General features: G+C 41.5%; 2 protein-coding genes across 3 annotated transcripts; one reads left to right on the forward strand and one right to left on the reverse strand.

The window, feature by feature from the left end:
- Positions 1-23,111: 23,111 nt before the first annotated feature.
- Positions 23,112-29,430, reverse strand: NXT2 (nuclear transport factor 2 like export factor 2). Of its 2 annotated transcripts, none has more exons than XM_027963183.3 (4): positions 29,246-29,430; positions 28,102-28,188; positions 26,189-26,333; positions 23,112-25,325 (listed from the first exon to the last, which is right to left on the reverse strand). In XM_027963183.3, the coding sequence occupies exons 1-4, from the start codon at positions 29,258-29,260 to the stop codon at positions 25,144-25,146; spliced, it is 429 nt and encodes a 142-aa protein (XP_027818984.1). In that variant the 5' UTR covers positions 29,261-29,430; the 3' UTR covers positions 23,112-25,143. The 2 variants fall into 2 exon arrangements, with proteins under 2 accessions (XP_027818984.1, XP_060263988.1); XM_060408005.1 differs by lacking the exon at positions 29,246-29,430 and adding an exon at positions 28,501-29,009.
- Positions 29,431-64,402: 34,972 nt separating this feature from the next.
- On the forward strand, positions 64,403-202,619 carry GUCY2F (guanylate cyclase 2F, retinal). The gene is made up of 19 exons (XM_027963150.3): positions 64,403-65,132; positions 77,054-77,355; positions 91,049-91,403; positions 92,778-92,862; positions 96,701-96,797; positions 104,517-104,648; positions 111,478-111,567; positions 127,357-127,533; positions 130,056-130,212; positions 135,531-135,680; positions 139,589-139,737; positions 142,929-143,092; positions 143,881-144,073; positions 148,397-148,571; positions 152,512-152,610; positions 155,763-155,857; positions 162,245-162,333; positions 162,427-162,515; positions 199,925-202,619. The coding sequence occupies exons 1-18, from the start codon at positions 64,403-64,405 to the stop codon at positions 162,512-162,514; spliced, it is 3,327 nt and encodes a 1,108-aa protein (XP_027818951.1). The 3' UTR covers position 162,515; positions 199,925-202,619.
- The last annotated feature ends 85,739 nt before the right edge of the window (positions 202,620-288,358 follow it).

Below are 288,358 nucleotides of genomic sequence, written 5' to 3' on the forward strand. Positions count from 1 at the left end.
AAGTCCTCGCTGCCTTGGTCCTTGGGGGCATCACATACAGAAGCTCCCCAGGCCTTCAGAAGAAGGCCATCCTTCACTGATTGGCCCCTTTCTTCATCCCCTCCTTAAGTCCTCTCCCTTTCACCCCTTTTCTTGCCCCATGTCCCTACCTCCTCTTTTCCAGGAACATGCCCCACCCCTCCCTACCAAAGTGATCATGTCCCATGTCTCTGCTGCCTCTGGTGTTTGTTGAATGTCAATGACTTTCCTCCCTTGCTCAATTTCTGCTGAATCTGCAGAGGGGAGAGGGTAGGCTCAAGTCTATCAGATTTAATTACAAAGTTTTTTCTTCACATGATAGTTGAACAAATCAAGTGGTACAGATGTGTGTAAAGAAAAACACAGAACCCTTTATTCACCCCGATCCCCAACCACAGTCCCTAAAAGTAGCCAGTGTTAAGAATTTGGTGTATGTCCGTCCGTACTTTTCTCTACATTCTTACAAATGTGCCTGTGTTTGTTTCCCCAAGGTAGATGAAATATTTAAATGAGATTTTATTCTGTACATTGTTCTACAACTTGCCCCTCCAAACAGTAGGTCAACTCATTGTCTTTTGATTGTGTGGGTGGTAAGGTTGAATGAACTGCAATGTGTGGGGAGGAAGCCTCCCACTCTAGACTGGATTCTGCAAGAATTAATTTCCTTCTTGACAACCCTGATCTTATTTACAAAAGCGATTCACATTTCTTCTTTTAACATAACTTATTTCTTGTGATCCAATGACCATGGCCTCATAGTGTATTCACCTGATCTCTTCTTTCCAGCTTCCTAATGGTCAGATGATTATTACAATATATCACCTTGACAGCTGCTTCCCTCTATTCCTGGCTGCCCCAGGCTGGACTTTATATGTTGGCAGTCATCCTTGCTTTCCCCTACCACATACAGTGTGCCCTTCCAACACTCAGCTATCTTAGACAGACTCAGGATGCCCAGTTTCCGCAACTGGACCCAATCTCCGGTCCTTGACTCCTGGCACTGCACCTGTATATCAAGTGCTTTATTTGCCTTGCTAGGTTATTCTGGGCCACCTTATCCTTCGGCTCAGTTGCATATCTGTTAAGCCTGTTTCCTTCTTCACCCTGCCCCCTACCCCAAAGCTGAGGTCAGTGGACAGCTGGGGCTCCTGTGCAAATAGGAGTGAAGGAGGGCAAAGCTGGAGGAGTCCTTCCTGGTGTCAAGTGTGGGCATTGCCAGGAAAGACACATGTTGGCTTCATTGCCTCCTTTGCTCAGGGCACAGCATCCCCACACATTTAATAAAGTTTTGTAGCTGTGAGGTACCTTTTCCACCGTTGCAGACTGGATCGAATTCTGCACACCTCCCCCACCCCCAACCCCAACGCAGGTACAGACTCTTCCTCTCCACCCCATGAGATGCCTCAAAGGTCACCTTGGGCTTCCCAGGTGGCACTAGTGGTAAAGAACCTGCCTGCCAGTTCAGGAGACGTAAGAGATGTGGGTTTGATCCCTGGATTGGAAAGAGTCCCCTGGAGAAGGGAATGGGCAGCCTGTTCCAGTATTCTTGCCTGGAGAATCCCATGGACAGAGGAGCCTGGTGGGCTGAGGTCCATAGAATGGCAAAGAGTTCGACAGGACTAAAGTGACTTAGCATGCAGGCACGCACAAGGTCACCGTAGGTGTTAGAGTGGTCCTGTTAGGTTTACAGTGTTAGACCAAAGATCCATGGCACACTGTCTTGAGTAACTTTCCCAGTTTGGGGACCTGGCATTCAGTCTTCTTTCTCAGCCTTCTTTGGCTCTGGCCCCTGCCCTCTTTCTCTTTCAAACTAAACACTCTTTCACACTTTGCACTGCACATCACTTCTCGATGGCCAGGTGTGACAGCTTCTCTGATGAGCTGATTGGCTTATTCAAGTAAGAGCCCAAGTCACTGAAAAGCTGATGGTTCCCCACCCTCACATTCTCCACAAGGACAGTGGTTCTGGTGGTACTGCTCCTCCTAGGGGGCAATTGAGCGATCTGTAGGGGCATTTGGGGTTCTCATAGTGATTGTGGGACATTATCAGCATTAAATTGATGATGGCTGAGGATATTTTATTTTCATAATTTTTTGATTTATATTGGTGTATGGTTGATAAACAGTGTTGGGTTAGATTCAGGTGTACAACAAAGTGATTCAGTTATACATATACATAGTTTTAGTAATGCTCAGCACATCCTCACACAACAAAGAATTGTCCCATATGACTTTCAAATGTCTTGCTGGATAGTCAAGTTGGATACAAAGCCTGATTATAATGATCAAGTCCAAAATCTAACACTATGTTAAATACAAGCCAAAAGGAGCTTTTAAGAGCTTTCATATTGAATTTCCCAAGACTGTAACTATTATACAAATTGAGAGAAAACTGTGCTTTGTTTTCTTTGGAACTTAATGAACAATTATTTACCTTTTGGGGAAACCACAACACTGATCAGTCATGATATTGAGTTAATAATAACACAAATCTTTATCACTCTGCATTTCTGGCTATTGGGATCTTTGTTGCTTGACATAAAGGTGTAAACAACTGAATATTTCAATACTACCTTTGTAGTATTTCTCTATCTCTTTAAATATTTATTTGATACATAAAATGATATATATAATATATAAGTATTAAAATTCATAACAATATGATAAATATGTATTAATTCATCACCCAACTAAAAAATTGAACATTATTCATAATCAATATCTATGTATACCATCTCACTCTTTTCTTAGACCCAGAAATAACCAGTATCTTGAATTCTATGTTTTCTATACTCTTGTTTTAAAGAATAGTTTTATTGCATATTTATGCATGCCAAAAGAAGTTTTTAGGTCAATATAAATGACATCCTACTGCATATAGTCTTTTTCTTGGACTTTCTTTATTCTGGACATAATGTTACTAAAATCCATCTATATTGTTTAATGTAACTATTTCATTCATTTTTACTGCTGTGTGATAGTCCACAATATATTTATCTGTTCCTTTGTTGGTGAACATTTGGGTTGCTACCAAGTATTTCCTATTATGAGCTGTACTTATAAACATTTCTATTTTTGACTCCTTGTACACATGTGCAAGAGAACAGACTAAGGAGTGAAACTGCTGGATTATAGAGTATGCAAATGCAAAATAATGCCAAATTGTTTCCCAAAGTGGTTGTACCCATTGACAGTCATAGCAGAGACATACAAGAAGTCCTGCTGATCCACATCCTCTTCAACATTGGTATTAGCAAACATTTAAGATTTTACTATGGGCACAAAATATTGTTTCATTGTGGTCTTAATTTGCATTTCCCTGAATACTAATGAAGTTTAGCATCGTTTCATAGGTACATTGGCCATTTGTGTTTCTTCTGTCAAATGACTCTTCATGGCCTTTGCCCATTTTTACATTTGTTTTCTTTTTACTTTGTAAGAATTCTTTGTATTTTTGGTCAGGAATCCTTTTTTGGTTGTATGTTTTGTAAATATCTCCTCCAAATTTGTAGCTTATCTTTTCATTTTCTTTATGGTCTCTTTTGACAAATGAAAGTTCTCAACATTAAGAGAGTCTAATTCCTCACTTTTATTTTATGGTTACTGTGTGTGTGGGGTGTGTGTGTGTGTGTGTGTGTGTGTGTGTGTGTGTGTGTCTGTTTTGTTCAATAAATCTATTACTACTTTAAAATTAGCAAGGTATTCTCTTATGTTTTCTTCTAAAATTTTAACCTTCATGTGGGAAGCCAAGTACCAAGCTAAAACTTGGAGTTTCTATTATTAAAAGAAGAAGTGAGTAGTATATGTTGGAGAACAACGATCAGTTTCTATCACATTACACTAGGGACTGTGTACAACTGATTTTCAGGGATGTAAAGATTCCAGGTTGTGGGCTGACTGCAAGCAAGCATGTATGATGCCAGTGGATCAACTAGCCAATTACTATTTTAGACTTTTTAGGATTCTAATATGTCCTCTATACTACCACACATACTATCTTGGAAAGACTATGATAACAGTGTCAGCCATGAATTAAATAACCCTAAACTGATTGTGGTTTTATTGGATGGAGGATTAATACAGAGATCAGCGGGTAGTGTTACAGCAATCGTCAGTAGTGGGAGGGAAAGGAGTCTTGCTGGAGAGGTGACAATATGAGTTTACTCTCCAGATGTAAGCTTTCATCTCATGGGAATGAAAAACTTTCACTAGTGGATGCTCCATGTGTACGGTACTATAGTGTCCTTTAGATGGATGTGGAAGCAGTTGTAGCCTAGGAAAGAAAGCCCTGGAGTTCTGAAGGCAGTGTTTGGGGGGAATGGAGAAATGCCAGAAATAATTAAGGGGTAGATATTTGAACCAAGAATATTAAGAACATCCAAGAAAAAGTTTACAAGTAGACTGGATGCAATTGGTGGAAAATATTGCCCACCAAGGAGCCTATTCAGGAATGCTCCAAAGGATCCTAGGCAACACACTGGTGGAATTCCCACTGCTCATACTAGCAAGGGACATGACACTAGCTTCACTCACTGTTCCTTTGCATTCAGGGGGGAACCAAATTGCCTTGTTTCAGAAGGAGTTTGCTGTGAAATGAGGGCCTCACCTGTAGGCAGCTACCTTGAATGGCAGGTTCTAAGCTTCAGACTGCCTGATGGCCCTGGCAGTCCAACATAACACAAGAGCCAGAAAAGGCACTGTGACACATCCCTCCCCCGAGTCAAGGAGAACAGGGTCAATTACTTGCTTAAATGAAGAAAGAAGGGAAATGGGGAAAACAAGAAGAAAATAAAAATATAAATTCCTGTCTCAAAACATTAATTCTAGACTTCCCTGATCGTCCAGTGGTTGCGAGTCTGCTTACCAATGCAGGGGACGCTGGTTAGATACCTGATCCAGGAAGATCCCACATGCCCATGGGGCAGCTAAGCCCATGTACACAACTACGGAAGCCCAAGCACCTAGAGCCTGTGCAGTGAGAAGCCACTGCAATGAGAAGCTACTAAAGGGTAGCCATCACTTGCTGCAACTAGAGAAAGTCCACACCCAGGAAAGAAGACCCAGCACAGCAAAAATAAATACACAAATAAATTTTTTAAAAATTTCCCTTTCACAAAACATAAAGAGCAAGGAGATAAAAATGGAATTGACAGCCTTGAACACAAGAGACAACTTCAGTATGGAATGAGAGAGGGGGTAAAATAGGAAGACAAGTAATAAACAGAGAGGAGGGACTTCTAGGGGTCATGAGCTGTGAGCATTGTGCTGGCTAAAAGGCAGCTTAACAAAAGCAGCAAATAAAGTATCTCATCATCCTCTGGGACCTGAGGGTATCCAAACCTCTGAGGAAGAGCATAATTTTCACAGTCAGGAATGGTAGGTGTAACAAGAAGTCTCCCCTACCATGGTTTTGTGAGGGAAGTAATATCATCTGATTTTCTGTTCCGGAAGATCACTCTGGCTGCTTTATGGAAAATGGGCTCTAGTGAGGCAACAGTAGAAGAAAGAATATCACTCTAGGAGATACTGCAGCAGCTTAGACAAGAGATGCTGGCGTGGTGGCTTGGTCTTGGGTAAAGGCTGTGGAAACTGAGTAAAGTACAGGTGATTCCCATTATTCATAATAGTTACAGTCTATAAAGTTGCTATGAACACTGCATCAATAACGATGGAACTGTTGTTCCTAAAGGAAATAAAGCATGGTTAGGTTCTGGCAAATCTTTGGTCATAACATTTTCATCAACTGATGCCATTTCAAACAGAAATTGTCAGCAAAAAAAAAAAAAAAAAGTGAAAATGTGGCACTAAAATAAACCATGAAAAGGACATTTGTCTACAGATTGAGAACTAAAAAAAGAAGGCATCACCTTGTTTGAGCCCAGCTTGGAATGTGCACATTGGTTGAATTACATTTTTCACTGTTCTGTCCTCATATTAGGGCTTCCCTGGTGGTTCAGACAGTAATGAATCTGCCTGCAATGCAGGAGACCTGGGTTCGATCCCTGGGTTGGGAAGATCCCTGGAGAAGAGAATGGCAACAGACTCTAGTATCCTTGCCTAGAGAATCCCATGGACAGAGGAAACTGGTGGGCTGTAGTCCATGGGATTGCAGAGTCAGACACGACTGAGCGACGAAGAACAAGCACAGATGCTCATATTAATTTGGAGGTTACAAATGCACTTTAGTAAGTAGGTAAATCCACAAATATGAAATCTGTGAATAGTGAGGGTCAACTATAGATATTTTGGAGATATATTCTAGAGAGGGAAACTGATGGGACTTTACAGTGGATTGAATGTAGTAAGTGAGAGTGGTGTTAAGGTGGACTCCTAGGTTTCTGAATGAGCAACTAAGTCAACAATGTTACCATATATGGGGAAGGGGCAGGTTTTTAAGGGAGATGGTGAGTTCAATTTTGAGCATAGTAAGTTAGATATAGTGGTTATCCATCCAGCAAGGGATACCAATCAGACAGTTCGATATTTGAGACTGGAGCTCAGAGGACAGGTTTAAGGGAAAAACAGGCACTTGGGAGTGGACATATAATGCTAATGAAACATCTGTCCTTCCTCTGTCCCAAGTTATAGTCCAGAGCATTTCAAAATTGATGGAGAATGAAGGAAAATTGGTTCCTTTGCTTCCTAATCCCTTGGTTTATTTCACCTGATTTCAGAAGAAAGTGGTGGTGAGTGAAGATAGCTCACTTCTCCACAGGTCATGGTTTGGCAGGAAGGTCCATTATAAGAATCATGAACTCAGTGCTTGGTGCTCAGTTACATCTGTGATCCCTACTTGCATTTTCCTAAAATAGGAACAAAAAATAGACTTCTACTTATAACATATGCCTAGAAAATTTAAAAAAAAATCAGATGAATCTATACTTTATAAAAGCTCAAGGAAAACAAATATCCCCAAACCTATGTAAGCACTTGAAACTATGAAAGGATACATTTATAATTTTGGGATTGGGGATACTGTTTTAAGCTTGTCATGAACATCAGAAGTTAAAAAGTGTACCATGATTGACCAAATAAAAGACATAGAACATCCACATGGCCAAGTTCAGTTCAGTCGCTCAGTTGTGTCCAACTCTTTGTGACACCATGGACTTTCCACTTTAATTCAATAGTTCTACTTCAGCCCGACAGGCTTCCCTGTCCATCACCAACTCCCAGAGCTTGCTCAAACTCATGTCCATCAAGCTGGTGATGCCATCCAACCATCTTATCCTCTGTCATCCCCTTCTCCTCCTGCCTTCAATCTTTCCCAGCATCAGGGTCTTTTACAATGAGTCAGTTCTTCGCATCAGGTGGCCAAAGTATTGGAGTTTCAGTTTTAGCACCAGTCTTTCCTGAATATTCAGGACTGATCTCTTTTAGGTCGGACTGGTTGGATCTCCTTGCAGTCCAAGGGACTCTCAAGAGTCTTCTCCAACACCACAGTTCAAAAGCATCAGTTCTTCAGCACTCAGATTTCTTTATAGTCCAACTCTCACATCTATACATGATTGCTGGAAAAACCATAGCCTTGACTAGATGGACCTTCGTCGGCAAAGTAATGTCTCTGCTTTTGAATATGCTGCCTAGGTTGGTCATAGCTTTTCTTCCAAGGAGCAAGTGTCTTTTAATTTCATGGCTGCAGTCACCATCTGCAGTGATTTTGGAGCCAAAATAAATAAATAAATAAATAGTCTGACACTGTTTCCACTGTTCCCCATCTATTTGCCATGAAGTGATGGGACCAGATGCTATGATCTTAGTTTTCTGAATGTTGAGTTTTAAGCCAAGTTTTTCACTCTCCTCTTTCACTTTCATGAAGAGGCTCTCTCGTTCTTCTGTGCTTTCTGCCATGAACGTAGTGTCATCTGCACATCTGAGGTTATTGATATTTCTCCCAGGAATCTTGATTGCAGCTTGTGCTTCATCCAGCACAGCATTTCACATGATGTATTCTGCATATATTCTGCATATTCCAATACCAAAGAAAGGCAATGCGAAAGAATGCTCAAACTACCCCACAATTGCACTCATCTCACACGCTGGTAAAGTAATGCTCAAAATTCTCCAAGCCAGGCTTCAGCAATACATGAACCGTAAACCTCCAGATGTTCAAGCGATTTTAGAAAAGGCGGAGGAACCAGAGAACAAATTGCCAACATCTGATGAATCATTGAAAAAGCAAGAGAGTTCCAAAAAACATCTATTTCTGCTTTATTGATTATGCCAAAGCCTGTGACTGTGTTCAGTTCAGTTCAGTCACTCAGTCTTTGCGATCCCATGAATCGCACCACGCCAGGACTCGCTGTCCATCACTAGCTCCCGGAGTTCACTCAGAATCACATCCATCAAGTTGGTGATGCCATCCAGCCATCTAATTCTCCGTCATCCCCTTCTTCTCCTGCCCTCACTCCCTCCCAGCAGCAGAATCTTTTCCAGTGAGTTAATTCTTTGCATGAGGTAGCCAAAGTACTGGAGTTTCAGCTTTAGCATCATTCCTTCCAAAGAACACCCAAGGCTGATCTCCTTTAGAATGGACTGGTTGGATATTCTTGCAGTCCAAGGGATTCTCAAGAGTCTTCTCCAACACCACAGTTCAAAAGCATCAATTCTTCGGTGCTCAGCTTTCTTCACAGTCCAACTCTCACATCCATACATGATTGCTGGAAAAACCATAGCTTTGACTAGAGGGACCTTTGTTGGCAAAGTAATGTCTCTGCTTCTTAATATGCTGTCTAGGTTGGTCATAGCTTTTCTTCCAAGGAACGAGTGTCTTTTAATTTCATGGCTGCAGTCACCATCTGCAGTGATTTTGGAGCCCCCAAAAATAAAGTCTGACACTATTTTCACTGTTTCCTCATCTATTTGCCATGAAGCGATGGGACCGAATACCATGATCTTCGTTTTCTGAATGTTGAGCTTTAAGCCAACTTTTTCTCTCTCCTCTTTCACTTTCATCAAGAGGCTTTTTAGTTCCTCTTCACTTTCTGCCATAAGGGTAGTATCATCTGCATATCTGAGGTTATTGATATTTCTGCTAGCAATCTTGATTCCAGCTTGTGCTTCATCCAGTCCAGTGTTTCTCCTGATGTACTCTGCATATAAGTTAAATAAGCAGGGTGACAATATACAGCCTTGACTTACTCCCTTTCCTATTTGAAACCAGTCTGTTGTTCCATGTCCAGTTATAACTGTTGCTTCCTGACCTGCATGTAGGTTTCTCAAGAGGCAGGTCAGGTGGCCTGGTATTCCCATCTCTTCCAGAATTTTCCACAGTTTATTGTGATCTACACAGTCAAAGGCTTTGGCATAGTCAATAAAGCAGAAATAGATGTTTTTCTGGAACTCTCTTGGTTTTTCCATGATCCAGCAGATGTTGGCAATTTGATCTCTGGTTCCTCTGCCTTTTCTAAAACCAGCTTGAACATCTGGAAGTTCATGGTTCACGTCTTGCTGAAGCCTGGCTTGGAGAATTTTGAGCATTACTTTGCTAGCAGGTAAGATGAGTACAATTGTGGATCACAATAAACTGTGGAAAATTCTGAAAGAGATGGGAATACCAGACCACCTGACCTTCCTCCTGAGAAATCAGTATGCACGTCAGGAAGCAACAGTTAGAACTGGACATGGGAAAACAGACTGGTTCCAAATAAGAAAAGGAGTATGTCAAGGCTGTATATTGTCACCCTGCTTATTTAACTTATATGCAGAGTACATCATGAGAAATGCTAGGCTGGAAGAAGCACAAGCTGGAATCAAGATTGCTGGGAGAAATATCAATACTCTCAGATATGCAGATGACACTACCCTTATGGCAGAAAGTGAAGAGGAACTAAAAAGCCTCTTGATGAAAGTGAAAGAGGAGAGTGAAAAAGTTGGCTTAAAGCTCAGCATTCAGAAAACGAAGATCATGACATCTGGTCCCATCACTTAATGGGAAATAGGTGGGGAAACAGTGGAAACAGTGTCAGACTTTATGTTTCTGGGCTGCAGAATCACTGCAGATGGTGATTGCAGCCATGAAATGAAAAGATGCTTACTCCTTGGAAGGAAAGTTATGACCAACCTTGACAGCATATTAAGAAGCAGAGACATTACTTTGCCAACAAAGGTCCATCTAGTCAAGGCTATGGTTTCTCCAGTGGTCATGTATGGATGTGAGAGTTGGACTGTGAAGAAAGCTGAGTGCCGAAGAATTGATGCTTTTGAACTGTGGTGTTCGGGAAGACTCTTGAGAGTCCCCTGGACTGCATGGAGGTCCAACCAGTCCATCCTAAAGTAGATCAGTCCTGGGTGTTCATTGGAAGGACTGATGTTGAAGCTGAAAGTCCAATACTTTGGCCACCTCATGCAAAGAGTTGACTCATTGGAAAAGACTCTGATGCTGAGAGGGATTGGGGGCAGGAGGAAAAGGGGACGACAGAGGATGAGAAGGCTGGATGGCATCACCGACTCAATGGACATGAGTTTGAGTAAGCTCCAGGAGTTGGTGATGGACAGGGAGGCCTGGCATACTGCAGTTCATGGGGTCGCAAAGAGTCGGACACAACTGGGCGACTGAACTGAACTGATTCTGCATATTAGTTAAATATGCAGGGTGACACTATACCTTCTTGACACACTCCTTTCCCAATTTGGAACCAGTCTGTTGTTCCATGTCCAGTTCTCATTGTTGCTTCTTGACCTGCATGCAGATTACTCAGGAGTCAGGTAAGGTGGTCTGGTATTCCCATGTCTTTCAGAATTTTCCACATTTGTTGTGATCCACACAATCAAAGACTTTGGCATAGTCAATAAAGCAGAAGTAGATGTTTTTCTGGAACTCTCTTGCTTTTTTGATGATCCAATGGATGGTGGCAATTAGATCCCATGGCCAAAGTTATAAACAAAATAAAAGGTAAGTGACAGAAAGGAGAAAATACATGTAACAAAGGGTTAATATCCACCTGCTCTAGAGGACTCATATAAGAATCAACAAGAAAAAGAAAAGATTCAGTGTAAAAACAGGCAAAGGACACAAAGTGGCAGTTCACAGACCAAGCACTTTAAATGGTTATACTCACTATCACTCAATTATAACCATTCATTTATTGAACATATACTTAGTGAGCAGCTTCTACATGCCAAGCACTCTAGTAGCTGCTGGAGATTCAGCAATGAACGACATATATACAGTCCCTGCCTCCTTGGAAATTACATGCCAATGAGTGGAGTCAAATAGCAGAAACTGAGATACATAATATGTCATTGGTGAAGAGTGCTCTGAAACAAAATTAAGTACTGTAGGATGATAGAGAGTGATGTGGAAAGTTGCTTAAGGAAGGATGGTGTAATGGTTAATTTTGTGTGTCAATTTTACAAGGCCATAAGGTGTCCATATATTTGGTCAAACATTATTTTGGGTGTGTATGTGAGGGTCTTTGGAGAGAGATTAACATTTGAATTGGTAGACTAGTAAAGCAGATTGCCCTCACTAATGTAGGTGAGCATCAGCCAATCAGTTGAAAGCCTGAATAGGACAAAAAGATTGAGTAAAAGGGAACTCTTCCTGCCTGACTGAGCTGGGCATTGGTCTTTTACAGCATCTGAACTTGAAGTGAAATGTTAACTCTTCTTGAGTTTTGAACCTGCTGGCTTTTGGATTGAAACTTATACCATGAGCTCTCTTGGTTTTTAGGCTTTCTGACTTGGACTGGTACTATACCATTGGCTCTCCTGGAGCTGTAGGCTGCTGATTGCAGATGTTGTGACTTCTCAGCCTCCATAACTGTGTAAGCCAATTTCTTATATTCTCTTGATGGATAGATAGATGACATATAGATCTATATATATCCAGTTATATACGAATATAGAGATAGAGATGTTTCTGTGCATGTGTGTGTGTGTGTGTGTGTGTTTGTGTGTGTGTATATGTGTATTTTCCCTGGAGAACCCTGACTGATACAGATGGCTAGGGAGAATCTCTCATTACATGACATTTGATCAGAAGAGACATGAAGTGTGAAGATGCAGTGGAAAGATATCTGGTGAAACGTTGTGGCCAGGCACAAAGGCTATAGGGTGATGTCTTCCTTAGTGTGGGCCATATTTAGCAAAGAGGCCAAGCGGCTGGAGTGGAATGAGTACAAAGATGAGGTCAGGGAGGCAGCAGAGGCCAGACCATGAGGCCCTTGCAGGCTGCTGAAAGGATGTTGGCTTCTACTTAGAGATAGAAAGGCATTAGAGATGGGGGCAGGCGGTGAGCAGAGGAGTGACATGCTATGACTTGTGCTTTTTAAAGGATCACTTGGTTGTTGTGTTGAGAATGGACTGGGATGGTATCCACAGCGTGGGAACAGTAGAAGGGGACCAGAAAGACCAAGCAGGAGGTTTGAACAATAATCCAGTCAGAAGAAGGTAGTGGCTTGGACCAGGGTGGCATTGGTAGAGGTAGTGAGAAGTGATTAGACTCTGTAGAGTATGAGAGAAAGGGAGGAATCAAAGATAGCTCCAGAATATTGGTCTGAAGATTGGAAGAATGGGGTTGCCATTGACAGAAATGGGATATTGTGTAGCAAGAGCAGGTTTGAGGATAAGATCAAGAGTTTAGTTTGGACCTGTTAACTGCCTCTCATTTTAAATGTTTTCTCATCTATATTTTATATCTGTGTTTTTTTAAAAAATCATCCAAATTAGGATTTTGATTTTGGATATGCTAAATTAAGTTATAACTGTCCATTAGACACTAAGAAAGCAACTGATTTGAGTACAAATGTGGAGGTCATGGCTAAAGGCATAAATGTAAGAATTATCACATTACCTAACAATTAAAGAAATACAAGGTGAAGTTGCTCAGTCGTGTCCAACTCTGCAGCCCTGTGGACTGTAGCCTACCAGGCTCCTCCGTCCATGGGATTCTCCAGGCAAGAATACTGGAGTGGGTTTCCATTTCCTTCTCCAGGGGATCTTCCCAACCCAGGGATCGAATCCAGGTCTCCCGCATTGGAGGCAGACGCTTTAACCTCTGAGCCACCAGGGAAGCCGTCTGAAGCAAAATATTGGTTTTTCTGCTCATGAGGTTGGCAAATTTTTTTGTGTTTTAATTTTATTTTTTAATTGGAAGAAAATTTCTTTATAGTGTTGTGTTGGTTTCTGTTGTACAACAATGTGAATCAGCCATAATTATACCTATGTCCCCTCCCTGTGAAGCCTCCCTCCCCTCCCCTATCCCACCACTCTAGATCAACACAGAGCACCAGGCTGGGCTTCTGTATAACAGAAGTGTTATACAGCAACTTCTCACCAGGTATCTATTTTTCACACTACTGGGCCCCAAGAAAGCCACAATTCTAAAAGACACAGGTACCCCAATGTTCATTGCAACACTATTTACAACAGCCAGGACATGGAAGCCACCAAGATGTCCATCTACAGACGAATGGATGAAGACGATGTGGTACATCTATATGCAATGGGATTTTACTCAGCCATAGAAAAGAACCAACTGGGGTCAGTTCTAATGAACCGGATGAATCTAGAGCCTGTTATACAGAGTGAAGTAAGTCAGAGAGAGAAAAACAAATATCATGTGTTAATGCATATACGTGGAATCTAGAAAAATGGTAATGATGGACCAATTTGCAGGGAAAGAATGGAGACACAGATGGCAACTTTTAAAAAATCAATAATATCCAACGTAGCTAAGGGTATGGAAAAATAAGTGTTTGTATTCATTTTGTGAGAGTATAATTGGTGGAACTTTTTGGAGGGAAGTTTGGTAGTTTCAGTCAAGGTTTAAAAGGTGCATATCCTTTAACCCAACAGTTGCACTTCTAAAAGTTTATTTTCTAGGTATTTACACTTGTGAGCAAAACTATGTGTATAAGACGTTCAATGTTGCATCATTTCTAATAGAAAATAAGTGGAGGACTTCCCTGGTGGTCCAGTAGTTAAGAATCCAAACTGACAATGCAAGGGATACAGGTTCGATCCCTGGTCCAGGAAGATTCCACGAGCCATGTGGCAGCTGAACCTGTGCACCACAACTACTGAGCCTGCATACCCTAGAGCCTGTGCCCCACAGTAAGGGAAGTCACTGCTATGAGAAGCCTGTGCACTGCAACCAAGCGTAGCCTCCACTTGCTGCAACTGGAGAAAGCCTGTGCTGTAATGAAGACCCGACAAAGCCAAAAATAAAAATAATAAATAGATAAAATTTTTTAAAAAGAAAATAAATGGAGACAATTGGTATATCCAATGACAGAAAGTAGTTAAATACCTTATTGTTCAGCCAGCCTGGAGTACTAGATTCCTGTTCGAAAGATTGACCATGTGATGATAATGATGATAATATTCCTTACTGAATGCTTACTATGTGACAGGTACTGTGCTAAGTGTTTTGTGTCTTGCCTCATTTAAATTAATTTTTGCTACTCAGTCATTTCTTTTTTCTAGTCACTGATTCACTCATTAACAGTTATTTGGGGGCACCTGTGCATGCTACATTGGTAAGTTGCTCAGTCATATCCAACTCTGTGTGACCTTGTGGACTGTAGCCCGCCAGGCTCCTCTGTCCATGGAATTCTCCAGGCAAGAATAGTGAAGGGGATTGCCATGCCCTCCTCCAGCAGATCTTCCCGACCCAGAGATCAAACCTGTGACTCTTACATCTCCTACATTGTCAGGCAGTTTCAATACTATGTGCTAATTCTGTCTGCTAAATCTATAAAAATGGACTTACTTTCCCTGGACCAATAGTTCCTAATCTCTATAGCATTACATTTATCTTTGAGATGCTGATGAAACCTACAGGCTCTGTTCCAATATAAATACTCATGCATCTTTGGGGGAATCTCAGACCTCTCCTGAAGCTCTGGGGGTCTGTGGACCCTCAGACTAGGTTCAGAGTCTCTGTTCTGGAGCAGTGGTGTTGGGACATACAGAGGGAAGAGCTAAAGGTAGAGTGGGGAAGAGGCCAAGGCATACAGAAATTTTTGGCAGGCCAGTTTCTGTGTGGAAAGTACTGGTTAAGTGCAGAATTTGTTGCCATGATGTTAAGACTTGGGAATGCCATGGTTCCTTGTTGAATACTAACTGCTCTCCGGGCCATACACTCCCATTCCCCAGCATTTCCCTCCCCATCCTCCATCTCTTTCAGACTTGGTCAGCCTAAGTATCTCTCCCCCTCTTTAATTCCAACCCTCACAAGGCCAAATACAATTGGCCAGGACCCCAAGCCTTCGGTCCAAGTAATCGGGGATCCTCTCCCATAGGCTGAGTGTGGGACTTTACAATGAGTCCTTGTCTCCTTCTTTTCCCCCCTTTCCCGGGGAAGTTTCCATGGCAATGGTCAAGCAGGCTACTAGGATATCTGCCTGAGAAGCCACCAGACACTCACTCTCAAGATTGATCCGGTGCTTCAGTTCAGCAAAGGACAGGCAACAAACCCCTTTGGGTCCGTTTGTGTTCTGTAAAGAGATACTGAGATGGAGTTAGGGATTTTTAAAAAAAGGCTTATTGGGGGTTAACCCTGTGAAAGATAAAGAGGGAGTAAACAATGTCGGGCAGTGAAGTCTCTAGACATTAATTACTTGGGTCTAAGTTGCAGCATTTGGGAACTAGTTCCCCGACCAGGGATATAAGCCAGGCCCACTGCACTGGGAGCATGGAGTCTTAGCCGGTGGACCACCAGGGAAGTCCCCAAACATTGATGTGTATTTGATATTTGTGAGCAGAAAAGCAAGAAAAAGCAGAGTTAGGCAGGTCTGTGATGTGTGCCTGAAAGTCTTGGCCAATCTAGGGGAGGGCTGCAGGGCAAGGATGGTCCATTAGAGAAGTTCTGCAAAGGGCTGAAATAGCCAGGCTTTAGCCTTCTTGCTGTGTTCAATCATGGGCTAGAGGCTGCCCCAGGAGAGCATGGCATCAGCTCAAATACTGCAGAGGATCCTGCAGACACTGTTGCTGGAGGCTATCAGTTAACTGTCCTCCTCAGAGCTGAAAGGTTAATTCTTTCTGGAAGGGCTAATCAAGCCTTGTCTCTTGCTGACACAACCTCTTACCTTTTCTAACCCCAAGAAAACAGCTATCATGGTCTGATCTAGGCAGAGTCTTTTCCAACACCACAGTTCAAGAACATCAGTTCTTCAGTGCTCAGCCTTCTTTATGGTCCAACTCTCACATCCATACATGACTACTGGAAAAACCATAGCTTTGACTACACAGACCTTTGCCGGCAAACTGATGTCTCTGCTTTTTAATATGCTGTCTAGGTTTGTCATGCTGTTCATACTGTTCATGGGGTTCTCAAAGCAAGACTACTGAAGTGGTTTGCCATTCCGTTCTCCAGTGGACCATATTTTGTCAGAACTCTCCACCGTGACCCATCCGTCTTGGGTGGCCCTACATGGCGTGGCTCATAGTTTCACTGAGTGAGACAAGGCTGTGATCCATGTGATCACAAAATAGACAACAAATTCGTACTGCTTCATTTATGATTAATACAAAATAAATTTTCCATGTAACAGCCAGAAAACAATGTGCTGCTAAGTCAGATGGAGAAAGCAGAAACCAAGGAATCACCACCTTTCAGGCTTCATGATACTCAAATCACGTGGCTCTCTCATGCTTCAGTTTCTTCACCTTTTAAGCTTAAGCTGTATGAAAACTGATGTCAGTTCCTGAAAACAGTTCAATCAGGAGACAGCACTTTGATGTTACTGATGGAGCTTGAACTCTCCCGGCCTCTGGACACAGCAGCATCACGAGGAAACAAAGGCGAAAACCCGATTCTCTTCTCAGTTTGCGGCAGTCACTTGTCCCCAAGACTATATGAGCAAAAGAATAGAGCAAACGTCTTGCCCTCAGAGAGCCTCTGCAGTCTCTGTAGCAAAGCAGCCTTTTGTGCTTCTGGGTCCTGTGGCCATGGCTCTGGAGCAAGGCGGCGGGAGCCCAGGGTCAGCGAGGGAGGACGGGATGTTTTAAGGGCCCGGATCGCCCAGGGCTCCCCGCGCTCCCCGCCCCCTTCCACGCTCCCGGGACGCGCAGTCGGCCTGGCGGCGGCGGTGGCTCCTCCCCAGTTCGCAGGAGATCCCTGGCCTCGCTGGCCGGTCTGCAGAGCCAGGCGGGGAAGCCCACGCCATGGGTCTCCCGGCCAGCCCGCTCGCCCCAGCCGCACCTGACGTGCCTCTTGAGATATGCAGGTCAAGAAGCAACAGTTAGAACTCGATATGGAACAACAGACTGGTTCCAAATGGGGAAAGGAGTACGTCCAGGCTGTATATTGTCACCCTGCTTATTTAACTTATATGCAGAGTACATCATGAGAAACACTGATCTGGATGAAGCACAAGCTGGAATCTAGATTGCCAGGAGAAATATCAATAACCTCAGATATGCAGATGACACCACCCTTATGGCAGAAAGCAAAGAAGAAGGAAAGAGCCTCTTGATGAAAGTGAAAGAGGAGAGTGAAAAACATGGCTTAAAACTCAACATTCAGAAAACTAAGATCATGGCATCTGGTCCCATCACTTCATGGCAAATAGATGGGGAGACAGTGGAAACAATGACAGACTTTATTTTGGGGGGCTCCAAAATCACTGCAGATGGTGACTGCAGCCATGAGATTAAAAGATGCTTACTCCTTGGAAGAAAACTTATGACCAACCTAGACAGCATATTAAAAAGCAGAGACATACTTTGCCAACAAAGGTCTGTCTGGTCAAGGCTATGGTTTTTCCAGTAGGCATGTATGGATGTTGAGAGTTGGACTATAAAGAAAGCTGAGCACTGAAGAATTGATGCTTTTGAACTGTGGTGTTGGAGAGGACTCTTGAGCGTCTCTTGGACTGCAAGGAGATCCAACCAGTCCATCCTAAAGGAAATCAGTCCTGAATATTCATTGGAAGGACTGATGCTGAAGCTGAAGCTCCAATACTTTGGCCACCTGATGCGAAGAACTGACTCATTTGAAAAGACCCTGATGCTGGGAAAGATTGAAGGCAGGAGGAGAAGGGGATAACAGAGGATTAGATGGTTGGATCGTATCACTGACTCAACGGACATGAATTTGAGTAAACTCTGGTAGTTGATGATGAACAGGGAGGCCTGGTGTGCTGCGGTCCATGGGGTCACAAAGAGTCAGACATGACTGAGCGACTAAACTGAACTGAACTGAACTGAGGTTTGTCATAGCTTTTTCTTCCCAGGAGCAAGCGTCTTTTTAATTTCATGGCTGCACTCATCGTCTGCAATGATTTTGCAGCCCATGAAAATAAAGTCTGTCACTGTTTGCATTGTTTCCCCATCTATTTGCCACAAAATGATGGGACCAGATGCCATGATCTTAGTTTTTTGAATGTTAAGTTTTAAGCCATCTTTTTCACTCTCCTCTTTCACCTTCATCCAGAGGCTCTTTAGTTCCTCTTTGCTTAAGAATGTACACACAGCAATTATAGTAATTGCTACTATTGGTGAAGTGCCTGTAATTTTGGTATCATTATTGTTAGAATCATAAAGGGCTAGTTTTGAAAACCGCTTCTGCCACTGAATGGCCTTGGACAAGTGACTATCTCTTTAAGCTTCAGTTTCCTCATTTGTGAAATGGTCATGACAATAATACCTATCTCATAAGGCTATTGTGATGTCAAATGAGGTAATAATGCATGTGAGGTGCTCAGCATAGCTGGGCACATGTAAGTGCTCAGTGATGGTCAGCTATATTATTGCTGTGTGCCAGGAACAGTACAGCTGTATCTAACTCAGGCCTCACAATAACCTTGCCATGTCAGTACTATCATCTCCCTTTTATAGATGAGGTATTGGAGGCTCTGGTGGAGGATTAGTGACTTGCTGAAGGATCACACAACTAGCAACTGGCAAGTCTGCCAGTTCTCTGACTTTAGTGTCCAGACTCATTAGCTCACACAAAACCACCTTCTAGAGCTTTCTTTGGCTGCTGCCAGAGGGGCTCTGCAGTCTCATAAGCAGCATGAGGGAGAAATGAGGTTTGGGAGTATTCTCAGCCCACTGACAGAGAGAGAGCAGCAGTGGAGTGAAAGCCATTTAGGACAGCGAACAGAAGTCAAAAGAAAATATGATCAGTAAGCTCTTTGGGAGCTTATATGGTGGGCTCATTTATATGCCATGATAAATGATATGAGTTCCCCTCCTACATGGTATAGTAGGAGGGGCACCAAACGTCCCTCTCTCTGATCGTCAAGTCAAACTTCTCCCATTCCTCACACACAAAATATGTCTGAAGAGCCAAGATTAGTAAGCCATTCCTTTGAATTATGGTATTGTTCCAGCTGCTCCCAGACAAAATATAACAACCCCAAGAGATAGAAGCTAATCATCTCCATGGTGAGTTTATGAGTTAGACTTAACTTGAGAGTGGAGGGTGGGGCCTGAGGTGATGATTCTTGGGACAAGAAGTTTGGGTGGGATGGAAAGAAGGATTTGAGAGGATGGCAGGATAGGACCAGAGTCTGAAATTGGGGAGATTTTTAGGAAGCATAACAGTAGGGCCTCAGAAGATTGGGAGAAAGGGGCACATGGAGGAAGGAGGTCCCCATTATTAGTTTTGTACTGGTCTCCCAGACATTTGTAAGCATATGTATGTGTATTTTTATTTGTTAAGATATTTATTTTTGGCTGCAAACCCTCTCCAGTATTCTTGCCTGAAGAATTCCATGGACAGAGGAGCCTGGTGGGCTACAGTACATAGGGTTACACAGAGTCAGACACAACTGAGCAACTAACACTTTCACTTTACACTTTCAGTTCTTAGTTGTGGTGCGTGGGCTTATTTTTAGTTGTGGCATGCAGGCTCAGTTGCCCTGTGGCATGTAAGAATCTTAGTTTCCTGATCAGGGATCAAACTCACATCCCCTGCATTAGAAGGTGGGTTCTTATCCACTGGACCACCAGGGAAGTCCCATGTATGTGTATTTTGGCTGCATTTCTCATTCTAAGATGCAAGGGGATCCTTAACTGTCATGCAGTGATGATCAATTTCCTATCCAAGGGAGGCTAAATTTTCTAGTTTCTCTCCCCTACTTCCTCCTTTTACTTTCAGTTGTTTAGAAGGTAAAATTTATCCAACAGCCCCTCCGCCTCCCCCTAGCTAATTTCTCTTCTGGTCCCTTGTCCCAAGCTTGCAATTTCTCACTAGCAACATCAAGAAACAATGAATTTTTATCCGCGGGATTGGACTTGGACCACTGGGGATCCTGGGTGCCACCGATGGACAGATGAGCTTATTAGAGAAGTCCTTCCCAAAGGCTCCTTCAGAAACAACACGGAAGGGTTGGGGAAGAGAGAGTAGGCTGGCCACCTCAGCCAGCTTAGGGCTCCAAGGCGGACTGTAGCACCTGCAGTTGCTAAGTGTTGCAGACACTTCTTGCTGATATCCTGCCGTTGAGTAAGAGAACTGGAGTCAATAATGTTCAGGCCCATTCCCCCCCCCACCCCGCCTTTATAGAAAGACCTCTCAAAAATACATTTGTGAATTGCTATCCTTGCTTTTCTTAAAGGCCCTCGATCTCCTTTCATAGTTAAAAAAAAGTCATCTCTATCTGTATCAATCAAATCTTAGGCTTTTTGTGGAGCTGGACAAGTCCTGCTAAGATTTACACTTTAGAGCCCACCATAGCCTTTGTTAAATCATGTTTTTTTTTCCCCTCCCAATGCATTGTGTGGCTTGCAAGATCTTAGTTCCCCAACCAGGGATCAAACCCATGCCTTGGAAATGAAAGTGCTGAGTCCTAATCACTAGACTGCCAGGGAATTCCCAACCAAGAGGGTTGAATGCAGATGTTTGGGGTGTCCAAGAAGGAAGGGAAAGAGAAAAACACATGAAATTGACTTAAAATGGCTGAAATACAGTGTATTTGGTATCAAACCGTGTTCAAAAATCCTTCTGCTGGAATGCCTTCTCAGTTCTCTGCTTGGACATTTGAAATAGGGCAGCCTCCTCTGTTTCATCTTTGTTTCATTGCCACACATCCTATTCCCAGATTCTGCCTAAAGACTAGCCTAACCAGTTGTTTTCTTAGCTTTGAACTTCAGGTACAAGATAAGGAATGGGAGGGAAACAGACCTACCCCTTCATTGTCCTCCACAAATATGACATGCCTGAGAGGAAGTTTTTAATCTTTTCTAAGCCTCAGGTGACATCACTGACAAAACACTGCTTTTTAAAAGCCAATCCTCCTCCCCACCCCCCGATAGAAAGTGATGGTGAAAATATTATGCTTTCTCTATTTTCATGCTTTCCAAACTGCTGGACAATCTAACAGGAAGTTGTAAAAATCAATTAAGCAGGCTATGATCAGCACTTTAAAAATTAATAAAATGAAGTAGAAAATTCCAAAAGCACATCACAAAATAAAACATGAGTTTTATTTTGGACACGTAATTTTTATTACTAGTTTGTTATATGTAGATGTATTGTATACTGGCTTGTGACATTTTACACCTCTATGGGTTACAGCAAAACTTTGAAAACCACTGATCTAGAGGGTGCATATACTTCAACCTCAGATGGAGTCTGTAGTCTAAGACCCTCCATCTGACACATTATTTCAACAATATTCTATAGTTCTCTACTTTTTAGGGCTTCTCTGGGAAGCAAAATTGATGTATATAGCCCACTGGTAAGTCACCAAGAAATCTTTTGTATAGAAAGATGCATCTGACAAAGAAGGGCAAATATCTAATAGAATACAGCAGTTTGGTAGCAACTGTTTTGATGGAGTATTTTTGTTATAGAGACAATTGTTAAATAAAAAAGCTAAATATGCCCTACCATCTCTCCCTAAATATATAAGGTTAAAGCACATCTATGCTTATTCTATCATATATTAAATCAATAATTTAATATTAAATAATTAAATTATAACAAAAATCAGCAACTGAAGTCCCCTGCAATCAAATTTCCTGCATCAGTAATCTCAGGCAAGTCAATCCAGCAACATTTCAGAATAAAATGCCTTCTTGACTTTGGCTACTTGCTCCTTTCCCAAACACTGCATTTATCCTTTAATCTCATCGAGAGTTATCTTTTTAGACACACTGTATGTTATTAACGGGCTTCCTTGGTGGCTCAGTGATAAAGAATCCACCTGCAAATACAGGAGATCCCTGGGTCGGGAAGATCCCCTGGAGAGGGAAATGGCAACCTACTCCAATATTCTTGCCTGGAAATTCCATGGACAGAGGAGCCTGGTGGGCTACAGTCCATGGAGTTGCAAAAGAGTTGGATACCACTTAGCTAAACAACAAATACATTACTAGGAAATTTCCAGAAACTAGGAAAGTGCTGATTCCTGTTCACCAAGCCACTTACATGCTTAAATAAGGTCTGTGGTTCTTTCAGCGTCATGAGGTAGACATGAAAAGCAAATAACTTGGTGATAGAGTTTGAGTCATGAGTCTTTAACCTTTAAGCTTACAGTCTTTTACTTTAACTAATGCCTACAAATTTACACCTGAGTAGATTCCTAACCATTTTTATCTAGCAAAATTCATTACTGTATTTCATCAATCTAAGACACCATTGATTTTAAGACAGAATTTTATGTACCACTGAGAAAGGAAAAAAAGGCTGATTAAAGTATGCTTTAGCAAGAATTTATAATACATCAATTTCAGGGGTATTAAATTGTCAAAATTACGTGCCTCATTGAAGAGATGAAATACAGGGGTTGATTTCAAAGGCTGTTGCCTCTTCTCACTCCTAAAGTGTCTGTTGACATATTTTTAATGTAGAATTAAAGTTAATGGGACCACTTTTTCCCCCTGAAAATGAACTGTCTTTTGGTTTCACTGCCTACTGAATTTTGGCTAGTTTTTTTTAATATTTGGCTAGTTTTTCAAACTTAGAATTTCTAACATTTCACTAGAAACTTCACTGCTACTTCAAACAGGTTATCTCAGGAATGTATTTCGTAGGAAAAGAGGGAAGAACAAGGTAGGTTAGAGAAAAGACAAGGTCCTAGTTGTCAATCACTGTTTTCAATATCCTAACTTAAAATTCTTTTTTAAACCTTATAGTGTAAGAAGAAACAACTAACTGTTCGGGAGCCTTAAAAAAATCAAAAGACCTTAAACCAAGCTTGAGAAAACTTGTTAAAGGCAATTTTTATTTATTTTTTTAAGTTACAAAAATATGCACATGTCAAAAATACAGTCTAGTCCATATAAGAGTAGTTCCAGCCATTAAAGTTATACAGAGTTTGGAAACAGCAATTTATACACAAGTCTTAAAGCACTCAAGTAATGAACAGAATACATACAACCAGTCAATTCAGTTATTGCTAGTTATATGCCACTTTTACTTGAGACCGTTCTCCTTTAGGGAAAAGGCAATATTTGGGCAATCTGATTGTTGCTACTAAAGCTGTGGTTTTAAAAAGTCAATCCAAAATTAGAATAAACTCAGTTTGAGTAGAATATGTGTAAGCTTTAGTCAGTACTACAAGAAGGTGTGGTCTATATTTCTGTTCCATCCCTTTCTCCTACTTAGTTCTATTTTATATCAGAAATGTGACATGTAGTTTGTGACAAGAGTAAATGAATCGTTGATCTTCAAATTAAGTAACAAGAAACACTGAGTTGGAATGTGGAAACAAAGTTGGCACATCTAGTGTAACAACATGAGAATGATGAATTCAACAATGGAAAAATGTTCAAATTTTAACCAAAAAACAAAGATTTCTTTCTCTTTAGATGCTGAGACACAGAATGAATCAACTGGTTTTTCTGAAGTTTATAGGCTATGAAGATCTGCTGTTCTCTATCTTTTCCAAAAAGAAAATGTGGGCTATATAACAGGAACATGTTTTATAACATATCTATTTGCTCAATGCCATATGGAAGAACACCATTATGAGATTAAATAATTTTAGCTTTAAGTAGTAAAAAGATCATGCAGTTGACAGTGTAAACACAGGGAACAAATCACTCACTTTGGGGGTGGATAGTATGTAGCAGACTTTTGGTCTGAAGTTCACGTGGAAGACTTAGAAGTTAAGGGTCCCAAAGAGAGAGCCATGGCTTTGTTTCCAACTTTTCTGTCAGACCCTGCTGCAGGGTCAGGCTTATTGCTGACATTTTTCCCCAACAAGTTCTTAAATTGAAACATATACTGGTAATAATAAGTATGAGGTGAACTAGAAAAACATTTAAAAATAATTCTTAGAACAAAAGTGACACTCATGACCTTTTGGTAAAGATACTTATTACCTTAATGACTTAAATTCTAAAATTAGGCTACATTTTTAGGAGGTAGAAAACAAATACCCAAAGCGTACCACTTGGCCATCCTTCCTTACTTGTGGCCAACCTCGGATCTATACATTTTCACTCCTCATTCTCCCACTAAAGCTATTAGTCCTACCACCATTTACTATCTAAAGTTACAGACCCGGAGCTGCCAAGAAAAAGCTTTTAAAGAAGTCTTGCTTTTAAGTCACTGAGTGTATCCAACACTCGGGTATCAACTGAGAACACTTTATATCTCTCGAGTAGATTAACTCACTTCATAAGAAAACATGCCAACATGAAAAAATTACTTAATATAAAAAGACTATTGAACATCTCTACATGTGACTCCAGTATGTCAGAGTAGTTATGTAAACCAAAACTAGTAATGCGTTCATTGAACTGCTTTAAAAAAGCCTTATATATAAACCGCATTACCAGTGTTAAACGAAAAGGTACATTTTATACTACAAAATTAACCTAAATTAATCTAATAACAACAACAATAAACACTCCACTTCCTCCCAGAAAGTTACATTGTGCTGATATCCCATAGATAGTACTATAAAAAGATTTTATTTTTGCGATATGCTGGGCTCACAGTGAATATGCTAATACAGCGATCATGGATATAATGTTACTGTAAGAAAGTCATTAGTGAAACATGTATAAGGCATGTAGAAAACTAGCATTAAAGCTCTTAAGGGCAATGATTCAAATTGGCAGCTGCTAGAAAAGGTGCTGCTAGGAATAAAAAAATATTAAAGAAATTTAGTTTCAGCACATACTCGTTTTTAATGCTTCCACAATGAAATGAATTAATAACTCACATAAATTTCTGTTGCTGGAACTAATGGACCAAAAAAGAATGGACTTCTGCCCCCTTTAAATAGCAGCCCAATCTTGAAAACGGAAGCAGTCACTTGCAATCTTCCACACGGTATTGTTAGCAGTAGTCTGAGCGGTCAGCAGGAAGTTCTGGTTGAAGTAGTGTTGCTTGTTGCCATCAAACTTCACAGTTCCACTGGTCACAACAAGAACTGTGGTCTGGGCCTGAGTAGCTTGCTCTGCACCCACACCAAGAAAAGAGAAGAGGTTGGATTCTTTACACAGGCAGATTTACAGGCTTAAACACATTGTATATAACTTAAACACTAAAAAAAGTTTCATAAACTGTCTTTACTTTAAGCATAACCTTGAGCATGCCCACCCAGAGCCAGAAAACTCAATAACCATTTCAAAGATACTAACATTATTTTCAGTCCAGAAAGATTTTGGGTACTCTAAACTTTCAATATCTAGCCTTTTGGTTCCTGTGTTAGTATCTCCTTGTTGGTTTTTTTTTTTTTTTTAACAGAACTTGGTCAAATTTTGTTTAAGTTGTCATTCTTTTCAAGAACTATAAAGGCAAAAAATCACTCAGGAAACTACTGCTTAAGATGCTTAGGACCCCACCTAGAGGTTAATCTTATAAACTGCATCAATCTGCCTGAAATCAAAATCTGCCTTGAAAGCTACCCTTTCACGTTTGCTGTGAAATTTTAATAGGTTGTAAGATAATAAAACATTAATCAGAGATATGGTACATTTTTTTCTCTTGAGACATTTCAAGGTACATAAGGCAACTATTTATTTAGGGAAAAGAGACAGTTGTTCCTCTCCATCAACAGAAATCACAGTAAGGCTCAATTTGCCACATGACTTTTAATAAGCTGCACAATCACTCAATCCACCAAAACCTACCACTGGCTCTCTGGAATTAGATGCATCTAAATGAGGATCAAAAGTTTGACTTGACAGCTGAATTTTTCATATTTAACTTGCTCAAAAAAGTAATTACTGCTACCACTGAAAGTTGCTAGCTGCTTTTGGTGTTAAAGTTCAGTGCCCACTAAAGGAAAACAAGTACCTCAAAAGACCATGATCTTACCATGAACTGGCTGGCAATCTAACATATTGACCTGGAATTCACTAGAAGGCAACATGTCAAAAAAATTGGCTAGGGCTTCCAGCCCTGTAACAACATTTCCATTCCATATTAAAGTGGCCTTGTCCAGATACAGCCTGGTTAGTGCCTAAAAAGAAAGAAAAAAGAAAAAAAGGGGAAAGATTTTTGCTTTGGGGCAAATTATCTTGTAGAAATGGATTGAAAGGTTACAGCGGGTGTTTAAACATTTTTATAGTTCTTTCTCCATCTCTCCTTCCCTTGCCCCCTCCCACAGAGGACAATGTGAACAAGGTATCTGCCTTATACAGTTGCCCTTAAATGGTTATTATCCTGTGCTATGCTGTGCTTAGTCGTATCCAATTCTTTGCGACCTCATGGACTGTAACCTTCCAGGCTTCTCAGTTCCTGGGAATCTCCAAGCAAGAATACGGGAGTGGGTTGCCACGCTCTCCTCCAGGGGATCCGAACCCAGGTCTCCCACATTGCAGGTGGATTCTTTATCAGCTGAGCTACCAGGGAAGCCCTCTTAATATACTAGGCAGCTAGCTACTTTTTTTTCATCTTTCACTTTAGCCACACTGAGAAACCTTTGTATCAAATGGATAGGCTTTTTTTTTTTTTAAGTTTTGCTTTCTGTAATTAAAATGAATTAAATGATCACAGGTTTCAAAGCCCTTGCAGCCTGGAACCAGTTTGAATCTCCCTCCCTTTTCTAATTCTGTGAACAAAGTTATCTGTCAGGCCCTACCTGTACCTTTCAATCCTAGTGTTTATATACAATGTGAGCCCTTTTATGTTTGAACCATTTAATGTTGTATGTGTTAAGAAGAATTAGTTCCTTTTATCGCCATGGAAATAGCATTATTCAGTCCAAAACAATCAATAGTACTTGCTAAAGCAGAGTCTTTGATAAGTCAAGTAAGTTAAAACTCAAATAAGGAAGAATTCAACAGTTAACTCTTTAGTTCCTGGAGTCAGTCACAGGAATTTAGTGTGTCAAAGGGGACATTATTTGCTTAGCTCTAAATTTTAAAACTTAAAGGGCCAACACATATCTGGACTCTGGAAATGAACTATGTTGCTTTCTTTTTTTTGCTACTTTGTCCTTGAAGGCACCAAGGCCCAACAAATGTCCACTGTTACATCCTGTGCCAGGTCCCACATCATCAAACATCAGTATCAAGAACTTCTTTTTAATCTTCTGCCTTAACAAAACAGCTTTTAGAGATATTTATTTCTACAGCATAGACAAGAGTTCTCTACAACACAGTGTTATACTGATAATAGACCTAGTGAAGATTCTAGGTCACATACAGAAATCCTTAAAAGATATGGCTCAGGAACACATCACAATGAAAAAAGCTGATGAAGTGAGAACTTTCTCTGTGGAAGACTAAAAGTATCCAAGCCAGGCAGATTCTATTTGTGAGTGTCAGATACAGATGTGAGCTTTAACACAAAATTATCAATTAATATATGAAATTAAAGGGGCAAATCAGGGAACATTCTCTGTAATGACAGACCCCCTTCACTAGCACTAATACTATTTTAACTATATTGGTTAAATTATGTGATTAAGAAAATGTAACGAATTTAAGTAAATATATGTTGGGTCCCATGTTAAGTGCAGTAGTTAATTCCCATTTACCACCCTAAAAATAAAACAGGGTTGAGAGAGGTTAGCAACTTGCCCAAGGTCACAGAACTTGGCAAACACAAAACTGGGGTATGATTCCACAGTTCACACATCCATAATGCCATACCAACCCTTTCCTAAGCAATGTGTTTTTAGAGAACATAGCTATCACTTATGCAATTTGGATGAATGGCTGGCTCAAAAAAAACCAAACAAACAAACTGGTATTTAATAAAGAATAGTAGTCTGTAACACTCACCCGTCTTCTTTTGTCCATTGTCTCATAGTAAATATTGACAAATTCCTCAGCAGCTCTGCATGCCTGATCTACATAAGTTTTAAATTCCTACAAGAAAAATTTCATTAAAATGTAATTACCACCCTTCCAACCCCTCACAAACATATCACCAACAAAAGCTGGTGGTTTATTTCAATCATTATATAACTCCATACACAGTCTACATTCTTCCATATAAATTTGGACATTTTTAAGGTTAGGGCCTAGGTTTCCAACTTTCACTATTTTTAAGTACATTATGGTTAGGACATACTAACCATTCATTAGTGAATTTCAGATTTTTCTTACTTTAAACATAAATTTACAATCTTTGCATGGCAACTGGTGTTTTAGGCTTCCAGTATTTTAGAAAACATTTACCTCAATAAAAAACGATGGGTTCTGAACTGTAAAAAAAAAAAAAAAAAGAGGCAGGGGGCGGTGCGGGCAGACGCGAATTACCATTGAATAAGTTAGCAAATTGTTGAGTTCCCTTTTCAAGCTGCTAAATTATTGATAAGTTATTCAAAAGTTGTTGAATGAGAAAAAAACTGAGTATGTTCTACGAACTTGTTTGAAAAATTAGGTACTCAGAAAACGTCCTCATATTATGTAAAAATTTACAGGAGTTTGTAAAGGATTTTAGCATACGTGCTGCCAAAGCGAGCAATGTAAAGGATTTTAAAACGGAAGAAAAGAAATATTGTTGCGGTTTTCTCCTGCGAGAAAACTACTTTCTTCCCCAGCCATTTACCAGACCAAACTATTATTTGAATTAATAGCTAATTTCATTTCACTCTCACGTAATTGAAAGTTATTTAAATCGTGAAAGGATTACAAGCCATAAGCAACAAACCCCAACATTCCCAACTCTCGCTAGTTTCCGTCTTAGGGTCTTTTCCAGGATCGGAAAGCAACTGCACAGCCCTGGGAGGTGGGGGGGTCGGGGGTCATGGGTCGGCGGTCGGGGAATAATGAGGGGCTTCAGAGAGCGGGCCCCGCCCCCGGCGCCTGGCGGGCCAAACCCTGATTCGCCGCTTGACCACGTGACCAGCAACCAGCCCGCCCCAGAGCCCCTCCCCTCAGCCGCCTGCGCCCGGCACCCTGCGGCGGCTGGGGCACTCACCACAGCCATGGCCATCGGGGACTCCGAACTGTCCTTTTTCTTCAGTGGCGACGTCACTACGTCTTCTTGTCCCTGGTTCCCTCTCCTGTGGGATGATCAAATACTTAGCAAGACAGCGAAACCCGCCAAACGCACAGAATTCTCTGCCCGCCCATTCTCTCCCGGAAGTACCTCGGTCCGATGTTAAAATCACCCCGATGTACCAACCTTAAGTACAGTTCTCTTGAGTTCCGACCGTCCCGTCCCGTCCCGTCCGCCTTATGTACTCACTTGTTTGATATTTATTAACTTAGTTTAGAAAAAAAAAAATCACTCCGCTTTTGTAACTGGATAATCTTAACAAAAGTATCCATTTCTCCAACACGTCCAAGGACAGCGAAAAAAAGACCTATTTAAAGCGTCTAATGTGCGGGCTTCTTTGCTCCAGGGGGTGGGGAAAGGGCTAGCTGATGAAACCTACCAGACCTGTAATCGAGTAGGAAAAGTGGGTAGAGCTTGGGGAAAAGCGTGCAACAACACTGGTAGAAAATGGCGTAAAGTTCTGGAACCTTCTCAAAGACTCAATCTTAACTGAATTTACCCGTGTCTCAGTAATACTCCTAAAATTATTCACTACTTTATAATATGTTTAGGGTCACAAAACTAATTGTAATTCAAGTTTAAGTAGTTTAACTACCACTGCAACCAGACTCCACTCCCCAACATACTTCAAAACCACTCAAAGTCCCCAACGATGTCTCGGCAGTCAAGTCAGTCAGATATTTTGATAGTCTCTTTACCATGAATAGCTGGTGTGTGGCTCCTCAGAAAAATAATTTCTTCCTTGGTACTGTTCTCTGTCTCCCTGAGACCAGTCACTTCTGAATTTTCTCATACTTCAATCTGCTTTTTTCCTGTCTCCCTCCCTTTGGTCTAGCTCTAACTGAAGCAACGACTCTTCCCCGTACCCTATGACCTCTGCACCCCTCTTATTGACGTCACTTCCAGGGTGTCTTCCTGTTTAACACCTCTCTCCTCCTGCTGCTAGTGCTAAGTCACTTCAGTCGTGTTCGACTCTGTGCGACCCCCATAGACGGCAGCCCACCAGGCTCTCCCGTCCCTGGGATTCTCTAGGCAAGAACACTGGAATGGGTTGCCATTTCCTTCTCCAATGCATGAAAGTGAAAAGTGAAAGTGAAGTCGTTCAGTTGTGTCCGACTCTTCTCGACCCCAGGGACTGCAGCCTACCAGGCTCCTCCGCCCATGGGAGTACTGGAGTGGGTTGCCATTGCCTTCTCCTCTCTCCTCCTACGTGGTCTCAATTGTTACTTGTATGCTAACGAATTTCAATAACATGTATCCAGCACTGCCCTCCAACTCGTCTCTGGGTTGCAATTCTATTTATTAAATATGAACACCAGTGTGCACTACAGGCTTCTCAGACTTGGTGAGTCCAAAATTTGAATGCGTTTTTTTCCTCTGCACTTATAATCTTCTGTTTGCTTTCTGTTATCCGTGCTTGAATTTTTGGAATGTTTCTATTTAATTTTTTTCGTGTCTTTCCCCTCCTCCCCCCATCATTGTAATTCATTCGTTCATTCAACAAATATTTATTGAATGCATACTATGGGACAGGCATTGTGCAAGGTTCTGGGTATATAGTGATGAGCAAAATAGACATGATCTATACCCTCATGAAGCTCACAAAATAATTTTGACTAATGGACAATAAATGAAACAATGGATTACAGAGGAGTTCCAAGTAACTTGCCCAATTCTGCTCATTCTCCACCAACCCCCTCCCCCCACCCCATTCCGCCTTTCTTTCTCTTTCCTCGACACAAACTTTGATCACTCTATTCTCATTTTTTCCAAAATTCTTCTAGTTTTTGAAGACCTATCTTAGTCTAGCCTCAATTTTCCCTTCCAGACTTCTCTCCTATTATTTACCAACACTGGCAAAGTTAACTACTGTATACCAAAAATGACTCATGTTTACCTATTTATAGGTGATTGTCTGGCATACAGTCCGTGATTCAGAAATATTTTCCTACCCATGACAGAGGAGATTATGCAGCCAGCCCCCTATTGGAGTGTATGAAGTTGGGACTGATTAGATACATTTTGATGTGTTGAGAGGTATCAGTACAATTCAGGAGATGGTTAAGGGGCCTGGAATAGCAGACTGTAAGAGCAATAAACTGGGTTGTAGGGCTGCTTACGGCTATTCAGTTCAGCCATTTCTCTTGGTCAAGTGTAGACATATGGAACCCAAGCTCTTTGGACTTAATCACCATTCCTATCTGAACCTTTCCCTTGGTCTTGATTCAAGAAGGACTAGTCTAGGTCACTCAAGGAAGTGATCTGAGCAGTCAGTCTCTTCTCGGGTCTCTAACTGGTGACCAGCATTCACTAAGTTTTCTGCTCTACCCACTAAGTTAGCCAGGCACATGTGGCCTGTTCACATTAAATAGTGCTTTTGAAAAAGAACTTTTTTGAGATACAATTCATATCACCCATTTAAGGTGTAGAATTCGGTGGATTTTAGTATGTTCAGAGTTGTGAAAGCATCATCATGAAATTTTACAACTTTTTAAATGTCCTGAAAAGAAATCCCTTTCCCATTAGCAGTCATTTCCCATTCCTCTTTCACCCCAGCTCCTGGCACCAGTAATGCACTTTTTACTTACATAGATTTGCCATTCTGGACATTTCATTTAAATGGAATCATACAATATGTGGTTCTTTGTGTTTCAGCAATGTTATCAAAGTTCATCCATGTTGTAGCATGTACCAGTACTCTTTTCCTTTTAATTGTAGAATAATATTCCAACTGTATGAATATAACATTTTGTTTATTCATTAATCCATTGATGGGCATTTGGGTGGTTTCCATTTTAGGATATAGTGAATAATTCTTCCATAAAAGTTTGTGTACAAGTTTTTGTGTGGACGCTTTCAATTCTCTTGAGTAGATATCTGGGAGTGGAATTTCTGGGTCATATTGTAATTTATGGGCTTCCCAGGTGGCTCAGTGGTAAAGAAACCAATTGCAATGCAGGAGCTGCAGGAGATGTGGGTTCAATCCCAGGGTTGGGAAGATCACCTGGAGGAGGGCACAGCAACCAACTCCAATATTCTTGCCTGGAGAAGCCCGTGGACAGAGGAGCCTGGTAGGCTGCAGTCCATGGGGGTCTCAAGAGTTGGATGTGACTTAGCAACTAAACTACCACCAGGGGCCTATTGGGCAGATTGCCTAACTAGTAGTGATCAGATGATTCTTGATTGGTTTACTATTTTATTTTGGGGAGAGCCCAAACTGTAATTAAACCTTGGTTTGGTGACATTGAGGCTTAGCATAAACCATTCCATTTTGGTCCTGTTTTATTTTTAAACATATCTTTAACATTTTATGGAACTGCTGGATTGTTTTCAACAGTGGCTGAATCATTTTACAATCCCACCAGCAATGCATGAGGGTTCCAATTTTCCACATCCTCACCAACGCTTGTTATTGTCTATCTTGAAAAAGAAATGTTTATTAAATTAATTTATTTTAATTGGAGGCTAATTACCTTACAATATTGTGGTGGATTTTGCTATACATAGATATGAATCAGCCATGGATGTACATGTGTCCACGATCCTGAACCCCTCTCCCACCTCCCTCTTCACCCCATCCCTCTGGGTTGTCCCAGAGCACCAGCTTTGAGTGTCCTGCTTCATGCATTGAACTTGCATTGGTCATCTGTTTTACATATGGTAATATACATGTTTCAATGCTATTCTCTCAAATCATCCCACCCTTGCCTTCTCCCACAGAGTTCAAAAGTCTGTTCTTTAGATCTGTGTCTCTTGCTGTCTTGCATATAGGGTTGTTGTTACTGTCTTTCTAAATTCCATATTATATGCGTTAATATACTGTATTGGTGTTTCTCTTTCTGACTTACTTCACTCTGTATAATAGGCTCCAGTTTCATCCACCTCATTAAAACTGACTCAAATACATTCTTTTTTATAGCTGAGTAATATTCCATTGTGTATATGTACCACAACTTCCTTATCCATTTGTCTGCCGTTGGACATCTAAGTTGCTTCCAAGTCCTAGCTATTGTAAACAGTGTTGCAGTGAACTTTGGGGTACATGTGCCTCTTTCAATTCTGGTTTCCTTGGTGTGTATGCCCAGCAGTGGGATTGCTGGGTTGTATGGCAGTTCTATTTCCATTTTTTTAAGGAATCTCCACACTGTTCTCCATAGTAACTGTACTAGTTTGCATTCCCACCAACAGTGTAAGAGGGTTCCCTTTTCTCTGCACCCTCTCCGGCATTATTGTTTGTAGACTTTGGAATGACAGCCATTCTGACCAGCGTGAGATGGTACTTCATTGTGGTTTTGATTTGCATTTCTCTGATAATGAGTGATGTTGAGGATCTTTTCACATGTTAGCCATCTGCATGTCTTCTTTGGAGAAATGTCTGTTTAGTTCTTTGGCCCATTTTTTGATTGGGTCATTTATTTTTCTGGAATTGAGCTGCATGAGCTGCTTGTATAGTTTGGAGATGAATTCTTTGTCAGTTGTCTTGTTTGCTATTATTTTCTCCCATTCTGAAGGCTGCCTTTTCATCCTGCTTACAGTTTCCTTTGTTGTGCAAAAGCTTTTAATTAGGTCCCATTTGTTTATTTTTGTTTTTATTTCCATTACTCTGGGAGGTGGGTCATAGAGGATCTTGCTGTGATTTATGTCAGAGAGTGTTCTATGTTTTCCTCTAAGAGTTTTATAGTTTCTGTTCTTACACTTAGATCTTTAATCCATTTTGAGTTTATTTTTGTGTATGGTGTCAGAAAGTGTTCTAGTTTCATTCTTTTTCAGGTGGCTGTATTGTCTATCTTTTTAATTACAGCCATCCTAGTGAGTTCAAAGTAATATCTCACTGAGGCTTTGATTTGCATCTCCCTGATACCTAATGATGTTGAGCGTCTTTTCATGAGCTTACTGGTCATTTGTAGATCTTCTTTAGTGGAGGGCAGAGGAGCCTGGCGTGCTGCAGTCCATGGGGCCGCAAAAAGTCAGACATGACTTAGCAACTGAGAAACAACAACAATCTTCTTTCAAATTTGTACATTCAGATCCTTTGTCTATTTTAAAAATTAGGTTATCTGCCTTTTTATTATTGTTGTAAATATTCTTCATATATTCTAGAAACAAGTCCTTGGTCATATATACAATTGGTAAGTTATTTTTTCTCATTCTGCAGATTGTCTTTTCACTACTGTGGAGCTGTAGAGAGGGGAGTGGGATTAGGTGAGGAGGGAAAGTTATAACACTACAAACCCTGATGTGTTTATCAGTGTTTGGCGGTTCCTTTTGAACAAGTAAGTACTCCTTAGAATTTGCAAGTGTTTGCTTAATTTCTAGAGTTCTGAAAAAGTTAATTTTGACAATTTTGCTAGTGTTTTTATTGCTTTTATTGAAGGGTGGACTTACAGAGGTCCTCACACTGCCATTCCAAAAACCCTGCCTGTATAGCCCTTGTGTAATCTTCTGATAGGCATTATTGTAGTGTGCCTTTTGTTATTCTATATTTACATTCTTTATTAGATTTGAAGTTCCTGTGGCTAACCATGTGTGTTTTTGATACGTTAAATACCCACTCATACCACTGGAATTGAGTAAAAACCTTACATGGAGTAGTAGGTAGTTAAAAGGGAATGTCCAAATGAAATTTCATCCTCCTTTAGCCTCATTCTGAATCCATTCTGAAAGAAGTGAGAATGTGACCTAATTTTTTATAAATGGAACTTTTTCTTCCTACCATGATAAAAATGAGAGAATAATCTATTTTCACCTCATTACTTTTCAACTGCCTCCTCTATGGGGTATTCACAAGCCTTATCTTCAGGAGAGAACAATTCTTTCAACTCTGCTGAAACTTCTTTTCCTTCAAGTAATTATTTTCAGAAGCAACATGTACAATAAGGCTTTTGTATTGGCTGAGCACTCAGGTTTTGGGAAATCCGACTAACATTCTGGCTCAACCAGTCTAAAATTTTCTTAGAAAAATGTGAATTATCGTTGTCAAGACATCATAATGTAAGGTTCAGACAGGGGCATACTGTTAATTAGCAGGATGAGAAACTAAGATCTGCAAATTTTCTTATCTTACTTGGCTCTATCTTAGAAGTCATCTTCATAATAAACATCTGTACTTTTTCTTACCTTCTGTCTCCCATCTATTTCCAACTTCTTTTCTGCTTCCATGTATTCAACAGAAATAAACAAAACAAAAAGTTGTCTCCACCTCTCAAAAAAAGGAAAGGAAAAAAATAAATGCTGCTAGGGTCTTAACATAGTCGCTCAATTTTTCTCTATTCTTTTTACCATTAAATATATGTTTTCCTGATATTAACATAGATCTACAAATTTTTTTGTTATTATTTTCCTGACAAAACATTTCCTCGTCATTTTCTTTTCAACCTTTTGAGTTGCTATGTTGAGGAGTGTCCTTTGTAGATTTCATATAGCTTGATTTTTCTGGGCTTGATAGTCTGTCTTTTAAAAATACTATATTATGTTCCTACAGTAATGTTCATAAAGTTTGTGTACTACATCATGGATTTTTACAAAAGTATACAGCTATATAGCTAATCACTAAATACATTAAAATAATATTTTCAGTGCCCAGAAAGCTCCATTTTGTCCTCTCTCAGTCAATGATCCCCAAAGGAAACCAGTATAATGACTTTGATGATTATAGATCACTTTAGTGGCTCAGATGGTAAAAGCATCTGGCTACAATGCGGGAGACCTGGGTTCGATCCCTGGGTCGGGAAGATACCCTGGAGAAGGAAGACACCCTGGAGAAGGAAATGGCAACCCACTCCAGTACTCTTGTCTGCAAAATCTCATGGACAGAGGAGCCTGGTGGGCTGCAGTCTATGGGGTCGCAAAGAGTCGGACACGACTGAGCAACTTCACTTCACTTCACTTTACTTTTTTCATATAAATGGATTTATATAGCATGTACTCTTTAACACTGGCTTCTTTCACTCAGCATTAGTATGAGAGTATCCAAGTTCTTGCATTTTAGCAATAGTTCAGTCTTTATAACAGCTTCAAAAGGGAGATAACAAAAGGGAGAGTGGAGAAGAAAACTGATTTGAGGGGGAAAGAGTTCAATATTTCATTATTAAATTCTGGCTTTAAAAAAAAGTCCTTAATTTAGAGAAGTTTCTTTCCGTTCCCTTGTGTGGTGTGTATGTTTTTTATTCCTTAAAATTATATACAGGTTGAATTTTATCTAATGCCTGTTCTGCAAGTATTGGCAGCCTTCTCCTTTATTCAGCTAATATAATAAATTGAATTGGTTGACTTTTAAATATTTAACCAAGATTCGTTATTGAGATAAACCTCACTTGTCATGATTCATTTCATATATTACTAGATTTATTTTCTTAAATTTTGTTTAGGAGTTTTGAATCTATCTTCATGACAGATACTGACTTGCATTCTTCCTTTCTTGTTTTTTCCTTATTAAGGTTTGGTATCAGTGTTCTGCTGGCCTCATTAAATACAACTACTTTGGATTTCTCTTTTGGTGTTTGCATTGTGTATATTCCCACCTTTTTTACTTTTAACTTTTCTGTACCTATTATTTAATCTGAATCTCTTTTAAGCAGCACTTATTTGCATTGTTTTCTGTAAAAGAAAAAGCAATCTGATAAATCTATTTTAATTGAAGTGTTTAATCCATTATACTTAAAATAATTATTGAATATGGTTGGGCTTATAGCTACCATCGTGCTACTTGTTTTTCACTTGGCCTATCTATTTTTAGGTTTCCTTTCTTGCCTTTTTATTATTAAAATATTTTTATTACCCAATTTTATACTGTATTGCTTTTTTTTTTTGCTTTTCAAAACATGCTGTTTATTTTAAAAGCAACTTGTTGAATTTCGTCTATTAATATATGTCTTCTGTTAACATTATTTTGCTCAAGATTATGTGTGTTGACAACTCTTATAGCTTCTGGGAATTCATTTCAGTAGCGAGCCTGACAACCAGTGGTAACATACTGTATTACACAATTTCTTTAAATTCCTTTCAGGCAACCTCTTTTCAACCATGATGTTTTGTTCCAGAGCCCACGCAAGAACAATTTTTTTCCAAAGTAAAAGTTGTTTTCTCCAGGTCTTTGCATTAGGAAGTCTTAATTTCCCTGTGAATGGATGGAACTTACAGCCTAATTGTTCAATTCAAAATTCAAAAGCCACAGAATTTGGCCTAAAGTAAACAAAGCACATTTATTCTCTTGTTCCTAATTGCTTAAAATTTTATCCAGGTTTTCTAAAAGTTGATTGAGTCTTTCCAACATTTTCTATGAACCATACATGGATTTGGAGTTTATAGAAACACCCAAACCTCTAGAAACAAACCCTGCATCAAGAAAGTTTCATTTGGTTTCAAGTTTCAGTGTAAAACTCTAATATAACCTTATTTAAAAAGCACTAAGCAATACTAGATGGAGTGAATCTCTGTTTCCAGCAAAATGCCATGCTTATGTATTACTGAATTCTGGTACTAATTTATGTCTGTAAGTCTTGAATGAAGTCCTCTCTATGTTTTGAAGTAAATGCAACTATGCACATTTTATTTATTTATTTTAAAATTTATTTATTTTTAATTGAAGGATAATTGCTTTACAGAATTTTGTTGTTTCCTGTCAAACATCAACATGAATCAGCCATGAGTATGCATATATCCCCTCCCTTTTGAACTTCCCTCCCCATCCCACCCCTATAGGTTGATACAGAGCCCCTGTTTGAGTTTCCTGAGATATATAGAAAATTCCTGTTGGCTATCTGTTTTACATATGGAAATGTAAGTTTCCATGTTACTCTCTCCATACATCTCACCCTCTCCTCCCCTCTCCCCATGTCTATAAGTCTATCCTCTATGTCTGTTTCTCCACTGCTGCCCTGCAAATAAATTCTTCTGTACCATTTTTCTAGATTCCGTATATATGTGTTAGTATACGATATTTATCTTTCTTTTTCTGACTTACTTCACTCTGTATAATAGGCTGTAGGTTCATCGACCTCATTAGAACTGACTCAAATGCGTTCCTTTTTATGGCTGAGTAATATTATATTGTGTATATATACCACAACTTTACCCATTCATCTGTCAATGGACATCTAGGTTGATTCCATGTTCTAGCTATTGTAAGTTGTGCTGTAGTGGGATGCATGTGTCTTTTTCAATTTTGGTTTTCTCAGGGTATACGCCTAAGAGTGGGATTGATGGATCATATGGTGGTTTTATTCCTAGTTTTAAAAAAATGAATTTATTTATTTTAATAGGAGGCTAATTACTTTACAATATTTTAGTGGTTTTTGCCATACATTGACATGAATCAGCCATGGGTGCACATGTGTTTCCCATCCAGAACCCCCCTCCCACCTCCCTCCCCATCCCATCCCCCAGGGTCATCCCAGTGCACCAGCCCTGAGCACCCTGTCTCGTGCATCAAACCTGGACTGGCAATCCGCTTCACATATGATAATATACATGTTTCAATGCTAGTCTCTCAAATCATCCCACCCTCGCCTTCTCCCACAGAGTTCAAAAGACTGTTCTTTACATCTGTGTCTCTTTTGCTATCTTGCATATAGGGTCATCGTTAACCATCTTTCTAAATTCCATATATATGCATTGATATACTGTTTTGCTGTTTTTCTTTCTGACTTACTTCATTCTGTATAATAGGCCCCAGTTGCATCCACCTCATTAGAACTGATTCAAATGCATTCTTTTTAATGGCTGAGTAATATTCCATTGTGTATATGTACCACAGCTTCCTTATCCACTCATTTGCCAATGGGCATCTAGGTTGCTTCCATGTCCTGGCTATTGTAAACAGTGCTGCAATGACCATTGGGGCACACGTGTCTCTTTCAGTTCTGGTTTCCTCGGTGTGTATGCCCAGCAGTGGGATTGCTGGGTTGTATGGCAGTTCTATTTCCAGTTTTTTTAAAGGACTCTCCACACTGTTCTCCATAGTGGCTGTACTAGTTTGCATTCCCACCAACAGTGTAAGAGGGTTCCTTTTTCTCTACACCCTCTCCAGCATTTATTGTTTGTAGACTTCTTGATAGTAGCCATTCTGACTGGCATGAGATGGTACTTCATTGTGGTTTTGATTTGCATTTCTCTGATAATGAGTGATGTTGAGCATCTTCTCATGTGTTTGTTAGCCATCTGTATGTCTTCTTTGGAGAAATGTCTGTTTAGTTCTTTGACCCATTTTTTGTTTGGGTTGTTTATTTTTTTGGAACTGAGCTGCAGGAGCTGCTTGTATATTTTTGAGATTAATCCTTTGTCAGTTGCTTCATTTGCTATTATAGTCTCTCATTCTGAAGGCTGTCTTTTCACCTTGCTTATAGTTTCTTTCGTTGTGCAAAAGCTTTTAAGTTTAATTAGGTCCCATTTGTTTATTTTTGCTTTTATTTCCATTACTCTGGGAGGTGGGCCATAGAGGATCCTGCTGTGATTTATGTCAAAGAGTGTTTTGCCTATGCTTTCCTCTAGGAGTTTTATAGTTTCTGGTCTTACATTTAGATCTTTAATCCATTTTGAGTTTATTTTTGTGTATGGTGTTAGAAAGTGTTCTAGTTTCATTCTTTTACAAGTGGTTGACCAGTTTTCCCAGCACCACTTGTTAAAGAGATTGTCTTTTCTCCATTGTATATTCTTGCCTCCTTTGTCCAAGATAAGGTGTCCATCAGTTCAGTTCAGTTCAGTTGCTCAGTCGTGTCCAACTCTTTGCGACCCCATGAATCACAGCACGCCAGGCCTCCCTGTCCATCACCAACTTCTGGAGTTGAATGAGCCTACCAAAGGACCTGATGTTCCTTCTATTCCTGCTTCCTGGAGGGAAGTCAGACACGACTGAGCGACTGAACTAAACTGAAGGGAAAAAACAACATGTAGGAAGTTGGGCTTACTTTGATGAGTTTCCCTCCTTTCTGGAATCTCCCTTCCCAAGTCCTGGCTCCCTGATACTTTCAAAAAGGATTTTGGTTTTTGGAATTTTACCTGATTTTTTAAGTTACTCTCAGCAACAACATTGGTCTGCTACAAGTTATTCCATCCTGAATCAGAAGTCCCTTGGAACTATATTTTCGTAAGTATTGGGCCTGGAATTTTCTTGTATATTTCTCTAATTTATGTGGCCCATAACTGAATTGGAAATCAGATGTTTGCAATTCCTTAAATACATAATGTTTAATGATGATGGTGCCAGTGTGACAATGTGTGTATCAGTCAGATTTTAGTGTAGGAAAGAGAAGCCACTCTAAGAAGTTTAAGCAGAAATGGATGTCTTTACCTCTTTATTACAAAAATGGAATTATGTAACCTGTTTTATTAAATACAGCATATATCATGACATATATACATAACATTTTTTTTAGTTTGATCTAAAATATCTCATAGTGTAGATGTACTGTAATGAATTTAGCCATCCTTTTATTTATGGAAATTCAGGTAGTCTCCAGGGCTTTTTTTTTTCCTTGCCACTGAAAATAACACTGCAATAAATGTCTTTGTGGCAGTGAATCTGGATGCTCTTATTTTTGTACAATAGAATTTTCTAAGTAAGACTGCTGGGTCAAAGGGTATACGTATTTTAAAGATGTAATAGATACAGTTAAACTGCACTCTAGAAAGTTTATAACAATTTATAGGAATGAATTTATAACAGAGAAATGAATACTTACAAAATTGCCGGAAGGTCTAAAGGAGGAGAGTGGAGTCTAGATTTAAAAGAATAGTTCTAAAAAATACTGAACTGAAACCTCAAGGGACCTCCTCCTTTTGATGTCACCCCCAAGGGCCTGCCATTGTCACCTCGGTATCTGGTACAGCTCTCTCTGAGTACCCAGGGAGGTAGACGAAGAGCATCAATAACTGCGATCCAGTGATTAGAAATCACATTGAGAAACTGCTCTTGCTGCCTTTGCTGGGGGTACCTCCTCTGTTCCTCTTGATACCCAGGAAGCTGGAGAAGAAACACTGCAGAAAATCCTCATATCTATAAGCAGGACTACAATTTCTAGCTTGTCAACCCGTTTCCAGGGACTTCCCTGGTAGTTTGGTGGTAAAGATTCCACCTGCCAGTGCAGGAGACGAGAGATATGGGCTTGATCCCTGGGTCTGGAAGATCCCCTGGAGAAGGAAATGGCAACCTGCTCCAGTATTTTTGTCTGGGAAATCCCACAGACAGAGGAGCCTGGCAGGCCACAGTCCATAGGGTTACAAAAGAGTTAGACAATACTTAGTGACTAAACAACAACAACAACCCATTTCCATCTGCCAGACTTTTACATAAGTGAATCTAGGTAGGTGATATCTAATTTACATGCAAAACCCTAGCTGGATGGGACTCTGTGGTGGAATGGACATGGAGTAAACCAATCCATACTGCTAACTACATTCTATAGTTATTGTACAGTATTACTAACTACCCAATTTTGCATAATGCTGGGCAAGACATTAATTAGGGGCTATTCTCTTGATACCACTGGACCTTAGAAGTGGAAGAAGAGACAAAGAGACTCTTTACAAAACAGGAAATTCATAACACTTAAAAATTATGGCAAAAGAATGTTTGAACTACTCACCAGTAATCCAAAAATGCATATTAAAATCATACCATTTTGGGGGAGGGGCTTGTGAAATTAGCAGATATAAATTTGAGACAAGGTAGAGCTGATGACAGAGCAATAAAATGGACACTTTCATTTTATTCACTGTTAGAGCATAAATTGGCCCAAATATTTTGGAAATAAATAGACCATGTGTGTCAAAAATCATTATTGATATTCATATACTCTAACTCAGTAATTTCACTTCTGGGGATCTATTCAAAGGTAATAATCCTAATATACTGAAAAGAAGTTTATATTAAAAGATATTCATTGTAGCATCACTTATAATAGAAAAATAGTAACAATCTAAGTTTATAATAATAGGGGAATGTTTGAGTGAATTTTGGATCATACACAAAATTAAATATTCCACAGCCATAAAATAATGCATAAGTGAAGTGATAATGATGTTAGCCAGAAACTTTCATTTTAATCCATTAAATACTAAAGGTATAATATATAAGGTCTAACACCTTTTAGGTCTATGACCTAAAAGATGATGCTGTTAAAGTGCTGCACTCAGTATGCCAGCAAATTTGGAAAACATAGCAGTGGCCACAGGACTGGAAAAGGTCAGTTTTCATTCCAATCCCAAAGAAAGGCAATGCCAAAGAATGCTCAAACTGCCGCACATTTGCACTCATCTCACACGCTAGCCAAGTAATGCTCAAAATTCTCCAAGCTAGGCTTTAACAGTATGTGAACCAAGAACTTTCAGGTGTTTAAGCTGGATCTAGAAAAGGGAGAGGAACCAGAGATCAAATTGCCAACATTTGTTGGATCATCAAAAAAGCAAGAGAGTTCCAGAAGAACATCTACTTTTGCTTTATTGACTATGATAAAGCCTTTGACTGTGTGGGTCATACCAAACTGTGGAAAATTCTTAAGAGATGGGAATACCAGACCGTCTTACCTGCCTCCTGAGAAATCTATATGCAGGTCAAGAAGCAACAGTTAGAACTGGACATGGAACAATGGACTGGTTCCAAATTGGGAAAGGAGTACATCAAGGCTGTATAGTGTCACCCTGCTTATTTAACTTATATGCAGAGTACATCATGCAAAATGCTGGGTTGGATGAAGCACAAGCTGGAATCAAGATTGCCAGAAGAAATATCAATAACCTCAGATATACAGATGACACCACCCTTATGACAGAAAGCGAAGACTTCTTTAAAGAAGTATTTAAAGAGTCTCTTGATGAAAGTGAAAGAGGAGAGTGAAAAAGCTGACTTAAAACTCAATATTCAAAAAACAAAGATCATGGCATCTGGTCCCATCACCTCATGGCAAATAGATGTGGAAACAATGGAAACAATGTCAGACTTTATTTTCTTGGGCTCCAAAATCACTGCAGATGGTGACTGCAGCCATGAAATTAAAAGACGCTTGCTCCTTGGAAGGACAGCTATGGCCAACCTAAACAGCATTATTAAAAAGCAGAGATATTACTTTGCCAACAAAGGTCCGTCTAGTCAAGGCTATGGTTTTTCCTGTGGTCATGTATGGATGTGAGAGTTGGATCATAAAGAAAGCTGAGTGCTGAAAAATTGATGCTTTGGAATTGTGGTGTTGGAGAAGACTCTTGAGAGCCCCTTGGACTGCAAGAAGATCAAACCAATCAATCCTAAAGGAAATCAGTCCTGAATATTCATTGGAAGGACTGATGCTGAAGCTGAAGCTCCAATACTTTGGCCACCTAATTCGAAGAACTGACTGATTTGAAAAGGCCCTGATGGTGGGAAAGATTGAAGGCAGGAGGAGAAGAGGATGACAGAGGATGAGACTGTTGGATGGCATCACTGACTCGGTGGACATGAGTTTGAGCAAGGTGATGGACAGGGAAGCCTGGTGTGCTGCAATCCATGGGGTTGCAAAAAGTCAGACACTACTGAGAAAGTGAACTTACTGACTGACCTTTTCAAAGACCTGCAAATGTGCCTTACACTTGATGAAAATTATTGGTTTCAAATTATGTAGGTAACTGCAAATTTAAAGCCAATACGGCTTTGAGCTGGTAACTATATAGGGCACCTCCAGCGATGAAGCAGATGACTTCCACCTCGGGTTCTTTGCTTGCTCCTGGAAGCATTGAAGGCTTGTGAATGGCATCCATCTAAGCAGGAAACCAGTAGGTCGCCACGGAAACGACTGTGCAAAGGGAGCCCGAACCACGAGGGACAGTGTGGTTTTCTGGACTCTGTTTCTCTGCTCAAGGAACCCTGAGGATCAATCAGCTCTTGCAGGTCCAAAATCATGGCCCGGGGACCAGTAACATTCAGGGGTATGGTGATAGAGTTCTTTCCGCATGAGTGGGAATTTCTCGACTCGCTTCAGAAGAAATTGTATTGCGATGTGATGATGGAGAACTATAGTAACTTGGTCTCACTGGGCCATTCCATTTCTAAGCCAGACATAATTGTGTTATTGGAAGAAGGAAGAAACCCCTGGATGGTTGTGAGAAAAGAAACAAGAAGCTGGAATACAGATTTGGATTCAAGTTATAAAATAACCAGCGATAGAAAAACATTTGTATTTGGGAAACATTCATCTCTTTTTTTGCATCAGATCATTCATGGTGATGAGAAACTCTATGAAGAATATGGGAAAGCTTTTTGTTGTGCTTCAAACCTTACTCAACATGGAAGAGTTCATTATGGAGCAGACTGCCAGAACTCCAAGATGGCATCATCACCACTGAAGAAAAAGAAACTCCTGGATGTCAAATTAAGGGAGCTGCCAAGCTGGATACTAATGCGAGATTTCATCCCTAACGGCATTGCTGGAGCGTTTCAAAGAGGTTATTGCCAGTATTACAACAAGTTAAACATGAAGAAAGGGAGTGTCGCTGGGCTTTCTATGGTGCTGGCAGCTTACATGCTTATCAACTGTTGCCAATCTAACAAGGAGCTTTAACAAGAGCAGCCAAGCAAGTCCCACTGAAGAGGGCACATTCTGCATTCCTGACCATCATCTTTGCCAGGCACCCCTGAATCCTTTCATAGCCTAATGGAGAATTAACATCCAATTAAAGATGACTGGTTTTAAAAAAAAATCTCTCTTAGCAACTTTCAAATCAAGTAATATGAATTATAATCACCACTCTGTATATTACATCCCCATGAGTTATTTACTTTATAATTGGAAATTTGTGGCTTTTGGCCTTCTTCACACTTCTCAGCCACTGCCTCTGGCAGCCATTAGTTTGTTCTCTGTATCTGTGACTTCGGTTCCATCTTTTTGTTTTTGATTTTTTTTCCAGAGTCCATATATAAATGAGGTCATACAGTATGGGTATATGTCTTTCTCTGTCTGCCATCCATGTTGTCACTAATGGCAGGATTTCCTTTTTTTATTATTGGATAATATTCAATTGTATACATGCCGCATTTAAAGAAAAATCTCTTGATGATCTCTTGTTTCCATGTCTTGGCAACTGTAAAAAATGCTGCATTGAACACTGGAGTGTAGATATATTTCAAAATAGTGATTTTGGTTCCTTTGGATAAATACCAAGAAGTGGAACTGTTGGGTTAGATGGTAGTTTCTAGTTTTAATTTTTTGAGGACTCTCCATACTGTTTTTCATAATATCTGAACTAGTTGACATTCTCTCAGCAGTGTAGAGCTTCCCTGGTGGCTCTCAGATGGTAAAGAATCTGCCTGCAGTGCGGGAGACCTGGGTTCGATCCCTGGGTTGGCAAGATCCCCTGGAGAAGGGAATGGCTACCCAGTCCAGTGTTCTTACCTAGAAAATTTCATGGACAAAGTACCCTAGCGGGCTACAATCAGTGGGGTTGCAAAGAGTCAGACACTACTGAGCAACTAACACACACGTACGCCAGCAGTACACAAGGGCTCCTTTTTCTCTACGTTCTTGCCAACATTTGTTATTTCTCGTTTTAATAGCCATTCTTGCACGTATGAGGTGATATTTTATTGTAATTTTGATTTGTATTTCCCTGATGATTAGTGATGTCGAGCACCTTTTCCTGAACTTGTTGGCCATTTGTTTGTCTTCTTTGGAAAAATGTCTATTCAGAGCCTCTCATTTTTAAATTGGGTTGTTTGCTTTTCTGTTAAGTTGTATAAGGGTTTTTTAAAAATATATTGTAGATTATAGATCAACTATATTCTAATAGAAAATAAAAGTTTTTAAAATCTAAAAAAAAAAAAAAAAGCCAATACATCTCTGCTACTGCTGCTGCTAAGTCACTTCAGTCATGTCCGACTCTGTGTGACTCCATAGAGGGCAGCCCACCAGGCTCCCCCGTCCCGGGGGTTCTCCAAGCAAGAACAAATAAATGTCTACATGTAAAAAATGTAACACATTAATTTTATAAATTATTTCTTTTTGTATTCAGAAACATTATATCAGAAAAAAATTGATGGTTAGATTATATCAGTTTGTAAGCACTGCTGAGCATACATGATCTCTGCTAAGAAGTCATAAGTTCTAAATTTCAAAAGCAGAATTTTAAAAGTTACTTCAATTTAGCAAAAAATATATTTAATGTAGGATGTGAGTACATGTTAAAAGTATAAATGGAAATATATAGAGTGGCCCTCCAAAAGTAAAAGTACATGGGGTTTAGTATGGTCTTAAAATGCTCTGCCTAAGAAATGCCATGTTTTTAGTACCTAGTGTGTGCCAAGCTCTTTATATGCATCATCTTTAATCCCCACAACAGTACTGGTTTGTAGCTCTGTTTAATCATCATTTCTTTCATAAGAGGAATTATGCAAGTATTTCAAGATAACATGGCTAGGAAAGGTGAAACTGGAATTCGAAGGCAGGTTGGCTTAATTCCGTATCCTGAAATTTTAAGTTTATGTATGTTGTGGTGTTATTTTTTTAAAAAAGGAGCTTATACAATTGTATATGCGGTTTGATTGTGACTTTAGAAAAAAGTACAGTATTCATTAAGAACAAATTTTTCTGATTTTTACTGTTCTGCATTTTCTGAAATATTTTTACAAGTCATGCAACACTTAAAAAAAATTGAGTTGGAGAATACTTGCTCAATAGTGACATCCTGTGGATATATGGAGGTGATTGCAGTCTTAGCTTTAATTTCAGTTTGGGAGCTGACTGCTTGAAGGCTATGCTGAGCTTTATGTTGGTCAAGATTTCTGGGCTGAATGTGGCAGAAAACTTGGTCAGGATTCCACCTTTTCTCTCAAAATTGGAGAAGAAAATTTATAATGTCATTTTTTGGCAATTATACTTAAGTAGAGTTTAGTGTGATTTTATTATACTTAAAATATTGTTCTGGGAAGGGTCTGTAAGTTTCACAAAATTGCCAGGAATCCACAGCAGGAAAAGTTCACTAATGCCTTGATTGGGTATATTTTAGACAGGCTACTCCACTAGCCGGGTCCTGGAGAGAAGATCACAAGAAGCGGAGCTGCCACTGACTCAAAGCTAAATAGATAGACAGATAAATAGGTGAATAAAATACTCTCTAATAGCTTCTCTGCATCCTGAAGCAATATAGCAAAGTCATTAAGCTCCCAGCCTTGGATACATGTTGCCTGAATTTGAGATGTGACTCTAGCATTTCCTAGCTTTGTGATCTTGGCCAACTCACACAACCCCTCTGTACTTTATCTTTTTCTCCATCTCTAAAGTGAGGATAAGAATTGTCCCATCTTAGGGTTTTGTGAGAAAGAAATGAAATAATACACTTACAGTGTCGTTTAGGGGGGTGCTTAATGATTAGTAATTATTATATTGCCTGCTGCCCAAAACTATCCTTCCTTTAAGAATCAGTATGTACCTTGTTGAGCATTATAAGCAAAGAGAACTTTGTCACTATTACTGAATTCACAAAAGAACTTTCAGTGGGATCGGGTTTATATGAAACATTTAAAGAGAAGTTGAAAATTGCCGTTCAGAGCCTGTGCTGGAATCAGGAAGATCTGGCTTGAGCCCAAGCAAGTTACCTGATCTGTCTATGCCTCATTTGTCAAAGATGGAGAAAATAATAATATGTGCATCAATAGAGCTTTTGTGATAATTGAAGAGAGTGCCTTTCATGCTTGCAGCATATGTAGAGCTCACAGCAACTGTTAAATTTTGTTGTCCTCCTTATCCTCAGTGGGGTTACACATGACATGGCAGCCCTTGTGGCAAAACGTGTATGATTGTCTAACATCATTTCTTGTAGTTTTCCTCTCCCATTCTCAGTCATCCTCCCCTACCTCCCTTGCTCCTTAGGCTCTCACATGACTTCCTGACTGCAAAGAGCTACTTGTCCAAGCCTTGTTCTGGATGATTAACTAGGAACACATCATTCTGGACCTATTTTTATAATTGAGGCCCCAGCCTTGCAGAACTATTCATACTGTGTCTCGAAAAGAATGCATAGATCCCAGGGTAATGTCATGGAAAGCCTTGGCCACTTTCCCACAATGTATATAATTGGAGGTTTCCCGTAGTGTTTAGCAGTACAAAAAAGAATCATTACATATTAAAGGATTGTGTTTCTGTTTTTGCAGCTAAAGTTAAGAAGGAATCTAGAGATACGTGTCTGGATTCACAATCAGTTTTGTGGGGAGAGAGGGTTGGATCCCTTTGGATCCTTTTGTTCCATGGCTCCTTAGGAAATAAAGATCATCCAGAAATGCCTGAATTCTGTAAATCACTAGGCTTCAATACAGGGAGCATAGAATGAGAATTGATATAAGCTTCAGTAAAATCCAGTAGAATCCCATGAAAGTTTTTCAACAAGACCCCTGAGGGACAATATTTAATCAGACAATGTAGCTGAATTTTCTGACACAGTGATTCTAAAAGGTCCATAGGAATGATCCCTAAGACTGTACTTATAAATGAATGTAAAATTTTTGCAATTTTTAGACTCACAAGGAACCCAAGTGGTTTTGAATCATTGTCATTTATCATCACTAATTATACTGTCACTGAAGGAGGTCTAGAGATCCAGTGGATATTTTTGAGCTTATGGATAAATCCAGTGGCTTCACCCTATGATGCCTTTTAAGATGCCTTGACTCTAAAGCTAGACCATTTGTTTTCACAATCTGGCTCCACCACATAGTAGTTGTGCATCCTTGGGCAAGTTACTTGACCTCTCTGTGCTTCAGTTTCCTCATCTATAAAATGTGGGTGATAGTAATACTACTAATCCTATAGGACTATTGTGATGATTCAGTGATTTAGTGTATGTAAAGCCCATAGAACAGTGCCTAGTACATAGTGAACATGTAGTAACTGTTAATTATCATTATTAACAAGAGAGAGACAAGTATTTATGGATCTCAGTAAAAATATCTCTTTAGAAGTTTATATATTTTATGTAAATTTTATTCATATAATTTTATTCATGTATTTCTCAGCTACTCTTACCTAGAGATTTGGAATCTCATGTCTATTCAGGATTTTCGAGCTTTTCTTGAATATGGCTCCTTGAGCATCCATCCTAGCCCTTGTCAGAACACTCCTGTGAAGTATCTGCTGGCACTGTAGGTAGATCTAGAAGGCCCTCACTTGCATGAATATTTCCATCAGGTTACCCAGCATTCCACAATTAGGGATTGTTTCCTTTGGGTAGTCACCAGGGTTTCCTGGAGCCCCTGTTAAGATGCAAGCAGCCTTGGAGGCATAGCACAAGAGATGCGTTAGTGGAATGTAGCAAGGATAAGTGGAGAAGGCAGTGGAACTCCATTCCAGTACTCTTGCCTGGAAAATCCTATGGACGAAGGAGCCTGGTAGACTGCAGTCCATGGGGTTGCTAAGAGTCGGATATGACTGAGCGACTTCACTTTCACTTTTCACTTTCATGCATTGGAGAAGGAAATGGCAACCCACTTCAGTGTTCTTGCCTGGAGAATCCCAGGGATGGGGGAGCCTGGTGGGCTGCCGTCTGTGGGGTTGTACAGAGTTGGACACAACTGAAGTGACTTAGCAGCAGCAGCAAGGATAAGAATGGGCTTTGTTGGAGCCAAATGGCCTTGGGTTTAAATTTTAACTACATCACTTATTCAGAATCAGACTGTCTGGGTTTAAATTCTGGCTCCACTGATTAGTGGCTGTGTGACTTTGGGTAAGTTACTTTAACCTCCTATCTCTATGTCTGCAATTTAAACAGTATCTACCTTATGGGATCACTATGCAGATTAAAGGAACTAGGGATTCCAAGATAGAGATGCCAGCCATATCATCAGTACTCAATAAATATTATTATTGTCTAAGTCTGAGACTTGGTATCTTCCTTTACAGAATGGGGGGGAATAATAGCTACTTTCACGGTTATTGTGAATATAAAATGAGATCATATACATATAAAAATGCTAAAAAAAGGCAGACAAATAATGAGTATTGACAAGAACAGGTGGAGAAACAAGAACTCTTGTGTGTTTATGGTGGGATTGTAAAATGGTACAGCTTCTTTGTTTTTTAGCTTTTTAAAAATTTGTTTGTTTGGGCTCCATGTGCAACTTGTTGGATCTTAGTTTCCTAACTAGGGATGGAAACTGGGCCCCCTACAGTGGAAGCACGGAGTCCCAACCACTGGATCGCCAGGGAAATCTCAGGTATAGCCTCTTTGGAAAACAGTTTGACAGTTTCTCAGAAAGTTAAACAGAGTTATCATCACATGACCCAGCAATTTTATGTTTAGGTATATACACAAAAGAATTGAAGAATTATGTCCACACAGAAACTTGTACACGATGTTGGTAGAAGCATTATTCATACTAGCTAAAAAGTGGAAATTACCCAAATGTCTGTCCATTCATAAATGAGGGAACAAAATGTGAAATATTCAATAAAGTAGAAAATTATTCAGTGATATTAATAAAAGCGAATGAAGTACTGATCCATGCTACCATATGTATGACCTTTGAAAACATTGTGCCAAGTCACAAATGACAGCATATTGTATGTGTGCATTTATATGAAATTTCCAGAATAGGCAAATCCACAGAAAGTAGATTGATGGTTGACAATGGCTGGGAGGAGGGGAAGAATAGAGAATGACTGCTAAATGGATACAAGATTTCTTTGTGGGGAGTGATAAAAATGCTCTGGAATTGGACAGTGGTGATGGTTATACAACTGTGTGGTTATATATATCAAAGCCACCAAATCGTATGCTTTTAAGGAGTGAATTTTATGGTATGTGAATTGTGTCTCAGTAAACCCCGTTAGTTTTTTTAATGTCTGCCATGTGGTAGTCGTCATTTAACAAAAGTCATTTTTAGCCACCGATACCTCAGCTCTTACCTTAGGATTCCAGAACAGTTCCCTGAATGAATGGCACTCATGACAAGGAAGATTGCTAAGGGAAAATGGATAGATTTAAAGGGTGAGGGTATGTGCAGAGTTGAGGGGTGGGAGTTGGGGGTTTCTCTTGGAAGGAAAGGCAGTGAAGGCATTCAAGGAGAACAGAAGAAGGAGACAAACTTCACCTACTTTGAATTTTGTAGGCCTGCAACCTTTCATATCCTGGACTGGAATCACAACTGATGAATGTTCTGGCATTTAAAGCCATCCTGGGAAAAGGGTGATATATGATCATTAGAATGGAGAAAGGAAGAACAAAGAACTCAGAGGCAAAATCCGAGGGTATATGAGTCCAACTTTGAAAGGTAGAAGAAGGCAGTAAGTAGTCTGTTGAGGACGAATTTATCCAGGGGACTGTTTGTTAATCTCTGGGTCAATGCATTTAGGTCAGCACCAACTCTGCTACAGGTGGGATCAATTTAAAGGATTAGAAGTGTCTCTAAATCCTAATCCTAGTCTTGGGCTAGGGATGCTGAAGAGTAATTTTAAAAACGGTTTACTATCCCTCTCAATTATTTACCCCATTAATGGAATTTATCAACAGACTGGAGTCCTTGGCAGGATTATGAATGCATAGAGGATGCACCAAAATGGACACACTGAGTAGCCGTGCCAGAGATTTGCCTGTGCAGACAGTAAACTGAAGACATTTGAGCAGTGAATTACATGGTGAGTAGTTGACAGCTCTTGTTTATTAGAAAGATTGTAGTGGGGAAAAAACACAGCCCACTTGGCAGCTCAGACTTCTGACTGAGATACATCAGTTTTACAGCAATAAGTAGTGGGGGAGAAAAGAAACAAAATAAAGAATGAAAGAGGAGAAAGAATGAGAGAAAAGGGTTGGAAAAGGAGCTTTCAGGACTCTTTAAATCAAGATTTGGGCTCAAAGGCTCTCATCCAAGTTTTCATTTAGTTTCCCTCATGATTCTTTTTTATTTCTTTCCCATGTTGTCTTACACAAGCTGTTAACTTGACTCAGGCTGTAACTGCAAAGATCAATCATCCATAGATGTCTTCAGCTTGACAAACTAGGATGAGGAACCATTTTCCTCAGAGCTATTTGTCATAGTCTTTCTTTGTACAGGTTTAAAGAACAGTCGTTTCCCTTGTGAAATTGGGCTTCCCGTCATATTATGAAAGCTACCAGAAATAAAATGTTGCATCCCTATGCTCTAGTTACTTTCCATGGGAGCCCGATTCCATGCAGGACTTCAAACCTGTGTTATCTGGGCAATAGCTCCAGAAGAGTTGTGGGTCAGTAGTATTCAACTTTCAAAATTTCATACCTTCAAACTTTCAGTTATATCCATATTTCCTTTTAACCTGAAGGAAGGCTTCAGCAAGCTGCTTGTGAAGGCGGTGTATTTTACATGAGAGCTTTTTGTTTTTAAACCCACTGAAGAAGGCTTAGGGTATCCTCTCTCACCCCTCCCTCCCTCTTCCTTTTTTTCCCTTCCCTCCTACCTTCCTTGTCTTCCTCTCTTTTCTGTCTTCCCACGTGGTTTTTCAGACTAAGTTTACTTCTGAAAAATTCTGGGATCAGGGATCAAGACTAAATTCTAGAGTAACACAGAACTTTCTGGTCTCCAAGTGAGTCCTAGAAGAGTTAGAAATACCACCCAAGGCATGAAATAGAGCCCAGGAAGAATGGAGGGACAAATCTTTAGCTTGGAAGTTGTTTAACAAAGGGCAACACCTAGACAAATACAAATAGAAAGGTATTTTCTGATATGTGCTTTGAGGAAGGATACATGTTGTAAATGTGTAAAATTGAAAGATGCTACACAGAAAGAGCAAAATTTTAATTTAAATTTTTATTATAAGAACACTTAACATGAGATCTACTCTCTTAGCAAATTTTTCAGTGCAAAATATATACTGTTAACTTTAGGCACTGTGTTGTACAGTAAATCACTAGATCTTTTTCAACTTGATTAACTGAAACTTTATATTCATTGAACAACAACTCACCATTTCCCTCTCTCCATAGCCCTCAGCAATGACTATTCTATTCTCTGCTTTAATGCATTTGACTATGTTAGATAGCTCACATAAGTAGAATTATGCAATATTTGTCATGGCTTATTTCACTTAGCATAATATCCTCCAGGTTAATCCATGTAATTGCATATGGCAGGATTTCCTTTTTTTTTTTAAAGCTTAATAATATTCCATTTTATGTACATACCACATTTTCTTTTCTATTTATCCATCGATGTACATTTAGGTTGTTTCTGTATCTTGGCTCTTGTGAATAATGCTGAAACAAACATGGGAATTCAGATATCTCTTTGAGAACCTAGTTTCAATTCATTAGATATATATCCAGAAGGTGGACTACTAGATTATACTGTAGATCTTTTTTTAATGTTTTGAGGAATGTCCATACTGTCTTCCACAGCTGCTACACCATTTTACATTCCCACCAACAGTATGCAAGGATTCCAATTTCTCTGCTTGCTTATCAACATTTGATATCACTTTTTTAAAAATAATAGCCATCTTGACAAGTGTGAGGGGTATCTCATTAAGGTTTTGAGTTGCATTTCCCTGATGATTAGTAATACTGAGCACCTCTTCATCTACCATCTGTCTATATTCATAGACAGCATTTGTATGTCTTATTCAGAGAAACATCTATTAATGCCCCTTGCCCATTTTTAAATCACATTATTATTATTTGCTGTTGAGGTGTAGGAGTTCCTTATATATTTTGAATATAAATCACTTATCAGATTTAGAATTCGCAAATATTTTCTGCCACTCTGTAGGTTGCCTTTTCATCCTGTTGATTATTTCCTTTGCTGTGCAGAGCTTTTCGTTTGATGTAGTCCTACTTTTCTGTTTTTGCTTTTGTTTACTGTGCTGTTGGCATCAAATCCAAGAAGTCATTGCCAAGACTAATGCCAGGAAGATTTCTGCTTGTTTTCTTCTAGGAGTTTAATAGTTCTAGCTCTTACATATTTAGATTTTTGATCCATTCAAGTTAATTTTTGTATATAGTGTAAAGTAAGAGTCCAACTCATCCCTTTTCAGTTTTCCCATTATCATTTGTTGAAAAAATTGTCCTTTCCTCACAGGACAGTGAGGACAGTGTATTCTTGGCTCCCTTACTAAAGATCAGTTGACTCTATATGCATGGGTTTATTTCTATGTTCTCTATTCTGCTTCATTGATCTATGTGTCTGTCATTACGCCAATACCACACTGTTTTGATTACTGTAGCTTTGTAATGTATTTTGATATCAGGATTTGATATCAAATCCTTCCAGCTTTATCAGGATTGCTTTGGCTATTCAGATTTTTTGTGGTTCAATATGAATTTTAGGATTATTTTTCTGTTTCTATAAAAAATATTGGAATTTTGATGGGAATAATACTGAATCTATAGATTGCTTTGTGTAGTAAGGACATCTTTAGAATGTTAATTCTTCCAATCCATTTTTTGGGATATCTTTCCATTTATTTGAGAGTATTCCTTAATTTCTTTCATCATTGTCTTATAATTTTCAGTGTGAAAGTCTTTCACCTCCTTTGCCAAATTTGTTCCTAAGTAGTTTATTATTTTTGATGCTATTGTAAATAGGATTGCATTTTAAATTTACTTTTTTGTATAGTTCATTGTTAGTATATAGAAATGTGACTAATTTTTGTATGTTGATTTTATTCCTGCAACTTTTTTGAGTTCACTTTTAAGTTCTAATAGGTGGGGTTTTTGTTTATTTTGAGTCATTAGGGTTTTCTGTGTATAAGGTCAAGTAACCTAGGAACTGGGATAACTTTACTTCTTCATTTCCAATTTTGATGTCTTTTATTTCTTTTTCTTGCCTAATTGCTCTGGCTAGGACTTCCAGTACTAAGTTGAATAGGAGTGGTAAGAAAGGGCATCCCTGTCCTGTTTATGATCTAGAGGAAAAGCTTTTAGTTTTTTACCCTTGAGTATGATGTGAACTGTGAGCTTATTATATACGGCCTTTATTGTTTCGAGGTACCTTCCTTCTCTACCTATTTTGTTGAGAGTTTTTATCATGAAAGGGTGTTGAATTTTGCCTAATGCTTTTTCTGCTTTTATTGAGATGATAATGTGATTTTAATCCTTCATTTTGTTCATGCAGTATCATATTTATTGATTTATGAATTTCAACCATCCTTACACCCCAGGGATAAATCCAATTTGATCATGATATATAAATCTTTAAAGTACTTTTGAAAAACAAACTTTTTAGAACTTGGAATGGGTAAGCAGTCTGCTTAGGTGGAATGACCTGATTTATAACTTAAAAATGCCAACCTTATAACTAGAATAGACAGCTAATCACTTTGATCTGAGAAGTGCCAAAACTCCCTTTATTTTTCTATTCAAATAGTGGCCCATCCCCCTTTGCCTACCTGCTACTGATGCTTGAAATTGAAATGATAATATTATAGATTAATTCCTTTGTCATAAACTTCTCCCCACCCCATGTTTAAAAACAAACACCATTTGTTGGGGAGGAGAAAGGGAAAGTTATCAAATATTATTTTACATATCAGTGAAAAATCACTTAAAGAGTTTCTTTCTGTAGAGTTGCTTTTCCTCTCCATTAATAGAGGAAGCAAAGAAAAGTTCAACTGGAAGTTTGAACACAAACTTTGCTTACTGGATAATTTGCCAAAGGTCGTTCCTAACCAAGGTCTAAAATAGAGCCTTTTCAAGAACATGGTAATATAAGACATTTTACTTGTACTCCATGTCTCCTCTTCACTATTTTATTCAACAAATATTTACTGAATACCTATAATGTTTCAGGCTGGGCACAGCCCTGGAGATACCATAGTGAGCAAAAACAAGCAGGGAACTTACAAATTTGACTTTACATAGAACCATGTTGATGGACATTATTGCCCCTTTCCTCCTGATGTGTGTATAGTTTCTTTTCCTGGTAAAATTTCTTGTCCAAGCCTTATATGCTCCCACTTTTTTTTCTTGTAGCTACAGGCCTGGCTTGCCAGGTGGCACAGTGGCATAGAATCCTCCTGCTGATGCAGGAGACACAAGAGACATGGATTCAATTCCTGGGTTGGATAGATCCCCTGGAGGAGAAAATGACAAACCTTCTCCACTATTCTTGCCTGGAAAAGTCCATGGACAAAGGAGCCTGGCAGGCTACAGTCCATTAGGTCACAAAGAGTCAGACACTACTGAGCCACGGAGCACTCACACACGCCTAGGACAAACCAGATTCTCAATGTATCCTTCCTCATAATGATGATATGATAGTGAATGGTTCTAGGAGTCCAGATTTTCAGTGTGGCATAACTCCAGCAAGGGTGGGGGGAACTTCACATTGTAAGTACTTGATAGAGGATTCTAGACCAAAATTTAAAATGATCAGGAACTGGATCTGCCAGACAGAAGCAAGTGCTAAACACTTCAGCAAAATCTAATTAGAACAGCAAAGCCTAGGGAATGTTGAATGAATTCAGAAAGCAGTTTGATAGTGCAGAGGTTTAGAAAACCTCTTCCAAGTACTGCTTGGAAGAAGTACAGAATCCCAGGATCAATGTAGGTCAGAGAAGAAAAGGACTTGAAGATCCTCTAGTTCAACTGAAGGAGTAAAAGAGAAACCTAGAAGGGGTAATGATATCTTCAGTGTCATATGGTGAGTCAGTGGCAGTCCTGGGTTAAGGATCCACGTCTTCCAATTCCTAATGCAGTCCTCTTCCCAAACAGCAAGGAAGAACTAGTATTTACTGAAGGACAGCTGCATGCTCAACATTCTATCTTATTTAATCCCTTACCTCAAAGGCATTAAATTTACCTCTTATTTTGTAGATGAGGCAGTTAAGAAGCAGAACTAATGTGCCAAAGGTCATACTCCCAAGACTTCCACTCTCAAAGACTAGTATTAGCTTCATATAGAGTACAATGTGATTGGAGACCCATTCCCCCAGTTGTGCAATACTGCACCCTGAGTGAGGGGTCCCCAGGTTTGGCTGGAACACCGGTGGCAAATTTCTTCTGGTTGGATGATAAATTTCTGTTCATCCCTCCCAGTTTACTCCATCCGTCCCTCTCATTACATAATTTATTATTTCAAGGGGAACAAGAGATTTAAAAAAAACCACCAATGAATCATTCAAGTTCAATCTGGGTAGCACAGAAGGTACAGTAAGTATGGTCTCAGTGATTTCATAAATTAGAGGCTGTTGGCAGGTAGTGCTTGATCAACTGGGGTACAAATCCCCATCTTGCTACTATGTGCTCTTAGGAAAGTTACCCTTTCTGAGCCTTAGTTTCATCATCTGAGCTCTTAGGAAAGTTACCCTTTCTGAGCCTTAGTTTCATCATCTGTCAGTTCAGTTCAGTTGCTCAGTCATGTCTGATTCTTTGTGACCCCATGAATCGCAGCACACCAGGCCTCCCTGTCCATCATCAACTCCCGGAGTTCACTCAGATTCACATCCTTCGAGTCAGTCATCTGTAAATGAGGGTAATAACCAGTCCATTCTGAAGGAGATCAACCCTGGCATTTCTTTGGAAGGAATGATGCTAAAGCTGAAAGTCCAGTACTTTGGCCACCTCATGAGAAGAGTTGACTCATTAGAAAAGACTCTGATGCTGGGAGGGATTGGGGGCAGGAGGAGAAGGGGATGACAGAGGATGAGATGGCTGGATGGCATCACCGACTCGATGGACGTGAGTCTGAGTGAACTCCGGGAGTTGGTGATGGACAGGGAGGCCTGGCGTGCTGTGATTCATGGGGTCTCAAAGAGTTGGACACGACTGAGCGACTGAACTGAACTGAACCTCAAAAGGTTGTGATGAGTTGATTTTATTTTTTGTTTGTTTTTACTTAGTTATCACTATCGTAATTTTATTTTTCATTGAAGAATAGTTTATTTACAATGCTGTACCAATATTTGTTGTACAGCAAAGTGATTCAGTTGTATACATATATACATTCTTTTTTATATTCTTTTCCAGTATGGTTTATCACAGGATATTAAATATAGTACCATGTGCTATGTAGTAGGACCTTATTGCCTGTCCATCCTATATAAAATAGTTTAAATCTGCTAACCCCAAACTCCTAGTCCTTTCCTCCCCACCCACCCTCTTGGCAACCACAAGTCTGTTCTCTATGTCTGTGAGTCTGTGTCTGTTTTTTAGATAGGTTCATTTTTGCATACTTTAGAGTCCACATATAAGTGATACCATATGGTGTTTGTCTTTCTTTCTGACTTTCTTTTCTTAGTACGATCATCTCTAGTTGTTCCCACACGTGAGTGCTTAGTCACTCAATTGTATCTGGCTCTTTTGTGATTCCATGGACTATATATAACCCACCAGGCTCCTCTGTCTATGGGATTTCCCAGGCAAGAATACTGGAGTGGGTTCCATTTCCTCCTCCAGCTAGTTGCACCCATGTTGCTGCAAATGAAATTATTTCATTCTTTTTTATGGCTGAGTAGTATTCCATTACATATATGTATACACACATATATGTGTATGTATATATATCACACACACACTACATCTTCTTTATCCATTAATCTGTTGATGGATATTGAGTTTTAAAAATAAGGTAATACATGCAGAATTTAGCCCAGTGTTTGATACATAGCAAGAACTCAGTAAGTCTTAGCCTTTTATCTCCTAGTGCTATTTTCTGATTTAAATGTACAACTTCTGGGAGATAACCCATCAAACTAGGTATGTTTGGGGAAGAAGAGGCAGTTAATTGGCCTCCTGGCTCTGCTGCTGTCAACAGAGCTCTGCTCCCCATATAGAATGGCCTTCATTCTGCGGAATCGTAGTGGTTGAAAGAGCGAGGTTCCTAAAAAGACAGATCATACAGCTCAGTGTCGTTGTCCCAGTACAAAAATAGGGACCTCTCCCATGCTACTCCAGAGAAGGGTCTGCTCCTAGACTGACCTGGCTCCCAAGTTTTGTCATGCCAAATAAGGGAGCAGGGCCAGGGGAGGATGGAGAGAGAAGTATGTGGCTGCTGACTAGAGCTCACTTTGTAGTGCTAGACTGAGAGCTCTTTGGAGGCTAAGTCCCCATCTCAACACCTTGTCCATCATAAATCTCACCCAGATGCTTTCACCAGAGCACACAGAATGCATCTATTTCAGGGGAAGAAGGTTGCACTAGATCACTTTTGAAAGTCTAGGAATAAATTTGATGTCTTTATGCATATAAGCAGTGCAGAACTACCTTTCTACCACCTCCAAAGCAAAGTTGGAAGTTTCCCCCTCAAACCTACATACCCCCAGTTCATGCTGTTTTTTGAGCTGTCTCCTAAACTGTCATTCTTGACTGTCCTTTTGATGAGCTTTCACCTGCTCACTGATGATGGAGCATGCTATTGTGATAGGTCTGTAAGATCCAGCAGATGTTCCTCTGGCTGGTTTCTTGAACAGTCAAATTTTCTCATAAAATGAGGGATGAAAGTCAAGATGATAACCAACAGACCTAGCACAGGCAGAATTGTTGCTGGCAATAAGCAACCAGTTGTGTTTGCCCAGTTCATACCAGTGCTGATTATTAGCCATGAAAAGTGTCATACCATTATTTTGATCTTTGTTTGGAATTAATAATTCACTAAGGATTTTCCTCATTAATGTCACTCCCAAGCAAGTAATTCTTTTTCTTTTTATATCCAGTGAGGCTATTCTTGACCTTAGACCAAATTTAATGTTTTATTAATTGATTTCACAAACATTTATCTGGTATCTACTATGCTTTGGCTAGGTATTAAGGAGACGGAGAAGATCGCTAGGAAATCCCATTACAGAGGGCTCTGCTCCCCATAGAAAGTTGCCCTCATTGCCCACCCCTTATAGTTGAAAGTGTGAGGTCTTGAAATACAGAGATATCAAACAGTTCAGTATCCTTGTCACAACATAGACCAGAAATAGGGACTGTTTATAAATCAAAGGAACACCTTTCCTCATGGGTGTAAGTATGAGGCACAGGTGGAAAAAAAATGAACTCAACCTGAGGGTGTTAACTAAGGCTGAACAGAGTGGTGAACACTGCATTTGGGTTTTGCTGGTAGAAGGTTCATCAGGAGAATCTGAAAGTGGAGTATGGGAAGAAGGAGGAGGACATTCTAGGCAGAAGAAATGGCATTTTCCAAATCCTATGCTTGACAAACTATGTGATACAAGTCTGTAGAACTGTAAAAAATTTACTATAGCATCAGATGAGAACAGGGAGATGGGGTGTAGAGAAAAACAAGGGTCAAATGGAGAAAGGCTTTGCATGCATTGTGTTGAAAGAGTTCACCACATTTACTGACTCCACTTCATTAATTCCCATTCAGTGGGACTTCCCTGGTGGTCCAGTGGCTAAGACTCCAAAGCTCCCAATGCAGGGTGCCCAGGTTTGATCCCTGGTCAAGAAACTGGATTGCATATGCCACAACTAAAAAGGTCCCATGTGCTGCAACTGAAAGATTCCACATGCCTTAATGAAGATCAACGATCCCTGGGGCCAATGCTAAGGCCTGGAGCAGCCAAATAAATAAAAATAAATAAATAATTTAAAATACATTATAAAAAATTTCCCATTCATTTTTGACTCATTGTGGGTCCTTCCACTTGCAGCCTTACTCTCTGAATCCAAATCTAATAGACAGATACCTTTCTAGCTTACCTGACTTCTCAACAGAATGTGAGATGTGATAAACACTTTTCATCCTGAAAGTGTCATCTTCCTTGGATTGTAAGACACCACTAGCTCCTGGACTTTGCTGTTTCTCCATACTGTTCGTTGAAGTTTTCATTATGACCTCCCTTTTCTCTGTCTGAACTTTGTGTTGTGGGTTCTCAGGGCTTTGTCCTCTGACTTCTTACTTTACTCTGCAACTCTCTTTTGTTGATCTTATACACTGCCATGTCTTCAGTTCAGTTCAGTCGCTCAGTCGTGTCCAACTCTTTGAGACCCCATGAATCGCAGCACGCCAGGCCTCCCTGTCCGTCACCAGCTCCCGGAGTTCACTCAAACTCACGTCCATTGAGTCGGTGATGCCATCCAGCCATCTCACCTTCTGTTGTCCCCTTCTCCTCCTGCCCCCAATCCCTCCCAACATCAGAGTCTTTTCCAATGAGTCAACTCTTTGCATGAGGTGGCCAAAGTATTGGGTTTCAGCTTTAGCATCAGTCCTTCCAATGAACACCCAGGGTTGATCTCCTTCAGAATGGACTGGTTGGATCTCCTTGCAGTCCAAGGGACTCTCAAGAGTCTTCTCCAACACCACAGTTCAAAAGCATCAATTCTTCGGTGCTCAGCTTTCTTCACAGTCCAACTCTCACATCCATACATGACCGCTGGAAAAACCATAGCCTTGACTAGATGGACCTTTGTTGGCAAAGTAATGTCTCTGCTTTTGAATATGCTATCTAGGTTGGTCATAACTTTCCTTCCAAGGAATAAGCATCTTTTAATTTCATGGCTGCAGTGATCATCTGCAGTGATTTTGGAGCCAAAAAGAATAAAGTCTGACACTGTTTCCACTGTTTCTCCATTTATTTCCCATGAAGTGATAGGACTGGATGCCATGATCTTAGTTTTCTGAATGTTGAGTTTTAAGCCAAGTTTTTCACTGTTCTCTTTCACTTTCATCAAGAGGATCTTTAGTTTTTCACTTTCTGCCATAAGGGTGGTGTCATCTGCATATCTGAGGTTACTGATATTTCTCCTGGCAATCTTGACTCCAGCTTGCGTTTCTTCCAGCCCAGCGTTTCTCAGGATGTACTCTGCATATAAGTTAAATAAGCAGGGTGACAATATACAGCCTTGACATACTCCTTTTCCTATTTGGAACCAGTCTGTTGTTCCATGTCCAGTTCTAACTGTTGCTTCCTGACTTGCATACATATTTCTCAGGAGGCAGGTCAGGTGGTCTGGTATTCCCATCTCTTTCAGGATTTTCCACAGTTTACTGTGATACACACCGTCAAAGGCTTTGGCATAGTCAATAAAGCAGAAATAGATGTTTTTCTGGAACTCTCTTCCTTTCTCCATGATCCAGCAGACGTTGGTAATTTGATCTCTGGTTCCTCTGCCTTTTCTGAAACCAGCTTGAATATCTGGATGTTCATGGTTCAAGTATTGCTGAAGCCTGGCTTGGAGAATTTTGAGCATTATTTTGCTAGCATGTGAGATGAGTGCAATTGTGCGGTAGTTTGAGCATTCTTTAGTGTTGCCTTTCTTTGGGATTGGAATGAAAACTGACCTTTTCCAGTCTTGTGGCCACTGCTGAGTTTTCCAAATTTGCTGGCATATTGAGTGCAGCACTTTCACAGCATCATCTTTCAGGATTTGAAATAGTTCAGCTGGAATTCCATCACCTCCACTAGCTTTGTTTGTAGTGATGCTTCCTAAGGCCCACTTGACTTCGTATTCCAGAATGTCTGGCTCTAGGTGAGTGATATTTTTTAAGGCTTAAAAAATAGTTATTTATTTGGCTGCACTGGGTCTTAACTGAGGCATGCGGGATCTTCATTGTGGCACACCAGCTAGTCTCTAGTTGTGGCTTATGGGCTCCATAGCCCTGAGGAATGTGCGATCTTAGTTCCCCAAGCAGGAATCAAACGTGCATCCCCTGCATTAGCAAGCAGATTCTTAACCACTGGACCACCAGGGAAATCTCTGCCATCTTTTCTCATATGGATTACTACAATAGCCTCAAAACCGGGCTCCTTGCCCGCTTTCAACCCATTCTCTGCCCTGTTATTTGAGTAATCTTTAAAAAAATAGGAATCTTATTATACCACTTCTCTGCTTAAAGCTATTATCTATATGATTAAATCTGAAAGCTTATAAATGATATATAGGACTCTTGGTGATCTGGCCCCTGCCTTGCTTGACACCGCAGACCTGAGCAGAACAAATGTCTTGGAATTCTGAGAATCTAATATCAATATATCCTTTTCCTTTTTCCACCTCTGGTCCTTACTGCATATTGTTGCTTCTTCCTGGAAGGCTCTTAGCACCAACCCCCTGGCAACCCCATTCACCTAGCTAACTTTTCTTTGAAGCTCAAGTCAGAGAGACTTCCCTCCTCCTCCCTCTTCTGTGTGTGTTAGTTGCTCAGTCATGTCCAACCCTTTGCGACCCATGGACTGCAGCCCTCCAGGCTCCTCTGTCCATGGGATTCTCCAGGCAAGAATACTGGAGTGGGTTGCCATGCCCTCCTCCAGGGGATCTTCCCAACCCAGGAATCGAGCCCGTGTCTCCTGTGTCTCTTGCATTGCAGGAGGATTCTTTACCCACTGAGCCATGAAAGGAATGGCAGTCCCTGTTCTACTCCCCTGAAATTTGGGCTTAGATGACCCTCTCTATCTTCCTCTGTCTGGGCTACTTCAATCATAGCACGTTTTACTCTGCTTTGCCATTATCTATTAACATCTGCATCTGGCCCCAAGAGGGCAGTGTGGTCAAGAAAAATGGACATGCTTGAAACTCTAATAGTAATAATATCACTAAAATAACATTAATGATGTGTTATTATGTTAAAATATTAAATGTTAAAAGCATTTGCTGTATGTTTTAATCCATGTAATCCTTATGTAATCCTATGAGATGAGCAGCTATTGCTGAAGTTGAATCAACAGTAATTGGGGATGGATTGAGTGAGAGGAAGAATAAGAAAGAATCTCAGCTGATTGCCAGGTTTCTGACCAGAGCAAGTATAGATGGAGGTGTCATCTCCTGAGATAAGGATTACAAGAACTAGAGGAACAGGAAGAGTTTGATCAGGGTCGGGGAGGGAAACTTACAGTTTAGGGACTGCCATTCTTTTCATGGCTCAGCAGTAAAGAATCGGCCTGCAATGCAAGAGACACAGGAGACACGGGATCAATTCCTGGGTTGGGAAGATGCCCTGGAGGAGGAAATGGCAACCCACTCCAGTATTCTTGCCTGAAAAATCCCATGGACAGAGGAACCTGGCAGGCTGCAGTCCATGGGTCGCAAAAGGCTGGACACGACTGAGCAACTAACACACACATTCCTTTCATAATTTTTATTTCCAGAAGCTTCAGGAATAATGGGAGTAATATACCTTTTCTTCTGATTGACAGGCACTTGGACACCCCACTGTCCATCTCGGAACAACAGAATCACCTTGCAGTATTTCTTCATTAGCCTGCTGGAAGCAGGAGGGCTATGTTCTTGGGACCCTGGCCTTTCTCCCACCTTATGCTCTCGTTCGTGACTCTGGGAAGACAGCGAGGACAACATGGCCTTGCATCTTTCAAGCTCCTGTGGTGTTTGTGGCTCTTGGTCCTTATGTCTCTCCCGCTGCAGGTGTGGGCACCACCCTACAAGATAGGGGTGGTTGGCCCTTGGACTTGTGATCCATTGTTCTCAAAGGCCCTGCCTGAGATTGCTGCTCAGTTAGCCACTGAGCGGATCAACAAGGACCCAGCCTTTGACCTGGGTCACTCTCTTGAATATGTGATTTTCAATGAAGACTGCCAGGCTTCCAGAGCTCTCGCCAGTTTCATTTCCCACCACCAGATGGCCTCAGGGTTTATTGGACCTGCCAACCCTGGCTACTGCGAGGCAGCCTCGCTCCTGGGAAACAGCTGGAACAAAGGGATTTTCTCTTGGGCTTGCGTGAATTATGAACTAGACAGTAAAAAGAGCCACCCGACTTTTTCTCGGACCCTCCCTTCTCCCATCCAGGTGCTGCTAACTGTCATGAAATATTTCCAGTGGGCTCACGCTGGAGTCATTTCCTCAGATGAAGACATTTGGGTGCACACAGCCTATCGAGTTGCAAGTGCTCTTCGGAGCCGCGGCCTACCAGTAGGGGTCGTCCTGACCACAGGACAAGACAGCCAAAGCATCCAGAAAGCTCTCCAGCAGATTCGCCAGGCAGATAAAATTCGCAGTGAGTGCTTTCTCGGGGCTCAGCTTTCAATGTGGCTTCAGTGAAAGGTTTCTGACCCTCACAGCCTAGGATAGCACATTACTCCCCAGTTCTTCATGCATTTGCCCACTTTAAATCCCACTCAGGCCCCAAGACTGTCCTGCTTTAACAGAGCCTATTTTATGAACTGAGTCCAAGTACAAAGACCTCTGTGGTTCAAATGCCCTTGGGTGCCAGTGCCTGCTTTCAGCGCCTCAGTGGGGCTGAAAGAGCATCAAGAGCAGCTGTGGCCACACACCCTCCATGCTCTTAGGACCTTGGCAGTTTCAGATCAGCCGAGAAGGGGTGTTCTTAGAGCTTTATTTTTGCCCAATCTAGTCACTGAAGTGAGATTTACCTTTGATTCCCTTCTGGGTACTTTCCCTTATAGGTGCCCAGTGCCCCTGGGTCATCACCTCTAACTTAGAATGTGTCTTCTCTGGACTCCAAAATGCACACCCACCCCTTCTTGCTTTCAAGTCCTTGAAAACAGGGTTTTTCTCTCTCTACAGCATACAATGAGCTGATATGGAGGGACCTGGCTGATAAAAGAAAGCATATTAAAATGAGAAACCTACCCAAATTGTAACCATTCCCCTTCCAAGAGAAGTTTTCTGTTCAAAGATGATTCTTGCAGAGACCATGGAGCAACTGTGAAGCAGAGGACTGACCCACTGACTGAGGGCGAGTTGGGTGCATTTTGGGGAAGGGGAGGATAATTCCTGGTCCTCTTAAATCAGATGGATGTGTTTTACATATACTTACTGCAAGCCCTTGTGACACTGGGTCTTGATTTTTTTTTTTCTATTCTAATTGTTTAATCTCCACCTTACCTTTTTCTGGAAAGTAGCAGTGATTTGTGGGAACACTGCTCATCCTCTACTGCAGTCATTCCATCACTTTAAGACAGATAGCTCAGAAACTACTTGTCAAACTGATTACTTCTAGGATTAGTCCTGGTCCCAGTCATTTCCTTAACATAACAATGCACTTGTTAGAGAATGGTCCAGCTTGGGGCTGGCCTATAACCCAGAAGCTCAGTTTAAGTTTTGAGTATCTCCAGTATTGGACCTTAATTATGATCATTTTGGGAGGATGAGGGCAAGAATATTTAGTTCCAGGAAGTACAGTAGTCTGCTTCTAGCTCCAGTCTACAAGATCCTATAAATGTTAAGCAATCAGTGTGGCTCTGATTACTTCATAATAGAGCCTGATACTTTCAAAGCAGAGCACAAAATTATTTTCAAAGATATACAACCATTTCCAGGGAGGAGTCATGCCAGAAACAAGCTAACATATTTAATATCATAACTTTATAATATGTTACAAATCTTCATGAAGCCCAGTGTCTCCTGCAAGTTTACATTCCATGAGCATTTCACATCCCACCCATTCTAAATAGTATACTCTTTAAAATGACATTTTGTTCCCTACCATGAAATGTTAAATAAATCCAGGCCCCAAAGCTCTTTGGGTTTTCAGACTGAGAGAAGTTAGGATTGAGTGCTCAGCACCCACAACTCTTTTGAGGCAGGGAGGTAGCAAATACGCTTATTATTGCCCTGCTATTAGAGATTCGTTCCCTTAGGTCAATGGTTCTCACTCCAGTTGCACACTGGAAATACCTGGACATCTATTCAAAATGAGTAGAGCCAGAGTACCACCTCTGGATATCCTGATGTTCTGGTGGTTGAGGGCCCAGCAAAGATACTCTAAGTAGCTTCCCAGGTGCTTGCAAAATAAAGCTAGAGTCAAGAACCATTGCTTCAAGTTCATGAAAATGCAAATAAACTTTCCCCACTTTAAGTTACCAGGTATTTTTTCTTAATATGACTTTGTTTAATCAGATTGTTTTCTGTATAACAGTGTGGATCAGCTCACTAAGGGAATGAAAATTTTAAGATGGGGGTGAGAGAGTAGATGGGGGCAGAATGGAGGTGGGATCCAGGAAACCTAGAGAGGACGGTATGTGGTTATGGAGCAAAGGAAGACCCTGAATAGGGAGAGAAGCAACAGAAAGTGCAGTAAGGACTCAGAAAGACAAAGTGAGTGAAGACAAAGCTGTGCTTGCAAGGATTTTACCCTGGGTTTCTGACAAAACAGGCAGATTCAGATGAGGCATGCTGGGACCTCAGCAACATGAATCAGAATGTGGGTAGGTTGGGAGTGGATGCAGGGAACCTGAGCCATTGGTTGATCTGTGGTCTGAGTATGACCTCTGGCAGTTTGGTGTGCAGTAGCCAAGAGTGTGTGGTACTCACACTTGGCACAGATAGTTGTTGGTATCTGAGGGCGACCTGAGTGGTGGGTGGGATATGGTAGAAGGATTTGCAGAAGAGGAGTGAGTTTTAAGGTAAACTTAGTGTCCACTTGATCATTGAGAGTAGTGCACCAGCCAATAGGAGCATGAGAAGCAGGATTCAGAGTATGAATGTAAATTGAGTATTGGGACTTTAGCCACGAAGCCTGAGGTTCAGGGCACATCTCTGGTCCCATCAGAGAATGGGAGATCTGGTGAGAAACTGAGTTGGAAGCTAATGAGTATGATGGTGATTTAGTCACTAAGTCGTGTCTAACTCTTGCGACCCCATGGACTGTAGCCTGCCAGGTTCCTCTGTCCATGGGATTCTCTAGGCAAGAATACTGGAGTGGGTTGCCATTTTCATCTCCACGGGATCTTCCTGACCCGGGAATCGAACCCGGGTCTCCTGCATTGCAGGCAGATTCTTTACTGACTGAGCTATGAGGGAAGCCCCAATGAGTATGGATTGGGCCAACAGAACAAGGGAGAACAGTTACAGTACACCAGATTCAGCACATCCTAGATCAAATCTCTGTTGACTTTAAAACACACACACACACACACACACACAGTGTGAGAGTTGCGAGTTAAGTTTTATCTGGGGCAATATGAGGACAGCAGCCTGGGAGACAGCACCTCAGATATCTCTGAGAAACTGCTCCAAAGAGGCAGGGGGAAAGGACAATGTATATGTGATTTTGGTGAAGGAGGAGTACATGCAATCAAGCACATATTTTTTTGTAGAAAGTTTCTGCTGGTCTTGGGAAGCCTCTGCTAGTCTTAAGAAACAGCCATCACCGTGAATGATTTTAGTGCTTTTCTAGATATGAGATACAAGAATTGAGCTCATAAAGTTAGCTTCCTGAAAATATCAAATTATCTGAGGACCTGTCCTGCCAGTTTCCTGGAGCACAGAGTGCCTCATCTCTGCTCTCCACCCTGAACTCCTTCAAGGGGTGTTGAAGGTCAGCAGCTGGAGGGGCACATGATTCAATCCTTGTAGAGGTAGATGGCAAGCACCCATGACAAGTGCCAATTTGTGGTTGACATTTCTAACTGATTTTCTAGCACCTTTTGACTGGGACTAGAAATATGGTAATACTGTATATAGTATTTATACAGTATAGCATAATACTGTAATAGTATTCCTAGCTGTTAACTATCATAACTGAAAAAGCACTAAGGTTTTCGTGGTGACCTCAGCTGAGAAGGACTGAGCAAGGCAGGACCTGGCCTCTTCCTTATTCTGCTGGATATGAAGCTACTTCTTAACACTATGGAGCCCCAAACAAACCTTCAGGGTAGGACCTTTTGGGATGTACAAAATATAGTAGAAAGGGATCCTTTCCTTTGGAGAGGACTGGCAATGTTTGGAAGTAATGGAAATAGTTGGAAGACTGATTTCATCTGACCTGCTCACAATAACAGTGACCACAGCCCCACGGGACAGTGGCAGTGGTGGCGGCGGTGAGACGTAGTGGTGGGGAGGGAGGGTAGAGAAAGCTAGCTTATTACTGGCTGTTATGCCACTTCTCTTTCACATAAATTTATGTTTCTGGTGCTTACTGGGCTTCTGGGTGGCTCAGTTGTAAAGAATCTGCTTGCTAAGGCAGGAGACATGGGTTCAATCCCTGGGTTGGGAAGATCCCCTGGAGAAGGAAATGGCTGCCCACTCCAGTACTCTTGCCTGGAGAATCCCATGGACGGAGGAGCCTGGTGGGCTGCAGTCCACAGGGTTGCAAGGAGTCAGACGCAACTGAGTGACTAAACATGAGCATAAGCATGAGTGCTCACTGGCACCTTACTGGAGTCAGAAGGAGTGGCTTTCTTAGAAACCGGTCTAAATTGTGCTTAAACGAAAGCAAGACAATGATAAAATTTAATTGTAAAGATGATCATAATAATAATAATGGTTATGGGCTTTCGTAAGGGGAAACAGTGGGGGCGTTATTAGAGGCTGCCACTGAGACAATGAAAACTCTACAGTTTACAAGGTATTTGCATATAGATAATGTCATTTAATCCTCTGGGTTATCCAGGAGAAAGGTATTCTCTTTTAAGTTTTACAACACCTGTGGACCTCACATAACAAGTAGGTAGATACAGACATCACTAAAATCAAAGAATGGGGTAAATGAAGTCCTAGAGGAGTCGGTATTCCGTTTCTCCCAGATTGTCAGCTCGTTTCCTTTTATCTTTGTTTCCGAAAAAGTCATAAAGGAGAGATATTGTTCAAAGACAAAGGCCTCAATTTATGGTCAGGGCTGCTGTGTGTGGTTATGGAAGTTGTGCCCTACACAAGGGGACCTAGCTGAGTGGACATAAGGGCCAAAATTCGTTCACTCTCCACTCCTTAAACCATGAGTCCTGTTGGAGGTTTTGATCCAGTGGCAGGAAAAAGCATCTCTCACAGGATGAGCACCTGTGGAATTGCAATTACCCAGAAGTTCTTTTGCTAATTCTCACAAAGACTAGCAGGAGGCCCCACTGAAAAGCTCTTTAGAGAACTTTTCAAATGGCTATTTCAATCCTTCCTCCCTTCTTCTCACCTTTTTGCCTATCAATGCTTGGCTGATTGTGAAATCCTTTCAATTTGGGTTTACCAGACTGTTGAACCATTTGGGGATTCCTTTAAATCCTTCCAAATTGGGAATGCTTAGTTACAATATGATGTTCAGTAACTAGGACACTGTCAGAATGTCCTTCTCTTGTTCTTCCAAAATCAGATACCTTATTACTACCTAATTGTCAGGGATCTGGCCAGCCTCTACTATCTGTTGAAGATTCTTGACATACACACACACACCAAAAAAAATAAAAAAAATAAATAAATAAAAACACACACACACCAGTAATAATGACAACAATGATAAAAGCTAATATTTATTGAGTATTTATTATATGTTGGTCATTTTGCAAGGGTTTTATATGGACCATCTCATTCAATTTTTGCAACAGCCCTGTAAAGTAAGGCCAATTACTATTAAATGCACCTTATGGGTGAGACTTTGGAGTCTAAGAGAGGTTAAATACTTGCCCAATACCACGTAACTAGTGAGTGGACGAAGGCTGGTAAAGAATCTGCCTGCAATGCAGGAGACCCAGGTTTGATCCCTGGGTCAGAAAGATCCCCTGAAGAAGGGAATGGCTACCCACTCCAATATTCTTGCCTGGAGAATCCCATGGACAGAGGAGCCTGATGGGCTACAGTTCATGGGGTTGCAAAGAGTTGGACAGGACTTAGTGACTAGCACTTTCACTTTCATGGATGCAATTTGGAGGCTGCTGCTGCTGCTAAGTCGCTTCAGTCATGTCTGACTCTGTGTGACCCCATAGACAGAAGCCCACCAGGCTCCTCTGTCCCTGGGATTCTCCAGGCAAGAATACTGGAGTGGGTTGCCATTGCCTTCTCCAGGAATAGGGCCCTAGAATTTGCATTTCTAACCAGCTCAAGGTAGTGCTGATGCTGATGGTTTGGGGATCATACTTTGAGAATCACTGGTTTAATAAAAGACTTAAGCTCCACGGCCTCTTGTGTACTTGAGGAATGCCCCTAAGGCATACTCACTTGAGATCCTGTGTTCCATGGTGTATAATTCAGCCCTTCCATTTTTCCCTCTTAACTTTTGTGCCCACTGATGAAATTCTTTTAAGTGCCTCAAAGTGATAAACATTATCCCATTTTTCCTAAAGTAGTAATAGTGATAGTATAATACTATGACCAAGAACCTTAGTGTTGATAGGGAATTTGGTATAGTTAAATGTTAATCAATGTGAATGGTGAAAGGACAGCTTGCTCTCATGAATGGGTCCACTATCAGTGATGATATAATTATTGAAGACCCAGCCCAAGAGAAAAATCTATAAACATCTAGGCTTCCTGCATTTAAAAGCCCTCATTTGGGCTTCCTTGGTGGCTCAGTGGTAAAGAATCTGCCTTCCAATGCAGGAGACAAGGGTTTGATGCCTGGGTCAGGAAGATTCCCTGGAGAAGGAAATGGCAACCAACTCCAGTATTCTTGCCTGGAAAATCCAATGGACAGAGGAGCCTGGTGGCCTACAGTCCATGGGGCTCAAAAGAGTCGGACACAACTCTTGTGTGTGTCTGAACATACACACACACATACACAAATCTGCATAGCAGTTTAGGAAAAGTTGAAAAAAACATATGTTGCAAGATATGAATGAATATTAAAAATGTAAGCTGGGCAGTAACGTGAAGGCAGTAAAAGTACTGGTGATACCAGTTTTACTGGGTATGAAAAAGCATGATCTAATACAGACAGAATGGCCATTGAATGTAATATGTGTCTGACAGCATGCTAAGCTACTTGAACCAGTTCAACACTGGTGGCAGGTATGTAAGTGGTGGTCTCAGGACTTAAGGCTAAAAATGTGTGTGGCATCCTCAATTGATAGAAATAGCCATACATCATGTACTGTGGTGTTCTAAAAGTATGGTTTTGAGGGCATCCTGCACTGAATCATACTTTGGGGTGGTGGTTGGGAAACATGCAGATTCTAGTTATGTATCCATTTTATAGAGTGGGTGGGGGAGAGCTGAGAGGAGAATGGTGTGAATCTACTTCTATCAGGCTGTGGCCCCATGGGTATGAATCCTGGGGGAATGTGAGACCTGGGATAAATCACACTGGATACTCCCTTCCCACTCTGACTGCTTATTCTCTCCCATCTCTCTCAATATCCGTTAACATGAAATAGATTAAGATGAATGCTAGTGGTAGGAAATGTCACAAAAGGTTAAAATGAAAATCAAGGACAGTAGAACGGAGGGTTTCTGTGGATTGGGAGCAGTGTTGTAGGTTCAGTGTTCTAGGCTATTCACAGTGTGAATAGGACTTCTAAGAACTTCTTCAGCACTAGCTAGTGAAAACACTTTCATCTCACGAGGTGTGAGACTGGGCTCAGGTTCCTCCACCAAGCACTCTATAGCCAGGAATCTGGGAGAAATAAACTTTGCTTTTGGAGAAACACAGTTCCTATATCTCAAGGAAATATTAAATAGAGTATTTTAATATAGGAAGAGAAGTAGGAGTTGAGTGACTTGGGAATTAGCTTCTAGAGTTTCATGACATTTCCTGCTGCTGCACTGAAGGGTTTTGAGCACCCTGCCATAGTGGGTACCACAGTATGAAGACATAGCTGTTAGACAACTCAAGTGGGGCTCAGGTGGCTCAGAGAAAGTGCTAGTATCATATCCTGGTGAGATGGGATCTCAGGAGGATGTATTTTATGGTCCTTGTTTAGGCGATAGAGTGGCTTGACAGTTAACAATCAGGACGGAAACTTACAGATTAATATTATTCAGTGATTACCTGTTGACCTAGACCTTGCCAAGGATTTAAGGTTTCTGTCTACTAATCCTTTCCTGACAACTTACAGGTAAAATCCCATTTTAATGAATGTCATTTTGAGATAATAAAGCTATTTAGTAAAATAATCATGTAGAACAGATGCATCCATAAATCCTTATTCACGAAGCACACAATCTATTAAATTAAGATGGTGTTGTTTGAATTCAGTATTTATGCTTTCTGTTTTAATCATGTTCAATAGCAAAGTCTTACCTTGCAAAAAATAGAGTATAATGTGATCATTCCCTCTTGAGTCTTCCATTTCATCATCTGTAAAATAATGAGGGAGTAAGAGGAGGTAGATGGTCTCAAAGAGTCTTTCCAGTCATAAAAATTCTGACTCTTTGCCTGAAATGACCTCCGTGTGGGCCAATGAAAGGAAAATTAAAAGTAGAGGTTCAGGTTGAGGGTAAGGTCTTGAGCATAGTTAATGGCACAAGCATTAAAGACAGGCATGTTAGTATCTACTTGCCCAGCAAATATCCCTTTGAATTGTTCCTCCATACTAACGATCTGAAATGCCCATGTCTCACATCTCAAGGAACCCACAAAAGATACCCAGTTTATAACTTCTCCTTCTGAAATTTTCAGATATTCATTGTATACTTGGTGCATAATTATGTACCAGGATACAGAAATAAATAAAATACAGGTTTTTTTTTTTTTTTTTTTTTGCTTCAGGGAACTCATGGTTTCATAGTAGAGGCTGACATAATAAATAAGGGCAATACATCTTGTAAGTGCCATGATGGACGTCAGTTCAGTGTACAGTGGGGATCTAAACCAGTGTCATAAGTTGGTACCCTGGAAAAAAAAAAGTATGGCAGATGGAGACTTGTCTGCAGGAAGCTTATTGGGTGATTGCTTTCAAGGACAACGTCTGTGAAGGAGAGACAGCAGTAGGGTTGGAAAGAGAGAAATTAAACTGTCATGCAGCCACAACAAAGGTCCCAGCCAGTCCCAGTGGGAACTCCGGAGCTGGGATGGCCTTTCAGAATTGTCCAGAATTAAGGAGTGTTGGCTTTTATGCCTCCATATTGACCAGTAACTGGGCACAGGCTGATGCAGAGAAAGGCATGTAGTGCTGTTGACTTAAAAAAGACAGTCACAACCTGAAAGTAGAGAGTTATTTTATTTGGTGGGAATGTTTAGGACTCCGAGCCTGGGAGACAGCATCTCAGTAGCCCTGACAAAACTGCTCAGAGGAGTTTGCAGGAGGGGAAGTCAGGCTATATACAAGTTTGCAACAAGGGGAGCAGGCAGTCTGATCGTGAAAGATCAGGTATCAGGTGAAGGAATTTAGCGTTCTGTGTGTGGGAAGATGCAAGCCTCTGGGCTCGCTGAATTCACTCCTTTCATATGCACCGCAGCCTTCTGGGCCGTCCTGTTTCCTTGTTCACCTTGCTTCTTGCATTCTCCCAGCTCCTCAGCAATCACGGTTGGGGGCGGCAGCATCCGGTGGATTGCAGTTTTGGGAACCCTCACTCACATTTGGAGGCCAGAAATCGCTGATGGCTGTGACATTTCTTGCTGATTAATATGGCAAGAGATATTTTCATTTCACAGTGTGATAGTAATTGTTTAACAGCCAGTTTATGGGGGAGGAGGGAAAAGCCCTGATTTGTAGCATTTGCTGATTCCCATGGTTTTGTAATGCCCACCATGGCCAATTTCAAGCTACCAACATGACATTAACTAGCTCAGAAAATCCCTGAAAATATAACCATTGGCTCTTGTGAACCAGCATGAGCCAGCTCCAGTACACTACTGAGGGGATACAATTTTGGAAAAGGTGGTTCTCCTCACCTGAGGCTAGTTCCCAGGGAGGTATCAGTTATTATCTCCAAACATTCCCTAAAGCTAGGAGAAAGAATGTTTCATTACTGAAGGTTGCATCTGGCTGGCACACCACAGCACCCCGTACACATAGTGTACATTAAAATATTTGTTGTATTTTAACCAACACGAAGCACTTAGTTTTATATGTTTTCCATTCAGTGAAGTAATTTTAATATTCCTTTCCCAGGTGGCGCTAGTAGTCAAGAACCCGCCTGCCAATGCAGGTAGACATAACAGACCTCCGTTCAATCCCTGGGTCGGGAAGATCCCCTGGAGGAGGAAATGGCAACCCACTCCAGTATTCTTGCCTGGAGAATCCCATGGACAGAGGAGCCTGGCGGGCTACGTCCATAAGGTCACAAAGAGTCAGACACGACTGAAGCAGTAGACTTAGCTCAGCATGCATGCACAAGTGAATTAAATAAATTTTATCTCTCTTGGGTAACCTTGGTCTCATCAACTAATCTGTCTTTGTAGAAGAAAGATGCCAATACTAACCTACTTGCCAGAGATACTGTTGGAAGAACTGGCCAGCTACCCGAAGCACCTGACAAAACTCAGTTTTCCCCTTCAATGGATATGTGACTGTACTAACTTGACCACAGTGATTCGTATTTAATGGTGGAGCCAAATTTAGGGACCTCCGGACCTTTGGTCCTATTTTTTCTTCTAAATCCAATCATTGCCTTGTCAGACCTCCCTTTCACTCAATTTCCCCGTTATACAATGTGTGATTATGAATCAGGGAGGTTGAATTCCTTGAGTGGCTCATGAACTAGCTCCCGAGATATCCCTAGAGTATTCAATGGAAAGTTTGTGCATCAGAATATATGTAGAACCTCTCAGGATAATAATATTGAAGGAGCTAAAGGTCATTTGAAAATTCAAGTTATGGTGTGTGTGTGTGTGGATGTGTGTGTTTGGTGTTTAAATCAACTTCATAACTTACTAGGTATGCCCTAAAAAATGAAGGATACTAGCTCTGCCTCAAAGAAGAAATTTTCTGGGGATACTTAACAACTGCAAAGAAGGTTTTTGAAAATAGAGGAAGCAATATGTAAATGCCCAACATCAGTCATTGAACGTAGTTTAAGCATACTCAGTTCCTGAGATTAAAGTTTCCGTGTAAGCATGTATAATTAATATTTACCAATGGCAGTAGGGTCTTTGCCTTTCTTCGAGGAGCTCAGAGTACTTGCCAGGCATTATCTAATTAAACCACTCAATGTACCTGTGAAATGCATTGGAATCTACATTTTAAAGATGTGGGCGCTGAAGCACAAGTGGACTTAAACTAAACTCATTTAGCATGCCAAGGGCGAAATTGGATATAAGACTTTCAGTCTCATTATCTAGCTGCCATTCTTCAACCGTGGCCAATCCACTCTATTCTAGCATAGCCTTGCCAAACAACATAGTTTCATAATTCTAGGAAGAATTGGAGTGAATGCAGAGTAATTCCAATTATAAGGAAGTGGGATTTTCAAAAATTGAACAGATCACCTGTAATATTATTATAGCAGAGTATGAGTTAGTGCCATTCATTTTCTATAATGGCCTTGGTAAGTGTGGGAACACTTGGTCAACATCTGTTAGAATGTATGTTTGTAGGAGGTAGGCAATAAAAAGCAACAGTGCCTATGGGAAAATCTCCCATCTTCTTCTAGGTATCTTATTCTTAGGTAAACTAATAGTTACCATTTATTGAGGGCTTCCTGGTGGCTCAGCCACTAAAGAATCTGCTTGCAATCAGGAGACTCCATTTCGATCCTTGGGCTGGGAAGATCCCCTGGAGAAGGGAATGGCTACCCACTCCAGTATTCTTGCCTGGAGAATTCCTGTGGACAGAGGAGCCTGGTTGGCTACAATCCATGGGATCGCAAAGAGTTGGACATGACTCAGAGACTAACACACACAAACACCATTTATTGAGCACTGTGTGTTAAGCCCATTATATGGATTCCTCCTTCAGTCATCACTATCATCCCCTGAAGTAAATATTTTGGCAGAGAGAGGTTAAGTAACTTACCTAAGGGTGGGCATAGAGCTAGTAAGTGGTGACATTAGGATATAAACCTAGGTCTTCCAACTCCAAAGCCTTTCATTATGCTACCTCCCACTTGGTATCTTTGTTCTTATTCCCATCTAGTGTTAGACACTGCAGCCTGTAGACATATCTGATTTTTCCCTATTGCCTAATCAGAGTCCCTGAAAAGACCTCAGCCTCAGCTCAAGGTTTCAACATCTTGCTCATCTTGAAGACATAAGATAGATATCATTTACAAATTGGTTATAGTACATTTATTTGTTTCTCCCAATCTGTAGTGTTTAGTTCTGTATCTTACTAACATATTGCCGCCATAACCTCCCTGCTTTGTTGGTTTCAGTAATCATCATGTGTATGCATTCGACTTTGATTGGGGGAGAGACTCAGACGCATCTCTTGGAATGGGCTCATGATCTGCAAATGACTGATGGCACCTATGTCTTTGTTCCCTATGACACCCTGCTCTACAGTTTACCTTATAAGCATACCCCCTACCAGGTTCTAAGGAACAACCCAAAACTCCGGGAAGCCTATGATGCTGTGTTGACCATCACAGTAGAGTCCCAAGAAAAGACCTTCTATCAAGCCTTTGCGGAGGCAGCAGCTAGAGGTGAAGTTCCTGAGAAGCTGGAGTCAGATCAAGTAAGTGCAGATTCACAAATTAATCATGATCAGAAAAACTCAAACATCAGGAAGGTAAATATTTTTCCTATCAAGTGCTTCTATTCCTGAGGAAACGCAGTCAATAACAGGCAACTGCACACAAGTTAAAAACACCTTTTGTTTGCAAAAAACTTTTGTAAAACAAAGACACATTATTGGAGTTTTTATTTTTATTTTTTTTTTCTTCAAGCTACCCACAATGACAGCATACAACCATGACAAAGAAACAAAATGTGTTTAAGAATAGGGACACAAAACTTTAATATATACTATGCTAAAATACATATTTTATATATATATATATATATATACACATACATATAAGTGCTGTTCAAAGGAGCCTAGTAAAAATGAATCCTATTTCTGACCCAAGTTCTGATGAATTCAACAATAAGAGCTGGTATGTAAGAAGATACTGGCTTTATTATTGATAAAGCTGGTATTGGGGAATACAGCTTCTGTCTATGTGCATTTGAGTTTCCCACTATTGAATCTGAAGATTGATCAGCCTTCTCCATCTAGTAACCAGCATTCAGTTCAGTTCGGTCAGTTCAGTCGCTCAGTCGTGTCCGACTCCAGACCCCTATATTCCTGCCCCATGAGGGCATGCCTTTCATTTAAATGTGTAACCTAGAAGAGCATAGTGGAGTATGTACTCCATATAGGGAGCTCACTCCTAAGAGAAAGAAGTTAGGATGGCCTGGGATATACATGTTTAATTCTCTTTCCAAATGGACCAGTCAAAGTCACTCCTCCTTTGTGGGAAGGAATGAGTAAGGTGGTGAAGAAGTTAGGTGTTTTTTTTTTTTTTTTTTTTTGCTAGTAGGGCTGTCTGTATATGAAAGGAATCTTTGGGAATGGGGAAGAATTCCTCCCTAACAATATATAAGAAATAATATATAGATATATATGTGTAGATGAGTATATGTAAAAAAATATTGCAGATTCAAATCACAGCCAGAGGGACTAGAAAAAATAGTGGAGACGGGAAGAAAGCAGAGAAATGAATGGACAAAAACAAAATGGATCAAAAAATGGATACAAGACGAAAACAAAGAGGGAGAAATAAAAAGAAGACAAGGAATATGAGAGGAAGATGGGGAGGCCAAAGATAGTTACATGAGAAAAAATACAGAGGGAGTTTTTGTTTGTAGGTTAGAGGCCAGACATAGAAGGCACTCATTTTTAGAAGTATTTAGCTGCTAAGTCACTTCACTTGTGTCCGACTCTGTGTGACCCCATAGACGGCAGCCCACCAGGCTCCCCTGTCCCTGGGATTCTCCAGGCAAGAACACTGGAGTGGGTTGCCATTTCCTTCTCCACTGCATGAAAGTGAAAAGTGAAAGTGAAGTCACTCAGTCATGTCCGACTCTTCTCGACCCCATGGACTGCAGCCTACCAGGCTTCTGCGCCCATGGGATTTCCCAGGCAGGAGTACTGGAGTGGGGTGCCATTGCCTTCTCCGAGAAGTGTTTAGAGTGGCACATAAATAAGTTGAAAAGTTCTAGCATTTGCTAGCATATTGTATTAGTTATAATGTTCTGGCTATAACTAACAGCTCAACACAAAATAACCCAAGTAATTTTTTTTTTTTTTAAGATATGGGGACTTTAGGGTCAGTTAATTCAGCTGTTCAATGACATTATCAGTGAACCAGGTTATTTTCACTTTTTTACTTTACAACCATAGCATGCTGGCTTGCCCTCATAATCTGGTTACTCTCCTGGTCCCAAGATGACTGCTACAGTTCCGGACAGCACATCCAAGTGGAACTGTCTACAACACAGTGAGAAATGTCCCTTTCTTGTGTCTCTTTTTAAAAGTGAGGAAATCTTGCCAAGAATCTCTTCAAGCAGACTTCTCCCCACACTTTCCTGATCAGTCATGTCCCATACTCATGCTAAATTAAATAATTTAGAAAGAAGAATGAGACCATTGTGACTGATCCTATGGTTGCTGGAAAAGTATGCACAATTAAAATTGTGATTCCATTAGCAAGGAAGAAGGCTGTCCTGTAGGCAATTGATTGTGCCTAACACATTCTCCATGATCTTCTCTTTTGTGTATATTATTTATTCCTTTATTCTGTGCATTGCCTTTCTATCTGAATAAATGATTCAGGTCAAGCTTAGATTTTCTTATCTCTTTCTGTCCTGAGTATTGATAGCAAAGATTTTGCTGATTCTTGTTCTAATAAAAAAAGTAACTAGCATAGATATTAACAGTTTTGGATTTGAACTTTATTGCCACTGATATGTTTATAATAAATATTTTCTTTTAGGAGACACACATATATTTATTAAAAACAATTCATTGATTTGGTCAAGAGTGGCAAGAATCCTGCAGATTGCCAAGAATGGTTGCTCAAACCAGTTGTTTGGTGTATTCACAGGCGAGCAACCAGATGGTGAATTTTTGTACTTTTTATCCAATGATATGGTATCATATAGATACAAGACTAAATCATTTTTTTTTACTTTAATCACAGGATTGAGGGAAATATAAAGAAGTGTGTGTGTGTGTGTGTCTGTACACGCACATGGTGTGTGTATCTGTGTGTGTAATATGTGTATGTGAGCAGATATTTTGATACAAAAATTTCAGACCTTTTACTCTTAGTAGTTGATCCAGTCTCTTTGAGCTGTGGAAAACATAAGGTAATTAAGGTAAAAAAAGACACCATTAGTTTGGTTGCTAGGCAGCCTGTACTCTGCTTTAGACAAGGAAATAGAGCGAAAACAAAGACTCTAAAGCTTATATATAAAGAAAGCTTGTTTAGATGCATTTCTGCCCCCATTTTGCAGGTGCCTTGGCTTTACCTTCATAACCAAAGAGTGGTAGAAGTGTAAGATAATTATTTTTGCATCTCTGATAAACAAAAACCCCTTTTCCCTTAAATTACCTTGCTAAAAGGTATTTTTAAAGGCAGCTAGTATAGCAGAATGGAGAAGGCAATGGTACCCCACTCCAGTACTCTTGCCTAGAAAATCCCATGGACAGAGGAGCCTGGAAGGCTGCAGTCCATGGGGTCGCTGAGAGTCGGACACGACTGACCGACTTCACTTTCACTTTTCACTTTCATGCATTGGAGAAGGAAATGGCAACCCACTCCAGTGTTCTTTCCTGGAGAATCCCAGGGACGGGGGAGCCTGGTGGGCTGCCTTCTATGGGGTCGCACAGAGTCGAACACGACTGAAGTGACTTAGCAGCAGTATAGCAGAAAGAGCGTATGGTAAAGAGTTAGACAAACTTGGTTTAAATCTCAGCTTTTCCTTTTGCTAGCTGTCTACCCTTGGGCAAATTACTTAGATTTTTGCGTCTTTTAATTTTACCATCTGTAAAGTGGGTTAGTAATCTACAGCTTTTAGGATTGTCGGGAAGATTAAACAAAGCAATATAGGTGAAGTGACTAGTAGAGTGCTTGACTTACAGCTACTTCCTTTTCGCCTTTTGATTTTGGTTAATGACCTTATTGGTTGATGATGACCTAGCCTCTAAGTGACAGTCTGACCTCAGCTTCCTACTCTCTTGAAGTTTTATGATTATTGGCAAAGAATTGCTCAATAGTCCCTTTGCTTACCCCTGGACTCCTGTTTTTTTTTTTTTTTCTTGTTCAGTCAACAGATCAACAGCTATTTATTAAGCACATACCATGTGCCATGCACTATGCTGAACTTCAGATAAAAGAGTAAACAAGACAGGATTTTTGTCAGTAGAATTGGAGCCAGTTCATAAAAGCCAGTTGTGTGCCTCTTTTCCCACCACTGTGTTCAGTGGCATCATATTGGTAGATTGAATCAAGTGTTGAGAATATTTATGCCACATAAATTGATAACTGCTACAAATAAGAGGTAAATGCTACAAATAAGAGGTTTTTCCCTTCTCTTAGAGCTATTGCTAATATTTACTAGCACATTAATTGTTCCCAATCTTATGGGGCCTAAATTCTAATGAAAGAGAGATTGTAAATGAGTAAATAAACATATGAGAAAGATAGCTATAATTTTCCCTTGCCCAATAACTTCCAGTGGAGTTGAAAATTCTGAATATAGAAGCTATATTGCTTGTAGCAATGGTTTGCATCCTTTTAGTTTATACAATTGCGTCTTCAAAAAATTAAAAACAAAATTATCAAAGCAATGCATGCACATAGTTTTAAAAGTCAAGAAATACTAGAATGTTTTGTATCAACAAGGCAGTCCCTAGGCCTTCCTCTCACTCTTCATCAGAAACAACCACTTTCATGTCTTTTAGTTCTCTATTGTGGTATTTATATTTCTAAATATCATACTGCTACTGATTTCTTGATTACTCCACCTTGGATATTATTTGCTCATTTCCTATTATAGTTAAAGATTGTTAGCTCTTATATACTTTCTTACCCTCCTTCAGACTCTCAATACAACTATGTCATACCTTTTAGTTAAATTCATATTTTATGTTTTTAATATTTTACCTGTCTAAATATCACTCATATATAATCCATGTGGTATACTATAGTAAGAATTCATTTCAGTTATAACTTTTGATTTTTACTGGAGTTAATAATTGCTTTATTTTTATTTTTTTCCTTAATTTGGATTTCCAAGTCGTTCTGCACTGTCTGATAAAACTATAGAATCCTTTCAAAACAATTTTATACATGGCAAAGTCTGTTAAATCCCTTATCAATTTCATTTGTTTTTCCCGAGGCTCTCTGTCCTCCTATTCCAATCTAAACTTGTTGCTCCCTAAGGTGGCTGTACAACTACTATGATAGGATCTTCCTTTTTGCTACTCTGAAAATTCCTTGTTCTCTTTCTTCTGTGTTGGATTCACTCTTCATGACTCTAATGACTCCCATTTTCTTGTTTACGGTCTCATTTTGGTGGAGCACATCCTTTAGCAGATTATGAGAAAGATACACAGGAGTTAAACTTTCAAAATTTTACACTGTGAACTTTTATTCTAGCTTCACTATTGATTGATAGTTTGACTAAGCTTGTCATCAATATAGGTTGGCTTCCCAGGTGATGCTAGTGGTAAAGAATCTACCTGCCAATGCAGGAGACTTAAGAGACACGGGTTTAATCACTGGGATGGGAAGATCCCTTGGAGGTAACCCACTCCAGTATTCTTGCCTGGAGAATCCCCATGAACAGAGGGGCCTAGCGGGCTACAGTCCATAGAGTTGCAAAGAGTCAGACACAACTGAAGTGACTTAGCACAGCATGGCATAAGTATAGATTAAAAATTATTTTCTATTAGCACTCTGAAGACACGGCACTTTGTCTTATTTCCATCATTGGTGTTGAGAACTCCAGTGTCATTCTTATTCCTGATCCTTTGATGCAATGTGTTTTCACTCCTCCTTATCTTCCCTGGAAACTTTTAAGGTTATCTCTTTATTCCCTATGTAATGAAATTTCATGATTATGCCTGGATTTTTGACATGTATTGTGCTGTACATTTGGTAGGGCCTTTCAATTTAGAAATTCTTTCTGCCTAGAAAATTTTCCTTCTTTCTTTCTTTTTTTTTTTGGATAATTTCTTCAACAACTTTGTCTTTGTACTTTCTGGAAATACCACTAATTGATATAAGATTGCCTGGGTTGATTTTTTTTTTTTGGGGGGTTGAATTTTTAAATTGTTTTCTTAGTTCCCTTGTATCACTCATATCTTTGTTTTTAGTGTTTTTTCCTGAAAGAGTTCTTCAGTTTTGTGTTCTGACTCTTTTACTGATTAAATTTTTTTGCTATCATGTTTTTAATTTCCAATAATTAATTCTTGTTTGATTCTATTTTGTTATAGCATCCTGCTTTTGTTTCAAGAATATATAATTTTCTCTTATTTCTCTGAAGATACTCATAGTTTCTTTGAAGTTTTCCTTTGCTCTTTGTGTCTCCCTCAGTTCCTAATTTTTAATGCTTCTTTGTTTTGGTCTCTCTATTTAATCTTGGAAGCTTTCCTTAAGTGATGATCCTGGCTGTCTGGTCATATTTAACAATGAAGCTTTAAAAGAAGGATTTGAAGGTTTATGTCCATGGTGGGCATGTTGACCTGTAGGTTTCAGTATCAGGGAATTGACTTGCCAGCTGTTTTTTTGTGTGCGTGTCAATATCTGTAGATCTTGCCTCTTGGGCTAGTCATTTTCTTCAGAGAAGAATGCTTCTATCTCCTTCCTGGGAGCTGTAATCCTGGTTGTCACTATTCTAGGAGCCATGCTGGGAGAAGTAGACTGGGATTTTCATCATTAAATATGAACACTTTAGCTTCATCATTCATTTTTCTATGGCTCACCTCATTTTCACTGTCGTTTGGGTCAAGTGTTCCAGCTCTAGAGCTGCTCTGAATCAGTTTAACCTGTTTCCTGCAGGGATTTGGCTCTCCTTGGTACAGGTAGATGGCAGAAATCTAACTGTTCTGTACACACACATTCAAAGCTACCCCTCTTTTAGTGCTCTGCCTGACCCCCACTTCTGTGCATAGCGCCTCTAACTCCTAAGCCTTCCAGGATTCACAGGGGCAGATCTCCTTGTTGCTTACCAATATTCCCCTCTTCAGGTACTTAAATTTAATCACCCTCCACTCTGCTAAATCAGTTACCACTCCTGTAGCAGGTTTCTATCTTCATATTCTGTGGTTCAAGATTATAGATGTCTCCTAATACCATTAGATGTGGAAGTTTACTGTTTCTGCTTCTTGTTCTCCTTGGTGTTTGGGAGTGATGTTTGAGAAGGGGAAGAGAGAGAAGAAAAAAATTTGATTTTTCTGTCTTTAATAAGGAAGCCATGAAAGGAAAAAGAAAAGTTACAAAAGGTATACATGATACTCTTTTATTGGTGAGTTTACCATCCATTAATTAATTTAGCATGTATTTATTAAGCTCACTTGTAACATGGTAAGTAAGAGCATGGGCTCTGAGGGCAGAGTACTGCAAATTTACTTAAGCTCACTGTATCTTCACTAATTTTAAATTGGGAATAATAACAGTACCTACCTCATACAATTGTTGTGAAGATTAAATGAGTTAATACACATAAAAGAGTTTGCCTGGCACCTAATGACTCCTCAATAAATGTTTTGTTATCATTAATGTTGTTATTTTTATTATGATGATGGCCTAGGCATTCTGCAGGTAGTGTAAAGGAAAGCAAAATAGAAACAAGATCTTTCCCCCAATAAGGTGAACAGGTTTACCATTTCAGGATGCTAAGGACACTGGGTCTAAAACTGGGACTGTGTTATTTATTGGTGATGAATTCAAGACTGGAACAAGGATCTTGAATACTAACTTCTAGGATGATATTACCAGAGCCCTATGCTCCTCTTCTGAAATGCAAACAATAGCAGCTATCATGTAGTCCATGCTTATTTTGTACCAGGTAATTTACATACATGGTCTCATTGAATCCTCAGTCCAAGCCTACAAATTAGGTATTATCAAGTGTATGGGGTGGCAACGAGTTGGACACGACTGAGCGAGTAAACTGATTGAACTCCATATTATGGGTGATGCAGCTGAGGCTCAAGGTAACTTGTCCACTGTCATACAGCTGGCAAGTGGCAGAGCTAGGATTCCAACCCAAGTCTCATACCAGAAGTACCAGAACCTGACTATTCAACCACACAGTAGCCTTTTAAAAAATTAGATCATTTCCCATGTCTAGTACTTTACTCAAAGTAACATTACTAAGTGACTAATACTTTGATTTGAATGGATTTATTGGATCGTTTGGGGCTCCCTTGGTGGCTCAGTGGTAAAGAATCTGCCTGCAGTGCAGGAGACGCAGGAGACATGGGTTTGATCAATGGGTTGGGAAGACCCCCTGGAGGAGGAAATGGCAATCCACTCTTGATTCTTGCTGGGAAAATCCCATGGACAGTGGAGCCTGGTGGGGTCGCAGTCCATGGGGTCGATGGAGTTGGTCAAGACTGAGCATACACACACACAGACGCAGACACATTGGATTGTTTTCCTCTGATAGAGGAGGTGATAGGACATTATGGCAACCTGTGAAAAGAGAAAAATAAATCTGAATGGAGAGATTAGGGGGTGGGATATCAGTGACAAACTTTCTAACTTGGTCTCAGCATGACTGGACAAGGATTACACTTTGTACCTTTATATGTTGGCATAAAAAGACTTCTGAAATAAGGTTTTAGTTCTTGCCTCCTTCACTTTCATTGTATTCCCAATCCTCGTTTTCAGTGAAATTCTATTGGCTACAAATGCATGTTGCTAGAACACATATTTTGAATATTTTTTCCAAATGTGACCTTATTTGGCTAAGCAAAAGAAGTCCTCTGGATTTCTCAGCAAGCCTGGGGGACCTGAAGCTCCTACACGTATTGTTTTCCATTGCTATAGATATGGGTGGTTAGCAGAGGGCTGCTAGGCTGATGGGGATGTGGTTAAGACTAGAGCTTTCCAGGATGGGGCCTACCAGACAGGTTGTCTGAAAAGGTTGCCTGCCACTCATAGTGGCTACAATTGTCTTTGTGCTTTATTCTATATAAAATAAGAGTGTGATGTTCATGAGTATCATGCCAAACAGATTAGGCTATTAGCCATTTCTTGGCTAAGTTCAGGAAATTCATTATTTGAGGTACCACCTTTAATAACAAGAATTAAGTTACCTTTTGGTTTCTTGATCTCTGTATGTACCTGGCTTTTTGTTCAAAGGTAATGTTGCTATTTTGTCCTTCAAATGGTGCTTTCCAAGCCAGGTATATATATATATATATATATATATATATATATATATATATATATATATATATATATTTTAATGTACTTCCAAAGTCAAAATTCTTTTGAAGTGTTTCGTGTCTTTTAAGCACAATAAATCTGAACTGATAATAGTCAACTTAATGACAGCAAGAATCATTACACTGAACAAATTCAAATATCACTGCTCCTGACCCAGACCTTGATTTCCTGGACACAAGCTCCAGAAGGCCTAGGGTAGCTAAAATCATTGAAAGTCACTCAGTCGTGTCCAAGTCTTTGCGACCCCATGGACTATATACATTCCATGGAATTCTCTAGGCCAGAATATTGGAGGGGGTAGCCTTTCCATTCTCCAGGGGATCTTCCCAACCTGGGGATCGAACCCAGGTCTCCTGCATTGCAGGCGGATTACCAGCTGAGCCACAAGGGAAGACCAAAATCTCTGAGTAACAAGGAAAGATTAAATCTCAATTATCATTCATTTATTCACAGTTCACTCATTCTGATTCAGGTCTATACAGTAGTCAAAACCAATAGGCTGAGTGGTGTCACCATTCTGATCTGTGATATAACAAGGTCATCTGCCTGACAGTAGGTCCTGCTAATCCTGTCTTGCTTCTTTGGAACTACAGTCAGAAGCCAACACAGAGGGTTGTAAAGAGTGTTCTTACTTCCCTTGTCCCATCCTCTACCTCTTCTTTTCCTCATTATGTGCAACAGCTGCGGCTACAGAGCTTTTGCTACTAATGCTATCAGAGTATGCCTTTGGCTTATGGGAAGGGGCAGTTACCATTGTTGAAGGGCACAGCAGGTAAAATGGCAACATAAACCAGCTAGAACACAAATCTAAGCCCTCACAGCGAGAGTGGGTCTTAGTGACAGCCCCTCTTTTGCAAATGAATGCTGTTGTCACAGCTGTGTTCTTTCCCTTAGCTTCAAGTCCCCCTACCATACTTTTTGTGGCTCTTTGTGTGTGAGTATGTGCATATGTGTGTATATGTGTGTGATACGTGGTGGAAGCTAGACAATCCTGCAGGATAAGCTTCAGGTTTCATTCATCTTGGGGAGTTACTGTCAGTGAGCTTTAACAGGGGTCAATCCGAGAGATCAGCTGAAAACCCCATGGGATGGGTCAGCCTAGAGGTAAGGATGTTGTTTTTAAGAGTTCAGATCTTTGCTTTTGGTGGTAGGTTAGATGCAGTCCCTTTCCCAGAAGGCTTTGTACCTTTCAAAACAGAATACTAGCATTCTCCCTGCTTTCAGGGACTTGCTGCCCTGTGGGTTTTTACTCATTTGTTTTACTAGTATTGATTTTATCGTCTACCTTCCAGCCTTCACTTATTGTCATAACCTACCCAAGCCCCAGGGAACAGGCAGACTCTGGCAGAAACCCTAAATACAATTAACTGGAGCATCTGAGAATGTCAGGAGGGAGAGTTAGTGCAGCCCCCTAAAGGGACCTCAGTGTGTGCTAGGCAACTAAGTGTGGATGCCTTAGTGGCAGCAGATGTCATCCACTCACCGTGCTTATTTCTATAGTGTGTGTTAAGGTAGGGTGGTGAAGGGGGATCATTGGAATAAAGCTCAGGAGATTGAGATGTTGGTTTCTTCTCTGCTATTAGCTCTGTTGCTGGGGCAAGGTCTTTGGCCTGAACAACTGGAAGAATGGAGTGGCTTTTAACAAAAATAGGAAAGCCTTGTTGTAAATGGAGCACAAAGATTTGAGGTAAAGATCAGGAGTTTGATTTGGGAGAGATACCAAGTAAGCAGTTAACTGTAAGAGTCTAGAATTTAGAAAACAGGTCTTAACTGGAAGTGTAAATCAGATTTATGGCATAGAGTGATATTTAAAGCCAGGAGGGCAGAAGAGATCACCAAGGGAGTGAGTTTAGATAGAGAAGACCAAGGACCAAGGACTGAGCTGTAGGGCACATCAATGATAGAAGGTCAGAGGAATTAAGAAGAACCTATAAACAAGCCAAACAAAAAAGTCTGCAAGCTAAATTTGCTCTCTGGACTAGATCACGATTTGGGAAGTTTCACAGGAGTTCAGAACTAGAAGAGACCACGGAGAATATGTATTTCAATCAAGAATGCTGAAATAAACAGAATCAACAGACTTGGGTTCTAGTCCTGATTTTATGCCTAGGTGAGTGACCATGACCCTTGCAGGACATTTGATCCTGTCCCAAATATCTGTAAGAAATTTGGTCTGCACCAAAATGTCATTGATATTTGGTCATGACCAAAACATCTATTTACATTTAGTTCATAATACATTTGGTCCTTGCCAAATGGTCCTTGATATTTGGTCTTCTCCAGAACCATTTGACATGGACAGAATATGCTCATGGACACTTTGGATAGGAACAAATGGTCTTGCAAATATCAAAGAGCTTTTGATGTGGACCAAAATCTTATGACTGTTTTGCTGTTTTTGTTTGTTGTTTTAGTTACTAAGTCGTGTCTGACTCTTGGCAACCCCATGGACTGTAGCCAGCCAGGTTCCTCTGTCTGTGGGATTTCCCAGGCAAGAATACTGGAATGGGTTGCCATTTCTTTCTCCAGGGGATCTACCCGACCTAGGAATTGAACCCTAGGTTCAATCTTTACCACTGAGCCACCTGGGAAGCCCATAAGACTGTCTTGAACAGCAAACCAAATGTTTGCTAGTCAACCTTGACCAATCACTTAACTTCTTTGGGACTCCTTTTCATATCTAGGAAGTAAGATAGTTAGACAGGATGACTCCATTCATGATTATGTATCCTCAATTTACAGAGGAAGAGATTGAAGCCCAGAGAGAGGGAACAGTGACTTGTGCAACATATGGCATTAGGAAAAGACCCACGGGCCAGTGTGTCTTCTTCTGTACTGTTGGTCTTGAGTCCTGTGTGAATATTAAAATTTCTGGGGAGCTTTTCATAACTCTAATTACTGGGTTCCTAATCTAAAGTGTTTGGTTTTGTTAGCTGGGTTGGGTTTGGCATCAGTATTTTTGACATTCCTTGGGTAATGCTAATGTGTAGCCAGGGTTGAAAACCCCCTGCTCTACATTTTCAAGACACGACAGTGTTTTGCTAGCTGCCACACCTCTCTGCATCTTCATTTGTATTTCTTTCTTTTTTTTTTAATTTTAAAATCTTTAATTCTTACATGCGTTCCCAAACATGAACACCCCTCCCACCTCCCTCCCCATAACATCTCTGTGGGTCATCCCCATGCACCAGCCCCAAGCATGCTGTATCCTGCGTCAGACATAGACTGGCGATTCAATTCTTACATGATAGTAGACATGTTAGAATGCCATTCTCCCAAATCATCCCACCTTCTCCCTCTCCCTCTGAGTCCAAAAGTCCGTTATACCCATCTGTGTCTTTTTTCCTGTCTTGCATACAGGGTCGTCATTGCCATCTTTCTAAATTCCATATATATGTGTTAGTATACTGTATTGGTGTTTTTCTTTCTGGCTTACTTCACTCTGTATAATCGGCTCCAGTTTCATCCATCTCATCAGAACTGATTCAAATGAATTCTTTTTAACGGCCGAGTAATACTCCATTGTGTATATGTACCACAGCTTTCTTATCCATTCATCTGCTGATGGACATCTAGGTTGTTTCCATGTCCTGGCTATTATAAACAGTGCTGCGATGAACATTGGGGTACATGTGTCTCTTTCAATTCTGGTTTCCTCGGTGTGTATGCCCAGCAGTGGGATTGCTGGGTCATAAGGTAGTTCTATTTGCAATTTTTTAAGGAATCTCCACACTGTTCTCCATAGTGGCTGTACTAGTTTGCATTCCCACCAACAGTGTAGGAGGGTTCCCTTTTCATTTGTATTTCTAACAAAAAAACTAATTCACTCAATTTTAAGCCCTTTTATTCAGATGAAGATTGTTACAGGAGGCTAGCTTTCTAGACTTTGTGAAGCCGAAGCAGCAAGTATTGGCTTTCCCTGAAGCTCAGTAAAATGGCATGACCATGGCTTTCTTGAACTGCATCCTAGAAGTGAAATGTTATGAAAAACCATGAAGCCAGTGTTGGGGCAAGGTGGGTGGGGGGGATCATTCACTCTTCTTATCTACCTTTTTTTGAAAAAGGATGCAAGGTTTGTTCCAAAAATAAACTTTCAAGGTTAATGAGTGAGGTATCAGACACAATAAACAAATGCTTTTTCTTTTATCATATTTATGTAGGAGGAAGAATCATGTTGTTCACTGTAGCAGCCTTACTGCTTTACAATGGTTTCTCATCAAAGCTTTGCCACTTTGCACAGCAATAGGTTATGGGGTTTCTTAATTAAAAACCACCTTCGCCAAACACAACAACATTCGGCTCTGAGTTTGTGGGTGTGTATGTGTCAATATGCGTATCTGCATGTGTACTTGTGGGGGTACATGTTTAAAACTGTATTGTAGTGTTAACTTTCTCTGGAGTGCATGTATGTAAGAGAATAACCATTTTGAACAAAGTGGGGACAGAGACATGGACTATGGAGACACATTATTTACAGTCTTACCACATATACCAACCAGTCTAGTAGTCCCAACCAAATGATTTTACCATGCATAATGCCCCAGTAATTAACCTGGTAAATTTCTTTTGAGTGCCTCTTGTTTATTTCATACTTTTTTTTTAGCCCCTTTATAACTCTAAATCACTTTCTTAGTTTAGAAGCATAAAAATATATTGTGTATGACTTGGTTTGCTCATAAAATCGTCATATTTGATATATTTAAAGATGTGAAGGCCTGGGGGAGAAAAACAGAAAAAATCAGGGGAGAAACCAAGCAAGTCCTAAGAAACAATTGTTTTTTTTTTTTTCCCCCCTCTGGGTCTTCATAGCTCACCTCCACTCAGACGTGCAGCCCATAATAATGAACACAGGCTTGGAATACACACTGAGATTGCTCTAGGGCAACTAGGGCTCAAGATAATTGTAATTTTTAAAAATAGGTTTCGCCGTTGTTTGGAACCATCTACAATTCAATTTACTTTATCGCACAAGCCATGAATAATGCTATGAAAGAAAATGGATGGGCTAGTGCTGCCAGCCTGGTTCAGCATTCCAGAAACATGCAGTTCTATGGATTCAACCAGTTGATAAGGACAGATTCAAATGGAAATGGAATTTCAGAATATGTAATCCTGGACACCAACTGGAAAGAATGGGAACTCCATAGTACCTACACTGTGGACATGGAAACGGAGCTGCTACAATTCGGAGAGACCCCTATTCACTTTCCTGGTGGCAGGCCCCCTCGAGCAGATGCAAAATGCTGGTTTGCAGATGGGAAGATCTGTCGAGGAGGTAAGGAATGGAAAATCACAGGTAGTCAATTTGGCTCAGCTTGGGTTACAGGGAACCTGTTTAGGGGAAGGCATGTTTTAATGTTGGGACACTTACAGAATCAATCATTTGCAGTCAGGTGACATAAACAGCTTGGAACTCTATGTAGTTAATTTAAAATAATAAGGACAATGAGAGGTACTTTGCAGCCTTGAATAACCATCCACAATTTAAAAGCCGCCTGCAGTCGGCTTTTAAAAGGATCCCACTCCCAAAGAGGTTTTTCTAGTAAGAGGAAGGCATGACGCTTTATCTTGGTCTTTTGTATGCTATGATCTACAGTTGTTTCCCTTGCTAGAAAATTTACCTGTCCTTCCCTTGATGTATCCAAATCCTGTCAATCAGGTTCCACCACTGAAATACAATTTCTCCACCCTCTCCTATCTGAACTGCCATTGAACTAAAAGTCTGTACCTCACAGCTTAGCACAAAATTGCTCTCCAATTGTTTCTTGTGTATTGATTGTGTCTCTTCCTCCCAAATGGACTGCTCCTGGAGGGCAGGGACCAGAGCTAATAATTCTTATGCCCCACCCCCAACCACCCAACACGGTCGGCATCCCATGATACTGGCAGTTTGATTGACTGATGGAAACCCTCTGGTTTGTGGAAATGGGGACACTCCATCAAATCTCTGAGAGCCAGAGGAGAAATTTGGAAGGATCTATATTATTCCTATGCAGGTATACCCCACACCTTTCTAAAACCAAATGCATCTATTTGAATTAGACTTCAACTTCTCTTTTGCTTTAGCACCTCACTACCTCTTCACTTGCATCATTTCCCTCTGAAATCTTAGTAATCCATCCAAACACTTAGCTTTTGCAGAGGACAATTTACATCCTAGTGAAAACACTAATTATCAAAACCAGGCTCACCCTTGAAGGACAAGTGCTACGTTTTTCATCTATAACTCACGAGGTCTGTGGGCTTAGGTGGATTAAAAAGATCTTTTATTTTATGAAGGCAACATAATACCTTTCACAGGTGAGATAACATATTTATTCTCAAGAACTGTATCGCTGTTCAACTTAAATTAAGGTACTCAAAGTTTTCCATTCGTGAACTTTTTTCTCCAAAGAAACACCTGGGTCAGCCTTCATTCATGTGATTTGTTATTGTCAGAGTGGTGAATAGTTTTGCTTCAGAACAGTGAAATTGCTTTCTGTGTCCATAAAGTCAACAAGACAGACTGTATTGGAAAAGAATAGAAATAAGTTAGGTAGATGTAGCTTGATTTTAGAGTCACCAGAAAGCACGAGGAGTCGCTCTGTGGTGCCCTTTATTTACAGCCTCTTTCTGATGCCATTCTTCCCCTTCCTCTTCCTCTCTGCAGGCATCAACCCTACCTTTGCTGTGATGGTCTGCCTTGCTTTGCTTATAGCCCTGCTGTGTATTAATGGATTTGCTTACTTTATAAGGTACTCTTTTTGTTTTTCTTTTTGTATATAAAACTACAAGCCCATAATAGCCTTGTTAATATTGATTTCCAGGAAGTCATGTTTCAGTAGAATTGCCTCATTACATGACCCACTGATTTTTTTTTCCATAGTGATTTACCATCCCTACTGGCTCCATTTAGAGTGAAGTGTTTTCATGATGCCAAGAATAACTTCCTCAGCTGTGTTGTCAGTGTTGTTGCCTATAAGTAGATCTGGCTCTCAACACTATCATGAAATAAGAGAGCTAGTACTTTAGGGACTGCCTACCCCCCCATCTGTGCTCCCTTTTCCACTGGCAGAGTCTCCTAGAAACATTTCCCTCTGCAAGTGGTATGGACTGGGATATTTTAACAAGTTCCAAGAATTAGGCAAACTTTGGCTAGAATCTAAGATTTAGGAATAATGGTATAAATTCACAGGACTGTAGAGGGGATTAAATAAACCAAAGCCAATAAAGTACCTAGAACAATACCTGCCTCACAGTAGGTGCCCAAGAAATGGTAAATCTCAACTCCTTCTCAAGCACATGGAACTCTCCTGCTGATTGTTAGGAACCCAGAATCCTTGCTTTTAGAGTCATCACTTTTGCCCAGGGCATCCTATTGTAGATTTTTACTATCATTCTTGTTTGGACAAAATCTGTCCTAGCTAATCATCACCATCATCATTACCATCAGGTCTTTATCTTTCTTCTTCAGATCTTTAAATTCCTGACCAGCTACTCTGATGAACTAATTCAGGATCGGGGATAAATGGCTGAAGCTGGCTTTATGATATGACACCCCGTTCTTATAATCTTCACACTTTAACAGTTGGTTCCTCCCCACAGTAGGATGATTTTGGAAAATTAAATCAACCACAACTCTTCCACATTACTCTTTCTACTCTGCAAACCGCACCTTTCCTATCTCTTTGTAAGGGTGGTCCTAACAACAATATGACAAGAACTTGGTGGGGAATGGGGTGGAGCTCTCTGGGCAAATTTCAAGAAAAAAATGTGTCTATAGAGTGTCTTAAGTATCTGTGTAAATTTGGACAAGACACTGAATTTCTGTTGGCCAGAATTTTCTCATTTGTATAATTAAGGAATTGGATTAGATGATCTTTAAGAGCCCTTCCAGCTCTGATATTCTAACAAGTATGTAAAATCCTGGGTTGAAACTGACAGGTGTTATTCCTAGTGTTTAGTATGTTAGCATCACTGTGAAAAACCACTATTATCCAGTCTCCGCAGTATTAGAGACTTGATAAAGGCAAACAAAGTTGTAGGTAGCTTATGAATTGTTAAAGCACACTGGATAAAGATGATAGTTTAAAGTTTTTCTTTTGATTTCTGTAACTGTGACATGCCCCTACTCAGAACAGAAATTTAATGTTTAGCTGCTGCCAAGGAATAAAGTATTTAATTAACATCATGAGCTACTTTTAGTGAATATAAATGCCCTCCAATCAAAATCTTCCTCCTCTAGAGAGATTTGAAGAGGAGTAGGCTCTGGCTCCCCAATGGCAAAAGATACCATGGCAGGGTGGAAAATGGAGTCACTCAGCTGCTTATGTTATTTGACAACTGCCCCCCGCAACCAGCAAATGACTGATCTGACTGGTCTTTCCCATGAAATGGACTGTTCTTTGGGCTCAGAGGGAACCTGACCTGTAATTCTTAGGGAGGGAAGAAAAAAAGAAAAAAAATCATGGAGGGGGGATTTGTTTGGAGCTTGTGGGCTGAAGGGCAAAGAAGACTGGAGAGGGAGATGATTGGAGAGGGACATGATTAGAGAGGAAAATGATTGGAGAGGAAAATGAGTTTGAGACAATTGGTACTTCAAGTGGTCACAGAAAACTCAGAGATGGGAGAGAGGCACATCATTTCCCAGAGTCACTTGGGTCTTGGTTCTTCAGCTAACAAAGCACAAAAGATGCCCTCTCTTCACTGCCTTCCTCCCTCTTTCTGCCCACCACGGCTGCAATCAGAAGAGCTGAGCGGCTGATGAGTTTCGGTAATAGATGGTGATTACTTGCAGGAGAGTGGCTCTCTGTTCCTTCCTTTTTTCTGTGTTTTGATTGTTTAAGTTTTTTTTTTTCTTTTCAAAAAGAAAAACGTGCAAAGAACCCAGCCACCCCAAAACAAAGGATTCTTTGAACTCCTCCTTTCTCTCTACTCCGAACCAGATTGCCTCGCTTTTCTATAAAGCTCTCCCGTGCTTTGTAATACTAATGATGATAATGGTAATAATGAGCTCTTATACTTTCATAGTGCTTCATGCTTTTCAGAGCACTTTCACATATATTATCTCATTTGGTTTTCAAAACAACTCTATAAAGCGAGTAATGCAAGGACTATTATCCTGCTGAAGAGATGAGGACACTGGTGCATGAAGAGGTTAAATTATTTATCCAAGGTTATCTGGTTAATTAATGACAGAATCTGCACTGCATCTCAGATCTCTGGATTGGAGGGTCCGCTTTTCTTTCTACTAGAGTGTATTCTGTAGCATGATTAATTTTACAGGTGTGCCTGCCTTAAAACCATTCATTGCATATATGAAATAGACAAGTTAGGGAGTGAGGCTTTACTTTGCCAAAAGATTAATGCGCTCTACCCAAGAATTCACTACAGGGCTCTTTTAATTTTCTCTGCAGGGCAGCAGCTCCCACAATGATAAGGGACATATTTGTTGGCAGACAATTAGAAACACATTAATTGTTTGTTTACAAATCAGTGGAATCACTGAGAAAAACTGGGTTGTTGGTACTTAAAGCTACAGTGACACCTTAGACTTCTTAAAGCAACCTGACAAAGCATTTTGTTTTTCTTTCTGACAAAGCATTTTGATTCCCCCTATTCTGGCTGTCTGCTTTAGTACATTCCACAGGGTGATCATTAAGGGATTATGGAAAAAGTGAATCCAAACTAGCTATCAGAGCCCCCAAGATGAAACAGAACAAAACAACCACATGAACTAATTCCAAGATTCCCTCGAGATCCTCAGGTTGCCCAGTTAGCTCAGCTGAGGACCTACCTGACTGTGTGGGTAGACATCATAAACTTCTGTGTCTACTAATTGATTTGTAAGAAATAATTGCATTCACCGCAAATTAATGGGCATGTTTGGAGAGAATCAGGTTTAAACTGTGTCTATGTAATGCTCAGACAAGAGACCAATTCAGTCAAAGGGGAAAAAAAACAGTCAGCCCATTTGTTTGGAATCATGTAGACAAAGCAGCCAACTGATTGAATTTTCCCACTTTTCAACCTGTTGCTTTGGCAACTTTGCAAGACAAGTGGTCTTGTGGGCAGGAATCTGGGCCCACAGCCAAACACCCAGGATTCACCAGCTCTGCCTCAGGCAATGGTATCTCACACAATTTGCTTTATTTTGTTTTGTTTCTTTAATATTTTTTGTATTTGTAAAATTGAGATTAATGATTCTTGGCCCTGGTATTATTAGAATATATACTATGGTAAATGAGAAAAGGTGTTGTATTCTTTAAAAGTATTCAAAGGTGTTGTTTTGAATGTGCCCTTGATATGGAATCACTGTTTTAATAGTCTGAGATACCCATCCCTATGCTGTACCCCCCCTTCTGATACTTCTTTAATAGCATTTTCACTTTTCTCTTTTGGTCTTTATAATATTGCAAGTTATGAGGCCCAGACTTGCTTTTTCTTTGCTGTGGATACTGTGGTAAACATCCCTGTGTGTTTACTCTCTCAATTATCTTGTATATTTTTTAAACTTCTATCATAGGGCAAATTTACCCCTTGGTTTGCAAAATATCCAACCCCTGTGACCTTCTGACTTTATGCTTGTTTCAGACATCGTATAAATAAAATCCAGTTGATTAAAGGACCCAACAGAATTCTACTGACTTTGGAGGATGTGACATTTATCAATCCCCACTTTGGCAGTAAGGTAAGGAGCATCCCTTTCTCTTACTGTGTGGCCCCTGGTGGTATCCGCAAGCCACAGGTGACTTTCAGGCACTTTGCATGTGGCTAGGCTGAATTGAAATGTGCTGTTAAGAGTAAAATACATGTTGAATTTAGAGGATAGTCCAGAAACATTTAAAGTATTTCGTTCTAATATTTCAAAATATTAATGACGTCAAAATGATAATACTTTGGATATATTGGGTTAAATAAAGTGTATTACTATATTACTTGGAAGGAAAGCTATGACAAACCTGAACAGAGTATTAAAAAGCAGAGAATCACTTTGCCGACAAAGGTCCAAATAGTCAAAGCTATGGTTTTCCCAGTAACGTACAGATGTGAGAGTTGGACCATAAAGAAGGCTGAGTACCAAAGAACTGATGCTTTCAAATTGTGGTGCTGGAGAAGACTCTTGAGAGTTCCTTAGACTGTAAGGAGATCAAAACAGTTAATCCTAGAGGAAATCAACCCTGAATACTCATCGGAAGGACTATTGCTAAAGCTTAAGCTCCAATACTTTGGCCACCTGATGCAAAGAGCCAACTCATTGGAAAAGACCTTGATGCTGGGAAAGATTGAGAGCAGGAGGAGAAGCGGGTGACAGAGGACGAGATGGTTGGATAGCATCACTGACTCAATGGATGCGAGTTTGAGCAAACTCTGGGAGATGGTGAAGGACAGGGAAGCGTGGAGTGCTGCATGGGGTCTCAAAGAGTCAGATATGACTGAGCGACCAACTCAACAACAACATTACTGAAATTAATCTCATCTGTTTCTTTTTAGGTTTTTTAAATGTGACTACTAGAAAACTTAAAAGTACACATGTGGTTCATATTACATTTCTGTTGGATAGTACTGGCTTTGAACAGTTTTGAGAAAGTGAAGTACTTTGAACAATAGGGTAGCAATGACTTTATATAGCTCTTCTTTTTACATTTGGACTCAACATGTGATTGCTAATTCCCCAAGGGCGGAGGTACATCTTTGTGTTTAATGTCAGCCATAGGACCTGATGTGGTGCTGATAGTGTAATAGGTGCTTTTAAAAGCTTGGTGGATCAATCAACTAGTGAAAGAGATTTAAGTGTCACAGGATGGTGTTCTGATTGTGATTGTGTTGTATTGGCTATTTGCATTTAATGCTTGCTACTATGTCCTGGCCTTGGGCTAGGTTTTGTAAGAGATGGCACATAGTCCCTGCCTTCATGGAAATTACAGTCAGTTCAGTTCAGTTCAGTCGCTCAGTTGTGTCCAACTATTTGCAACCCCATGAATCGCAGCACGCCAGGCCTCCCTGTCCATCACCATCTCCCGGAGTTCACTCAAACTCACATCCATCAAGTCAGTGATGCCATCCAGCTATCTCATCCTCTGTCGTCCCCTTTTTCTCCTGCCCCCAATCCCTCCCAGCATCAGAGTCTTTTCCAATGAGTCAACTCTTCACATGAGGTGGCCAAAGTACTGGAGTTTCAGCTTTAGCATCATTCCTTCCAAAGAAATCCCAGGGCTGATCTCCTTTAGAATGGACTGGTTGGATCTCCTTGCAGTCCAAAGGACTCTCAAGAGTCTTCTCCAACACCACAGTTCAAAAGCATCAATTCTTCGGCGCTCAGCTTTCTTCACAGTCCAACTCTCACATCCATTCATGATCACTGGAAAAAGCATAGCCTTGACTAGATGGACCTTTGTTGGCAAAGTAACGTCTCTGCTTTTCAATATGCTATCTAGGTTGGTCATAACTTTCCTGCCAAGGAGTAAACATCTTTTAATTTCATGGATTACAGTCAGAGAGACAATTATACCATACAGAAGAGTCAGTAGATGCCATGTTGCACAAAGGACACCAGACGTATGGTAGAACTTCAGAGGAGATAGATTACTGGAGGAAGACTTCTCAGAGATCCAGAACCAAATCTGGGTCTTAAAGAATGAAGGATGGGCTTTGTCTAGGTCCCAGGTCACAAACTGGTAACCACTTTTGTTTGATCTTTTTTCTTTTTAAATTTTACTTTATTTTACTTTACAATACTGTATTGGTTTTGCCATACATCAACATGATTCCGCCACGGGTGTACACGTGTTCCCAACCTGAACCCCCCTCCCACCTCCCTCCCCATACCATCTCTCTGGGTCATCCCAGTGCACCAGCCCCAAGCATCCTGTATCCTGCATTGAACCTAGACTGGCGATTTGTTTCTTACATGATATTATACATATTTCAATGCCATTCTCCCAAATCATCCCACCCTCTCCCTCTCCCACAGAGTCCAAAAGACTGTTCTATACATCTGTGTCTGTTTGATCTTTATGATTATAAAAATTATAGCCAGAATTTTGGAATCATGAAGTTACACATAAAGTCTTGGATTTCTGGATATTCCTTACAAGTTGGAAGATCTATCAACTTTGGGTATCATTGTGGCTATTGGCTAGAATTCTGCAGTAGTTTTCCATTTTGGAAAAATTTGTGAAAACGGTGTCTGCTGTTTGACACAGTTTCCATCGCTCTCCATTGTCTTCTGCTCAGCTTATTGGGGCTTCCCTGATGGCTCAGTGGGTAGAGTCCATCTGTGATGCAGGATACACAGGAGGTGCGGGTTCAATCCCTGGGTCAGCAAGACCCCTTGGAGGAGGAAATGGTAACGCACTCCAATATTCTTGCCTGGAGAATCCCATGGACAGAGGAGCCTCGCAGGCTATGGTTTATAGGGTCAGAAAGAGTCAGACATGACGGAGCCATTAAGCATGCATGCACTCAGGTTATTTCATTAATCTATATTACCTACCTGGCTCCTATAGGCATCCTAGGCAGAGAAAACCGCATAAAAAAGAGTTTGGGAAGAGGATGTGTAGGGAAGAGTTTTGTTGAATTTAGCTAGTAGTGGGAGAGTGTGCCTGTTTGTAGGGCTTTCCAGGTGGTGCTAGTGGTAAAGAACCCACCTGCCAAAGCAGGAGACCTAAGAGACACAAGTTCGATCCCTGGATTGGGAAGGGGGGCATGACAACCCACTCTAGTATTCTTGCCTGGAGAATCCAATGGACAGAGGATCCTGGCAGGCTACAGTCCATGGGGTCACAAAGAGTCCGTCACTGAAGTGACTTAGCACATAAGCATGCACGTAACTCTTTGTGCCCAGTCTGTGTGGTTGAAATAAAGACAGTAGTCTTTGCAAATTCTAGTATGGTGGTGGCAGGGTGTTCGGAGAGGATGCAAACACCTCACATTGTCCCCATGTGCTATTTTTGCTACACCAGCATACAAGATCTGAGAAATAATTATCTCTGTGACAGAACTGATCATTTGCTTAAATGTGACACTAAAAAGGGTGCTTTAACTAGTTGTCTGGGTGAGAATGGCTTTACAGGATAATACCTTGTGCATCTGGAATCAAATGAAATGTTCAGCTGTTTGCTTTAAGTCTCAATTACAACCCTAACCTTTACGTGTGTAAATCACCGGATCCTTTTGTAAGGTTGACATCATGTTCCTGGAAGTGTATTGCTGAATGCCAAAATGATCACAGTGGCTGAAAGGTACATTCTATTCTTATGCCATCAAAGCATATTGATGTTAGTTTCTAATTTTGAAGCCGCTAAAGGACCCTGGAACTCATGTGGCGTAACTTGTCTAGATTTGTCATATTCAACAGAGCTTGTATGAAATTTCCCACCTCAATTAGAAAGGGTAGATACTGAAGTACAAGCTCTAAACCAAGCCAACTAGATAACCCAGTACTAAGAGAACAAGTATTCAATTCTGTGACAAAGTATTTTATCCTGAAATGAGTGGTCAATAATAAGAGCAGATGGCCAGTAGTTATTGTCCAAATGAAGCAATATATAGTAAAGTTTTGGTCAAAGGAAATAAACCTATTTTTAAAAGCCTTACTTGTTTATTGGTCAGTCAGTTCAGTCGCTCAGTCATGTCTGACTCTTTGTGACCCCATGGACTGCAGCACGCCAGGCTTCCCTGTCCTTCACCAACTCCCATGAGCTTGCTCAAACTCATGTCCATTGAGTCAGTGATGCCATCCAAGCATCTCATCCTCTGTCGTCCCCTTCTCCTCCTGCCTTCAATTTTTCCCAGCATCAAAGTCTTTTCCAGTGAGTCAGTTCTTCGCATCAGGTGGCCAAAGTATTGGAGCTTCAGCTTCAGCATCAGTCCTTCCAATGAATTTTCAGGACTGATTTCCCTTAGGATTGACTGGTTGGATCTCCTTGCAGTCCGAGGAATTCTCAAGAGTCTTCTCCAACACCACAGTTCAAAAGCATCAGTTCTTTGGTCCTCAGCTTTCTTTATGGTTCAACTCTAATATCTGTACATGGTTACTGGAAAAACCACAGCTTTGATTAGATAGACCTTTGTCAGTAAAGTAATATCTCTGCTTTTTAATACACTGTCTAGGTTTGTCATAGCTTTTCTTCAAATGAGCAAGTGTCTTTTAATTTCATGGCTGCAGTCACCATCTGCAGTGATTTTGGAGCCCCCCAAAATAAAGTCTGACACTGTTTCCATTGTTTCCCCATCTATTTACCATGAAGTGATGGAACTGGATCCCATGATCTTTGTTTTTAGAATGTTGAGTTTTAAGCCAGCCTTTTCACTCTCCTCTTTCACTTTCATCAAGAGGCTCTTTAGTTCCTCTTTGCTTTCTGCCATAAGAGTGTGTCATCTGCATATCTGAGGTTGTTGATATTTCTCCCAGCAATCTTGATTGCAGCTTGTACTTCATCCAGCCTGGCCTTTTACATGAACTCTGCATATAAGTTAAGTAAGCAGAGTGACAATATACAGCCTTGACATACTCCTTTCCCAATTTGCAACCAGTCCATTGTTCCATGTTCATTTGACATTTGAAATGTCAAAATGACAGTTCATGTCAATTGCCTAGATATTTTGGGTCTAAAGTATCAAAACAATAAACAATGTTGAACTGAATTATCCTTTCCTTTGTATAGGCCTTGCGATGGTCCAGTAAATATAAAACCCCCTTCACCTATGCCTTCTTTCTTTCCCGTGCATGCATTCGTGCTCAGTCATATCCAACCCTTTGCAACCCCATGGACTATAGCCTGCCAGGCTCCTCTGTCCATGGGATTTCCCAAGCAAGGATATTGAAGTGGGTTGCCATTTCCTCTTCCAGGGGATCTTCCTGACCCAGGGATCGAACTTGCATCTCCTGGGTCTCCTGCATTGCAGGTGGATTCTTTACCATTGAGTCCCCTGGAAGCCCATTCTCTCTTTCCTACTAAGACACAAAACATGTTTGGCTTTCATACTAGTCCTCAGAAAACCACCATAAATAGCAGAATGAACAAAGTACCTAAGGTTTTAAAATCTTGTTCATGATAACAGATCTTTTCTTTCACTTGTGCATAAATTTTGACATAATGAGAGTTAAATAATAAACAATCATCATCACTTTTCACCATAGATGTGATAAAAATGAATAGCAACAGAAATAGCCTCAGAGGGAGTGTTCTTCTTCTTCTTGACTATATTGACCCAGGTAGAAAGGGATGGCATTACCATAGGAGAACATAGCTCTTAGCCTCCACATCCTTTTTGGCACTTGGCTTGTATCAGGGGTTGTGATGGGAAAAGATGGGGAAGCATACATTTTCCTTTAATGTTGTGTAGTCACAAACTTGCAGCTGGCTGGGTCTAATTGGTCAAAGCCAAGTCAAGAATTCCATCCAAATGGAATGTCTGAAAGTATAAACTCTTGGTGAATATAAAATTAATTCAGTCTAGAAAAACTGGTAGGTCAGGAGAAGTCAGGTCAGAAAGGAAATTTTTAGAAGAAAGTGAAGCTGAAGTCCAAATGTATGTGGATTTTGGCAGATTCTCTTGCTTTCTCCTTTGGCCTTCATGAAGAGGTCTATAACTCAATATACTAATCTACGTGCTCCTGCTGAGATAGGCAAATAAAGACTGAAAGATAAGTAGTTTCTCCTCTGGCCTTGCTGTCTTGAGGAAGATTCAGGTTGATGCAAGGGTTATGTGAAGAGTCAAGCTTTCCATCTTGTCTGAATCTTGAGCTGTTGGGATTTCAACACATTAAGGGCTGGGTGTAGTTTACCATTGCTTTGGAGCTTTGTGATAGTCTTGTCTTGGTAGAATGAACTGAGCTCAGGGCTAAATCAACTGGTAATTTTTAGTTTATCAAAGACTATTAAGGGCAGAGTGTGTGACAGTACTTAAGATTAATTTTTATTGGCAAACAAGAGTGAAACAAAGCATGATGTGGCAGAAAGAACACACAGGACCAGAAATATAACATCCACATTCTTCTTCCAGTCCCTAGGTCTCTGTTTCTTCACTGTAAAATAAGAGTGTCGGAATTGGGGGTGGGGAATAGCCTAGGCAATACCAACTGTGACTACTAAGTGCATTGCTATAATTCTGAAAAGGCATATTTGGAGACATGGAGAAGAATATGAGGAAACTGTTGATTTATTGGGCTTCCCAGGTGGCACTAGTGGTAAAGAACCCGCCTGCCAATGCAGGAGATGTAAGAGACAAGGGTTCGATCCCTGGGTCAGAAGATATTTCTTCATATGAAATAAGTCTGCTGGTTCAGGTGAAGATATTAAGTTCAGTTGAAGATGTTCAGTTTTAAAAGTTAACAAAGGTTTCAGACAATCCCTCCTTTTGTCATTTAACTGCACTTCCTAGCCCTCTTTTATCAGACTTATGTGTGTGCTAAGTTGCATCAGTTGTGTCTGACTCTTTGTGACCATATGGACTGTAGCCCACCAGACTCCTCTGTCCATGGGATCCTCCAGGCAAGAATACTGGAGTGGGTTGCCATGCCCTCCTTCAGGGCATCTTCCCAACCCAGGGATTGAACCTGCATCTCTTACATCTCCTGTATTAGCAAGCAGGTTCTTTACCACTAGCACCACCTGGACTTACAAAGCATCAGACTTACAAATCATGGGTAGATGATCTACTCTCTACCATCTTATTGCTTTCTGAGATACCTTGTGTCATGAAGCTTGCCTGCATAGAAAAAGGATGTCATTCAAGATGGTATGGGCTTCCCAGGTGGTTCAGTGGTAAAGAATCTGCCTGCCACTGCAGATGTGGGTTTGATCCCTGGGTTGGTAAGATCCCCTGGAGAAGGAAATGGCAACCCACTCCAGTATTCTTGCCTGGAAAATTCCATAGACAGAGGAACCTGGCAGGCTACAGTTCATGAGGTCACAAAGAGTTGGACACGACTGAGTGACTGAGCATGCACGCAAGATGGTGTAACATAAAGAGTTAGGCCTAACAGCCAGAAGGGTGGGGTTCTGTCCTAGTTCCGTGCCTGATTTTTTCAAAACATTAGATTTTCATCTTTTTCTCATTTTTGTCTGTAAATGAGAATGCCACACTGAATTATGACTGGTGTTCTTTCTTGTCCCTCTGAATCACTCTAACTTCTCTAGGAGATGAAAATATCTGCAAAGCTTTGCCTTTCTTTTATGGCATATGGAGGTGAAGCAAAGAACCAATTCTAGCATAAAAAAAATGCTGGCAATAGGAAAAATTAATAAATGTCATGTTTATAGCGCTCAACTCGGAAAGTTACTTTCTTAGGAATAGAAAAAGAAAAAAAATACCAGATGAACATAGTACCTACATAGCTGTGTGCTCCGTCCTTAATCATGATAATTTTGTTCATAAACTGTCTTTCCTAATCCTTTCACAGAGAGGAAGTCACGCCAGTGTAAGTTTTCAGATCACGTCGGAGGTCCAGAGTGGAAGGTCCCCAAGACTCTCCTTTTCTTCGGGGAGTCTAACTCCAGCTACCTGTGAAAACTCCAACATAGCGATTTATGAGGTAGGATATTCAACAGCTATCTAATCTGCTGCCTTCTTGGGTTTTAAAACAAGGCAGTGACTTAGAACTTGCTTAGTCTTTGTGCAAAAATGTTGAAGCTTTGGTAAGTCTTTCCTTTTGGTTTTTTTATCCATTATCCCCTTACAGACTCATTCTGCTGACCATGATTTTCCTCGGCAACTAATCTACTTAACTTACAACTTCACTGATCTTTCCACACTATTTACTTACTAGGAATGTGGAAAAAAGTCTGTGAGACTCAGTCTTAACACTTAACCATGTCACTCATTCCAGAAGACATAGGTATAATAATAGAAGAAATGATTTCCTAAATGAACTGTTTGTGATGTGATGTCTAGAGGTATGCTTTATATAGAGTAAGGGTTGGGACAAGCTCTTCTCTTCATATTCTGGTTCTTCTTCCTATACCTGTTATCCTCTGATATTACGGAAATATTTTAAAAATTATTCATTTCTTTTCTCAGTCTGTACTGACTCTTGGAGTAACAGGTTACCTTCTGCTGTCTAAAATAGAAATCCTTTTAATTTCACTTACATTTCTGTCTTTCAAGCTTTAAAAGACCACATCCAACCCCAAATCCAACCCTTATCTAAAATACTGGCATTTGGTGACCAGAACAAATCTCACATTGGTTGGAGAGATGAACTGTTTTTTCTCAGCAGGAAAGAGTTAAAGTGAAAGTTGCTCAGTCGTGTCCGACTTTTTGCAACCCCATGGACTATACAGTCCATGGAATTCTCTAGGCCAGAATATGGGAGTGGGTAGCCTTTCCCTTCTCCAGGGGATCTTCCCAACCCAGGAATTGAACCAGGGTCCTGCATTGCAGGCAGATTCTTTACCAACTGAGCTATCAGGGAAACCCAGGAAAGAGTTAAGCAGTGGATAAAAGGGAAACAAGACTGCCTCTCTGTCCCTCCAAAGTGAGGCCTTTCCAGTGTGGTTTCCTTGTTTTGTTTGAAGATACTCCCCAAAGCAGCAAACACTCGCAACTTTAATAGTAACTACAAAGAAAGTTCAAAACAGGTCAGAATGAATTTTTAGGTTCTCCATCACTGGATTATCCAAGTTGAATGCTCTCATCCATTTGATAAATAATTTATAGCTACTTAAAACACCAAGGTTAGTATGGTATATCTTCGCTCAGTTTACGGGAAGTGTGTTGACTTAAATTTGGAGCAGGAAACCTCTGGATCTTGCCTTGAACTTAATTTAATCAAAGAGGAGATCTGATTCAAATGTAAACTTGAGTTATTGGGGAATTAAAAATTCTACACTCTCAAAGACCAAAGACAAAGTAATCTCAAGATACTCTTTTGAACGTCGAATGGAATGGGGCTGCTGGCTTTCAAAATGTATTGATGCATCTGATTCTGAAGTAAATCTCAACAGCTAAGGCAGTCTCTTGGTTTTTCATCTGTAAATTGAAAGGTTGAATTAAATTCTTAATCTTGGCTGCTCATTAGAATCTCTTGTGTGTATATGCTCAGTCGCTTCACTCATGTCCAGCTCTTTGCAACCCCATGGACTGTAGCCCACCAGGCTCCTCTGTCCATGGGATTCTCCAGGCAGGAATACTGGAATGGGTAGCCATCCCTTTCTCCAGGGGTTCTTTTAGATGCAGGGATGGAATCTGTGTGTCTTATGTCTCCTGCATTGGCAGGCAGGTTCTTTATCTCTAGTACCACCTGGGAAGCCCTGTGGGAAACAAAAAAATACCTATGAGGCTCCACCCCTAGTAACTCTGGTTCAGTTGGTTTGGGGTGGGCCCAGGCAGTGTTATTTTTCATTTTAAGTCCCCCTATATGTGCAGCCAGGGTTGAGAATTGCTGAACTGAGAGAACTCTGGGGCCTCTTCTGGCTCAAATGTTCTATGATTTTCTGATTCTGCAGAAGAATTTATGTGTTGAATTGTGGTAGGTTTTATTTGGTGCAGCTGGAAGGTTTTAGTATAGAATGAAGAAGGAGAAAAAAAAAAAACATCTGTATATAATTGGCCTTTAAGAATCTGTCAGATATTTCCTCATTTTGGAAGGAGGCAGACAGTTGAGTTAGTTGCCATAATGACCGTTGTTGGTCATTCAGATCATGGGTATTTCTTAACTGCATAGTCCATAGGGGAAGTTTATCTGCACAAAGGAGGGTATTAGTGAGAATAATACCACCCCACGAGGTCAGCATGCAAAGGAAGACAGCTGAAGCTAGAAAACTGTCTAGCTAGAGTTGAGGAGGACTTTGGGTAAGAGCAGAAGTCAATCAAATCAACAGACCAAACAAAGAGGTCCAGTATACCTTCTGAAAGGGCCCTCTATTAGGCATATTTTAAAGAAGATTCATTATCTAGTTTCTGTTTAAAGAGAATTTTCATAAGATTTTTTATTGGAGGATATGGAACCTCCAGACGATGTGCCTGGAGTAGCAGATACCTAATAACAAAGGACAGGCTTCCCTAGGATGTGCCTTTCTAGTCATTGTAATACACTGACACAGAGTCACACTTTGATGGGACGCACGGGTGCATATCCTCTGGAATTGTACAGGAAACTCAGCCCTTATCTCAGACATACACTCAAAGATGTGAAAGGAAAGCCAGCTGAGCAGGCTGCTTGGGAGAAAGAGCTGTGAATGGCAGATGCAAAGAGAACATGTCAGGATCTGTTCTAACAGCCACTGTATAGGGAAGAAGGGTGAGGCTAGCGATAGTGCCACCCTGACACACTCAGAGAGAACCCACTGAACTGTTTCTCCCTCTTCATTCTCTGACTCCTTCTGCCTCTCCACTTCTCCCTGTGTTTTTCTCTTTGTCCCATTTCTGTCTCTCCTTCACACATCCTCCACATCCATCTCTCTTTCCCAGAGCCTTGTTTTCTATCTTCCCACCTTCTAGATCCCATGTAGCTCTCTTTCCACCCCTTTCCTTTCCACAGCCATCTTCTCTCTCTCTCATCACAGAATCAGATCATCAAAGCTGAAAAGGAGCTTAGAAATCATCCAAGTAGTCCAGCTCTGTGGGTGTGGAAACTGAGACTCAGGCCAGTGAGGTGACTACCCTAAGTGTGCATGTCTGCATGCTAAGTCACTTCATTTGTGTCCGACTCTTTGCAACCCCATAGTCTGTGGCCTGCCAGGCTCCTTTGTCCATGGGATTCTCCAGGCTAGAATACTGGAGCGGGTTGCCATGCCCTCCTCCAGGGGACCTTCCTGACCCAGGGATTGAACCTGTGTCTCTTATGTCTCCTGCATTGGTAGGAGGCCACCCTTGAATTTGAGACAAAGCCAGGTGTAGAACCTAGTTCTCTTGGCTCTTAGTTAATACAACATGGCCTTAATGCAAAATTTATGGACTTTAAAAACTTTAGTGGATAGAGTTTGATGTTTCTTCCTCTTAATTAAAAAATGAATGATGAGTGAAGTATTGATATTTTATCATACTTTCTCTCAAAAGAACAAAACAAAACAAATGGTGCATGTGTGGCAAAAATAAAACCTGCCCATATCCTCCCTTTTCCTCATTATTAATAAAGTAGGACACACACAGACTCAATAAAATTTTGCTTATAATATTCGTGAGAAGTCTTTAAATCTTAAAACAAACACACAAAGCCCCCAAACTAAAGAAAGCCCATGGGAAGAAAGAGCAACAAAGTGGGAGATGGAAGACCTTGCTTCTGTTACTACCTAGCCTTCTGACCTTGGGCCAGTCATTTAATCTCTTCAGGCTTTAATTTCTTTAACTATGAAGCTCTCAAATTTGGTGATTTGGCAGGAAAAAAGCTCTGCTTAACTACTTATTAAAACTTAATAAGCAAGAGAGACAGCTAAGCCATGTCTGTAATAGGGCTGATTCCAGGAAGAAGGTAACAGGCACTGGCTATAGGCAGAGTCAGGGCTGCCAGTACTGATGCTCAGGTTGTACACTGCACAAGGGGGCCACATCTAAGAGGGTACTATTCACTAGTAGACATATACTAACTTATATGAGAGTGGTGCATGAGTGAGCAGAGGGATTCTGGTCTCCCAGCCTAGTTCTGGAATGAGGTGGTGGGGCAACTTGCACACGTATCTACATGTATACCAGCATACCTGACTATGCACATAGTCACTGGTAAACAAATATGCACCTGACTTTGTGCTACCTTGACAATACCCCTGGACTTTCTTGAGATTACTGCTTTCTCCTGCCTAATATTTTTATAGACCCGATTTCAGCTTCTCACCAGCGCCTCTACAGCCTGACTCCAAACTTGCAAAGAGGCCTTACCTGGCAGGCAGTGTTTGGTGGTAGCCAGAGTATTGAAGCTGCTGGGGGAGTGTGTTTTCTGGCATCTGGAGGATGTATGAGTCAATGAGAATGTGGTATATGCATAGATACATACAGCTGGGGCTGCTGCCCAACATCACTGAGGTTCCACAGGCTGCAAAGTAATAAATAGTCTCAAGGTGAGGTGAAGTCGCTCAGTCATGTCTGACTCTTTGCAACCCTGTGGACTGTAGCCTACCAGGGTCCTCCATCCGTGGGATTCTCCAGGCAAGAATACTGGAGCAGGTTGCCATTTCCTTCGCTAGGGGATCTTCCCGACCCAGGGATCGAACCCAGGTCTCCCACATTGGAGGCAGACGCTTTAACCTCTGAGCCACCAGGGAAGCCTCACAATTATTATTTTAACTTGAGGAAAGCACCCTTTGCTAGTTAACACAAAGGTGCCGTAGAAGCTAGCAGTGACCATGATGCAAGTAATAGAATGGCAAAGGTGCTGGAAGGCATTAATGACCATCAGTGTTTAACCCACACATGGGCTGAGTTTGTAAACTCTTGTTAGAGTTTATGCTTTCAACTTAAACTTCAGCCTTTGATCCTGGGCAGAGTCCTCTGAAAAGGAGCAGGTAGCTCAGTGGTAAAGAATCCTTCTGCCAATGCAGGAGACACAGAAGACATGGGTTTGATCCCTGGGCCAGGAAGATCCCCTGGAGGAAGAAATGGCACCCCAGACCAGTATTCTTTCCTGGAAGATCCCATGGACAGAGGAGCCTGCTGCTGCTGCTGCTGCTAAGTCCCTTCAGTCGTGTCCGACTCTGTGCCACCCCATAGATAGCCGCCCACCAGGCTCCCCCGTCCCTGGGATTCTCCAGGCAAGAACACTGAGGGCTACAGTCCACGGTGTCACAAAGTGTTGAACAGAACTGAGCGACTGAGCACAAATGCACAAAATACAAAGTCCTCTGAAGGCTAAAGCTTTGAGGTGTCAGGCCCTCATGACTCCCATGACTAAGTGAGTAAGTGTGGGGCCTGAGAATGGGCCTTTGTAACCAGTACCTTTGTTATTTTTTTAAATAAAATACCATTATAATTGTAAGCCATAATGGAAGCATGATTAACCTAACAATATAAAATAATTGCATACAATTTGGGGTGGGGGTTAAGTAGAGCGATGTAGTAAGTGCATACATGCATATGTTTTCATCTGGCCAGCCAGTCTATGTCTTTGTCTAACCAGTTCCTTGGTGACTGTGATGTAGCTGGTATGGGGCCACATACAGGGAGTTGCTAGGCAAGAGACCAGGAATTGGTACTTTCACCATTCTAGTGCAGACAGGCACTATTCCTAGACTACCTTTCTGAACTTTGTGAGCATGAGCCTGATTGGCCTAGTTCTATTCAGCTGCTGAAGGCCCCTGAAAGCAAGTTCCTAGTTAAAGGGTTTTGAGTTCCTTGGCTAGAAGGTGCCCTCTGACACACAGTAGAGGCAAGTAACTCAGATGCCCGCAGCTCCTGTTATTAGCCTTCGCCTCTGGCTCATCTCCAGATGCAGTGCCACAGCTGGATATATTCCTTAATAAGAGACTGGCTACACTCTCTTATTCTTGGAATTTGACTGTATAGAGCTCTCTGCTTTATTATCTCTACTTGATGACAAATTGGTGCAGCCTGAAATGGAATCTCTAGGCTATATAGGTAATAGATGTGAAAGCACTTGGAAGAGGAAAGAGCGCTGTGCAAATGTCAGGCATTATTATTATTACAGAGAAAAAGATATCTATATATGTATTGCTTCTTTTCAAATTTAGGTTGGACAGAAACTAAATAGGGCTTGGTAACTGATGAATCCTCGAGGCTGTGCATGTAGGAGAAAATTATCTAGCAGGCACCTGTGTTAAAGTGAAGACAATAAAATAACTGTTGTTTTTGCTTGACAGGCAGCCTTAGAAAATCACTGTTTTGTGCTTAAAAATTCAGAAATAGACTTCTGAAAGAGTCTAGATTACTCATATTACTGTGGTCGTACACTTGTACATCCAGGTGAAAAATGTTTAATTGGTGTTGAAGCCAATTGGTTTATGATTAAAGCATAAAAGGCCCCCAAATGGCCTGTCCCATGAGAGAAAAATGGATCAAAGTAAATGCAGGCAACATTTGCTGCACTGCATCTCCTGCCCTACATCTCTCACCACAGACGCCTCGAGGCAGTCAGAATTGCACCACTAACCATATCCATTCATCGCGGGAAACCTGGTGCTACATCACTTAGCCATGAATGAGCAAAATGACCCAGCACTTCCTGCAGTGAATTCAGGCTGTTGTAGCATTCCTTTTCTGGGGTCTGCATTCCTGCAATTGTTTCCTTGTCTTTAATTAACTGGAATTTTAAACGTAACTTCTCTGTATGACATCCTTTTTAGCTTGGAACACAGAATATCCATGGGGTGGAGGGTGAGAAAGAGGAACAGAGCTTGTGTGTGTTGATGGTCTAACTATAAACTCTTAGTGTTGGCAACTAAGGCTCCTCAACACTCTTTATCTTTTCTTTCTAGGGTGATTGGGTATGGCTGAAAAAATTCCCCTCTGGAAATTTCGGAGACATTAAATCCGTCGAATCGAGTGCAAGTGACATATTTGAAATGGTATGAAAAACACTCTCTTAAACATATTCCGCTGAAACCAATCATCTCTCCAAAGTAACAAATACCAACTGTTAGGAAGATCTTTTAACAAATCAGTACAGGGAAACTACAGGGAGGTGACTGACTTGTTATGACAATATGATGGAATGGCAAAAGTATGGGCTCCAGAGTCAAAAAGATGTGAAGGATTCAATCCCAGCTCTGCCACTTAAGAGGTATATTAACTTGAGCAAATCACCTAAACACTGAGCTTTACTTTCCTTAGTTGTGAAAGGAGTATATTAATGTCTGCTTCCCAGGGTTAAGATGATACATATATAGTGTCTTGCACATTTCCTGACATACAGCTTCTTTGTAAAATGGTAGCTATTATGATTATTATTAAGTACATATCCCATAATCTTTCATAATCTCTAGCTGCTATACCTAGAAAAGTCATCTGGTAATTTCTATTTGTATAAGACAAATGGTGACTTCCCAATCCCACCAATTATATTCAGAAAGTCCTTGGATGGGTTGTTTAAAGAAGCAGCCTATAGATGAGGCAGAGATGATGATGCTCCCTCTCAAACCATTTAAGATCAGCTCCTTGAACTTTGAGTTCATAAAAGATTTGTGGAGACCGTCTGGTTCCATCAGACTCATGAAAATGGGATTCCTAGAAGATAATGATGGATTCCTTCACATTTCTGAATCAGGCAAGTTCAAATCAATCCAATAGGTTTGAATGAGGCACATGCTATATTCAGAACTAGTGAGAAAACAAAGGACATGGGGACATGGAAGAGGTGTGGCCTATGGGAGACCAGCTATGACCCATGGATCCCAATGAGATGTTATGATTTGGTGTTTCCCTTACATGTAGTTGTTTTTTAAGAAATTATTCATTTTTCACTGTTCTGGGTCTTTGTTGCTGCTTGGGCTTTTCTCTAGTTGTGACAAGTAGGGGCTACTCTCTAGTTGCAATGCTCAGGCTTCTCATTACAGTGGCTTCTCCCGTCATGGAGTATGGACTCTAGGGTATGCTGGCTTTAATACTTGTGGCTTGTGGGCTCTACAGCACAGGCGCAATAGTTGTGGTGTATGGGCTTAGCTGCTCCTCAGCATGTGGGATCTTCTGGGATCAGGGATCGAAACTGTGTCTCCTGCATTGGCAGGTGGATTCTTTACCACTGAGCCACCAGGGAAGCCCTGCATGTGGTTCTGATGCCTGGAGCTGAAGGAAAAATAATGAGGATGAATCCAGAAGGGAGACCAAGATCAGAGCTAGAATAGGAAGTTGCACACTGGCTTGATGATCTGGAATGCCAAACAAAGAGCTAGATCCAAAGTATGGAGCCAAAACAGCCAGACCTAGGGGAACTACTATGCTAGAAATGTGGAAATAAGAAGGTCCAAGGTAGAGTGCATCCATGGTATCTTTTTTGGGTAATTTAAAATTTTGATATAATTTCAAACTTACAGAGAAGCTACAAAAATAATTCAAGGAACTCCTGTGCACCCCACCCAGGTTGTTTATATTTTGCCTAGTGCTTTTGATTCTCTGTTTATAAATTTATGTACAGTTGGCCTTCAGAATCCACAGGTTCCACTACCCCAATTTAACCAACCTTGAACTGATTGAATATGCAGGTGTAAAACACAAGGATATGGAGGGTCCACCATACTATTTTATATAAGGGACTTCAACATCCATGGGTTTTGGTATCATCACAGGTCCTGGAATCAATCCCCAGTGGATACTGAGGGATGACTATATATTCTTTTTTTCTGAACCATTTGAGTGTGAGGTGTAGACATCACACCCTTTTACCTCTAAATACGTCAGTGTTTATTTCCTGAAAACAAAGACATGCTTATTTGGATGTGCATGATATTAATTGTGATCACTTGGTTTAGGTGGTGTCTATCAGATTTCGCCACTGTAAGGCTACTGTTATTTTTCTCCATTGTAATTAATACTTTGAGTCTGTATAAATGTCCTATTTTTCATCAAATTTTTACTACTAATTTTATCATCCATTAATGACCCTCTCACTCTAGCATTCTTTCTATGTTTATTTGTTGGGATTGTACAGTAAGAAAGAGCCTTACCTTCTTTACCATTTATTCATACATTTATATCAGTGGTTTTAGTTTCATTCAGTCTATCTATATATCTATGTATATATCGATATATCTATTATATCTAATACCTTGCATTATAAATGAATGCCACGGAGTTCATTCTTTTCTTTTCCTTTTCATATTTGTAACTCCTTTATCCAACAGTTAGAAAACTGGCTCCTATTATCCTTCAGTTCAGTTCAGTTGCTCAGTCTTGTCTGACTCTTTGTGACCTCATGAGTTGCAGCATGCTAGGCTTCCCTGTCCATCACCAGCTCCCGGAATTCAATCAAACTCACGTCCATCGAGTCAGTGATGCCATCCAGCCATCTCATCCTCTGTCATCCCCTTCTCCTCCTGCCCCCAATCCCTTCCAGCATCAGAGTCTTTTCCAATGAGTCAACTCTTCGCATGAGGTGGCCAAAGTACTGGACTTTCAGCTGTAGCATCACTCCTTCCAAAGAACACCCTGGGCTGATCTCCTTCAGAATGGACTGGTTGGATCTCCTTGCAGTCCAAAGGACTCTCAAGAGTCTTCTCCAACACCACAGTTCAAAAGCATCAATTCTTTAGTGCTCAGCTTTCTTCACAGTCCAACTCTCACATCCGTACATGACCACTGGAAAAAGCATAGCCTTGACTAGATGGACCTTTGTTCTCAAAGTAATGTCTCTGCTTTTGAATATGCTATCTAGGTCGGTCATAACTTTTCTTCCAAGGAGTAAGTATCTTTTAATTTCATGGCTGCAGTCACCATCTGCAGTGATTTTGGAGCCCCCCAAAATAAAGTCTGACACTGTTTCCCATCTATTTCCCATGAAGTGATGGGACTGGATGCCATGATCTTCATTTTCTGAATGTTGAGCTTTAAGCCAACTTTTTCACACTCCTCTTTCACTCTCATCAAGAGGCTTTTTAGCTCCTCTTCACTTTCTGCCATAAGGGTGGTGTCATCTGCATATCTGAGGTTATTGATATTTCTCCCAGCAATCTTGATTCCAGCTTGGGCTTCTTCCAGCCCTGCGTTTCTCATGATGTACTCTGCATATAAGTTAAATAAGCCGGGTGACAGTATACAGCCTTGACGTCCTCCTTTTCCTATTTGGAACCAGTCTGTTGTTCTGACTGTTCTGACCAGTCTGACCAGTTCTGACTGTTGCTTCCTGACCTGCATACAGGTTTCTCAAGAGGCAGGTCAGGTGGTCTGGTATTCCCATGTCTTTCAGGATTTTCCACAGTTTATTGTGATCCACACAGTCAAAGGCTTTGGCATAATCAATAAAGCAGAAATAGATGTTTTCTGGAACTCTCTTGCTTTTTCCATGATCCAATGGATGTTGGCAATTTGATCTCTTGTTCCTCTGACTTTTCTAAAACCAGCTTGAACATCTGGAAGTTCACGGTTCACGTATTGCGGAAGCCTGGCTTGGAGAATTTTGAGCATTACTTTACTAGCATGTGAGATGAGTGCGATTGTGTGGTAGTTTGAGCATTCTTTGGCATCGCCTTTCTTTGAGATTGGAATGAAAGCTGACCTTTTCCAGTCCTGTGGCCACTGCTGAGTTTTCCAAATTTGCTGGCATATTGAGTGCAGCACTTTCACAGCATCATCTTTCAGGGTTTGAAACACCTCAGTTATCCTTATGACATCTTTTTGTGCTCCCTTACTGACTTGTGTTGCCATGTCAGTGCAGGTATTAACTCAGTCCTAGAGAAGGCAATGGCACCCCACTCCAGTATACTTGCCTGGGAAATTCCATGGGCAGAGGAGCCTGGTAGGCTGCAGTCTATGAGGTCGCTAAGAGTCAGACACGACTGTGCGACTTCCCCTTCTCTTTTTCCCTTTCGTGCACTGGAGAAGGAAATGGCAACCCACTCCAGTGTTCTTGCCTGGAGAATCCCAGGGACAGGGGAGCCTGGTGTGCTGCCATCTATGAGGTCGCACAGAGTTGGAAATGACTGAAATGACTTAGCAGCAGCAGCAGGGTGTATTTAACTTATATGCAGAGTACATCATGAGAAACACTGGGCTGGAAGAAGCACAAGCTGGAATCAAGATTGCTGGGAAAATTATCAATAAACTCAGATTGCAGATGACATCACCCTTATGGCAGAAAGTGGAGAGGAACTAAAAGCCTCTTGATGAAAGTGAAAGAGGAGTGTGAAAAAGTTGGCTTAAAGCTCAACATTTAGAAAATGAAGATCATGGCATCTGGTCCCATCACTTCATGGGAAATAGATGGGGAAACAGTGGAAACAGTGTCAGACTTTATTTTTGGGGCTCCAAAATCACTGCAGATGGTGACTGCAGCCATGAAATTAAAAGACACTTACTCCTTGGAAGAAAAGTTATGACCAACCTAGACAGCATATTCAAAAGCAGAGACATTACTTTGAGAACAAAGGTCCATCTAGTCAAGGCTATGCTTTTTCCTGTGGTCATGTATGGATGTGAGAGTTGGACTGTGAAGAAGGCTGAACACCGAAGAATTGATGCTTTTGAACTGTGGTGTTGGAGAAGACTCTTGAGAGTCCCTTGGACTGCAAGGAGTTCCAATCAGTCCATTCTGAAGGAGATCAACCCTGGGTGTTCTTTGGAAGGAATGATGCTACAGCTGAAAGTCCAGTACTTTGGTCACCTCATGTGAAGAGTTGACTCATTGGAAAAGACTCTGATGCTGGAAGGGATTGGGGGCAGGAGGAGAAGGGGACGACAGAGGATGAGATAGATGGATGGCATCACGGACTCGATGGACGTGAGTTTGAGTGAACTCCGGGAGTTGGTGATGGACAGGGAGGCCTGGCGTGCAGCGATTCATGGAGTCGCAAAGAGTTGGAGACGACTGAGCGACTGAACTGAACTGAGGGTGCAGAACAGTTTTTCAGAATTTACCTTGTAAAAAGTCTTAATTCCTTTCTAGTACTTCTATGTGGAGAAGGAAATGGCAACCCACTCCAGTATTTTTGCCTGGAGAATCCCGTGGATGGAGGAGCCTGGTGGGCTGCCATCTATGGGGTCGCATGCATGCATTGGAGGAGTAAATGGCAACCCACTCCAATATTCTTGCCTGGAGAATCCCAGGGATGGAGGAGTCTGGTGGGCTGCCGTCTATGGGGTCGCACGGAGTTGGAGATGACTGAAGTGACTTAAGAGCAGCAGCAGTACTTCTGTGAAACAGGAAGGTGTTCTGATGATGCTATCACTGTGAGTCCAACACTGCTTTGACTACTTCTATGCTTTCATGACCTTGAAATGTTGAGGTCTGGGTACCAGGCGCCAGACTGGAAGACACATCTTGGTGAGCCAGCTACAGAAGGGAGTCCTATACAGTCAGATCGATGTTCCTGAAAGAGAAATAGCTGGAGTCAGAAGCCAAAGGACTGATGACTTCCAACATCTTTTAGGGTCCCAACTTCTGCAAAGGTGTATGTAGGAAAATCAAGCCCTATCTGTCTCTCAGTCTCATGTTCTTTCCCATTATGTAGAACTGAGCAGCATACTCCCTGTATCATCTAATACCCTGGCTACTTAGTTCCTTGCCTTAGTTCCAGAGATTACATCTCTGATCATCTTCTCTTCCATTTCACTTTAGCCACCCACTGCTATCATTATACCTTGGGCTTTGTTGTTATCTATAATTGCTACTGAAAATGCTTTGCTTCCAAAATCATAGATTCAAACATCACACTCTCTGACTATAGCCTTCTCTTCTTTGAACTGTACCTATACTTTCGTTGGGTCTTCCAGACCTCTACTGTCACCCACCGCATAAGCCCTTCTTTCATCTTCTTCCAGGTCCACCTTAGATTACATAATTGATCATTTGAAAACATTATATCTGTCTTTTTGGTCAGGTAAATTTGTAAAACTCATATTCTGGATGACCCTAACTCTTGACTTTCTTTGTGCCTACACTTGAACAACCAAGCATTATGGCAGAAAGTCATGCAAAGTATATTGTTTCCACTATAAATTCATGTCTCTCATCTTAAAATGCACCTTAACATTGTCCTTTAAGTCCATTACGGTACTTCATTGGTTTCTACAACCCATCTTTCAAAGCTTCTCCATTTTCCTTAAACCTCCTGTGTTCCTCTCTTCCTTTATTTTTACTGTTATCATCCTGGTCCAAGCCCCCTTCATCACCCACTAGAGCTACTGCTACTGTCTTTCTTTTTAAAGAGAGAATTTTGGGGGAACAGTTTTAGGTTCACAACAAAACTGAGCAGAGTAGAGAGAGTTTCTATCACCCCTGCCCCCACTCATGTACACAGCCTCCCACACTATTCAACATCCTGAACCAGAATGGTACATTTATTATAACCCATGAGCATGCATTGACACATCATTGTCACTCCAAGTCCATAGCTTACATTAGGGTTCATATAAGGTAGTATATCCTGTGAGTTTTGACAAATGCATAATGACATATCTACCATTATATTGACAGTAACATGTAGGATAGTTTCAGTGCCCTAAAAATCCTCTATGTTCTGTCTATTCACATCTTTCTCCCCCTAACCACTGGCAGTTTTTTTTTAATGCTATGCACATCCATTTTCACCACTGGTGATATCTTTTCTCCACACTGCAGTCTGAATCAAAATCGAACCTGATTTTGTTAGTTCTCTGTTTAAATCTCTTTAAATATATTCCTATGGTTCTTCTTTTTGTGTGGAGATTTTAAATTACAGGTTCAATTTCTTGAATAGATATTGGACTATTCAAACTTTCTATTTCTTCCCGTACCTGTTTTAGTAAGTTACAGCTTACAAGGAAGCTGTCCATTTCATATATTTTGTCAATTTTACTGGCATAAAATTGTATATAATATGCTTATCCAATCTTTTAAATAGCTTTAGGATCTGTAGGGATGCTCCCATTTTCATTTCTGATACTGTTAATTTGTATTTTCTCTTTCTTGATCAGTTTTGCTAGAAGATTATCAATTTTATTAATCTTTCCCAGAAATAAACTTGGCTTTGTTGATTTTTCTCTTTTGTATGTCTGCTTTCTATTTCATTGATTTGTATTCTGATTATTTCTTTCCCTTAGTTTCTTTGTTTTTTATTTGTTGTTTTTTTCTAAATTTTTTTTTTTGAGCTGGAAGTTTTTATAATTGATTCTTAATTTCTAATACAGTCACTTAAAGCTAGAAATTTCCATTTAAGTACTGCTTCAGCTACATCCTAGAAGTGTTTCTTTTTAAAGATGTTTATTATGGAAAATAACAAACACATACAAAGTAAACAGATTAACTAAACTCCATATGCCCAGCACCCAACTTCAACAATTATCAACACTACAATTATTGTTTCATCTATACCTCCACTCACTTCCCATATCTCTTACTTGGTTATTATTATTGTTTTTATTTTTTAGTTCTGTATCTTTGAGGTAAAATTACATACATTGAAATGCTCATATCATAGATATATAATTTTGATGAAAGGATATGCCCATATAATCTAGACTTCTGTTATGATATAGAATAGGGCCCCTGGCCTGTTTTTTACATCCTGGGAGCTAAGAATGTGTTTTACATTTTTTAAGGGTTGTAAAAAATGAAAACAAAGATTATTGCAGCAGAAATCATATATAATCTGCAAAGCATAAAATATTTACTGTATTTACATTGACAGAAGAAGATCACTGACCTCTGATAGAAAACATTTCTTTTTCTCAAGAAAGTTCCCTTGTGTTCATCAATAAATTATTTCATGCTCCCTCCCACGCTTGCCATACCACAAAGGAAACCACTGTTCTGGGTTTTTGGCCTATCTTGAATTAATTTTGCTTATCCTATAACCTTATGTAAGTGGAATCATACAGCATACTAACTGATTCATTCATGTTATATGTATAAATAGCTTGTTCTCATCATTGCTGAGTAGTAGTCAATTGTATGAATATAACACAATGTATGTGTTTTTCCTGCTGCTACTGCTACTGCTAAGTCACTTCAGTTGTGTCCGACTCTGTGCGACCCCATAGACGGCAGCCCACCAGGCTCCTCTGTCCATGGGATTTTCCAGGCAATAGTACTGGAGTGGGGTGCCATTGCCTTCTCCATGTATTTTTCCTACTAATGGGCATTTAGGCTGGTTCCAATTTGGGCTATTGTGAATAAAACTGATATGAATGTGCTTTTGATAAGTCTTTTTATGGACACACATTTTAATTTCTCTTGGGTAAATACCTAGGAGTGGAATTTCTATGTTAAAATATGTGTGTGTGTGCTAAGTTGCTTCAGTCGTGTCTGACTCTGTGACCCTATGAACGGTAAACTGCCAGGCTCCTCTGTCCATGGGATTCTCTAGGCAAGAATAATGGAGTGGGTTGCCGTGCCCTCCTCTAGGGATGTTATAATATAGTACATGTTTAACTTTATAAGGCACTATCAAACCTTTACTATTTTCATTTCTTTCACACAAGTTATGAGAGCTCCCTTTTACTCTACCTCATCACCAGTGTTTCATATTGTCAGTTTATCTGGTTTTAGGCATAATTGGTTTCTATGGGTATCTCATTGTGATTTTCAAAATTTTTATTTTAATTAGATAGAAACAACAAAAATTACCATCTCTAGGTGTTAAGTATATTCACATTATTTTACAACAGATCATCACAGCTTTACATCTTGTAAAACTGAAACTCTGTACCCACTAAACAAAACTTTTCTTTTCCCCACTCACCCTCAATACCTGGTAGCCACCAGTCTATGTTCTGTCTCTATGAATATGACTACTTTAGATGCTATACAGAAGCAGAATCATACAGTAGTTGTCTTTGTGTCACTGGCTTATTTCACTCCCTGTAATGTCTCATTGCATGAAATGTTCCCTTGGTATCTCTAATTTTCTTGAAGAGATCTCTAGTCTTTCCCATTTTGTTGTTTTCCTCTATTTCTTTGCACTGATTGCTGAAGAAGGCTTTCTTATCTCTTCTTGCTATTCTTTGGAAGTCTGCATTCAGATGCTTATATCTTTCCTTTTCTCCTTTGCTTTTCGCCTCTCTTCTTTACACAGCTATTTGTAAGGCCTCCTCAGACAGCCATTTTGCTTTTTTGCATTTCTTTTCCATGGGGATGGTCTTGATCCCTGTCTCCTGTACAATGTCACGAACCTCATTCCGTAGTTCATCAGGCACTCTATCTATCAGATCCAGACCCTTAAATCTATTTCTCACTTCCACTGTATAATCATAAGGGATTTGATTTAGGTCATACCTGAATGGTCTAGCGGTTTTCCCTGCTTTCTTCAATTTGAGTCTGAATTTGGCAATAAGGAGTTCATGATCTAAGCCACAGTCAGCTCCTGGTCTTGTTTTTGTTGACTCTATAGAGCTTCCACCTCTTTGGCTACAGAGAATGTAATCAGTCTGATTTTGGTGTTGACCATCTGGTGATGTCCATGTGTAGAGTTTTCTCTTGTGTTGTTGGAAGAGGGTGTTTGCTATGACCAGTGCATTTTCTTGGCAAAACTCTATTAGTCTTTGCCCTGCTTCATTCTGCATTCCAAGGCCAAATTTGCCTGTTATTCCAGGTGTTTCTTGACTTCCTACTTTAGCATTCCAGTCCCCTGTAATGAAAAGGACATCTTTTTTGGGTATTAGTTCTAAAAGGTCTTGTAGAGAGTTCCAGAAAAACATCTATTTCTGCTTTATTGACTATGCCAAAGCCTTTGACTGTGTGGATCACAATAAACTATGGAAAATTCTGAAAGAGATGGGAATACAAGACCACCTAACCTGCCTCTTGATAAATCTGTATGCAGGTCAGGAAGCAACAGTTAGAACTGGACATGGAACAACAGACTGGTTCCAAATAGGAAAAGGAGTACGTCAAGGCTGTATATTGTCACCCTGCTTATTTAACTTATATGCAGAGTACATCATGAGAAACACTGGGCTGGAAGAAACACAAGCTGGAATCAAGATTGCTGGGAGAAATATCAATAACTTCAGATATGCAGATGACACCACCCTTATGGCAGAAAGTGAAGAGGAACTAAAAAGCCTCTTGATGAAAGTGAAAGAGGAGAATGAAAAAGTTGGCTTAAAGCTCAACATTCAGAAAACAAAGATCATGGCATCTGGTCCCATCACTTCATGGGAAATAGATGGAGAAACAGTGGAAACAGTGTCAGACTTTATTTTTTTGAGCTCCAAAATCACTGCAGATGGTGATTGCAGCCATGAAATTAAAAGACGCTTACTCTTTGGGAGAAAAGTTATGACCAACCTAGATAGTATATTCAAAGGCAGAGACATACTTTGCCGACTAAGGTCCGTCTACTCAAGGCTATGGTTTTTCCTGTGGTCATGTATGGATGTGAGAGTTGGACTGTGAAGAAGGCTGAACACCGAAGAATTGATGCTTTTGAACTGTGGTGTTGGAGAAGACTCTTGAGAGTCCCTTGGCCTGCAAGGAGATCCAAGCAGTCTATTCTGAAGGAGATCAACCCTGGGATTTCTTTGGAAGGAATGATGCTAAAGCTGAAGCTCCAGTACTTTGGCCACCTCATGTGAAGAGTTGACTCATTAGAAAAGACTCTGATGCTGGGAAGGATTGGGGGCAGGAGGAGAAGGGGACGACAGAGGATGAGATGGCTGGACGGCATCACGGACTCGATGAACGTGAGTCTGAGTGAACTCCAGGAGATAGTGATGGACAGGGAGGCCTGGTGTGCTGTGATTCATGGGGTCGCAAAGAGTTGGACACGACTGAGCGACTGAACTGAATGTCTCATTGTGTTTTGAAAATACATTTTTTGTTGTTGTTCAGTTGCTAAAGTGTGTCCGACTCTGTGACTCCATGAACTGCAGCACGCCAGGCTTTTCTGTTCTCCACTATCTCCTGGAGTTTGCTCAAATTCATGTCCATTGAGTCGGTTGGTGATACCATCTAACAGTCTCATCCTCTGCTGTCCCCTTCTCCTTTTGCCTTCAATTTTTCCCAGCATCAGGGTCTTTTCCAATATATTTTTTATTTAGGAATAATTAGATGGTCTGTACAATGAATTTTGATAACTGCATTTATCTATGTAACCATTCCTCAAAACAAGATACAGAATATGTTCATCACCCCAGAAAATCCCCTGCTTCCCTTATCAGTCAATTTTTTTTATCCCGGAGGCAACAATTTTTCTGATATCTATCACCATGAATTAGTGTTTTATTTCTGTTGTTGAATTTCATGTAAATGAAATGATAGAGTGTACACTCCTTTTTTCTCTCAATATAGCACGTTTTAAGATAAATGCATGTTTTTACATGTATCGGTATCAGTTCATTAAAAAAATGCTGAGTAGTATATAATTTTATGAATATATCACAGTTTGTTTATAATTTTCTTGTTGATGAAAATTTGGCTTGTTTCTCGTTTTTTTGGCATTATGATTAAGGCAACCACATATATTTGTTTAATTATGAAAAACACATTATGTAAATTTTACCATCTTAACAATTTTTAAATGTACAGTTTGGCAGTGTTAAATATACTCGAATTGCTGTGAAACACATCTCTAGAACTTTTTCATCTTGCAAACATAAAACTCTGTTCCCATTATATAGCAACTCACCTTTTTCCCCTCTTTGTATTTCTGGATAGCCATTATTCTACTTTCTATTTCCATGGATTTGACTACTTTAGACACCTTATATAAGTGGAATAATATGGTATTTGTCTTTCTGTGACTGGTGTATTTCACTTAGCATAATGTCTTCAAGATTCGTCCATGTGGTAGCGTGTGAATAGTTTTCTTTTTAAAGGCTGAATAATATTCCATTTTATGTTATTCATTCATTTCTTGATGGACATTTGGGTTGCTATGAATATGTATATGCAAATATCTCTCTGAAATCCTCCTTTCAATTCTTTGTATACATACCAGGGAGTGGAATTTCTGGATCATATTGTAGTTCTAATTTTAATTTTTTGAGTAACCTCCATACTGTTTTCCATAGCAGTTGCACCATTTTACAATCCTACCAACAGTGCACATGAGTTCTAATTTCTCTACATCCTTGCTGACACTTATTAACTATTTTTTAAAAATTGTATAGTAGCCATCCTAGTGGGTGGGAGATGATACTGCATTTTAATTTAGATTTGCATTTTTCTGATGATTAGTGTGTTGGGTTGTCTTTTCATAAGCAACTATAAACATTTCTGCACAAGTATTTTTGTGAACATATATTTTCACTTCTCTTGGGTAAATACTTAATAGTCTGAGTCATAGAGTAGATGTAAGTATAACTTACATGAAATGCACAAACAGTTCTCCAAATTGGTTATAAAATTTTACTTTCCTGTTAGAAATGTGCAAATGTTCCAGTTGCTTTAAATTCTCAGTAACATTTGTCTTTTTGATACAGATTTCTGATACTGCAAAACTTTCCAGCGTGTAGAGAATGTTTTATTGTTGTGATTTTAATTTGCATTTTCATGATAACTAAAGTTATTGAGCACCTTTTCAAGTGCTTATAATTCATTTCTATATCTTCTTTTGTTACTTGTCTTTTTATGTTTTTGCCCATTTTTAAAAAATTGAGAGTTTTGTCTTTTAATTGTTGACATGCAGATATTCTTTTATATATCCTGCTTTTGGTCAGATATATGTTTTACAATATTTTTTCTCAATCTGCGACCTGTTTATTTAATGGTATCTTTTGATGAGCAAACTTTAATTTTGAGGAAATCCAATTTATTATTTTATTGTATTTTGTGGCTCAGAAATCTTTGCCTATTCCAAGATTTTAGATATAGAGTTATGATCCATTTTGAATTCATTTTGTATATGGACTGAGAGTAGTGGTCACAGTTAATTTTTTTCCATAGAGATATCCAGTGTTCCAGTAACAATTGTTTACAAAAGGCTTTCCTGTCTCCATTTAATTAACTTTTCAACTTGATGAAAAATTAACTGACTATATATGTGTGGGTATGTTTTTGGACTTTCTACTCTGTTTCATTAACTCATCAGTGTATCCTACTGCCAATATCCCACTGTCTTGATTATCATAGCTCTAGAGTAAGTCCTGTAGTTAGGTTGTGTAAGCTCTGCAAATTGTTCTTTTGCAACATTGTTTTTGTTAGGGTAGTTCATTTTAATTTTCCATAAGTTCTTAAATCTACTAGTCTATTACTTTAATAAACCCTTCTGGAATTTTTCATGGGGGGTTATATGAATCTATAAATCAATTTAGGGAAAATGGATATCTTAACAATATTGAGTCTTCCAGTCCATTAATGTGGTACAGATCTTTGTTGAAGTTTTCTTTAAATTTTCTCACCAATGTTTTGATACTATTATACAATATTGAGTAGAAATGGTGAAGGAAGACATCCTTGTCTTACTTTTGACTCTAAAGGGAAAGAATTTAATGTTTTACTATTGGATTTCATATTACCTGAAGGTTTTTTCACACATGTCCTTTTGACTCTAACTTTTTTTTTTAATGATGAAGAGGTTTTTGTATATTCGCTGACTGCCTGCAAAAATTTATCTTTAGATTTTAGGAGTTTGATTATGATGTTTCTTCTGCTGCTGCTGCTAAGTCGCTTCAGTCGTGTCCGACTCTGTGCGACCCCATAGATGGCAGCCCACGAGGCTCCGCCGTCCCTGGGAGTCTCCAGGCAAGAACACTGGAGTGGGTTGCCATTTCTTTCTCCAGTGCATGAAAGTGAAAAGTGAAAGGGAATTCGCTCAGTTGTGTGTGTCTCTTAGCGACCCCATGGACTGCAGCCTTCCAGGCTCCTCCGTCCATGGGATTTTCCAGGCAAGAGTACTGGGGTGGGATGCCTTTGCCTTCTCTGATGATGCATCTAGGTGTAGTTGTTCTCATCTTACTTGACCTCTCTGGTATTTATCACATTTTCCTGAAATTCCTTCCAGCATTTATCTCACCTTCCTGAAACTCTTCTTGTGGTGTTCATAATGTTCTAAATAAGCCTTTCTTTTTAGTCCCATTTCTAAGTGTTTATGTGGGATGTTCTTCCTTTCCTCATCCTTTAAATGTTGAAATTCCTCCCTTTTCTTTTTATTCTATATACTTCCTTGGGTTATCTCATTCACTCCCATTAATTTCATCTACCATTTACATGTTTACAATTCCCAGGTCTATTTATCCAGAATACACTTTTCTCCTGAGCCTCAAACTCTGATTATCTCTAGCCATCTTTGAAATATTTCCAACTTGATGTTCCACAGGCCCTTCATTCTTAACATGTCTCACACTGAATTAATCAGTCTTCTCATCACCCAAAATTTGTTTCCCTCTCTCTTAGGTCAGATTCTCTAAAAGCTGAGCCTGAGATGGGAATTCTTGTTCAAATTACTCATTGAAAGAATGCTCTCAAGAGAAAGGGAGTGGAATGCAGAGTAAGGCAGTTAAAGGGAGAGGAATGCAGGATAAGGCAGAAGTAAAAGCTCAGCAAGTATGTGATCGCAGCTTGAGACTAGCTTCACTATGATCCTATGGGAGAAATACTGCCACACAAGTTATACCATGAGTTCCCCTTTGAGGCTAGGGAGTTGAACTTTTGTACCACTCCCAGTCAGTCAGTCATTACCTGGGATCTGTGGGTGGGCTCTAACATTTCAAGTAAGATAGCTCCCCTTTGTGTTGGGCTGTAGGACAATTTTCAAGAGAATGGAGCAACTGTGAATGATCAGCTAACATTTACAGCAGCTGGGAGATGCACGGTAAAGGGAATATGGGTGGGGTACCAACATATTCACTAGGAAACCTCCTGAATTCCTTATATTGAGGTATATCACAGCCATCTATCCAGGAATCCAAGAAGAAATCTAGAAGTAATCATGGAGCGCTTTTCTCTCTTATCCCCCATTAAATAGTAATAATAATAGATACTAATCGTTTAGTGCCCATAATATTAATTTTGAATTCTATAGTAGAGTTCTCAAAGCTGCACAGGATGTGGCTCCTGTCTCTCTCTCCAGCCTCGTGCCTCATATTCTTTCCCTGATACTGTGTTCTGGCCACCCTAAACCTGTTGCAGTTTCCTCAGCATAACATGCTCTTCCTCTTGGGTGCCCCGCCCCCTGCCACCACGTTACCTTCGTGTGGTCAGCTCTTACTTGCCCTTCATGATGGTTCAGACATTACCTCCTCAGGCAAGCCTTCTCTGACCTCCAAGGCTGAATTAAACACTTCCCATCTGAGCTCCACTAGCTTCCTGCTCTCCCTTCGATAAAAGTCATTTCACATGGAAATGTGTCAGTCAGTTTGCGTGTCTATCACCTCTCTTTGAATATGACCCCTTTCAGGGCGTTGATTTCAGTTTGTTTATCTTTGTATCACTAGCATGCAGTCCAATGCCTTGGACATTGTTGGGACACCCTAAATGTTTCTCATGTTAGTGAAAAAAAATGAATGGATACAAAGGCAAAATGTTGTCCAAATTCTAAATATTTCTTCTGAAACAAATTTTATAAGCTTTGGCCTGATGTTTATAGAAGCTATTTATTTTAATAGATGCTGACTAGATGAATATTCACAGAAAAGCAATCTATTCCACCTCTTACTGTTCTAACCTTTTTTAGTATTTCTAGGTCACTGAACTCCACTCTGTCAGAGTCCCTAAAGAAACAGGAAGAAGGCCCCAACTCCAACTGAGACAGAACAGCTGTGACTCTCTTCTCTCCCTCTGTTTCCAGATGAAGGACCTGCGTCATGAGAATATTAACCCTTTGGTGGGCTTCTTCTGTGATTCGGGGATGTTTGCCATTGTGACAGAATTCTGTTCCCGAAGGAGCCTGGAAGACATACTGATGAATCAGGATGTGAAACTAGATTGGATGTTTAAATCATCACTCCTGCTGGATCTCATCAAGGTTAATGAAAGACTGAAAATCCAAGATTTTCCCCATAGATTAAAGCTTCAATATTTTGGGATGTTTTATTTTCCTTTGGTCATTTTCCTTGGATCACCCCTCCACCTTCCTTCCCTGTGTTGGCCCCCACCTCTTCTCACAGCACCTTGTTATTTGTTTTATATATCTATTATAAGGTCCTGATAAAGAAAAAATTTGTTTGTTCCCCCCACTACCAATTTGAGGGCCAGATTTACTTCCTATAGCCATTGGGCTTCTCAGTGGGTAAAGAATCTGCTTCCAGTGCAGGGGACGCAAGAGATGTGGGTTTGATCCATGGGTGGAGAATATCCTCTGGAGAAGCACTCCATCTCAGTATTGTTACTGGGAGAACCAGACAGAGGAGCCTGGTGGGTTAGAGTCCATGAGGTTGCAAAGAGTCAGATATGACTGAAGTGACTGAGCATGCACGCCTATAGCCGTCGAGCACTCTTCTGCCTTAAGCACTCCTCTTCCTTCCCATTCCTCTGCTTTCTGGATGTGAGGGTGGGCTCATTCCTGGGCTCTTTAGTTCTACTTAGCCCCATCTCCTGGCTTTCACCTTCTAGAAGGTGGTTCAGTTTAGAAATAGGTGAGAGGTCTTTACATAGGTCTATGCCATAGTTACAGATGTGGAACTCAGCATGACCAAGAGCCAAAAAGACCATTGATTCTCTCAGGCAGCACTTCCATTCTCAGAGGCCAGGACTGTTAACAGCCAGTGGGGTTCACAAATGGGTCCATGTGTGCAATTCAGTGGAATCCATGAAATCCCTGGAATGATATGAAAATTGTGTCTATGTGCACCTGTAGTGAGCTGATCTGGATAATCAATGATTGGTTGAGCTTTCTGTATGTTAACCAAAGTCTTGACCCTTGTATTGTGGCCTAACCCTTTTTAAGGTAGCTTTATAGACATTATTTTGTTCCAATTTTGCATAAAAGAATTGTGATTAGCCTCCTTTTATGGAGGCTCTGAGAAGCAAAATGAGGTTTTTTTAAAATATAGTGTCTACCATACATAGTGCTCAATAAATATTTGTCAACCAGCTATTAAGTGGCAGAGCTGATAATATAATTTAAATCTCCTAATTCCTATTCTAATACTTTGTCCACTCACTCTGTAAGCAAAATCCCATGAGTTAAGGGAGAGTTCTCTGAATGAGTCCTCTGAGGCCCATGATGAATGAAACCCAAGCATCTTGGGAGAAATCTCACCCACTGTAGACTCTGCTTGGAAGCACTGGGGACTACAGAATTTCCAGGGTGCAAGATGTAAAATGTATACATACAAAGGAGTGTCAAGTTGCAAAATAGAGCCAGATACTGAAAAGGACTCAGCATAAACAATTCTGAGATTACTGCACTAGAATATGGGTGAATTTGTATTTGAATGATTAAAGTCATCTGAAAAAGTCCCAGTACATCACATTTGAGTGTCATATAAGATTGCTGAACAAACTGCATAGTATTCGCCTTTCTTTTTTATTGTCTATTTTAAATTATAAAGACACATAAAATAAATTACATATATTTTATATACTTACGTATTTTATGAAAGTTATATATTTTATATAAATTATGAACATAAAACAAGTCTATTTATAAAAATAACATATTCAATTAAATTGGAAAGTCAAATGATATAAATATATATGGGAAAAGTATTGACAATTACTCAACCCTCTCATATCCTCCCTCCAACTTCATCACTGCTAATTGCAGTTTGGTGATTAGCCTTGCAATTCATTTTGTGTGTATTTACATCATTATAGATTTTGTTTGCTCTTTAAAATACATACCGTCACATAGTTCTGAAACTTCCTCTTGTTCACTTACTTTGTGGCTTAGATATGGTTCCCTATTAGTACATACAGGTTTGTCTTGTTATTTTTTTAGCTGTTGCAAAATATTTCATAGTTTGGATGTACCACAATTTGGACATCCCTTCTTGATAGCTATTTATTATATGTCCAATTATATAATATAAAACAGAGATGCAAAGAACATTCTTGTGTGTGTCTCCTTGTGTACATGCGCAAGCATTTGGAGAAGTAAAATTTCTCAGGTCACAGGGTATGTGTGCATACTTTCCATTTTGATTGCTGTTTCCAAATTACCCACCCAAAAGGCTGTGTCAGTTTCCATTCCTGCCAGTAGTGGATGAGAGTTGGGCTAGACCTTTGGGGGGAAGATCAGAATCTTCAATTTCTTGGCAATTATATGTGTATAGATCCATCCTGTGTTTGAAATGTCAATAAATCTTGCCATAACGTACAGTTCTTTACTTCCACAAAATATGATTCTTCATCAAAGTGTAAAATTTTAGTGATAAAAGGGACCTGGAAACAATTCTTGTTGTCAAAAGTTTGGCTTTGCCTGCATATAAGAGAAAAGAGCTGAATTCTAGAACATAGTAGCTGTGAACAATCTCAGAAAGTGGCTCTAAAAGCACAAAACAGTTAAATAAATTGCTAAATAAATCTTGTTTGTATAATCTGCAGGGCATGAAGTACTTACACCACAGAGAGTTTGCTCATGGGAGGCTGAAGTCTCGGAATTGTGTGGTGGATGGGCGTTTTGTACTCAAAGTGACAGATTATGGCTTTAATGACATCTTGGAAACCCTAAGACTCTCCCAAGAGGAACCTTCCGCAGAAGGTAAGCAATGTATTGTGCCCTTGTGACGCACACAAGGTACTCCGAAGTTCACATGAGAGCATGCCTTGGATTAAAGCCTCAGGCTGATTCAACTCCTCACTTTTGTTGAAAATCAGCCTCATTTCCAAGCCAAAGGAGTTGAATGAAATCTGCAGGCCGTAATCTCCACACAGCCCAGCCTTCTGAACAAAGCCAGTGCAATAATGTTGAATTCCTGCTGTGGCAGGATTAGGTTATATTGTCTGGAGACCCTAGGTGTCCCTGGAGGAACTTGCTGAGTGCTAGGCACACAGTAGGTGCTCAATAAATACTTGTCAGATTGAATGGAAGGTAATTTGGTAGTTGGACTCCCACAAAGCCCATTCTGGAATGGGATGTCACTAAAGCCTACCCTCACTGTCTCTGTCTAGAGAGAAGAAGCAAAGAGGGCCCCCCCCCCAGCAAGTAAATGCTCCATGGGTTGTGTGGGATGGCGTCAGACCGAAATATGGCCTTCTAGGAAATCAGTAGGCTTGGCTGTAATGCCCATATCGTGTTTTTGTCTTCTATTTGGTGCACCCTTAGCAGCACCAGACAATGCCTGTAGGGGTCATAACAGATCAAAGAAACAGGAGAAATCTGAGACTTCAGGGCTTGGGAGTGAGTGAGTGAGAGCTAGGAGGGAATGAACTGATGGAAAGGAAGAAGGAAGGAAGAGAAAGACGTAAGGAAAGAAAATGAATAGGGTTAAATAAATATAGGAAAGTAGCACATTCAATGTTTTAAGCAGTATTGCAAAGGGGAAGAGGGGAGATGATAACACAAAAATGGAAAAGCAGACAACCCAAAAGAGACAGAGAGAGAATCAAAATGACAACATATACTCATACTCTTAAAAGAATCTTTGGTGTTAAAACTTTTAAAAATGCTGACTTTATAGGAGAAATGAAGACTGAAGGACACACAGTGACACATGCACAGATAGAGATGCAGTCCAGTCATCAGTGACGTCATTTTTGCGCCTAATAAAGCCAGTGGAATATGAGCCTTTAGGGAGTCATCTGATCCAACTCGCCCATTTTACAAATGAGATAACTGAGTCTCAAGATTTGCTCAAATCGTGCACCTACTTAGCAGCATCAGTTCAGATCTTCTGAAGACTAGCTCCTGTACCCAGCTAAATGAAAACATTTAATAACAATTTCCTCTTTCTCTGACCATCAGTATTTTAAAGGACTTGAAGCTCTTGGTAATCACAACAGAAACATGTGATATTGTCTTTCTTTATGTCTCTCTCTGTCTCTGTCTCTTGTTCCCTCTATTTCTCTCTGTGGACCTGTTCTTGTTGACAACTGAATCATATGGTTATTATCTGGCTAATCCCAATTTGAAATCTTGGAGTAGTTGCCCGGTGTTAGGGCTAGGATGTTTGGATGACAGCTGCCGAGTGGGAAGTACTTATCTTCCTATCAAAATTACTCACCTATAAAATAAAACACAATGTCCAGCTTCCTAGGATTCCATTTAACTCACAGATTGGCAACTTTCAAACTTAAGAAACTCTAGTTTTAGAGTAAGGACAGGGTACCTGCAGTGGTTTTTTGTTTGTTTTTGTTTTTTTGGTGTACTGTGTCTGTCTCTTTCCCTGTTTCTCCCTCTTACACTTTCACTCCATTCTCCAAATTGCAAGGGCAATCTGGATGCTCAATCCATTCTTCACACACCGAAGCCAGAGGGAGTTTCCTGAACTGCAAATCTGATCATGTTACAGCTGTGCCAAAACTCATTGAATGGCTTCCCATTGCTCTTAGGATAAAGTTCAAACTCCTTTACATGGCTTACAAGTCTGTCGTGGTTTGGCGTGAGGACCTCTCATGCTTAACCACTGTCTCTATATTCCAGCCGTGCTGACCGCCTTCCAGTTTTTTATTTGCACTAGGTTCTCTCTTACTTCCAGAACTTTACATATACCTTGTTCATTGCTTGGAACACTCTTCCCTTCCCACTTTTACCCACTCATCTGAGTCTGGCTAAATTCTACTCCTTCCAGAAGGCTCAAATGATTCAAGAGGCTTCCTATGATCCCTTAGGCTTGGTGAAATTATCTTCTTTATGATCCTTTAAGGCTTTGAACTTTGTTTTAATACCACATTTTGTTGGTAATACATGTTTAATTAGCTGTCTTCTCTCCCTCCCTAAACTATAAGTCTTGTGAAGGTAAGAAATAAGTTTGCCTCCCACAGTGCCTTTCACCATACCTGGTGGAATAAATGTTTGTTGAATCAATGAATGGAAAAAATAAAGAAACTTGCTGCTCCCTAAGGGTAGATCGTCTGGCTCAATTTGTATTTTACAGATGGGGAAGCCAAGGTTTAGGAAGGTGAGCTGATTAGTGACCCAGATGAGATTGTGAACCCAGGATTCTTGACTTTTGCTCTGTGTTCTCTTGTATCGTATCACTGGCTCTCCAAGGTTGATTTTATCACCATGGCAGGGCTATGAGTTAGCCCTGGTTCCAGTAAACACAAAACAAGCCAAAGTGATTTTTTTTTTTTTCCTGAGAGTTCAAGTCTAATGATAGGCAGTGGCTCTTACTGGGCTCTGGAGTGGGAAGGGGGAGATGGGGGCATGTTGTAAGTGGATTCATTACTGCCTACTCTCAATTACATAAGTATAGTGCAAAAAAATCATTTTAGCCATTAACAACATACACGTAAGTGCTCTCTGAAAACACTGTTTGGTAATGATTGTATTTAATCACCCAGCTTTTTAACCGAGAGTTGTGTCCTCTTTTCCCTTCTTGTGCTGTTAAGTGTGCAGAGGGAGAGGATGCCAGGAACAAGCAGCTGCATACCATTTTCCCTGCCCCCCCCCCACAAACATATGCCTGAAACCCCACGGTCAGTAATGTATTCCTTTGACTAAAGTATTATTCGTTTTTTTCCATTTCATTTGCAAGCATCAGTTCACCTAGGCAAGGTGACTGATGGGCAAAACTCTCCGGTTTTGGGCAGGGGAGTTGGGGGACAATGGCTGGGGACACCTGGAAGACAAAATGAGACAAGTATGTGCTTGGGGTGAGGCTAGAATTTCCTGGACCACCATTTAGATCAGAATGGGCTCCAAATAAGAATTTCCAGGGTGAGTTTCTCTTTCCTGGGTTTCAGCAACAAACCAAAATAATCTGACCTTTTATCCTCCTCCTTGCTTCCTAGGGCCTTGTCCTTTGGACTCTCTTCCCAATGCCCCAAATTTGACAAGCTGAAAAGTTAGCCAGTGTTTCTCCCCACCACCCCCACCCTCAACAGACAATCTTCTCCAGCCTCCTTGTCTGGTTGTCAGCCTGTTGTTTATTCCACTTCTCTCCCGTGGAGGAGCGCCCTGTCCCTTCCTTGTGCATTTTAACCTTTGTATATATCTCGGTCCTCCTCTTGCTGCTGTCACCCCTTGCACCTCACCTCTGGCTCTTGCTGTAATAATTTCCTAGCTGGTTTCCCTGATTCCAGCCTCTCTCCTCCTTCAATCCAGTTTGTGCAGGTTGCCAGATTAATCTTCCCAAACACAACTTTCATCAAATCCCTCTCCAGCTCCAGCACCCCTACTGCCTTTTGTATTCACTCCAAATGCCTTCATTTGGCTCTCGGGGCCTCTCACCTCCTGCCCTCATTCTTCCAGCCACCCTCCCTCCCCCACTTCATCAACCTCATTTCTCATTTCTCATTATTCCTTAACAGAGCCCTTCTCTTCAGCCAAGTTAATCTGCTTATCATCACTCCCATCCACAATTTGCTCCTTTCTACCTCTTGTTCTTTTGCACGCACTGTTCTTTCTCCCTGCAAAGCCCTTACCCTCTCAGCTCTAGGAAACTGCATCCTTGACCTTCTTAACAAGCTCCTTTAAGATTTAACTTTTCCAGGAAGCCTTCCTGGAATAATTTGATCAGCTCAGTTTTTTTTTTTTTTATTAGCTCGAATCTCATGGACTTGCCAATATTGAACCATTTTTTGAGCTACAGAAACAGCAATTTCATATCGTTCAATGTAAAACATTCCCATTATTAATCGGTATTTCTTTATATGTTGCTTAAGGAAACTTGCCCCCAAATTTCTGAGTCTCTGATTGCCATGCGTGTGTATGCTAAGTCTCTTTAGTCATGTCCGACTCTGTGCAACCCTATGGACTGTAGCTTGCCAGGCTCCTCGGTCCATGGGATTCTCCAGGCAAGCTCACAGGAGGTGGATTGCCATGCCCTCCAAGGGATCTTTCTGACCCGGGGATCAAACCTGAGTCTCATAACTCCTGCATTGGTAGTCAGGTTCTTTACCACTAGCATCACCTGCAGAGATTATATTTTTTTTTAATGTGTGCTTAATATTGGCTTTTAATAGATTTCCTTCCTTACACTATAGAGCTTCCCAGGTGACTCAGTGGTAAAGAATCTGCCTGCCAATGCAGGAGCCACAGGAGACGTGGGTTCGATCCCTGGGTTAGGAAGATCCCTTGGAAAAGGAAATGGCGACCAACTCCAGTATTCTTGCCTGGGAAATCCCGTGGACAGCTGAGCCTGATGGGCTACAGCCCATGGGGTCACAAAGAGTCAGATATGACTGAGTGACTATGCATACACTATACAGTGGCCCACATCACCATCGCTGTTGTATTGCAATTAGGGGTACACATGTGTGTCTTGCCAGCTGGTCTGTGAACTCTGCAAGGGCAAAGGCAAGGTCTAATTCATCTCTGCCACTGCCCCATCCCTAGCACGGTGCCTCGTACATAGTAAATCCTCAGTAAATAATTGTGGAACTGAGTTGAAGGAATTGCTGCACCCTTTTGCTCTGCAAGGAACAGAGGAGGCTTGGGGATCCTCTAATCCTCAGTTAAGACCTGGAGAAATCAACTTGTGAATCCCTGAGCCCCAGCACATTCAAATTACCAGACACATGTAGATCTCAGCACACAGCAAATCCATGGCAACCAGTCTGGCAGTGCATTCGCCTTTCCCTGGAAGCTGGCCAACTGCTACTTGCAGGCTCAACAGAGCAAGAAAGCCAGCACCAGATAGTTTTTCTATTTCGAGCTTCTGTGCCCTTCCCCACACCTCTGCTGTGTCTGCCTGTATGCTCCTGGGGGTGGGGAAAGTAGTATGCTTTTGCTGTGAGTAATTCCTAGATTCATATATTCAGACCCTGGGGGCGGGAGGGCAGCACTAGCATGCCAGTCTGTCTTAATAAAAATATAAAGCAGTCAATAAAACAGCACCCTTGGAGCCCTCGAGGGCACTGCAAATGCTGTCAGTTAATTCTCCCTAGATTCATTACACAATGCTTTCTTTTCAGAGTTGCTGTGGACAGCCCCTGAACTGTTGAGAGCCCCGAGGGGCAGCAGGTTACGTTCTTTTGCAGGAGACGTCTATAGCTTTGCCATCATCATGCAGGAAGTGATGGTCCGGGGCACTCCATTCTGCATGATGGATCTGCCTGCCAAAGGTAAGCAGGAGATGTGAAAAAGGTACCAGGACCCCACCATGATCCAGGTCGTCAGGCCGACCTAGGCTGTTGTGATTTGCCAAAAGAGTGAACACGGTCCTGTGTTTGTGCTAACTGCCTGCTGGTCTGCAAGCAGCCTGTGTTGTGTGCAGGTGGCACTTGGAGCCAGAACGCTTTAGGCATTTGGAAGGAATTCCCCCCACCCAAGAAGCTGGTCCTTTTCCGAACTATGACATAAGCCAAGAGCCTAAAGGACTTTTATGTTAGCTTTTTTTTTTTTGGCAGCCCCCTACCATTCCTTTCAGATACCCCCTGCCAGAGATTTCAGTGCCCCCTCCATGATGCTCCTGGATGTCAGAATCCTCCCTTTTCCTTGTGACCTGCTGTAGTCTTTCATCCTTATCTCCCATCAGAATCTTTGGCTGCCAGGCAAAAGTTTGAGGAGAAGCAGGATGCTGACATATTCTAAAAGTATGAGCTCACTAGATATTAAATAATTAGGAATGGAAAAATAGTAAGTTTATTAGTGGAGGACCCTGACGACATTGCTTTAACCAAGTGATTGAGGAACATCGTGTCTCCCCTGCCATAATGCACTGAGAAGGGCACAGTACCACCCTTGTGGTCTTCTTGCCCCCGAATGCATAAGCTCAATCTTACCATGAGAAAACATCAGACATAGCCCAACTGAGAGGCATTCTGACTGGCCAGTACTCATCAGAAGTATCAAAGTCATGAAAGACAGGGAGAGAATGAGGCACCATCACAAACTGGAGGAGACTGAGACAGAGCAATGAAATATGATATGGATATTGAATTGGGTTGTGAAACAAACACAAAAGGATATTAGGGGGAAAATAATGAAATTCAAATAAAGACTCTAGATTAGTAATAAGCATTGTGCTGATATTAACTTCCTCTGTACTGTGATTTTATAAGTTGCTAACATTAGGGGGAAGCTGAGTAAAGGAGATATAGGCAATTATTGTATATTTAGTTTTTTACAACTTTTCTGAAAGTCTAAATGTATTTCAAAATACAAGATTTTAAAAATGCAAAATCAAACCAAACCTAAAATACTTAGTAGTATTTTGCCCCACTCAAAGCTTTATTTCTACCTAAACCCCCTCCCCAACAGTTCCTCATCACAAGTTAAATGAAGCCCAGTCCCCTCACATAACACACACAATCTGGTCCCTAGCTGCATCTTTAGGCTTATCTTCTGTCATTCCTCATACTCCAGCTAAGCTATGTGACTGGCAGTGCCTTGAAATCACCACTATCTCTCCCACCTTGGTGCCTCCACATGTGTTGCCTGTTTGCCTCATCCAACTCATGTCACCTTCACTGGGAAACCTTCTCTGACCTTTTAAGTGTGGGATGGATGTCCCCTCTGTGCTCTCCCGAGCGTATGCCTGCTAGAGCACTTATATTGCTGGTCCTTGTTTGTCTTTCCAATTGAACTGTGAACTCCTCAAGGACATGAACCATGCTGGGCCTAAGAACAGAGGTGACCTAGTTCACTTGTCAGTGTTCTGACACAGGGACAAGGGAACTTGATGGTATTCTGACAAAGAGACTCCTGTACTAGTGAGTTGGGTGGGGCAGTTGCACTCCATAGGGTCAGTTTCCATGGAATCTATTGCACTGGGGCCAGGGTAAGAGATGTGATGGAGAAACCATCACTGTATGGGCCAGCCTGAGTTAGCAGAGCAGAAGGTGTCATGTCACAAGGAGCAGAGGCAACAACTGAAATTGTTTCATGGAGGCTAGGTGATATTTCTTATGTGGTATAAAGGCATACTGCTGGAGGGTTATAGCCAAGGCAAAGGTAGGAAAGACACACTGGTGGTGCCAGCAAGGTTTGGTTCATGATGAGGATGTGAGAGTCAAGGGTGTGAAGAGGGGACTAGGGATAAGCAATGAGCTGAAGAGATAGTCAGGGCTTGGATTTTATCCTGTGGGTGATAAAAATCCATAAAGAGATTTCAAGCAAAAAAGCGACATGGCCAAATTCGTGTTTTCAGAATGGTTTGGAGAAGGCTGAGGTGGAAGCAGAGAGACCATGCAAGGTCTGATACATAGTAAATGTTGCACTCAGTGGAAGTCAAGTACTAGCAGCCAGGAGGATCCCAAGAGCCCCTGAATGATTTAATGGTGTTCTTAATTCCCTTCCCCTAGCGACCAGGCAGGGCCCATAACCTGGGCCTTCAGTGGGGGCTAATTGGGTCTACTGTGGGGATTGAAAGGCTTAGATATTTGGGGATGGGTGAAAGGAGCTAGATCATTGAAGCAATGGATAAATAACAAGGTCCTACTGTATAGCACAGGCTTCCCTGGTGGCTTAGTGGTAAAGAATCCGCTTGCCAATGCAGGAGATTTGATCTCCATGGATTTGATCCCTGGGTCAGGAAGATCCCCTGGAGAAGGGAATGGCAACCCACTCCAATATTCTTGCCTGAAGAATTCCTTGGACAGAGGAGTCTGGTGGGCTTCAGTCCATGAGGTCACAAAGAGTCAGACACAACTGAGGGACTAATGCACAAGCTGGAATCAAGATTGCCGGGAGAAATATCAATAACCTCAGATATGCAGATGACACCACCCTTATGGCAGAAAGTGGAGAGGAACTAAAAAGCCTCTTGATGAAAGTGAAAGAGGAGAGTGAAAAAGTTGGCTTAAAGCTCAACATTCAGAAAACGAAGATCATGGTATCTGGTCCCATCACTTCATGGGAAATAGATGGGAAATGGTGGAAACAGTGTCAGACTTTATTTTGGGGGCTCCAAAATCACTGCAGATGGTGACTGCAGCCATGAAATTAAAAGACGCTTACTCCTAGGAAGAAAAGTTATGACCAACCTAGATACCATATTGAAAAGCAGAGACATTACTTTTCAACAAAGGTCCGTCTAGTCAAGGCTATGGTTTTTCCAGTGGTCATGTATGGATGTGAGAGTTGGACTGTGAAGAAAGCTGAGCACCAAAGAATTGATGCTTTTGAACTGTGGTGTTGGAGAAGACTCTTGAGAGTCCCTTGGACTGCAAGGAGATCCAACCAGTCCATTCTGAAGGAGATCAGTCCTAGGTGTTCTTTGGAAAGAATGATGCTAAAGCTGAAAGTCCAGTACTTTGGCCACCTCATGGGAAGAGCTGACTCATTGGAAAAGACTCTGATTCTGGGAGGGATTGGGGGCAGGAGGAGAAGGGGACAACAGAGGATGAGATGGCTGGATGGCATCACTGACTCGATGGCTGTGAGTCTGAGTGAACTCTGGGAGTTGGTGATGGACAGGGAGGCCTGGCGTGCTGCAATTCATGGGGTCACAAAGAGTCGGACACGACTGAGCGACTGAACTGAACTGAACTGATACCAGAAATTAACACAACATTGTAAATCAACTATATATCAATAAAAAACTTAAATAATATGTAGCAGAAGTAGAACAAAGCTGTGCTTAAATGATTTTTGTTGTTTTGTCATTAAGTCATGTCTTTGCGACCCTATGGAATGTAGGCCACCAGGGCCCTATGTCCATGGGCTAGCCCAGGCAAAAATACTGGAATGGGTTGCCATTTCCTCCTCCAAGGGATCTTCCCGACCCAGGGATGAAACCTGCATCTCCTGTATTGGCAGGCAATGAGCCACCAGGGAAGCCTGCTTAAATGATACCAAATACCTCAGTTAATTATTAATAGTTTCTCACTCCCTTTCTTGACTGATTGATATAGCCTTTGCTCAGATATAATTTATATTCAGGTCACCTAAGGAGAAAGTGGAATAGATGGCCTTTTTGTGATTTCTCTTGCCTGACGTCATTCTTGTTTAAAACTCAATTATCTTTACCAAATCTTGGTACTTTCCCCACAATTTGTAGACCTTTTTTTTTTTTTTTGCTTCCTGACAGAAATCATAGAAAGACTTAAGAAGCCTCCTCCAGTGTACAGACCAGTGGTTCCTCCTGAGCATGCACCCCCAGAATGTCTCCAGCTGATGAAGCAGTGCTGGGCTGAGGCTGCAGAACAACGACCAACATTTGATGAAATATTTAACCAGGTAAGGACTCTGTGAAGCTTAGCACTGCCCAGAAGCCATCTTGAAGCCAGCCTACCAAGACGAACTCCTTTGGTTCTCATCATATTGTGGAAGGACCCTCTTGCAAGAGAAGAAGGCATTCATCATGGGGATGAAGCATGGAACTGGCTATTTGAAGGCCCTTTGGTGCTGGATCATCTCCAGTACATCCCCCAAGTGCATTAGGATTCATTTTGGTCTCTCCTGTATCTGAACCTCTGCTCCATACCATCCACAATCTGACCTAACTGACCTTTCAAAGATGAACTTGAACCACCAAGCATTTGCAAGGCACTGTCATTGAGACCATTAGTAGAAGGAGTAGGTGGATCCTGGAATAGATGCTTTGGAAACTCCAGAGAACTCTGATGCGTATCTCATTTAAGTGAAGCCAGATTGTTTTGGGAGGGTATGGAAAAATATGAAGAGTTTGAAAGGGTTTTCAGGCTGGAAGGAAGTGCAAACATGGAGTGCAAAAGCAGGAGATTCCTTTGGTTCCTAGGGAACTGCTTGAGGCAATAAGCCCCGTGTGCTCAGTCATGTCTGACTCTTTTGACCCCATGGACTGTCACCTGCCAGGCTCCTCTGTATATGGAATCTCCAAGGCAAGAATACTGGAGTGGGTTGCCATTTGCTTCTCCAGGGGACCTACCCAGGGATCGAGCCTGTGTCTCCTGCATTGGCAGGCAAATTCTTTACCATTTAGCCACCTGGGAAGCCCTACTTGAGGCAATAAAGTACATGAAAAGTGATAAGTTCCCTCCTTAAGATACTGAGTTTCTAAAGAGCTTGACTCTTGCCCTAGAAGTCAGGATTCCACAGGGAATATGAGGAGCGGAGAGAGAGCCCTGCTAAGGTGCAGTTCCTATGTCAGAGCATGCACTTGAGCGCTTTGTTCAAATGACAGGATACCGAAACTGAGGGAGTGCTCTGTCAGTGGTGGCGGAGAGGCTTTTGAACCTGGCTGGTGTACCGCACTGAGATGCTCAGTGAGTGGCAGGTATCTGAGGTGGAAAACAGAAAGAGTTGGATTGAAAGCCTGGGGGGCCCTGAATATTAAGTCATCCATGTCCCCAGCTCAGAATGCCTCCATTAGCCTGGCTGAGTCTCTTGAGGACACTCAGAAAGGTGTTCAGTAGTAGCAGGGGAAAGGCACAGAATTATGGAGGTCAAATTTCTGAAAACTTACCATGAGGCAGGAAGAAAAGCATTCACCCTGGTGTTGATGCTAGAGATGTTATTTCAGAAGGCAGCAGAGAAGCTGGTGAAAGATAGAAGGAGTGCACATCTAGGAGCTCAAAAAACTGTCTCCTTTTAATTGGTCAATTTCCAGGCAAAGTCATGAAATGACAAATAGAAAAACCAAGGCATCAAAAATGTAAATGACTTTCAAATAGGATGGCTTGGGGCTGCCCTCACTGAAATGCCTCCCCAATCCCTGCAGCTAATCCAACTGAAATGGGTAGAGGAGGAGGCTCCCTGGGTTAGGCAATAGGGGAATTGGAAAGATCCCCTGTAGCGGGGCACAGCCACCCACTCCAGTCTTCTTGCCTGGAGAATCCCATGGACAGAGGAGCCTGGTACACTACAGTCCATGGGGTTGCACGGAGTCAGACACGACTGAGCATCTGAGCACCAAAGCCTCTGAGTTTGCTCTTGCGATTACCAACAGGACCTCGGTGGACAGGCAGATGCAGACCAGGCTCAGAAGGAAGCTTAGCTTTGGGGCATTGAGTGCTACGTAGAACACATGTGAACCCTTATGTGTATAAAAGGGTTCACTGGGACAGATTCCTAGGTGTTTGTTGAGCAAAATTACCACCAGTCTTCTCTTGGTGTCAACCCAGCCTTTTGCCTGCTGAATACAGCAGTAAGGAGGGGCTACCCTTCATGAAGATTGAAGGCAGGAGGAGTAGGGGATGACAGAGGATGAGATGGTTGGATGGCCTCACTGACTCAATGGACATGAATTTGAGCAAGTTCCAGGAGTTGGTGATGGACAGGGAAGCCTGGTGTGCTGCAGTCCATGGGGTTGCAAAGAGTCAGACACGATTGAGTGGCTGAACTGAACCAATGTTATGACAAACTCCTTGTCCCTGTACATGAACAGGGTCCCAGGAGGGCACATTGCAAATCTGTGGCATGCAGCCACCTCTAAAGGATCAGGGGCAAGACCAGTTGAATTTCTACATGACCCTGACATGAAGGCCAAGTCTTAGGAGACACCATTACTCTTGGGCCCCATGGTAAGAAATAAAGATAGATCTTACCATGTAGATCTTACCAGGCTTTCCTGGTGGCTCAGATGGTAAAGAATCTGCCTGCAATGCAGGAGCCCTGGGCTCGATCCCTGGGTTGGGAAGATCCCCTGGCAACCCACTCTAGCCTTCTTGCCTGGAGAATTCCGTAGACAGAGGAGCCTGCAGGGCTACAATCCATGCGATCACAAAGAGTCAGACATGACTGAGGGACTAACAAACATTTAAAAAAAAATGTAGATCTTGGGTCACATTTAAGAGGTCAAGGAACCTCCAGCTGTCCAAGTACTAGTAACATGGTGGCATTAGAAGATAAGTATAGTTTTGTAGGTTGATGATCTAGAAGAGTAAAAGAGCCCTCCTCTTTCCCTTATCCCACTTCACGACTGGCCTGAGCTCCAGACCAAATCTTGCCTTTGAAGTGGCCCCTGGTGGCTCAGATGGTAAAGCGTCTGCCCGCAATGCGGGAGACCTGGGTTCGATTCCTCGGTTGGGAAGGTCCCCTGGAAAAGGAAATGGCAATCTCCTCCAGCACTCTTGCCTGGAAAATCCCATGGATGGAGGAGCCTGATAGGCTACACCCCATGGGGTCGCAAAGAGTCAGACAAGACTGAGCGACTTCACTTCACTGCTTATGTGTTAGCATCTCAGAACTGAGGGGTACTGACCAGAGAGCACCTTTGCTTAGACTTGAAAGAACCAGAAGGGTAGGGGAAGAACTACTCAGGGAAAAAGAGCTCTGTGAATGGGCCAGGGTGACAAAAGAGTGAGAAGTGACTTTTCTTATTTATACATGGCTTTACCTCTCTTGCCTTGGCATTTTAGAGGAAGGGATGTGTGATAAAGGGTCTTGCTCCATCGCCTCTAAGTTTAAGGAGTAAGAATTCTCTGGCTCTCTTTCTGCTTTACTTCCAGTTTAAAACTTTCAATAAAGGGAAGAAGACTAATATTATTGACTCTATGCTTCGGATGCTGGAGCAATATTCTAGCAACTTGGAAGATTTGATCCAGGAGCGAACTGAAGAGCTGGAAATTGAAAAACAGAAAACGGAAAAGCTCCTGACACAGATGCTACCACCGTATGTGTGAAACCTGAGGAGTGTGAATGCTTGTAGCAGTGTGTTCTATTAAAAATAGAAAAAAAAAGTGCCAATCAGCTAACTGCTCCCTCCCCATGTCCTGTACCCTCTCTATTCCCAGTAGGTTTGAGTCACACCTTCAAATCAAAGAATTGGAAAACCCAGGGAGCAGAGCACACTTCCTAATTTTCCACTTCTTGTGGATCATGCTAGTCATTTACATTTTTGATGCCTTGGTTTTTCTATTTGTCATTTCATGACTTTGCCTGGAAGTTGACCAATTAAAAGGAGACAGTTTTTTGAGCTCCTAGAGGGAAGTAGCTGGGTTGTTTTTCTAGGCTTTTCCTTCCTTAGAGTGGGAGCCTTATGTGTTGCTACCATTTCCAAATTTTTCAAGTCCCCTTATCATGATCTGCTAGGAGATAATCAGGGAAGTTAGTCTCCTGCAAAGGCAAACTCCTGGGAACATTTCGTGCCCCTAGGTGGGGTGGAGTGGGTGGGTCGGGGGAAGCAGAGAAAGAAGGATAGAGAGTTGGAAAAAGTCCACAAAGGAACAAACCAGGACTCTCTGCTCAATGACGTATTCCAGCACCTGGCACATTGCCTGGCACATTGTAAGCACTCAATATCTGTTTGTGAAATAAATGAAAGAAAGAGTGTTTGCATCCCAGTGACATTTTCTTCCTTCTTACCTACTTGGCAGTGAATTTTGGAGAAATTGTGTTCTAGCAGATGTGGCCTGGAGGGAGGCCTGTGTCCTCTGAGGAATGTCTGTGTCTGCTTTTCAGATCAGTTGCGGAATCTCTCAAAAAGGGCTGCACAGTTGAACCGGAGGGCTTTGACTTGGTCACCTTGTACTTCAGCGACATTGTGGGCTTCACTACTATCTCAGCCATGAGTGAGCCCATTGAGGTGGTGGATCTTCTCAATGACCTGTACACCCTCTTTGATGCCATCATTGGCAGTCATGATGTCTACAAGGTACATTACTTAGCAGGACAGTATGTTCCAGAGAGCAATTTTGATATGAGGCCCACCTGTGTGTACTCCAAAATTGAAGGAAGGATGCAATTTTATCGAATGCCATTATTTAGGAATTAAAATTTAAATAGTATACCACTTCCATTGGTCTCCATTGAAATCGAAGGCCAAATAAAATGCATATAATGTCACATTTTTCAAAATAACAAGCTCAACACAGCAAGAGATTGCTGGTCAGATTTCTTTTGAGCTGTTTTCTAGAACTGGGACTAAAAAGAGGTTGAGACCAATAAGTATTGTTGTTCTTCAGTTTCCAAGTACCCACAGGGCAGGCATGGAAGGGCATACAGAAGTGTTAGTGTTTGGCCCATAGTTGATGACTAAATTCATCTTGGGAAATTTTGTGTATATATAATACATGCTATTAAAATTTGGTTCCCTCCTTTAGGTACTGTTTTTATACAGGAGGAAACTCAACTTTGGACCTGAGGCTCTCTGGGATTGCTACAGGGTAACCTAAAGCCCACCTAGTGGTCTGAGGTTTCAAGAAGTGATTAATTGTGAGGTTGTAACCTGCTGCTCCCCGGAGAAGGCAATGGCACCCCACTCCAGTACTCTTGCCTGGACAATCCCATGGTCGGAGGAGCCTGGTGGGCTACAGTCCATGGGATCTCGATGAGTCGGACACGACTGAGCGGCTTCACTTTCACTTTTCACTTTCATGCATTGGAGAAGGAAATGGCAACCCACTCCAGTGTTCTTGCCTGGAGAATCCCAGGGACAGGGGAGCCTGATGGGCTGCCGTCTATGGGGTCACACAGAGTCGGACATGACTGAAGAGACTTAGCAGCAGCAGCAACCTGCTGCTCCCACTTCCCCTGATCCCTCCAGCATGTCACTTTCCACTATTTCTGTCAAAGGTGGCAGAAGATGAGTGGAGAACAGATGACTATATTCACTCATTTTGGTGCCATGCTTTTTTCCTCTTGATTGTATGTGTTGCCCTGTCTCTAGGCAGAAAAATGACTAAAAATCTCATAGCTGCGCAGGAACATGTCCATGTTGTCTGCAACATCGAAACTTGTTTTAGTGATGGAAAAAGATGCCCCAGGCATCTCACACTTTAGACAGCTCCTCTGTCCCAGGAACCCAGCTGGAGCTGGAGAATGAGTAGCTCCATTCATTGGATCCTTCACAGTAGCCTGAAAGGTTCCAACTCTCAAATCACACACAGGGCAGTGTGTCTATCTCAGATTAGACAGGGCTCTTTCAGGTCAAGTAGAGAGCCTTGGGGCTAGGCCAAGCTGCCTAAATAGGGCTCAGAAACAGGCATCATGCCTGTCAATCAGCAGGAGCTGCAAACTAATCAAGAAGCACACGTGGAAACCATGGTGCAGGAAAAATCCATGGAATCAGACTACCTGTCTTAACTTGTTGAATTCAAGCAGCCTGAAGAGAAAAACAAATCACTGAAAGCTAATTCAGTTGAAATTAAAATCAAAGATGATTCAGTGTGGGCAGTAACACAGCCACGAGTTTAATCAATCCAGCTGATACTGTTCAGACAATTGTTGGGGGTCTTGGGAATGAGGCTGTTAGGTATTTTGATACTTCATGGCTGCAATAGGAAGCTAGCGGGCTGTTTTCAGGACAGAGTAGGGCTATATGAATCCAAAAATTACATCTAAGTAGTCAGTCCTTTTTAATAAAAACAACACAGTACAGAGGAAATAAAAATTGAACCAGTGGCGGATCACCAAATCCATTTGTGTTTTCATTTTCTTTACCTATAAAATTGGAATCGCCTCCCCTGGCACTTGCTAATCTGAAGTGGAAGTGAGAAGGCTGCTGCAGAATTATGAAGTTGGTGATTTGTTTTCAGTTTCAGTTTTCCTACTACCACTCCATCTTAACCAGACCTTTTCTATGCCTTATCTACCCTTTCTGTGCCCTTATTCTGATTTATGCAACCCATTTCCCTACACCAGTGTCACACCAAGGCCAAGAAGCACCCATGTTCCCTGTCCTTCTAATTTTCCCATCCATATCCCTGGGGTCTCCTGGGTGACTGACTCAGTAAAGCTGAAGGATCAACCACCAGTCAATGATAATAGCCAGCCAGTGAGTTTCTCCCTCCCGTGCATATAGTATTTGCATTGTACCATTGCCGTCTTCTGTGTGAGTAGGCATGCTTATTTATCTGAGAGCAGGAATCCTTTTCTCAAATTGTATTAGGTAAGAGAGGCCCTGAATGGAAGCATCCTGAGGTACAAAGCCCCATAGGTGTGAAGGATCACTATAGAAAGTCATAATGTGGAGCCTATTGCCAAATACTAAATTTTATCTGGAACTGAGTCATAGGCACAGTCCTGTGGTTTATTTCAAGACACGTCAGTTTGGCTATGATGATGATGGTGATGATGATGATGGTATTGGCTGGCACTTATCCCCCAGGCAGGTTTTAATTGCTTTGACATTTATTAAGTTACTTTGTCCTTAAAACACTCTATGAGGTGGGTGCTCTCATTATCCCTATTTTACAGATAAGGATACTGAAGCACAGAGGGGAAAAGTCATGTGACTAAGGCCACACAATTTGTAAAAGGTGCATCTGGGGTTCTAAACAAGGCTGTGTGACTTCAGAGTTTCATGCTCTTAACCATGGCGCCCTGTAAGTGCAGTTATTTAGGAGAACATAGATTTTTGGGGCCATTTAAAAAAAAATTTATTCATTTTAATTAAAGGATAATTGCTTTACAATATTGTGTTGGTTTCTGCCACACATCAACATGAATCAGCCATAAGTATACTTATGTCCCCTCCCTCTTGAACCTGCCTCGCACCTCCCACCCCATCCCACCCCTCTAGGTTGCTAAAGAACCCCGGGTTAAGTTCCCCGAGTCATACAGCAAATTCCCATTGGCTATCTATTTTCCATATGTTAGTGTATATGTTTCCTTGTTGCTCCCTCCATTTGACCCACCCTCTCCTGTCCATTGTGTGTCCACAAGTCTGTTCTCTATGCCTGTGTCTCCATTGCTGCCCTACAAATAGGCTCATCAGTGCCTTCTTTCTAGATTCCATAGATATATATGTCAAAATATGATATTTATTTTTCTTTCTGACTTACTTCACTCTGTGTAATAGGCTCTAGGTTGATCCTCCTTACTAGAACTGACTCAAATGACTTTATATGACTGAGTAATAGTCCATTATATATATGTACCACAGCTTCTTTATCCATCCATCTGTTGATGGACATCTAGGTTGCTTCCATGTTCTAGCTATTGTAAATAGGGCTGCAGTGAACATTGGGGTACATGTGTCTTTTTCAGTTTTGTTTTCTGGAGGAGCCTGATAGGCTACAGTCCATGGGGTCACAAAGAGTCGGACATGACTGAGCGACTTCACCTTCACCTTCACCTTCAGGGTATATGTTTAGTAGTGGGATTGCTGGGTCATATGGTAGTTTTATTCCTAGTTTTTAGAGAATCTAGGAGAACATAGAGTTTTAACTGAATGGAAACTTGTACTAGCAGAGTCTGATTGGCACATTTCATAAACATCCCTTCAGCTTACTTATCTTTTGGATTTACTTGCAAAGCTTCACCTTACTAGTCACTAGAAAGAGTGGATACACTTCTGTGGGGAAGATGAGGAGCACAGAGTCACCTTAATTCACAGGTGTCCAGTTCTAAGTGCCACCTGCAAGGAGTGGAGGGCTAGTACTGCTGCTCCTTAGAGAGGTAGTGCTAGGACGGGGAGCTGGTGGGAAAAGACAGTTCTCACACCTGGGGAAGCTGCAAAACTGTCCTATTAGCAAGGCAAAGCAGAAGGAACAGACTGTTTCACTTCCTTCCTTTCCTTTTCCCTATATTTGCCTTTAAGCTACCCTAGCTCTTTGACCCAAATGGTCTAGAGAAATGCTTGCTGGGAAAGCACCTTCTCCAAGGGTGCTCCCCAATGAATATCCATGGACAGTCCCAGAAATCTCCCCTTTCCCTTCCCCAGGAATTGTTTGGAGCCAGAGAGTTCATTAGGGCCAGAAAGGAACCTGAGAAGTAACTGTAAAATCTATAGGTGTAAGACTTAAACATCAGTGTTTTTTAAATGAAGTTTCTTAAGTGATTCTACTGTGCAGCCAGGCCTGTGAAGCACTGAGAGCCTCTTTCTGACTTCTTCACTTTATAAGAAGAACACCTAGCGTCCATCGTACCCTTTAACTGTATGAAAGGTCACACGTGCGCTCATGTATGCATGCTCTCACACACGCACACACACACAAATTATTTACTTGCTCATTCTATTTCCCCTGATTTCCAGGTGGAGACCATTGGAGATGCTTACATGGTGGCCTCAGGCCTCCCAAAGAGGAATGGCATGAGGCATGCAGCCGAGATTGCAAACATGTCCCTAGACATCCTCAGCTCTGTGGGTACCTTCAAGATGCGGCACATGCCAGAGGTGCCAGTCCGGATTCGAATAGGCCTGCACTCAGGTAACAACCAGCAGCTAAAGTGGGAGAAAACATTATGCACTGCAAGGGAAGGCTGGAAACAGGAGGAAGAGGGTAGCCCTTCCCTGATTATCGGCAGCTGGATTATCCAGGTGTCTAGTGCTGCCTCATTCCTTTTTGTCTCCCCAAGTTTCCTCTCCTTCCAGCACCTGCCCTACCCCAGTGGGCAGCAGCTCTTGTTCTAAGTACCAAACCCTTCCAGTCCACGTTTCTGGTTAGAGCCAGCATCTCCTTGTTTATGGTACAAGACCAGCCTGTATGTGTAGTATTTAAAGGATCATTCCTTTAATTCGTTGAAGTCTCAACTCCTGGAGTATTTATTCTCCCACCTCCCTCCTCACTTGCTTGAACATCTTCAGGATGCCCCCTCATTGTACCCTTTCCATCTGTCTTTATACATTCCCAGGTATCTTCTCAGGCCTCTCATCTTCTAGCTTCTGTTCGCCTCCTGTTTATCTTTGCTCTTCTAGGCCCCTTTTCTTCTCCCATCATTTTCATCCCTTTCCTACCAAATTTTGTAGAAGGATGATTGACATTTATCACACCATTTCTTCACTATCCACTCCCTCCCCTTTGCCATCTGGCTTCAGCCCTCATCACTTTTCCCAGTCCTAGTCTACCGCTATCTCTGCAGCACTTGGTAGTCTTGACAATTCCCACCGCCCCCCCCCCCCCCATTGGCTTTTATGACCTGCTCCTCACTCTCTGAATGCTTCTTGTCCATTTCATTTACTGGCTCCCTTAGCAATCCCTGCTGTCTAACTGCTCCCACATTTTCTGCAAAACTCTGAGCTGTGATCTCCTTGCTCTCTGTATGTCCTGACCTTGAATTCATTTCTCAACTCATTCCAAACTGGCTTTCATTTTCTACCATTGTCTGATAATCTCATCTGTCTTTGTCTGTGTGCATGCTCAGTTGTGTCCGACTCTTTGCAACCCCAGGGACTGTAGCCCGCCAGGCTCTTCTGTCCATGGAATATTCCAGGCAAGAATACTGGACTGGGTTGCCATTTCCTTCTCCAGGGGATCTTCTACATCCAGGGATCGAACCTGCATCCTTTGTACCTTCTGCATTGGCAGGCAGATTCTTTACCACTGTGTCACCTGGAAAGCCTTCTGCCACGGTTCTGTCCTTCATCCACTGTTTCTCTCCCCTACTATGCTCTTCTGGGTGATCTCATCCATGTCTGTGGTTTAACTACCACTTGTGTACTGATGACTTCCAACTCTTCAGCTTCAACACCTGTCTTTTCCCTTAAGCTTCAGCCCTGTGTATCAGACTTACTGCTGACATTTCCATTTGAATGTTCCACACAGACATCAGACCAACACATCCAAAATAGAGTGACTTTCTACCTATATAAATGATCTCCTCTTCCTGTATTTATTTTCTATTTCAGTTGGTGTCACTACCATTCAGTTAGTCTTGAGAGTCATCCTCCTTGACTCTGCCCTCACCCTGATCTTCACCATTCAACTAAGTCTTACCTTTTCAATATTTCTTGATTCTGTCTTGTCTCTTCTTGACTCTCACTACTCAAGTCTAGGCCACCAGCATCTCTTGCCTGGATCACTGCCATAGCATCTTCTTGCTTCCACTCTTGCTTCTTTCTGTCCATCCTTCTCATAGTTATCATCATCTTTGCTTGCCTGTCTGTCCATTAGACTATAAGCTCCTTGATGGCAGGAACCAGATCTTACTCATGTTTATATCCCGAATGCTTAGTCACATAGGTGATTTTCATTACTTTTCTTTTAAACAGGAGCCTTCATCTCTCATTGCTGCTTCAGTTTCACATCAACAACTCCCCTCAGCACAACTCTTCTTGGATGATTTACCATTACTTCAAATCTTGCATTTCTAAAACTTTAAGTCATCTTTTCCCACAAACCAGCATAAGTTCCCAGGCCCACATGCTAATTTTCTCATGGTTGTCAGACATTCAACATGTCTGTTGGTTCTCCTTCCCTAATGTCTCTCTTTTATCCCTCCTTTTTGCCCTCTATCATCACCTCCTTTCCAGTACTTACAACTCTGTGCTTGAGTTACTGTAATAGTCTCTTAACTGTTTTCCCTGGTTTTACTTTTCTCCCCTTTCAGTGCATTCTATATACTGATGTGAGAAAAAAAGAAAAAGAAATTTCATTATGTAATCCCCTGCTCAAAATTCTCTAGTGGTTCAAGGTCCACCATCTTGTACAACCCAATAGCCAATCTTGTCTCTAGTTTCTCCCCAGGCACCTGAACTAAGCAGACTGCTCTCTATAAGAGTTTCCCCAAATTCCAAACTTGAGCCCAACCACAAACCTGTGATTTTTGTCCCTTTTCTCCTACTCAAATCCAACTCACTCATCAAGATCTAAATCAAATCCTGCCTTCTCCACTGGATCTTTTTGGACTGAACCAAGCCTTAATAAACAACCCCTCTCCCATTTTCTAAACTATTAGAGCACTTCTGCCTGTACCATTTATCTTGCCTCAACCATACATTGTCTTGGATTGTTGCTTAATTGCTTCTGGTTTGGTAGTCTCCTCTCTTCAGTTAAACTCTAAATTCCTACAGAACTGAGGCTATATGATACATTTCTTTTTTATTCCCCTTGGTGCCTAGTTCAGTGCTCAGTGAATGCTTCTTAATGGGTGAGACATGAATTATAATGAGAAACATAACTTTTGTAGTTGTTTTTTTTTTTAATTTTTATTTTTACTTCATTTTACTTTACAATACTGTATTGGTTTTGCCATACATTGACATGAATCCACCACGGGTGTACATGCGATCCCAAACATGAGTCCCCCTCCCTCCTCCCTCCCCACAACATCCCTCTGGGTCATCCCCGTGCACCAGCCCCAAGCATGCTGTATCCTGCATCGGACATAGACTGGTGATTCGATTCTTACATGATAGTATACATGTTTCAATTTTTAACTTTTATTCTTACAAATGAATGTCCAGAAGGAATTTTTTAGAGCAAAATTATTTTGTGTGTGCATGCTTAGTTGCTCAGTCGTGTCCGACTCTATGCGACCCCATGGACTGTAGCCTGCCAGGCTCCTCTGTCCATGGGGATTCTCCAGGCAAGAATACTGGAGTGGATTGCCATGCCCTCCTCCAGGGGATCTTCCCTACCCAGGTCTCTCACATTGCAGGCGGATTCTTTACCATCTGAGCAACTAGGGAAGCCCTTCTCTAACTCAGGGAACAGCAAAAAGATAATGCTGAACAATTTTCACTTAGAACAGAGACCAGAAAGGTGAAGTTGAGACATTTCTAGATATTTTTGAACTAGATTTTCAGTATGGTTGCTGAAATTTCTTTCAAGTAATGTTCATTCTCTGAACATTTAGCATGGTTGTATTAAAATGTAAAAGCAAAAACCATTCTAAGGGTAAATAGAAAATATTCTCAGATCATCTTTATATACTACACAGATGATTGAATGTCAACTATACTTCTTTTCAGATTTTCCAACTGTCTTAGCAATAATTCTCTTTATAGACACAATTTGGGAGACAGATAGCCCCATGGATACCTCCTTCCAACCCTAAGGCACAAGAAAGACTCACATTTTTCCCTTGAAACAAACATGCTTGGATCCTGAATCCCTGCCCAGGCTTTCCTTATTGGGTTTAATGCTTGGTTGTCCCTATTGACAGATATAAGCATCTTGGGTGTTACTGTTACTTGGAACAAAGACATCAATCAGAAGGGTAATCATTTCTGCATTGTCATAAATTTGTTTTTTTTAATAGGGCAAAGAATGCATTACTCACCATAAGATTTCCTTCAGAGTCCCAGAGCTATGTAGTGGCAACTTTATTCTTTCATGCAGCTACATTCCTTCCCTTGGCAGTGTCCCTCTATTAGCATTGGATTCATACCTGATGACTATAATCCTGATTACCTGTGCTCCTCTATAGGGCCGGTTGTTGCTGGAGTGGTGGGCCTCACCATGCCCAGATACTGCTTGTTTGGAGACACTGTGAACACAGCTTCTCGGATGGAATCAACAGGGTTACGTGAGTATCTCTAGAGGGATGAATGGGATGGTAATCTCCTGCTACTGGGAAAGTGATTCTTCCTCAAGAGAGGGGAAAGAGAGCAGAGAGATGTTTGAATGTTTCAAAGAATTATTAAAAGGTAATTTGAGAATCTTAAGGGGATGTAACACACAGGTTTTTGTCTCTAATGGCAAACCAGTAGGGGGTGATGTTGGACTGAACATGTACCTTTCTTGTTTTAGAAATGAAGCTGTAGCTAGGTGACACTGAAACAGCCAGCAGTTTGATCAAAACAACAACAACAACAAAATCCTTCGGGTAAAGGAAAAAATTGGCCAGCCTGGTGGGTTTGTGGGCATCATATTGAAAAAAGAAACAGGAAAGGCACTGACATTGTTTTTTCAACTAGTTTGTAGAGACACGCCCAGAGTCAGCTCTCTCCCAACCAGCTGATGTTTCCTGCTTTAGTCTTTTTTTGAACTGGTTAGGACCCCAGGAGTTCTGGCTTCATCAAAGCACCCTCAAATTTAGCTAGCAGTAATGCTTCAATCTGAGGAGCTTGGAATTCTGAAATAATTTCAACTTGCCTGTATATAAAACTCTTAGCTTCTATCAAACCAGGTATGGTATCAAAGATGCCATTTCTCCCCTATTGCTTTGAGAAGAAAACCATACAAACCATTATGCCATTTGTCAGTGCCTGGCAACACTTTCTTGTTTATTTCCTATCACTCCTAAGGCAATGTCAGAATCACAATGTGCTTTACCTATATCATAGGCAAAGTGATTTGTTCAAGCTAGTATAAAAAAACAGAGACAACAATAGATTTTATATACAGTTTTCATGGATTAAATATTAGAAAAAATCACTTAAGCCCTTAGCAGCCCTGGCTCTGACAGCTACTAAGCAGGACAAGCTCTTCTCAAACTTCAGCAGCGTATGCAGCCTAGTCCCTGATGATATGGTGGTCTCTATCACAGTGGGTGGTGCCCTGTCTGACCTCACGTCTCATCACTCATGTGCCGAAACAGACTTGAACAATAGGCCCAGTCTTAGTCAGTCTAGCCCGTGCAGCCATGATAAAGGAGGCAGCACGGAACTTAGAAGCTGTTGTCAGAATAAATTTTCTGACATCTGGCAAAGTCTTCAAATGCTGCAGACATGGCAGAGGCCATGGGAGTAGCCATCCAGGAACTGTGGCATGCGCGTAACTTTGCTCTAGAAGTGCAGCCCAGGAGGAAGTGAAACTGGCACAGTTCTCTGGACTGATGTAAGCCCGTCGAATAGTGCAGTCATATTCTGGTCTGCACTAGGGAAACTCCACATGTTTCATGTTGGAAATACAGAGCTGAGAGCGGAAAGCGGATCATGAGAGAGTCATGCACAGCAGATGTGTGTGGAGCACTGACTCTGTAAGGAAGGCATTGTGAGGGATATGGAGAAGTGTACATATGTAGTCTCTGTACTACAGAAGCTGGTTAGAGTGCTTTTCTGGAAGCTAATGACTGTGACTGAAACGTGACATTAAGTGCTGCTCCTGACTGAAGACCTGTAAAGAGGTAGCTTCTAAGTTCGTGTTGGATATGAGATTAGGACGCATCATAGGTCTGTTTTTAAAAAATCAGTTTCATCAACACCTCTTTTATGCTCAGTTGAATCTACTGATTCTAAAATGGAAGTGACTAGTGACCCAGCCCTGGAGTGATCTTCCTTGCCACATGACTGGATGGTGGTTGGAATCAGCTATCTTTCTGTGTTGAACTGTGTGTTCCCCATCAGTAGGATTATTCTATTGAGATATTCCCTCATGACTAGATGCTAGTGGAATGTCACACATAGTGCTAGCTAGGGACACACTAGGTGACTTTTAAGAACCATTTGGAGTGGAGGTTTGGGGATGACCGTGAAGTAGTGAGGAAGACACAAATGACAATACTGAGCTGTCCAGAGAAGGCAAGTCCTTGTAGAAGACAGCAGAAATTTCTTGCCGTTCTTTTCACTCATGCCATGCTACTCGGATTGTACTCAGATTCTAAAAGAATGACATTCTAACATGTATACTATCATGTGAATTGAATCGCCAGTCTATGTCTGACGCAGGATGCAGCATGCTTGGGGCTGGTGCATGGGGATGACCCAGAAAGTTGTTATGGGGAGGGAGGTGGGAGGGGGGTTCATGTTTGGGAATGCATGTAAGAATTAAAGATTTTAAAATTTAAAAAATAAAAAACTAAAATTAAAAAAAAAAAAGAATTATTGGGAACACTGTAAAGCAATTATATTCCAACAAAAAAAATAAATGAAAGAAAAATAATTATTGGGTTAGCCAATAAGTTTTCTACTAGAGCTTATGCAAAAACCCAAACGAACTTTTTGGCCAGCCTCAATACTTTCTCAAGTGTGTGTGGAACTGTCTTGGACTTTTACTGACTACTCAGCCTGAACAAGATCTTACTTCACAGGAAGACAGTTTTCAGGACAGTTAAGGATCCTACCTCAGTTAAATGATTGCTCTTCACCAAAGAATTACACTTAATTTCTGAATAGATGTTTTAGTCATAGTTCCCCAGTCTCTTATCCTAAGTTGGTATTAGTTGGAAAATCATTCATTCATGTGTGTACACAGCTAGAGGCATCTGCCGAAAAGACAGCTATAGATGTAGTCACCACACAATGTTGGCAGAGGTCTTGGGACATTTCTCATTGATGTCTTATTTTAAGTACAGCAGTGTTGAAAGGTAGTTGGATGGATGTGTGTGGAAAAGATACCCTTTTGTCTCTTAAGTAGGATATGCCAACCTTGAGGGTTCAGCCCCAGCAGCAGCCTGTGAGACTGTAACTTCCCTCAGAGGAGATCATGTTTCAGCTGAGGGCAAGTAGTGGTTGCTGTTTTCTTCATCTCAGTCATTTCTATTGCATGGCCTTTAATCTGAGATAGTGTCTAGGAGGCTGATAGGTGCTACAGTTAATGCCTTATTTGGGCCTGGTGAGGAAGACCATTCCTTCCCCTTACCTCCTCCTGTGAAACCCTAACTAAAGCGTACTCTCTCTCTCTCAGGGAATTTGTTTAGGGTCTTGTCCATTTAGAAGTGGGAGCATTTATGACATTAATATTCTCTCACTGCTTTTACCTGAAGGACCCAAAGTCATGCCTCTCTTGTTTTTACAGCTTATCGCATCCACGTCAGTCACAGCACAGTGACAATTCTTCGAACCCTGGGTGAAGGCTATGAAGTGGAGCTTCGAGGAAGAACAGAGCTCAAGGTATAATGTCCTTTTGTGTTTTGAGTCAAACCACTTGGACACACCTGCTACTGGAGAGGTCATGGTCTGCTGAAAGAGTTTACCTGGGTGTCTGAGACTCAGAGCTGTAATTCAGGCAGAATTCTCAATTTCATGTGTGGTTCCGCAAAGATCATTCCCTTTGCCTCAGTTTTCATCTCTTTAAAATATGGCTGCAGTGAGATGGATCGTTAAAAGTCCCTCTGCATTTTTTAGACTGTGAGTTGCATTTTTCTCTCTTTAAAAATTGCCCAGAATTTTGCATTATTATTTACATTGTCAAACTTCCATCTCATTTAATATCTGGCAGTGCCAGGTGTTGTTCAATAAACTACACTACTGGAGAGTTTGGATTCTCTGTCCATTGGCTTGGTGGCCCTCCTTTCGCATTTTTCATCCCCAACATTGATCCCCTGTGTACAGAGAAGCTTTATCTATTTCCCCAAGACCAGGAAGAATGAAGTCAGTTCTGATGAAAGACAAACATAGCACCCTTTCTTTGTAAGGACTATCACTTGATCTAGGATTCAGGATTAGACTAATATCTCTTTTTCTTTTTCACCATTTCCACTGGATTCTTTTCATCTTCCTCTGGATGGCCCTAGGGCCACTGGTGGTCCCAACTGTAAAAGACTCTAGAGATTTGATCATTTAACTCCTTCAAATTTCAGATAAAGAGCCAAGGCCCAAAATAGTGAAGTAATTTGATCAGGGTTACATAGTCAATTGATGGCAGAGTCAAGCCATAACCCAGGAAGCCTGACTTCTCCTTCATTAATAATAATGTTCATTTATTTAGTTTTGGCTGTGCTAGGTCTTTGTCATTTTCTCTAGTTGTCGCGAGTTGGGACTACTCTTCATTGCAGCATGTGGGCTTTTCATTTCGGTGGCTTCTCTTGTGTAGCATGGGATCTAGGGCATGTGGGCTCAGTAGTTGAGGCTCGCCAGCTCTAGAACACAGGCTCAATAGTTGTGGGACATGGGCTTAGTTGCCCTTCTTCTTGTCGGATCTTCCCAGACCAGAGATCGAACCCATGTCTCCTGCATTGGCAGGCAAATTCTTTTCCACTGAGCTACCAGGGAAGCCCTAGTAGTCTTTCTGTGTTACCATTGTGCACGAAAATTGTTTTCTCAGTGATTATTCTCTGTGTTTAGTTGCTCAGTCATGTCTGACTCTTTGTGACCCCATGGACTGTAGCCTACCAGGCTCCTCTGTCCATGGGGATTCTCCAGGCAAGAATACTGCAATGGGTTGCCATTCCTTCCTCCAGGGCATCTTCCCAACCCAGGGATCGAACCCAGTTCTCCCTCATTGCAGGCGGATTCTTTACTGTCTGAGCCATCAAGGAAGCCAAAATCTCTAGCAAAGCAAAATCTGGGCACTGAGTGATGCATAATTTGTTTCTGTCACTGGTATGCCTTCCCCAGATGGTTGCAATTTACATATAAAGGAGTTTCAGAAGTCAAAGATTGAAAGGCCTGATTATAGTTGATCAGTTAATTCCTTCTATGGCTAATCCTAGATTGTCCCTTCCAATAGATCCTTAATGTCTTCTAGCAGGGGGGATGGATCACTTATTAGTGGACAGAGGTTTCTTTCCCACCTCTGCAGAGAACGCAAAGATATGATGGGGTGGTGATATTACATGGACAGTGAATCAAGTCACCCAAGGCTTTTGTGATCCCTCTATATATTTGGTCATTTCTTGGCAGAGGAGGACAAAGGTGGCTTGGTTTCCTGAAGTGCTTGCCTCCCTAATGTTACTAGACACAAATTCCTTCATTTAAGAGAGAACTTAAGGACTGAAGAGGTGCCACTTTATGCAACTGAAAAGGAAAAATATGCCTTCACCGCCTTCACCGCCCCCCACTGATTTTTATTGCCTGCCCCCATACTGGTTAGGAGTAATCACAACTTTGGGTGGTTCACAGACAAAAGTAGGACTGCTTCAAAAGGGCCCTTTGCAACTTCACAGTTTCCCCTATCCCAGGGAATCTGGAGGAAGAGGCAGCGAGAGGCTGCCCCCTAAGGCCAGCCACATCAGGCCTTGGTTATTGGGTTATCAGGGGCTTCCTGAGGAAGAGAGATTGAGAGGGAGATATTGAGAGAGAAAAAGTGAGAGTGCCCGAGGGGAAAGGAAGGGCCAGTGAGAAGAAAGATAAGGATGAGAAGTAAGACCCAAAGGAAGGAAGGAAGAAGAGGGGAGATCTTTTTCTGTCTCTGAGCCTCCTCCTCCCAACCAGGGAAAGGTATTGACTATCACCTAGTAGGGACTAGGGGACAGAGGATTCCTTGTCCCTTGAGGATATGCTCTAGTACATGGCTCAGAAGGACCACATTTGATGGGGAGCCAGGTGTGATTTCAAAGTTGATGGCCAAAAATATCCTCTCCTTCCAGCTGGCTGATGCTTAAAATTCCTCCATCTGAGCCTCTTCTCTTAAGCTCAAGGCTTGGATCCATCATCAACAACACTCTCCCCCACCAACCCCATCCCCTCTCCATTGGAGTGATGATGCTTTAAGTTGTTTCTCTTAGTGGGATCAAAGATGTGGGTTGGATTGGCTGAGAGAAGAAAACACAGAGCAGTTGAGTAATTGGGTGGGTGAGGGGTACAAAGAGAGACACCAAAATAAGGAAGCTTAGAAGAAGACACATTGAGAGATGAGAAGCTCATGCTCTCTAGGAAGTTGTCCCACTGTCCACTCCAACCCCCTCTTGTATTGTGCTTAGTCGCTCAGTCGTGTCCAACTCTTTGCGACCCCATGAACTATAGCCTACCAGGATCCTCTGTCCATGGGGATTCTCCAGGCAAGAATACTGGAGTGGATTGCCATGCCCTCCTCCCAGGGGATCCTCCCAACTCAGGGATCGAACCCAGCTCTCCCGTGTTGCAGGAAGATTCTTAACTGTCTGAGCTACCAGGGAAGCCCAGGAATACTGGAGTGGGTAGCCTATCACTTCTCTAGGGGACATTTCTGACCCAGGAATCAAACCAGGGTCTCCTGCATTGCAGCCAGATTCTTTACCAGCTGAGCTACCACACTGGCACAAAAATCATCAGTGCTTAACTGGCTATTTCTGTTTTTTTTTTGCAGTATTTTTTTCCAAGTAGCCTGGTGATAAATCATTTTATTACCTCTTCTCTTACGTGAATGAGTCCTGCTTCACTTATCATTTTCCTGACAAGTTTGAAGCTCCTTGCTGAGACTTTGTATATGTCTAGGCTTCTTCCCTTTCACTTTTCACTTTCATGCATTGGAGAAAGAAATGGCAACCCACTCCAGTGTTCTTGCCTGGAGAATCCCAGGGACGGGGGAGCCTAGGGGGCTGGTGTCTATGGGGTCACACAGAGTTGGGCACGACTGAAGCGACTTAGCAGCAACAGCAGCAGCAGCAGCAGCAGCAGCAGGCTTATCACATGCTTTTGCCAGGGCCTCTCAGGTGGATTTACATTCTAAAAATATTTTCCCAAATGGTTGTTCTCAGGTGGTTTCTGTTGTCTTTGCCAGAGGTGGACATTTACATACCAGCAATTGAGCTAAGAAGTAATGAAGTTGTATTGACAGAGTCATGAAGGTCAGAAGGTCTGGTCTGTAATTCTTGTCCTATAGATGACTCAACGTGTGACATTGGACAAGTAACTTCATCTTCCTTGTGCTTCCATTTCACAACATAGAGGCCTCTTCTGACCTGTGATTATCAGGAAGCTCATTAATCGCAAGCTTTAAAATTACCAACAGTTGCTTTTTGGTCGCTAGACCTGCCCCTTGACTCCAGTGTGTGGGAAAAGCTATACAATGGAGAGGGAAGAACATTTAAACTTTGGAGTTTAACTACATGTTAACTAGACTTATTGTTGTGATCCTGAAACTAACATAATTGTTTGCTTGATGTTCAGTCGCTCAGTCGCTCTTTGCGACCCCATGGACTGCAGCACACTTGGCTTCCCTGTCCTTCACTATGTTATATGTCAATTCCACCTCAATAAAATATAGAAAATCATAGTAAAAAATAAAGTTTATAGTCTAGCAGAGTTGGGATCAAAGTCCTACCTATGCCAAGTCATTTTATAATCATAAACAAGGGCCCCATTTGCAGAATGAAGTTAATAATAAACCTGTTTTCCAGAGTTTTTATGAGGATTAAACAAGACAGGAGATGTCTTAAAAGTGTCGGGCCAAAGGAAGGTGCTATTATTTGGGAGGTCTCTGGGACTGCCTAGGGATTGATGCTGAGTCAAAGAGTTCACTTTAGCTTTAGTTGTTGCTTACTTGTTTCCCCACTCTGTCTTTCAGCAGAATTTTGGAGTAGGGTGGGTAAACAGAGAGCTAGGATTCTAAGAATTCTTCCTGGATGGGCTCCAAAACCTCAGAGCACCCCTGGAGCTCCCCAGCATATTCTTTGATTTGGAAGCTTGCCTGAGTCCGTAACACTCCCATTCTATTTTGCAACCATTAGTTTTGGCATCCCAGCATGTCCCAGGACTCACCCAAATATCTGGACAGTCCTGGCATCTGCAAATGTTCCCTTGGGTTATTGGCATGCTGTCCTGATAGCTTCTAGAGCTCAAGAAAAACAGTCGACTATGGCTGGGGCTTGGGATCAAGTTTTGAGAGTATGTTGTACCAAAGCGAGGTCCAGTGACACCATGGGGATTAGAATACTCAAGGGATTAGAATGCCAGGGAATGGAATAGTCTCTGTTTATTGAGCACCTATTCTATATGAGATGCTGAACTAGATTCTGTGAGGAAAAGAAACTGCTTAAGAGGCAGAAGAGTTGAGCTTCTGTTTAGGGCCCAAGACATGGCCTGATAGTTGTTTTTATTTAACTATACTATGAGCTCCTTGAGGACAGATCCCTCTCTGTATTTTCAGCCCAGGTGCAATGAGGGCGAAACAAATTTAAGAATGAGTGATATGAGCATATTTTCAAGCTGCTCACTTCTTCTGGTCCCAAATAGTTCACTTATGTGGGCTTAGGGTGGGCTGGCTGTCTGTTCAGGGAGGTTGGGCTATTGTGGTGTTCTCTTCCTCCTAGAGGGCTCGCTCAGCGTCTTGAATCAAATATTTGTGAAAAGTTTTGAGATTCTCCAATTAAATATGCTAATAATTATTATGGTTGTTGTCATGATTGTTAAGGGATGAATACATGTGATATAAAATAGAGAATAATGGATTTGATATTTAAAGGGGCAAACCTAATTTGGAATTTCTAAGTTAAGCAATTTAGAACTGTTCCAAATAAGATCTACTGAGAGTAAGACCATATTTCAGATTAATGAATTGGAAACACATCCCATTACTTTTTTCAGTCTTAGTAAACAGATTTTCCCCTTATGGATTGGGGAAAATCGGAGGACAGACAAAACAGAATTGAAAGGAGGAGAGAGAACCATGTTGTTGAGGAGGACTGATTGAAGAAGAGGGGATGGTAGGGCAGGGGCAGAAAATGTGGCTCTTTTGAAGTCATCTCTCAGGCTCTGGGGCAATGAACTTGAGTTTACATTTGCTTTCTCTTCTTGGACCTGTGGTTCTTGACAATCGACTAGTGGGGCTGTAGGTGGAGGCCTCCCTTGGGGTCTCTCTCTGCCTGTAAGACTCCCTTGGCAAGAAGAAAAGAAACACTGCAGAAATGGTGACTTCTCAAAGCAGCCAGGGTGCCCTGGGCTTAAGAACCAAGTTGCATGGTGTGCTTTCCATTTTTATTCCCTTTTTGGTTTTTGTGAGAGACATTGGATGGTGGAGGGTTGGGGGGAGGTGGACTCTGAATGTATGTACTCTGGGTACAAAAGACAATGGGTTGACTAATGCCAAAAGATCAGGGCAAAAATGACAGACAAAATCTTCAATTGAACATACAGCTCTTTGGCAGCTGTGAAGCGAAACAGCCACATATTCCCAAAGATGGAGCTGTGTGGCGGCGGGTAGGCAAAACATCTGGATGACAACTTGAAATGCTGTTTGCTTTTTATCTAGCTGTGGTGGCAGCTTATGGAGCTTGTGTGTGTGTGTGTGTGTGTGTGTGTATGTGTGTGTGTGTGTGTGTGTGTGTGTGTTAGTTGCTCAGTCATGTTCAACTCTTTGCAGCCTCATAGATGGCAGCCCACCAGGACCCCCTGCCCCTGTCCATGGGATTCTCTAGGCAAGAACACTGAGTTGCCATTTCCATGTCTGAGCCTTGGGTATATATGACAAAGAAGCCATATTGGAAGGAAGATGCCAGGGAGTGGGGACAAGGGGAAAGCAGAGGCAGTTTCTGAGCCAAATGGAATGTTTGTAGACATTCTATTCCTATTGACCAGAAAGACTTCTTTAGAAAAATTGGTTATAGTACCTTTAAGATTTTCCATCTTTTCTCTAATAAGGGCAAAGGCACAGAAGAGACCTTCTGGCTGGTTGGGAAAAAGGGCTTCACGAAGCCCCTTCCTGTGCCCCCACCAGTGGGCAAAGATGGGTAAGTGGAGATCACACATAATTAGCATCTTCCCATGCCCCTCTCTGCCACATACTCTTCGCTAACTATTTTTGTGTTGCTCCTGCCCCACAGGCAAGTGGGCCATGGCCTTCAACCAGTAGAGATTGCAGCCTTCCAAAGAAGAAAAGCAGAAAAGCAGCTGGTGAGAAACAAGCCATAAGGTAATGGCCATCAGGGAAACAGAGCTCAGGAGCTGGCCAGACTTTCAAAGCTGGGGCTCCCTTTGGCATGGGTGCCAGTGTCAGCCTACACTCTGTGGGCAGAGTGTGATGGAGCTGGCGAAATTCCAAGCTTCCCTGAGTTGTGCAAAAACCTTGTGAGGAGGCCTGTTGCAGAGCGAGCTGCCTCAGAGGGAGGTTGGCTGCCCCAGCCTGAGAGAGATCCTTGCCTCCTGCACTGATAACGTGTTTGAATGTTAACAAGGCTGGCCTTGTTATCCAGTTCTCAGGCAGGTGCACCCATCTCTTTCACTGTCCAGCACCTGGGCCACATGGTGAGCCACCTTAGGCCTTTAGAGATCCTCTTCTATCTAAGCCACACGACAAGATGCTTATGTCCTTTCCTCTGGCAGCCCTGCCCAATTGCTTCTGAGGTTGGTCTTACCAACCAAAATAAGACTGGCAACTTCTTAACTGCCTGGCTTGAATTCAGGACAATTTCCTTCATCTCTCCTCCCTGACAAGAAGGGTATCATTCCCAAGCAAAAACAACAGACCAGTTATCAAGGATTCTCCCCCATGTATCTCTCTCAGAGGACGCCAGTGCCTTATTGGGCTCCTGTCAGTGTCTCTTCTCTTATCTTGCTTTCTTATTCCTTCTTTCATGGAGACACTGACCCTCAGACCATCGCTTCCTCCACATAGATTGGAAATCACAAGATTCTAAAGTAAATGTTATGGTGTCTCCACACACTCCTGTTTCCTTGTCTTTTTAACATGTTCCAGAATAATCACAGTTCGAGCTGCTACACAATGACCAAAGGCCGTATACTTCCTCCATTCCCAGTGGCCTCTGTTGACTTTGTCCGCTATCATAACTGCTTTTCTCCTAAGAAAGCCAAGGTATCCTCATTTCTGTGATGATCACAGGTACCCTCTCTGAGTTATAACATTTATGCTTCAGAAATCTTCTGTACTGAGCACATGGCTGCCCTGCAGCCCGCACCACCCTCTGCCACCCTGCTACCTGGGCCTGGGCTCTGTTCTTTTCTGTTGACCAGTACAAGCAGATAAGCAACTGGTCTTTGTCTCTCTGACTCTCTCACAGCAGAAAGGGTTTTGGAAGCTCTTGAAGGGTTTTCCCTTTGGTAGGGTGGCATGGGCATTGGAGGTACTGTACAAGAACCTATGCATTCCTAAGACTGTGTTGGAGTTGGCAGCAGAAAACACTGCAGCAGGCTTACCGTCATTGGCTGTGTGCTGGGTAGTGCTTTCCCAGCATTGCAGCTGGGTGTGACTGAGGCCATTTACACTCACTCATCTGGGTCGCCTTGCTAGAGGGGAAGATGCTGTGGGCTGTGAGTCTGTGGGACAGATTGAAGCCAATTGGCTCAAAAGTGAATTTGACCACTGGCCTCATTAGCATGGGCTTCCCGGGTGGCTCAGTGGTAAAGAATCTGCCTGCAATGCAGGAGATACGAGTTCGATCCCTGGGTTGGGAAGATCCCCTGGAGAAGGGTATGGCTACCCACTCCAGTATTCTTGCCTGGAGAATCCCATGGACAGAGGAGCCTGGTGGGCTACAGTCCACAGGGTTGCAAAGAGTTGGACACGACTTAGTGACTGAGCAGGCACACACTCATTAGCACTTGGGCTTTAATTAGCATGTTAATTGACCACAATGGCCTTGGCAGGTTGTGCAAATCTCAAAAATCCTCAAAAAGAGCACCCCCAATAAATTTTAGAACGCTTGACCTAAATCCAAGATTTCCCAGACATTTCACTTACCTCTCTTTAAATATTCTATGTTGCTGTCACCCAGTAACACCCCCTATTCCAGAATGTTTCCAACTTTTTCTGACTTTTCAGGTTGACCCTTAGTGAGTTAGCCCCAACTTATTAAAGACCTGCAAGACCATGGGAGCCATTGAGGAGAAACTTGAAAACCTTTAGAGAGCACTGTGGTGTCAGACAGAGAGGGAAGAAAGATCCTGAGAAAGGGGGTATAACTTTGGTGAACTGACTACAGGACTTGCCTTTCAGTCTGTGCCCTGCTCTCTACTATAGCTCTTTCCTCTTGTCCTCCAATATCTACCATTTCCTAAAACTTCCTCGAGGTTATTACTTTATCTGTTTACTTTCCCTTAAATTTCATCAACTGTGGTTAATGTGGGATTGACAAGCCTCCTCTTAGATATACCATTAGTTAAGTGTTGCTCATTCTTGTCCAACTCTTTGCAACGCCATGGACTGCAGCCTGCCAGGCTGCTCTGTCCATGGGATTCTCCAGGCAAGAATACTGGAGTGGGGAGTTAGTCCCTCCTCCAGGGAATCTTCCTAACCCAGGGATCAAACCCGGGTCTCCTGCATTGCTGGCAGATTCTTTATCATTTGAGCCACCAGGGAAGCCCAGATAAACCATAGATATACCTTTTGGAGAGGAAGGGGCAATTCATCTAATATTATAATGAAGTTGAACTGAGTCTCATGCTCAGGAGGACTGGGAACTTTCATTTTCATGTGGACTAGGAGAAATGAAGAAGATGGCAGTTTTGAAGAATGAAGGATCACAGTGGAGGCCTTGGGACGAGACAAAAGCAGTGAATCCCTAGGAGACAGAAGAAGGGTGAAAACAAGTATGAGGGTGGGAAAGTCTGTTTAGATTCCCCTACTTTCGAAACTTATGCTTTGGGTTTTCCTTGGACCCAAAGAGTGGGAAGAAAGCATGCTTTTCCTTCTGCTCTCAAGACCTAGGACCTCCGCCAGAGAGCTAATACAACTCTGCTTCATGTGGGTTAAATCAGCCTTTGTGGACTGGCCTAGAAACCTGACCACCACATATGTAACAGCTTCCATGCAGCAAGGCATTCCAAATCCAAATCATTGACTTTTAAATGTTTAGGACACATCTCATTAGTTAATTAAGAATTACCTATATATTAATATGCCTCCTCTTTTGTGTTAAAATTGATTAAAAAAAACCTTGTTAGTAGCAACATTATGCAACTGTAATTATGAAATCCTGACAAATGTAATGATGTTTATTTGTTCAATGATCCAGACAAGTTCAGCAATTTGCAAGCTGCTGGTGGAGTAGCATGGTATTGCAGGGTTGGAATCATTCATATTGAAATCCTATGAAAGGCCTAGGATGGGGAAGGTATACTTACTGTTTCCTCTTTCTCCCACCCAGGAGTGAAGGGCTCCATGATTGGAATCTTCTCTTGGTGAGGCAATGGAAAAGCTTGCTCCAGTTCAACAAATTGACCTGTCTGGGCAAGAAATTAGTGAACGATGTTACCTCTGAGGATGACCAATCTCTAGGGTTACTCAAGCCTAATTCTACTGAAAGGGGGCCCCTGGGAAATAACATTAATAAGCTTTGCTCACTATACATCTATTCCCAAAAGGCCATGTGAATGTATACAATGAATATGAACCCTAAAGAAGGGCAGAGAACCACCTCCAAGTTTAATCATTCCAAAATAGCAGGCCCTACTTGGACTAAGATAAGAAGGACTCTATTTTCACAGAAAAAAGTAGGAGGCACTTTGTTTTCTTTTTCATTTCATTTGAATCTCTAGAAAGTATTTAATGAGCATAATTTATAACTCAGATACTATGAGATTAGTGCCAGGAAAAAAAATCTTCCAGCAAACATACATACATCTGAATCCCAGTGCACTGTGACCTCAGTTGGCTGGAATGCATAGGCAGGAGGAGTGGGGAGAAGGGTCTGGTTAATTGTGTTGTTTGGATATCTGAGGGCTAAAAAGAAGTTCCTTTGTTTTCTGATCCCTTATTACTCAAAATCTTTCCAAAACTGTCATGGTCTCTTTTCTTGTCTAAGTAAGGAGAATTTAGGTAACATAATTGAATTGTCCTTGCTAGATGAGTAGCTCACTGGGTCTCATGGTCACATTCTGAACATTGACAGAGCAGAGAGATGTAAGAGACACTATCAGGGTAAAAGATATAGAAGTCATAGACTGACTTGAGCAATCCCCTTAAAGTGTGGTACTTTCCTTTCCTTTTCCTGCCCACCCTGCCCTTAAAATAAATCCCTCTGAACATTTGTTTTTACTTTCTGCTTTTAGTTTTCCAGAGTCTACTTTCAAGGGGTTGTTGGCAGTGGCTTGCCACAGTCACATGGATTGAAGCAATAAGGCTTAAGTCACAGGCATGTTTAAAATAGTTAAGCAAGCTTTTCCTCTCTTTTATTATAAAAAATAATCTCTTTATTAAAACAGCTGAACCCAAACATATCAGCTAGTAAAGCAGTTAATTCTTTTAGAACAAGCCTTTTTAAAGAAAGAAATGCCTAAGGTATAATTTGATACCTTTCTCACTAATATTTAATTTTTCCATTATCAACTCACCCTGAATCTGAGGTTAGAGTCAAAAGCTCTTCCCAGCAGTTTTCCCTTAGTCTTCAGTCAAAGCACCCTTGGACTATTTCTCTCTTCACAGAAGCTCACTTCTCCCAGCCTCGGGGTGGTCTATTTACTATGCTAAAGCTCTTCAAGAGGATGCAGAAAAGGCTCAAGCTGCCTTTCAATCTCCTTGAACTGAGTTTCTAATCCTCTTTTCTAGACATGGCAGAGGAGGAGGAGACATGACATATCATCCTCTACCGGTGAGAAGTGTCAGTCCAAAGCTGAACTTTTAAGGCTTCTAGAAAGAGGCAGAGCCTGAGGGAAGTTTCAGAGAAAAGTATCAACTCAATACATGACTTGACTTCTAGAGGAGGTGGCACTGCCCTCTTCTATGAATATGGAAAGATTGGGGGGGCAAGGGAGGAGCAATGAGGCTGCACCTGTAGGCACTATGGATGAGGATTCTCCTAGACATGGTCTAGTGCTTTAACCCTAGGAACTATCTAGTCCCTGGGCTGAACATGTAAAGTGAGGACTGACCAGCCATGGTGTTTAGTAAGCCATAAGATTAAGAGTGTGATTGCTAGCTCTGGATCTAATCCTACCTACCCTCTAGTTCCCTCCTTGGTATTCCTGTAGTCCAGCATACCAGCCAAGCCTACCTTGTCTAGCCTGCTAGTCCTGTCTTGGTCGTGATCACATCTTCCTTTGCTTGATTCTATCATGAACCTCTATCTAAAATCACTCCCTCCTTTCTTGGATTCTTTTTCATTAAAGCCTTCTGCCTTGACCCAAACTAAGCTTTCTTCAATTTGCCTTCGTGTTTTTAATTATTCATGGAAAAGAAAAACATTCTACTTTCAGGTACCATTTGATTTATTTAGTGGAATATAGCCTGATTCTTGTAGACAACCAATTATTTCTCGATTCGTCTGTTGCTAATAACACAGGAGGTTGAGTTAGTGGTTAAGAGGGACCAAAATGATTTTTTCAAAATGATGTTTTTCTAAGTAACCTATATTCATTTGTACAAAACAACTTGGAAAACAATTTAGACAAGGTTTTAAAATAGATATTTAAATTAGTTTTTTATCACATCTCCTATATCTGCTTGTTTTCTTGTGATTTGCTTCTTCTCAAGATGGATTATTTGAAAAAGAAAGCCAAATGCTGATGAACTACAAGTTGGGCTCTGCTTACTTGAGGTTTTACTGTACTCTACAAATGTAATGTAACAAAATGGTCATCCCAGGGGGATTACTTAAATCCATTCAGGTTTTTTTCTTTTCCTTACTGATCTCAACAGCAATACGTGTTCATTGTAGAAAATTTAGAAAACACAGAAAGGCACAAAGGAAATTAAAATTATTCAAAATCCCTTTAGATCCTTTATTCTATTTTATCATTCTTGTGTGGGCTCACTTCATAGTTACATGTTATTATAACATTCGTCCATCCAAAGAATACCTGAAGTCAGTCTGATTCTCAAATTAGTCCATTATACTTTTATTGCTGGCAGTGTTACTCTTATTTTCGACAGTAGAAGTGAATCTGTTTAGATTGTGGGCAGCTTTCAGTGATCCACTTGTTTCTTATTTCACTTGGTGTAGCTAAGCAGGCGGAGAAGGCAATGGCACCCCACTCCAGTACTCTTGCCTCAAAAATCCCATGGACGGAAGAGCCTGCTAGGCTGCAGTCCATGGGGTCGCTAAGAGACAGACACAACTGAGCGACTTCACTTTCACTTTTCACTTTCATGCATTGGAGAAGGAAATGGCAACCCACTCCAGTGTTCTTGCCTGGAGAATCCCAGGGACAGGGGAGCCTGGTGGGCTGCCGTCTATGGGGTCGCACAGAGTCGGACACGACTGAAATGATTTAGCAGCAGCAGCAGCTAAGCAGGAGGAGATAGCAGATGGCTATCTACCCTATCTGTAACTCGGTTTACTACACAAAGCTTCTCAACCAAAAAGTGTTGTTCCAAGGACTCCCATTCTGCCTACAATGTCTTAGTATAAACGATTTTATTACCTGGCTACTCATCTCATCACATTCTTGTCCTTAATCCAAGTGGAATCTACTTGCAAGGAGTGGGAGGTGGCAAACAGCCAAATGGTAATACTTCGTACACTGGGCGGTCACATCTATGTGACATCAAGCAACTTGAAAACTCAGTAAGCATTAATTATACAAAAGGCCACAATGGATTTGTCTTTTTACTTTAGCCTCCTCTATAGCCAAAGCTGGCTGACCTAACCAAGCACATTTCCCACCTGGCTGGTTATTTCTAGCCCATTAAAATAATGGAATCTGCAATATGATTCTCTCTTACCCTTTCTCTGGTCCATGTCATCTTCTCAGGTCAAGATGATTGATAGGTAGATCACAGACATAGATACAAGGTAACTTTTAAAAACATAGATCTGTTATTTGTGAGTTGTTTGGGTTTCTCTGGAGTGGTTTGTAAAAACCCTGCTATCTTACCTCTTTTCCAGTTTGGATTTGCTACTGGCCAAGCAATAGTGAATCTCTTTCAAAGAGGCACTGAGAGCAGAGGTGACCACTAATCTATATTCTGACTTTGGCTCACTGCAAATTAGATGCCACTAAAGATTTTTCAAAGGTGACCTAATTCCAAACAAATGAATGTGCACATAGAGTTATAGAGCTGGAGGGCCTGGGAGACCATCAGCCCTGTTGAAATGTGGAAGAGTATATTAGGGTCCAGAGAGGAGAAGCCATCTTCCTAAATTCTCCATCTAGTTAGGAAAAGAGGGGCTATTCTTACAAAGTCAAAAAAAGATCTGAGTTATCAAGGACAAGCCCTGACCCTTAGGAACACCTCTTAGAATTCCTGGGATAAGACCCTTAACTGTATAAATGGGCATAAGCTTGGTAGTAATACTTTGGTTTGAGGTGTTTTTGAGCTAGTTGACTGTATTGACATTAAAGTCCAGACAGAGAAAATAGCAGATTCCTTGGTCACTAAATCACCTGTATCACACAGATAGGATCTCATCCAGAGCCATACAGGTTCCTAAGTTGATTTGGTCTGAGTGGATAGAAAACAAACCTCCAATTCTGTCCAGCCTCATGGATTTTTTTGTAGTTGATAGCATATGGTCTTAGTTCTATTTATAGAATTAAAGTCTCAGAAATACCTGAGAAGAAGCATGACTTCAGAGGACATCTTAGGGACATTTTCACTGTGCCCATCATCCAACTAAGAGCTGCAGTATATAATGAGGGAAGTCAGAGGAGAACCAAGCCTGCAAACTTCAAAGCGAGATAAGATCCAATTCTGACTACTACTGTCGGTGGCTCAGAGGTTAAAGCGTCTGCCTCCAGTGCGGGAGAACCGGGTTTGATCCCTGGGTCGGGAAGATCCCCTGGAGGAGGAAATGGCAATCCACTCCAGTATTCTTGCCTGGAGAATCCCATGGACGGAGAAGCCTAGTAGGTTACAGTCCACAGGGTTGCAAAAGAGTCTGACACGACTGAGCGACTTCACCTCACCTCGCTATTGACACCACCTTTCTCCTCCAGAGTTGTGAAATCTGCGTTGTGAGAATAGACTGGCCAGGGAGGGACTTTGACCCTGCACTTACTGGCTCCAGCTGCTTCAGGGAGATTGACCCCATCATGGGCAGTAGTCCCAGGTAAATTTCTCATGATCATGATTTTCTGGACCGAGAGATCAAAGGAAAAGCAATTACCCTGAGCAATTGCTTGGAATCCAATAGGGAACTAGCTGATGGAGGTAGATTCTTTATAAATGGCAGTATATTAACTTAACTGGGACATATTTGGTGTGATTAAGAAGCAAGACCTGCTTGTTCTTTTTGGTATCCTTTGGTCCAGGAGCAATCTAGGGTCAGATTAAATTCACTGGGATGGTTGTGAGTCTGCAGAATCTGTCTCATTGGTCAGATTTGAGTTGACTTGGTCGCTGACCCCAAAGGACAAACGTTAACAAGAAATATCTTTATTTATGTCTATAAAGTGCAAAACTAATGGTTTGTTGTGACAGTATTCCAAAACGGTGTCATATGATGGTCATGTTACGCTAGAGAAGTAAATTTTTTCCCTCTCTGTGTATATCTCCATCTAAATTTCAGTGCACTTTTCTGGGATTAAAGTTTAGATCTTATAATTTCCGTTAACTTCCTTCTACAGTTTATGCTCTAGCCCAAACCTATTGCTTGCTCTTTCCCCTGACCTTTCCTGATTCCTTGACTTTATTAATAATTTTTCCTCTACCTGAAATTTCCTCTGGCCTTCTACCACCACACTTCCTCCTAAAAGCCTTCCTTGTTCCCAATAGTGATATGCCCCTATTTCTCAATTCCTGTAATAATTTTACCTATACTTCTTTAATGGCTATATAATATTAACTTGTTTTATAGCTATTTGTATACTTATTGTCTCTACTTGATCTCAAGAGAAAAAAATAAATGTTACAAGCTTCTTGATGACAGGAACCATGTTCTATTCATCTTTGTACTCTGCACAGTGCTTGACATATATAAAAGGCACTCAATAAATATTTGTTTAATGAATAAATGAATGTTTCTATGCCTCTCTGTGTACCTTCCCTCTATGCATTTTCATCTCTTTTTCTTTTTTACTTAATGTTTTTCTGGTATTCCCATCCACCTTTTTGTCTCCTACCACCCTTCTCTGTATCTCTATATAAATACATATATGTATAATTTAATTAACCATTATAAAAAAGCAAAATGTATTTTGTATTTGTTGTGTTAAAGTTGAGGTTAAATGCCTTGCTTTTCATTTAAAAAGTAGTAGTGTTTTCATATTCCCTTCATAAAATTTCCAAGAGATAAATTAAGTCACATTTTTATTATGCCATTGTTGGTTAACATTTTTTTCTTGATGGCCACTGACCTTTGATAGCAAAAATGTTTCTTCCCATTCATGAATTGAAATCTAATAATCTAATTATTGTTTACAACAGTTTTCTCTTAAGGCACTGAGAAGGGCCAGTTTTAAGAATTATAATACTTGGCCAAGAAGACTAAAGAACTAAATGGGGGTCATGATAGCTCTCTTGATATATGTGAAAGGATACAATGGAAAGCAAAGCTTCACTTTGCTTTATGAGGTCTCAGGAGATAGAATCTGTTCAGTTCACTTCAGTCGCTCAGTCATGTCTGACTCTTTGCGACCCCATGAAACACAGCACGCCAGGCCTCCCTGTCCATCACCAACTCCCGGAGTTCACTCAGACTCACATCTATCGAGTCAGTGATGCCATCCAGCCATCTCATCCTCTGTCGTCCCCTTCTCCTCCTGCCCCCAATCCCTCCCAGCATCAGAGTCTTTTCCAATGAGTCAACTTTTCGCATGAGGTGGCCAAAGTACTGGAGTTTCAGCTTTAGCATCATTCCCTCCAAAGAAATCCCAGGGCTGATCTCCTTCAGAATGGACTGGTTGGATCTTCTTGAAGTCCAAGGGACTCTCAAGAGTCTTCTCAAAGACCACAGTTCAAAAGCATCAATTCTTCGGCACTCAGTTTTCTTCACAGTCCAACTCTCACATCCATACATGACCACTGGAAAAACCATAGCCTTGACTAGACGGACCTTTGTTGGCAAAGTAATGTCTCTGCTTTTCAATATGCTAAGTTGGTCATAGCTTTTCTTCCAAGGAGCAAGTGTCTTTTAATTTCATGGCTGCAGTCACCATCTGCAGTGATTTTGGAGCCCCCAAAAATAAAGTCTGACACTGTTTCCACTCTTTCCCCATCCATTTCCCATGAAGTGATGGGACCAGATGCCATGATCTTCATTTTCTGAATGTTGAGCTTTAAGTCAACTTTTTCACTCTCCTCTTTCACTTTCATCAAGAGACTTTTTAGTTCCTCTTCACTTTCTGCCATCAAATGACAAAAGCTAGAGACATAAGGTCAACACAATGAAGAATTTTCTGGAAATCAGAGCAGTCTAAAAATGAATGTTTGGGCATCAGAAATAGTTCTCTGTTATGAGGGGTATTCAAATAGAGGCTGGATGACTGTGTGATGGGGAGAAAGTAGGTAATGTTTCTAGGATTGTATGGGGGTTGCTATAAATGATCTTTAAGATCTCTTCCCACTCTGAGAGTATTTGGGTTTATGATTCCCTAACATGCCTCCTTAAAATAGACCTAGGCAGTTTTCAAGTTTTAAGAACATATAAGAACAGATTAATTCAAATTGAAAACAGAATAAAAGTTTATAGGAAACATAACTAGAAAGTTCAGACAGCATTATGATAAATTACTGTCTTTGACCACTTAATTTTACTCTGAATTTTTTGGTAAAGTAAAAATGGAAGAAATCAACAAAATTGAATTACATGGTTCTCTGTCAAGTTAAAAAAAAAAAAAGATGCCTGTGAGTTCATCTGCCTAGACAGATATTTTTTCCTGCCACTGAATTCTAGGAGGAATTTAAAATGCAATTCTTTGTATAATTTGTAGTATTTATTATAATGGACAGTGTGGTTTTACAAAAGATACAGATATACTCTTTAAATGAAAGTATTTTCTTCCCCTTAAAAAAGGAAATGTGTGTAAAAAGTCAAATTTTAAGCCAGTAAGACTCTTTTTCTCTCAGAAAGCTAAGATATTACACTTAAGTTGCTCTCTGTTGATCTGCCTCAATATGGAGACCCAGTACAGAGAAACTATCAGAATGAATAGTTAACATGACCCTTATCTGCTCTCAAGTATATCCTGTATCAAGTGATCCTTTGGATCACAGACAATTCATTGTTGAATTCTCTGAGAGGTCGCTTAAGGAAAATTGATTAAGAGCCTAAGGATGTGTGGTCTCTGCTAATCTTGTGTGTGTGCTAAATTACTTCAGTCGTGTCCGACTCTTTGCAGCCCTATGGACTATAGCCTGCCAGGCTCATCTGTCCATGGGATTCTCCAGGCAAGAATCTCTGGAGTAGGTTGCCATGCCATCCTCCATGCACAAATGAATGTGCACATATGGTCTTCCTGACCCAGGGTTCAAATATGTGTCTCTTACATCTCCTGTATTGACAATCAGGTTCTTGACCACTAGGGCCACCTGGGAGACCCCTCTGCTAATTCAGTTCAGTTCAGTCACTCAGTCATGTCCAACTGTTTGTGACCCCATGGACTGTAGCATGCCAGGCTTCCCTGTTCATCATCAACTCCCAGAGCCTGCTCAAACTCATGTCCATTGAATTGGTGATGCCTTCAAACCATCTCATCCTCTGTCGTCCCCTTCTCCTCCTGCCTTCAATCTTGACTAGCATCAGGGTCTTTTCCAGTGAGTCAGTTCTTCACACCAGGTGACCAAAGTATTGGAGTTTCAGCTTCAACATCAGTCCTTCCAATGTACATTCAGGACTGATTTCCTTTAGGATTGACTGGTTTGATCTTCTTGCAGTCCAAGGGACTCTCAAGAATCTTCTCCAACACCACATTCAAAAGCATCAATTCTTTGGTGCTCAGCTTTCTTTATAGTCCAACTCTCACATTCATACATGACTACTGTAAAAACCATAGCTTTCCCTCTGTCGGCAAAGCAGTCTGTGCTTTTTACTATGATGTCTAGGTTGGTCATAGCTTTTCTTCAAAAGAGCAAGTGTCTTTTAATTTTATGGTTGCAGTTACCACCTGCAGTGATTTGGGAGCCCCCCAAAATAAAGTCCATCACTCTTTCCATTTATTTGCCATCTATTTACTGTTCCCATCTATTTGCTATTAAATGATGGGACCAGATGCCATGATCTTAGTTTTCTGAATGTTGAGTTTTAAGCCAACTTTCTCACTCTCCTCTTTCACTTTCATCAAGAGGCTCTTTAGTTCTTCTTCACTTTCTGCCATAAGGGTGGTATCTTCTGTGTATCTGAGGTTATTGATATTTCTCCCAGTAATCTTGATCCAGCCTGGCATTTTGCTTGTACTTCATCCAGCTTGTACTTCATCCAGCCTGGCATTTTGCATGATGTACTCTGCATATAAGTTAAATAAGCAGGGTGACTATATACAGCCTTGACATACTCCTTTCCAGATTTCGAACCAGTCTTTTGTTCCATGTCTGGTTCTATCTGTTGCTTCTTGACTTGCATACAGATTTCTCAGGAGGCAGGTCAGGTGGTCTGGTATTCCTATGTCTTTAAGAAGTTTCTGCAGTTTGTTGTGATGCACACAGTCAAAGGCTTTGGCATAGTCAATAAAGCAAAAGTATATGTTTTTCTCGAATTCTCTTGCTTTCTTGATGATCCAATGGATGTTGGCAATTTGATCTCTGGTTCCTGTGCCTTTTCTAGATCCAGCTTGAACATCTGGAAGTTCATGGTTCACGTACTGTTGAGGCCTGACTTGGAGAATTTTGAGCATTACTTTGCTAGTGTGTGAGATGAGTGCAATTGTGTGGTAGTTTGAGCATTCTTTGGCATTTGCCTTTCTTTGGGATTGGAAAGAAAACTGACCTTTTCCAGTCCTGTGGCCACTGCTGAATGTTCCAAATTTGCTGGCATATTGAGTGCAGCACTTGCACAGCATCATCTTTCAGGATTTGAAATAGCTCAACTGGAATTTCATCACCTCCACTAGCTTTGTTCATAGTGATGCTTCCTAAGGCCCACTTGACTTCACATTCCAAGATGTCTGGCTCTAGATGAGTGATCACACCATCGTGATTATCTGGGTCATGAATATCTTCTTTGTATAGTTTTTCTGTGTATTCTTGCCACCTCTTCTTAATATCTTCTGCTTCTGTTAGGTCCGTACCATTTCTGTCCTTTATTGTGCCCATCTTTTTATGAAATGTTCCCTGCTAATTACTTGCTGGCAAAGTGAGACGATAAGAGGCAGAAGAGGAGGAAACAGACTGCAAGTGTCAGACGACGTTCTTTTTCCTTCTCTATACAAAATTAAAAGGAGGTTTCTTTTACAATTCTGTTATCATGACGACACCTGTTTCCACCTGAGCTTAACTTTCCTCAAACCTTGAGCTAACCAATGTGTTTTTCTTATGGAATTGTTTTCCTTAAGCTATGTTAATGAACTATGTATTTACCTTAAACTGTTTTTCTTCAAGTTGGTTCAGCCTAAGACTCAGGAGCGATAATGGCTCAACAAACCAGTATGTTCTACTCATGGAAATGTTCTCTTAATCTATGTTTATGAAACTATGTATTTACTTGGAAATCTGCCTTTCTTCAAGATTCACGTCAATTGTTTTATGGCCCAGGATGACTCACCTTGTGCCAATGCTATCTCAAAATGCATGTTGTGGGTGAGGGGCCTGGTGCCACTCTGAGTTTTGAGACATTTCCTTTCTCTAATTAGCAGCTTGCTAATTAACTTCTTGCTAAATACTAGCAAGGGGGCACTCTTTCAGCCCCCTCTATGTCTATGTCAGAAGCTTTCTCTATCTCTTTTATACTTTAATAGAACGTTATTGCACAGAAGCTCTGAGTAGTCAAGCCTCATCACTGGCCCCAGATAGAATCCTGTCTTCGTTTATGTCTCATAGTTTTGCCAAGCAGCAACCTTTGAATAGGACACTAGAGATATGCATCCTGGTCCTACCTCTCCAATAGAGATGCCCTGAGGATGGAAGAAGAGAAAATACATGTCAAAGCACTGTAAGAGAAAGTTACAATATCTGAACCATATGTCAAGGGTGAGAGATATAGTGTTATTGCCACCAGACTGAATCTCACCAGGGCCTAAGCCTCTGGCGGGGCTTTGGAGGTTAGCAACTGGGAAAAGTCAGTTGGTCAGGTTTGTTATGAAGTGTTATTGCACATCTACAGGGCAAGGCATCCAACCTCATGGAAAGATGGTTTGGAGAAATTAATGAAGCATTGATAGAGTAAGGACTCTCATTGTCCAGTATTAGAGTAGGTCTTAGTCAAAGACATAGGCTAGCAACCAAAAGTAATTTCAAAATAATTCAAATTCTCACACTAATCAAAAACCATGAAGGGGATTCAGAACAACTCATTAAATACCCCTTTGTCTCCTGTGTTTTTTTTTTGCATCACATTCCACAGGTCTCCATTGTCTATCTCCTTACTTTGTCCCCCACAGTTCCAACTTTTCCAGGACTTCCAGGCAGAACAGCTCTCTTTTCTCAATATTTCCCTCTCTCCAAGTACTTCATTATGTGTATTGGCTTAGAAGGCAGCCTAAATCCTTTCCCTCTGCTTCTCATGTATTCTTGCTTTCTCTTCTTGGTTGTGTATCACAAAAGGCCAAAAATTAGTTTTGTCAAACATAGGAGAGAGAGATTGTAATGTTGAGAATCTGAGAAAATAAACCTCAACTTCTCCTTGCTGCACTGGGAGAGGGAGAAGATTGTTAACATATACACATGAATAATTTTCACCCCATTTACATACCACAACGTGGAAATTTAGTCAATTCTTCATTATAGACAGATGGATCATCAGAATAACTCACTTTCACTCTTTTGTTATTAACTCAGTTTCTCTTGTTTTTCACTCCAACTTATTGAACAGATTTTCCCACAAGAGTTGGAAACAAAGACCCTTGGAAACAATAGATAATTATCACAAAACCTCCTTGTGGATGTGGTGAGAAAAGGTAAAAGCCTGGTGGAAAGGCAGGGGTTCCTCCTGGACTGGTTGTATACATCATTCTAAAAGATGATCTTTTGTGTGCAGAAGGAACAAGGAAGAGTGAACTAAACCTCCCAGTGCTTCCTATGTCTTCCCTTTGTGATGCAGCGTCTCAATATTTGGCTTGTAGTATGAAATTCCCAAGCTTTAGGAATACCTCTTCAAACAAAAACCCAACCCCAAATTCTAAAGCCAAATGTAAATATTTTGGTAACTGATCACACCATTCATTCTTATCTATTGGCAAAGATTCTGGTTAAAAGACAGAAACTGAGTTGAAAGCCCCTTAATGGTGTGGAGAAAACAGCTTCATCTTCTCATTTATGGCTCTAAAACACCGGCTACAGAGTTAAAGAAATGTCAACTTCTGTGTATTTTAGAAGGACCCAGGAAGTATACAGTATGTCTAGATTTCTTCAAGATCCCACCCAGATTAAGACTGTAAATCATTTTTGTGGTCCTTCTAACCTTACTATTTCATGTAAGTCATGGGATGCCAATAGCAGATGAGATATGCCTTCTGATTATAGATCTGGGAAATAGTAGTTTGCATAAACATATAAATGAGAACAACTCAGTGATTCATACCAGTGTTGGCATAATGTCTAAAGCACTTAGCAAAGGCTCTGGCATGTATTAATGAAAAAGCAGGTCAAGCTTAATGGTGATGAAAAGTATATTCATCCTTAATCATCTACCCAAATATCTCACTTACAGACCCCTCCATATACAGTTTTCATACCTTGTTGCTTTTTTTTTAAAAAATAGTGTCAGCAAGTAGATTCATAGAATTTCAAAGCTGGAAGGGACCTCAAAGATCAATTAGTTCAACTTCTTATTTGATAGACTGGGAAACTATTCCTAGAGAAGAAAGTATCCTCTCTAAGTTTGCACAGCTGGTTAGTGTCAGAACTGGGACTAGTACTTCCTTTTTCCTTGTTTCAGGTGCATGGTTACTGTTAAATTCAAACACTGGCTATTGGCAGAGTATCCACTATTGAAAAGGCACCAAGTGTCCTCCATAACTCCTGTGCTTCAATATATTCTGACCCCTTTCCATTATGAAGCTGATGAAGCCTTAATAATTAATTAGATCTTCATGTGGCACTATCATTTCTAACCTGCTCCATGATCTTGCATTTTCTCCCTTCATCTTTGGCACCAATTGAAAAAGCTACACAAATTATTTTTTTGGATGAGCTCAGTTAGTTAGTTACATCACATCAGTAGAAAGGAAAGACCTCAACTTTTGATTATTTAGTCTACACATTTAAGAATTTCCTGACTTATACTTTCTAAATGGACTTAGTCTTTAGACCTTACAAGGAAGTAAATCATGCTTATGTGAGTAATGTATTTAGTCAGTGCTCTCCCCACCCCGCCCCTAGCCATGGGAAAGAGGCTTGAATTTACCAATCTATGGATCAGTTTAGGATCACATATCAACCAATTAGTTTCCAAATCCACTAACCCAAATCTTCTGACTGTGAAAGATTACAACTAGAACAAGAATATGTTAAGAGCTGCCAGATCTCCCACATAACAGTTTTTCAGACTAGTTAAAATAATGCTCTCATGATATTACATTAACTGATATTAAGATTCCATCTTGTATTTATGCCAGTGAGTTCTAATTCACTTAATTAAGGCACTCACCAGAGTAGTATTATCTATCTTAAGAGAGAATTGAATTTATTCGAAGTCAGTTGTAGGCAGTGGGGACACAACTTCAATGGAACTGTAGTTCTGACCTGTCCTTCTTGTCCTTTATAAATATAAACTTAGCTTCCAGAAGGATGATTTAATATATTGAATATGAACCAGTAAATAGGCTAGTATTATTACTTGGAGGTCTAATACACCATTCACTTACCCTACTGCAACAGAGCAATTTGGGATAGGCTGTTGTCTAGCTTCTGTCCAAGGCATTACTCAATAAAGTAACTAATTCATTGGTTAATCTGCATCCTGTGAGATCAACTGGATATTCATACAGCCTGGCAATCTTGAGTATATGCTTGGAAGTTTCTTCAGTCATTTTTGACTCGTAGTGTCAAAGAGGTACTGGCAAATGGGCAATAGTTGGAGTTTCTTTGCCACTTCTTTTTCCAATCTCATCTCTGAACCAAGGAATCAATGCAAGAATGACACATATGGCAAAGAGATCTGGGCAACTTCCCTATTCATCAAGTCTGCAGAAATAGCAAAACTAGATCCCCAAAGTGGAGTTTTGTTTGTGGTAGGGGTGATGAAATGATCTCGGTTGTCTATGAGAAATCAAATAACTGAAGAATTTTCAAAGCTTTAGCTCATCAACCTTGGAGTAAACGTCAAATGTGGCTATTAATTCTAGGCATCATTAGATTTCTGATGAGCCAGATAACATGTCATGTTCAGATCAGAAAATTGCTCATTTATTCCTTTTGGCAGAAAATCTCATCATTATCATAAGCACTATTATTGTGTACCTACTATGTGGCAGAAACTGTGCATACATGATCTTTTCTGATCCTCACATCAGTCTTGGGAGGCAGGCACTATTATTGAATCCAATTTTGAAATGAAGAAACTAAAGCTCAGAGGGGTAAACAAATTGCCCAAGACTTTGTGGCAAGTGGAATCAAAACCAGATTCACATTCTACTGTACTCAAACAATGCAAAATTATCCAAGGAGACCAAATAACATTTTCACTGCAGACTTTGCAAGGCAGTGGACTATTTAGAATTCTGAGTTCTAGAAATTTATTTCCCACTTGAGGGAACAGTTTCCTAACGTTGAGGCTTGGTTCAACAGACACTTGATGGATGAGGCAGCTACTGGAGAACACGCAAAGGTGGGGGACAAGCGTATTCAGAGTGTGTGCTCCTTGTGTTTTGCCTGGCAGGGTAGGTAGAAATGACTTCTTTCAAAATGTGAAACAAAATAAGCAAATACAAACCATTAAATCACTTTGTTCTTAACTGAAATTTCACCGTTAGAGAGGTTTTGTTTTAAAACATTGGTCAGAGGAAAAACTATCTACTGAATCAAATTTAAAAAAAAATTCATATCACTGAAACCATCAATGCTTCAAGACCTTTGCTTATAGAAGGGCCATCTGATGGATGTTGAATACTGAAATTTGGATGAAACCAAACCAAGAGCCAAATACTAAGATTGGCTATATTCATTTGCTAAGCCATATTTCACCAAATAAAGCCAAATATTCTCACTGAACTGTGACCTGAACCAAAATTTGTTGTTATTGTTTTTTTTTTCTCTTTAAACAGTGAATTGATTCAAACTGAAACCAATGTTGTATATTTTCTGAAATGATTGAACCCAAACTAACACCAAACTTCAAAATATATAATCTTACTATTAAGCCTAACTTAATTGGAATCAAGATTGCCAGGAGAAATATCAATAACCTCAGATATGCAAATGACACCACCCTTATGGCAGAAAGCGAAGAGGAACTAAAAGCCTCTTGATGAAAGTGAAAGAGGAGAGTGAAAAAGTTGGCTTAAAGCTCAACTTTCAGAAAACAAATATCATGGCATCTGGTCCCATCACTTCATGGGAAATAGATGGGAAACAGTGGCAACAGTGTCAGAATTTATTTTGGGGTGCTCCAAAATCACTGCAGATGGTGACTGCAGCCATGAAATTAAAAGACGCTTACTCCTTGGAAGGAAAGTTATGACCAACCTAGATAGTATATTCAAAAGCAGAGACATAACTTTGCTGACTAAGGTCCGTCTAGTCAAGGCTATGGTTTTTCCTGTGGTCATGTATGGATGTGAGAGTTGGACTGTGAAGAAGGCTGAGCGCCGAAGAATTGATGCTTTTGAACTGTAATGTTGGAGAAGACTCTTGAGGGTCCCTTGGACTGCAAGGAGATCCAACCAGTCCATTCTAAAGGAGATCAGTCCTGGGTGTTCTTTGGAAGGAATGATGGTAAAGCTGAAGCTCCAGTACTTTGGCCACCTCATTGGAAGAGTTGACTCATTGGAAAAGACTCTGATGCTGGGAGGGATTGGGGGCAGGAGGAGAAGTGGACGACCAAGGATGAGATGCCTGGATGGCATCATGGACTCGATGGACGTGAGTCTGGGTGAACTCCGGGAGATAGTGATGGACAGGGAGGCCTGGCGTGCTGCGATTCATGGGGTCGCAAAGAGTCGGACAAGACTGAGTGACTGAACTGAACTGAACTGATGTGGCATCTAAGAAAAATGATACAAATGAACTAGACCGCCAGGGAATTCCCTTCAGTTCAGTTCAGTCGCTCAGTCGTGTCCGACTCTTTGAGACCCCATGAATCGCAGCACGCCAGGCCTCCCTGTCCATCACTATCTCCTGGAGTTCACTCAGACTCATGTCCATTGAGCCCGTGATGCCATCCAGGCATCTCATCCTCGGTCGTCCACTTCTCCTCCTGCCCCCAGTCCCTCCCAGCATCAGAGTCTTTTCCAGTGAGTCAACTCTTCCCACGAGGTGGCCAAAGTACTGGAGCTTCAGCTTTACCATCATTCCTTCCAAAGAACACCCAGGGCTGATCTCCTTCAGAATGGACTGGTTGGATCTCCTTGCAGTCCAAGGGACTTCTCCAATACCACAATTCAAAAGCATCAATTCTTCGGCACTCAGCTTTCTTCGCAGTCCAACTCTCACATCTATACATGACCACAGGAAAAACCATAGCCTTGACTAGATGGACCTTAGTCAGCAAAGTAATGTCTCTGCTTTTGAATATACTATCTAGGTTGGTCATAACTTTCCTTCCAAGGAGTAAGCGTCTTTTAATTTCATGGCTGCAGTCACCATCTGCAGTGCTTTTGGAGCCCCCCAAAATAAATTCTGACACTGTTGCCACTGTTTCCCCATCTATTTGCCATGAAGTGATGGGACCAGATGTCACAATTTTATTTTTCTGAATGTTGAGCTTTAAGCCAACTTTTTCACTCTCCTCTTTCACTTTCATCAAGAGGCTTTTAGTTCCTCTTCACTTTCTGCCATAAGGGTGGTGTCATTTGCATATCTGAGGTTATTGATATTTCTCCCGGCAATCTTGATTCCAGCCTGTGCTTCTTCCAGCCCAGCGTTTCTCATGATGTACTCTGCAAAAAAGTTAAATAAGCAGGGTGACAATATACAGCCTTGACGTACCCCTCTCCCTGTTTGGAAACAGTCTGTTCTTCCATGTCCAGTTCTAACTGTTGCTTCCTGACCTCAAGAGGCAGGTCAGGCGGTCTGGTATTCCCATCTCTTGAAGAATTTTCCACATTTATTGTGATCCACACAGTCAAAGGCTTTGGCATAGTCAATAAAGCAGAAACAGATGTTTTTTCTGGAACTCTCTTCCTTTTTCTATGATCCAGCGGATGTTGGCAATTTGATCTCTTGTTTAACCTCTTGCAATTGTCATGCTGTCTTGTTATATTGCTGAACTAAGTTCCAGGGGACAAAAAGAAAATAACTTTCTAGTCAATGGGCCTGACCAGGCTTACTCCTTGGCAGAGTGTGCCTAAAATCCAGTCTAGCTGAAGTCAGATTCCAAATGGATTCTCTCTGCCAAAACTTGCACTCGTCCTGGAAATGAGCTGCACATTTGAAACAGGGACTCAGAGCAATGACCTATTTGGTTCAGCCAGCTCGTGGACCAGGCTGGAGGCCCCTTAATCCTTCCAGATTTAGGCAATTATCAGTCTCTCAAATGGCCTGTGACACCCAGACCCAATGAAGTAAGCAGTTGACCTCTTTCCTGGCATTCTGTTCTGCCTTCCTCTCGCTTGCCATGGACATACACTGAACAAGTCATCAGAAGTCACCGGATATCTTGGTGTCCTGGCAGGTATTCACCAGCTCCAAACCCAAATCCAATACAGCTAAACAACAAGCTGTTGATGAATTCTCTGAATTAAATTCATGTGAAAGGTGCTATAGTCTGTACATACAAAGATTCTTATTCATTTTCCATCCATCACCTGGGCATGCCTTTAGGGATTGCAGCCTGGCAATGGTACTTTGATGAAGTAGGAAAACAAATCTGCTTTCGCCCAAAGTTTCAAATGAATCGACTGCACAGCCATTGGCTAATGGCCCAAATGAGACTTAAAAACTTCATGCTGCAAGAGATTTTAAAGGCAGTGAGGGTGGACAGGGTGAGTAAAAGCTGAGGCTGCCTTCTAAATAAAAGACAAAAAAGAACATCTAAAGAGTTTTCTAATCCCTGAGGCCTCTGTTATAATTTAAGGGTAAATTCTGAGATAGGGGACAGGGGACAGGAAATTGAGCTCTTCATTTTCTCTGCTTACAGCCCACTCCATTCCAGCTCTGCCTCAACCATTCATCCCTTTGATCTTTTGTTTCTGGAGATGGTGGGATTAGGGTGGTGATGGTGAAACAAGTCCATTACTGTCCTTAGGAGTCAACTGCAACTTTTAGCCCCTGCTAAGCCTGGGAGGGGCCCTTATTGCTCTGCTTCTGGCTTACCACACTCATGCCTGGCTCAGGGATCTAAATACTTTTGGCACTTCTCCCTCTCAGGAATCTTATGGCCTAAGCCTGCCCTCCTCCTTCAACTCCAGTTTAAATTGGCACCAAATTTACATTCACAGATTAGGTTGCTTTAAATGTTTTAAATTACAAGAGACAAGCATACCTATTGACAAATTGTCAACCAATACTGACAGTGTATAATCTAGAATGGAAAATGTTCCCTTTAATTCCCCGGTCACCATTTCAGGGGTTAATGCTATAAGTGGTTTGGTATGTTTAGTTCCAGACAATTTTCTATGTACTCAATGTCCAAGCAATTCAACCAGATCATTAAAAATTTCCGGGGAAATTCAATTTTGAATTCTGGTAATGTCAGACGCTACAGACCACAGGATAATTAGGGGAGGTGAAAAAGTCCTGGATGGCATGGCATGGCATGGCTTTGAGACCCCTCCTGGTGGGTGGCAATGCATGTGGTGGATAGTTAGTTGTTTGTTCATGAATGAGGTTCTTACTGAGACATAAGAGCTCCCCAAGTGGCACAGTGGTAAAGAATCCACCTGTCAGTGCACAAGATGCAAGAGACATGGGTTCAATCTTCCTGGGTCAGGAAGATCCCCTGGAGTAGGAAATGGCAACCTGCTGCAGTATTCTTGCCAGGAATATTCTATGGACAGAGGAGCCTAGCAGGCTACAGTCCATGGGGGTCACAAAGTGTTGAACGCAACTGAGCACACACATACATTGAGACATATATGGCACCTATACCTCAGTAAGCTGTCCTGAGGCAGCCTAGAGCTTAGGCTAAGTATTCTTAGCTTACTTGGCAAACTCTGGGTTGCAGCTGAAGCCATATCCATGCCAGCCTGAGAGAGAAGATGTCTTGGTAAATGTAAAAGGCCAATGTCTTTAGTGAAATGTTGATTTTTTAAATGGGTGCCTCCTACACTGCTACTTATTCTACTTTGGCTCCTCTCCCAGAAATAAAAAGCCTTAGTCAAGTTAGTCAATTAGTCAAGAGAAAGCTCTTAGTAGATGAGCCTCAGATGCAACCAAGAAAAGTGACATGCCTACATAATGGGTTCATGGTTAGTGGTTAACTAAGTTTTTACTGTAGAAGGGATGAAGATACGTGAGTCAGAGATTTTTGGAATGCCTAAGATCTTTATACTCAGTCATTCATCCAGAGCATCCTACGGCCTTTCACCATTAAGCTCTTTGCCTTGCCACCTCCTCACAGATGTCACAAGTTGTTGTCCTCTTTGAGTCACCAGTGAAGAAGCAGAGAAAGGGTAGAGGTCAGGTACTTAGCCTGTGATAAGGACTGTGGAAACCTCAGCAACGGGAGAAAGAAATAGTGGAAGCCCAGAGTTGCACACCCTGATGTATGCTTCTCAAAACTGTGTTCAGTAGAGTCAGACTTTTAGCTTGCTTCCCAGCATTCACTTGTTCACTCTCCACTTCATTTTACCAAGGACCTGAGGAAGTTAATGATGACAACTGTTCTATCTTAAAAATTCTGCACAATGGGAAGTGACACCTCTTTCTCCAATCTGAATAACCACCAAGTAGCCCGGTAGGGTTGAGCTTAGGGTTTGTAAAACTCAGGAGGTTAGAAAACTCACTGCTTTAAGAAGTATGTTGCCTTGTTCAGGAAGTTCAGTTAGTTCAGTCGTGCAGTCATATCCAACTCTTTGTGATCCCATGGACTGCAGCACTCCAGGCTTCCATGCCATCCAGCCATCTCGTTCTCTGTCATCCCCTTCTCCTCCTGCCTTTAATCTCCCCTAGCAACAGGGTTTTTTCTAATGAGTCGGTTCTTTGCATCAGGTGGCCAAAGTATTGGAGTTTCAGCTTCAGCATCAGTCCTTCGAATGAACATTCAGGACCTATCTCTAGGATTGACTGGTTTGATCTCCTTGCAGTCCAAGGGACTCTCAGGAGTCTTCCCCAACACCGCAGTTCAAAAGCATCAATTCTTCGGTGCTCAGCTTTCTTTATGGTCCAACTCTCACATCCATACATGACTACTGGAAAAAGCATAGCTTTGACTAGATGGACCTTTGTTGGCAAAGTAATGTCTCTGCTTTTTACTATGCTGTATAGGTTGGTTATAGCTTTTCTTCTAAGGAGCAAGCATCTTTTAATTTCATGGCTGCAGTCACCATCTACAGTGATTTTGGAGCCCAAGCAAATAAAGTCTGTCACTGTTTCCATTGTTTCCCCGTCTATTTGCAATGAAGTGATGGGACCAGATGCCATGATCTTAGTTTTTTGAATGTTGAGTTTTAAGCCAGCCTTTTCACTCTCCTCTTTCACTTTATCAAGAGGCTCTTTAGTTCCTCTTTGCTTTCTGTGATAAGGGTGGTGTCGTCTGCACATCTGAGGTGTTGATATTTCTGCCAGCAATCTTGATTCTGGCTTGTGCTTCTTCCAGCCCAGCGTTTCACATGATGTACACTGCATACAAGTTAAATAAACAGGGTGACAATATACAGCCTTGACGTACCCTTTCCCAATTTGGAACCAGTCTGTTGTTCCATGTCCAGTTCTAACTGTTGTTTCTTGACCTGCAAACAGATTCAAAGCAGAGACATCACTGCCAGCAAAGGTCCATATAGTCAAAGCTATCATTTTCCCAGTAGTGCGAATTTTCCGTTGTTTCTGGAAATCCTAGTCTAATCAGAAGGTCTAAAGATCACTGCAGGTTTCAGCTGATAATGTATAGATCCACTGACTGGCAGAGCTGGAAGGAGCCAAAATAATATAATATCCCTAATTTTACCCTAGACCTGAGAACACCAAAGCACATGGTCTCATCAGACCATGGGCATGTCATCCATCTCCTCCTGTGGCTTGTTGTTCAGTCACTCAGTCGTGTCCAACTCTTTGTGACCCCATGGACTGCAGCACGCTAGGTAGGCTTCCCTGTCCTTCACCATCTCCTGGAGCTTGCTCAAACTCATTTCCATTGAATCAGTGATGCCATCCAACCATCTCATCCTCTGTCACCCCCTTCTCCTCCTGCCTTCGATCTTTCCCAGCATCAAGGGTTTTTCCAGTTAGGTGGCCAAAGTATTGGAGCTTCAGATTTAGCATCAGTCTTTCCAGTGAACATTCATTGTTGATTTTCTTTAGGATTGACTGGTTTGATCTGCTTGCAGTCCAAGGGACTCTTGAGAGTCTTCTCAAGCATCACACTTTGAGAGCATCAGTTCTTCAGTGCTCAGTCTTCTTTATGGACCAACTCTCACATTTGTACAATACTACTGGAAAAATTATAGCTTTGACTATATGGACCTTTGCTGGCAAAGTGATATCTCTGCTTTTTAATATGCTGTCTAGGTTTGTCATAGCTTTCCTTTCAAGGAGCAAGTGTCTTTTAAGTTCCTGGCTGTAGTCACCATCCACAGTGAGTTTTGGAGTCCAAGAAAATAGTATCTATCACTGCTTCCACTTTTTCCTCTTCTATTTGCCAGGATGTGATGGGACTGGATGCAATTGATGTTATTTTTTTTAATGTTGATTTTCAAGCCAGCTTCTTTACTCTCTTCTCTCATCCTCAATCAAGAGGTTCTTTAGCTCCTGTGGCTACCACTGGCCTATCAGAGATCAGAAGACTTTGCGTCATTAGAAAAGGTCCTTCTCTTGCCTTGCAGCTTTCAAGTTTTTATTCCTCCAAGAGTTTTGTATTTGTCTTGCTTCCCAGTTCTATCCTGAGAAGAAAGTACTTTTATTCAGACTACAACATTGAGGTGGGAGTAAAAAACCTGAGCAACATTCTAACTGCACCCTTTGCTGTCATCAAATTCCCTTTTGATGTGTCCCCAGTGGAACAAATTATTTTAATCTTGTTAATTGCTAAGAAGATGAGCCTGAGTGTGTGTAAGGTTCACATCATGAGGCGATTAATTTATTAATAACACTGTGGCTACCTTCTGTGCCATTAACAAACAGGCCTGGTGTGTGTGCCTTCCTCTAGGCATCTCATTAAGCATTTGATAGAGCTGTGATTAGCATTAATATTATAAATACCTGACACTGGCTGTGTTCCTGGCATCTGAAGATTTACCTTTCAGGGCAGGAAGCAAAGTCAAGAAAATATGCAACAAGTAGAGATAATAAGGCCCAGAGAGGGGCTAGATGTATTATTAGAAACAGTTTGAGTTGCTTATATCAGTGCTGTCCAGAATTTAGAATTTCATAGAAGAGTACTAATTCTTTAATTTGCAAATGGCATAGGATGGTCAGCTGTTATTTTGTTAAAAAAACACCTCTACATGCAAAAGTCTCTACCACTTCATTAAACAGTGACACTTTAACTCCAAAAAGGTAGGAAGAACAGAATACATTTAGACTAAATTCAATTCATGAAGAACTCACTGCATTGCCTTGATTCCTCTCACTTCAACACAGCCTAGTAGAAACATGGTCTGGAAGTGGTCTGCACATTGGCTTTTGGAAAATTCTCATCCGTGTGAAAGCTAACAATCTCAGCCTTATGGAGGCACCTACCTGCCAGTGTGGAGAGACACCAGTTAATTTTCCAGAAGAACAGACAGATATGAGGAAGGGTAGCAAAGTTCTGGGCCAAATAAGTAGGAAGATGGAAGGCTGATTCTTTTATTTTAATATTTATTTTTATTTTATCATATTTCTCTATGCAAGGTCTTAGTTGTGGTATGCGGGATCGAGTTCCCCCACCAGGGATGAAACCAGGCCCCCTGCATTGGGAGTGCAGAGTCTTAGCCACTGGATCACAGAGAAGTCCCAGAAGGATGGCATCTTTCAGTATCTTTACGGGGCATGCGGGCATGTGTGCTCACTCAGTTGTGTCTGATTCTCTGTGATCCTATGGACTGTAACCCCCCCAGGCTCCTCTGTCCATGGGAATTCTCAAGGCAAGAATATTAAAATGGGTTGCCATGCCCTCCTCCAGGATATCTTCCCGACTCATGAATTGAACCTGTCGCCTACATTGGCAGGCAGATTCTTTACCAGTAACACCACCTAGGAAGCCCAGGCATGTCTATAGGCCCATGTAACTCTGTCATCCTCCCCGCACAACCTCACCCCGCACCCAAGAGGGTCTCTGTTTACTCTATGGCATCTGAGGTTGATGAAGTCTTTTCTGGTAGCTCATTCCTCTTTGACCAGCAAGTTTATTGGTGGTGGAGATCTTCTCACCCTGTTCCGGTTCACCCTGTTCCCTCTTCCCTGTCTGGTCACTGGTTTGGCAAGATTAGCTCAGGACTGCATTTTCCCTACAGCTGTGCATTATATTGCATTAATATCTCCAAAGAGTGCTTCATGCTGGGGTCTGTTAGCAAGAACCCTAGGTCACTTCACTGATTGTCCATGGCTCTCTAACTATATGCTTTTTCTCTAATAGACCAATTTGTCCATTTGTCATCAACAAGATTGCCCTTGATCAGAAACCCTTTCAGAGTGGATGTATCTATGGTCCGGAGGCTGCTTCTGAACATAATTGCTGTCCTCCATTAGATATTGCTGTAGCTGCGGTATCAAGGCCAAAAGGAGGAGAGAAAGGGGGAGTTCAAATAGAGGAAAGAGCCAGAGCATAGGAAGGAAAAAAACGTGGTTGATGCAGAGGGGCCCACTTTTCCAAGCATTCTTTCCCCCTCATTCTGTACCCCCACCAAGCGGCACTGTAGGCTAGACAGACCTGAATTCACAGCCCATATCTGTCACTTATTAGTTGCATGACCTTTGAGCAATTTTCTTAACCCTTCTGAACTTTGGTTTCCCACAGTTTTAAATTTGGGAGGATGCTTATGTACATTAGACGAGAATATACATATAAAGTAGCATTCAATAAGTGGTAATTACTGCAATCCCTTGGGTTTCCCTGGTAGCTCAGTGGTAAAGAATTCGTCTGCAATGCAGGAGGCACGGGTTTGATCCCTGGGTCGGGGAAGAGGACACGGCAACCTACTCCAGTATTCTTGCCTGGAGAATCCCCATGGACAGAGGAGATCCCCATGGACTGCCGGGCTGCAGTCCATAGGGTCGCAAAGAGTTGGACACGGCTGAAGCAACTGAGCATACACAAACGTATTGCAATTCCTTAAAGTAACTCTGTGGAGCTCTCTATTGCTATTTAATGAAACCCTTACTGCCCTGTTGGGCATAGTTGGATAATCTTCTTAGCTAGGCATGCCTATCAGAAAACAAGCCAGTCTCTTTGGGGAGGTGAAATATATATGTATCCAGGCTGCCAATGACAGGCAGGCAGCCATCTTCAGCCTACATAGAGAAGAGCTCACTGTAAGATGCTCTAGGCCACACTGCATCCTGGGGAAGCCAGGCTGAAAGCTTCTGGAACCACTTTGGGGAACACGCATCTTCACTAGAGCAAAGCGAAGACCACAAGCGTATCTGTTTCCTACTTATGTCTGGCATATAATAATTATTTTTATATAGGGGTATAATTGTCATACATTATATTAGTTTCAGGTATACAACATAATGATCAATATTTGCATGTATTATGAAGTGATCACCACAATAAATCTAGTTAACATCCATCACCATACACAGTCAGTTAGTGAGTCAGTCAGTTCAGTTGCTCAGTCATGTCCTACTCTTTGTGACCCCATGAATCACAGCTCGCCAGGCCTCCCTGTCCATCACCAACTCCTGGAGTTCACTCAGACTCATGTCCATTGAGTTGGTGATGCCATCCAGCCATCTCACCTTCTGTTGTCCCCTTCTCCTCCTGCCCCCAATCCCTCCCAGCATCAGAGTCTTTTCCAGTGAGCCAACTCTTCACATGAGGTGGCCAAAGTACTGGAGTTTCAGCTTTAGCATCATTCCTTCCAAGGAAATCCCAGGGCTGATCTCCTTCAGAATGGACTGGTTGGATCTCCTTGCAGTCCAAGGGACTTCTCCAACACCACAGTTCAAAAGCATCAATTCTTCAGCGCTCAGCTTTCTTCACAGTCCAACTCTCACATCCATACATGACCACTGGAAAAACCAGAGCCTTGACTAGACGGACCTTTGTTGGCAAAGTAATGTCTCTGCTTTTAAATATATTATCTAGTTTGGTCATAACTTTCCTTCCAAGGAGTAAGCGTCTTTTAATTTCATGGCTGCAGTCACCATCTGCAGTGATTTTTGAGCCCCCCAAAATAAAGTCTGACACTGTTTCCACTGTTTCCCCATCTATTTGCCATGAAGTGATGGGACCAGATGTCACAATTTTATTTTTCTGAACGTTGAGCTTTAAGCCAACTTTTTCACTCTCCTCTTTCACTTTCATCAAGAGGCTTTTTAGTTCCTCTTCACTTTCTACCATAAGGGTGGTGTCATCTGCATATCTGAGGTTATTGATATTTCTCCCGGCAATCTTGATTCCAGCTTGTGCTTCTTCCAGCCCAGCATTTCTCATGATGTACTCTGCATATAAATTAAATAAGCAGGGTGACAATATACAGCCTTGATATACTCACAGAATTTTTTCTTGTGATGATAACTTTTAAGATCTACTCTCTTAGCAACTTTCAAATATGGCATATTTTTAATCCTGACAGTACTGTAAGATAAGCATTACATCCCCAGTTTACCATTAGAGAAAGAGGCACAGATAAGTTTCATATGCTACTGTGACCTTATTGATGCCATGCTCTACCTATTACATTAGCTTTGCAGTAAGGTTCATGTCTACTGTATCTAGTTATATCCACCCTTCTGTGTGTGGGGATCAGGAGGTAAGGTACTTCTCTATGTGCCAAACTCCAAGATGAATGCTTTGCTTTGCTGTGCTGTGCTTAGTCGCTCAGTCGTGTTTGACTCTTTGTAACCCCATGGACTGTAGCCCACCAGGCTCCTCTGTCCATGGGGATTCTCCAGGCAAGCAAACTGGACTGGGTTGCCATGTCCTCCTCCAGGGGATCTTCCTAACCCAGGGATCAAACCCAGGTCTCCCACATTGCAGGTGGATTCTTTACCTTCTGAGCCAACAGGAAAGCCCAAGAATACTGGATTGGGTAGCCTATCCCTTTTCCAGTGGATCTTCCTGACCCAGGAATCAAATTGGGGTCTGCTGCATCGCAGGCAGATTCTTTACCAGATGAGCTATCAAAGAAGCCCCAAGAATAAAGAGGCACAAAACTACAGACATAAACACTGGTACAGACAGTGTTCTGTATTTACCAAATCCTGTTTAATTTTCCTCTTTTTGGGCTCACAGGAAGGTTACATCTCCCACCCTTCCTGCAGTTAGATGGGACCCATGTGACTGCTTTTTTTGTCAATGGATATAGAAGAAATGATGGAAACTGTTCATTAGACTGGTCCTTAAAATAGTTCACGGGAATCTCCAGCCCTCTCCTCCCCTGTCGTAGAGAGCTTGGAGACTCATGTTGAGATGTTGCCATCACAAAATGAAAAGAGCTTGGATTCTCAAGTTGCCTAAGTTGGAGAAGAATGCCTGATGACTCTCATCAGATTTTATGGCCATATGATATGAACTTTAGTTGTGCCAAGTCATTGAGATGCCAGAGTCTATTTGTTATTGTCTCATAGCTGATCTTATCCTGACTAATGTGTATATCAATCATATATAGTTAGAAATACATACATACTCTAAAGGGTAGGTAAAGAAAGAGGTGACAGGGGAAATAGTCTGGCCTGTGGGGGAATAGTCACATGTGGGGGAATAGATGAATGACAACATGGATGAGACACGTAATACAGGTTGGGGAGCAAGTGTCCAGGGTTTGTGAAGATCACAACAACCTGAGCACACCTGACCTGCTAAGATTCCAGTTTCAGGTAAGAAGAAACCTCATCTTTAGCTCTTGCTGAAGCTGCTCCCCCATCCAGAAAAACAGAGCAATGCTGGGAGAGAACATTTCCAATTCTTTAGATTAGGCTTATGTCTTAAATGCATTCTAGTTGAGCAGATGCTGATATTGGGAACCCCTGGAGCTAAAAGCCATTTTGCAGATCATTTAGTGTATTTGCCTCTAAATCTTCCTTCAGTTCAGTTCAGTCACTCAGTCGTGTCCGACTCTTTGCGACCCCATGAATCGCAGCATGCCAGGCCTCCCTGTCTATCACCAACTACCAGAGTTCACTCAGACTTACGTCCATTGAGTCCGTGATGCCATCCAGCCATCTCATCCTCTGTCGTCCCCTTCTCCTCCTGCCCCCAATCCCTCCCAGCATCAGAGTCTTTTCCAATGAGTCAACTCTTCGCATGAGGTGGCCAAAGTACTGGAGCTTCAGCTTTTCCTTCCAAAGAAATCCCAGGGCTGATCTCCTTCAGAATGGACTGGTTGGATCTTGCAGTCCAAGGGACTCTCAAGAGTCTTCTCCAATACCACAGTTCAAAAGCATCAATTCTTCAGCACTCAGCCTTCTTCACAGTCCAACTCTCACATCCATACATGACCACAGGAAAAACCATAGCCTTGACTAGACGGACCTTAATTGGCAAAGTAATGTCTCTGCTTTTGAATATGCTATCTACGTTGGTCATAACTTTCCTTCCAAGGAGTAAGCGTCTTTTAATTTCATGGCTGCAGTCACCACCTGCAGTGATTTTTTTCAGTTTTATGTCCTCAGTTCAATTCAGTCGCTAAGTTGTGTCTGACACTTTGCGACCCCATGGACTGCAGCATGCCAGGCTTCCTTGTCCATCACCAACTCCCAGAGCTTACTCAAACTCATGTCCATCAAGTTGGGGACGCCATCCAACCACTTCATCCTCTGTCATCCCCTTCTCCACCCTCCTTCAATCTTTCCCATCATCAGGGTCTTTTCCAATGAGTCAGTTCTTTGCATCAGGTGGCCAAAGTATTGGAGCTTCAGCTTTAGCATTAATCCTTCCAATGAATATTCAGGACTTATTTCTTTTAGAATGGACTGGTGGGATCTCCTTGCAGTCCACAGGACTCTCAAGAGTCTTCTCAAAGACCACAGTTCAAAAGCATCAATTCTTCGGTGCTCAGCTTTCTTTATAGTCCAACTCTCACATCCATACATGACCACTGGAAAAACCATAGCCTTGACTAAATGGATCTTTGTTGGCAAAGTAATGTCTCTGCTTTTTAATATGCTGTCTAGGTTGGTCATAACTTTCCTTCCAAGGAGTAAGTGTCTTAATTTCATGGCTGCAGTCACCATCTGCAGTGATTTTGGAGCCCAAAAGAATAAAGTCAGCCACTATTTCCCCATCTATTTCCCATGAAGTGATGGGACCGGATGCCATGATATTAATTTTCTGAATGTTGAGTTTTAAGCCAACTTATTCACTCTCCTCTTTTACTTTCATCAAGAGGCTTTTTAGTTCTTCTTCACTTTCTGCCATAAAGGTGGTGTCATCTGCATATCTGAGGTTGTTGATATTTCTCCCGGCAATCTTGATTCCAGCTTGTGTTTCTTCCAGTCCAGCGTTTCTCATGATGTACTCTGCATATAAGTTAAATAAGCAGGGTGACAATATACAGCCCTGATGTACTCCTTTTCCTATCTGGAACCAGTCTGTTCCATGTCCAGTTCTAAATATTGCTTCCTGACCTGCATACAGGTTTCTCAAGAGACAGGTCAGGTGGTCTGGCATTCCTGTCTCTTTCAGGACTTTCCACAGTTTATTGTGATCCACACAGTCAAAGGCTTTGGCATAGTCAATAAGGCAGAAATAGATGTTTTCCTGGAACTCTCTTGCTTTTTCCATGATCCAGCGGATGTTGGCGATTTGATCTCTGGTTCCTCTGCCTTTTCTAAAACCAGCTTGGACATCTGGAATTTCATGGTTCACGTATCACTGAAGCCTGGCTTGGAGAATTTTGAGCATCACTTTACTAGCGTGTGAGATGAGTGCAATTGTGCAGTAGTTTGAGCATTCTTTGGCATTGCCTTTCTTTGGGATTGGAATGAAAACTGATCTTTTCCAGTCCTGTGGCCACTGCTGAGTTTTCCAAATTTGGTGGCATATTGAGTGCAGCACTTTCACAGCATCATCCTTTAGGATTTGAAATAGCTCAACTGCAATTCCATCATCTCCACTAGCTTTGTTCATAGTGATGCTTCCTAAGGCCCACTTGACTTCACATTCCAGGGTGTCTGGCTCTAGGTGAGTGATCACACCATCGTGATTATCATGAAGATCTTTTTTGTACAGTTCTTCTGTGTATTCTTGCCACCTCTTCTCAATATCTTCTGCTTCTGTTAGATCCATACCTAAGAACAGACAAAAAGAAGTCTCATCTGGCTGGGCACCATGAACTAACTCATTCAGCTTGTTGTCTTGATCAGAGGTCCCAAATGTTATATCAGAAAGTGGTTTCTACATGCCATGCCAGGTATGCACATCTAACCCTCAAACTGCCAAAGATCTACTCTGGAGCAGCTGTCTATGTCTTCCTCTCAGCCTGGGCCATTGTCTGCCAACAATACAGGCTGTCCCTTTAAAGTTCCCCTAAAGCCCATATGCTGCCGTTTAAGAGCATTTCCTTTTGTGCTGTGGTCAGTAGAAATGGGGAATGCCTATAATCCATTCTGGCCAATTGCCTCCACCCAGCTTTGCTTCTTCCCTAGACTGCTCAGTTTACTGCCTTTCAGTAGCCTAGGAAAACTTCCCTTTTTGGAAAGCCTCCCTTGGTGGGTATTCTGAGCCTGACAACAGCTGTATTCCTTCCAATGTCTAAGGAAGTCATTGAACATTTTACAACTTCTTGATGAAGTCTGAAGAGGAAGTGAATTCTCAGCTAGGGTCAGCTATCCACAGTCTCCCAGGGGACTGTACAGTGGCTTAAGGAAAACCTCATTGTGGCCTACTACAACCACACTGCCTTGCCAAAGTACACAAGGCCAACCACTGAGCTCTGCCACCAGCAGAGCCAGAGCAATGGAGGGCAGAGTGCAATGGAACGACAGCGCTTCCCTGACCCAACAAGTCAGGTGACCAAGCCTCAGGCCAGGCAACTCTGTGCCACGCAGGAATCACTGCAGCCAAGTGAGTTCGCTAATTTCCACACAGCCATGCTGAATGCAGTGTGGCCTTCCAAGAATTGCCTTCAGTTTCACATCCTAAAAGAGGTACTGAAATTAAATAGAAAGAGTGAAAAAATGAGAAAGGGAGATGGGCAGAGAGAGATGCGAGAGAGTAGCGGGTAGGGAAGGCAAAATGAAATAAAAGGGAGCAAACCTTGCCTCTGAATGTTTCTGGGCCATGACAATGAGCCGTGTTGAGACCATATCTGCACATAGCTAGGCAACCAGGATGTGTGTACATGGTTAATTCAGAGCTTTGGAATTATGGCAGGAACTTAAGAACCAGGCAGGCTCTCCCTACCCTGGTATGCATTTTCCTGCTATCTAAACATATACAAAAGGACTTTAGGACAGTTCCAAGGAAGCATAACAGATATGAAGTCACAGAATCCAAGTGGATGTACAGAAGGACTTAGGTAATTTCCTTCCTGTAGGTTAGTACCCCAACCCAGGCACGGAACCCTGGATTTCTTCAAATCCCACTGTTCTTTCCATTGGCCCAAATTGCTATCGGGCTCCACCTTGGGGCCAGCCACAGTCTTCTTACTCTGGAGCAGCTTTGTGGAACTCTGATACCTCATTAAGGTTTCAGGAAAAACATCAGACTCCAGCAACTCAGGATCCACCACACACAATACAGCAGGGGAGACTTTAAGGCCTACGTGAAGAACTGTGTTGGTTGTGGTGTTACTGAAAGGAAGTAGCAGGTACATCTTCAATGGTTAGAGATGAAATAAACATATTTTCTGAAGACCTGAGGGCAGGGGAGGTGGAGCAGGTGTGGGTTTTTCCCTTAGATCCCTTTCAGCTCTGAAATTCTATAATTAGTACTATCATTTAAAAACTATTTTATTTAGAAAAACTTAAACTTGGATTCCTTAACCTTGTGCCCTGCATGATAATGGCATACTTCCACTATTTAGCTTCCCTGTAGTAGTCTGTTTGAGAAGGCTGTGTGTGTGTGTGTGTGTGTGTGTGTGTGTGTGTATGTGTGTGTGCGTGCCTGCACATGGGTATGTCTTTATAAATTGTGTCTATTTCTTTCCAAAGAAAAAAGATACATGAAGATTTATAGAGACCCACCTAAAGGTGCCCCTCATCCCAACCCCCTTCAACCCACTCACTGAGATAAGCTCAAACTCTAGGGATTCCTGAAGCCAGGGCGAACAGTACACACTTGAAATCGCTCCTTATGTTGCTTTTCTTCTTTTATAAGCATGTCAACAAAGCCACCAGGACTGAAAGTGTCTGAAATAAATAAGCAAGTGAGCAAAACAGAATGAATGAAAGAGGGCAATGACTTTGAAAAACTGAGTTGCATTTAAACCACCTCAGACAGATGTCACAGCACCCCTATTTTTAAAATGTCTTGAGAAATGCCCTTCATTATTGTTTGCAAGTGCTCCTCTTTGGTTGACTTCTATTCCTTGTGCTAATGACCTCTTGGCTTGTGGGTGATGATGTAGTTGATAATGAGTGGGCTGTTCTGGGTGAGGCACTATGGGGTATACAAACAGGAAATCATCTGAGATGTGGTCACCCTCTCTGTTTGATGGAGAATCCGGGTGCGTTTTGGACAGCTCAGAGCCCCAGTCTGATGGAATGACAGGCCAGGCTGATAAGAACTAGGAAGGGGATCCCCTGAGGTGTGTGACACATGCCCAGGAAGTGTTTAGAACCATCTTCACTCTCCCTGTTTCTGAGTAGGCCTACAGGAGGCTTCAAGATTCAGAGCAATTCTTCATTTCCTGGATACTTTAGAGATTCCTGGCATCGCTAAAGAAAAAACCAAACCAGAAAGTGGCTACTTTCTCCAGCTTGTCTGTTCAGTTCAGTTCAGTCACTCAGTTGTGTCCGACTCTTTGCAACCCCATGAATCGCAGCACGCCAGGCCTCCCTGTCCATCACCAACTCCCGGAGTTCACTCAGACTCATGGCCATTGAGTCCGTGATGCCATCCAGCCATCTCATCCTCTGTCGTCCCCTTCTCCTCCTGCCCCCAATCCCTCCCAGCATCAGAGTCTTTTCCAATCAGTCAATTCTTCGCATGAGGTGGCCAAAGTATTGGAGTTTCAGCTTCAGCATCAGTCCTTCCAATGAACACCCAGGACTGATCTCTTTTAGGATGGACTGGTTGGATCTCCTTGCAGGCCAAGGGACTCTCAAGAGTCTTCTCCAACACCACAGTTCAAAAGCATCAATTCTTCGGTGCTCAGCCTTCTTCACAGTCCAAGTCTCACGTCCATATATGACCACTGGAAAACCATAGCCTTGACTAGACGGACCTTTGTTGGCAAAGTAATATCTCTATTTTTTAATATGCTATGTAAGTTAGTCATAACTTTCCTTCCAAGGAGTAAGTGTCTTTTAATTTTATGGCTGCAGTCACCATCTGCAGTGATTTTGGAGCCCCCCAGAAGAAAGTCTGACACTGTTTCCACCATTTCCCCATCTATTTCCCATGAAGTGATGGGACCGGATGCCATGATCTTCGTTTTCTGAATGTTGAGCTTTAAGCCAACTTTTTCACTCTCCTCTTTCACTTTCATCAAGAGGCTTTTTAGTGCCTCTTCACTTTCTGCCATAAGGGTGGTGTCATCTGCATATCTGAGGTTATTGATATTTCTCCCAGAAATCTTGATACCAGCTTGTGCTTCCTTGTGGCTTATTTTCAGTTCTCTGCATGTGGCTTGGGGCTCCCTTTCTATAACTGCTCTGCATCTTAGAGAAAATGTGGATTCTTGTTTGAATGATATGCCATGTGTTTCCACTTAGCATGTGGCAGTCAACCTATGATTCTCATGCCATCTTACTGATGGTGGAAGCTGTGTGGATTGGGACCTGGTAGTAACATTTCAGAGAAGGGGTGATGGGAGCATTAGTTTGTCTAGCAGCATCCAAGCTGGGACATACTATAAAAGCAAAAGAAAGTGCAAATATCTAGACACACACACACACACACACACACACACACACACACACACACACTGATCCATAAGGTTCTGGGCTTTTCTAATCTCCCCTCCTTAGCACCCCTCCCACACACACATGCAGAAACAACCACAGCAGCAAAGCTTGGCATGGCCTCCAAGATGGACCCAAATAAAAGCTCTTGGGCTCACATCTGGAATAGCAAATCTCATCATTAAAGAAGCTAGAGTCTTGTTAACTCCACTGCTCTCACACAGATGTTCTTCCAGGCAAGGTAATCCCTAGATAAAAATCGGGGTATTAAGTTCCTCTTGTTAATGTTCTCCCTCACCTCCTGACTTGCCTGATCTCACTGCCACACCCCACCACAGCCATCACCTGTCCTCCACCTGCTTTCTCTCTGGTGGTTCCTGCAGAGGCTGGCTTTTCCTCTAGTCGCTCCTGCCTGGTGCAGCTGTGCAGGTCAGGGTGCCAACCTGGATGGAAAACGTCAGCAAAGCTGGGAGGGCTGTTTGTGCTTCCGTGCCTTGTCCAGACTCTCCTCTGTGGTCGATCACCCACCGGGCTTTCACTGAAAGAGGCATGGTGGCTGGTGCAAAGAGGGAGGAGATAGGTTCTGAGCTCAAGAATCTCACAATAGAACTGAGGAGGAAGCAGCAGACACATGGGAGATGGAAAAGCTGGGTATAGTGGTGGAGAGAATTGGAAGCAACCTCATTCTTGCTGAAAGAGCTGAGAGGCCACGGAAGCTTCCAGGTGAGCTAGAAGAGTCTGGGAAGACTTTGTATAGGAGGTGGGCACTGACCTAGTATCCAGCGATGCTCACCATGGAGCCACCCACTAAGATGGGTTGGTTATCACATGTGTTGGGGTTTGGAGTTGGGATGGGGGGAGGTGGGTGGGGGTGAAACCATCATGTAGAACTCTTCTAACTACAGTCCTCCTGTGGTTCTTTTCCTCCCTAGCCCGGCTTTCTACATCTCCAGCTACCCTTCCAGGTATCATCTCCTTGAGCTTGGAAAATTCCAGCAGCAGCTGGAAGCCAGGCATTGGCTGCAAGAACAACATTGGCTGGATTTCAAGTTGCATTCAGACCTTCACAGGGGAAAATCTGTTGTGCTTTGGCTCCTTCTAATCAAGACCATGTGCTCTGGGCCCCATGGAGACATAATTGGTGGAATACTTTCTCTAATAGTTCATCTTGGGGATTCAAAAGCAAATACAAACTCAAGGTGGTATGGAATGGATGCTGGCTGCCTGGGCTTAAAAGCAATGCCCCTGGGTTGCCAAGGGGATCGCTTGTCCTCTGAGGGGGAGAAACTGCCTCTCTGAGAGGAGAAGCTGCAAAGGGCACAGGATTCTGACATTTCTCTCTCCTCCCCTGAGAAATACAGGAGCTTCTTGTGTGAAGAGCAAGAGGAAACTAGCCTGGGATCCACTTCAAAAAGCCTCCAGGGGACACTGAATGACAAGCTGGGCATTTCTACCAACAACTGCTGGCCAGAGGAGGCCCGGGAAAGGGCAGGTGTTCATTGCAGAGAGCTCTGGTGTGGTAGGAATCTAGGGACCTGGGCTCTAGCCCCGATGGAGCCATACATTCCTTGTGTGATCTGGGAGCAGGCTCCTCTTTGCCCTGCTTCTTTCTCCCACCTACCCTGGGCCCTAGGAGTCAAAATGAGGGAACCACCTCCTCTTTAATGGCTTTGGCTGCTCTGAAATTCTGGGATTCAAGGTTCAGCTCTTTAGATGGTGGTCAATACTTGAGGGAAAGCAGCCTATGAGAGAGTTTGTGTGTATGCATGCTCAGTTGTGTCCAACTCTTTGCGACCTCATGGACTCTAGCCCTCCAGGCTCCTCTGTCCATGGGACTCTCCAGGCAAGAATACTGGAGTGGGTTGCAGTGCCCTCCTCCAGAGGATCTTCCCGACCTAGGGATCAAACCCGCATCTCTTGTGTCTGTGGCACTGTAGGTGGATTCTTTACCACTGCGCTGCCTGGGAAGCCCAGAGAGTTCTTACCTCCTTCAAATTATACCTTATTTGGAAAGTCAGTGTCCAGAGATGTTGGCACATCCCTAGTTGGATTTGCATGAAGAGAAGCACCAAATCACACAGCACTGCTGCTTCCATCAGGCAGCACTCTATTTATGTTCTCTGTGAGGGCTTTGGAAAGACCTATAGGAATGGAGGGGCTTCCCAGGTGGCGCTAGTGGTAAGAACCTGCCTGCCAAGGCAGGAGATGCAAGAGATGTGGATTCAATCCCTGGGTCAGGAAGATCCCCTGGAGAAGGAAATGGCAGCCCACTCCAGTATTCTTGCCTGGAGAATCCCATAGATGGGGGCACCAAGTGGGCTACAGTCCATAGGGTTGCACAGAGTCAAATATGACTTAGTGACTTAGCACACACGCCTGCACATAGGAATGGAGAGCCTATCGTCCTGTGCTCATCTATGTCCGTTAATTCTACCCCTTTGTCATCATTAAGTTTCTCTGTTAGCTGAAGTTTTTCATGCTATGATTTGCAGGAGACATGGGGTCTAATCCTAGCTCACCTCCTACCTAAACTTTCGACCTTGGCAGTCATCATTTAATCCCTGTTTGCACTAGGTTATGAACCATGCAAGAAAAATGGTCTTAATGGGTTCACAGTTATACTTGGAAGGAAGGGCAGGAGAGAGGGAGAAAGGGCAGGTAGAATGAAGTAGGGTGGGGAAAGGAATGGAGAAGAGAGGGAGTGGGTTGTTTTTTAGTTAAAAACTGTCACTGAGCTTGATCACCACCGTATTCTCTAGACTTGACTCTGAGTGACTTTTAGCTGTTTTCTAAAATAAAATCCACCCTCAAAGGACAAAGATTTATCACCACTGAGGAGATTCAAAAGAATGTGCCATAGGCTCTGAATTCAATTACTAAAGAGGAGTTCCAAAAAATGTTATGAGCAATGGCAGCATCATTGCAACGAATGTACAGGTATTTAGCCTCCCAAGGTGCTAGTCCAAAGGGGACACTATTTCCTTGGATGTACATGTCCTAATATACTTGTGAAAAAGCAGCAGTCACATTACATTATGGTCATATTTCAAATTATTGCCTATTTCCTCCCCTCTCATTCTCAAGGGGGATTGGCAACATCTAGTTGCCAAGTTTTGTAGGGAGCAGCTGAAAGCCATGTGGGATTTTTACCCTACCTTGTTCTGTACCTATGGCTATTAGTTTCCCTTTTCTGTACATGCAATAAAATTGTATCATACAAAATTCACACTTGTATAATACTTTATGCCTCAGGCCCATGTGGCTCAAGTGGTAAAGAATCCTCCTACAATGCAGGAGATGAGGGTTCAGTCCCTGGGACAAGAAGATCCTCTGGAGAAGGAAATGGCAATCCACTTCAGTATTCTTCCCTGGGAAATCTCATGGACAGAGGAACCTGGCAGGCTATGGTTCATGGGATCGCAAACAGTTGGACACAACTTAGCAACTAAACACACACACACACACACACACACACACACACACACTGCTTTATGTTTTTCAAGGCAATTTTGTATCAGATGGTAATCTCATAGAATGAAGGAACCCCATTTGATTTAGTTTTGAATATTCAAACCCTATAACAATGCCTCACCCATAACATTCAATAAATGTTCACCTATCCTTTCACTTTATCCTTGAAACATGCCTTGTAAAGAAGTCAGATAAGGTATTAGTCAAGATGTTATTCCTATTTTACAAGAACTCAGGACACAAAGAGTACAGTGTATATGGGAGTGGAAGCAGTCTATTGTAGTATTTGGGACCATGGGCTTTGGAGATGGTTCTAGATTTCAGTTTCGACTTTTCACTGATGAACTATTAATCTTAAGTCAATGACTAAACTTCAGTTTTCTCAACTGAGGAACAATATCCTCTCAAGCGAGGAAAATAATGGTTTCTACCTCGCAGGGTTATTGTGAGGATGAAAGGTTATCATCTATGTAAGGTACTTAGCATAGGGGGTATTCAATCAATGGTGGCTATTCTTATTTAGTGAATTGTTTAGTTTATACAGGTAGCTGGTGGCAAAGCCCAAGGTGGAATCCAGGGCTAACTTTAAGTGTCAAATTCTTTGCACAAGACAAGGTGGAAATGAGTGTGAGATAAAGTGGCCTAAACTCTAGAGATTTGGCTAACGAATGGAGTACAGAAGCTTCTGAATGACCTTTGCATTTCTTACACAAGGGATCTTCTGAAATGGGTGTTAAAGACCATTTGGTCCAATCCCTGCACCTTCCAGAAATATTGTCTAAGGCTTGAAGGAGATCCTTCTGTGACTTGGTCATTCCAACCATGGAAGTCAGACCCTCTACAGTCCCCAACCTCCCTGAGAATGGAGGCAACTAGATAGACAGATAGGTAGGTAAATAGCTGTAAACACTTATTGGGCTTCCCTGATGGCTCAGATGGTGAAGAATCTGCCTGAAATGGAGGCAACTAGATAGACAGATAGGTAGGTAAATAGCTGTAAACATTTATTGGGCTTCCCTGATGGCTCAGATGGTGAAGAATCTGCCTGAAATGCAGGAGACCTGGGTTTTATCCCCGGGTCAAGAAGATTCCCTGGAGAATGGGAATGGCTACCCACTCCAGTATTCTTGCCTGGAGAATCCCATGGACAGAGGAACCTGGCAGGCTACAGTCCATAGGGTGTCAAAGAGTTAGACACAACTGAACAACTCACACTTTCACTTTCAAACACATACACACATACACGTACACACAAATATATATACTTACATATATACACATACATACACTTATTTTTAAGTAGTTGAGATAAAAACCTGTAAGAGTAGCCACTGATTATAGGATGAAATCCGAGGCAGCATCTCTTTGCATTTCAACTTAAATTCCATGGAATGGAGTTAAACAGAGGCCCATGTTGGCCTGTTTCCTGATTTCAGAAACATAAATCCAATCAACTGAAATCCCTCCTGTTTATACTGGCTACACAAGGCCCCTGAAGACTTTACACAGGAAGTCATTAAAATTCCTTATATTCTCCCAAGGCAAAGGCATATCCAGTCAAGCATCTTCCCTCTTCCCTCTATCCAGAGGAGATCTAGGAATCTAGCAGGTTTCAATGAATGAAGACACCTTCTCTCTGTTTGGAGACTTGCAGATTGTCCCATTTCAGAATCTTAAGCAACAATTTCAGTGAACTACCCAAGGATTCTTAGACCCAAAAATGGCCACTTATCTCTGCCTTTGTACCTGAGAAAGGCCATATTCTCCCCTCACAGGGCCCACTCAACCTGATTTCTTTCTTTTTTTTCCCTGTCCTACAGTCACACCTGAAAAAACAGGGCCCTTACTTGGGCTGAGATATATAGCCCCAGAGAGCCACAAACCCTTCAATCTTTAGTGTTCAGGAGACCAAAGGACCAGATCCCCACTTCTGTTTGGCCTTTTGAAACTCAAAGCCTGAAAAACCTTATTCTTTTGCCACATCTGCTTCTTTCCCATACAGCTGGAGCTGCTCCAATGGGGCAGAAGGATGAGTTCGAAAATACCCGTGTTAAACTTTACATGTGGCTTGTCATCAACCTACAAGAGAGCTGCAGCTAAAGCGTGGCATTCTTGTCATTCCTTCTTTTCTAATTAACAACATCCAATCTCCCCTCCTTTTCCCCACTCCCCTGTCAGGAGCTCCCCTCTTTTCACAGTGCTAAAAGCCCAAAGATATTTGCAGTTCAGACCAGCAGAAGCCCATAGCTTACCCAAGTCTTGTCTTCTCTAAGAGGAATCCTAAATTACTTTTCTTTATGTAAGCTGCTTTCTGCTCAACAAATATGCAACTTCATCTGAAAGAGACATGTATAAGGGCATTTGTGGTTCTGTGCCTTCTTGAGTTTGTCAGAGGCTCTCTGTCCTAAGCCCTCTCACTGAGTACAGAGAGCAAGCAAGCAAGAAAACTGGGAACCAGCCCTTCCCAGAGTTGATAGTTTTGACCTCATCAGCCCAAACTTACATTTTTCTGGCTCTCTCCCAAGCTTCCAGCACTCCCACTTACTTCCTTCCCATTCTAGCTATATTTTTGAACAGAGCATTTTCCCCAACACAAATGACACAGACAGACAGACAGACAGAGATAGAGACACAGAGAGATAGACAGGTACATGCTTAATCCCAAAGAATAGAGCCCAGTGACAAATGGGGAGTTATTCAAGAACTTAGGGATCATCTTCCTGATCCCCAGAGCCCATAGCCTGGGTGACTAACTCCAAAGCCTCTAACATGTGACTCACATTTCTTTGGCCTCCCAAGTTATACTCACGGGGTCTCCTAAACTCCAACTTGGGAAGGAGTTTTTGTTCTTGGTTATAGACCTCCCACGGAGCCAATGCCTCTTAGGTCATACTCAGATCTGTTCTTAATGGATGCACAAATAAAAGCATGGACAGAAATATGGCCTGAGGGTCCCCAGACCTCAAGACCACCCTTGGAGTCCACAGGAAGTCCCCTGCCTCTATACACGTATATGCAAAAAAGCCTCCCCTGTAGCATTCAGAGTTTACATGGGAAATAGCCTCCTTCTGCCTGAAGGGGCCAATTGCCTCTAGTAAGTTTGTTAGAGTAACTAGGTTTTACACCTTTTGATGTATATCAAGGACTCCTCGGTTGACAGGTGACTCATGATGTCACAGCTGCAGAGGTTCTAGTGGCTAAAGAGACACGTACGGCCAGCTTTAACCCCCGTAAGTAGGTGAGTAGAGGGAAAAAATATGACATAGAATGACATTAAGAAGGAAAGGGGAAAGTATCTCACTGTATCCCATAGGACCTTAATAGCCATGCCTGGAGGCTGTGAGCTAAAGGCCATTTCTATTCCATATCCAGATGATGTCTGCACTAAAGCTATTGTTTACAATGCCTCATACTCTTTGACTGGCAGTTGGCTTTAAAGTTGTACTCATAACAAACCATCTTATTTTTTTCCTTGGACGAGTATAGGGTATTATGTTGATGGTATTTTTCTTCTAGGGAACATGGGATGGGAGTCACGATGGGGATGAAGCTTCTCAATATACTGCGGAGTAGATTTGCGACAGTACTCCCCAGGGTGTTGCTCTTCCTCTTGTGCTATTGTTGGGAGTACTTGGTTCAGGGCTCTTACTCCTTTGAGCCCATGTGAAGGTAGGGTCCACAGTGTGGTTCCTGTAGCTAAATTTATTGTCATATCAGTAAATGAGCTTGACAACATGGTCGTTAAGGGCAACGCTGGCCCAAGCACCCAAGATAGAGGAATAGGTACTGCGCTGTGCTGCTGTGCTCAGTCGTGTCTGATTCTCTGTGGCCCTGTGGACTCTAGCCCGCCAGGCTCCTCTGTCCACAGATTTCTCCAGACAAGAATACTAGAGTGGGTTTCCATGCCCTCCTCCAGGGGATCTTCCCCACTCAGGGATCAAACCTGTATCTCTTGTATCTGCTGCATTGGCAAGTGTATTCTTTACCACTGTACCACCTGGGTATCACTGTTAAACTCACAAGAGACAGCTTGATCCCCTGTGTAGGTCAGGATGTCCTTCAAGGGGCCGTCCAATGCCTGACTTAATACCTTCTGGATGTCATCATATTTTTCTGTTTTCCCCAGAATGCAGGTCAGATCTATGAGAGACAGAGGGGCAGAGACTATGCTAGGGGCAGAGACTCAGAAGCCAGTGAGATTCCCATTCAGCTCACAACGTTGCCCACAACCTTAGTGGTGTCAATGTTTGTAGGGGTGATTATCTGAGCAACATCATGATCAACAGGCCATGATTTTCCAAAGGGGCCTTCGAGGTAGAATTAATGGTATGATCATGAGTTTCTTTATGATCCTTACATTGTCAGGGGTAAATACCGTTGACCAGGGTATCTAGTAGTTTGTGGTACAAGAGGCAGTGTTGGTAATATTTAGGCAGTGATCATACTTCTCATGGTTCCCTTCCCTCATAAACATGAGGATATCTGCAGAAGGGAAAGAAATGATAAATGTCCAGCCCTCAAGTAAGCTCCAGCCTTCTCCTAGAGAAGAATATGTAGTGGACTTCCCAACATATTAAACACCAGCATCATTTCAGTAGATGTTGGCAATATCTCACTCCTAGAAGATGGAGATGGGCTTCTTATCATTGATAAGATTCTTGTTATTAGCCTTGACAGTGCTGCTAAATTTTTCTTTGGTAGAATCATAAGTGCAATTGATATGGCTGAGGTAGTCATAAATAGTTACAATATCCACTTTGTCACATATGAAAGCAGCCAGCAGATTTTAAGGTACTCTATAAAACCAAATTTGTTTATTCCCACCTTCACTATCCTGTTGCTGGAATGTGACCAGCATGGCCGAAAATGGTGCAGCTATGTGTCAGACACAACAGGAACTTACAGTGAACCATATCATTTTTAGTGATCAGATAACAGGTTGGGTTATGAGACTTCGTTTTTCTCCAGTAGTCTATCAAATTTTATTCATTGAATAAAGTTGTATTAATATTTCAGGTCATCATATCTCTTCTTCTATGCCCAGGTTGCTCAACTTTGAAATAAATAATCACAAACCCACACTGGGGCTCCTATAAAAGCTTGATTTTAAAATCTAGAACCACAGCACTATCCAGAAGCCCCTCCATACTGCCTCAGTCAGTAATATTTACCATCCCTTTAATGCCTATTCCAAACTTTAACCTCTCAGACGCCTTCTTTACCTCATCAACCCCTTACTCTTACAGTAGATTGCTTGCTTCCTCTATCACCAAAATAATAGAGGCCATATGGAAGAGGGAGTACCCCAAATTTTCTGCCTTGGCATGGTGACAGACATACATCTAGACTTATCCTTGTCTTCTTCCCTTCAACCTGTGATCTGCATCTTACCCCCTCACATATGCTCCAAAATTGTCACTTATTTTCTGCTTCCTCCAATCTACCTTTAATCTTTCCCAGTCTCTTAGTTCCTTACCCTTAGTATTTAAAGATGTTGTTTAGTTGCTAAGTCATGTCTGACTTTTTTGTGACCCCATGGACTGTGACCCCATGACCAGGCTCCTCTGTCCATGGAATTTCCCAGGCAAGAATACTGGAATTGCCATTTAAAGATGGCCAAGCCCCATTCTAATTACAACAGAAAAAATTTTTAAAAAGCCAATGACAAATCCTCAAAAAAAAAAACAAAAAACCATGTCTTTGATCATCATATGCATTTATTATCTCACTGCCATATGAACTCCTCAGTCCAACCTGTTGCAATCTGGCTGAAACTACTTTGAGGTCAAATTTAATTTACACATCTCAGTTACCACACAATTTCATTTTCTGTGCCATTGATACTGTTGGCTGCTCCCTTTTAATTAAAACTTTCTTCTTTCTTGACTTCTGTGGTAGTATTCTTATTATTTTTCTTCCCACTATTGTTAGTATTACTCTTTCTTAGTCTTCTCTGCAGGCTCCTCTTCCTCAACCAAATCATTTAATATCATTGTTGCCCAAGATTCTATTCTCAGAACTCTTTTCCTGCCTTTGGACTTGAACTGAAACATCAGCTATTCTTGGATCTCAACTTTTCCAGTTTTGGGGCAGGAACTTACACCATTGGCTCTTCTGGGTCTCTAGCTTACTGTCCGCAGATCTTGGGATTTCTCAGGCTCTATAATCAATCAGGCCAATTCCCTAAAACAAATTTCTTTATATATGTGTGTTTGGTGTGTATATACATATATACCCTGTTCTGTTTCTCTGCAGAATCTTGACTAGCACACATACCATATTGCACCTTGCTTTTTAAAAATGCTTTGTTGTTATTGTTGTTCAGTTGCTCAGTTGTGTCTGACTCTTTGCAATCCCATGGACTGTAGCGTGTCAGGCTTCCCTGTCCTTCACTATCTCCCAGAGTTTGCTCAAACTCATGTCCATTGAGTTGATGATGCCATCCAACCATCTCATCCTCTCTTGCCCCCTTCTCCTCCTACCCTCAATGTTTGTGCATGTTTCAAAGCAGTAAAAAAGATTTACTCTATTATTTGTAACTGTGGTATGGTATTCTGTATTACAGATATACTAACATTTATTCAACTGGTTAATGGAAACTAATTCGCTTCCAGCTTTTTCAGTGATGAACAATAATTTTGCAGTGAATATAGTGGTACCATACCTCTGCCAAATTTTTTAAATATATCTTTAGTCTAACTGTCAGAAAAGAAGTTGCTGGATCAAATGATACATGCATTCACAATCCATATCATCAAATTACTCTCCAAAAGGCATATATACACCCATCAGTGGAGTATGTGAGTGCCTGTTATCCCACACCACTGACTTTTATCAGTCTTTAAAATTTTTGCCAGTATGACAGATCAAAAAAATATATCATATTGTCACCAGCTTTCTCTTTGTACAAACTTCATCAATTTAATTACATTCATCCCAGTATCATTTGGGAAGATATCAACATCTGGATCCATATTGGAAGTTTATTGGGAAAATTCTAATTTGAATCCACTAAAGGTGAAAATCATGTCTGCTGGTAGGGATCAGTAAACTATGACATTCTTCTGGTTCACCAGTTGAGCCACAGTGGGCCCTTCATCGACCTGTTTTTCAAAATACCCTCAAGAAAATTCCCTGCACAGAAGAAAAACACCCTATCACCCTTAAGTAAAAACAAAACAAAAAAAGGTTAACATGGTTTCAAAAATCAGAAAAGAAAATCACATTACCAAATTAGATTGCTCATTCAAGAAGCAGTTGCCTTTGAGAATAAAGCAGACTAGCCTGAAGAATGAAAATCATTCTTGCAAATAGCAACTTGCCGAATATTCCAGTAGGCATACTCATTCCATTCATTGTAGCCCTATTGGAGAAATGTGGTTAGGGATATTTTGACTAATTAAAATGTTCATATTAACACATGAAAAGATGCTCAATATCACTCATTATTAGAGAAATGCAAATCAAAACCACAATGAGGTACCACTTCACACCAGTCAGAATGGCTGCGATCCAAAAATCTGCAAGCAATAAATGCTGGAGAGGGTGTGGAGAAAAGGGAACCCTCCTACACTGTTGGTGGGAATGCAAACTAGTACAGCCACTATGGAGAACAGTGTGGAGATTCCTTAAAAAATTGCAAATAGAACTACCTTATGACCCAGCAATCCCACTGCTGGGCATACACACCGAGGAAACCAGAATTGAAAGAGACACATGTACCCCAATGTTCATCGCAGCACTGTTTATAATAGCCAGGACATGGAAACAACCTAGATGTCCATCAGCAGATGAATGGATAAGAAAGCTGTGGTACATATACACAATGGAGTATTACTCAGCCGTAAAAAAGAATTCATTTGAATCAGTTCGGATGAGATGGATGAAACTGGAGCCGATTATACAGAGTGAAGTAAGCCAGAAAGAAAAACACCAATACAGTATACTAACACATATATATGGAATTTAGGAAGATGGCAATGACGACCCTGTATGCAAGACAGGGAAAGAGACACAGATGTGTATAATGGACCTTTGGACTCAGTGGGAGAGGGAGAGGGTGGGATGATTTGGGAGAATGACATTCTAACATGTATACTATCATGTAAGAATTGAATCACCAGTCTATGTCTGACGCAGGATACAGTATGCTTGGGGCTGGTGCATGGGGATGACCCAGAGAGATGTTATGGGGAGGGAGGTGGGAGGGGGGTTCATGTTTGGGAACGCATGTAAGAATTAAAGATATTAAAATTTAAAAAATAAAAAACTAATTAAAAAAATTTAAAAAAAAGAAAAAAAATGTTCATATTAACTTTCAGAGTAAATGTTAATTAACGTCTAGCTAATATGTTACCAAGTTCTAATGAAACAGGACCAAACAGAACCCCCATGCATTTAGTAAGTTGTATAAGAGCATGACTAGGTCAACTGAATCATTTCTCTGATACTGAGAAAACATCATGGCTGCAGTAACATGGTTGTATTTTAAAGGTCACCATGAACAAGCTACTGATAAATCACACCTGACAGTCCCACAATAAATCAATGATACCTAAACAAGGCTTAACTTTCAAACAAATAAACAGGAGGATGGCAGAGAAGTCATTAAATGCAGCTTTCTTGGGGGCCAACATTGGTGGTGATGGCAGTAACTTGAGAAGAGACACATGCTTGGCTGGTCTTTTAGCTTTAAAGTTGACAACTGACGGCAGTGCTTAAGGTAAAAGAAGATGTCATCATTCTCCCAGGCCCCACATCAGAAGCATATCAGTTAACATATGCCTTATCCATATAGTCTATCAATTACCTAATTCATTCTCTCAAAACTTCTTCTGTCATCAACCTCTGTACCCTCTTCCATCAGTCTAATCAAACGGTAAGTTTTCTCCATTCATGATGAACGATAGTTCTATATGAAATACCCATGTCAACTTAGACACTGCTCCAAAGAGTTAGGAATACACTGAATCCTGTGTTAGAGGTAGGGTATTGATATGATCACTCCATTTCCTAGACAAGTGCCTCTTCATTTCCCAGAAGGAAAGTTGAACATCTCTGCAGCAATCTGTGTATATAAAAGATGACTTGGCTTCCTAGGCAGAGAGATTACCATACAGAGACTCAGTGTCTGACCAGGAAGCTACCCTTTTTGATGGGGTCAGTCACTCCCTTAGTCCCTAAGACTCCAGTTATCAGAGGGTGTATCACTGAATTTACCAACAAAGGACTTGGAAAGACAGTTTCTATAGCACTGCGACTTCTGTCTAAGCTTACCTCAATCAGTCCTTACATATTGCTGCTCAAAAGATAAGCATTTATATAGTACCTGGAGGCAAATCATTCTGCTAGGTACAGTAGAGTGGCACAACGTGTAACATGAAGTCCCCATGTTGGGTATAGTCTATTAAGGAAGCAAACCTTATATGAGACTGGTTGAGCTGGCTTCATGGATTTATGAGGATTTGGCATGGAAAGGAGTTGGAGAGGTAGATGGGGAAGGAAGGCATTTAGGTCAGTTCAGAATTTTATTGCTTTTGGTCTGAAGCCTACTTTTCACAAAGTAAAGTCCATATAATGTGCTCTTAAAAATAAACTATCAAGACCAAAACAGAAGTTAGAAGGTTTTTTAGAGCTTAAGTTTAGGAAACATTTTCCAGTTGTTTTCATAAAAGAAATTATCAATCTAATAATATAGTTGGATTAATAATAGTGTCTAAAATAGTTTTAGTTCTGATTTTTAAATGATTGGCAAAAATAAAAAAAAATATGGTGGTTATGAAACTGCCTGGGTCTAAAATAAGCCATTTATATCTTCCAGCATTATTTTAAGGTTGACATTAGTTAAAATGATCACCCAACTCCCACCAAAATTTCCAGTATGTTTGCTGGTAACTGGAATGCAAAAGTAGGAAGTCAAGAAACACGTGGAGTAACAGGCAAACTTGGCCTTGGAATGCGGAATGAAACAGGGCAAAGACTAATAGAGTTTTGCCAAGAAAATGCACTGGTCATAGTAAACACCCCCTTCTAACAACACAAGAGAAGACTCTACACATGGACATCACCAGATGGTCAACACTGAAATCAGATTGATTCTATTCTTTGCAGCCAAAGATGGAGAAGCTCTATACAGTCAACAAAAACAAGACCAGGAGCTGACTGTGGCCCAGATCATGAACTCCTTATTGCCAAATTCAGACTCAAATTGAAGAAAGTAGGGAAAACCGCTAGACCATTCAGATATGACCTAAATCAAATCCCTTATGATTATACAGTGGAAGTGAGAAATAGATTTAAGGGCCTGGATCTGATAGATAGAGTGCCTGATGAACTATGCAGTGAGGTTCATGACATTGTACAGGAGACAGGGATCAAGACCATCCCCATGGAAAAGAAATGCAAAAAAGCAAAATGGCTGTCTGGGGAGGCCCTAAAAATAGCTGTGAAAAGAAGAGAGGCAAAAAGCAAAGGAGAAAGGAAAGATATAAGCATCTGAATGCAGAGTTCCAAAGAATAGCAAGAAGAGATAAGAAAGCCTTCTTCAGCGATCAATGCAAAGAAATAGAGGAAAAGAACAGAATGGGAAAGACTAGAGATCTCTTCAAGAAAATTAGAGATACCAAGGGAACATTTCATGCAAAGATGGGCTCGATAAAGGACAGAAATGGTCTGGACCTAACAGAAGCAGATGCTATTAAGAAGAGGTGGCAAGAATACACGGAAGAACTGTACAAAAAAGATTTTCACGACCCAGATAATCATGATGGTGTGATCACTAATCTAGAGCCAGACATCTTGGAAAGTGAAGTCAGGTGGGCCTTGGAAAGCATCACTAAGAACAAAGCCGGTGGAGGTGATGGAATTCCAGTTGAGCTGTTTCAAATCCTGAAAGATGATGCTGTGAAAGTGCTGCACTCAATATGCCACCAAATTTGGAAAACTCAGCAGTGGCCACAGGACTGGAAAAGGTCAGTTTTCATTCCAATCCCAAAGAAAGGCAATGCCAAAGAATGCTCAAACTACCGCACAATTACACTCATCTCACATGCTAGTAAAGCAATGCTCAAAATTCACCAAGCCAGGCTTCAGCAATACGTGAACCGCTAACTCCTGATGTTTAAGCTGGTTTTAGAAAAGGCAGAGGAACCAGAGATCAAATTGCCAACATCCACTGGATCATGGAAAAGCAAGAGAGTTCCAGAAAAACATGTATGTCTGCTTTATTGACTATGCCAAAGCCTTTGACTGTGTGGATCACAATAAACTGTGGAAAATTCTGAAAGAGATGGGAATACAGACCACCTGACCTGCCTCTTGAGAAATCTGTATGCAGGTCAGGAAGCAACAGTTAGAACTGGACATGGAACAACAAGAGTGGTTCCAAATAGGAAAAGGAGTACATCAAGGCTGTATCTTGTCACCCTGCTTATTTAACTTCTATGCAGAGTACATCATGAGAAACGCTGGACTGGAAGAAACACAAGCTGGAATCAAGATTGCCAGGAGAAATATCAATAACCTCAGATATGCAGATGACACCACCCTTATGGCAGAAAGTGAAGAGGAGCTAAAAAACCTCTTGATGAACGTGAAAGAGGAGAGTGAAAAAGTTGGCTTAAAGCTCAACATTCAGAAAACGAAGATCATGGCATCCGGTCCCATCACTTCATGGGAAATAGATGGGGAAACAGTGGAAACAGTGTCAGACTTTATTTTGGGGGGCTCCAAAATCACTGCAGATCTTGACTGCAGCCATGAAATTAAAAGATGCTTACTCCTTGGAAGAAAAGTTATGACCAACTTAGATAGTATATTCAAAAGCAGAGACATTACTTTGCTGACTAAGGTCCATCTAGTCAAGGCTATGGTTTTTCCAGTGGTCATGTATGGATGTGAGAGTTGGACTGTGAAGAAGGCTGAGTGCTGAAGAATTGATGCTTTTGAACTGTGGTGTTGGAGAAGACTCTTGAGAGTCCCTTGGACTGCAAGGAGATCCAACCAGTCCATTCTGAAGGAGATCAACCCTGGGATTTCTTTGGAAGGAATGATGCTAAAGCTGAAGCTCCAATACTTTGGCCACCTCATGGGAAGAATTGACTCATTGGAAAAGACTCTGATGCTGGGAGAGATTGGGTGCAGGAGAAGAAGGGGACAACCGAGGATGAGATGGCTGGATGGCATCACCAACTCAATGGACGTGAGTCTGAGTGAACTCTGGGAGATGGTGATGGACAGGGAGGCCTGGCATGCTGCGATTCATGGGGTCGCAAATAGTTGGACCGACTGAGCGACTGAACTGAACTGAACTGAACTTTAGCTCCTAGAGCAATGTGGCCAATGAATATTTGTTGAATGGATGAATGTCATAACACTTGACAAAAGCTATATAAATCCCAACTAGGTGATTGGACACCATGTTTTAAACAAATGATCTCATGTAGGTTACCACCTGCTTTAGAAATGGTATGATTTGGGAAAGTATAAAGACACCTCCTCCTATACAGTCTCTCTCCAGTTCCTCATTTTCCATGAAGCCTTTCTTTTCAGGTAACTCCATTGCTTTTCTGACTTCTGAATGCATGCAGCTTAGTATGTAACTATCCTTTGTTCTGAGTATGTAGAATTTATTTGTAAGTTCTCTAAGAATGAGGATGATATCCCATCCCATCTTTTTTATCCTTTATTTTCTATCATGCCCAGGACAGCACAGGGCACATAGTAAGCACTCAAAACGTTGCACGTCTTGTTGACTGATCCCAGGTGGGGAAATTGGGAAGCATAAGCTATTGGAAATGAGCTTTTCTCTTTTTTCTAAGACAACCCAATAATCAACTGGTGTTAAAGAAATTACTCATAAATCCTAACAAATCATTTTAACTCTAAAGGTAAATTTGATCCAGCGGTGTCCCTTGGGCCCTCTTCACACTTGCTGATGAATAACTTAGGGGCTTAGAAATGAATTAGAGGGCCTAGCCTTTGGTGGGTGGAATTGTCAAATGAACATATTAATTTTTCCATCTGCTTCGGCCCTGGGCTATATGTGTTACAGTGGGCTGGGCAGCCTGCAAAGATTGCTTCATGCCTTGCCCTTTCCAGATTTCTTCTTCTAAGCAGTGAAGGGTGCATTTTTTTCTGAAATATGATGATATTAGAATTCAAGCTGATTTCTGTAGGCAGTAAATTTTCCGGCCCTGACCTTTGGTCAAGAACGCAGCCATGTGTGTTGTTTTTCTTCCCCACCAATTTCAAAGGCTTCTGGGTGTCCCCAAACCCAGCAAGAGGCTGCTTCATCCTAATTCATCCAAGAGTATTCTACTACAAACTGGGAAGTGAGGTGTTTCCTAGACTCTTCTGATGATTCTTGGCTCCTATATGGTATTTTGTGCCAAGGCTACGTATGCTACTCAGAAGGTATACTTTACATCTTTCGATGCAGAGGGTTTCCTTCTCAGGGATGGTGGCCTGCTGGCAGCACTGGGCAGTCATGTGGGGATCTTAATGCTGCAACTGACCCAAAGCAGAATACAGACTCCTTGCCATACTGTTAAGATGGTCTCTGCTTGCTCATTTTTATTTCAAAATGCACCTGAAGCTATTAGCCTCTCGTTCTTTTGCCTGCAGTTTTCTTTGCTGAATTCAGCTGAGATATGGATTTCCCTCAGGTCAGCCTGCTTTTAATTGCAACATCTCTTACAGTTGATGATAGGGACCAGAATCAGCATTCCTCCCAGAGGGCTATCTATCTTCAAGGCCAGTAACTCATAACATTTTTGGAGTTGTGAGAATCTATTTAATTTTGCTTTTACAACACTTTTTAAATTATTAAAAACAAATTTATTCGAGCATATTTTGCTTTACAATGTTGTATTAGTCTCTACTGTACAGCAAAGTGGATCAGCTATACACATACATATATCCCCTCTTCTTTGGATTTGCTTCCCATTTAGGTCACTGCAGAGCACTGAGTAGGGTTCCCTGTGATATACAGTAGGTTCTCATTAGTTATCAATTTTATACATAGTATCAATAGTGTATACATCAGTCCCAATCTTCCAATTCCTTCCACTCCTCCTTTCCCCTTTGGTATCCATACATTTGTTCTCTATGTCTGTGTCTCTATTTCTGCTTTGTAAATAAAATCTACTATACCAATTTTTCAGATTCTACATATAGGCATTATATATAATATTTGTTTTTCTCTTTCTGACTTACTTCACTCAAAATAAACAAGTGGGGCTCAATTAAATTTGAAAGCTTCTGCATAGCAAAGGAAATCGTAAACAAGACAAAAATATAATCCTCAGAGTGGGAGAAAATATTTGCAAACGAAGCAACTGACAAAGGATTAATCTCCAAAATACACAAACAGCTCATGCTGCTCAATATCAAAAAAACCAAACAAGCCAATCAAAAAATGGGCAGAAGACCTAAGTAGACATTTCTCCAAAGAAGGCATACAGATGGCCAACAAACAGATGAAAAGATGCTCAACATCAGTAATTATTAGAGAAAGCAAATCAAAACTACAGTGAGGTATCACCTCCCTCTTGTTGGAATGGCTATCATCACAAAATCTACAAATAATAAATGCTGGAGAGAGTGTGGAGAAAAGGGAACCCTCTTCCACTGTTGGTGAGAATATAAATAGATATGGCCACTATGGAGAACAGTATGGATGTTCCTTAAAAAAAAAACACACAAAAATATAGGAGTACCATTGACCCAGAAATCCCACTACTGAAGATATACCCAGAGAAAACCATGATTCAAACAGACTCACATACCCCAATGTTTATTGCAGCACTATTTACAATAGCCATGGGAAGAACCTAAATGAGGAATCAACAGAGGAATGGAATTTTTAATTTTTTTAAAAAAATTTTAGTTAAAATTAGCATACAATATTATATTAGTTTTAGATGTATAACATAGTAATTTAACATTTTTATACTTTCAGAAATAATCACCACAATAAGTCCATTTATCAACTGTCACCATGCAAAGTTGTTGCACTATTATTGACTATATTCCTTATGTTGCAACTTACATCCTCATGGCCTATTTATTGTATGAATGGAAGTTTTTATCTCTTAATCCCCATTCACCTATATCATTTGTTTCCCTATCCCACTCCCTGCTGGCAACCACCAGTTTGTCTCTGTATCTTTGAGTCTGTGTTTTTTTTTTTTTTTTAGATACCACATATAAGGGATATCATATGGTATTTGTCTTTATTTCACTTATTTTACTACAAAATACACTCCAGGTCCATGCTTCAAATAACAAGATTTCATTCATTTTTATGGCCAAATAGTATTCCACTCTGTGTGTGTGTGTCTGTGTACACATTACAATTTCTTTATCCATTCATCTATTGATAAACATTGATTTTTGCAATACCTATGCTTCCTTTGTCTCCTGTTGGGAACAGACAACATTTGGTGGGCATTAATGACAGTGTTTGAAGAAGCAGTGGAAAGGAAGAGGAATTCTAGATGAGAAGTCAGTGGGCCTGGGGTCTAGTTCTGAGGCTTAACTATGGTTCTTTAGCTGAGTTGTGATCTGATAAAAGCAGTTGCCTTATTTAGGCCTCAGTTTCATTCGTGAAATGAGGTGGGTGGACTAACTAGATTGTTGCTGTGTTCAGTCGCTAATTCATGTCTGACTCTTTGCAACCCCATGGATGGCAGTACATCAGGCTTCCCTGTCCCTCACCATCTCCTGGAGTTTGCTCAAACTCATGTCCATCGAGTCAGTGATGCCACCCAACCATCTCATTTTCTGTCACCCCCTTCTCCCTTTGCCTTCAATCTTTCCCAGCATGGTGGTCTTTTCCAATGAGTCAGCTCTTTACACCAGGTGGCCAAAATATTGGAGCTTCATCTTCAGCATCAGCCCTTCCAATGAATATCCAGGGTTGATTTCCTTAAGGATTGACTGGTTTGATCTCCTTGTAGTCCAAGGGACTCTCAAGAGTCTTCTCCAGCACCACAGTTCGAAAACATCAATTCTTTTGTGCTCAGCCTTCTTTATGGTCCAACTCTCACATCTGTACGTGACTAGATGACTACTATTACAGACTTTTGTCAGCAAAGTGATGTCTCTGCTTTTTTAATATGCTTTCTAGGTTTGTCATAAATTTTCTTCCAAAGAGCAAGTGTTTTTTAATTTCATGGCTGCAGTCAATGTCCATAGTGATTTTGGAGCTCAAGAAAATAAAATCTGCCACAGTTTCCACTTTTCCCGCATCTATTTGCCATGAAGTGATGGGACCGGATGCCATGATCTTCATTTTTTGAATGTTGAGTTTTAAGCCAGCTTTTTCACTCTCCTCTTTCACCCTCATCAAGAAGTTCTTCAGTTCCTCTTCACTTTCTGCCATTAGAGTGGTATCATCTGCATATTTGAGGTTGTTGATATCTCTCCCAGCAATCTTGATTCCAGCTTGTACTTCATCCAGCCTGGCATTTTGCATGATGTACTCTGCATATAAGTTAAATAAGCAGGGTGACAGTATACAGCCTTGATGTACTCCTTTCTCAATTTTGAACCAATCTGTTGTTCTATGTCTGGTTCTAACGGTTGCTTCTTGAACTCCATCCATCTTTCTCAGGAGGCAGGTAAGATGGTCTGGGGAAGTTATTAGAATGCCTGAGAATGAGATTAGGGCTTAACAAACATCTACCCCAATCTCTTCAGAATCCTTAGAGTCCCATTAAAAGTGCAGGCCCCTGTTCAAAAACCATCAAAAATGTACTGTTACAAGTACTAGGGGCTTCCCTAGTGGCTCAGTGGTAAAGAATCTGCCTGCCAGTGCAGGAGACACAGGTTTGATCTGTCATCCAGGAAGATCCCACATGCTGCAGAGCAACTAAACCTGTGTGCCGCAACAACTGAGCCTGTGCTCTAGAGCCCAGGAGCCTCAGCTACTGAGCCCACATGCTAGAGTCTGTGCTCCATGACAAGAGAAGCCCCCGCATTGAGAAGCCCACCCTCCACAGCTAGAGATTAACCGCTGCTCACCACAACCAGAGAAAAGCCCACGCAGCGACCCATGCAGCAAAGACCCAGCACAGCCAAAAATAAAGAAGAGAAGAAGTGAAGTGAAGTGTAGTCGCTCAGTCGTGTCCGACTCTTTGCGACCCCATGGACTGTAGCCTATAAGGCTCCTCCGTTCATGGGATTTTCCAGGCAAGAGTGCTGGAGTGGATTGCCATTTCCTTCTCCAGGGGATCTTCCCAACCCAGGAATCGAACCCGGGTCTCCTGCATTGATCCCGACCCAGGAATCGAACCCGGGTCTCCTGCAATGTGGGCAGATGCTTTACCGTCTGAGCCACCAGGAAAGAAAATTACCTTTTAAAGTACTAACATATAAAGCTTTTTATTTTCTTCTGCAATTTCTTTCTTGACCTATTATGGTGTCTTTTTTTTTTTTTTTTTGAACTTAATTTTTTTATTATAGTCATGGAGAAGGAAATGGCAACCCACTCCAGTATTCTTGCCTGGAAAATCTCATGGATGGAGCCAGGTAGGCTACAGTCCATGGAGCGGCAAAGAGTTGGACACAACTGAATGACTTCACTTCACATCACTTCACTTCATTGATTTACAGGAAAAAAATGAAATGGTGAAGATAGTACAAAAAGTTCCCGGTTTCCCTTATTATTAACATTTTATGCTATCATGGTGCAATTGATACAAGTAATGAAACAATATTGATACACTACTGTTGACGAAAGTCCATACTAGATTCAAATTTCCTTCAGTTCAATTCAGTCGCTGAATTGTGTCCGACTCTTGTCAAATTTCCTTAGTTTTTACCTAATGACTTTTTCTATGCCAGGGTCCCATCCAGGACATCACGGCACCTTTAGTCATTATATCTCCTTAGGCAACTGTTGCTGTGACAGTTTCTCAGACTTTTCTTGTTTGGATGACCTTAACAGTTTTGAGGAGTGCTGGTCAGGTATTTGGTAAAATTCCCTCTATTGCGATTTGTTGGATATTTTTCTCATAATTAGACTGGGGGTATGGGTTATTGAAAGGACGATCATAGAGGTAAAGTGTCATTTTCATCACATCATCTGAAAGGGACATGCTATGCACAAGACTTATGTTTGATGTTGACCTTGATCACCTAGCTGCTGCTGTGCTTGTCAGATTTCCCCACTGAGAAGCGACTCTACTTTCTCCCCTTTCCAAACTTTACTCTCTAGAGGGAAATCACATGTATAGCCCACACTTACAGGGTGTAGAGTTATGTACCACCTCACTCAGTGTGATTTCTGTAAATTATTTGGAATTCTTCTGTGCAGAAGATTTGTCTGTTCTTTCCTATCTTTTAAAAAATATTTATTTATTTGGCCTCACCAGCTCTTAGCTGCAGCTCTCAGATCCTCATTGTGTCATGCAGGATCCTTCAATACTGTAGGCTCAGTTTCTCCATGTCATGTGGAGAAACTATAGAAACTCCTAGTCCCCCAGCCAGGGATCAAATCTGCATCTCTTGCATTGCAAGGCCAACTCTCAACCACTGGACCACTAGGGCAGTCCCTTGCCCATTTATTTTTATATTCAATCATTTATTTATATCAGCATGAGTTCATAGATATTTATTTTATACTTTGGTTTATAATCCAACACTGCTTTATTTTCTTGCTCAGATTGTTCCAGGTTTGGGCCAGCTGGGAGCTCTTTCAATTAACTCCTGTGTTCCTTTGATATAGTAAACAATGCTCTCCTGCACCCCGGCTCCCTTTTCATCTGCATATATTGATGGGCAAAGATAAGGACACTTGACATTACAACTGAGCCACAGGGATTGAAACGCTGGCCCCTTCAGCTATGTGGTCTCTGCATGTCCTTTTGTCTCTGAGGGCTCAGTTCTTCATCTGTAATATGGGCATCCTGATGCTCCCCCTGAAGCCTTGAGAGCTATTGTGATGTTCATGGAAGCACTTAGCACAATTCCCTGCTCACAAGAAGTTTTCCATAAATGAGGGCTGCATTTTCACTGAGAGCTTGACCCTCTGAAACTGGCCCTGAGTTCCAAGGAAACCAGAGAGAAAACCTCTTTCTCTAAGCCTTAGAGGTCAGCTTGGGCAAGCTCTGCATCCATTATGCCAGAAAAAATTCCCAGGTGAAAATGACCTTCGTGACATCTATATCTCAATAAAGTTTCTTTCTAAATATCCACCTCATAAACAAATGAACTGTCCAGAGAATAGCTCATTGAAGTCACTTAGCTCTGCAGATTTTTCTGCCAGTGTGCCAGGGTGACCTGCAGTGCAATACAGACTTCCACTGGGCAGATGTCTGGACACAGCGATTCTGGACCAAGAAACTGCTCGCACAGCACACCCCTTGCAAACAAAAGGGTGTTCCTTGGCCTCTACCAACCTCCACTGCTTTCTTTTAGCTCCCTGGAAATCCAGTCTCTGAGTAACTTCCTGTCCATGGAAGGACTCTGAGTCAAGGTCAGATGTCATCCTTGGGCCTGTACACATGCCTACACCTTCTGAGACAATGCCAACAACTGATTTTCCGAATTAACTCCACACACAGGGCAGCCTCCTTCCAACCCAAATTGTTGTTCTTAAAATATATTTTAGGGTTTCAGTAGCCATAGCCCAAGCTCATCTCAGGGTTGTGGATGGTTAGGACTCCTCTGTGATCTTCATAGCAAGCATTCTAATTATTTACTTTTGTATAAAAAATAAAAACTTCAAATTTTGTGACATGAAACATTTATTGTTATTATTATTATTATTACTATTATTATGTTACTTCTACTAGTATTATAATCTCCTACAAGTTGGAAGGTTGACAGTCTCAGATCTGCAGTTCTCTCACACAGTTATAGTAAGAGAGGGGCTGGAGCTGGGGAGTAAAGCCTTCCTCACTCAGATGTCTGGCGAGTGATGCCAGGGCTATTGGCCAAAACACCTACATGTAGCCTCTTCACATGGTCTGGGCTTCCGTACAGCAAACTTCCTAAAAGAGGAAGAACCAGTCTGAACCTTTATCAACATTTATGACATAGTCTTGGAAGTCCAGAGAACCACTCCCTGACACTCTCCTCACTGAAGCAATTGCAAACCCCAACCAGGTTCAGGGAAGGAGGACAAAGAGTCTGCCTCTTAATGATGGGCCAAACGGCCGCATTGCAAAAAGAACATGTGGATGGGAGAGATCATCACAGTCGTCTTTTGAAAATACACCCTGCCACAGCTGTAACCATTCTGCTATAGTAATTCACATCCTTCAACATGCAAAATGCCCTTATGTTCTTCCCCGGGGTCCCCAGATCTCACTTCATTGTGGTATCAGCTTGACTTTCAGGAACTTTTCATCTGAACCAGGTCCAAACACCAGTGAGGTCCCATAGGTATGAGTCCTCTTCTTTGGTGTCTCCACTAAAGACCAAGAACCAGAGTGACACATTATCTGCCCCTTACACACCCAACGTACAAGGATGGGACAACCCCAAGATAACTGCTATATACACTACTGTTCAAAAAAAAGGGACAACAGGAGACACACAGAAGTAACTGCATCAGAGCAATTTCTTAGCTATGTGTACAAAAGATCTGAATTGCAAAAATGTACATTGATTCCTATAAGTTGTGTTTCTCATTCTAACCCCAAATTATTAGCCCTTGACCCTGGGGAGTGCTAAATGGAAAAGAGATGAGCTCCTGGAGAGGGTAAAGGAAGAAGTGGAGGATCATGTTGGCTCCTGTTGGGGGTACTTGGCTCCCTGCGGTCATAGAGCTCTATCAGCTGGCACATCCTCGTGACCACGCCCTCCTGGCCCAGACCACTGGCAAATGATCACATGGCACTAGTCTCACGTTTTCTCAGAATAAGCTGGGACATAGAAGTCGCTTTGATCCAGTGTTGGTGCCAAGTGGGGAACACATGAGTCTAAGGCTGTCAGCAGTCATCTTCTGCATTCCAAGGGGAAGTGATCTGTAGAACAAAGCTAGCAGCAGCAGGGAGCAGAGCCAAGGACTTGAGTGAACAGAGCTCCAGTGATGCCATGTGAGCCAGACCTCTACCCCAGGGCCTTCAACAAATAATAAATTCGCTGCTTTGCTTAAGATATTTTGGGTTAGATTTTTATCACTTCCATCTGAAAGCATCCTAATATGCACTCATTTTCTCCCCAAGTTCTCTGATTTCAGCTAAAGCCTGACCTCCCATGGGCCCTCTTCATCCTTCTATAAGAAAAAGAAAATAAAGTGAAGACGTTTAGTCATGTCCGACTCTTTGCGACCCCATGGACTGTAGCCTAGCAGCCTCCTCCATCCATGGGATTTTCCGGGCAAGAATATTGGAGTGGGTTGCCATTCCCTTCTCCAAGAGATCTTCCCAACCCAGGGACTGAATCCAGGTCTCCCGCATTATAGGCAGACGCTTTACCGTCTGAACCATCAGAGAAGATACGAAGGGGGATCCATGAAGTGTATACTCCATTCTCTAGTCGTGGGGCATTCCCATGAAGGGAGGAAAGTCTGCTCTCTCCTTCCTGGAGCCTCCAGTTTTTCCATCCTCTGGAAATAACTGGAAGGTAAACACAGCTCACACGACAATTGTCTTTACTCAAACTCAAGCCTCCCCTTCCACCAACATTGACCATGACAGTGAACAATATCCCAAGTGTGCAAACATTGCAGAGGAAAGTACTAAGATGGTCTCGCAAGAGAGTTGCATGTTTGGTGTAGATCCCCCTGGATACTGCCCCTGCCAGGAGCAGCCACTCTCCCAGGGCTCTGACTGTCAGCTTCCCTTTTATATGACTTGGAAGCTGCTAGTGTCAACACGTGAGCAGGAAAAGGCTCTTTAATCATTTCAAAATCCCTTTTGATTGTAAAGATTAGGTCAACCTTCAGCTTTGGCCACTGGATTGCTGTGGGTAGAGCCAAATGAATTTGATTTGGTGACAAATTCAGAAGCCAGTGACAGGGAGTCTAGAGGGATACTTTCCTGAGGGTCATGGCCGCAGGAGCCCATGCGTAAACACCAGTGGCATTGGGTCCCTTGGTTCCAGCACCAGTCCTGGACTCCCTCCAAGCTTGGCCAACCACCAGAGCTTAATTGGTTTTGCAGTGAAGAAGGAGTTTGGGGGTTTAGAGGAGGAAGACACCTTCAGGTGAGTCACCTGGCTACAAAACTCTCCTGGCTCTAGATTTTTCACAATCCTGATCTGGTTAAGGCTAGAGGTTTTGGGTGCTGAGGTCCTCCACGCCTGGTGCCCCTGCATGGACATCCTATACTTTAGACTCCAGAGAAAAACAGCCTAAAACTGGATCCCTCTGTTACAATTTTGCAACTAGATTTAATGTGGAAGGGAGAAGAACTGGATGACATAATTGATGAGCAAACCCTGATGTTATATCAGAATCAACCAGTGCCAAGGTGTAAATTTATGAACCAAGAGGGAAAACAAAGAACCTATCTAGCTTAATCATAATCTAAGAGTGTGCTTGAGACTATGCATTGTCACACACAGGCATATCGATCACGGGAGCACTCCTCTTGATCATGTGGGCATCTGCCCTCCATCACATTCACACCCACCCACATAACCTACCCACCCTCCCCCTGATTATGAGGAAACCCTCCCGTGATAAATGCACACCCACCAGTGATCACATGCACTCTCACTCGTGATCATGGTGACCACCCCCTGTGATCATGTGCACAGTCTCCCCTGGTCACATGTGCAGAGATTGGAATGGAAATTGACCCGTTCCAGTCCTGTGGCCATTGTTGAGTTTTTCAAATTTGCTGGCATCTTGAGTGCAGCACTTTAGCAGCATCAACTTTTAGGATCTGAAATAGTTCAGCAGGAATTCCATCACTTCCACTAGCTTTGTTCATAGTGATGCTTCCCAAGACCCACTTGACTTCACACTCCAGGATGTCTGACTCGAGGTGAGTGACCACACCATCGTGGTTATCTGGGTCATTAAGACCTTTTTTGTATAGTTTGTCTATGTATTCTTGCCATCTGTTTTTAACATCTGATGCTTCTGTTAGGTCCTTACCATTTCTGTCCTTTATTGTACCCATGTTTTCATGAAATGTTCGCTTGATATCTCCAGTTTTCTTGAAGTGTTTCCCATTCTATTGTTTTCTGACATTCCTTTGCATTGTTTACTTAAGAAGGCTTTCTTATCTCTCCTTCCTATTCTCTGGAACTCTGCATTCAGTTGGGTATATCCTTCCCATTCTCCTTTACCTTTCACTTTAATTCTTTTCTCAGTTATTTGCCTTCTTGCATTTTTTTTTTCCAACTAGATTAGTGTTTCCTAAATCTTGCTGCATGTGAGACTCATAGGGAGAAGCAGCAATGAGAACTAAAAATACTGATTCTAGGGCCTCTCCCAACTCCTGACCTACAGAATTAGAGTATAGTATGGTGGGCATCTATGGGTTTTTAAAACATCACCAGTAAGTCAGATACATATATACCAGAGGTCATGAATTGTGGGGGGCATGTCAGTTCAGTTGCTCAGTCACATCTGACTCTTTGCGACCCCATGGACTGCAGCATGCCAGGCCTCCCTGTCCTTCACCAACTCCCAGAGCTTGCTCAAACTCATGTCCATTGTGTCAGTGATGCCATCCAACCATCTCATCCTCTGTTGTCCCCTTCTCCTCTTGCCTTTAATCTTTCCCAGCATCAGGGTCTTTTCCAATGAGTCAGTTCTTCACATGGTGGCCAAAGGATTGGAGTTTCAGCTTCAGCATTAGTCCTTCCAAAGTAAATTCAGGATTGATTTCCTTTTCGATGGACTGCTTGGATCTCCTTGCAGTCCAAGGGACGCTCAAGAGCCTTCTCCAACTCCACAATTCAAAAGCATCAATTCTTCAGTGCTCAGCTTTCTTTATAGCCCAACTCTCACATCCATTCATGACTACTGAAAAAACCATAGCTTTGATGAGACAGACCTTTGTCGGTAATGTCTGCTTTTTAATAGACTGTCTAGGTTGGTCATAGTTTTTCTTCCAAGGAGCAAGTGTCTTTTTCTTTCATGGGTACAGTCACCATCTACAGTGATTTTGGAGCCCAAGAAAACAAAGCCTCTTAGTTTCCATTGTTTCCCCATCTCTGCCATGAAGTGATGGGGCCAGATGCCATGATCTTAGTTTTCTGAATGTTGAGTTTTAAACCAGCTCTTTCACTCTCCTCTTTCACTTTCATCAAGAGGCCCTTTAGTTCTTCCTCGCTTCCTGCCATCAGGGTGGTGTCATCTGCATATCTGAGGTTATTGATATTTCTGCTGGCAATCTTGATTCCAGCTTGTGCTTCATCCAGCATGGCATTTTGCATGATGTACTCTGCATATAAGTTAAATAAGCAGGGTGACAATATACAGCTTTGACATACTCCTTTCCCAGTTTGGAACCAGTCTGTTGTTCCATGTCTGGTTCTAACTGTTGCTTCTTGACCTGCATACAGATTTCTCAGGAGGCAGGTCAGGTGCTCTGGTATTCCTATCTCTTTCAGAATTTTCCATAGTTTTTTGTGATCCAAACAGTCAAAGTTTTGGCATAGTCAATAAAGTAAGTAAGTGTTAGTCGCTCGGTTGTGGCCAACTCTTTGCGACCCCATGGACTGCAGCCCACTAGGCTCCTCTGTCCATGATATTTTCCAGGCAAGGGTACTGCAGTGGGTTGCCATTTCCTTCTCCAGGGGATCTTCCCAACCCAGGGATTGGGCAGGCAGATTCTTTACCGACTGAGCTACAAGGGAAGCCCAGTCAATAAAACAGAAGTTAAATAAATAAACCCATCCTTTCTTATGGGTTGCATGAGTGGATGCTAAGATTTGGTGCTCTCAGCAAAGTAATCCAGACAGGTGAGATGATGTTTTGCTTATTTCCCTTTCCACAGGTGTGAACAAGAGTTTGGATAAGACTTAACTGCCTACTCTGTTGCCTGAGTAATTAGAATTTTCTGAGGCAAGTGGTCATTATGTCAGGGAGATACAGTGAGGACAGTCAGGTCTGCAAGGAGCTATTCACCTGTGCTAGGTAAAGAGATGGCAGGTGGGAACGTTCCAAAACAAGCCATTCAGCCTGGGTACTGCACCTGAGGGCTGATGGTTCCACTTTTCACTGCCTTTGATGCCCTTTCTAGGCTGGCAACTGCCAAGCCCAAGATTGAACAAATGAGCCTATAAACGCAGTGAGGAAGATCTCTTTCTTCTAGAAAGGATGTGGCAAGAGTTTGATTAGGAGTCCACTGCCTTTATGGAGGCAAATCAATCTTATGGAAAGATCATGAACTTTGAAATCCAATGGACCTTGAGTCTCACTCTGGTTCTGCTACATACTACCTGATTTGACTTCTAGTAGCCTCAGTTTTCCTGTATGCTGCATGGAATTTTGAGGAAATTATGGTGCTGAAGAAGATTCTTGAGAGTCCCTGGGACTGCAACGAGATCAAATCAGTCAATCCTAAATGAAATCAACCCTGAATATTCATTGGAAGGACTGATGCTGAAGCTGAAGCTCCAATACTTTGCCACTTGATGAGAGGAGCTGGCTCATTGGAAAAGACCCTGATGCTGGGAAAGATTAAGGGCAGGAGAAGGGGGCGACAGAGGATGAGATGGTTGGATGGCATCATTGACTCAATGGTTATGACTTTGAGCAAGCTCCAGGAGACGGTGAAGGACAGGGAAGTCCTTCGTGCTACAGCCCATGGGGGCACAAAGAGTCAGATATGACTTAGTGACTAAACAACAACAATCACCCAGTCATTTTGAATCAATATTGTTTCTTAAAACAGAAATAAGTACCTGCTAGAGGTAGAAGCTTGTTCTTATATGAGTATAGAGAAGCCACATCAGCCACGCCTTTTCCCCTACACAGGGATAGAATTTCACCTGGTTCACAGATGCTCTTGTGTCAAGCATTTGCTATCAATAAATTTTTAAAGCCAAGATTTCTGGACTGCATATGAGTTGAATTTGTAAATACCCCTATGATCTGGGAAAAAAAAAAAAAAAACAAACGCTACAGACTTTGGGCTACAATAGGAAAGCTAAGAGCAATAAGCAGCAGATCGGGGTCTTCCCAACTTAACAAGAACATACTCCATCTTTACAGGGCTATTTACAAGAGGAAACCCTTAAGAAACATTTATTTGTGCCTTATAATAACATACTTGCTCTGAGCTTTTGGCTCAGATCTGCCACTTAACTAGCTTGGAGACTGGGAAATTCACTTTTCTGGGCCTCAGCTTCTAAAGTTGTTAAAGCAGGGGACTAAAGTAGACAACATTCTTCTAGCAGTCAAACTTGAAGATTCCATGGGAGTTCCGAGATAGAACTGGATGGAGACTTATTCTTGGAAGGCAAGCTAGGGCCTTGTCTTCTTCTTTGGAATCTGACATGGTCAGACTATCAATAGATACCTTTCTGCTCTTCCAGTACTATCACTAGGTCATGACCAAGTTTAAGGGAAGGAGTAGGAGGGGGAAGAAGCAGAGAGCAATGCCTGTGTGCTGAGGCTACACCATGTGTTTTGTATTTGCCTAGATTTACATGTGGCCTAAAGCCTGTTTGTTTTGTGCCTGTATTCTTTCAACTTCCATCCATTTCGTTGGTTCTGTAAATTGGCTTTAACCCAATTCTCTCTGTTTTGGTCATTAAATTTCAAATTGATTCTGGCTTTGTGTACAATCTCCTTCTTTCTTTAAAAGCTGAATCGATCTCACTCCCCAAAGTGATGGTCGGAAACTTGAAAGCAGGCTAGTTACTGTTCCCTTCCCTGCATTCAGTTTCCTACCATTTACCTTCCTTTGGATTTGCTCATTACAGCAGTGTCCAGCATCTTGGGCCTCAAATTCCTCTCTGATGGGCGGAGACCTCTTATGTGGAGGGAAGCTGGGTAATTCAGTGCCCCTTGGGAATATGCTGTTAGGATGGTCACAGCAAACAAGCCTGAAATGAGAAATGGAACCAAAGCAGTCTAGTCCTAGCCCAGTGAAGCTCTGTAGTTGGTAAAAGTCTTTGGACACTTGCCAAGACCCGAAATGGTCCCATCTTACCTGAGCATAGAAGGGAGCTGTATCTGAGCAGTGACAGCTCATCTGGCCCAGAGATGTGCTGGTAAATGCTTAACAACTGGCTCTGTGGGGTGTGGGGGGAGGGAGTTAGCTCTGATTTGTCACATTTGCCATTTTCCATAGTGAAAATACTGTCACCATTGCAGGCAAGCTAACAGCATGACATCGCTAAATCTGGAGTTGAAAAAGAGATGAACACAATTGGCCCTTAAGGGGAGTGCAAGCAAACTCCAGTACCTCACCCAACAGCATCTGTAAGATGGGCCTACACAGTCCAAAGCTGCCAGACCTGGGTTTTCTGGGAACGGCAAGGATTGGGGAGGAGAGAGTGGTGCTTACATACTGTCCTGCCTCTCCAACCTGCTCCTTGGAAAAGAAGCATTAGAATTGAGTGTAAAATGTCATATACTTTAAACTCCCCTGGAGAAAAACTCAGTGACATCATGTTCCTCCCAACATGTTTTGTTTTTTCCCCCTACATTTTAGGTTACCTTAAGTTTCATTCATGGGACCCTAGTAGGCTTTAAATAAGACTGCCTTCCTGTTTAAGTCTCTAGAAATGAACTTCCACCATATCCTGATAATGGAGAATCCTTTCTCTGTACGTAAAACCACAGAAATGTGTAGTTCAACATAAGTGCTGGAATCTGATTGTATCAAGGGACTGATCATCAAACTGTTTGGCTCATAGTTAATCTGATCCATTTTGGTTACCTCAATTGTCATATTATCAGATTTATATATGTGTAGCTATACAATCACTGTAACAATTATACAGTGCATGTGAGAAATAGATTTAAGGGACTAGATCTGATAGACAGAGTGTCTGATGAACTATGGATGGAGATTCATGACATTGTACAGGAGACAGGGAGTAAGATCATCCCCAAGACAAAGAAATGCAAAAAAGCAAAATGGCTGTCTGAGGAGGCCTTACAAATAGCTGAGAAAAGAAGAGAAGCCAAAAGCAAAGGAGAAAAGGAAAGATATACCCATTTGAATGCAGAGTTCCAAAGAATAGCAGGGAGAGATAAGAAAGCCTTCCTCAGTGATCAATGCAAAGAAATAGAGGAAAACAATAGAATGGGAAAGACTAGAGATCACTTCAAGAAAATTAGAAATACCAAGGAAACATTTCACGCACAGATGGGCACAATAACAGACAGAAATGGTAGGGACATAACAGAAGCAGAAGATAAGAAGAGGTGGCAAGGATACACAGAAGAACTGTACAAAAAAGATCTTCATGACCCAGATAATCACGATGGTGTGACCCCTCACCTAGAGCCAGACATCCTGGAATGCAAAGTCAAGTGGGCCTTAGGAAGCATCACTATGAACAAAGCTAGTGGAGGTGATGGAATTCCAGTTGAGCTATTTCAAATCCTAAAAGATGATGCTTTGAAAGTGCTGCCCTCAGTATGCCAGCAAATTTGGAAAACTCAGCGGTGGCCACAGTACTGGAAAAGGTCAGTTTTCATTCCAATTCCAAAGAAAGTTAATGCCAAAGAATGCTCAAACTACCGCACAATTGCACTCATCTCACACAGTAGCAGAATATATCATAAGAAACGCTGGGTTTGAAGAAGCACAAGCTGATTCAAGATTGCCGGGAGAAATATCAATAACCTCAGATATGCAGATGACGGCACCCTTATGGCAGAAAGTGAAGAGGAACTAAAAAGCCTCTTGATGAAAGTGGAACTGGAACGTTAAAAAGTTGGCTTAAAGCTCAACATTCAGAAAACGAAGATCATGGCATCTGGTCCCATCACTTGATGGGAAATAGATGGGGAAACAGTGGAAACAGTGTCAGACTTTATTTTTGGGGGCTCCAAAATCACTGCAGATGGTGACTGCAGCCATGAAATTAAAAGACGCTTACTCCTTGGAAGGAAAGTTATGGACCAACCTAGATAGCATATTCAAAAGCGGAGACATTACTTTGTCAACAAAGAGGATGACAGAGTATGAGATGGTTGGACAGCATCACCTACTTGAATGGACAGGAGTTTGAGCAAGCTCTGGGAATTGATGATGGACAGAAAAGCCTGATGTGCTGCAGTCCATAGGGTCTCAAAGAGTTGGACACGACTGAGCACCTGAACTGAGCTGAACTGAATTAGTTCTCAGCAAACACTATAATTTGGGCTGTGCTGAGGGTAGAGGGAAGCCCTGAGTAACTGGGGCCATATGTGGTTGATTATTATTTCATAAAGGAGGAAGTGGTGATGGGAAATCCACACCATGGCCAAGACACCAATGACAGTGGAGGCTTACAGGGAAAGTCAATAGTCTACACCTCTTCCTATTAGAAAGACTCATGTCTCCATGAATGATCTGAAATTGGGTCCCTCTATAAGTAATCATCCAAATCAAGATACTCTTTAGAGTACTCTTTGGTGAATTAAGTCAACAGAAGTGAACTGAACTGTCTTGGGCAAACTAGAGAAGCTAGTTTCCCTGTCCTAGAGATAAAGCTCTCCAAAACTTGATGGTGTGAATTAACCGTTGAGGGCCCTACTCTAGGCCCATGTTGGATCACAGAGTGCCCATAGATGCCTAGAACAGCATGAGGAGGTGATATATCTCCCTGGGCCATGCATAAACCAGGGCATCAGCTGGGGTTTTGTGTTCATATTTTGCAGTATCTTCTCAGATGAAATCACCACATTGATTGCAAAAGGAAGAACAATTAGCACATTAATTAATTAGAATCTTGTTTTTAATTCTGCTGTGAAGAGTAATTTTTTATTAACTTGAATGAGATCCTAAGCTTACCCTAGCTTTAATTATAGTGTTATTATGTAAAAATATTGGCTGGCCCTGATCCAAGGTGCTAGAGTGTTTAAATTTAAATACTCCAGACATAATTTAAACACATGATAATTTACTCATGGGTACTAATGACCCAAAGGAATTCCACATTGTTTAGTTCAAACAAATGATTATGTTGATAACAGAGCCTGAACTATGCTAATCATATTTTAAAATTCTTGGCCAGGGAGCATGAGTGCCTGTAAAATGGGTGTGTGTGTGTGGGGGGGGGGTGGTTGTCTCTGAGCAGTCATGAGAAGCTGCAGCATAACGTGTTTGAGACTTGCAACCTTGCAGGGAGCCTGACTTACTTTGAGTTTCTGCTCTGCTAGAAGGCACACTACCTGCCTGATTGTTGGCAAGTGACCATCTCCTCTAAGTTTTAGTTCCTCAGTTGTAAAATGAGCTTGATGACACCCCTATCAGAGGAGTGTTTGGGAGGATTAATGAGCCCGCATATTTAAAGCTGGGCATAGTAGTATCCCCCAAAATGGAGAGGTTTCCCAGGTGGTGCTCGTGGTAAAAATCCACCTGCCAATATAGGAGACATAAGAGACATGGGTTTGATCCCTGCTTTGGGAAGATCTGCTGGAGGAAGACATGGCAACCCACTCCAGTATTCTTACCTGGAGAATCCCACGGACAGAGGAGCCTGGAGGGCTACAGTCACTGGGCTCACAAAGAGTCGGACATGACTGAGGCGACTTAGCGTGCACACGTGCATTCCATTTTACACGGACATCTTATCTGTAGTTGTGTATTCTTGTCTGTAGCTTCAGGTTTAGAGTTTCGAGGTGTCTGTATCTGACTTTGTATCCATGTACTTACCGGGGTTTGATTCCTGGGTTGGGAAGATCCCCTGGAGAAGGAAATGGCAACCCACTCCAGTATTCTTGCCTGGGAAATCCCATGGACAGCAGGCCACAGTTCATGGGGTCCCAAACAATCGGATGTGACTTAGCAATCAAACAGCAACAATGACATCTTACCTGGGTATATGGGTGTATATTTTGGTGTTTGGTGATATGTCTCTGTGTGTGTCTGTGTGAGTGCTGACTGAAGTCTTGTTACGCAGCTGTATGTATGAAGTGAAAGTATATACGTGTGAGTGAGAGTCTGTATGTATGAAGGAAATGTGCCATATCTGCATGAATGAATGAATATCACTGTGCTTTCTGTAGTTCATGATCCCAAGCCTGGCTGTGAAGACCACTTTAAGCACGGTTCCCATTTCCAGCAACACCTTGAATTCTTTGGCCTTGATTTCATCCTGTTTAGGTGGCCCATGTACTGGAGATGCTTTGGTTATGTTTCTTTCTTCTATGGATTTGTGAGCAGTGTGTGTATGTGTGTGTGTGTGGTGTGTGTATGTTAGAACCAATAACTCCTTGGCTCACAATTAGCTGTTTCCTTTCTCCTGCTCCCTTTGTTCCTGCTCCTCTCTTCCCTTTCCTTCTTTATTTACAGCCTGACTGGCTTTTCACTTCACTAACATCAGGGAGAAAAACATCTGAAGCAGGTGGGACAGCAGTCCTTGGCTGTGAGACAAATTGTGAACTCATTTCACGTGAGCTCAGATTTGGGCCCCTGTGTGTCGGAGAGGCACATTAGCATAGAAAAGGAAGAATGTACAGGCTGGAGAATCACCAGAGACCAACTGAGAGGCAGGTGTGCACCTCTGTGGTTTGCTCTTAGAATAAACATGAAGTCCTCTCCCCCTGGAAATTGTTCTCACACTGGCCCATCAGACCACCTAAGTCTTGTGTCCGGTCGGGCTTTTCCCCGTGCTGCAGACATAGCTCAGCAGCATGCACGCACGCATTCTCAGGAGTGTCTGATTCTTTACAACCCTTTGGACCATAGCCCATCAGGCTCCTCTGTCCGTGGGATTCTCCAGGCAAGAATCCTGGAGTGGGTTGCCATGCCTTCCTTCAGAGGATCTTCCCAACCCAGGGGTTGAACCTGTGTCTCCTGCATTGCAGGTGGATTCTTTACCCACTGCGCTATCAGGGAAGCCCAGCTTTGTGGCACCCCTGTAATATTAGAGTGCCAGGGCTCTGTCCCACCAGGGGAACCCATATCCTCCAGTTCTGAAGAGTCTTGGGAACCTCCAGAACCATTCTGCTGAAACTTAAATTGTCACTGAGGGAAGGGATGCATTAAGGACAAACAATCCTCGCCTTCCTCTTTCTGCCTTTCCTTAATTTCAAGTCAACAGCCCATAATCAAGCATCGACCACCTGAAGTCTCTAGGTTGGGTGTGGGGACCAGGCACAAAAAGACCATCTCTTTCCTCTCGCTCTCCTCTCTGCCTTACAATCTTTACCTTAGGCCCGCCTCACTGCTGCTAGGAGCAAAGCAGATCAGATTGACCCTTCCTAAACTGCGTCGGTTAACCTTTCCCGTGTGTATTGGCATTTTAAAGAGGGCCTGGGAACAGATTCATGTTCCTCGCCATGCTTAAGCAGTGCCTTTATGTTTTGAAATTAATCTCTCTGCTAATGGCTGGAGACAATCTCCCATTTTGTCCACAGTGGAGATCATCTGTGTGGTAGAGAGGAAGCATTCTGATTAAATTAACTTGATTTAAGATGTGAATGATATCTGGCTCAATGTGTCTATCTTCCAAAATAAATGTACATTTGGAAAATGCACTTGTTAAAAAGAAATAGCTCTCAAACGGTAGGAGTTTAACAGAAATCTGGGGCCCCTGGGCTTTCTGGGCCTCTCCGGACACAGCATATAAATAATTAATGTTTTCTTTCCCGTGTTCATAATGTACTGATATGAGCACTCAGTTCTTCTGGTGCTCACTTTTGTTTTCAACAAAGATTGTATCATGTTGTGATAATGCAACATGTCATAGGCTTTCCCTTGACATAAGGGATGCTGGTGAGAGGGTAACAGGCAGGAAAGCCAGAGGCCCCCAAGCAGAGGAAATAGGCTGCAAGTGTCAGACATTTTTTCTCTCTCTTAAGCTGCAGGAGGAAACAAGCAAGTGTCGGATTTTCTCCCCCTTCTCTATACAAAATTAAAAGGTTTCTTTTAAAATTCTGTGTTGCCATGATGACACATGGTTCCATCTGAACTTAACTTTCCTCAAACCTTGAGTTAACCAATGTGCTTTTCTTATGGAAATGCTTTTCTTAGGCTATGTTAATGAACTATGTATTTACCTTAGACTCTGTCTTTCTTCAAGTCAGTTCCACTTAAGACTCAGAAAAACCAACTCAGAACTCAACAAACCAGTAAGTTTTTCTCATAGGAATGTTTGCTTAATCTATGTTAATGAGACTATGCATTTGCTTGGACACTGCCTTTCTTCAAGATTCATGTCAATCATTTTATGGCCTGGGATGACTCACCTTGTGCCAATGTTATCTCAAAATGCAGATATTGGGTGAGGGGCCTGGTGCCACTTTCTGAGTTTAGAGACATTTCCTTTCTCTAATTAGCAGCCTGCTAGTAGGTATATAACTTCCTGTTAAAGACTAGAAGGGGGCACTCTTTCTGCCCCCTTCTGATGTCTATGTCAGAAGATTTCTCTATCTGTTTTATACTTTAATAAAACTTTATTACACAAAGCTCTGAGCAATCAGTCCTCGTCACTGGCCGCAGATTGAATTGCTCTCCTCTGGAGGCCAAGAATCTCAGCATCTTTCACAGTTCAGCAACAATCTTTCACTAGGCTCTACAGAAGGGTGAGAATCTCCCTGGAGGTGTGGTGTAGCTATGGCAGGGAATCACCACCACCCTAGCCACAACCACTAAACTGAACCCCAAGACTCCCATAGGAGTCTAGGTTAGTAGAAGTCTAACCTAGCCCCGCATGCCTGTGTGCTAAATCCCTTCAGTCATGTCCAAGTCTTTGCGACCCCATGGACTGTAGCTTGCCAGGCTCCTCTGGGATTCTCCAGGCAAGAATACTGGAATGAGTTGCCATGCCCTCCTCCAGGGAATCTTCCTGGCCCAGAGATCGATCGGGCACGCATCTCTAGTCCACGGCATTGGCAGGTGGGTTCTTTACCACTAGTGCCACCTGGGAAGCCCCTAGCCCCACATACCCCCATGTAATTGTTGAAGCCATTGCCTCAAAAATTAAGAACTTTTCCCTCTGCTCCCTCTCTTCTCCTCTAACTTCTACTTTTTCACAAAGCATTTTAAGGACCTACTTCTACTTGGTGATTTACAAAGGGAGCCACATCGCTATGGGATCTGGCTTCTGAGAGTAAGACTCTAAAGTTAAAAAGACCTGAAGAATGCATGTAAGAATTAAAGATTTTAAAATTTAAAAAATAAAAAACTAAAAAACAAAACAAAACAAAACAAAACAAACAAACAAAAAAAAAAAAAAAAAAAAAAGACCTGAAGAGTATATATTTGTAAGAGACAGATGGCTAAATATACTGAAATAAAATTGTGAGAGGTTATTCTTAATGTCATAGTAAATATTATAGTAGTAGTTAACAATTTTTGAGCCTTACTATGTGCTTGGCACTGTACTAAGTGCTTTGCAGGCCTTACATCTTTTACTCTCTTTGGAAGTATTGCAGGGTTGTGGTTAAGAAACAGAGTGCCTAGACTCACACTCTAGCGCCACCACTCACCAGCTGTATGACTTTGGGCAAGTTCCCTAACTTCTGTTTGTGTAGGAAGTCCTGGAAACTGGAGATAATAACAGTACTTGTTTTATTAGGTGATTGGGAGGATTATATGAGATAATCCATTTGGGCTTAAAATAATGGCTGATTCCAAATACTTGGTCAATTAGCACTATTTTGTCTTAATGATTCCCCCATTAACCCTGTAAGGTAGGTACTACTGTTAGCTTCATTTAAAGATTATAAAACTGAGACTCAGAGAAGTTAATTACCTTGATCAAGCTCAAACAGATAGTAAGTAGTAGAACTACTGTTCAAACTCGGCGGCATGTTACTTCTCATTGAGCTACTTTTCTACTCTTTAGTGTGTGTGACAGACGAAAAAATACAGTGATCAATACATGAGTCCTGGCTTCACCTATATTGTTAGGTGTGATGTCTTATTAATTTTTACTATGCTGTTCTACCTTCATCGAGATCATTAGTAAATCTTAGGTAATGTTGTTGCATCTAACACACGTGTGCACGTGTGCTCAGTCGCTGCAGTCGTGTCCGATTCTCCACAACCCTGTGGACTGTAGCCCGCCAGGCTCGTCTGTCCATGAAATTCTCCAGGCAAGATATTGGAGTGGGATGCCATGCCCTCCTCCAGGGGATCTTCCTGGCCCAGGGATTGAACCCTGTCTCCTACATTGCAGGTGGATTCTTTACTGCTGAGCCACCAGGGAAGCCTCATTCTAACACACATGTACATTTAAAATGTATATTTCACAACAGGGACCGGCCTCTGACAACACTTTTATACCCTAATATCTATAACCAAAACCTACGATTTTACTTAAGCTACTAAATTAATGCATTGTGCAATAGCATTATGGATAGAATTCTGAGTCTCCGATTTATAAGCTATTTGTTTGTGCAGTGGACATTACTCTCTGTTCAATCTTTGGCCAGAACAAATTCTACCAATGTAAAGGAAAAGTAAGTATGCTTTAGTACAGGTGAGGCAATGAGGGCTAAGTATATGATTAGGGAAGGGAGAAAAGATGTGTGTGTTTCATGTCCAGGCTGAGCCAAAAAACCTGTCAGTTGGCCCATCAATCTTAGAAGTGTGGAGGACTGATGGGATTTCAGAGCTGTCTAAAAGATGGGAAAGACCTTTTGACTGCCTAAAGGAAAAGAATTCCATAGAGAATATATTGTTTTGGAAAAGGTTCAGTGGTTGGAATGGGATGTGCCTGCAGGGAACCTGAAACAGGTATGCCTTCACACATAAGGTATAACCATAAAGTGATGGATGTGACTTCTTCTTTTGATACAAACATCAGTTCAGTTCAGTCGCTCAGTCGTGTCCGATTCTTTGCGAACCCACGAACTGCAGCAGGCCAGGCCTCCCTGTCCATCACCAACTCCCAGAGTCCACCCAAACCCATTTCCATCGAGTCGGTGATGCCATCCAACCATCTCATCCTCTGTCATCCCCTTCTGCTCCTGCCCCTAATCTTTCCCAGCACCAGGGCCTTTTCAAATGAGTCAGCTCTTCTCATCAGGTGGCCAAAGTATTGGAGTTTCAGCTTCAACATCAGTCCCTCCAATGAACACCCAGGACTGATCTCCTTAAGGATGGACTGGTTGGATCTCCTTGCAGTCCAAGGGACTCTCAAGAGTCTTCTCCAACACCACAGTTCAAAAGCATCGATTCTTTAGGGCTAAGCCTTCTTTATAGTCCAACTCTCACATCCATATATGACTACTGGAAAAACCATAGCCTTGACTAGATGGACCTTTGTTGACAAAGTAATGTCTCTGCTTTTCAATATGCTGTCTAAGTTGGTCATAACTTTCCTTCCAAGGAGTAAGCGTCTTTTAATTTCATGGCTGCAATCACCATCTGCAGTGATTTTGGAACCCAGAAAAATATAGTCAGCCACAGTGTCCACTGTTTCGCCATCTATTTGCCATGAAGTGATGGCACCAGATGCCATGATCTTCATTTTCTGAATGTTGAGCTTTAAGCCAACTTTTTCACTCTCCTCTTTCACTTTCATCAAGAGGCTCTTTAGGTCACTTTCCGCCATAAGGTTGGTGTCATCTGCATATCTGAGGTTATTGATATTTCTCCTGGCATTCTTGAGTCCAGCTTGTGCCTCCTCCAGCCCAGAGTTTCTCATGATGTACTCTCCATATAAGTTAAATAAGCAGGGTGATAATATACAGCCTTGACGTACTCCTTTTCCTATTTGGAACCAGTCTGTTGTTTCATGTCCAGGTCTAACTGTTGGTTCCTGACCTGCATACAGATTTCTCAATAGACAGATCAGGTGGTCTGGTATTCCCATCTCTCTCAGAATTTTCCACAGTTTATTGTGATCCACACAGTCAAAGGCTTTGGCATAGTCAATAAAGCAGAAAAGATGATTTTCTGGAACTCTTGCTTTTCTGATGACCTAGCAGATATTGGCAATTTGACCTCTGGTTCCTCTGCCTTTTCTAAAACTAGCTTGAACATCTGGAAGTTCATGGCTCACGTATTGCTGAAGCCTGGCTTGAAGAATTTTGAGCATTACTTTACTATTGTGTGAGATGAGTGCTATTGTGTGGTACTTTGATCATTCTTTGGCATTGCCTTTCTTTGGAATTGGAATGAAAACTGACCTTTTCCAGTCCTGTGGCCACTGCTGAGTTTTCCAAATTTCCTGGCATATTGAGTGCAGCACTTTCACAGCAGCCTCTTTTAGGATTTGAAATATCTCTTTAGGAATTCCATCACCTCCACTAGCTTTGTTCATAGTGATGCTTCCTAAGGCCCACTTGACTTCACATTCCAGGATGTCTGGCTCTAGGTGAGGGATCACGCCATCGTGATTATCTGTGTCATGAAGATCTTTTTTGTATAGTTCTTCTGTGTATCCTTGTGACCTCTTCTTAATATCTTCTGCTTCTATTAGGTCCATACCATTTCTGTCCTTTATTGTGCCCATCTTTGCATGAAATGTTTCCTTGGTATCTCTAATTTTCTTGAAGATATCTCTAGTCTTTCCCATTCTATTGTTTTCCTCTATTTCTTTGTACTGATCACTGAGGAAGGCCTTCCTATCTCTCCCTGCTATTCTTTGGAACTCTGCATTCAAATGGGTATATCTTTCCTTTTCTCCTTTGCTTTTTGCTTCCCTTCCTTTCACAGCTATTTGTAAGGACTCCTCAGACAGCCATTTTGCTTTTTTGCATTTCTTTTTCTTGGGGATGATCTTGCTCCCTGTCTCCTGTACAATGTCACGAACCTCCGTCCATAGTTCATCAGGCACTCTGTCTATCAGATCTAGTCCCTTAAATCTATTTTTCACTTCCACTGCATAGTCATAAGGGATTTGATTTAGGTCATACCTGAATGGTCTAGCGGTTTTCTCCACTTTCTTCTATTTCAGTCTGAACTTGGCAATAAGGAGTTCATGATCTGAGCCACAGTCAGCTCCTGGTCTTGTTTTTGCTGACTGTATAGAGCTTCTCCATCTTTGTCTGCAAAGAATATAATCAATCTGATTTCAGTGTCAACCATCTGGTGATGCCCATGTGTAGAGTCTTCTCTGGTGTTTTTGGAAGAGGGTGCTTTCTATGACCAGTGTGTTCTCTTGGCAGAACTCCATGAGCCTTTGCCCTGCTTCATTCTGTACTCCAAGGCCAAATTTGCCTGTTACTCCAGGTGTTTCTTGACTTTCTACTTTTGCATTCCAGTCCCGTATCATGAAAAGGACATCTTTTTTTGGTTTAGTTCTAGAAGGTCTTGTAGGTCTTCATAGAAGTGTTCAGCTTCATCTTCTTCAGCATTACTGGTCGGGGCATAGACTTGGATTAACGTGATATTGAATGGTTTGCCTTGGAAACGAACAGAGATCATTCTGTCGTTTTTGAGATTGCACCCAAGTACTGCATTCATACTCTTTTGTTGACCATGAGGGCTACTCCATTTCTTCTAAGGGATTCCTACCCACAGTAGTAGATATAATGGTCATCTAAGTTAAATTCACCCATTCCAGTCCATTTTAGTTCGCTGATTCCTAGAATGTCGATGTTCACTCTTGTCATCTCCTGTTTGACCACTTCCAATTTGCCTTGATTCATGGATCTAACATTCCAGGTTCCTATGCTATGATACAAACATACCAGAACTTAATTTCCCAGCAGTGTTGTCCTCTTCAAAGCAGACATCTTGGGAGTATAGATTCTTAATGAAGCTCAACATACCTCTGAATACTCTCTTCTGATCTAGCCTTCAGAGCCAAAGTTGCAAATTGTCCCCATTCCTTTAAGAGAGAAAGTGGAAATAGCTAGTTGTAATGTAAGAAGACTCTTAAGGCTAGAATATAACTCATGGTTTCTTAGCCACCACCTTTGATGATCACTTGGAAAGCTGGCAAGGTGATCACCTACACCAATATGGTAAACAGAGCTATCTTACTTAATTAAAAGTGGTGAGACTCATATGGCCTCTGGGATCGTCTCCCAGGTATAACTCTCTCTTTTTATGCTTATCTTAAGCTGATGGTGTATCATCCTGCCCGAGTGTGCTTGCTTGCAAATGAAGTAAATGCAGTTAGATAAAAAATCTTCTGCCCTCTCTACTGTTTATGAAATAGACTCCATGTGGCCGAATGAATTACATCTAGGTCTTAATGGATAGAGACAAAAGCAGGAGAGCTGTCAGAAGGAACTGGATGATACAAAATTGAATAGATAGAGATCACTGGGTGGTCCAAGATGCCTGATGACTGTTATCCAGAAGCCCATTCAAAGATATGTATGAGGTTTATTCATCAGAGGCTTAGGATATATATGAGGTTTATTCTATCAGAGGCTTCAGAGAGATAGACAAGTATGGAAACAAACAACTGTCATTTGGATGAATGTACCAATGAAAACCAATGTAAAATGTACCAATGAAAAATGTATGGGAAAATTGCACATAATTTGGGATGGAGTTTAGGGTCAGGATCAGGGGTCTCAAATGACAGTGGAAGGGTCCAGATAAATGGCTTGTGAATTTCACAATGTGAGTATAAACAGTGCTACTATAAGAACTCAATGTTATGAAGGGGAAAAGATGTCAGCGTGTTAAGTATCAATGTGTCAAATGTTAGATTTTGTTAGTTAAGAAGTTAGGATGAACCATAATATTTATTAAGCGTCTATTATGCTCCAGGTTTTTAAAATATATTGCTTCAGAACAAGCCTATGAGCTAGAGATTATTGTACCCATTTTATTGATGAGGAAACTGAGGTTCAGAGAGGTAAAGTAACTTGCCCAAAGACATAGCTAGTAGGTGGCAGAGCTAGGATTGAACACAGATTTCACTGACTCCAAAGCTCATGCTCTTCATTAGTATATTAAGCTGTTCTTTAAGGATGGGTGCATCTGACTGTGCACATAGAGAAGAAAGAGCTAGAGGAAAAATGTTTTTTCAATAAAAGCCTAACAGTCTGAAGGAGAAAGACTTAAGAATGTGGGCAGCAATGGGGTCCTAGGTTGTTGCTGCCAATGACAGGGAATGTAGGAGGAAGATTTAAGCAGTGTTTTGAACAGAGACTGTAAACTGGTGGCCCATGGGCTAGATCCAGACAGCACATATGTTTTGTTTGGCCAGCACAGTGTTTTCTAAGATATCAAATTTATTTCCAGTATATAAAAATAAAATTTTCACATAAAAGTTCCACATTCCAGCTTCTCTTAAAAAAAAAAAAATCTGGCCACATAGGGCCTTCAGTCCTTCATGACAAAGTCATCTGGAGCCAGGTTACACGTTATACTGGTTCTTGTTCTCCAGTTTCCCAAAGCCTTCAGCACATCCTACACTTGGGTAGCTTTACTCATCAGGTTACCTGGCGAATGCCTGTAAGTATTTTGATTTATGACTGGTAGTTTAGATGGTCACCCTGAATGGCTTCTTGTTTTCTTTGAAGAAGATACCATCTTCTGGCAGAGATAGCAACGAAAGTAGGGAAAGACACTTTCAGGAGGTGACTCAAGGTGCTGAACTGTCTATGTGGCTCATTTGATTAATGTCTGAGAGGAGCTAGAACAATTGTGGTTTCAGCCATCAGCCTAGATGGAGGTCGGTAGGTTCTTTTTCAGTTGATCAGTCATTTGGGTAGAGGAATGGGGGTGCTGGTTTTTCTTTTTCTGTTTTTTGCTGCACTGGGTCTTAGTTGCAGCACACAGAATCTTTAGCTTTGGCTTGTGGGATCTAGTTCCATGATCAAGGATTGAACTCAGGCACCCTGCATGGTGAGAGTCGAATTTTAGCCACTGGACCACCAGAGAAGTCCCAGATTGCTCTATTTTTTTTCTTGTTTGTTTGTGATTCCAGGTTGGATTGTAAACAGTTTTTAGTTGGCAAGCAGAGAAGACAGTGAAGACATCTTGTGTCTTGGGTAAAATAGACCTAAAAATAACAACAGTAGGGTCTTTATCCATTGCAAAGAATCAACAGTGGCCAGAGGTGATGGTGTCTACCTGAAAAGAGGGCAGCAGCCTAAAAGCACTAAAGATGTCAGGAGGTAGATTGTCTAACTACATTAGGTGTTGGGAAGAAATGTGGGAAATAAAATTGATCCAAGAGGATTCCAGTTTATTTTATTTTTTTATTTTAAAATATTGTATTGGTTTTCCCATACATCCAGTTTATTTTTTAAGTGAATTAACTAAGGGCCTTTCATCTAGAACTATTACAATGGAATGGGCTTCCCTGGTGACTCAGATGGTAAAGAATCCGCCTGCAATGTGGGAGACCTGGGTTCATTCAATCCCTGGGTTGGGAAGATCCTCTGAAAAAGAGGAGCCTGATGGACTATAGTTCATAGGCTCACAAAGAGTCGGACACGACTGAGCGACTAACACACACATTACAGTTCAAAAATTAAAAGAAAAATAACCCAATTTGAAAATGGGGGAAATTATTTGAATAGGCATTTCTCCAAAGAAGATGTACAAATGGCCAATAAGTGAATGAAAAGACACTCAACATCATTAGTCATCAGGGAAATGTTAAACAAAACCACAATGAGATACAGCTTTATTCTCACAAAGATGGCTATGACTGAAAAGACAGATAATATCCATTGCTTTTGAGGATGTGATAAATTGGAAAATTCATTTGTTACTAGTGGGGATATAAAATGGTGCAGCAGCTTTGGCGAACAGTCTGGAAATTCCTCAAAAAGTTAAGCATATAGCTACTATATGACCTAGCAATTCTATTCTTATACTCTCCAAAAAGGAAAACATGCCCACACAAAAACTTGTACGTGAATAGTCATATAATAGTATTTATACTAGCCCCAAAAGTAGAAAAAAACACAAAGTCCATCAGCAGACAAAAGGACAAACAAGATGTGTTATACTCAGTACAATGGAATATTATTCAGCAATAAAAAGGAATGAAGTACCTATACATGCTGTAATATGGGTGGACTTTGAAAAGTGAAAGTGAAAGAAGCCAGATTAAAAAAATAGAGTATAATGAACATAAATTTCTCCAAATAAGAGATACAAATGCCAATAGTTACATAAAAAGATGCTCAACATTTATCAAGGGAATGCAAACCAAAACTACGATGAGATATCACCTCACAGTTATTAGGATGGCTACTATTAAAAAAAAAAGGCAAAATATACCAGGTGTTGGTAAGGTTGTAGAGAAATTGGAACCCTTGCACACTGTTGGTGGGACTGTAAAATGTTGTAGCAGCTATGGAAAACAGTATGAACATTCCTCACGAAATTAAAATTTGAACTACTATATGACCTAGCAATCCCACTTCTGGGTAAATATCCAAAAGAATTGAAATCAGGATCTCAAATAGAAATTTGCATTTGCGTGCACACTGTAGCATTATTCACAATAGCTAAGACATGGAAACAACCCAAGTGTCCATCAATAGATGAATGGATAAAGAAGATGCCATATATATATACACACACACATATATATTCATATTATTCAGCCTTAAAAAGAAGGAAACCTGACTACTTCTGACAACATGAATGAATCTGAAGGACGTTAGACTAAGTGAAATAAACTGGTCTTGAAGGACAAATACTGCATGATTCCACTTATAAGAGTGTATAAAAAGTCAAACTCATAGAAGCAGAAAATAGAGTAGTGGTTGCCAGGAGGTGGAGGGTGGAGAAGTGGGGAGTTGTTATTCACTGGGTATAAAGATTCAGCTACACTAAATAAATAAGTTCTAGAGATCTGCTGTAGTTAACCAGGTGGTATTGTGCACTTCAAAATTTGTTAAGAGGGTAGATCGCATCTTAAGTGTTCTGACCACACATACACAAACAAACTAATGAACTCACAGGAATACAAGAAAACTCTGGAAGTTGTTGGGCGTGTTTATTTCCTTGATTGTGGTGATGTTATCATGGATGCTTACATATGTCCAAACTTATTAAATTGTATATATTTACAATGTACAATGTAAATACATGCCATTCTTTGCATGTCAATTACACCTCCAAAAAGCTATGAGAAATATTTTATGAATCCATTCATACGAAGTCTCCAGACTGGGTAATGTGAGAGACAGAACTTATATTACTGGTTGGTTGCCAAAAGATAGCAAGAAGAATTTGGAGGTATGGGAAATGACTGTTAATGGATATAAAGTTTCTTTTTGCTGTGATGAAAATATTGTAGAATTAGATAGTGTTGATCAACTCTGTGAATATATACTAAAAGCCACTGAATTGTAGATGAGTCAAATGCATGGCATGTAAATTATATCTCAATAAAACTATTTAAAAATGAATTTATAAAACAGAAATAACCCTCTGTACTGCATCGTTTCCCAAAGTTGGAAAAAGAGAAAACTTAAAGATTTCTGTTCTTTAGTGTAACCTTCATTCTTCTCTATCTCTTGAAAAAGCCTTTAGACCACTGCCCCTTAGAAATTCAGCTTAAGCTCACAAAGAAGGCTAAAGAGTTTTGCTCAGCATGAAAGCTCCTTTCCAGTTGTGTGTCTATCAGAAAAGTCTCCCTGGCTTCAGTGCTCATTTGCATACCTACCTCATCATTTACTCCAGGCCACTCTCCTCATTGTAGCTGGTCTTTTCCTGACTGTTGTTAAAGACAAATATCATCGAACACACACACACACACACACACACACACACACACACACAAGCCAGCTAACTAACAAACCCAAAACACGACAGAGAATTCCCAAAGTCTAGCGTTAGAAAGGACCTTGAAATGCAGTAATATACTCTAGACAAACTCAGATGGGTAATAGACAATCTTTTGCATGAACATATCTACAGGAGAGCAATTTCATAATTTCTTGGTTTTTTTCTAACTTTATTAGATATTTTAGTTGATTTTTTTTGGGGGGGGGATTGGGCTGTGCTGTGCAGCTTGTGGGAATTTATCTCCCTGACCAGGAATCAAGTCTAGGCCAGTGGCAGTGAGAGGGCAGAGTCCTAACCACTGGACAGCTGGGCAAGTCCTCATAATTCTTCTGTTATGTAGTACAGCCAGTCTCCTTGCCTCATATGGCAGTTTCCTCTATTGTGAAATCTAAATTAAGTCCTGGGAATCCTCAGAGAGAAAAAAGCATTATGAATCTAAAAAAAGGAAGTGGGGTGGAGAAAAGAATGGCTATTTTGTGGGGGTGGAAGTGACTAGCTTTTACTGAAGACTATAAACAGCGGTAAACAGGCAGACAGCGCTTCAACTCTAAGACCATTACCCTAGCTATGATAAAAAGCTTTTCTATTGATGTGGAGAAAAATGACTTTAAAGTGGAAACTCCCTAGGCAATTAATTCCTAGTTTTATCTAAGACTTTCCTTTCTGAATTTGAAACTGAATGATTTCCTTCTGTGGTTTTATCAATGGGCCAGAGGTCTGATAAAATTTCTTCCTTCCTACACTTGGAACTATGCCATCTCTCTTGGAAGAAGTGATGTACCTGCCTTTCTGGCCTGGCTCAGGACTCAGTGGAACAAGAGGCACAGGTGTGTGGCCGAAAAGGGCAAAGGCAGACCAACATGACTAGTCCAGGGATGGACCAGAACGGATTTGACTTGAGTCCTCTCTCTCGGTCTCTGTGAATGTTGATCAGCTTGCATATCACTTTGCTTTGTCCAGTTAGTCTGTGAGTTGAATCAAGAGCATAGTTTGGAAGTACCATGGTTTATGCATGATTCTGGGTCTTCTCTTGTTGACATTGTCATTAATACAGTTTTAGAAAATTTAGTCAGCTGAGTAAATCCCGTGGCAGGAGATAGCCATTATGTGGAACTCTTGAAGGTAAGTGCTCTTGACAATTTGAGCAACAAGGTAAAAAGTAAAACTCACTTCCGTTGGCTTTGCTCTCTCTTCCCTCAAACCAATGTAGGAAAATCACAAGGTGACCTTTCAGCTTTGGCAAATATCCCTGGTGACCTGATAGTGCTATCCTCACACCCAAGATCAACCTTTCCCAGAAGAAGAATAGGGAGGTCTCCTATCCCCCAGTTTCCTTATCTACCATCATACTTACTATTCTGCCATATGCGGGCTATTCCTTCAGTTCAACCATTACAAAAATGCAGCAGTTATGCAAGGGAAGAGTGATACATTAAGCCACCAACTACATTTTATTTGCTAGTTGGCAGAAGGGAAAGCGGTTCCCTGAGGGATTAGGATATCTACTATTGAACAGTAGAGGGACCTTGAGCCAGGAGGCTGGATAGAGGGAATCAGGATCAAGGAGAATGATGGTGCTGAAAGGACAGGTAGAAGGAGGCCAAAGACAATCCCTGCTCTACAGGAGATGAGCTCAGAGGAGAATCTCCAAAAAGGGACCCTTCAGCATTCCTGGCTCGCCCGAGAGAACCGAGTGACACAATTACAGAGAATAGCATGGCAGCAGGAGATTTGGCAGCAAAAGAGATCTACTTGCAATGTGGCAACTTTGTCAGCCACGAAAAGGTAGCGGAGAGCTAGATTTTACCCACAAAAGGATTTGGCATGTCTTGCCGTTTGTAGATATGTGGGTTTGGTTACCCCAAAAAATGAGTCTGGAGAGAGAGTTGGGAGAATGAACAAGAATAAAGGCGCAGTGCCAAAGTTCATTGCAGCACTGCTAACAACAGTCAAGACATGCGAAGCAACCTAAATGTCCATCGACAGTGTGTGCATGCATGCTAAGTCGCTTCAGTCGTGTCTGACTCTTCAACCCCATGGACTGTAGCCCTCCAGGCTCCTCTGTCCGGATTCTCTAGGCCAGAATACTGGAGTGGGTTGCTGTGCCCTCCTCCAGGGATATTCCCGACCCAGGGATCAAACCTTTGTCTCTTACATCTCCTGCATTGGCAAGCAGGTTCTTTACCTCTAGCACCACCTGGAAGCCCATGGTGTATAGATAACAATAGAATATTACTTGGCTGCTAAAAAGAAGGAAATAATCCTATTTGCAGCAACATGGGTGAACCTAGAGATTGTTATACTGAGTGAAGTCAGACAGTGAAGGAGAAATACCATATGACATCCTTATATGTGAAATCTGAAAGGAAATGATGCAAATGAACTCACAAAAGAGAAAGTCACAGACTTGGAGAATGAACTTGTGGTTGCCAGGGGGAGGAATGAGGGGAAGGGCTTAGTAAGGGAGTTTGGGATGGACATGTACACGCTGCTATATTTAACACGGATAACCAACCAGAATCTACTGTATAGCACATGGAACTCTGCTCAGTGTTATGCGGCAGCCTGGATGGGAGGGGGACTTCCGGGAGAATGGACACATGTATATCAATGGCTGAGTCCCTTGCTGTTCACCTGAAACTATCACAATACTGTTAGTCAGCTATACACCAATACAAAATTAAAGATTTAAGATAAAACAGAATAAAGGTGTAGTGAATGTGAATGGGAAGTGGGAAGGCTGGGGGGATGACAGCCTCCATGACATTAAAGTGCTTGTCTGGGGCTCTCTGAGAAATGTTTTGCTGATTTCTTTTTCTCCCTTGTACTTCCCTTCTTTCCTCTCCCTTATTTTTCTCCTCTCTTGCTCTCATTCTCCTAGGAAATCCTGCCTCTCCCTGCCTTTTCCCCTGACTGCATTTTAAGGATGTCAGTGGTCGTCTTTAGTCTTCCTTTGGCTCTGGCTTATCTCAGTCCCAGCTGGTGTCCCTCAGAACCAAGAGGCTGCTGGCAGACACTGTTTTCACAAATTAAGTCACGTATTGGGCCCAAAGTCTACATACACGGTGTTAATTATCAGCTCATCAATTAAGGGTGAGCAGCTGTATGCTTTGTGTGTTTTTCCAGAGCTGCACAGGGAGTCCAGTAGCTGCTCACTGGTTTGGGCTCTGGTTCCCAGTGGAGTTGGAGGGAATAATTTGCTTTGGCTGTGGGTGACCTGTTACAATAGAATTTCTCTGTTTCTCCTTGGCGTCCAAACTATTCCCTATTACCCCATCTGATATTCTGTAAGAACTTCCCCTGCACAGGGTGGAGCTTTGATAGCAACCCAAACAAAGAAGATGGAATAGAGACGCAGACCTGGAGAATGGCTTGTGGACACAATGGGGGAAGGAGAGGGTGGGACAAACTGAGAGAGTAGGACTGCCGTATATACAGTACCATGTGTAAAACAGATAGCTAGTGGGAAGCTGCTGCATAGCACAGGGAGCCCAGCATGGCGCTCTGTGGTGACCTAGAGGGGTGGGAGGGAGGCTCAAGGGGGGGCATATGCATACTTATAGCTGATTCATATTGTTGTACAGCAGAAACCAACACAACATTGTAAAGCAGTTATATGCCAATTAAAAAAAAAGTATACATGAATAACGTAAAAGGAATGGGGCTAGATTTAACAAAAAGGAGAGCACAGAAGGAATCTCATCTTACCCAGCAGTCCTTCATCCTTTCTCAACAGCAACCTCCTTCTCCCACTTCCCATCATACTAGGCGGCTGTGGGATGTGGGTGAGGTGGCGTTTTTGTACTAGGAGTTACCTCCTACAGATTATGGAAGGTTAGGGGAACCATGTCTTTCTTTGTATCCAAAGGGCCACCGAGAAGGGAATGTAGGAAGCAATACTCTCTGTCTCTAGCCATTTCTCTCCCCTCCTGGAGACTGGAGTAATAAGTAGAAAACACTGTCAGAGATGTTTCTAAAGTCAGGTCTTTCCCAGAGGCTCAAAGGCACTCTGAGTCTTCCAGGCTCAGTTGGCTTCTTTCACCCAGGGTTCTGCTGCTTCTGAAGCTCACATCTGGAGGAATAGAAGGGAAGGACCAAGGAGTCTGTTGGCCTCCTTGAACTATGCAGAGTCTTAATGGTTAAAGAAGTCAGAAAGAGGTAGTGCCTGAGGGTGAAGAGGAAGAGGCCATTCTGAGAGTTCTCCAGAAAGTTTAGTGGTCTCCAAATTCTACATATACTACTTCAGCCTCCTATGCATATAATAGATGCTCTTGGAATGCTTACTGACTTGAAAGGAAAATGAAGTCACATTCTTTGAAGCCACTGGCTAGCTTCCATTAAGCCCATATAGATTTTTTCTTGGAGACGGGCTAGTAACACAGCCTGTACCGATCTTCAGGACTTTTCAAATCATTGTATTGGAGCTACAACCAGGATTCATGTTGGGAAAAAATACCCTTTTGACAAAAGCCAGCACCATCTGTAACATGCATTAAATTTAAGTGACTGATGGAGGGTTTGAGATTCACTGAGGTGAAGTGACTTATTGAGCTTCTATAGTAGGATGAGAAGGAAGGTAAGAACATAAAACAAATATTTTAATTATTCTTCTACTAGAGAATAATTTCATTCCCCTGGTTACAATGGTGACAAAGGAAATTCCACTGTTTGGTAGTTCTGCATACTACTAATAAAAAGTTGATCAATTCACCATAAGCAGGATGTGGCCCTGAAATTAAAAGAACACATTTGAATCAGTTCTAATGAGGTGGATGAAACTGGAGCCAATTATACAGAGCGAAGTAAGCCAGAAAGAAAAACACCAATACAGTATACTAACACAAATATATGGAATTTAGAAAGATGGTAACGATAACCCTGTATGGGAGACAGCAAAAGAGACACAGATGTATAGAACAGTCTTTTGGACTCTTTGGGAGAGGGAGAGGGTGGGATGATTTGGGAGAATGGCATTGAAACATGTATAATATCATATAAGAAATGAATCGCCAGTCTAGATTCGATGCAGGATACAGGATGCTTGGGGCTGGTGCACTGGGAGATGGTATGGTGAGGGAGGTGGGAGGGGGGGTTCAAGATTGGGAACACGTGTACCCCCTTGGCAGATTCATGTTGATGTATGGCAAAACCAATACAGTATTGTAAAGTAAAATAAAGTAAAATAAAAAAAAGGAAAGGAAGGGAAGTAGCATAGAGCTAGAGAAGAAGCTAAAAAATAAAATAAAATAAAATAAAATAAAATAAAATAAAAGACACTTGCTCCTTAGAAGAAAAGTTATGACAAACCTAGACAGTGTATTGAAAAGCAGAGACATTACTTTGCTGACAAAGGTCCATCTAATCAAAGCTATAGTTTTTCGTGTAGTCATGTATGGATGTGAGAGCTGGACAATAAAAAGACTGAGTACTGAAGAATTGATGCTTTTGAACTGTGGTGCTGGAGAAGTCTCTTGAGAGTCCCTTAGACTGCAAGGAGAACAAACCAGTCAATCCTAAAGGAAATCAATCCAGAATATTTATTGGAAGGACTGATGCTGAAGCTGAAGCTCGAATACTTTGGCCACATGATGCGACTGGAAAAGACCCTGGTGCTGGGAAAGACTGAGGGCAGGAGGAGTGGGGGCAGCAGATGATGAGATGGTTGGATGGTATCATCGACTCAGTGGACATGAGCTTGAGCAAATTCTGGGAGATAGTGAAAGACAGAGAAGCCTGGCATGCTGAAGTCCATGGGGTTGCAAAGAGTTGGACACGATGAGAGATTGAACAACAAAGAATAGGGAAGTCGCATTATGGTGACTCATCAGATGCAAGATGCCCACTCCCCAGCCATGACTAAGTTGTATTTCCAAGAACTTCACATAGAATGTGACAATGCTAACCTTGCATACGTTTATGATTAAGGTCCTGCAACATCTCATCTCTTATGCATTTCCACAGCACGTTTCCCTTTGAATACAAGAATATTTTTCATTTTATAAAATGCTAAGTACTATAACGGTTCCTTTGCACATTCATTTCTTTCTGAAAACAATTTCTTCATATATGAACCCTTTTTTGTAACACAGGTTACATCTGCATTCCAAGTCAAGAATGCTTCCATTTTTTCAAAGATAGGAGGATGTATTCTTGGGAAGAAACCAAATGTGATTAATCTGAACCAGTCACAATAACTTCAGTTTCTTCTGCTTTGGATACTTTTTGAAAGAATGTTTCTTGAACATTTTGCTCTAATTATTTCTGTGCTGTGTTTGGGTCCTCGATTCTGTTTCCAAATGATTTCCCTGACACAAGTAATGTTGAAAATGTTGAGTGGGGTGGTGGTTGTTTTGTCACTGTCATGTCTGACTCTTGGGACACCCTGGGCTATAGCCTGTCAGGCTTCTCTGTCCATGGTATCTCCCAGGCAAGAACACTGGAGTGGGTTGCCATTTCCTCCTCCACTGAATAGCGTCTGTGTGTCCTAGTAAAACTATTGTGTCTGAGTTGATGGTTTCCATTTGTTTTTATATCAGTAAAGTTCTTTCTCTTAGTTCATCATTTCGGCAAACCACACTGTTAGATCATGATTACTCACGAGCTGCCTTTTCTCTAGATCACCTTTTGAAGTCAGTAATCACATTTGCTTATTTGGTCTTTTCCTCTTCAACATCAAATCCCATTGTTCTTCCCTTTCTTAGATTTCCTGTGTTTTAATCATCCTTGGACCCCCAGTCTTCACTTGTTGTCTTAACTGTAGTGTGTTTTAAATATTCTTTAGTATTGCTCCTGCTTTATTTCTGAATTTACAAATGCATAACGTCCAAGCATAATTAAGTATATTGTAGTTTTGTAGGTTTCCTAAAATGACTTCTCATTAAATACAATGACCATGATAGAAAATACATCACTTACTAAAAGTGCTGTTTTCAAACTGGCCCATGACACTGTCTTTGACAATGCACAGGGCTTTACCAAGACCTCTTGTTGAAAATTTTGTTCCAGGTATGCAAGATGTCCCAAGGTACCACACAGGCACATCTACTTGCAGGTGATCCAGTGTTAGTTTTTCTTGGTCACCTTTGAAATAAAATTCATTTCATCCAATGAAAGTGAAAGTCACTTAGTCGTGCTGAATTTTTGTGACCGCATGGACTATACAGTCCATGGAATTTTCCAAGCCAGAATGCTGGAGTGGGCAGCCTTTCCCTACTCCAGGGGATATTCCCAACCCAGGGATCAAACCCAGGTCTTCGGCATTGCAGGTGGATTCTTTACCAGCTGAGCCACAAGGGAAGCCCAAGAATAATGGAGTGGGTAGCCTATACCTTCTCCAGTGGAACTTCCTGACTCAGGAATTGAACAAAGGTCTCCTGCATTGCAGGTGGACTGAGCTATCAGGGAAGGCCCAATATTTTCATAAAATTTTTATCATACACAAGAATAAAAATGATCAGTATCAGGGAATTCATTTATTCAAATCTTTAAGCTAATGATCTCCAGAACAGCTCTTGAGGGGTGGTAACTCATCAGAATTCTACATTGGACCAAAAACAACAACAAAAACAACAACAACATTCTAGCTGTCCTTGATCAGACCCCATTTGTAGCCCCATAGCACTGAGTGATTAAGGTCTTTCTAGTATCCTGCCTTGCCCAGCTTTTTCTCATGAGTTTAGGTATTTCTGAAAATGTTTTTCTTTTAATGTATTTCTGAAAAAATTTTTAAAAATACTTTCTGTTTTGTATCTCCAGTGTGGTGCTGTCTCTGCTAAGGGCCTGAAGAACACTGTTGATTTCTGTAAGTTGTCCATATTTTGCCTGTTTGGCTGACAGTAACTTTGTTTAGAGGTTTTGATATTCTAATCGATAGGGAAAATTGTGACTTGCTTTAAAGGTGTAAAACGAATACCAAACATAACCTAATAAACATTGGTGTTTAAAACAAACCAGGATGGCAGGGAGGCAGTCCTAAGATGGTGGAGGAATAGGACGGGGAGACCACTTTCTCCCCCAAAAGTTCATTGAAAGATGATTTGAACGCTGAGCAAATTCCACATACAACTTCTGAACGTTGGCAGAGAACACCAGCCACCCAGAAAGGCAGCCCATTGTCTTTGAAAGGAGGTAGGACAAAATATAAAATCTAAAAAGAGAGACAAAAGAGTTAGGGATGGAGATCCATCCCGGGAAGGGAGTCCTGAAAGAGAAGTTTCCAAATACCAGGAAACCCTCTCACTGGTGGGTCTGTGGGGAGTTTTGGAATCTCAGAGGGCAACATAACTGAGGGGAGAAAAAAAAATAAAACCCACAGATTACACGCTTAACTGCAACTCCCAGCAGAGAAGTAGCGAGATGCTCTCATCCACCACCAGCCAGTGGGGGCTGAACAGGGAGGTGCGGGATGCATTGCTTAGGATGAGAACTGGGCCTGAATTACCTGGGAACAATCTGAGGGAGCTAACATGAGAGCAACCCAAACTGTGGGATAGCCAGAGAGAGAGAGAAAAGAGAGAGAGAGAGAGAGAGAGAGAGAGAGAGAGAGAGAGAGAGAACTTTCCTGCAAAAAGCTCTAACCTAAAGCACTGCCAGGCCCACTCACAGAACAAAGGACTGAGTGAATACCAGAGGCAGAGAGGCAGGCGGGTGACAGCCAGGGCCAGAAAGGGGCAATCTCAGCCCCAGAGACAGCATCCTCTACCAAACTACATGCAGGCTCCCAGTTGCTAACCAAGTCTCCCTGGGATCCTGGATAGTTGACATCTGCCAGGAGGGTCACAGCCAGAGATCAACTCCCCAGAGGAGACACACAGCACACCTGAGACAGCGCTCCCACTGCACACCCAGGAAACTGAGCCCTGGGATAGGGGAGGTGATAAGACCTCCTGGATAAGACCACCACACATCTGGGGAGCGTGTGCTTGCCAAGTACCAGGTCGCCTGAGCTGCACGTACCTGGGAAGGGCACAAAACGCAGGCCCAACTGAGTCTGTGCTCCTTTGTGGAGTACCCGAGAACCTGAACATGAGTGGCTTAGACTTGGGAAGTGCCCACAACCCAGGGCCCACTTTAGACAGTTCCACTGCAGAGCAACCTGGAGCCTGAGCAGCGTAGACCAGGAAAGCACACATGCCATGAACGGGGGCAAACCCAGTATTGCTCAGACACTGAAAGCACTTCTCACAGATGCCAGTGATATTTGTTTGCAGTGTTCCTCCCTCCCCACAGCACGACTGAACAAGTGAGCCTAAATAAGTGACCACCTTCGCCCCCCTTGTGTCAGGGCAGAAATTAGACACTGAAGAGACCAGCAAACAGAAGAAACTAAAATAAACAGAGGGAACTGCTTTGGAAGTGACAGGTGCAATAGATTAAAACCCTGTAGTTAGCACCGACTACATTGGAAGGGGCCTATAGATCTTGAGAAGTATAAGCCGGATCAAGGAACTATCTGAAACTGAACTGACCCCGCGCTGTCTGCAACAGCTCCAGAGAAATTCCTAGATACATTTTTACTATTATCATTTTTTAAATTAAAAACATTTTTTTATTTTTAAGTCCTCTATTACTCCTTTAATTTTCATTTTTATAACCTAATATTACCTTGCAAAAAAAGACTATTTTAAAGCAAACTTCATATATATATATATATTTGATAATTTTTGTGACTTTGTTTTGTTTTTTCTAATATTGTATTTTTGAGCATCTACTCTAGATTTTTAATCTTTGATTTTTGGTATTTGTTATCAATTGCATACCCAATCCTCAGTACCCAATCCTCAGTACCCATTTTTACTTGGGAGTGTGATTACTGGCTTGATTCCTCGCTCCCCCTTTTGACTCTCCTTTTTCTCCACCAGGTCACCTCTATCTCCTCCCTCCCCCTTCTTTTCTCTACCTAACTCTGTGAAACTCATTGGGTATTCCAGGCTGTGGAAAACACTTAGGGAACTGATTACTGCCTGGATCTGTCTCTCTACTTTTGATTCCCCTTCTTCTCCTCCTAGTCACCTCTGTCTCCTTCCTCCCTCTTCTCTGTGTAACTCCGTGAACATCTCTGTGAACATCTCTGAGAACATCTCTAAGGGGTCCAGACAGGAGCTCACATAGGGAATTGATTACTAGCTAGATTGCTCTCTCCACTTTTGATTTCCCCTCTCCTCTTCCTGGTGACCTCTATCTCCCTCCTCCCTTCTTCTCTTCCCCATGTAACTCTATGAGCCTCTCTGGGTGTCCTTCACTGTGGAGAAACTTTTCATCATTAACCTGGATGTTTTACCATCAGGGCTGTATAGATGGAGAAGTCTTGAGGCTACTGTAAGTATAAGACTGAAAGCCAGAGGCAAGAGGTTTAAGTCCAAAACCTGAGAACACCAGAGAACTCCTGACTCCAGGGAACATTAATCGATAACAACTCATCCAAGAGCCTCCATACCTAACTGAAACCAAGCACCACCCAAAAGCCAACAAGTTCCAGAGCAAGACATACCATGCAAATTCTCTAGCAATGCAGGAAAATAGCCCTGAGCTTCAATATACAGGATGCCCAAAGTCACAACAAACCCACAGATATCTCAAAACTCACTACTGGACACTTCATTGTACTCCAGAGAGAAGAAATCCAGACCCACCTACCAGAACACCAACACAAGCTTCCCTAATCAGGAAACCTTGACAAGCCACCCATCCAACCCCACCTATAGCGAGGAACCTCCACAATAGAGGAACCACAAACTGCCAGAATACGGAAAGTCCACCCCAAAAACAGCAATCTAAACAAGATGAAAAGGCAGAGAAATACTCAGCAGGTAAAGGAACAGGATAAATGCCCACCAAACCAAACAACAGAGGAGGAGATAGGGAGTCTCCCTAAAAAAGAATTGACAATAATGATAGTAAATATGATGCAAGATCTTGAAAACAAAATGGAGTTACAGATAAATAGCCTGGAGACAAGGATTGAGAGGATGCAAGAAATGTATAACAAGGACATAGAAGAAATAAAAACAGTCAATCAATTATGAATAATGCAATAAATGAGATCAAAAACACTCTGGAGGAATCAAAAGAGGAATAATAGAGGCAGAAGATAGGATAAGTTAGGTAGAAGATAGAATGGTTGAAATAAATGAAGCAGAGAGGGAAAAAGAAAAAAGAATTAAAAGAAATGAGGACAACCTCAGAGACCTCTTGGACAATGTGAAATGCCCCAACATTTGAATCATAGGAGTTCCAGAAGAAGAAACAAAAAGAAAGACCGTGAGAAAATACTTGAGGAGATTTCTCTTAAATGGGGAAGGAAATAATCACCCAAGTCCAAAGACCCCAGAGAGCTCCAAACAGGATAAACCCAAGGCAAAACACCCCAAGACACATATTAATCAAATTAACAAAGATCAAACACAAGGAACAAATATTAAAAGCAGCAAGGGAAAAACAACAAATAACACACAAGGGGATTCCCATAAGGATAACAGCTGATCTTTCAATAGAAACTCTTCAGGCCAGAAGGGATTGGCAAGATATACTTAAAGTGATGAAAGAGAAAAACCTACAACCCAGATTACTGTACCCAGCAAGGATCTCATTCAAATATGAAGGAGAAATCAAAAGCTTTACAGACAAACAAAGGCTCAGAGAAGTCAGCACAATGAAACCTGCTTTTCAACAAATGCTAAGGGATCTTCTCTAGACAGGAAACACAGAAAAGCTGTATATACTCGGACCCAAAACAACAAAGTAAATGGCAATAGGATCATACTTATCAATAATCATCTTAAACATACATGGGTCGAATGCCCCTACCAAAAGACAAAGATTGGCTGAATGGATACAAAAACAATACCCCTATATATGCTGTCTACAAGAGACCCACCTCAAAACAAGGGACACATACAGACTGAAAGTGAGGGGTTGGAAAAAGATATTTCATGCACATGGAGCCCAAAAGAAAGCAGGAGTAGCAATACTCATATCAGGTAAAATAGACTTTGAAATAAAGGCTGTGAAAAGAGACAAAGAAGGACACTACATAATGATCAAGGGATCAAACCAGGAAGAACATATAACAATTATAAATATATATGCACCCAGCATAGGAGCACCGCAATATGTAAGGCAAATGATAACAAGTATGAAAGGGGAAATTAACAGTAACACAATAATAGTGGGTGACTTTAAGACCCCACTCACACCTATGGATAGATCAACCAAACAGAAAATTAACAAAGAAACACAAACTTTAAATGATATAATGGACCAGTTAGACCTAGTTGATATCTTTAGGGCATTTCACCCCAAAACAATGAAGTTCACCTTTTTCTCAAGTGCACATGGAACCTTCTCCAGGATAGATCACATCCTGGGCCATAAATCTAGCCTTGGTAAATTCAAAAGAATTGAAATCATTCCAAGCATCTTTTCTGATCAGAATGCAGTAAGATTAGATATCAACTACAAGAAAAAAAAAACTATTAAAAATACAAACAGATGGAGACTAAACAGTATACTTCTGAATAACCAGCAAATCACAGAGGAAATCAAAAAAGAAACCAAAATATGCATAGAAACAAATGGAAATGAAAACACAGCAACCCCAAACCTATGGGATTCAGTAAAATCAGTGCCAATGGAAGGTTCATAGCAATACGAGCTTACCTCAAGAAACAAGAGAAAAATCAAATAAATAATCTAACTGTACACGTAAAGCATCTAGAAAAGGAAGAAATGAAGAATCCCAGGGTTAGCAGAAGGAAAGAAATCACAAAAATTAGGGCAGAAATGAATGCAAAAGAAACAAAGGAGACCATAGCCAAAATCAACAAGGCTAAAAGCTGGTTCTTTGAGAAGATAAATAAAATGGAGAAACCATTAGCCAAACTCATCAAGAAACAATGGGAGAAGAATCAAATCAACATAATTAGAAATGAAAATAGAGAAGTCACAACAGACAACACAGAAATACAAAGGATCATTAGAGACCTCTATCAGCAACTAGAAGGAAGAAATAGAAAATCTTAACAGACCCATGGCAAGCATGGAAATTGAAACCGTAATCAGAAATCTTCCAGCAAACAAAAGCCCAGGGCCAGACGGCTTCAAAACTGAATTCTACCAACAATTTAGAGAAGACCTAACAGCTATTCTACTCAAACTCTTCCAGAAAATTGCAGAGGAAGGTCAACTTCCAAACTCATTCTATGAGGCCACCATCACCCTAATACCAAAACCATACAAAGATGCCACCAAAAAAGAAAACTACAGGCCAATATCACTGATGAGCATAGATGCAAAAATCCTTAACAAAATTCAAGCAAACAGAATCCAACAACATATTAAAAAGACCAAGTGGGCTTTATCCCAGGGATGTAAGGATTCTTCAGTATCCACAACTCAATCAATGTGATTCACCACATTAACAAATTGAAGATAAAAACCATATGATTATCTCAACAGATGCAGAAAAAGCCTTTGACAAAATTCAGCATCCATTTAATCAATGAATATGGTAAAGTTGCAGGATATAAAATACTGTTGGTGGCAATGCAAACTAGTACAGCCACTATGGAGAACAGTGTGGAGATTCCTTAAAAAACTGGAAATAGAACTGCCTTATGACCCAGCAATCCCATTGCTGGTCATACATACCGAGGAAACCAGAATTGAAAGAGACACGTGTACCCCAATGTTCATCACAGCACTGTTTATAATAGCCAGGACATGGAAGCAACCTAGATGTCCATCAGCAGATGAATGGATAAGAAAGCTGTGGTACATATACACAATGGTGTATTACTCAGCCATTAAAAAGAATACATTTGAATCAGTTCTAATGAGGTGGATGAAACTGAAGCCTATTATACAGAGTGAAGTAAGCCAGAAAGAAAAACACCAATGCAGTATAATAACACATATATATGGAATTTAGAAAGATAGTAATGATAATCCTGTATGTGAGACAGCAAAGAGACACAGATGTATAGAACAGTCTTTTAGACTCAGAGGGAGAGGGCGAGGGTGGGATGATTTGGGAGAATGGCATTGAAACATGTATAATATCATATATGAAACGAATTGCCAGTTCAGGTTCGATGCATGATACTGGATGCTTCGGGCTGGTGCACTGGGATGACCCAGAGGGATGGTACGGGGAGGGAGGAGGGAGGGGGTTTCAGGACGGGGAACACGTGTATACCTGTGGCAGATTCATGTTGCTGTATGACAAAACCAATACAATATGGTAAAGTAATTAGCCTCCAATTAAAATAAATAATTTATATTAAAAAATTAAATAAATTTATATTAAAAAACAAAAACAATAAAAATCCCTCCAGGAAGCAAGCACAGAAGGAACAGATCTCAACATAATAAAAGCCAGCTATGATAAACCCACAGCAAACATTATCCTCAATGGTGAAAAATAGAAAGCATTTCCCCTAAAATCAGGAACAAGACAATGGTGCCCACTCTCACCACTACCATTCAGCTTAGTTTTGGAAGTTTAACCACAGTGATCAGAGAAGAAAAAAAATAAAAGGAATCCAGATTGGAAAAGAAGAAGTAAAATTCTCACTGTTTGCAGATGACATGATCCTTTACATAGAAAACCCTAAAGACACCACCAGAAAATTACTAGAGCTAATCAATGAATAGAATAACATTGCAGGATATAAAATTAACACACAGAAATCCCTTGCATTCCTATACACTAACAATGAGAAAACAGAAAGAGAAATTATGGAAACAATTCCACTCACCATGGCAATGAAAAGAATAAAATACTTAGGAATAAATCCTACCTAAAGAAACAAAAGACCTATATATAGAAAACTATAAAACACTGATGAAATAAATCAAAGATGAAACAAATTGATGGAGAAATATACCATGTTCATGGATCAGAAGAATTAATACAGTGAAAATGAGTATACTTCCCAAAGCAATCTATAGATTCACTGCAATCCCTCTCAGGTGACCAACAGTATTTTTCAGACTACTAGAACAAATAATTTCCCAATTTGTACGGAAATACAAAAAACTTCGAATAACCAAAGCAGTCTTGAGAAAGAAGAATGGAACTGGAGGAATCAACCTGCCTGACTTCAGGATACACTACAAAGCTACAGTCATCAAGACGGTATGGTACTGGCACAAAGACAGAAATATAGATCAATGGAACAAACTACCAAGCCCAGAGATAAATCCATGCACCTACCTCTTTGACAAAGGAGGCAAGAAAATACAATGGAAAAAAGACAATCTCTTTAACAAGTGATACTGGGAATACTAGTCAGTTCAGTTCAGTTCAGTTCAGTCGCTCAGTCGTGTCTGACTCTTTGTGACCCCAAGAAACGCAGCACGCCAGGCCTTCCTGTCCATCACCATCTCCTGGAGTTCACTCAGTCTCATGTCCATCGAGTCGGCGATGCCATCCAGCCATCTCATCCTCAGTCGTCCCCTTCTCCACCTGCCCCCAATCCCTCCCAGCATCAGAGTCTTTTCCAATAAGTCAACTCTTCACATGAGGTGGGCAGAGTACTGGAGTTTCAGCTTTAGCATCATTCCTTCCAAAGAAGTCCCAGGGTTGATCTCCTTCAGAATGGACTGGTTGGATCTCCTTGCAGTCCAAGGGACTTCTCCAACACCACAGTTCGAAAGCATCAATTCTTCAGCACTCAGCTTTCTTCACAGTCCAACTCCCACATCCATACATGGCCACAGGAAAAACCATAGCCTTGAGTAGACAAACTTTGTTGGCTAAGTAATATCTTTGCTTTGAATATGCTATCTAGGTTAGTCATAACCTTTCTTCCAAGGAGTAAGCGTCTTTTAATTTCATGGCTGTAGTCACGACTGCAGTGATTTTGGAGGCCCCCCCCCACCCAAAAAAAATAAAGTCTGACTGTTTCCACTGTTTCCTCATCTATTTCCCATGAAGTGTCAACCACTTGTAAAAGAATGAAACTACAACACTTTCTAACACCATACACAGAAATAAATTGAAAATGGATTAAAGATCTAAATGTAAGACCAGAAACTATAAAACTCCTAGAGGAAAACATAAGCAAAACACTCTCTGACATAAATCACAGCAGGATCCTCTATGATCCACCTCCCAGACTAATGGAAATAAAAGGAAAAATGAACAAATGGGACCTAATTAAACTTAAAAGCTTTTGCACAACAAAGGAAACTATAAGCAAGGTGAAAAGACAGCCTTCAGAATGGGAGGAAATAATAGCAAATGAAGCAACTGACAAAGAATTAATCTCAAGAGTATAGAAGCAGCTCCTGCAGCTCAATTCCAGAAAAGTAAATGACCCAATCAAAAACCGGGCCAAAGAACTAAACAGAAATATCTCCAAAGAAGACATACAGATGGTTAACAAACACATGAAAAGATGCTCAACATCACTCATTGTCAGATAAATGCAAATCAAAACCAGAATGAGGTACCATTTCACACTGGTCAGAATGGCTGCTATCAAAATACCTACAAAGAATAAATGCTTAGAGAGGGTGTGGAGAAAGGGAACCCTCTTACACTGTTGGTGGGAATACAAATGAGTACAGCCACTATGGAAAACAGTGTGGAGATATTTTAAAAACTGGAACTAGGACTGCCATATTGCTCAGCAATCCCACTTCTGGGCATACACACTGAGGAAACCAGAAAGAGACACATGTACCCCAATGTTCATCGCAGCACTGTTTATAATGGGCAGGACATGGAAACAACCTAGATGTCCATCAGCAGATGAATGGATAAGAAAGCTAAGGTACATATACACAATGGAGTATTACTCAGCCATTAAAAAGAATACATTTGAATCAGTTCTAATGAGGTGGATGAAACTGGAGGGAGACAGCAAAAGAGACATAAATGTATAGAACAGTCTTTTGGACTCTGTGGTAGAAGGTGAGGGTGGGATGATCTGAGGGACTAGCATTGAAACATGTATATTATCATATGTGAAACAGATTGCCAGTCCAGGTTCGAGGCATGAGACAGGGTGCTCAGGGCTGGTGCACTGGGATGACCCAGAGGGATTGGATGGGGAGGGAGGAGGGAGGGGGGTTCAGGATGGGGAACACATGTACTGCCATGGCTGACTCATGTCTATGTATGGCAAAAACCACTACAATATTGTAAAGTAGCCTCCACTTAAAATAAATAAATTTTTAAAAGTAAAATAAATATATTAATTAAAGAAAAAATAAAACAAACCAGAATGAATTTATAAGGACTGAAATGAAATCATAACTTCTCTCTTCAAATAGAGGGGAACATCAGAAACTTTTATAAACTGAATAAAATTATTCACTATTGAAATAGTTGAGGAAATTACATGAGAGGAATGACTTTATTTTTTCCCTTCAGTGTTCACCAATGTTCTCTTTATTATTATTATTATATAAGTATGTACACACCATTACTGATTATCAAACATCCATTTTAGAATGCAGAGAATTGTCTTATACACTATTAATTTTGAAGCAATGTTATATAAAATGTACAAGGGACTATGAAAAACAGAGGGAGCTATGAAAAATCCTGATACTTACTAAACACATCAGCAGGAGCATTCACCTCACACATAGATACATAAGAAATCATAAATAATTGCTTCCTTAATGCATTAAGTTCTGAAGTAGTTTATAATGCATCCATCGATAAATGACATGTGATTATCAAAAATTCAATATTTGCCAAATTGCACAGGCATTTGGATACCCTCATTCATCAAAAAATTCTGTATAAGTAAGAATCTCCCTCAATATTCTATGCTTATATGTTTGAAGAATTAAAAAATTGTAACTATACCACCTAGTAAATATCATACCAGCATTTATCTGTGAAAAAAAAAAAAGATTGGTTTCAATACAATGGAAAATTCAACAGGTATGCCCACCTGAACTCAAAATTCTTGTCTTCTTCAGGTTGAATTCCTTTCGCTAATACATTTGTGGTGATGTACTAAACCCTGGTAACTGACATGTAATATGTGTTTATGGAGACAGGATTTATACTGGAGGAATCAAGTTCATTATGATGCCCCCTAATCCAAAATGACCTGTATCCACATAAAAATGGGAAATATGTACACATAAACCTTCATATAGGGAGGAAACTGTGACCAGATATGGAAGGGTCACTGCCATCACCCCAAGCCAAAGAGAGAGAACTGGAACAGAGGCTTCCTTCACATCACTCTGAAGGAACCAAACCAGCTAACATCTTCAGTGGTATTTCTGGCCTCCAAAAGCGTGAGACATTAAGTACATACTGTTCAATATACCGATTTCTGGCATTTCATACATCAGTTTCAGATAACTAATATAATATTTTTAAATCGCCATGATTAGAAACACACAATGAAGCAAGCAAAGAAAGAAAGGGCCAGAAGATAATTTCTCTTGATACCCTCTATGTTACCAAGAAAATAATCACACCTGATACCCTCTGTCTTACCTCTATGTTGTTGTTGTTGTTGTTGTTCAGTCTCTCAGTCATGTCCGACTCTTTGTGGCTCCATGAACTGCAGCATACCAGGCTTCGCTGTCCTTCACTATCTCCTGCAGTGTGCTCAAAACCATGTCTGTTGGATTGGTGATGCCATCCAACCATCTCATCCTTTTTTGCTCCCTTCTCCTCCTGCACTCAATCTTTCCCAGCATCAGGGTCTTTTCCAATGACTCAGCTCTTCTCATCGGGTAGCCAAAGTATTGGAGCTTCAGCTTCAGCATCCATCCTTCCAATGAATATTCAGGGTTGATTTCCTTAAGGATTGACTGGTTTGATCTCCTTGCTGTCCAAGTGACTTGCAAGAATCTTTTCCAAGACCACAGTTCAAAAGCATCAATTCTTCGGCACTCAGCCTTCTTTATGGTCCAACTGTCACATCCACACAGGACTACTGGTAAAAACAATAGCTTTGACTGGATGGACCTTTGCTGTCAAAGTGATGCCTCTGCTTTCTACTACACTGTCTAGCTTTGTCATAGCTTTTCTTCCAAGGAGCATGCAACTTTAAATTTCATGCCTGCAGTCACCATCCACAGTGATTTTGGAGCCCAAGAAAATAGTCTGTCACTGTTTCCACTTTTTTCCCCATCTATTTGCCATGAAGTGTCGGGACCAGATGCCATGATCTTCATTTTTAATGTTAAGTTTTAAGGTTGCTTTTTCACTCTCCTCTTTCAAATTCATCAAGAGGCTCTTTAAGTTCCTCCTTACTTTGTGCCATTAGGGTGGTGTCATCTGCATATGTCAGATTGCTGATATTTCCTCAGAAATCTTGATTCCAGCTTGTGCTTCATCCATTCCAGCATTTTGCATGATATTCTCTGCTTAGAATTTAAATAAGCAGAGTGACAATACACTGACTTGATGTACTCATTTCCCAATTTGGAATCACTCCATTGTTCCATATCTGGTTCTAACTCTTGCCTCTTGACCTGCATAAGGCTCCTTAGAAGACAGGTAAGGTGGTATGATGTTTCCATCACTTTAAGTATTTTACACAGTTTGTTATGCTCCACACAAAGACTTTATTGTATTCAGTAAGGCAGAAGTCAATGATCTAAAGCAAATCAAAATATTACAAAGGATTGAAATCCCACAGAATGTTCTCTCTCTGCAGATGTACTAAATTAGAAATCAGTTTAAGATGAAAAGTAATAGGAAATCTGTTTCTTTAAAATTCATCAATACACTTATAGAAAAATGACATAAGTAAAATTCAAATATAATTTTTAAGGGCCAAGAAAAAATCACAATAGAAAATATATGACCCTTAACATGAACTTCACATTCAAATGTCTTGAGGTAAAAGGAGATATCTTAGAGTTTATATTAGTAAAATCCTTTCCTAAATTGATGCAAGAGGCTGAAGATATGACCTGATCTGAGTTCATATTTTATCCCCATGATTAAAAAGAAATATGGAACCAAAAAAGAACTGGCAGACTATCGCAGTTCCTTCTCCCTTCAGGCTGAATTTCATAGAAATACTATATCTGTTCAGCCCTGGTCACTCAAACACACATTCACTCAACAGCTGTGGCTCACAGCTTGCCAGTTGACCATTGGTTGTACCAGTGGAGACAGGAGATTGAGCTGCTTTTGCTGGACACTCTCTAACGGATGTAAAATTGCAGGCCATGGAAACTTGTGTTTTAAAGAGCAACCTGATTCTCTGCTAGAAAAACATTGATTTGAAACATCTGTATGAGTGTTTAATAGAATTTCAGAAACCAGGGAACTAGAAAAGTTAAATCTTTGTGAAAATTTCGTTTTGCCATTCCTGTACTATATATCAATCCCCATTCATAAAATTACTTGCATGCTTAATCTGGCATATGTGTGATAAGTATAATATAGGTAGTGGATAGGTATATCTGTTTCTTCACTTTATCTATTGCATATCACACATAAAATACTTCTGAAGAATTCCATAATACACTTATGGGAGAATGAGAATAAAATGGGAAATGAAATTACTAGAACAATAATTTAGACATTATAGAACTCTATCATGTCTGACTGACCTAACGAAGCACTAAATCTGGGCTCAAGAAAAGGCTAGAATTCTGCATTTTCTCTAGTTTTCTCTCATAGTTTGGCTGATACTGACATTGTTCACAGGTTTCTACATCCAAATACAGGAGTACTGAGAATTTTTTTTAATTTTGAAAATTTTTATTTAAGTTTAGCTGAGTTACAATATTATATTAGTTCAGGTTTACAACACAGTGTTCAATAATTTTATATATTAGACTGTTCAAAGTTACTACAAAAATAATTGCTATGTTTCCCTCTGTTCTACAGTATATTCTTACTAAGAGTTCAAGCAAGTATAGTTTAAAATATGAAATACTGAATTCTAATGAAAATCATAGAAAATTACAAAAGATTGAAATCATGTAGTGCATTCTCTCTTCAGTGTTGTAGTAAGCTAGAAATTAATGGGGAAAAAAGGAATTGTAAAATCACCAACTACACTGAAAGTCACATACATACCTACAGAAAAAACAAAAGAACAGGTCAATGCACCAAGAAACACAATGGATATTAAATTAAATAAATATTATTATAAGCATTAACACTCAAATTGCTAGAGTTAGAAGAAGGAGTCCTCTGAATTCTCTGAGTTGCTGAACATCCTTCTCTTATTTTGATGCAAGGAACTAGAGACATGTCCCACTACCAGATCTGGATGCCTGTACTTAAATCACCAAGGTTAAAAGCAACCACTTGAACAGAAAATCAACAAATAAACCATCACAACTCCTTCCTAATTAATCTCCAAGGTGAAAATCACAGGAAAGCTGTTATTGGCTCATCGCTGGTCCCCCACCCCACTTTGGTCCTATCATTTGGCTTACTGATTTGCCAGTCCCATTGGCTGTTACTATGGAGACTGTGGCTACAGCTTCTGTCATTCAGTGATCTCATCATTTGGGCAAAACTGCACTTAAGCCAAGACTTTTGCATAAACCCCAAAATGTTACAGGCTGTAAAAAAAAAAGAAAGAAAGAAAGAGATAAATCTGAATTAGGTAGAATACTAATTTCAGAAGGTATATTGCTTGATTCCAGATAATTATATTTTCAAATTTTACACTGCAATGGGGTCCTATTTTATGTTTTTAACTGAATCCAGATTTCAGATATGTTGAAAGAGTAGTAATGGGTAATTATGATTTTTATATCTGCTGTGTAAATGGATGGTAAGTCATGTCTGACTCTCTGTGACCCTATGGACCACAGCCCACCAGGCTCTTCTGTCCATGAGATTCTCCAGGCAATACTGGAGTGGGTTGCCATGTCCTTCTCGAGGGGATCTTCCAGACCCAGGGATCAAACCTACCTCTCTTACATCTACCTGCATTGGCAGGGAGGTTCTTTACCGCTAGCACCACCTGGGAAGGCATTTATATCTGTTACTGCATTTTATAGATTCCTATATCGAACATAAACATCTCTGAATGATACTCCTACATATAGGTGAGAGAATGACAATATGAAAGGTCAATGAAACTTTCATGGAAAGAATTTTGACCATAAAGATCTCTAAACTGGCTGACAGAGAAACCATGGATAGAAATGACCTTTTAGGAAAGTGACGAGATGCAATATGGTTAAAAAAAGTTCATGATTTTCCATAGAACAATTGACAATACAGACACATATTGATGAGGTTTATAATGTTTTCCTCAGGGTAGAAATGTTTTAACCATGGACAGTAGAGCACAGGGCGAGAACCCAGAGTGCAAGTGACTGTTCAGTGCTGCAGGTCTTTTCCTGCCAAGTGAGTGGCTCTGAAAAGAGCTTTTGGTTTGCAAAGTTCCAGTGGTCAGGGGTCAGCCTATGTGCCGGAGGTATATTTGATGACCATGTTGGTGGCCTCTGACACGGCATGCTTGCCCATCTCCCCAGGCAGCAGCAAGTGCACAGAGGTCTGGATCTCTCTGGAGTGACAGTGCAGCACTTGTTGTTGCGGGCCAGGTGCCCAGCCTCTTCGGCTATGGGCCGGAACATATCCATCACGAAGGAATTCACGATGTTCACAGCCTCCTGTGAGAGACTCAAGCCCATGTGGACTTGCTTCAGCACCCTGGGGAAATAGCTGGCGAAGCTCTCAGTGTTCTTGGAGGGGCGGCGACTGTGATGGCCGCCGTGGCTGCAGCTGCGGTGGCCCTTTGGTATCTTCTTTGCCTTCCTTGGCTCCGTTTTGGAGGGCTCGGCTTCGCAGAGCTCAGTTCCTTCATTGCCCAGGTCTTCCTCAGACAGCTTAGATGATGGCTCATCCATTTCAGACTCACCTTCCCCATAGTACAGGGAAGTACAGAAGTGGCTTCTGAGGGCTGGTGCCTGGCTTTATAAGCCCAGTCTGCCCTGATGTCATGGCAAGGTCCATATATGATTGGATAAAAATGCAAGTCAGGGAGGCCAGTCACTAGGTCATCCCATGTCATGTGTCACTGAATGCCCCTCCCCCATTGGCTCCCTGTGGATCAATCACAGCAGGAATCTTTAAACTTGCTGTGACCTCCACCAGAAACTCTTTGAACTACTTGGCACGTAGGAAAGGGCTTCCCGGGTGGCGCTAGTGTTAAAGATCTTGCCTGCCAGGGCAGGATATGTAAGAGACATGAGTTCGATCCCTGGGTCAGAAAGATCACCTGGAGGAAGGCACGGCAACCCACTCCAGTATTCTTGCCTGGAGAATCCATGGACAGAGGAACCTGGCATGCTACCATCCATAGGGTTGCAAAGAGTCGGACAGGGCTGAAGCGACTTAGCAAGCAGGCCATGTAGGAAAGAGATTAGAGAGCAGAGTTAGTCGCTCAGTTGTGTCCGACTCTGCTATCCCATGGACTGTAGCCTGCCAGGCTCCTCTGTCCATGGGATTTTCCTAGCAAGAATACTGGAGTGGGTTGCCATTTCCTCCTCCAGGGGATCTTCCTAGCCCAGGGATCGGACCCATGTCTCTTTCATCTCCTGCATTGGAAGGCAAGTTCTTTACCACTAGTGCCACCTGGGAAGCCACACTCAATACTGTCTGAGTGTAATTTAATTAAGGAGTGAAAAGGATGAGTACATGCCATCCTTTTGTGTTGTACAGGCAGAACTCAGAAAATGTTATACACTTCTTTGGAAGGAATGATGCTAAAGCTGAAACTCCAGTACTTTGGCTACCTCATGCGAAGAGTTGACTCATTGGAAAAGACTCTGATGCTGGGAGGGATTGGGGGCAGGAGGAGAAGGGGATGACCAAGGATGAGATGGCTGGATGGCATCATGGACTCGATGGATGCGAGTCTGAGTGAACTCTGGGAGATGGTGATGGACAGGGAGGCCTGGCATGCTGCGATTCATGGGGTCATAAATAGTCAGACACGACTGAGCGACTGAACTGAACTGAACTGAACAAATATATAACTAATACTGAAAATAAATGTATCCAAAAATATCCATTTTCCCTTTTTAAATAAACACTGAAATTCTGGGCTTCCTTTTTAATAGTCCATTAATTCAACAGTCCTCTAAACACTGAACTGCATCCCTGCAGTGTTTTTTAGTCACTACTCTAAGGAGTAGTGGAGAAGGCAATGGCAACCCACTCCAGTGCTCTTGCCTGGAAAATCCCATGAATGGAGGAGCCTGGCAGGCTGCAGTCCATGGGGTCGCAAAGAGTCTGACACAACTGGGTGACTTCACTTTCACTTTTCACTTTCATGCATTGGAGAAGGAAATGGCAACCCACTCCAGTGTTCTTGCCTGGAGAATCCCAAGGACGGCGGAGCCTGATGGGCTTCCGTCTATGGGGTTGCACAGAGTCGGACATGACTGAAGCGACTTAGCAGCAGCAGCTAGGGAGTAGCCTATTTTCTGAGATAGAAATGCGGACATCATTCTGTTTTCATGGAGGCAGTCGTGCACAAGAGTGTTGAGATGAGGTCTTGAAGGTGGAACCCCATGTGACCCCATGGACTGTAGCCTATCAGGCTCCTCCGTCCATGGAATTTTCCAGGCAAGAGTGCTGGAGTGGGTTGCCATTTCCTTCTCCAGGGGATCTTCCCTGAGACCCAGGAATCAAACCCGGGTCTCCCACATTACAGGCAGACGCTTTACCGTCTGAGCCACCAGGGAAGCCCCTCATGATGGGATTAGTAACCTTAAAAAAAAAAAAGACACTAAAAAGTAAGAAGGCAGCTGTCAGCAAGCCAAGGAGAAGGCCCTTACAAGCACAGAATCTCCCAACACCTTGATTTTGGACTTCCAGACTTAAGAACTGTGAGAAATACATGTCTTATTTAAAGGTCACCCAGTCTATAGAATTTTGTTATAGCAGCCTGAGTAAATACAAGTCATTGTAAAAAAAAGTTTCAACAATCAAGTACAAATCCTCTTGAAACAAATGTCAAAACAGAAAATCTCAACAAAACAAACAAAACCCAGATGTTATAATTATAACATAGAACTAAATGGAACGTTTACAACTGACAAATGTAATCACAGAAACTTTTAAAAACTCAGTGGATGGGGTCAACAGTATAGTGTAAGTGACAGAGGAAAGAATCAGTGAATTTGAGGAATATGAATAGAATTCACCCAAACTGAACAACAGAGAGAAAACAGGCCAAAAAAAAAAAAAAAGCTGAACAGAACCTTAGCAATCTGTAGGAAAAAAAATAAAAAATAAAAAAAAAAAAGGATCATCAGAATCCCAGATGGGAAAAAGAAAGAAGAAAGAGTATCTGAAGAAATAAGGCCTGAAATTTCCCCAAATTTGGTGAAAGGATAAGCCTAAAGATCTAAGAAGCAAAGCAAACTCCAAATAATCAATCCACACCAAGACCCATTATAACTCGATTCTGGAAAACTAAAAATAAAGAAAAAACTTTGAAAGCAACCAAAGGAAAAGGGCAACAGTACCTACCATCAGTCTGAATGAAGACAGATTTCTCATCTAAACCTTGGAGAAGTGCCAGAATATTTTTCGAGTGCTGAAAGAAAAGAATTTTAATCCACGAATTCCATACCTTACGAAACTATCCTTCAGGAATGAAAGAGAGAAAAAAAAGTGATCAGATAAAGAGAAGCTAAGAGCATTTGTCGTTAGCATTGGTTAAAGGAAGTTCTTCAGACAGAAAGATTATTGTATTAGTTTTCTAGGCCTGCCACAACAAAATATCAGGATTTGGGTGGTTTAAACAACAGAAATGTATTGTCTCACAATCTGGAGACAAGGAGTCTTGAAGTCATGGCTTCAGGGGCCCTGCTCCCTCTGAAACCTGGATGGAGGACTCCTCCCTTTGTGCTGCCTGGGTTCTGGTGGTTGACGGCAGTCCTTGGGGTTCCAAGACCTTAAGCTAAAGCACTTCCATCTCTGTCTCCCTCATCACAGGGCATTCTCCCCTTGGTTTCTGTGTCTCTTCTCTTCTTGTCAGTACAATGCTCGTTCTGCATAAGGGTCTCCTCTATTCCAATATGACCTCACTGGAGCTACTTACAGCTGTAACAACTCCATTTCTAAATCAGGTCACATTCGGAGGTCCTGGGGGTCAGGAATTCAACAGACCTTTGGGGGAGACACAATTTAGTAAATTACCAAAGAAAATTTTACAAACTGTAGGTTGCCATTCATATAATCTCAAAATGAGAAAATTATAGAGATGGAGAAGAGATTCATCACCGCTGATGCTTACAGAGGTGAATTGAGGGACCAGAATACCATGCGTGACTATAAGGGGGTAGGAGGAGGGAGACCTTTGTGATGATGGAAATGTACCTATCTTGACTGTAAGGGTTTAATGAATCAATACGTGTGATAAAATAATCCCCTGGAGGATGAAATGACAACCCACTCCAGTATTCTTGCCTGGACAATCCTACAGACAGAGTAGCCTGGCGGGCTACAGTCCATAGGGTTGCAAACAGTCCAAGTCGACTGAAGCAACTTAGCACACTCAAGCACACAGCTCGAGCAGGAACTCTCTGATGTGTTCAGAAGACTGCTCCTCAAAATCATAGGACATATATGTGTGCGTCCATGCCCAGTCACTTCAGCCGTGTAAGACTCTTTGCAATCCCATTGACTGTAGCCCACCAGGCTCTTCAATCCATGGAATTATCCAGAACTGACCTGCTATTATCTATATAGTACTCATCAAATTCCATGAGAAAAAGTAAAAATAGCAAACCCACATCCTCCAAAGATGGAACAGGAATAGAAACGGAATACTTACAAATTATTAAAAATACTTCTGTATTTATGGATTTAAACTTAAATATTTAAAATTTAACGTTTTACATTTTGCAGGTGTGCTCAGTCCCTTCAGTCATGTCCAGCTTTTCGGGATTCCATGGACTGTAGCCCACCAGGCTCCTCAGTCTATGAGTTTTTCCAGGCAAGAATATTGGAGCGGGTTGTCATTTCCTTCTCCAGGGGATCTTCCCAGCCCATGGATCGAACCCAGGGATCAAACCCTCATCCCTTGCATCTCCTGCATTGGCAGGTGAATTCTTTACCACTAGCACCATCCGGGAAGCCTCCCAAAAGTTAGCAAATCACCTCAAATTAATCCATAAGTCCAGTAACACTCCAATAAAAAGAGTAATGCTAACAAGCCCATTTTTTTGTGGAAGTTGAAAATTGATTACAAAACTAGAAAAGGCATATACAGAAAATTGATTTATCAAGGATGTTGCACTGCAAAAGAGTGGAGAAAGGGTGCGTGATTGATGGATAAAGAATGGTCTTGATCTGGGGACTGGTTTTATTGGGTGTCTTCATTTTGTGAACATTCATCAAGATGTACAATTAAGAAATGGCCTTTTTCTGTATGTGTGTTATGCTTACCTGCCTGATAGAAAACTTTCTCACTAGTAGTGTTGCATGTGTACCAAATGTGGTTCTTTCCTCAAACAGGTTTATTTCAGTTACACTTATTGTAAACCAAATAAGAATGGTTTATAAACCAAGCCAACAAAAGAGGAAAGCAGTTAAGATTTTCTTGGAATACAGAGAAATTTTGCAAAGTATGTTATAGACCAATAATTAGAATATAAATTATGTAAAGCCACATGAGAAGCAATATTAAGAAGACAAACAGGGTTCCCTGGTGGCTCAGTGGTAAAGAATCTGCCTGCAATCGAGGAGACATGATTTCCACACCTAGTCCAGGAGGATCCCACATGCTGCGGAGCAACTTTGCTGTGCTTTAAAGCCTGGGAACTGGAGCCCCTGTGCCCTAGAGCCTGTGCTGCACAACAAGAGAACGCAATATAATGAGAAACTCATGGACTGCAACTAGAGAGTAACCCCTGCTTGCCATTACTAGAGAAAAGGATGTGTGCAGCAACTAAAACCCAGTGCAGCCCTCCAAATAAATAAACAAATAAGATAATTTAAAAAAAGAAGACAATAGAAAAATGGGTAAAGGACATCAAAAGATAATTCACAGAAGAGGAAAAGAAATATGTTTGTTCAGAAAAACCTATAAAGAGATCACACCCAAGACATAAACTGGGAAAGGCAGGTTCAACACTAGGGAGATACTCATTTTCACCTCTTACACTGGTTTAAAAAAATTTAAAAATAATTATCTGCAAGAATGTGGGGGAAATGGGTACTCTTCTATAGCTGTGTGTGTAAATTGATGTAATTACTATTTGTCAGTGTCTAGTGAGGTTGAACAGAGAAGGCAATGGCAACCCACTCCAGTACTCTTGCCTGGAAAATCCCATGAGAAGAGAAGACTGGTGGGCTGCAGTCCACAGGGTCACTAAGAGTCGGACACGACTGAGTGACTTCACTTTCACTTTTCACTTTCATGTATTGGAAAAGGAAATGGCAACCCACTCCAGTGTTCTTGCCTGGAGAATCCCAGGGACAGGGGAGCCTGGTGGGCTTCTGTCTATGGGGTTGTACAGAGTTGGACATGACTGAAGTGACTTAGCAGCAGCAGCAGCAGTGAGGTTGAATGGGCTTTCCAGGTGCTGCTAATGGTAAAGAACCCACCTGCCAATTCAAGAGGCATAAGAGACACAGATTCGATCCCTGGGTCAGGAAGATCCCCTGGAGGAGGGCATGGCAACCCACTCCAGTATTCTTGCCTGGAGAATCCTATGGACAGAGGAGCCTGGTGTGCTACAGTCCAAAGAGTCAAATATGACTGAAGCAACTGATCATGCACACACAGTGAGGTTGAAGATGCACATACGTGTCATTTAGCAATTCCAGCTCTAAGAAGCATATTTATAGAGTAATGAAAGGCTATAACAAGAGTATTCGTTACAGCATTCTTTGTAATAGCAAAAAAAGAGAAGCAACTCAAAGATGTTTACAAGAATGGCATGCCTAAGGAAACTATTCATAAAATGGCATATTATATACCAGTTAAAATGGATATATATATATATATATATATATGTTATAGATGAACATGGATAAATCTAAAAATCATAATGTTGGGTGAAAAAGTCAAGTTGTGGACAATTACTTGCAGTGTGATATAACTTATTGTAATACAAAAATTATGAGAAAATTCATTTTAAAACGTCATTTTGTGTACAAATCTAGGTACTTAGAATCAGTGAACAAAACAGATCTCTGCCCTTATGGACTTTACATCTCAGTGGAGGAAGACTGAAATAAATCAATATACACAGCAAGTAAATAAGCTATATATTGTGTTAGAGAATGATGAAAACAGAGCAGGGGAAGGCAGATAGAGTAGAGCTGTGCAAGTTGCAATATGAAATAGGCTAGTTCAGATAGGCTTCATTGAAATGGTGAGTTCTGAGCCTTAATGTAGGTGAAAGGGTTTAAATAAATGGATAACATGGAAAAGAGCACTCCTTCTAGAGGGACATTGCAAAGGTTCCATGGCAATAGTGAGCCTGGCATTTTTAAGGGACAGTAAGGAGGCCACAGATTGGACAGAGTAAGTGGGGGAAGAGGGCAGATGGAGTGGTCAGAGATATAGTGGCGAATCAGAAAATGTAGGGTTTTGTAGGGATTTTGACTCTCACTCAGTGGAATTCACTATCTTTTTCAGGTTTTGAGCAGAGAAGTACAAGGATTTCATTTATATTAAAAATTATCACTTAATTTTTGCCCAGAATATACACCACAGAGGATCAAGGATAAAAACAGAGAGATCTGTTAGAAGGCTATTTCAGTTATTCAGGTGAGAAATCATGGCAAATTGGACCTTATATGTAGCGATGGGGATGTGAGAAGGATTGGATTTTGGATACATTGAGTAAGAACCCAAATGATTTCCTGATGAGTTATATGTACGGTGACTTCCCCAGGACTTCCCTGGTGACTCAGATGGTAAAGTGTCTGCCTACAATGTGGGGCACCCAGGTTCGATCCCTGGGTTGGGAAGATCCTCTAGAGAAGGAAATGGCAACCCACTCCAGTACTCTTGCCTGGAAAATCCCATGGACAGAGGAGAGTGGTAGGCTACAGTCCATGGGGTTGCAAAGAGTCAGACACAACTGAGCAACTTCACTATATGTACAGTGGGAGAGAAGATAATGGCAAGATTTCTGCCCTGACTATATGGACTGGGCTTCCCTGATAGCTCAGCTAGTAAAGAATCTGCCTGCAGTGCAGGAGACTATAGTTCGATTCCTGGGTTGGGAAGATCTGCTGGAGAAGCTTAAGGATACACACTGCAGTATTCTTGGGCTTTCCTGGTGGCTCAGCTGGTAAAGAATCCACCTGCAATGCGGGAGACCTGGGTTCGATCCCTGGGTTTGGAAGATCCCCTGGAGAAGGGAATGGCTATCCACTCTAGTATTCTGTCCTGGAGAGTTCTGTGGGCTGTATAGTCCATGGGATCACAAAGAGTCAGACACAATTGAGCAAATTTAACACACAGCTGTGATTCTCTCTAACATATGGACTGATGGAACTGCCATCGGTTGAGATGCAGATGGCTATAGGAGGAGCAGGTTTGGGGGAAAAGATCAGGAATTCAATGTGCAACAGTTTGAGTTTGAGATGTCTATTAGACATCTGAGTGGAGGTGCTGAGTAATCAGTTGGATATATTAGACTGTATGTTGTGACGCAGATCCAATCTACAGACTTGGCTTTAAGAGTTATAAGTATAAAAAGTGTTTTACAGTGTTTGAATTGGAAGATATCACCAAGGGAGGGTAGATAGAAATGAGAAGAACAGGGACCAAGCCTGGGCACACTCCTATTTTGAGGTTCAGGAGGAGAAGAGGAACCAGTAAAGGTAACTGAGCAGAAGCAGCCAGGGAGGTAAGAGGAAACTGGGAGAACAGAGTCCTGGAAGCCAACTGAAGACAGTAAACTGAGGAGGAGTGACTCATGAGCTGTACCAAATGCTGTTGATAGGTCCAGTAAGGATTAAGAATTGGTCATTGGACTGAACAATGTAGGAGTTAGTCATGACCTTGAGGACAGAAATTTCAGTTGAGTGGTGGAGGTGAACCCCTGATTGGACTGTGTTCATATGAGAATAGGAAGGAGAAGAAAAAATGGAAACAGTGATTAGAGACAACATTACAAAGGGGTGAAGGAGTAGTCCAAGTGGATATCTGGGGGAAGAACATTCCTGAAAGATGGAACTGACGTTGAAAAAGCCCTAGGAAACAGTGAGTGTGGCTTGTTTGAGGAACAGCAGAGAGGCCTTGTTGGGGCAGTGAATGAGGTGGTGAGCAGGCAGAGAGCATAGGGGGCTATGGAAGGAAAGTTGTCTGGGCCTCTTTTTGATACCAGTTTGATGTCAGTAGAAAGCCTAGGGGAATACGGTCTTAGATAAGGAATACTGGTTCAGTCAACACCTTCAAATATTCATGTTCCAATATTGCACATAGAGATGTATGTTACATACATCTGTGAAAGGAGTTTGCCTTGAGACTTCCCTGGTGCTCCATGGCTGGGACTTCACACTCCCCAGGCAGGGGGCCCGGTCCCTGGTTGGGGAAATAGATCCCATAGGCAACAGCTAAGAGTTCACATGCTGCAGCTACGGATTATGCATGCCTCGACAAAGATCAAAGATCCTGCATGCCGCTACTAAGACTTGGTGCAGCCAAGTAATAAAATAAACAAATATGTATATTTTAAAGGAAATTTGCCCCAAATAAGAGCAAATGCTATCAGTTGCTGAAAGTATAATCTATATATGAAACTGTGAAAGTGTTAGTTGCTCAGTCCTGTCCAACTTTTTGTGAGTCCATGGACTGTAGCCTACCCAGCTCCTCTGTCCATGGAATTCTCCAGGCTAGAATATTGGGTTGGGTTGCCATTCTCTTCTCCAGGGGATCTTCCCAATCCAGGGATTGAACCCATGTCTCCTGCCTTACAGGCAGATTCTTTACCATCTGAGCCACCTGGGAAGCCATGCGAAGATAAGAAATAATGGCCTGATGTTTTCCTAATAGAAACGACCTAGCAGAGAGCACAACATTGACAGTGGTGATAAAGGAGTGAAAGATGGTAGTAATATTGTTGAATTGGTGTAAGAGAAAGAGGTCTATAGACCTCCCCAACTTATAATAGGGCTGCATCTGGGTAAACCCATTGTAACTGGAAAATATAATAAGTCAAAAATTCATTAAGACCACAAATAGCCAAAACAATCTTGAGAAAGAAGAATGGAGATGGAGTAATCAACCTTCCTGACTTTAGACTATAAAGCTACAATTATCAAGACAGTATGGTTCTGGCACAAAAACAGAAATATACACCAAGGGAATAGGATAGAAAGCCCAGAGATAAACCCACACACCCACCAACACCTTATATTTGACAAAGAAGGCAAGAATATGCAATAGAGAAAAGATAGTCTCATCATAAGTGATGCTGGGAAAAGTGCACTGCTATGTGTAGAAGAATGAAATTAGAACATTTCCTAACAGCATACACAAAGATAAACTCAAAATGGATTATAAACCTAAATGTAAAACCAGAAACTATAAAACTCCTAGAGGAAAACATAAGCAAAACACTCTTTGACATAAATCACAGCAAGATCCTCTGTGACTCACCTTATAGAGTAATGGAAATAAAAACAAAAATAAACTAATGGGATCTAATTAAACTTAAAAGCTTTTCCACAGCAAAGGAAACTATAAACAAAGTTTATAGAAAAGGCAACCTCAGAATGGGAGAAAATAATAGCAAATGAAACAACTGACAAAGGATTAATCTCCAAAATATGCAAGCAGCTCATGAAGCTCAATACCAGAAAACAAACAACCCAATCAAAAACTGGGTAGAATACCTGAACAGACATTTCTCCAAAGAAAACATACACATACCTGGTTAATAAACACATGAAAAGATGTTCAACATCACTCACTATTAGAGACATGCAAATCAAAATTACAATGAGGTATCACCTCACAAGGTGAGAATAGCCATCATCAGAAAATCTACAAACAATAAAAGCTAGAGAGGCTGTGGAAAAAAGGGAACACTCTTGCACTGTCCGTGGGAATGTAAATTGATGCAGTCACTACAGAGAACAGTATGGAGATTCCTTAAGACACTAGGAATAAGACTACCATATGAGCCAACAATCCCACTACTGGGCATAAACCCTTAGAAAACCGTAATTGAAAAAGACACATGTACCCCAGTGTTCACTACAGCACTACTTGCAATAGCTTCCCTAGTAGCTCAGGCAGTTAAGCATCCACTTGCAATGCAGGAGACTGGGGTTCAATCCCTGGGTTGGGAAGATCCCCTGAAGAATGGAATGGCTACTCACTTCCATATTCTTTGGAGAATTCCATACACAGAGGAGCCTGGCAGACTACAGTCCATGGGCTCACAAAGACTTGGACAGGAGTGAGTGACTAAAACGTTACAATAGTTAGGACATGGAAGCAACCTAGATGTCTATCTATAGATGAATGGATGAAGAAGCTGTAGTACATATATATTAATACAATGGAATATTATTCAGTCACAGAAAGGAGCACATTTTAGTCTATTTAACGAGGTGGGTGAACCTAGAGCTTATTATACTGAGTGAAGTTAGAAGGAGAAAAACTAATATTTTATATTAATGCATATATATGGTATCTAGACAGAGCATCAAACCAGTCAATTCTTAAGGAAAGAAACCCTGAACACTCATTGGAAGGACTGATTCTGAAGCTAAAACTCCAATAATTTGGCCACCTGATGTGAAGAACTGACTCATTTGAAAAGACCCTGATGCTGGGGAAGATCGAAGGTGGGAGGAGAAGGGGACAACAGAGGATGAGATGGTTGGATGGCTTCACTGACTCAATGGCCATGAGTTTGAGAAAGCTCCCAGAGTTGGTGATGGACAGGAAGGCCTAGCATGCTGCAGTCATTGGGGTTGCTCAGCCTTCTTTATAGTCCAACCCTCACATCCATACATGACTACTGGAAAAACCATAGCTTTGACTAGACAGAACTTTGTTGGCAAAGTAATGTCTCTGCTTTTTAATATGCTGTCCAGCTTGGTCATAGCTTTTCTTCCAAGGAACAATCATCTTTAATCTCATGGTGGTAGTCACCATGTGCAGTGATTTGAAGCCCCCCACCAAGAAAACTCCCTCACTGCTCCCACTGTTTCTGCATCTATTTGCTGTGAAGTGATGGGACTAGATGCCATGATCTTCGTTTTCTGAATTTTGAGTTTTAAACCAACTTTTTCACTCTCCTCTGTCACTTTCACCTAGAGGCTCTTTAGTTCCTCTTTGCTTTCTGCAATGAGGGTGGTATTATCTGCATATCTGAGGTAATTGATATTTCTCCTGGCAATCTTGATTCCAGCTTGTTCTTCATCCGGACCAGCGTTTCTCATGATGTTCTCTGCATATAAGTTATACAAGCAGGGTGACAACATACAGCCTTGACATACTCCTTTCCCAATTTGGAACTAGTCTGTTGTTTCATGTCCAGTTCTAACTGTTCCTTCTTGACCTGCATACAGATCTCTCAAGAGACAGGTCAGGTGGTTTGGTATTCCCATCTCTTTCAGAATTTTCCACAGTTTGTTGTGATTCCCACAATCAAAAGCTTTGGCATAGCTGATAAAGCAGAAATAGATGTTTTTCTGGAACTTTCTTGCTTTCTTGATGATCCAGTGGATGTTGGCAATTTTATCTCTGATTCCTCTGCCTTTTCTAAATCCAACTTGAATATCTGGAAGTTCAAGGTCCATGTACCGTTGAAGCCTGGATTGCAGAATTTTGAGCATTACTTTACTAGCATGTGAGATGAGTGCAACTGTGCGGTAGTTTGAGCATTCTTTGGCATTGCCTTTCTTTGGGATTGGAATGAAAATTGACCTTTGCCAGTCCTGTGGCCACTGCTGAGTTTTCCAAATTTGCTGGCATATTGAGTGCAGCACATTCACAGCATCATCTTTCAGTATTTGAAATAGCTCAACTGGAATTTCATCACCTCCACCAGCTTTGTTCATAGTCATGCTTCCCAAGGCCCACATGACTTCACATTCCAGGATGTCTGGCTCTAGGTGAGTGATCACGCCATCATGATTTCCTAGGCCATGAAGATCCTTTTTGTATAGTTCTTCTGTGTATTCTTGCCACCTCTTCTTAATGTCTTCTGGTTCTGTTAGGTCTATACCATTTTTGTCCTTTATTGTGCCCATCTTTGCATGAAATGTTCCCTTGGTATCTCTAATTTTCCTGAAGAGATCACTAGTCATTCCTATTCTGTTGTTTCCCTCTGTTTCTTTGCACTGATCACCAAAGAAGGCTTTCTTGACTCTTCTTGCTATTCCTTGCAACTCTGCATTCAAATAGGTATATCTTTCCTTTTCTCCTTTGCTTTTCACTTATCTTCTTTTCACAGCTATTTGTAAGGCCTTTTCAAAAAGCCATTTTGCTTTCTTGCATTTCTTTTTCTTGGGGATGGTCTTGATTCCTATCTCCTGTACAATGTCATGAACCCCTGTCCTTAGTTCTTCAGGCACTTTGTCTATCAGATCTAATCCCTTGAATCTATTTGTCACTTTCACCGTATAATCATAAGGGATTTGATTTAGGTCATAACTGAAGGGTCTAATGGTTTTCCCTACTTTCTTTAATATAAGTCTGAATTTGGCAATAAAGTGTTCATGATCTGAGCCATAGTCAGCTCCTGGTCTTGCTTTTGCAGACTGTATAGATGGAATTCCAGTTGAGCTATTTCAAATCCTGAAAGATGATGCTGTGAAAGTGCTACACTCAATATGCCAGCAAATTTGGAAAACTCAGCAGTGGCCACAGGACTGGAAAAGATCAGTTTTCATTCCAATCCCAAAGAAAGGCAATGCCAAAGAATGCTCCAACTACCACACAATTGCACTCATCTCACATGCTAGTAAAGTAATGCTCAAAACTCTCCAAGCCAGGCTTCAGCAGTACGTGATCCATGAACTTCCTGATGTTCAAGCTGGTTTTAGAAAAGGCAGAGGAACCAGAGATCAAATTGCCAACATCCATTGGATCATGGAAAAGGCAAGAGAGTTCCAGAAAAACATATATTTCTGCTTTATTGACTATGCCAAAGCCTTTGACTGTGTGGATCACAATAAACCTTGGAAAATTCTTCAAGAGATGGGAATACAGACCACCTGACCTGCCTCTTGAGAAACCTATATGCAGGTCAGGAAGCAACAGTTAGAACTGGACATGGAACAACAGACTGGTTCCCAATAGGAAAAGGAGTATGTCAAGGCTGTATCTTGTCACCCTGCTTATTTAACTTATATGCAGAGTACATCATGAGAAACGCTGGGCTGGAAGAAGCACAAGCTGAATCAAGATTGCTGGGAGAAATATCAATAACCTCAGATATGCAGATGACACCACCCTTATGGCAGAAAGTGAAGAGGAACTAAAAAGCCTCTTGATGAAAGTGAAAAAAGTTGGCTTAAAACTCAACATTCAGAAAATGAAGATTATGGCATCCAGTGCCATCACTTCATGGGAAATAGATGGGGAAACAATGGAAACAGTGTCAGACTTTATTTTGGTGGGTTCCAAAATCACTGCAGATGATGATTGCAGGCATTAAATTAAAAGACGCTTACTCCTTGGAAGAAAAGTTATGACCAATCTAGATAGCATATTCAAAAGCAGAGACATTACTTTGCCAACAAAGGTCTCTCTAGTCAAGCCTATGGTTTCTCCAGTAGTCATGTATGGATGTGAGAGTTGGACTGTGAAGAAAGCTGTACACTGAAGAATTGATGCTTTTCAACTGTTGTGTTGGAGAAGACTCTTGAGAGTCCCTTGGACTGCAAGGAGATCCAACCAGTCCATTCTGAAGGAGATCAGCCCTGGGTGTTCTTTTGGAAGGAATGATGCTAAAGCTGAAACTCTAGTACTTTGACCATCTCATGCAAAGAATTGACTCATTGGAAAAGACTCTGATGCTGGGAGGGATTGGGGGCAGGAGGAGAAGGGGACGACAGAGGATGAGATGGCTGAATGGCATCACCGACTCGATGGACTTGAGTGTGAGTTATCTCTTGGAGTTGGTGATGGGGAGGGAGGCCTGGTGTGCTGCAATTCATGGGGTCGCAAAGATTCAGACACGACTGAGCAACTGAACTGAACTGAACTGATCTAATAGAGCTTCTCCATCTTTGGCTGCAAAGAATATAATCAGTCTCATTTTGGTGTTGACCATCTGGTGCTTTCCACTTGTAGAGTCTTCTCTTGTGTTTTTGGAAGAGGTTGTTTGCTATGACCAGTACAGTCTCTTTGCCAAACTCTATTAGCCTTTGCCTTGCTTTATGCTGCACTTCAAGGCCAAATTTGCCTGTTACTCCAGGTATTTCTTGACTTCCTACTATTGCATTTCAGTCCCTTTTAGTGAAAAGGACATCTTTTTTGGGTGTTAGTTCTGGAAGGTCTTCTAGGTCTTCATAGAACCATTCAACTTCATCTTCAGCATTACTGGTCAGGGCATAGACTTGGATTACTCTGATATTGAATGGTTGCCTTGGAAACAGAGATCATTCTTCATCCAAGTACTCCATTTCAGACTCTTTTGTTGACTATGATGGCTACTCCATTTCTTCTAAGGCATTCTTGTCCACAGTAGTAGATATAATGGTCATTTGAGTTAAATTCAACCATTCCGGACCACTTTAGTTCGCTGATTCCTAAAATGTTGACATTCACACTTGCCATCTCCTGTTTGACCACTTCGAATTTGCCTCGATTCATGGACTTAACATGCCAGGTTCCTATGCAATATTGCTCTTTACAGCATCTTTCCTTCCATCACCAGTCACATCCACAACTGGGTGTTGTTTTTGCTTTGGCTCCATTTCAATTTTTCTGGAGTTATTTCTCCACTGATCTCCAGTAGCATATTGGGCACCTACCCACCTGGGGAGTTCATCTTTCAATGTCCTATATTTTGCCTTTTCATAGTGTTCATGGGGTTCTCAAGGCAAGAATACTGAAGTAGTTTGCCATTCCCTTCTCCAGTGGACCACATTTTGTCTGAACTCTCCATCATGACCTGTCCATCTTGGGCGGCCCTACACGGCATGGCTCATAGTTTCACTGAGTTGGACAAGGCTGTGGTTCATGTTGGGCTTCCCTGGTGGCTCAGATGGTAAAGTGCCCGCCTGCAATGCGGGATACCCAGGTTTGATCCCTGGGTCAGGAAGATCCCCTGGAGAAGGAAATGGCAATCCACTCCAGCACTCTTACCTGAAAAATCCCATGGATCGAGGAGCCTAATAGGCTACAGTCCATGGGGTCACGTGGTCCATGTGATCAGGTTGGTTAGTTTTCTGTGATTTTGGTTTCAGTCTGCCATCTGATAGAGAAGGATAAGAGGCTTATGAAAGCTTCCTGATGGGAGAGACTTACTGAAGGGGAAACTAGGTATTGTTCTGAAGGATGGGGCCATGCTCAATAAATCTTTAATCCAATTTTCTGTTGATGGTTGGAGCTATGTTCCCTCCTTCTTACTTACCTGGGCCGAAACTGTGGTGGACGTAATGAAGATAATGGCGACCTCCTTCAAAAGGCCTCATGCATGTACTGCTACACTCTGTGTCCCCAACCCCCCAGCAGACCACCACTGACCTACATCTCCACTGGAGACTCCTGGACACTCCCAGGCAAGTCTGGGTCAGTCTCTTGTGGGGTCACTGTTCCTTTCTCCTGGGTCCTGGTGTGCACAAAGTTCTGTTTGTGCCCTTCAAGAGTCTATTTCCCAGTCCTGTGTAAGTTCTGGCCACTCTATGGTGGGGTTAATGGCAACCTCCTCCAAGAGGGCTTATGCCATACCCAAGTCTACTGCACCCAGGGCCCCTGCCCCTGCGGCAGTCCATTGCTGACCCGTACCTACACAGGAGACACTCAAACCCAGTTCTGTCTCAGTCTATGTGGGGTCTCTGGGTCCTGGTGCACACAAGGTTTGTTTCAGCCCTCTGAATGTGTCTGGTGGAGATGGGGTGTGATTCTAAATGTGAATTCGCCCCTCCTACCATCTTGCTGGGGCTTCTCTGCCCTTGGACATGGGATATCTTCTCAAAGTCACTCCAGCACCACCATCCTGCTAGGCTTCTCTGCCCTTGGACGTGGGGTATCTCCTCAGGGCTGCTCCTGCGCTGCACAGCCATGGAAACCAGTATTGGCCAACACGCTCCTGTATTCTTGCCTGGAGAACACTGCTCCCTGACAGAGAAGCCTGGCAGGCCACAGTCTCCAGGGTCGGAAAGAGTTGGACACTCCCAAAGCGACCCCACATGTTGAGGCACAAGACTTTTTTTTGCCTGTGGCAGCTCTGCCCTAGTGAGAGTTGAGGGTGAAGGTGGCACAGCTGCTCGGCTTGCGGGGACTCTGGCAGCACCAAGTGTGCAGGGACATGGACTGCCTCCACTGCAGGAGTTATGGCCCCATCAGAGTCTTTTTTCGAGCCTCTTGTAGCTGGCGATCAGAAGGCCTCTTTGGCCTGTCTTTCTCTGTAGCTCCACCCATTCAGGCACGTAGAGGGCTTCCTTGCCTGGGGACTTTCTCTGTTGTTTGGCACATCAGGCTCATATAGGGGCCCCCCTGGCTGGAGTTCTACTCTATAGATTGGCACATCAGGCACTTAAAGGGGCATCCTGGGTGGGGTCCTACTCTGTAGTTCAGTGCACCAGGTGCTTGCTGGGCCAAACTCTCTATTGTTCAGCTGCCAATGCTGGCACTGTGGGGAGAGAGGCTATGGTGATGGCTCCATCCCCAAACATGACTCAGCAGTATCGCCTAGCTTCCATGGCTGCCTGGCTTTCCTCCACAGGCATTTCCCACCACAGTCTCCTCCCTCACATCCCCTTGATAAGTCTCTCCACAGTTGCAGCAGCCCTCACTTTGGGATTGCTCCACAATCCCTAAACTCCAGCTACCAGCCGCTGCACCTTCCAGGGGATCTGCATCCCCGTCTTGGGTATGTATGGTTGCAAGGACTGTCTGATTCTCATTCAATTTAGGCTGCCACAGATCAGCTGTTTCACTCTCAGCCTTAAATGCTTCTCCTCTGACTCAGACAATTGCCCTGATGTGGGGATTGGACCCCTGCTTCAGTTCCCCCACCTGCCAAGGGCAGGTCCAGTCCTACTCACACTCCTGGTTTTCCCCCTAGTTCCTTCATCCTACCAAGGTTTGGGTGGGTCTATATTATTTTCCGCTGGTCAATGACTCCTGTCCACTCTCAGCTGGTGTTCTGCATGCACTTCTGTATCTGAAGGTGTATTCCTGATGTATCCGTGGAGAGAGATGTACTCCACGTCCACCTATTCCTCTGCCATCTTGTTCTCCTGTATGAATGTTTAAAACAATTTCAAAAACCAGGAAATTAGAAAATTGAAATGTGTGTGAAATTTTTGTTTTGCCAGTTCTGTACTATACATCAGTCCTCATTTATATATTTAAATGTTTGATTAACTAGGATATGTGGAAAATATGTAAATGAACTGGGATATGTGGGGAAAGTATACTAGAGGTAGTGGATGGGTGTATCAGTTTCTTCACTCTATCTATTGCATATCACACATAAACTGCTTCTGAAGAATTCCATAGTACACTTTGGGAGAATGAGGATAAACTGGGAAATGAAATTGCTAGGAAAATAATTCAGATCTTACCGAACACTGTCATGACTGACCTAGAGAAAATACTACAGCTGGGGTCAAGAGGTTGGAATATGTAGATCCTCCTAGCTTTTTTCTCATTGTTTTGCTGAGAATCAAATCCTTCACAGATTTCTACATCCAATAACAGTGGTACTGATAAATTCTTTTTAACTTTAAATTTTTTTATGGATATATTCATGAGTTGCAATATTATATTTGTTCAGGTTTACAACATAGTGCTTCAGTTGTTCTATATATTATACTCTGTTTACATTTATTATTAGATAGTTGGTATATTTCTCTGTGCTGTACAGCATATCCTTGTTGCTTAAAGTTCAAAACGAATAGTTTAAAGTATAATGAACATCTAGGTTGTTTCCATGTCCTGGCTATTATAAACAGTGCTGCGATGAACATTGGGGTACATGTGTCTCTTTCAATTCTGGTTTCCTCGGTGTGTATGCCCAGAAGTGGGATTGCTGGGTCATAAGGTAGTTCTATTTGCAATTTTTAAAGGAATCTCCACACCGTTCTCCATAGTGGCTGTACTAGTTTGCATTCCCACCAACAGTGTAGGAGGGTTCCCTTTTCTCCACACCCTCTCCAGCATTTATTGCTTGCAGATTTTTGGATCGCAGCCATTCTGACTGGTGTGAAGTGGTACCTCATTGTGGTTTTGATTTGCATTTCTCTAATGATGAGTGATGTTGAGCATCTTTTCATGTGTTTGTTAGCCATCCGTATGTCTTCTTTGGAGAAATGTCTATTTAGTTCTTTGGCCCATTTTTTGATTGGGTCGTTTATTTTTCTGGAATTGAGCTGCATAAGTTGCTTGTATATTTTTGAGATTAGTTGTTTGTCAGTTGCTTCATTTGCTATTATTTTCTCCCATTCAGAAGGCTGTCTTTTCACCTTGCTTATAGTTTCCTTTGTTGTGCAGAAGCTTTTAATTTTAATTAGATCCCATTTGTTTATTTTTGCTTTTATTTCCAGAATTCTGGGAGGTGGATCATAGAGGATCCTGCTGTGATTTATGTCTGAGAGTGTTTTGCCTATGTTCTCCTCTAGGAGTTTTATAGTTTCTGATCTTACATTTAGATCTTTAATCCATTTTGAGTTTATTTTTGTGTGCGGTGTTAGAAAGTGATCTAGTTTCATTCTTTTACAAGTGGTTGACCAGTTTTCCCAGCACCACTTGTTAAAGAGATTGTCTTTACTCCATTGTATATTCTTGCCTCCTTTGTCAAAGATAAGGTGTCCATATGTGTGTGGATTTATCTCTGGGCTTTCTATTTTGTTCCATTGATCTATATGTCTGTCTTTGTGCCAGTACCATACTGTCTAATAGCCAGGACATGGAAACAACCTAGATGTCCATCAGCAGATGAATGGATAAGAAAGCTGTGGTACATATACACAATGGAGTATTACTCAGCCGTTAAAAAGAATTCATTTGAATCAGTTCTGATGAGATGGATGAAACTGGAGCCGATTATACAGAGTGAAGTCAGCCAGAAAGAAAAACACCAATACAGTATACTAACACATATATATGGAATTTAGGAAGA

Source organism: Ovis aries, chromosome X (assembly GCF_016772045.2).
Source record: "Ovis aries strain OAR_USU_Benz2616 breed Rambouillet chromosome X, ARS-UI_Ramb_v3.0, whole genome shotgun sequence".
Lineage (NCBI taxonomy): Eukaryota > Metazoa > Chordata > Mammalia > Artiodactyla > Bovidae > Ovis > Ovis aries.

Bases quoted from the DNA above. Each gene is read 5' to 3' on its own strand.
- NXT2 (XM_060408005.1), bottom strand. From the start codon at position 28,584: ATGGTAATTCGCGTCTGCCCGCACCGCCCCCTGCCTCTTTTTTTTTTT. The intron at 28,189-28,500 runs GTAAATGTTTTC...TTTTTCTTGTAG, and splicing joins ACCCATCGTTTTTTATTGAG to GAATTTAAAACTTATGTAGA. The intron at 25,326-26,188 runs GTAAGATCATGG...GTGTGGGTGCAG, and splicing joins AGATTGCCAGCCAGTTCATG to AGCAAGCTACTCAGGCCCAG.
- GUCY2F (XM_027963150.3), top strand. From the start codon at position 64,403: ATGTTCTTGGGACCCTGGCCTTTCTCCCACCTTATGCTCTCGTTCGTG. The intron at 96,798-104,516 runs GTAAGGAGCATC...ATCCTTTCACAG, and splicing joins ATCCCCACTTTGGCAGTAAG to AGAGGAAGTCACGCCAGTGT. The intron at 111,568-127,356 runs GTATGAAAAACA...CTCTGTTTCCAG, and splicing joins CAAGTGACATATTTGAAATG to ATGAAGGACCTGCGTCATGA.